Source organism: Clarias gariepinus, chromosome 13 (assembly GCF_024256425.1).
Source record: "Clarias gariepinus isolate MV-2021 ecotype Netherlands chromosome 13, CGAR_prim_01v2, whole genome shotgun sequence".
In the NCBI taxonomy this organism is placed as follows: domain Eukaryota; kingdom Metazoa; phylum Chordata; class Actinopteri; order Siluriformes; family Clariidae; genus Clarias; species Clarias gariepinus.
Window position 1 is genome coordinate 31,071,079 of NC_071112.1, and position 275,930 is coordinate 31,347,008.

At 39.0% G+C, this 275,930-nt stretch overlaps 7 protein-coding genes across 15 annotated transcripts; 4 read left to right on the top strand and 3 right to left on the bottom strand.

Annotated features, from left to right (window-relative positions):
- Positions 1 to 2,295: 2,295 nt before the first annotated feature.
- Positions 2,296 to 43,643, top strand: nid2a (nidogen 2a (osteonidogen)). 3 transcript variants are annotated; one of them, XM_053510351.1, is made up of 33 exons: positions 2,296 to 2,618; positions 4,386 to 4,688; positions 7,182 to 7,423; positions 7,518 to 7,996; positions 8,725 to 8,874; positions 10,996 to 11,241; positions 12,477 to 12,677; positions 13,659 to 13,886; positions 18,419 to 18,565; positions 21,220 to 21,348; positions 22,874 to 22,999; positions 23,132 to 23,365; positions 23,600 to 23,815; positions 24,453 to 24,686; positions 29,021 to 29,257; positions 29,361 to 29,588; positions 31,415 to 31,636; positions 31,814 to 32,041; positions 33,063 to 33,290; positions 33,544 to 33,765; positions 33,945 to 34,172; positions 35,202 to 35,429; positions 35,654 to 35,875; positions 36,139 to 36,360; positions 36,994 to 37,221; positions 37,421 to 37,651; positions 37,827 to 37,996; positions 38,151 to 38,280; positions 39,288 to 39,459; positions 40,258 to 40,415; positions 41,184 to 41,307; positions 42,632 to 42,744; positions 43,199 to 43,643. In XM_053510351.1, exons 1-32 carry the CDS (start codon positions 2,418 to 2,420, stop codon positions 42,741 to 42,743), a joined length of 6,726 nt encoding a protein of 2,241 aa, XP_053366326.1. In that variant the 5' UTR covers positions 2,296 to 2,417; the 3' UTR covers position 42,744; positions 43,199 to 43,643. The 3 variants fall into 3 exon arrangements, with proteins under 3 accessions (XP_053366326.1, XP_053366327.1, XP_053366328.1); XM_053510352.1 differs by having other exon boundaries at positions 29,030 to 29,257; XM_053510353.1 differs by lacking the exons at positions 33,945 to 34,172; positions 35,202 to 35,429; positions 35,654 to 35,875; positions 36,139 to 36,360.
- A 1,413-nt stretch (positions 43,644 to 45,056) lies between these two features.
- Positions 45,057 to 51,022, bottom strand: rtraf (RNA transcription, translation and transport factor). Its single transcript, XM_053510370.1, has 8 exons — positions 50,864 to 51,022; positions 50,237 to 50,361; positions 49,094 to 49,193; positions 48,680 to 48,763; positions 47,886 to 47,974; positions 47,711 to 47,779; positions 47,441 to 47,489; positions 45,057 to 45,592 (listed from the first exon to the last, which is right to left on the bottom strand). The coding sequence occupies exons 1-8, from the start codon at positions 50,922 to 50,924 to the stop codon at positions 45,438 to 45,440; spliced, it is 732 nt and encodes a 243-aa protein (XP_053366345.1). The 5' UTR covers positions 50,925 to 51,022; the 3' UTR covers positions 45,057 to 45,437.
- A 688-nt stretch (positions 51,023 to 51,710) lies between these two features.
- Positions 51,711 to 91,186, top strand: si:ch211-266o15.1 (zinc finger MYM-type protein 4). 4 transcript variants are annotated; one of them, XM_053510422.1, is made up of 29 exons: positions 51,711 to 52,076; positions 57,697 to 57,748; positions 58,276 to 59,547; positions 59,675 to 59,854; positions 60,599 to 60,654; positions 60,811 to 60,966; positions 63,075 to 63,147; positions 63,335 to 63,986; positions 64,149 to 64,314; positions 66,595 to 66,801; positions 67,018 to 67,165; positions 67,278 to 67,393; positions 68,108 to 68,371; positions 68,466 to 68,616; positions 69,566 to 69,738; positions 70,280 to 70,424; positions 70,747 to 70,863; positions 70,944 to 70,987; positions 71,076 to 71,220; positions 72,724 to 72,854; positions 72,948 to 73,083; positions 73,163 to 73,354; positions 73,534 to 73,601; positions 82,908 to 83,037; positions 84,599 to 84,750; positions 86,390 to 86,504; positions 86,711 to 86,962; positions 87,054 to 87,177; positions 89,117 to 91,186. In XM_053510422.1, exons 3-29 carry the CDS (start codon positions 58,503 to 58,505, stop codon positions 89,322 to 89,324), a joined length of 5,346 nt encoding a protein of 1,781 aa, XP_053366397.1. In that variant the 5' UTR covers positions 51,711 to 52,076; positions 57,697 to 57,748; positions 58,276 to 58,502; the 3' UTR covers positions 89,325 to 91,186. The 4 variants fall into 4 exon arrangements, with proteins under 4 accessions (XP_053366397.1, XP_053366394.1, XP_053366395.1 ...); XM_053510419.1 differs by lacking the exons at positions 82,908 to 83,037; positions 84,599 to 84,750; positions 86,390 to 86,504; ... (1 more) ...; positions 87,054 to 87,177; positions 89,117 to 91,186 and adding exons at positions 75,310 to 80,338; positions 80,999 to 82,606; XM_053510420.1 differs by lacking the exons at positions 58,276 to 59,547; positions 82,908 to 83,037; positions 84,599 to 84,750; ... (2 more) ...; positions 87,054 to 87,177; positions 89,117 to 91,186 and adding exons at positions 54,909 to 54,963; positions 75,310 to 80,338; positions 80,999 to 82,604.
- Positions 91,187 to 91,336: 150 nt separating this feature from the next.
- On the top strand, positions 91,337 to 95,456 carry LOC128536243 (uncharacterized). Its single transcript, XM_053510423.1, has 2 exons — positions 91,337 to 92,347; positions 92,531 to 95,456. The coding sequence occupies exons 1-2, from the start codon at positions 92,109 to 92,111 to the stop codon at positions 94,848 to 94,850; spliced, it is 2,559 nt and encodes an 852-aa protein (XP_053366398.1). The 5' UTR covers positions 91,337 to 92,108; the 3' UTR covers positions 94,851 to 95,456.
- Positions 95,457 to 97,516: 2,060 nt separating this feature from the next.
- On the bottom strand, positions 97,517 to 104,245 carry LOC128536244 (gap junction beta-4 protein-like). The gene is made up of 2 exons (XM_053510424.1): positions 104,202 to 104,245; positions 97,517 to 98,395 (listed from the first exon to the last, which is right to left on the bottom strand). Exon 2 carries the CDS (start codon positions 98,378 to 98,380, stop codon positions 97,577 to 97,579), a length of 804 nt encoding a protein of 267 aa, XP_053366399.1. The 5' UTR covers positions 98,381 to 98,395; positions 104,202 to 104,245; the 3' UTR covers positions 97,517 to 97,576.
- A 1,239-nt stretch (positions 104,246 to 105,484) lies between these two features.
- Positions 105,485 to 111,664, bottom strand: LOC128535783 (gap junction beta-3 protein-like). The gene is made up of 2 exons (XM_053509834.1): positions 111,580 to 111,664; positions 105,485 to 106,913 (listed from the first exon to the last, which is right to left on the bottom strand). The coding sequence occupies exon 2, from the start codon at positions 106,884 to 106,886 to the stop codon at positions 106,083 to 106,085; it is 804 nt and encodes a 267-aa protein (XP_053365809.1). The 5' UTR covers positions 106,887 to 106,913; positions 111,580 to 111,664; the 3' UTR covers positions 105,485 to 106,082.
- Positions 111,665 to 113,988: 2,324 nt separating this feature from the next.
- cep295 (centrosomal protein 295) lies at positions 113,989 to 130,696 on the top strand. 4 transcript variants are annotated; one of them, XM_053510500.1, is made up of 25 exons: positions 113,989 to 114,727; positions 116,432 to 116,632; positions 116,779 to 116,903; positions 117,188 to 117,281; positions 118,059 to 118,175; positions 118,406 to 118,546; positions 118,651 to 118,834; positions 119,003 to 119,203; positions 120,162 to 120,386; positions 120,484 to 120,587; positions 120,682 to 120,885; positions 121,569 to 121,651; positions 121,807 to 122,476; positions 122,569 to 122,698; positions 122,870 to 123,025; positions 123,139 to 123,351; positions 123,490 to 123,521; positions 124,762 to 124,873; positions 125,242 to 125,424; positions 126,002 to 126,160; positions 126,259 to 126,479; positions 127,132 to 127,180; positions 130,003 to 130,099; positions 130,240 to 130,339; positions 130,536 to 130,696. In XM_053510500.1, exons 1-25 carry the CDS (start codon positions 114,626 to 114,628, stop codon positions 130,569 to 130,571), a joined length of 3,939 nt encoding a protein of 1,312 aa, XP_053366475.1. In that variant the 5' UTR covers positions 113,989 to 114,625; the 3' UTR covers positions 130,572 to 130,696. The 4 variants fall into 4 exon arrangements, with proteins under 4 accessions (XP_053366475.1, XP_053366476.1, XP_053366477.1 ...); XM_053510501.1 differs by having other exon boundaries at positions 130,006 to 130,099; XM_053510502.1 differs by having other exon boundaries at positions 118,062 to 118,175.
- The last annotated feature ends 145,234 nt before the right edge of the window (positions 130,697 to 275,930 follow it).

Below are 275,930 nucleotides of genomic sequence, written 5' to 3' on the forward strand. Positions count from 1 at the left end.
TGTAACTGCTGAATTTTTGGCCATCAAACTTTTTTTTTTTTTTAATGTTCATGTGTACTTTGTGAATCTTCCAGATCTTTAAATTTGTTAGAAGAATCAGCGAAATTTCAGAACATGTAAGTATAAATAATAAAGGTTTTCAAAGAAATACTGTAAATAAAAAGCTATTTATTTCTCTTTTTTAACCCTAATGTTAATAAAATCCACATGGTGTGAGCTTTAACCCTGGGGCTTGTGGGAAGTCTGAATTTTTTCGTTCATTTTAAATGTTATATGTTTTTATATATAACGCTGCTGATCACAGCTAATTATACCAGTGTATAGAAGTACAGAACAGGAAAGTCTAGACAACAATTACACGCCCCTTGTGGGCTGGCGCTCATATCCCTGGCCACGCCCATTTTGTGAGAGAAACGTCAAAAGTTAAAGCTGACTAAAGTTGAACATCATGACGTTTTCTTAATTTTAAAAGTGATTTTCGCACTTTTATCTTTACGTCTTATTATACACCTTAATACAGTGAAAATCCATCAAAGTGGAGGATTTTGTTTTCCCGAGAGCACGAAGTTAATATGTACAGATCCCGGAAGTACTGTCCGGCAAATGACGAACAGCCAATCAGCGCGCGTGATGTTTTGGATAACTGGTCGTCAGGGTTGCCAGATTGAGTTAGACCTCCCACTGAAAAGCAGTCCTAAATCAGTAAAGTGACATTTTAAAAGATTTAGCACAGATTTAGCACAGATGCATGCAGTAATGCACTTTACACTTGATATGACATGTAGTTTCAATATTGAAGGATGCACTACAACTTGGCACGGCGTTTTACGCCGGATGCCCTTCCTGATGCAACCCTCCCATTTTATCCAAGTTTGGGACCGGCACTGCATCCAGTGGCTGGGGGTTTGGGCACTGACTGGGAATCAAACCCGGGCCTTCCGCATGGCAGACAAAACACCTACCACTGAGCCACCAGTGCCCATAAAACAATTCATATGCAATTTTGATCAATTCAATCATTTATCTTCAGTAACAGTTTTATCTTTTTGGGGGTTGCATGGATTCAACGATTTAGATAGTCCTTGCTTTAAAACCAAAACTCCAGGTTGTGAGTCTGGACCTAATGATCTAACTTCTTTGACATGCCTTACTCTTACTCCAACACTAACAAAATGAAACGTCACCTTAAATATCCATTTTCAGCCTGAAACACTGTGCATGTAAAGGACTTTTGACTTCAGCTCGCACACCTTCAGCTGGGGAGGAACAGCCTGGATTAGGTTTGACTCCATCCTGTGGACTTTTTGATTTGCAGCAAATGGGTGGGTATCATGATACTACAAGTGTGCACATGTCTTCAAAAGCTTTTTATAAGTTAATGAACACTGACAGAGCAAACAGAACACATGTGGTGTCGACTTATTTTATATGTCGATCATTCTGAGATGATAACAAAAAAAATTACATCATTATAACTTATAAATTATATAGACTTATAACACTAAATTAACACTTAAGCTGTAATATACTTTACATTTACTTTGAGTGATGGGCGTGTCAGGGTAAGAAGGGAAGCGTCCACTGTACAAGCCTCTGGAGGCAGGGTTATGAATATGAATATAAAATGAATATTTTTATCATCTGAATGTATTGCCATTTTTTTTATTTTAATAGCCAAATTCTACATTAATAAAATTTACATTTTCTAAGCGTTTGCTTTTCCTCTGTGCATTTCAAAATCTTTTACTCTTGTTAAATCTAATAGAAAATCACAAATACACTTTGTTTTTGTCTCGTTATTCCAATTTAGGTAATGAAACACTGTGATTTTTTCACGTGTGTTTTTTCCGCTTTATTTATTTGGTTTATTTTAATTTCCCCCTTTTTTCTTTACTGGTTGTTTGTTTGTTTATTGATTGGTTTATTTTGTCTAGTGTTCATACTTATTGACATACATACAGTTTGCTATTATTATTAATAATAAAGATGATATATATTATTTTTGTGTTCTATTACTGTAGAAAGTGTTGTTATAATTGCATAATTCAACTTTTACACCTGAATGTATTGAGTGTTATATTTTTTCCTAATTCTTTTTGTTATAATAATATTAAAATAATATGTAGTTGGAAGTCATAAAATAAAAGTTAAATTCAGGTTGTAATTCCTTTCAAACACACCATTTGAGTCCCAACTAATTTTCCAACCCAAAAGAGGATTTATCCTAATCTGGCAACCCCGCGGAGCTCAAATTCCTTCGGACTCTGAATAAGAGAAATAGAGCAGCATCACAGAGCGGAGTGTCCAGACCGAGAGGGAGAGAGCGGGAGAGGTAGAGGGACAGACAGAGAGAGAGAGAGAGAGAGAGAGAGTGAAGAGCTCAATGCATTGCTGAGAAAGTTGAGAAAGCTGTGACCATGTGGAAGAAAGCGGCGGCGCTTCTGCTCCAGCTGTCCTGCCTCTGTCAGCATGTGAGCGCGCTGCGGAGAGCGGATCTGTTCCCGTACGGAGCTCAGAGCGGGGATCTGACCCTGCAGGAGGGGGACGATGAGACCTCTGCAGTCATGACCCTCAGCAAACCCATGCACTTCTACGACACCTCCTTCAGCAAGCTCTACGTGAGTCTAAACACGACTTCTTATAGGCTTTAATAAGGAGAGACGCGCTGCTGCAAACAGCTGGACTGGGGTTTATTATAAGGCGGGAAATTATTAGTACTGTACATTACTAGTGCAATATTTTACCCCTAATGGCGTCAAAATATAAAATAACTATATTGCCCTGTATATGGTGTTTTTTATTACTAGTCTGTAAATGAGACACTTATACATTATAGTTTATACGAACAAACAAATGATAAAGTTATACGAATATAGTATTTAACTTTGCTTGCTGTTTGTTTATTTGTTTGTTTGTTTGTTTGTTTGTTTGTTTTTTGCATAATCGAACATCTGGTGCTAAACATCCTCCCTGAACTTCAGCTCATAGGCCTGCTCTGTTTTTATCCTAAATTTCATTCATTTATCCTGGAGATCCTCTAAATCCATGATCGAGTCAAGCTCATTAAAGTTAACCTCTATAGCTGGGCAAGATCATAATGTAAGGCATTTTCCTTATATAGGCACTGTAGGAGCTTCAGTTCAAAGTTTGTTATATATTTATTATATTTGTATTATTATGTCCAAGATTATTCAGTCTTTTCAAACATACTATAATATCTTAATTAGTAAACATTAACATTACGGAAAAGTATTTGCATGGCAAAGCAACATATTACATAAAAGAGCAGGTTTCAGAAGAAAACAAACAAAAAAGAAGAACTCGGACGTATTATCCAGCACACTCAGTAAAACCTACCAGCTGTTTTATTTTTAGTATTGTGCACAGGGCTTAGGAACATAGAAAAATGGCATAATAAAAGATGCATTTCAAAACATTCAACATACAAAGAAATGTCTATAAAGAGTACCAAGGAGTAAATAAAATACAGTCAATTCTGTTATTGTTTTATAACATCTGGGAGGTTTTACTCGGTGTGCTAGAAAATTATTCTGGTTCATCTAGTCAGAAAGTAACAAGTCTTACCAGTTATAAGTTTACTTATTAATTTTAAAGTTATGCTTTAAAATATATTTTTCTTTACATATTGATGCAGACATATATAAGGCTTGGACAGTTGTTTTTTATAACTTGTCCTTCTTCAAAATGTTCCATAGGAAACAAAGCATTCTGAATAAACCACAAAGTATTTATTTAGAAGAACATAGATGATTTATTTTAACCAAATCATGTTCTGTGTTTTATTTATGTTTTTTTGTTACGTGTACAGTAAAAAAAAAAAAAGACTTTAATGAAGCAGTTACTTATCGATGAAATGAATAAATAAATTGAACAAATGCTATTTTTTATGCTAAATTTTTTTTCTCATTATTTTTATGTTTTTAAAGGGCATTTCCCTTTATAGACGGTTTGCTCAGCGTATTTTAGTGTGTTAGTCATATATTTGGGAGGATTGCACACCAGAATGTGACTGTGACTCTGACTGTGTTCCATGCTGAGGTCAATCTTTTTCCAAAAACTTTAACACGCTTTAGTAAGACTGAGGTTTGGCACTTTTCTTTTTTTTTTTTTTCTTGCTAAATACGCTTGGAGAGTTTTTCCACAAATCATCGTATCGGGTCCAGAAAGAAAAACCAGAACATTTTGAATGAACCTCATATTTTTTCCAGTTTTTTTCCAGACTCTCCAGATGTTTCATTTACAGGTATTATTTTGCCCACCCTGACTAGGATGACCCCGACCTCCCAGAAGTAATTACATGAAAGCAAGATGAGTGTAACGAATAAATGATTTTCAACATGAAGTAATCACACCTCTCATTCCAGGTGGCCACCAATGGCATCATCTCACCTCATGACCTTCCTATGGAGAAGCAGTACGTCGATGACGGGTTCCCCACCGAATTCCCGGTCATCGCACCTTTTCTCGCGGACATCGACACTAGTAACGGAAAAGGAGCCATCTACTACCGCCAAACCGAATCCCCGAACATCCTGAATCGAATTGCTTTTGAGGTCCAGAAAGGATTCCCAGACACTCGGTTTACGCCAACTCACGCCATCATCGCCACGTGGGAGGACGTAGCTGCTTACACCGAGGTCACGCGTGCCCCTGAGACACCCAGACAGGTGAGGAAGAAGCTGTTGAAATGACTAACGATTTACTATTATTTACTAACGAATAATACAATAATTAAAGAATAACTGATCACACTGGGGTTGCCAGATTGGAACGAATGGAGTGAATTTACATTCTTTTAGATATTATCATATAAGGCAGAACTTTATTTTTTTATGATGAAATTGTGATAAACACATATGTATGTTTTAAGGCCTCACACTAAACACAAATTCAACATTTTCTATTAATGATTAAGTTAAAAAAAACTAAATAACAATAGCTGCTCAGATTACAACTCCACACCCTTTGGGAATCTATCGGGCGGGGTGACCTATGTGACCCCGAGCCTCTGTGCTTAGCTTTAACCTCTTAAAGGTGTAGATTATTATCTTTACCCGTCAGTCATCCCCACTCCCCCCCCCACCTTAATTCCTATCATCCCCGACTGTAATTGCTTGCGAACACACCGCCGCTCCGTGCTAACTACTAATCTGTCCCGAAATCCCTGCAGCCTCTAATTTCGTGCTTCGTGCGGCTCAGAAGGAAAAAGTGGTGGGAAAGAAGCGGACATGATGACTTTGTCTGTCTGTAATAGCTAGGGATTATCAGCTCTTTCTTTCTTTCTTTCCTTGCGAGAAAGCATGAAAAAGCCACATGCTGTTTATTAACGCCATTTTTTTCTGCTGTGCAAGAGAGAATGCATTTGGCAAGCGTTTCACATCCATATGCTGAGGTCTGTGGCTGTCGCCAAGAGGCCCCGTGTATGAATATAATTATCGATCTCAGCTCTGGATAGTGAGAAACCTGGACGTATAGTTTAGCCGTTTTGTTGTCCTGCTGTCTGGCGATCACCTCCAGGCCAACGGAAAGAAACAGCTTACAGTTTAAACATTTTACTTGTTCAAGATTAAAGCCTGGCGGTTCCTGTGGTACGTACGTATCCAAAGTATGACTAAGATTTTAGACCGCACGTAAACAAAGCTTGAGAGATTACTCAGGCGATCCGGAAAGCTTGTTGACTCGAGATCGTACGACAGTAAGCCGTCGCATCTTGTGCCTGTAAATAAATCCTTCCTCGTCTCTTGAAGTACGAACAGGTGAGATTGCAAGCGTTCGGGTTTGCTCTGAAGTCTCCCATCCTACTGTTTAAATCTTGCTGGGATCTGTTTACAGTCCCTGACACTGTTTGTTTGCTGCTCAACAATGTATTACAGTCTAAGCTCTTCGAGGCATGGGGGATCTAACTACAGAAAACACATCCTCCAGATAATTCACCAGGTGCTGAGAAGCTTTTCGGACTCTCTTTACGTACGCGGGGGTGGGGAATCTAGACGGTCCCAGGCGTTTTATTTTGGGACTCGGATGTCTTTGTTGTAGCTGAAGTTTTTCCGGAGCGTCCCGTCTCGCGTCTGTTGGACGAGAAGTGGGAAGCCGTATGGAGGTGTTACTCCTTGAACAAATGAGCAGAGGAAGTTCAGATCGAGTCTGGCGAGCTTTTTTCCGTCTTCCAATTACGACGCCGTGCCCCGCGGTATCATCCTGAGCGCGTCTCAGCCTTGCCACAAGTGGGTGCCTAATTATTTACAATAACATCTTTAAACAATCTTGTTTATGGGTGTGTTCCTGCAAAGCTCCGAGGCAGTGTGGTCTTGTAATTAGGGATTGCGTGGGTCTCTCTCTCTCTCTCTCTTTTTTTTGTAGAGGGATGAAGAGGTGTTTGCTATGGAATTAGGTAGCCTGAAGGGTGGGTGGGTATAGGGGGTGCCATTTGGAGCAGTTGTGGGGGGTCCTCACAGGTTTTTTGTGATGTTGACGATAATGGAGGTGAAATACCAAAGAAAGGTGTGAAGACAGATCCTTGGTGGAACAAAGGCAGGACACGACAGGGTGCGGGTCGAAGACTGAATGCTCCATTCGCATTAAGCCTTTTTCTTTGTTAAAAGGTTTACTTGAAAATTAGCATTAGAAGACTCCAAAAGTGGCAGGTGGTCATTCAAAGTTGTCTGTGCGCATGGCTCATGGATCATGAGCTTGGCTTTTAGAGACATGATGTCGAAATGGCAGACAGACAGACAGACGGATGAAGCTGGCTAGGTCGAGACAGCACTTAAAACAGAAGACTAAAGTGGTCTCTTAAGAGGGTGTGAAAAAAGCAGGAAACCAGGAAGGACCCTTTTTTTTTTTAAACCAGACTCACCAGACCAAATAAAATCAATATAAACTTGGAGAAACGACCGAATACGGGCTTAGTCGTAGCGGGAATGCTTTGAAAGTATCGTAAACAAGTAATAAAAGACACAAATGTTTACAGTCTAGATAAACTCAGCGGTCCTCACTGGAATGTGTTGTTGTATGAGCTCTTCATTAGCATTAACCCTGATAAACACAGTTTTTGTTCCTCGGGCGAACTCGGTTCACGGTTCTGATGATAAGACAAAGCACGGGCATTTACATTCGAATTACGGTCCGATGGCGATCTTTTTCTTTCTGTCGTTTCTCAGGTCAACACGTTTCAAGCGGTGGTGGCTTACGATGAGTTGGATACCTACGCTTTTTTCCTGTACCCGGAGGACGGCCTGCAGTTCTTTGGAACGCGTCCTAAGGAGATGTTCAACGTGGAGATCGAGCTGCCCGCGCGGGTCGGCTTCACCAGGGGAGAAATCCCGTATTTTATCTTATCGCGCACTGAAGGGCCTTACTTCAGCATCACCAGCAACGAGCAGTCTGTCAAGAACTTGTACCAGTAAGCAACTTAAATTCAAAAGCTTTAATGGATGTCACATTAACAAAAGAAATGACTTGTGGCACGAATGATCTGTTTGTTAATCTCTCTTCAGGACGGGGAACACCGACGTCCCGGGCGTCTGGCTCTTCCATGTAGGCAGCGCCAACACTTTTCACAACGTGGTTCCACCATCGGGGTTAAGCCATTTACCGACCGCAGCCTCTAGGAAGCAAGCGATCGCGTTCCCAACCACCCCCGAGTACGAGGATGAGCAAGAATACGACATTGATCCAGATTTCCAGAATCCAGATGTCACAGAATTCCCTCAGCCAGCCCGCGATGTCTCTATGTTAGGTGACCTGAACCAGGAAGCTGACTCGACTCTGTCCACACCGTATCCTTACCAAGTGGAGGTCACTCTGAACCCTGAATCTCAGACTGATCAGAGCACTCCTACAAATGTTCCTCCGGAGGAAATCATCGAGCCCGTGCATCCTGTCCCAGATCAAACTTTTGTGGAAGCGTATCCCATCAACCCTAACGGTCAGGTGTTTAACGTGGACGATGACGACGAGGTCTTTAGGTCTGAAGGTGAGGCTAAAAAAGCACTTCTTGCAACTTCTTTCTTTCTTTTCTTTTCTTTTCTTTTCTTTTCTGTTTCTTATTTCTGGCTCTGAATTCCAAGCATCCTGAAGAAAACAATCGAACAGCTGTTCCTCCTCCCCCTCCGTCACTCTTTTTTCTCGCCTTCATTCTTCCAAATACAGTCAGGAACAAAACGAACAACCTCATTCAAGGCCAGTGCGCAACCTGTCCGTCTCGCAGCTTTTGGACGTTCTCCTGAAGCTTCAGCACAGAAACAAATGTTGGTCCAAGCATGAGAAAAACCTGCTCTGCTTTAAAATGAGTAAATGCGACCTGTGACCCTGAACAACTGCTGCGAAACACACATCCAGATGTCCAGTATGACATGAGCCTCATATTTGGCCAGGGGCCAGGAGTTCCTCTGTAAATCACTGTTTGCGGCAGGAGCAGATGACAGGAGTGTTTCTCATCTCTCTTCTGGATGACAGATGTCTTTTCTTTAACGGCGCTCACGCTAAGAGAACATCTGTCTTCATTGGCAGGTTACAGGATGTCGGATTGGTGCTCGAGTAAATTTGTCTGCCTCAGACGTATGATTAGAGAGTTACTTAGGCTCGTGTGTAAAGGCTTACACTTTATCCCTTGTGTTTACACGTTTAAGCACGATCTTCTCTCTCTCTGACTCATTCCATTTGACACTGTTTGTCGATCTGTTTCTCCTCTATCCTCTTCAGTGATTCAATACTCCACTGAGAACAAGGAGACGTGCGACCGTTTCCAGCAAACCTGCAACCGGAACGCTTACTGCGCCGATTACCCATCAGGCTACTGCTGCCACTGCCATGCCGGTTTCTATGGAAATGGACGGCATTGCCTTCCTGATGGTGAGTTGGGAAATACTGGTGACATTTGGGTTTAAAAAAGTTGGGTTTTTGGTTTGGATTTCTGGAAATAAAACGACTTTGGTTATTTGGGTTTCGGTTAAAAAGAGCTGATTTGGTTTTGGTTTTAGGATTATGATTTGGTTAAAAATCTGTTTAAATTATTTTGGAGTAAAGATCATTACTGCTCTTGTGAGAATGAACCAAACATCGGACAATGTATTCATTTTTAATTACGAGGGACGTTGTTAGGGAGTTAAACCGGGATTTGTGATGAAATTTCTGATGACTGAAGGCGATTAACATTTATAGACGACTTCAAGCTCATGTACAATGATGAGACTCTTAGCCGCAGTAAAACATTTCAATATTATGGAAATTGTTTTAAAGAAGGTCGTACGTCAGTAAATAACGATCCCGATCGAGGTGGTTTGGAGCCCGCTGCAGTCTTTTTTGTGAACATTCAGCGATTGGAACGTCTGATCCTTGAAAATCAACGAGACACATCTGTCTGTGTGAACTGTACACACAATCATTCACCAACACCACTTGCACATTACAGGAGTTATTCGGCTGGGAGTTATTCCCACATCCCCCGTACAGTCCTGACCTTGATCCGAGCCATTTCCATAGATTTAGAAAAGCTGTTAAAGGGAGTTCCTGAGAGGCCGGCGTTTCAGACATGATGCAGGCGGTCTGATTAGAAAACTTTCTACCTTGATGGTGTCCAAGCACTTGTGAAACACTGGGATAAGAGCATTAGTGGAGCAGGGAATTATATAGAGAAATAAAGGGAGTTTTTACTCTTAGAACTGTGTTCTGTTATTCTCTAAAATCAAAAGTCCCGATTTAACTTGAACACCCTTTGAGTTTGGTCTCATCTTAAAGGGATAATTCTAAATACTTACAGAGACTTAAAGTTTTTATTATTTTTGACTAAATACAGTATATTGTGTTATATGTAAGTGTCAAGGTGTTCCTCCAGAGCCATTTTATCAAAGCAGTTCTAACGTTCAGAAACAACCAATGTCCGAAACATTGCCAAATAAACATTAAACCAAAAAATCCTACTAGGGAAAAGTCGACTTGAATTTGGCTTAAAAAAAAATACATGGTTTGCATTAAAAAGTGAAAACCTGGTTCATGATTACAGTTTGTGTTTGTTGTAGAATGAGTTTAGTTGGGTTCGAAATGAGAAGGACTTAAAGGGTTAAAACTGAGAGACTTGTGTTTGGGTAAAAAAGCTTCTTTGAGGCCCACGCTCCTCTCCTAGACTGGTCTCCTAAAGAGTCTCAGGTTCTTAAGATATTTTCTAGCTGGGTTTCTAATACGGGTATCACTAACAATATTATTCATCGTGTGAAAATGTAGGGTTCTGTATCCTTAAACATTTATTCAGTCGAATGTATTTCCTACATAAACAGACCCTTTCCAGGTCACGGCCAAACCCGGCCCCGCTACACAATGTCACCTTGTTTCCAGTTGCTACTCGGGACATTGAGACATTTTTGAATTTTTTAAAGGTTTAATGTCAAACGAATCTAACTCTAACTAAAACATTCTTGTGACTTATTTAGCAATTCCCATAATTATTTAAAAAAAGAAAATCCTTCTCGGGACACCCTGTAAGGAGTTTCTCTAGCTGTAAGGATCTTGTGGAGTAGGAACAAGTTTCAAAACCTCAGTCGAGAACTGTTGGCTGAATGTCATCTCTGCTGAGGAAAATCTCACTCGGCAGGGGGATATGTGTGTGTGTGTGTGTGTGTGTGCGTGTGTGTACAGAAGGAGCTTTGTGTGCTCTTAGAGAGTGTGTAGACTGATTGTGGAGAGAAAAAGCAGGAAACAGAACAGTTTTGTCACCAAACACAAACCTGCCACGCTTTCTGGTAGGAAACAGTTGTCCAGCAGTTTTTTTTCTGTTTTTGGAATTAACTTCTAGGAAACTGTTCTCTCAAAGGAAAAGAAAAGATTAAGAGTGAAATAATACATAGTGACAAATTCTTCAGGAAAAAATTAAATAATGAAATGCACTTCTTTTTTTTTGTTGCGTTTACATCTTCCAAAAGAAATATAAGGGTTATTTTAAATATTGAAAAACTAAATATTTTACCCTTTTTTCTACAGGCGCGCCTCAACGCGTAAACGGAAAGGTTAACGGGATGGTTTCGGTGGGTTCGACCCCGATGCGACTGGACAACATCGACCTCCACGCTTACATCGTAGTGAGTGATGGTCGTGCGTACACAGCCATCAGCGAAGTCCCAGAACCCCTGGGGTGGGCACTGATGCCCGTCACGCCCATCGGAAGCCTTTTCGGGTGGCTCTTTGCCCTCAAGCTTCCCAACAGCCATAATGGCTTCAACATCACCGGTAAGGATGCAAATACTGTACAAAAACAAAAGGAGGAAAAAGCTCTAGGGCAAAAGGTTTGTAGACACCTGAGCATCACCCTCATATGTGTGATGGAAGGAAGACCTCAAGTGTTCTTGACCTTTACTGCTCTTGGTTGCTTGAGCAAATCTTACAGCCACGCAATACAAGATGTAATAGGATTTTCAGAAATGCGCGTATGGGTTTGTTGGTCTGGCGTCTACAAAGTTTTGCCATGCCGTGTGTCGATAAGGTGTGATGTTTCATCAGAGCCTCAGATTGTTTTTCGTCAAACTGTTCCCAGTTGCAAAGATCATTTGCATCTAATGCGCCTCTACGTTACGGAACATGGCATTAGCATGAAACTAAACTACGCCCATATTAGCATCTTCTTTTCATTGGTAAGTCCTGGACAAATCAGCCACAGTAAGTTAGGAGTAAAGGCTAAGATTGTTTTTCTCTTAAAAAAAAACTAAACAAAACAGGAAACGTTTTTTTTTTTTTTTTTTGGGGGGGGGGGCGGAAATCAGATTATTCGAGTAAAATGGACGTCAGTGTTGTTTGGATAAACTACTCAACTCAATTACTATATTTGGCTACAGCAAACCCTCTTAAATCAGTCTTAATAAGCCCTATGAGTTTTCCTAAACAAATCATTAAATATATGGCACTTAAAGTTCTGAAGCGTGTAGAGTTGTGTAGAGTTGTGTAAGCCGGTACAGTGAGCCGTGCTGTGGCCTTACACACTTATCGTACTGTTCCACCCCTAAACACCAGAGAGGAAACCCCGCTGCTCGTTGCCAGTTTTATTGTGCTGTGTGTTTGTTTAACATTTGCTCTCCCGCTGGGACGCGCTTAAAGTGCCCAGCATTTTCTCTTTCGCTAATATAAACTGAGCGCCGCACAGCTGGGGTTTCTCCCGAGACCTCGGTCCGCAGGGCTGATAGTCAAGGTTTGATTAAGACACACTCTACCTCTCAGTCTAATTCAAGTCAGGTGGTTAAACTGCTGTGTTTTTACTTCGTGGGAAAAAAAGAAATGTAATAAAAAGCTGGCTCTGAAATAATACCGAGAACTGGTACAAAGGTCATGACCTTCATCTGTCAATGATTATGCAATGCAAAAAAAAAATTAAAAAAATGTTATGGTTCAGTGATGAAGATGATCGTCTAGGGAAGTCCGAAGCACAAAAACAACATCATGTTCTATTAATATAACCGTTTATCGTCCCTCAGGTGCTGAGTTTACCCGCCATGCCGATGTGACCTTTTACCCCGGGAACCAGCGACTCCTCATCGTTCAGACCGCCAGGGGATTGGACGACCAGAACTACCTGAACGTTGAAACTCGTCTCGAGGGTGGCGTACCGTTCGTGCCCCCTGGCGCCACCATTCAGATTGAACCCTTTTCAGAGACCTACCAGTATTACCCATCATGTAAGAGCAACAATGGTGGGCTGTGATACAGTTCCACTCTCAATCTTTGTCTCTTAATCCATATGAATTCAGCAACAGTTGCATTTTTATTATATTTACTTAAGAACAAAGTTAGAGCCTTTTCAGCTTATAGTTCATACATTCAATGTTAATGTGGAACATCCAAAGCAGTCGATTAAGTCACAGCAGATCTGAAAAGTCATTAACTCACTTTCACTTGAGGTTGAAAGTTGAATCGGAAAAAAAAGTAACATTGGTGAGGAACTTAAAAACTAATGCTCTGACACTGGAGACTCCTTCCAAAAGTGGTTAATAAGCCGCTTCTTACAGAAACCTTTTACAGACGTATATGTTAGTTACCAATAAACGTTTAATCTGCACTTTTTGTTTACAGAATCAGATCTGAGAATTTATCAGCGTTGTGGAATAAAATGCAAGCTGTTTTGTCATTGAATCTCGCATAAGTAAAAGCTCATTTACATCCCAGGACTTAATTGAATTAATTAAATATATCATGATGCAATAACACTTGCCTGTTAGGGGAGATTTCTTTATACAGAAGCTCTTGGGGTAATTATGTTTTAATGTCTCCTATTTTGTTTAGCTGAAAAAAATCAAACCAAAGGAAAAAAAAAAATCCAATTCTGTCAAAAATGTGTTGGATGTCTTGCTGTATTTAGTATCCTACCACCCACTCCATGGTGATTCAGGATGGAGGTCACAGAGTGGGCCATCTATAAAAAACCCATCGCCCTCCCAACTTCCTCTTAGAGGAAGCCGTGTCTGATTGTGATGAGCCCCAAAGCCAAAACTGTTTTTCATGCTCGAGGATGTCATTAAAGCTGGTCTTTTTGCATCATCCCACTTCCAAGTCAGGTCACCAGAGGTCAAGTAGAGGAAGTAATTTTTTTTTTGAGTGTTTACATTTTTTTATTGATACGTGGTGTAATCCCCAGTCTCTTGTCTGCTATCTGCCTGCAGTGATCACATCCAATTCAGTACGGGAGTTTACGATCGTGTCCGCTCAGAGCGGAGCGGAAAAATTCACCTACCAGCTGAGACAGAACATCACGTACAGGGACTGCAGGCACGCGACGTATGTCGGAGCGGAGACCCTGCAGCTGAACGTAGAGCGCATTTTCGCCATATACGTCAAAGAAGAGCGTGTTCTCAGATACGCCATCACCAACAAGATCGGCCGTGGCAGAGGTAAGCTTTGTTGAACAACAAGGTGTGACTTTTGGTTAAAATGCTTTGACACCTCAAACATCACTCACTCACTCACTCACTCACCAGGGGCCTGGAGCAGGGTACACCCTGGACATCACAGGGTACACACATACTGCGGGGAATTTGGAAATGCCAGATAGCTTAATCTGCTGCAAGGCGACAGTGCCGCCACCTCAAAAGCATGTGGAAAAGAAAACAAGTTCTTTTACCGTAAAGCTAATTAGTTTAAAACATCCTACCTTGCAAGCCTATAACACAGTTGGACCTTTAGTTTCCTACTCTACATTTATAAACCATGTCTGGGGGAGGCCCAGGGGTGGAGTACTCAGCGTTTCCTGCGACTCCTGGTTTCCTGGTTTGATTCTGATCTCGGGTTCCTGTTTGCGTAGAGCTTCTGTTTTCGTTCTACCTGTGTGTGTGTGTTTGCATAGGTTTCCTCTGGGTTGTCCACCTCCTAAAAAAAGGTAAATTACCTCCAGGTTTGAAATGGTGTGTTTATGCATTCTATACAAGGTGTATCCCGGTGTTTCCGGAGTAACACCAGCACTCTAGGTCTTTATTGCAGCTGTGGCCAAAAGTATTCAGACAAAAGTAAAATGCGATGTTTTTGAAATACCAAGATAATAAGACCTGTAAGGTCTTATTAGGTGGATTGGTTTAGGTGTACCTCGTTCAGGTGTACTCTGCCTCGTGCTCCAAGTTCTGTGGGATAGGATCCAGGCTTGTATGAGAGAAGATAATAAGAATAATTAGTTTTCTTTGCTATACAACATGTCCCTTATTCTTTAAAACCTCTTGGATCCAGTAGAGGCAAAAAGATGTCTGTGGTACTCTGATGTCACTCTCTCGATCAATCGTTGTACAGGAATACATTTTGTGCAGAGGTGGACACTCCTGCTTTAGAAGAAAAGTCCTGCCATGCATACAGTAGTGTTCAATCCATTAACTAAACCAGCTTATTCCAATGAGCACAACTCTAATGCAGTCATTGCATGCATTGTCCAAAGACTTTTAGCCGTTACTGTTTATGAATCTGTGGCTAAAACCCTTAACGTTTGAACCCTATTGGGTTATTACTTTGCTCATCGCTTTAATAAAACTCATCTAAGCCGAACTGAGTACCCCTAAGTAGTTATTGTAATATTCAAGCCTGACTCCTTTCCCCTGTCCTTTATCGCGCCCTCATATCTGAAATGGTTCCTTTATTAACTCGCTGACAGAAGCAGAAAGCAGGAATCCGCATCCCTTGCATGCATGGGGGAGCTGAAGCGAGCTTCTCTCTCACGGCGAGGGATCACTGCCACATGTACTGTATGTCACCGGGGGAGATAAGTCCTTACACCGACGCCCTGCAGCGTTGGGAATCGGGGTGCTGTAAAGCATACAGGTTGTTCCTGCGTCTTTGTGTGTGTGGCGTGAGCTTGTTCTCTCTCTTTCGCTCGTTATCTTTCTGTTAGCTCGCTCTTAAGATAAATCAACCCTAGCTTGAAATCTCATGCCCTTATAAGGCTTTAAAGTTGTTCGGTGAAATGGTCTTATTAGGACAACCCTGACTCAGGTTTGGGGAACCTAAACGAATTACAACCTTACAACGTTCGTTGTATCTCTAATTATTCTTTAACGTTCTACAATAAAAAAAACCCAATAATAATAAATCACATACAATGTCAAACCTTTTCCGTAACCATTAGTAGTATGTGCAAGACTTAAATCCAAGTGCAGACAGATTTTGCGCCTCTTGTGTAACTTCGTACATGCTCAATTAAAGGAATAGATGGATTGATTTTAGCAGATGGTGATGTTGCATTTTTTTGCCTTGAATAGACGTCCAAAAAGTTCTTCCTTCCACATTCTTTAGATAACTGTGATCAGGCCAGCACAATGTTGCAACGGGTTGCTAGCAGAAAGCGCTGTTAAGATTTTGCTAAAACAGGAAGCGCCGCTGCAGCTGCTACGAGATGCTCGCACATGATGTCCAGAGATTTCAGAATGTTGTTATTATGCTGCCATCTTAGAAACTCTATCTCTCATTGACAGATTTACAGAGGTGGAGAAATAATTGGGTAGTGATATCATGGGAACGAAGAAATACCCACGTTCAAAACCTCGCGTCCTTCATCGGCCTTGGTGTTGGTGTGAAAACGCAGCTGACTCTGTCTGTCTCAACACACACACAATAATTACGCCAACAGCATGATATTTAAGCGACGTGAGTCATACCCGAACGTGCATGAGTGGTACCCATTGAGCCAGCTTTCAGACACACATACAGTATGTGTATGCATGTCGTTAGAGTCTCGCATTGTATGATGGCTAAGATGTCCGAGAGGACAAGTGGACACTATTGTCAGAGACATGTTGCGTAAGTTCTTCCATGAAGCAAGTGCACACACTGTTTCCAACTTTTTTTTGTTGTTGAAATTAGCTAATGCGTTCCCCAGAAAAGTGTCTAGAAGTTCCCAGATGTTGTCCTAGACTAATCGGTATTGTCAGGCTGGTTTGCATATGACAGAGTGCTATGAGAAGATGAAGAATATAGCAATAGGTTAGAAAAAAATTATATACTGTATTTGTTTCTTATAGAAAGAACTATTTACTAGAGAAAGGGGTGAGTAGGGAAAATGTCATAGAACTGAAGAATGTCTTTTAATTACTTAAAAACATCACAGAGATAAAAAGCTTTAAATAAGTGAGACAAATATTGATTATCCATGTTGTAAATAATGGTAATCAGTGGGATCAATGGTGATAAGTAATTGGTTATGAAGTACAACAGTGATCAGGAATTGATTATTAAGAATCAGTAGTGATGAGCAGATGGTCATTAGGAATCAACAGTGATCAATATTTACCAACTGGGAACAAAGGTGATCAGTGGTTGGTTATTGGGAACAGTGGGAATCAGGGATTGATCATGGGACAGATAGGTGGTTTCTGATTTTTTTTATAGGGAACACTGGTGATCAGTGGATGTTAAATGGGACTCACTCAATAGTTCTGGACTGGACTTTCCTACAATTTTGTACCTGAGCCTCTAATAACGAACTGGACTCCATATTAACTTCTCCACATCTCCTGTTTTACTGAACTTCCAGCCTCCTAACACACAGTATGACTGCAGATCAATCCCTGCTATTTGGTATCACTCAGATGAGGATGAGTTCCCTGTTGAGTCTGGTTCCTCTAAAGGTTTCTTCCTAGTGCCATCTCAGGGAGTTTTTCCCTCAGTACCGTCATCCTCAGCTTGCTCATCAGGGCTTTGCAACAATGATTGTTAAAAGCACTATACAAATAAAATTTATTTGAATTGAATCGATCAATGATTGGTTATTGGGAACAAGGCTGATTAATGATTGAAAGCATTAACTGAAAAATCGACTTATTAAACGCAATCTCACACTTATATTCCGCGCACTTCACAGTAACACAATAGAATACGACAGAGGGCGATGTACCTTTTTCTAAAAATGTGCTTTTAAAGTCCCTAATAAATATGTGAAATGTATTCCTTTTATCCTTAATTCGCTACTCAGTAAAGGGTAATCAGTAATTAGTAAATTTAATCCTATTCAATCGCTCCTCATCACATATGGGAACAACCTTCTCAGAGTAAAACAGGTTTTTTTCCCACCTGGCATAATAACGTCATTTACCGACCCCCCTCACAGTCCAGAGCTCTGTCTCGTCCCTTTAATTAAGACTGAGTTAAAAAGGATACCCCTTCCTCATTAGCAAATGCTCGTCCTTTATTTATTTTTTTTCTTCCTCTCTGCTTTTCTCCGTCCCCTGTGGAGTCGCTTTGAAAAGAGACTGTCTCGGCCTCTCACTTCAAACAACGGTCTTCCTGTCTGCCTTTGATAATTGTCCAAATTGGTCCCTGGCCTGGGGTAAGGAAATCAAGCTGCTTTTAATGTCTGCCAGGATTTCGGCCCACGACGCTGCGTCATTTCAGCCTCATCAGTCGACTGCAGCGCGCGAGCGTCCTGTTGTCTTTAAGAAAAGTCCTCAGATGGAGTGCAGTCTCGCTAAGTTTTGGTCTAAGCGTCCTGCGGAGATGGTGTGTCTCTGTGTATGTGTGTTCGTGTGCGGGCTCGTTCGTGTGTTTTATACGTAGATTGTTTTAAAACGGTTCAACTACGCTGACCCTCGTGGTAGTAATTAGTGCAGGCCACCATGAGAGAGCGACAGAGAAACAGGTTCCCACCTGGCCGTAAAGTAACACCTTTACGCACCATCTCAACACTGATGCCCTGCTAATGAATCCCAGGTGTGGATTTCGTGGCGCACATGTGTGACTTCTGGGATTAGTTAAACCGGATAATCCATTGTTTCAATATCAATGATGGACCCGTGCCATTTCAAAAGGAAGATAAAAAAAACCAAACAAGACATTTCCTTTTTAAACACGATTTCCTTTATATCATTTATGTTGCAAAGCCAAACGGGGGGTTTTCCTAATGAATCCAGAATTCAAATGTTTTTTGTTTTACCTTCTCTTCCTGTTTATACAGATAACACCTCGGGCCATCTGCAGGAGAACCCGTGCTACTTAGGGACCCATGATTGTGACACCACGGCGCAGTGTGTGCCAGGAGAAGGACAGCACTTTACTTGTATGTGCGCTACCGGGTACACTGGAGACGGACGCAACTGCTATGGTAAGAGAAGAGAGAAATGCGTTATAGCGTCATTTACAGACTACATACCTGTAGTCTATCTATCTATCTATCTATCTATCTATCTATCTATCTATCTATCTATCTATCTATCTATCTATCCACAACAAGTTATCCAGCTGATACTGTATATTGGTCCATATGGTCAACATTATAGGTTTACCTACACAATATTAGACAAGTGGACAAAAATAGACCCGTTGCGGGATTGAGGATGACTTTCTGAATAGGAATCGCAATTTAAATAGGATATTCTTTTTTTCCCCCCTAGTCAGAGTTTGAGAGTTACAAGCTTCATGATACGAGCTTTCGTAATCAAGTGCAGAGTAAATCCTCTCCTGTGTTACTGAGCCAGTGTTTTGACATTCAGTTTACGCTGCAGAGTGCCTGGAACGCTTCCTCTCCTTCTCTATCTCTATCCAGCCAGGCTCATCTTAATTCCTCTCTGAAGGACCAGGACCACATATGTCTTGTGTTAACATCGCAGACCATTTAGCTGATTGTCATTACCAGTGCTGGTCTAGCAGCTCGATCTGGACAAGGAGCAGATGCAGTGTGTGTGTGTGTGTGTGTGAGTGTCGGAGTGCTCCAGTTCTGATTAAGTAATCAGAGGCTTCCCCTAGGAATGTTAACAGCTATACAGTAATCATCTGTTCTCGAATTTCTTTAGAAAGCTTACCAACCATAGTTTTTTTTTAGGTGTTTTACATTGCTTTGCTTTAGCGGACAGGGTGTATTTAAGTGATGTCTTGGTTCAACAGGACTGGCAGTAGTCATGCCAGGGTGTGGCAAGTCAAATTTAACTACCCCAAAAAAAAAAAATCACAGTTTGTTCATGATTTAGCAATGTGGGGGCAATTTCTTTTTCACATAAGGCCAGGTAGGTTTGGTTGGACAGCTTTTTATCTTTGCGTAATTAAAGAATTTGTTTGATGATTTCACGTGTGACAAATATGCAAAAAAAAGAAAAATTAATCAGGAGGGGGCAAATACTTTTTCACAGCACTGTGTATCGATAAAATAATCCACAAATAAAAGCTGGATTTGTCTAAACTGTCCATTTAGCTTCGTTTCACCCAAATGATAGCATGAATATCAGACAATGTTTGGAGAAGGTGAACGTGAAGGATAGAAATCAGCAGCATTAAACACGTCTGTCTCGAGGAGGTGGACGGTGTTATCTCCGCAGCTGTTCCCCACGGCGGGGGTCACTAGGGGGTGACTTGTGAAGCCTAATCATCCTATTTGAAGAGAAGTGAAAACCAGGGCTTCACACGTCCTCTGTGTTTCACGGTGTCCTGACACAGCTGTCTCCTTTATCTGTCTCTCACCTCATGTCATCTGCTCCCTCTTACACCGAGCATGGAGAGCTGATCTCCACCTCCTAAAGATAATCACGGGGGCTTTTTTAAGATTATTACCTGTCGCTTTGTGTCGGAGGATCCTAATAAAAGCTCGGTGTTCTTCATCTAAATAAATAGAATTAGGATTGAAGAGTGTTCAGTGCAGGAAACAGGGCCGTAAAAAAACAACAAATGTATTATGATGTTATGTCTACAGAAAACGTTCTGGAGGAAAGAGAACATGTAAAGAGACGGTCTCGGACACCCTTTAATCAATTAATGTGTGTTAGTGGGAAGGCTTCAGACATCAAACTGTGCATTTGGTATTATTATTATTATTATTATTATTATATTTTTGGTCAAAGTAAAATACGGCTAAAATCCTCTAAATGTCAATGGCTACTGTTTAATGCTAGAAATGCCGTAGAGGCAAAAAGCCTTTAGGTGAAAGCTGTAGTTACATGTAGATTTAGCATTATACAGCTACATTAATAATAATGCTAATATTTTACAATGATAGTAAAAACAGACATTTGTGTGCGAGCAAGTTGTTCACCAAAGGGTGTAAGTTCACCACCTGTTCCAACTCCGTGCCACTCCTCCGTGCCGGTTTCAGTACATATCAGGCGGTGTGTGTGTGTGTGATAGAGATAGAGAGAGAGAAGACGTAGAGCAGAAAACTCGAGTGTGAGACAAGGAGGGGGTCTTACACACAAGGTTATTAACAGTGATTAAAACCAGGCCTCCCTGCTCAGCTCCAGCTCGTTCCCACACATTCCCACAGGGATAGGTTCCTCCTCTGGCCTCCCTCACTCATCACACATGGCATAACTGCAGACCATGGTTTCTGTCCATCGGCAGATTGTAAGGACGGACCAGCATGCACACGGCAGAACAGAACGGCTCGGAGCGGACGCAGGGAGGAGTTGCACGTGTAGAAACACCTGTAAAAAAAATAAATAAAAGAGAAACGGAATGTGTAGCTTAATGGATATGCAATCTGGCAAAACGATGCAAAATACAGGGTGGTGTGTGTGTGTGTGTGTGTGTGTAGCGATAGTCTCATGTGATGTAAAAAAACGTCCCAGTGAGGCTGGAAAGCCAAATTCTGCCAGTCAAAATTAAACTGTTTGTCTTAACACAGGCTTAATTTTAATTTTATTATGCATCGCAATCTGAGTGAGCAGTCTAAAGTTAAAAATGCAAAAGAACGAGCGAATAAAAAGTGAACCCTGATGAGTTTGTTCAGTCGAGCTTGCTATGTTTTGATAAAAATCTTTCTCTCTCCGTTAGATGTGGACGAGTGTGCCGAAGGTCTGAGCTCCTGTGGAAGTCATGCCCAGTGTGTGAATTTGCCCGGAAGTCACAGCTGCCAGTGCCAGAGTGGTTTTGTGCATAGACATGACACTCGCACCTGTACAGGTAACAGCCCGGTTTCTAATACGTCACTTGAAAACAAACCGATTCAGTAGATTTCGAACACCAGGTTTAAAAGGGCGAGCGTGCTTTTCCTACTGCTTCTTTAGCTAGTACCGAATGTTCCACCTGTATGGCTTTTGCTACTGGTGGAAAAAAAGTAGCCTGTGGGAATGGAAGCTGGAAGTCAAATAAACAGCTATGTTAGCTTTGTTACAAAACATTAGAAGGAACAGAAGGTTATAAGGTCAAATCCCAAACCCGAAAGACTGCAAGATTTTCCACTGATGAAAAATCACCCAGTTATTTATTATTTTCTTTATTTTTGTTTGTGTGTGTGTGTGTGTGTACAATCCCAGTGTTTTCAACGTAACTGGAAATAATTATGACTTGTCATATGCAATCAAAACCCTATTTGCTTCCAGGCTTTCTCAAACCTTTTCAACATCATGTTTACAAAAAAACTTTTTATGTTCAGCGTACAATATGAATCTTGGCTATAAAGTAAAACCAGCTGCTTATGTTTTTTTTGTTGTTGTTTTTTTTCTCCCCTGTTTATCCATCTGGGTTTTGAATATACATGTAATCAGTGTCGAGATGTTACAGGCTAATGTGTCGGCACCGCACACATGTGAAAATCAGTGTGAGGTGTGTGTTCTTGGAAAGGGTTAGTCTGTTACAGATGTTGGGTGTTGATTCAGACGCTCGTTTTCTGGACCAAAGCCCAAAGCGGAGAATGAAGGTCTGTAGGTGAAAGGGGCTGAGGTGTAGCTTGAAGCGAGGGGAAGCTAAAAAAGAAGAAGAAGAAGCAGAAGAACAAGAAGAAGGGTGTGGAGGAGGGGTACTTCTGAAACAATGGACTAATGTGCTGTGAAGGGGAATGTGTGTAGGAGACTCCTGGCTCATGAAATTAACGGTTAACTCTTGAGTGGAAATGTTCAACAGACCGAGCAGACTGCCTGAGCGATAATTAACGCGTGATCTTCTGCGACAGCTTGAGATTTTTTCTTGTAACAAAATTCCACGTTAGTTATTATTCTTCTAGTGTAGAATGTTCTTCCATCTATCTTCCAGTTAGTCTGCTGTCACTTTGCTTAATGCGTTCCTGCCTTAGTGGTGAAATGTTTCCAGGGATTTAACCTTTATGTCATTTTTTTATTATGCAGCACTGGTTTAGTTCTGTAGTCTGTGCATCTCTCTCACTTCATCTGTAAGACTGATCAGAATTCTAAAGTTCAGCTTTAAAGCTAATACCTCCATCACCTACTGTACGCTGCACACGTCATCCCATGGATTGCCAAGTAGCTAACGTATTCCGGTTATTCTTTCAGAAAGACATTCCTTCTGTCCTCATGAAGGACTCTCACAGTTTTAATATGACTCGATTGATTTCAGGCTTCTTGGTAAATTCTCAGGAATAACACAACACATTCTAATCAAGTGCTCGGATTTATAACCACGTCCTGATTAATTAGTGCTGTACTCATTGATCAAAGTGTCTAAAATCAGATCTTTTGCTCTCCGATGGTAGACGTCGACGAGTGCCGAAACCATCCGTGCCACCATCATGCTTCCTGCACCAACACCGCGGGCTCCTTCGACTGCCGATGCCAGGCTGGATTCCACGGCGATGGCTTCCACTGCCACCGTCAGCCCGGTCAGTGTTTAAACATCTATTTCTTCTGAATACTTACATACAATAAGCCATAACAGCCATTTTGAACTTAGTGTACAACAGATATGCTGTAGATCTGTCTTAGATCCGTGTCTTTCATGTCGCTGTTCCCAGAGCGTCCCAAGACTCAGTGTGAGCATCACAGAGACAGCGTACAGAGGCAGAATCAGGTGGAAGGTTTGCCTCTGATCGGAGCGTATGTTCCTCAGTGTGACGAGGAGGGGCGCTACAGGTCTCAGCAGTGCCATGGCTCTACAGGATACTGCTGGTGTGTGGACAGTAGGGGGCAGGAGAGAGCAGGAACCCGTACCCCACCTGGGTCCCCACCTGCCAACTGTGACGCTCCAGGTAACATCATGTGGGATCAGGATAATTGTCTCAGCAATTATAATTAATAGACCGCAACTTTCCAGATGTTTCAACTTTTCTAGGTTTGTTAACAGGAAACATTGAAACCCAGTCTTAGCTCATGTAGGTTCCAGAAAGTGATGAGATCCAGCCTATCAGCTGCGAAGAGAGAAATCGAGCTCGTATCCCTGGTTGGTTTGGATGTTACTAATTTAATATATTTGACTCTTTTAGAACGTCCCAAGTCTCAGTGTGAGCAGCACAGAGACAGGGTGCAGGATGAAGCAGGGTTGGGAGCCTTCATCCCTGACTGTGATGATGAGGGTCACTACAGGTCTCTACAGTGCCACGGCTCTACAGGACACTGCTGGTGTGTGGACAGTAGGGGGCAGGAGAGAGCAGGCACCCGCACGCCACCGGGTACCTCACCTGCCAACTGTGATGCTCCAGGTACACACATTGTTTGTGTTTAAGTGAACAGATTCACACCAGCACGTCAACAATCTAAGCAATGTCGTTATGGAAAAAGACTCTCTGACTAATCAGAATCAAGCGTTCTCAAGACATAGCGTAGCCCTGAAAATTATATTCACGTTTTCCCGTTTAAACTCCTTGAAATTAAAGGGATCGTTTAGTGGCTGTAATTGAGACCGTTTCTTTCTCGAGGTCAGTCTTCTGCAACTGATTTAATGTAGCATGAAACAGATTAAAAGGATTGGACTTCATCCTCACTTTCATTAGATTCCATGTTAGCAAATGAAGCCGCTTAGTAGCGCGGTCAGGCCTGGCATGTCACTGTATACTTTTCCTCACCACAGACATAAATACCTTCTTATTTTAGCATCCCGTGTTCATGACCACGGCCAACAATTTAGCCTGGCACAAGGAACGTAGGGCACAAGGGCTCCTCCCACTCCCGATGCCAGCTGCTCTTTAAAGATTTATGATTTCTGAATACTTGCGTTAACCATTACAGCCATTTTACACCTGGTATACAACAGATAAAGTGATACAAGCTTTGATGATCGGTGTGAGTTTTAATTTTTTTTTTAATCAAGATCCATGTCTTTCATGTCGCTGTTCCCAGAGCGCCCCAAGACTCAGTGTGAGCATCACAGAGACAGTGTACAGAGGCAGAATCAGGTGGATGGTTTGCCACTGATCGGAGCGTACGTTCCTCAGTGTGACGAGGAGGGGCGCTACAGGTCTCAGCAGTGCCATGGCTCTACAGGATACTGCTGGTGTGTGGACAGTAGGGGGCAGGAGAGAGCAGGAACCCGTACCCCACCTGGGACCCCTTCCACCAACTGTGACGCTCCAGGTAAGCATGCCAGATATATGACTCCTTATTTCCTACTTAAAATTTAAGCCTTTCTAAAAGCCAGTCTTAATCTCTTGGTCGACGGTCAACAGTAATTTGTAGCGCAGTCTTGACGGCCTATCATGCTCTCGTTTCATAATTACCTACCTGAGTACCCGTAATACAGTATGGAACTGACTGTGGAGATTCTATGGTTATAAACGAAAACACTTAGTAACGCGGTCGACCTTGGCATGCCACTGTGTACTTTTCCTCGCCACAGACATAAATGCCTTCTTATTTTAGAAGAAGTTCTTGACCACAGCCAATAATTTTGCCTAACACAGGGAACGCAGGAGCCAACCCAGCGCATGGCAAGAAGCAGACACACGCTCACCCATTTTCATACTCTACAGGCAATTTGGAAAACCCAATCAGCCTACACAACGTGTCTTTGGAATGTTGTTAGGAACCCAACCAAGAACAGGGAGGATATGGGGAACACTGGACCAGAAATGGGATTTGCACGCCCAGCCCTGGAGGTACATGGCGACAGCGCTTACCACTAAGCTGCCGCCAGTGTTTTAGCTATTTTAATTGGGAAAAAAAAACTGAACACCCTTTAGTGAACATCCAGAGCCAGTGGTCCAGAACTGTTCCGAAGGAAGCTACTCTGGAAGATGCGTAAGGCAATGAGCTGGTGCCTTCCGACCATGCTGGTTGTTATTGAGTGCTACAGAAATCCCAACCAAACACTGGGGGAGTGGTGTTCTGGGAAAGTAATAAAGGACAGGTGGCCCTCATAAACCAAGTTCATCCATGATATTTTCTATTATAGAAACTATATAATGTTGCTTCCTAATAAGAGGTAAAATAATGCTGATTGTCATACTCCTAAGGAACAAGTCATTTCCCATGTTAAGTTAATCCTTTATTTGTCACATATACAGTACTGGTTAAGGGCCTTGCTCAAGGGCCCAACAGCAGCAACCTGACTGAGCTGGGGCATGAACCGCCAACCTTCTGATCTAAACTCAGAGCCTTAACACACTAAGCCAGTCTTCTTTCCCCCATAATGTTTCATTAGTAGCTGTCAAGTATTGCGAATCGTCCACCATATAACCCGTGTAATGAAAATTCAGCAGCACTGTGGTTTTAAGGTCTCTAAGACTCTTATTTAGACAAAAAAAAAGTGCTTTTAAAAATTGAATCCCATTCGAAGGCATGCAAACCTCTTAGACTCTTAAACTTTTGCAAAAATAGCAACAAAGTCAAGCAAGAACATGAGAAAACAATAGTGTAAGAAGAGCAGTGTTGTCTCCTATGTGGCAAGAAACCCTGGGGGAAGCTCAACAAACATTGCATTCCTGTGTGTTTTCAGGCCCAGTAGCACACATCGGCAAAAGACGCTACATTTAGAGGGCCATAAACTAAAAGTCAAATAAAAATACATGCTATCTAGAGTTTTCTAGCTGTATTGATTGGTCACATTAAGTGCTTCATGGGCTAAAGGAAAACATTTAATTCTTTATATTTAAGTTTCAGCAGTTCATCTTCTTTAAACACATCCACCAATCAGACACAACATTAAAACCATTAACAAAAACAAACACCTAGGTTTTAGGTTTCCCTCGTGACACCAGGGTGGCTCTGACCTCTGGGTACATTGCTCTGCAAGGCCTCTGGGGGAATGCTGTGGTGTTTGTTACCAGGACATCTTTTGGGTGCCGTGGGTTGCGGGGCGGGGCCTCCTTGGTTTGGACTTGTTTGTCTGGTACATCCCTCGGGTACTTGATTGGATTGAGATCTATGGGTTTGGAGGCCGGGTGGGCGACCTCAGGCTCTTTCCCTGCTGGTGCCTTTCTGTTATGGCCAGTGTTGACTTTTTCAGCAATTTGTGCTGCATTGGGATCAGGCCTTTGGTCCCCATGGGCATGGATGAGCCATGGATGGCAAAGATCCTGTCACCAGTTTACTGGGGTATCATTGGTAATCACTGTTGTTCAGTTCATATGTCTCTTCACTCTAGGTCTTTTTTCATGGTTTTAATGAAAAGAAAGTGGAGGGTGAAGGTGGCCAGAGGTTACAGAGGGATGAGTTACTCCATGGTGTATGTTGTTTTCTCATTACGGTCATATGGTGATGAGATCCAGTACACTCGAAGAAGCAGAGATTTTTCTCATAACCCTGGGATAATCATGGACAAGAAATAAATCAGTTTGTCCATTTTAGATACTTAGTTTTTGCTGTTTTAGTCCATTTATCAATATGATATCTTAGTTATGCGATGTTTTGCTCTGATTCTTGCATCCTGACCAGTTTTGGACTTCCCATACCAGACACATTATCTCCTAACTGAACCGAACCCGCTAGCTCTGTCTAAATACGATAATGCGGAGAAGACAAGGTTTATTGCGGATTAGCTCTCTGGACACATCTGTAAAAATAGAGCAGCTCCATATGACCTTGCTATTCTGTAATACCTCATGTTTAGTGCTCTAGATATTAGTATCTGTATTTTTCTTTGGGTTTACGCCCAGTGTGGGGGCGGAAAACAGCTGTGGTTCCTCTCACTTAAGTGTATAGTAGGTCTCGACTAGATATGTGCAGAACTGTTTTTTATTTATTTATTTTTTTTTAATCCTGATTATGTCATTATTATTTTGTTACAGTTTTTGATGGTTCTAATTCACAAAGTAGTAGTCCTGATTGGGAACATGTCAATTTCGTCACCATCGGCAACCAGCTCCGCTTCACATTTCAAACACCTGTGATGTTAATAGGCGTGTCTCAGAGGGAAAGCAAGTCACTCATTTACTATACTGTACATCACTGTGGTTAGGTGATGTACAGTATAGTAACTTCATGAAACTTCACAAGTAATGTACAGATAAGTGAAATATGTACTTAAGTAGAGAAATGAAGTATGTGGTTACATTCCTTGAAGATGATGCAGTTAAAGGCATCATGCTCATATACGTGTCAGTTGTAATGGAAATAAACCTTAAAAAGCTGATTTAGTGTAAAAATGTGAATCACAGAGGAAACCCAAATGCAAAATTAATTTCTACATATTTTATGAACTATGCAGGCAGTTTTTTTGTGGGGGGTGGGGTGTTGGCCGAAGACCACCGATTCTTTGTTCTGTTTGTTAAGGGGTTTATTAGTTAAAATGACACAACGTCAAACCTCATCTTGTAGATTTGTTTTAGGAACATGAGCCTCTGCCCGCTTAAGTAGATCAGAGCCCAGTGCTAAAAATAACAGTCCAGGAGTTTTGCCAAGAAACGACAGCATAAGCACTTTAGGTGAAATCACGAAGCCATATTTAACATTCTAAGTATATAAATCAGAATAATTCCACATGCTTGGCTGACTCAGCTACAGCTCTGATTAGATCCACCTCATACATAAACTTTAACAGCACCATGCAGGATTCTCAAGAAACGGCTTCGATATATAAGAACCATATTTATTGAGTGATGCTCGGACATGCAAAGATAATGAGAAGTCTACTGTACAGTGGAACCTCGGATTACGAGCATAATTCATTCCGGAAGCGGGCTCGTATTACAAAACACTCGTACTCGTACGTTATCCCGACAGATAAGTGTTTCCATTTGTGCACGCAGGCGCTGTGTGTGTGGGTGTGTGGGTGTGCACACGCACATTACACACACACACACACACACACACACAGCGCCAGACACACAATCTCTGCCAGAAACTTTGCTCTGTCGCGATTCTTTTCCAAGGTATTGTGCCGGTTCATTTTTTATTTATTTATTTATTTTTTTTACTCACGCGAGTGTGACTAGCGATGTTCCTTGCTAATCTTTCCGATAAAACAGTCTCTCTGTTAACACACACACACTTTAACGGAGCGCTAGTCACATTTGCGTGAGCGCATACTAACGGAATCACTGCTGTAAAGTAAAAAAACACAAAAAAAACCCGGCACATTACCTTTGAAAAGAATCGCGACAGAGCAGAGTTTCTGTGTGAGGCAGAGAGTGTGTGTCTGGCACGCGTGTACGGATGTTGATTATACCAGTAAGAGACGAGCACTAAGACCCAGCAGGGGAGACGATTACCCACAATTCCGCAGCATAAGAAAGAGAAAAAATGTTGGCTCAGTTGTGATCATGTGACGCTCGGCATCCGAACAAGAAGCGCATGCATAATACACGATACTCGGTGCTCGTAAAAATCTTTGCTCGTCTTGTGGAACACTCGTAAAACCGCATTACTCGTAATTTGAGGTTCCACTGTATATCTATTTAGAGTGAATCTACCGTAATGTTATCTAATCTTTTCTCCTCTTTTAATTTCCAATCATTGTCTCGTGCCTGTAGTTCATCCAGAGCGACCTAAGACTCAGTGTGAGCAGCACAGAGACGACGTCCAGGGCAGTCCTGGTGGTTTGCCGCTGGTGGGAGCGTTCATTCCTGATTGTGATGAACAGGGGCGCTACAGGTCTCAGCAGTGCCACGGCTCCACAGGACACTGCTGGTGTGTGGACAGTTCGGGACGGGAAAGAGCAGGCACCCGCACCCCGCCTAGTACCACACCTATCGACTGTGACGCTCCAGGTAAACAGATCAGGTCACAGAATCATAATGTAAAGTTAATACTTTACATGCTTTTGTAAGTTTTTGTAGTTTTTTTTGTAAGATTATTTTACTATTCATTCAGAGCGTCATAAGACTCAGTGTGAGCAGCACAGGCACAGCGTGCAACACGGAGCGCATGGTGTCCCCGCGCCAGGAGCCTTCATCCCTGAGTGTGATGAGGAAGGGCGCTACAGGTCTCGACAGTGCCACGGCTCTACAGGACACTGCTGGTGTGTGGACAGTACCGGACAGGAAAGAGTTGGCACCCGCACCCCAGCCGGTACCACACCTACCGACTGTGACGCTCCAGGTAAAGACTAGTAGTACTAGGTGAACTCCACCACCTGCATCGTCACTTCTCTGTCAAGGTTTTAAACAAAATTCATCTTAGTAGTGTGTCCATGCTTGTGTACCCTGAAAGACGTTCCATATCAGCAAAGGTCATGGAGGGTCGAACTGACTGTCTTTGTTAGAACCTCCAACACTTAGTTTAACTGCAAGATGTGCACTCACAGAACCTTCCTAGTCACTGTTAGGTTAAGGTTGAATACATTTAGCTTCTGGACATCATTACAGAAGCAGACTTTCTATTAAGCTCTTAGGACTTGATTATGACCTTCCTGACCTCATCTTTCAGCTGGCTTTGGTCAAGCTGCATGGGTTCAATCTTTTAAATAGACTTCCACATGATATTGCTTTACATTTTGGGTTTTCTTCTTCTAACTTCTTGGGCCACCTTCCTGGAGCTTCAAGAATTCCCATGGGTAAGACAGGGAGGAGAGAGGGTAGATACATTTTCACTTTTTTAAAGATGTCTTGCCAGTTTTGCTAGAGTTGAAGTTGTTAGTTTCTCTTCATTGGATCGGTCCTTCCTCCTTATCCTCTGCAATAAGTATTGGACTTGTCTGGGGACAAGCCTTGTAGCAATGATGGAATCTTTTTTTAAATCATGAAGTTTCTGCCTACTAGCAGAGGGGTTAAAATATTGTTAACTGAACAAGTAGGGAAATCCAATTTGTATTTCATTATTCACAATTACGCTATGTCCAGGATCAATTCCAACCCAATGCCCAAACCAATGCCCACCGGATGTGGTGCCAAGTGCCAAGGTCTCAGGCCCGGATAAAGTGGGAGGGTTGTATGAGGAAGGGCATCCGGTGTAAACCTGTGCCAAGTTGGTGTGCAGATCAGATGGTGCGCTGTGGCAACCAATCGACAGGAGTAGCCGACGACAACAATAACAATTACGCTGGTCTGTGCAGACATACTGAATAAACAAGCCACTAGGAGAGTTCTTGCTAACCCAACTGGGATAGCAAGAGAGTTTAAGACTAGCAAGTGTGGTAGGGCTTGAACTGATGTTCTTGCAAATTCTGCAATACATCCGTAATCTTGCAGTTTCATGGTCCAAAAGTAGGTTTATTTATGCAGTTCATCCTTCCTCAAGTCAAGTTTATTCTTTGCTGGCTCTTGTCCAGGACAAGGTTGGCTTCAGCTTGTTTCTAGCAGAGTTGGATGAACTTTTAGATGCTGCTCTTCTGGGTGTTGTTCCTGTACATCTGCATGGGTGTTGCTCTTGCACATCTGCTTTATTATGCACTTGTGCACAAAGTCTTCCACTTCAACAATAAGTTACTCGCATAAAACAATATGTTATTCGTATATTTTCTGTGTGTTTTATTCAGTAGAACATTGGCAGACGTGCATGCACATCTACACACACAGTTCCATATTAAAGCATAAATATTAAAAACACCTGGTGGCGCACCTGTCGATTGTGACGCTCCAGGTATACAGTATACATCAGTAGTTATTTCACTAAGGTCTAGATTCATGATCAGTATGATGTTTAAGAAGCCCAAGGTTTATATGATACCCCAGGTCACATGCTTGTAGGAAATTTTCTGCTGTTAGCACCTTGTAGGGCAGCCAGGATGTTAAAACTGGCAAAGATAGAAAGAAATAAAAACATGCCCTTCAACAGTATGCCGGTTTCCTCCAACGTGTTTAGGAAGTCATGTGATTCTAATCAACTCGCTATTTTGTTTTATATTTAACAATAGTGAGAATGTGATAAAAATAAAATCTCGTTTTTTTTTCTTTCTCTAATTCTTTTGGATGCGGTCGTTGATGCAGAACGTCCTAAGACTCCGTGTGAGCAGCACAGAGACAGCGTCCATATCAGAGGAGACGCTCCGGTGGGAGCCTTCGTCCCCGAGTGTGATGAGGAGGGGCGATACAGATCTCGACAGTGCCACGGCTCTACGGGACACTGCTGGTGTGTGGACAGTAGGGGGCAGGAAAGAGCAGGAACCCGCACAACTCCTGGTACACCCCCTACCGACTGTGACGCTCCAGGTACACACATCAGTCTCTATGTTTGCTTCGTGTGCTCTAAACTTCCCCCTGAAAATTTGCTCTAATGTTCAGTACCGACATCAAGAAAGGTTTTTGTCGTTCTTAGGCGTGCAGAACATTTAATTGTCCTAATTATGAATAAATAATAGTTTCTGTATAATTCCACGGTTAATGTAGAACGTCCCAAGACTCCGTGTGAGCATCACAGGGACCGAGCACAGGGCCGAGGAGACGCCCCACCTGTGTTGGGAGCCTTCGTTCCCCAGTGTGATGAGGAGGGGCGCTACAGGTCTCAACAGTGCCACGGCTCTACAGGACACTGCTGGTGTGTGGACAGTACTGGGCGGGAAAAAGTTGGTACCCGCACCTCGGCCGGTACCACACCTGCCGACTGTGACGCTCCAGGTAAAGACTTGTAGTACTGGGAGAACTTGGATGTGATTCTTCTTAACGATCACTTCTCTATAAGTGGATTCAAGAACTCATTTTTGAACAGAATTTTTATTCACCAGTTTATTGTAGATCTTGAAGTTTGAGAGCCAGTGGGTGAGTGGGTGGTGAAATGTGTGTAGAAATATAACATAATGACTGCAGATGTTTCAAGATAGGTGTACTGTGTTACACAGTTAAGCACGTAACATCCTACATGTCCTATGGCGTGTTAGAAAAGTGCCAAGCATGCCCGGTTGACTGTACTATCAGATCAAGATGGCAAAGATCAAAGTTACTTTTATTAGGGCCAGATGGTAAAGGAACTGGTTTTGTTTCAGTAAACACATTGGATTAAGTTATACGCAGTATGGTGGCGTAGCGGCCTGGCGCTTTCCTGGTCAAAGGTTCTAGTCGCACCTCAGGGTTGTGTGCTTGGTCTCCTCATGTTTGGGGGATTTCTTTAAGGTAACCCTGTGTTCCTCCTACAGTCCAAAGACATGTAGATTAGTCAAATTGTTGTTTCCAAATTGCCCATAGTGTGTGTGCATGCTTATGTACCCTGAGATGGACTGGCACCCCGTCTAAGATGTATTCCGCTTTGTGTAACCCAGTCAGTGCCATTCCTCACTGCAGAACAATTGGCGTTGTTCTCATCATGCGGTTTCATGGTCTGAGAAATAGGTTTATTTAGGCAGTTCGTTCTTCCTCTAATCTGGGAACTTATTCTGTTCTGGCTTCTGTCCAGATGTTGTTCCTGTACATCTGCATGGGTGCTGCCCTTTCACATCTGTTTTATTGTGCACTTCTGCACAAATTGTCATGCCTTCCTCTTCAGCAGGGCCCAACGATTATGAGTATTTTCATTGTGTTTTCTTTAGTAGAACATGTCCGCACACACACAGTTCCGTATTAAAGCACAAATTTATTAAAGACCATTTTGATAAACCTTGTCAACTAATCAAAGTGATAAACCGTCTAAACCGACTTCTTGCAGAACGTCTCAAGACTCAGTGTGAGCAGCACCGGGACAGCGTACGCACAGGAGTAAATGGTTCGCCTTTGGAAGGAGCTTTTGTCCCTCAGTGTGATGAGGAGGGGCACTACAGACCTCAACAGTGCCACGGCTCTACGGGACATTGCTGGTGTGTGGACAGTAGGGGGCAGGAGAGGGCAGGAACCCGCACACCACCCGGTGCCACACCTGTCAACTGTGATGCTCCGGGTATATATATCAGTTGTTTAAAATTTCTCCGAAGTTTATGTTTCTCTAATGTTCTGCTGTTAGAAGCTGGTAGAGCTGTAATTTTAAAACTGGCAAAGATAGAAAGATATAAAAACATGCCCTTTAACATGTTTAGGAAGTCATGTGATTCTAATCAACTCTTACAGTAATTCGCCATTCTGTTTTATGTTTATAATAATATTATGTGATGTCTTTCTTTCTCTCATTCTTTTGGATGCGGTCGTTGATGCAGAACGTCCTAAGACTCCGTGTGAGCAGCACAGAGACAGCGTCCATATCAGAGGAGACGATCCGGTGGGAGCCTTCGTCCCTGAGTGTGATGAGGAGGGGCTCTACAGGTCACGACAGTGCCACGGCTCTACAGGACACTGCTGGTGTGTGGACAGTAGGGGGCAGGAAATAGCAGGAACCCGTACAACCCCTGGTACACCCCCTACCGACTGTGACGCTCCAGGTACACACATCAGTCTTTATGTTTACTTTGTGTGCTCTAAACTTCCCCCTGAAAATTTGCTATGATGTTTAGCACCAACATCAAGGAAGATTTTTATGTCGTTCTTAGGCGTGCAGAACATTTAATTGTTCTAAATATAAATAAATAATAATTTCTGTATGATTCCACGTTTCACGTAGAACGTCCCAAAACTCCGTGTGAGCATCACAGGGACCGAGCACAGGGCCGAGGAGACGCCCCACTTGTGCTGGGAGCCTTCATCCCTGAGTGTGACGAGGAGGGACGCTACAGGTCTCGACAGTGCCACGGCTCTACAGGACACTGCTGGTGTGTGGACAGTACTGGGCGGGAAAAAGTTGGTACCCGCACCCCAGCTGGATCCACACCTACTGACTGTGACGCTCCAGGTAAGACTTGTAGTACTGGGAGAACTTGGATGTAATTCTTCTTAACGATCACTTCTCTATAAGTGATTTCAAGAACTAATTTTTAAACGGAATTTATTTCACCAGTTACTTGTAGATCTTGAAGTTTGAGAGCCAGTGGGTGGTGTGTAAACAGGGGGCGGGGAAATGTGTGTAGAAATATAACATAATGACTGCAGATGTTTCAAGATAGGTGTACTGTGTTATACAGTTAAGCACGTAACATCCTACATGTCCTATGGCGTGTTAGAAAAGTGCCAAGCATGTTTGGTTGACTGTACTATCAGATCAAGATGGCAAGATGGAAAAGATCAAAGTTACTTTTATTAGGGCCAGATGGTAAAGGAACTGGTTTTGTTTCAGTAAACACATTGGATTAAGTTGTACGCAGTATGGTGGAGTAGCGGCCTCGCGCTTTCCTGGTCAAAGGTTCTAGTCGCACCTCAGGGTTGTGTGCTTGGTCTCCTCATGTTTGGGGGATTTCTTCTGGGTAACCCCGTGTTCCTCCTACAGTCCAAAGACTTGTAGATTAGTCAAATTGTTGTTTCCAAATTGCCCATAGTATGTGTGCATACTTATGTACCCTGAGATAGACTGGCACCCCGTCCAAGGTGTATTCCGCTTTGTGTAACCCAGTCAGTGCCATTCCTCACTGCAGAACGATTGGCGTTGTTTTTATCTTGCGGTTTTATGGTCTGAGAAATGGGTTTATTTAGGCAGTTCATTCTTCCTCAATTCTGGGAATTTATTCTGTTCTGGCTTCTGTCCAGATGTTGTTCCTGTACATCTGCATGGGTGCTGCACTTGCACATCTGTGTTGTTGTGCACTTTTTGTCCCGCCTTCCTCTTCAGCAGGGCCCAACGATTATGAGTATTTTCATTGTGTTTTCTTCAGTAGAACATGTCCGCACACGCACAGTTCCGTATTAAAGCACAAATTTATTAAAGACCGTTTTGATAAATCTTGTCAACAAATCAAAGTGATAAACCGTCTAAACCGACTTCTTGCAGAACGTCTCAAGACTCAGTGTGAGCAGCACCGGGACAGCGTACGCACAGGAGTAAATAGTTCGCCTTTGGAAGGAGCTTTTGTTCCTCAGTGTGATGAGGAGGGGCACTACAGACCTCAACAGTGCCACGGCTCTACGGGACATTGCTGGTGTGTGGACAGTAGGGGGCAGGAGAGGGCAGGAACCCGAACACCACCCGGTGCCACACCTGTCAACTGTGATGCTCCGGGTATATATATGTTTCTCTAATGTTCTGCTGTTAGACGCTGGTTGAGCTGTAATTTTCAAACTGGCAAAGATAGAAAGATATAAAAACATGCCCTTCAACATGTTTAGGAAGTCATGTGATTCTAATCGACTCTTACAGTAATTCGTCATTCTGTTTTATGTTTATAATAATATTATGTGATGTCTTTCTTCCTCTCATTCTTTTGGATGCGGTCGTTGATGCAGAACGTCCTAAGACTCCGTGTGAGCAGCACAGAGACAGCGTCCATATCAGAGGAGACGCTCCGGTGGGAGCCTTCGTCCCTGAGTGTGACGAGGAGGGGCACTACAGGTCTCAACAGTGCCACGGCTCTACGGGACATTGCTGGTGTGTGGACAATAGGGGGCAGGAGAGGGCAGGAACCCGAACACCACCCGGTGCCACACCTGTCAACTGTGATGCTCCGGGTATATACATCAGTTGTTTTAAATTTCTCCGAAGTTTATGTTTCTCTAATGTTCTGCTGTTAGCCGCTGTTAGAGCCGTAATTTTAAAACTGGCAAAGATAGAAAGATATAAAAACATGCCCTTCAACATGTTTAGGAAGTCATGTGATTCTAATCAACTCACTATTTTGTTTTATATTTACAATAGTGAGAATGTGATAATGAAAATAAAATCTCTATTTTTTTTCTTTCTCTCATTCTTTTGGATGCGGTCGTTGATGCAGAACGTCCTAAGACTCCGTGTGAGCAGCACAGAGACAGCGTCCATATCAGAGGAGACGCTCCGGTGGGAGCCTTCGTCCCTGAGTGCGATGAGGAGGGGCACTACAGGTCACGACAGTGCCACGGCTCTACAGGACACTGCTGGTGTGTGGACAATAGGGGGCAGGAAAGAGCAGGAACACGTACGACCCCTGGTACACCCCCTACCGACTGTAACGCTCCAGGTACACATGCACTTCTTGCTACACGGTGGGAAGTGGGTAATTGTCTCCCCTGCTGGGTTTTAGTGCGCGTCTCTTACTGGTATAATCAACACCCGTGCACGCATTTTCTTCCTCAGCCTGTTGGTATGTGTGTGTGCGCGTAATTTGACAGTGTCACAGTGTCAAATCACGTGCGCGCACACACATAACGACAGGCCCAAACACACACACACACACACACACACACACACACTCACACAGCGCCTGTGCGGATAAACGGAAACATTTATCTGTCGGGATTTATTTTTTACTTTTTTTAAAGGTAAAGTGCAGGGTAATTTGTTTTATTTTTACTTTATATTTTGTATCAATTATTCTTATATATTTATTTTTTCGGGCTATGGAACGAATATTTGAGTTTCCATTATTTCTTATGCTCGTAATCCACTCTATTTGTTTGGAGTGCTGTAGTGTGTAAACCTCTGCTAAAATGCTTAACACCTTAACATTTGATAGATTTTTTTTTGTTCTTAGGCGTGCAAAACATTTAATCGGCTTAAATAGTAACAGATCTTGTACGCAGCATGGATGTTATATCGAGTCAGAAAAACACTGGCAAGAAATAAAATCTGTGTGATTCCATGTTTCGTGTAGAACGTCCCAAGACTCTGTGTGAGCAGCACAGAGACCGAGCACAGGGCCGAGGAGACGCCTTGCCTGTGTTGGGAGCCTTCGTTCCTCAGTGTGACGAGCAGGGACAGTACAGGTCTCAACAGTGCCACGGCTCTACAGGACACTGCTGGTGTGTGGACAGTAGAGGGCAGGAGAGAGCAGGCACCCGTACCCCACCTGGATCCCCACCTAGAAACTGTGACGCTCCAGGTAGACTCACCAATCTGATGAAATAGTTTCTTTATACTGTAGTGTTCTTATTATGTATTAATCTTAAGTTGGTAATAACAAATTGCTCCATAGTTAAGATAATATTTCTAACATGGCTTAGTTTGCCAGTAACTTTACAGTTAGATCATTTTTGTAAGTTCTCAAACGTGAGATCCGAATTTTTTTCCCCATCATGCAGTGGTGCCAGTTCCGACCCAGCGTCCGGAGACAGTGTGTGAGCGCTGGCGGGCCAGTCTTATGGAGCACTACGGAGGCCGCCCAGGTCCGGAACATTTTCTTCCCCAGTGTGACGCATCGGGCGAGTTCACACCGGTGCAGTGTTACGGCGAGTCCAGTTACTGCTGGTGTGTAGACAAAGATGGCCGAGAAGTTCCCGGGACACGCTCGAACGACCGAGTCAAACCCGCATGTAAGTGCTGCCCTGGAAAGTTTTTAAAATGCAATTTTGGGGTAGCATCCAGATGTTAAACATCTGCATTCCTTGTTGTCTTGATTTAGATTTTTATTTTTTATTTTGTCATTCATCCCATTCCTTGGTATTTTTCACATTTACTTATGACTTTTTATGTATGTGTGTCGTTTAGGTATACCAACGGTGGCCCCGCCCACTATGCGTCCATTGCCACGCCCAGATGTGACTCCTCCCCCATCAGGCACTACTTTGCTCTACGCTCAAGGCCAACAGATTGGAGCGCTTCCTCTCAACGGCACGCGTATGGACAAGGAGAGATCCTCGGTGCTTCTCGCCCTGCATGTGAGATTCTCACACTCTTTATTCATGCGTAATTAATGATCTGAAAAATGACACCACTCAATAATTCATTCATTCACTCATGGTATACTGTATCTCTTGGATTTAAGCTCCTTGCTGTAGAATCATATGCACGGAATGTGTGTGTGCTCATTAGGGCTCCATAGTGGTCGGTATTGACTACGACTGCAAAGAACGGAAGGTTTACTGGACTGATCTGGCTGGACGGACGATCAGCAGAGCCGCTCTGGAGAATGGAGCAGAGCCTGAGATTCTCATAAACACCGGTAACGCTGAGCTCGAGATCTATGTTTAAACACCGCACAGTGTTTAGCTTCGTGGAAAATGAATGAACAAATACAGTGTGTGTAGTGTGTAGTAGCTGCTTAAAACAAAAAGTGTTAATGCTCCGGCTAACGTACCCATTAGATTAGTGCAATTTATATACCTCAGACTCCCTCTGTTTCACTTCTTTTATTTAAATGAACTACAGCTGAGCCACACCCCCCAAAAGAGAACAGCAGAACTGAGCAACAAAGCAGACCAAGGGATCTTCTTATATGAGGTCACAATAGGGGGAAAATCTAGTTGGTTTCTTTAAAATGAAAAAAAAAAAAAAACAGGGATTGTTTTTTTTCTTCCAGCTAATGAACGAACAGACCAAATTGCAAAAGAGCGTTTTATTATTTTTATTTTTATTTTTTTTTGTTTACTGTACATTTTTATAAGATTTTTAACGATGTATTTTTACTTGATTTTTTTTCGGTCAAATATTTTACTTTCCTCAACACGTTAACACAGGACTTAAATCTGTGCATGTGAATAATGCTCCAGCTGAAATAACCCTCAGACTCCTTTTATGTAAATGCGCTACAGCAGAGCCACGACCCTCCAGAACAGCAAAGCTCAGAAACAAGACAGGCGAGAGCATCTTCTTGTATGAGGTCACAATAGGGGGAGAAATTTAATTGGTTTTTAAATTAATAAAATAATAATAAAAAAAAGATTAAAAAAAAATTAACAGGAAATCTTTAGATTGTCCAAACGCATTCCCTTAAAAAGAAAAAATTATGTCTAATATTGAGATATTTATGTACACATTTTAGTATTAAAAGCCTACTGTATGTCTGTTGCAGTTTTAATATATTAATGATTGAAGTAAATCTGTAATACTTTTTACACTGATTAAAAAAAAACAGCACCTTAAAATAGTTTTGTTTAGTTTTTACTAAAATATATATTTTTTTATTTAAGTAAATATGTTCATGAGAATAACGCCTAGTTTGTTTTTAAGGCCTCATGAGCCCTGAGGGTTTAGCCGTGGACGAGCAACGCAGGAAGATGTTCTGGGTGGACAGCACGCCCGATAAAATCGAGACGGCCAAACTGGACGGAAGCGACCGGCGCGTTCTGTTCAACACGGATTTGGTTAACCCCAGAGCCATCACGGTGGACTCTCTCTCAGGGTAAACGTTTTAACACTCACTTACTTCCTGCACACTTACACTTACAAAACGTCTCTCGTTTAGTCAAATATGATTCCATAGGCGCTATACAGCACGATCTGGTACTGACTCCATCCTGCTCGAGTGAAATAAAATCAAAAGCAAGAAGGAAGTGGAGAGCGAGGAAGTAGATCAAAAGCTGAGTCGCGAGTGCAGATGTGAGTGTCCTGTCTTTAGGGAGGACCAGAAAGTTACTCCCACTCACTCACTCACACACGCGCGCACACACACACACATACACACACACATTCTATCACATAGAGATCCATCAGCACATGTGTAGGAATGTAACTCGAACCTCATGTGCGTTTAGAATAGCATGTGAGCATGCATGTGTGTGTGTGTGTGTGTATAGTAGTTTACATTCATCTCCTAAGTTTATGTCTTGGAGGGCTGTATATATTTAAATTCCAGACCTTTTGAAAGCATTGCCTAGTAAAGCCTGATACTGTGAATATTTTCTTTTTTTTGCTGCTTTAATGCCGAGTCTGTTTGTATACAGTTAAGTCGTATCCGGATGTCCTCACTATTAGATCATAGTGTGGGTGGTTTTTAGGAGTTCTAGGTAAATAATTAATGATTGGAATATTTTCCTTAAATTAATTATTTATATTTCCCACTAACACTGGAGACTCCTTCGTTTTTATTCCTTTATGAATAAGTCATGTTTGCTGTTTCATATAATTCCTTGTTTAACTTTAAGTACAGAGACATTATACACAGTTTAAGCATGAAAATTTGTTTTTTGCCCTGCTACAGAACTTTGTACTGGACCGACTGGAACCGGGAAGCACCAAAAATCGAAAGCTCCACCGTGGAGGGCCAGAACAGGAGGGTGTTGGTGCAGGACGGCATTGGTCTCCCTAATGCTTTGACGATAGACCCTACAACGCGTCGTATCTGCTGGGCTGATGCAGGTACTATATAAACCGTATTTTTTATTTCACGTCTAAATGTTAGTGTCTTCTAGGAAAAAGAAGACTTTTTTTATAAGCCTTAATCTTTACAACGAAGCGTATGTGTAACTGTATGATGATGTACAGTACTGTATTTGTTTACTGTATTTTTCAGGAATAGTTCTCCAGGCTTCCTAAAGAATGGTCTTGTTTGTTAATCGTTTAAGCATTAAAAAAAAACATCTTAAACTTAGGTCCTGACCCAGTGAGAAACAGGTGGAGATGATGACAGATGATCAGGAGGTGATTAGTTACTGCTGATGCTGAAAGCTGAGTGGTTTGAACAGACGAGAGGGGAAATGAGGTCGTTGTTGTGGTTGTTACAAAAACAAGCAATTTTTTTATTGTGTCTTTAGGCACTTTACAGCCTGTCAGAGTAAAATATGGTGGCACAGTGGTAAGAGGTCCAAAGACATGCAGATTAGGCTAACTGGCATTCCCAAATGGCCCATAGTGTGTGACTGTGTGTGCATGTTAACTGGAGGTCCTACTGAGGTTGTAAAAATGGGAATAATGGGGCCTCCACAGGCCCTAGTTGGACTACAGAGGTTCCTAGATGGATAAATAGAGTAAAACATGTGTGCCCATTTCTTTAATTTAATGTACATCATTTAATTTAATTTAGTATGATGAAACGGGGGGCTCAAGACTTTTGCACAGTACTGTATTTAAGAGAGAAAAGTGCCTTACACAAGATTAAACAACCTGTCTGGTTTTGTGTTATAAAAGGAACCAAGCGTTTGGAGTGTATCGCGCCTGACGGGACGGGGCGACGCGTCATTAACAGCAACCTGAACTATCCGTTCAGCATGGTGTTTTACGCCAATCACTTCTACTACACAGACTGGAGGAGGTAATGAGCCAGCCAATCACAATCAATAATCATATGTATTAATTATATCACTAAATCTAACGACCTAAAATCATCATCAGTAACCGAAAATTGGGTAAAGGTTTAGGTTTAGGTACACACGTAGCACATCGGTGACGCTTTGAGAAAGCTGTACGAGGCACACGTAGTGTCATGAACACTATTTAAAGTTCTGAGCATATTTTAGATCATGCATTTGGCTGACATATGGCCTTCATGATTACGTGATGCTGTAATGGAACGGGGCTTCAAGAGAGCTCGGACCACTAACATGTGCTGAACAAAAGGTTTTGATGTTGCACTGAGAAGTAGCCACAAAAATATCTTACACAAGATAGAAACATTTTACAGAAGATTTCTCAATAAACAATACGAGACGTTTTGACCAAAATGAAGCCAACACAAAGCGGCAAAAAAAAACAACAACATGCAGTTCCTTAAATGTCCACTGGGGGCTGGCTCCAAAATGCACCAATCCTTATAGAGCTACGTGTTAAAACGCTTAAATTTACAACAAAAATAAAATCGTGTGTTTGATTTCCTATTCATGACGACTGTAACATGGTCAATTTTTTATGTAACACATCGGCTACAATTATATTCAGTCATAAAATTATGCATAATTAGGGGCGTGGCTGATTTGAGTGACAGCATTACTTTAGCTAACCAGCTAACTGGAATCGGTGAAGTTAAACTTACATCAAGAAATGTATAAGTTGACACAGCATGACATGTAGGGTATGGATGGCGGAGTTCAATCAAATGCGTTAGCGTAAGGTTAGCTGCCATAGCTCGCTAGTTTGTGGGTGCTAACTGAGTCGTTTGCTCTGGTCATTTGCCCATTTATGGATTAACCGGGGATTGTGGAAAAGTCGACTCCTGCCAAGATGGCAACCGATCAGAGGTCCTACAGCTGAGCTTCAAAACCAGAAAGCTTCATAAAACCTACAGGTGGCGCCACTGAGCCGTTTGTCCAGTTATTATACAATCTAAGCCTATTAATTCCAATAGTATAACTTTGCAGGGTTTATGAGAAAGTTACGAAGATCATAAGGTGCTACTCAAATTATTGATTTTAAATGTGTAAAAAATTTTAAATGAGAAAATATGACAAATAATAAATAAAAATCATGGCATTAGCGTTCAACCAAAGGTAAGTTAAACTACATTAGACCACACAAGGAATGAAAAACTTAAACTGTATGTATGAATAATAAAAACCTTAGATGTTTTATATTTTCAGAAACGTTACACATTAGTACATTTCTGGGTGTTCTTTCTCTCACACTCGTCATTACCGTTGCAGGGATGGAGTCATCGGTGTAAGTCGAGACTCGAACCAGTTTACAGACGAGTACCTGCCTGATCAGCGTTCACACCTGTACGGCATCACTGTCGCCTCGTCCAGCTGTTTATAAGGTGCGGTTTATACATTTACGTACGGAAGTTCTTCCTCTGTTTGTAGTCGAGCTCTGACTGACCGTCCCAGCCTATGTTTATGAGAGGTTTAAAATACAGAGATGTTATTGAGTTTCGGTTGTGATATGAGGACGTGTATATGTTTTTTTTTTACTTGTACAAAAGATACAAATATTTTCATGAAGTGACCTTTTGTACTGCTGTACTGCTTTTGTTGACTCCCACAAATACCTTATCGTAAGTAAAATATGGGGTTGTGTGTGTGTATGTGTGTGTGTGTGTTGACATGCTAATAAAGGTGAGTGAATGAAAAATGACAGACCCAAAAACACACACAAAGGCTTCAAAGCATTTCCCAGAACACGAGTGTGTTTTGTGGCAGAACTGAAATGAGAGAGGGTCGGCTCTGATCCTGATCCTCCGTGACCTAACCTGGCTGTTTTCTGTCTTTCAGGGAGGATGTAATAACAGAGCCACTGTTACATGGTGCTAATTTTTGGGGATTTATAAGTTTTTTTCTACATGTTGGGAAACGAACGCCTGTCTCAGCCGTCGCCAAAGCCACCTGCGTCTTTATAAACCCCGTAAGAAAAAAAAGGTGACTTTTCCCCCCTTGTTTAGTTTTGTACATTTGTTTTATACCTCATTTCTTTCTACTGTATTTTCATGTTGTTGTTTTTTTAATTAAAATAAAGCCAAAGAGGCCCAAATTAAACGTATGAATACGTTTATACATGTGCGCAGTGTCGGAGCCCTCAGTGCACTAATAACAATCTAAACGTTGAGGCTGAACATAGCCGACGTCTTGTCTTTACTACAATTCCTTTTTGTAACCGTTTTTAAAAAAATCTTTTGTAAGATGTGATATTTATAACAATAAAATGTGATCCACAGTTGGACCGATGTGTGGTTTAATGCCTAATTATGTTATAGAGTTAATTATTAAAAGATGCCATCTTTATTTTTATCCATTTATCGTTAATGTTAAGGATAATTTCTGCTGTTATGCAAATGACTGAATTGATTCAATCCATTCTGATCGGTGGTTCAGTTTTCGATTGATCCTATTTAAACTTTTAAATGTTAAATTCCCTCAAATGAATAAATTCCTATGTTCATATCTTCCATAGCTTTCTTTAGAAAATGCCAAACGTTTCAATCTTCCTTTTTAAATTTTTTGTAAGAGTATAGCTAAAAAAAAAAACAAAAAACTTTTTATTCTTTTTGATGTTATGTGCGTTTGGTGCAATATCATCACCTACTGGACTGGAACAGAAGTTCACCAGGGGAAATGGAAAAATGAAATTTAAACAAAAACAAGTTACAGAGGATTTCACTCCATATTAGATACTTTAACAGGTACTAAAGACTTTAAGCCGAAATATAACTGCTTGAGACAAATCAAGAACTGAACTGACATTACTGCCTAAAAAACATCGATTTGAACCAAATTGAGGATTCATAGCTCTAGTAGTAATGTCACTGTGACACAGAAGTTCCAAAGCTTGTATCGAGCAAAAGGGAGTGTGTCGAATTAAGTCTCGCTTTAAGGCGTGCGTCAGTTCCCTTAATCATGTGACCAACGACAAACAAAGCCTCGCGTGTATTATATAATTATTATAAATATAATCATTATATTGGTGGTTTCTGTTCTTAAATTTTTGATTCAAGACTCAAGAAAACTTTTTTTTTTTTGCATTTCACAATGAACTTTACATTTACTTCTTATATACGAAGAAGAAAAACGCACAAAACCAACAAGCTGGCAGCGAGCTTAAAAACAAAATGTCCACTAAGTACTGGTTGTAAGCACGAACCCAATCCTCTAATACATCGCCTACCTTCAACACACAACACTGTTAATTCTTTTAGGGGGTGCCATTTCCTTTGTTTGAACTCAACGGCCAGTCTATTTGTCAGGAATTATTTCTACAAACGGATGAATTCGTGTCCAGTTTAAAAAGTGTGTCCTTGAATCATTTGAGAGTCAGTGTGTGATGATTCAGACCAACAGTTTGTACTGCGCTAACCTGGTATCTGTATAAACCCCTCTCTCATCAGCTACATTAGTGTTGTTCTGACGTCCAAACATCAGACACAGAGCATGTCTTGGCCAACACACTAGTCCCGTAGTGAAGAGGAAATGGGCTACATTTTACTTTTTGGCTGAACTCCTGCTTTAATGAAATGAACTGAATTATTTGGCAGCTGGATTTGGGAGTTGAGGAACACCGAGCTCGAGTTACTGCCAAAGAAAAAGTGCACGTTCAAAACGTGGTTAAAAGAAAACACAAGCGTTTGACACAACCAACTGTTGCATTAATGTCATTTATATGTATACACACATTTGCAGTTTGTGTACATCATCTTCATTGAAAGAAAAAAGCCAGTCTCTCTCTCACACGAAAAAACAAAACAAAAAACCCTTGCTGTCCAAAAGCCCCTTATTAATTTCCAAGGGAATAGATCTGTTATACAATACTTTGAAGAAAAGAATAAACTGTTAATGACAAATGTAGTGACTGTGCAACTCAAATTTTCTCCACATGTCCGAAACATATCGGATTTTTTAAGTCTAAACGGAAATCTCGTCGGGTTTTGAATTTCATTCATCCTGCAAACCGTGGCACGCTAAAACCCAACGATCGTCCCGTTCCCATACGCTCTGTCCCTTCGGTCGCGCGTGTTGATGATCATCTGCCCACTTTGCCGAGACGGTGATCGGTCTTTGGGTCGGCGATGATGGCCTGCACGGCCACGATGGCCTCATTGATCCTCGTCTGGAGCTCGCGCAGCTCCTCGACGTGCAGGAGCCGAAGGATACGAGCCGCTTCGTTCAGAGTGGCGTCTAGGAAGGAAGAGAAAAAACATCCACATGTCAGGACCTGACGTCTCCTACGACTGGGGTGTGAAATAATTACTTTAGGTCTGCTTGATAGTTGTCGGTCTTTAAAAAAAGAAAAGAAAAAAAACCACGAGACATCCTTTGTACCTCTACCTTGTAATCGATGCGCGTTAGTGTCAACGTAACACACTGTTAAAAATGAATTACGGGACATTATTGGATCTTAAAGACTACTATTGTACCTCTAATTATCTTTTGAAGAAACTACACAGAGGAATCTGAAACACACAGCATGCTCGGTTCACTTCCTGCAGGGAGTCTAATCGTAAAAGTGCATAGAAAGAGAGGACAGAATACAGCTCCATTTATTTATTTTTTTAATACCGTGGAACCTTGGATTGCGATCATAATTTGTTCCGGAAGTGAGCTTGTATTCCAAAACACTCGTAAATCAAATTAAATTTTCCCATAAGAAATAATAAAATGGAAACTCAAATTAATCATTTCACAGCCCAAAAAAATAAGTACATAAAAAAATTTATACAAAATATAAAGTAAAAATAAAACAAATTAACCAGCACTTTACCTTAGTAAAGTAAAAAAAAATCCTGACAGTTAAGTGTTTCCGTTTATGCACGGAATGTGTGTGTATGTGTTTGGGTTTATCGTTATGTGTGCGCACATACATAACGACAGGCTGAGGGACAAAATTTATTTTTAACCTCTAATGAGACTTTCTTTTTCTTTATCGTCACGCACACACGTGTGTTATAGGAAACAGTACACGGGTGCTGTACACGTGCTTAGAAACATAATGGTTACACATGGTTTACTATAACACATGGTTACAGTGTTATAGTAAACAATACACGCATGCACAAATGTTGATTATACCAATAAAAGACGCGCACTAAGACCCAGCAGGGCAGACGATTTCACACAATTCCGCAACGCAAGAGAGAAAAAACATTGGCTCAGCTGTGATTAGGTGACGCTCGGCATCAAGTGATGTACACAAACATCAAGAAGCGTATGCGTGATACATCATACTTGGTACTCGTAAATCAAGACTTGTTCGTTTTTCAAGTCAAAATGTATTTAAAATCTTTGCTCGTCTTGCGGAACACTTGCAAACTGCGTTAGTCACAATCCGAGGTTCCACTGTAAGTGTCATAGTAACAGAGTGAGTTAGGGAGCGTCTAAGTTCTGCCGTGTTAAAATACAGTGTGGATGCGGGATTTATTCATTTTATTACAAGTCAACCGGGACTTTTGCGTGTGGGTTTTTTTTTCTTATTTTTTTCTGGTGATTGAAGGTATAAAAACGGTTGACATTTACAGAAGCACAATACAGTGATAGACTCCTAGCCACACTTGTTCCTGTGAACATTAGGCGAGTGGAACGCCTGATCTTTGAAAATCGACAGATATCTTGTCATCAACTTGCAGAAAAAAGAGACGCATCTGTCTGTGTGAACTGTACACACAGTCATCCACCAAGACCACTCGCACATTACTGGAACTCGTTACTAGCTGGGAGTTATTGCCACGTCCCCCGTACTGTCCTGACCTCGCTCCAAACCATTAAAGGAGTTCCTGTGAGGCCGGCGTATCATATTTGAAGCAGGCAATCTGTTCATGGCTTTGGTGTACCGAGAAAACATTCTACCTTGATGATGCCCAAGCGCTTGTAAAACACTGGGATAAGTGCATCAGTGTATCAGAGGATTAAATAGAGAAATAAAGGGAGTTTTTTACTCTCAGAACTGTGTTCTGATTACTTGAGGTCAAAGTTCTTTGACTTGAGTTTAGTTTTGTCCATGTGTGAACCGTGACGGTGTCCCCTACATACCTCCGGTGTCAAATCCTAGGATGTGCTTGTCCAGAGCAACCGGCAAACCCTACAGCAGCAACAAAGGCTTTAATTAGTTAAGTTCACGAACACAGTCTACATGAACACCGTGATCTCCGAGTGTTCAACACACACCCGTTAGCACACATGGAGCTGAAAACTCACATCATTTCTACACTTTATTAACCTACAAAGAGCAGACAGTCTGCCGTCTAATCCTTCTGTGCTGTGTTGTTATTATTATTATTATTATTATTGTTATTAACAGACCTCTTTCGACTTGTTGGCTTTTGCAATGGCGTCAGGAGTCAGGCGTTCTTGGACGAGGATCCTAATGGCCTGTGAGAGGAAAAAAAATTAATAAATAATAGGTTCAATGAAGTGGTTTAATTCAGAACTGGAACAGCAACTAGTTCGGGTCGGGATGTGTTTATTCGCTTTTCACCTTGAGCATGATGAGATAGTCGTCGTGTCTCTGGATCTTCAGAAGGTTCGCCAAGGCTGTGACTCCGGCCTTAAAGTCAGGATTGTTGCCTGGTAAAAACACAAACGCATGTGTGATACGAGAGCCCGTGCAAGAGCAGTACTGTAACTGATACAGTTTAATAAACCATAAAAACACTCGCAAAAATAATCTGAAATATTAAACTGACACAAACATCATTGAGAGAGAGAGAGACCTTTGATGTGCATACATTCACAAAACTTTATCTTTCTATCTGTTTATTTATGTGATTTAAAAAAACAGAGAAAGTGTCTCTCTCTCACATACAAGCACACACAAGGCACAGGAAGAAAAAGGTCAGAGAGAGATGAAGAGAAAGAAGTGACAGATGGAAGTAAAGAAAGAGTCAGAAATAGGGATAAATGAGTCATGTAGTGAGAGAGAGAAAGAATGAGTCACAGAGAAAGAGGGAGAGAAGGCGTCATGGAGAAGGAGAGCAAAAAATCAGAAGGGGATAAAGGGGAAGAAAGAGAGGGAGAGAGAAAGAAAATCATAGAGAGGGGAAGCGAGGAGCAAAAAAGAGTCAGAGAGAGAGAGAGAGAGAGAGAGAAAAAACAGACAGAAAAGAATCAGAAAGAGAGAGAGTGATAGAGAGAGTCAGGAACAGGGGAGTGCAAAAGAGGCAACAAGAGAAAAATAAAAGTAATAATAAGAAAGAGTAGCATGGACAGAAACGAATAGAGAGAGATTTAGGTCTCTTATTGTTATAAGAGGTGAGAGGAGAAAGCACTCACTGTCCAGGTTAACGAGCGGGTCGGCTGGTTTTTGGCTCGCGTTGTTCACCTCCCCTGCCGGCGCGCAGTTTCTGTATTTCTCCACTGACAAGCACACAAACCGTTTTATAATATAATCCACAAAGTCTCAAACTCTACACGAACACTGATTAATGTGTAAAGACTAAATGACTCGAACCATGTGACGAAAAACAGGGAGTGTGTTTATGGACAGAAAATCTGAGGCAACACTGCCATCTAGTGCCACCTAGTGCTCTCTACATGTACTCGTACTGCTAAACCTTCACGTTTTCACCTCACAATAAACCACTTAGGCGTCATTTCCCATACAGGAGAAGTGATGATGTAATCCTGTAGGTTATTAGTATTGTTTGGTTACATCCTTAAACAAATATTAAAAAAGAAAATAATTACCATTGTCACCATATTCAAACCGAACGGCGAGGCCCAGCAGCCAGTCGATGGACTCACACCGTTCCTGAACACTGAACGGGCAGCTCACGTCTCGGAGATACTGAAATAAGTAAGAGAGATGAGAAAAAAAAAACCTCATGTTTATAGATCGTGTGCATCATGGGTATTCAATTCAATTTCTACTTGAGTTTGGCTGTGGGAATTTTTGATTCAATAGCATGAAAGCGTGTTGTAAATGATTCTCGAGCAGCTCAAGAAGTATTTACAACTAATAAAAGCATCTAATTCGCACAAAAATGTTGTGTCATTTGTGTTATTAATTGTTTAAATGTCAAAGCGATTACAAGAAAAATCTGCACCAAATTCCGGTCCAGTAGATGGCGATGATGGACCAACCGCTAATATCTTTTAGAAATGACTATTTTAGGTCATTTAATGTTTGAAAGTGTATCTAAATAATTTATTTAAAAAATGTGAATCGAATATGAATAAAAAAAACTAAAAACAATTAAGAAATAAAAAGCATAATTGAATAAAGTGCAGTTATACAGATAAGTGATCTGAAAGAAATCACCATAAATGATTATCAATCAGAGCGAACAAATTCAAACGTTTTCTAATAGCTAATAAATAAATACGTAAATAAATAAATACATAAATAATATATTTTTTTAAATGGCTGCCCATGAGGCCGGCAGAAAATCGGTCAACAAGCAAAAAAATCTAATCGACTGAATGGTGACATCATTTAAAAATGTTATTTCCAGCATGATTACCGCTAAATGCTTATAAATAAGTCATGGTTTATGGTTGTATTTCATTCGTGAGTCATCAAACAGTGTCTGGATTATTCTGTACAGCTGAAATCTTCTCCTTGAATTCTCTTTTTTTATTCTTCTCCAGGTTAAGCTTACCCTTTATTTTAATTTTCATATTTATGTCCTATTTATATTCTTTTATTCTTACGTCACGAGCAGTTGTCTAAGCATTTCACTGCATATCGTACTGTGTAAGACTGTGTACGTGACAAATTAAATTTGAATTTGAAATTTTAATTTAAAGAACTTTTGGTTTTGGTGAACCCGTTTCCCAGCTCATCTCCGATCCCCGTCCCTGATCTGGAAGCTCTTAAAACAAAATCACCTTTTCAAAGGACTTGGGCCACTCAGAGCTGGAGATGTTCCTGAGGTTTCCGCGATCCTCTATCTTATAATGACGGATTTTCTGGTCCTCCAGCCAGACGATGAAATTTCTGAACTCTGTTTCATCTGTGTGAGACAGAAAGGGGAAAAAGTTAAACACAAAAGACCTTTAGGCCAATCTTTAACTTTCTATCTAATGATATGGGTCTGCTTTAGGTATACATGGTATCAAAAGGTTTTGAGACTAGTTTTGTAACATGCCAACAGATGGCAGCACAGAGCTGAACGCACAGTCACAGCAAGCACTGAATTCTACAGTATTAGATTTAGTTTCAACACAGTGTCTATGAGTTGTTGATTATCACCGCCCCCTTGTGGTCATCTACCGAATCGTCCCTTTCATTTTAAATCCTTTTTTCCCTCGCATGTGAGCTGTTACTATAGAAACGAAAATATATTAAAGACAACATTTAGTTATTTAATATTCTCTCTATGTCAAAGGTCTAATTAATTGAGTCTAACTTATTATTCTACGCCCGTGCCACTGATTCAAATTCGCACTTTCGAAATTTTTAGAATCCTGTGGAGCATGGACCCGCAGATCCGCTGTCACTGCCACACTGCTTACCTCTGCAGTCAAAACCCGCAGGATTGTGATAGTCTAAAGCCGTGAGCTTCCTACGGAACATTTTATATTTCCAGAAAAACAGATTAATTAAGCTATACTATACTACAGAGCTGGCTACGTAGAAACTGCTCTGCTAGCAGCAGTGTGAAGCAAGCCACACTCAAGCAACTTCCGGTGTCTAAAGTTCACTTCCGGGTTCTGTTTTCCAAAATAAAGGATTTAAAAACAGACGGTAATTTATCTGTAATAAATTAGTAATCCTTATTTCCCACAAAGCTTTACCATATTAACTATTAATAAAATATTTCTTTGGATTGTTTTTACATTTTATTTTACATCTAGGTATAAGGATTAGATTATGCAGAGACCAGGACCCTACAAGTATTATTTATTTTAGTATTAGCGCATAAATAAATCATCAATCGTACAACCATAGCTATAATTATTACTTAGCAGTTTGGCGGTAATATGATATAATTTATTTCTAGTTTAAAAGATAAATGTATGTTAGCTTTATGTTAGCTGTCGACTTGTGAAGATTTGAATATATATATATATATCCTTCTTGAATTGACATGAAATACGGTAAAATCACACTAACCGAGATTGTTGACACTCCGAATCGCTAGAGGGCGCTCGCATGACAAAAAAAACTGCAGGCGTGTGGAGTGGCAGTACGACTCAACCGCGCGTATTTTTTTCTCTCGGGAAATCCCGCCCATTTCTGTGAGATTGGCTAACACGCAATTTTACCGTCTTCTGATTGGCGAATTATTTGTTAGCCCGATCGAGTAACCAATCAGCGCCGGGGAAGGTGGGACTACGGTAGAAAAAGAAGGCACTGCGGATGAATCCTATGTGCAATCGATTGCATGCTAGCTGTATAATATATTATTGTATATTATGTAAATATTATGGTTTTAAGCAATTATTTTCAACTTACACAAAAATCATTTGCGATTAAGCTGATATAATTTTACAGGCTGTTGCAGGATAAGTTGGGTTTTGCCTCCTGACTTTGTCTGCTAGCATGTTAGCTTGTAGCCGATACTCACATACGATTAGATTATTGTCATAATTATAATAATAAGCATAATATGACATTTGCGTAAATAATCAGTTAATTGAGTGTGAATGGTGACGTCTCTTCGGATAATCCCAGTTTGAGTGAGTTTGTACTTGAAGCTTTAACATGGCGGAAAACAATGCAGAGGTAAGCAACGCGCACCATATCCCCTCCAGCGCGCGCGCGCTCGCTCTTAACTAGATATAGAATGTTTTCTCTCTTCTTTTTTAGATTATAAACTTGTGCATCATCTACAAACCCTTCTGAGTGAGATTTCAATGAAATGCATGCCTGAAAACACATCTAATTTTAAAAACATAATCCAGTTTTAAAACCTGAATGCTTCTGAAGCACGAGCTAGCTCGTAATGTTAAAGGAAAAACACATTAAACATTAGTGTGTGTGTGTGTGTGTGTGTGTGTGTTTAGTGCTTCTGGTGCTAGGCTTGTAGCTTGTCCTGCATTTTGTTATTCCTGTAAAAACTACAGCTGGGGCCAAAAGTTTTGAAAACGAAGCAAATATTAATTTTCACAAAGTTCTGCTGCTTCAGTGTTTTTAGATCTTTGTGTCAGATGTTACTGTGGTACACTAAAGTATAATTACAAAGACTTCATAAGTGACAAAGGCTTTTATTGACAATAACATTACGTTTACGCAGTGTGGTAGTGATGGTCCTGAATTAATGATTTGTTCTTTTTTGAACGAATCTTAAACGTGACTCAGAAGAACGAGTCGTCTCGGAGAGTGATTTATTGATGTTCTACTGGGCGCGCATGCGCAAATCCTCCGGAGGTCCTGAACAGGAAACAGAATCGAACTCGAGTCGTTCGTTCCTTTGTCACGTGACTCCCATAGGCGCTGTGAAGTGACTCGGACTGGAAGATATGATGTTGAGCTACTCCTCCTGTTTATTATAATATGTCTAAAGCTGCATTGTAATATCTTAATTACTGGAACTACAGCCAAAACCTGTAAGACGTATTGGGGGTCTTTTTATTGAAAGCTCAACATTTTATTTTATTTCTGATCAAAAGAACGAAATGAACTAAATGACTCAAAAAAGATTCGTTCATTTTGATAAACGAGATTCAAAGAAAAGAGTCACTAAAATGATTTAAACTTCTCATCACTAGTGTTGATCCTTCTTTATCAAGACCTCTGCAATTCAGGGCCTCCGAGTGGCGCAGTGGTAAAGTGCGCGCCCTATCATCCGGAGATCGCCGGTTCGAACCCGGAGGTCTAAAGAGAGCTGATTGGCCGAGCTCTCTTAGGGGGGAGGGATGAGAGGTACTCGCGCTCCCACATTAATCACGGCTCTACAACCAATTAGGGGCGTCTGTGAGCTCGCGCACGCGGAAGGAGCGGCTAGCGCTTTCCTCCGAGTGTGTTACTCCGCCCCTAATGGTGCCTGAGCAAGCAGTTCGAAAAGATGCGGTCGGCCGACGTCACGCGGTTCGGAGGAAACACGTGATAGTCTTCGGCCCTCCCGGTTGGGTGGTAGTAGTAGCCTTAATGTGGGAGCCCCCCTAGCGATGGGGAGGAGTTGGACACGACTAAATTAGGGGAGAAAATTGGAAAAATCCCCCCAAAAAAACATTAAAGACCTCTGCCCTGGCCCTGACCTATGGTGCAGCCCATTCTTACATAATCAATACTTTGTATAGTTTGTCAGAATTTGTGTTTTTGTTTGTCCGCCCGCCTCTTTAGGATCGACCACAAGTTCTCAATGAGATTAAGGTCTGGGGAGTTTTCTGCCCACAGACCCAAAATTTCCAGGTTTTGTTTCCAGAGCCACTTAGTTACCACTTTTTGCCTTATGGCGAGGAACTCTATCATGCTGGAAAAGGCATTGTTCATCACCAAACTGTTCTTGGGTTGTTGGCTGAAGTTGCCCTAGGAGGATGTTTTTGTACCATTCTTTATTCATGGCTGTGTTCTTGGGCAAAATTGTAAGTGAGCCTATTCCCTTGGCTAAGAAGCGACACCACACATGAATGTGTCTCAGGATGCTTTAACGTTGGTATGGCACTGGATCAACAGGAGCGCTCATCTTTTCTTCTCCAGACAAGCTTTTTTTCCGGACCCCGCCCTCCCCCACAAACAATCTGAATGGGGATTCATAAGAGAAAATAACTTTACCCCAGTCCTCAGCAGTCCATATCAATCTGTCCCTAAAGATTTTCACTGACCTACTTGAAATGTATGAAAGGGAGTAAAGAAGCCTTAGTTCTTACAAGGTAAGCACCATCAGTCTCGAAAAAAGGTCAATACTGCAAATATCGACTCTTTACATAAACTCAATGTAATTGTCAGTAAAAGCATTTGACACTTGCGCAGACTTTGTGAAAAATAATATTTGTCTCATTCTCAAGACTTTTGCCCACACCTGTAGGTGTTTATGTGACGCTCTGATGTCATGCTATGAAATTTTTTATATATATTATAGTTGCAAGGAAAAGTATGTGAACCCTTCGAAGTTTTGCATGAATTGGTCATAAAATGTGCTCTGAACTTCATCTAAGTCACAACAATAGAAAAATATAGTCTGCTTGAAATAATACATAAACATTATATCTTTTTATGTTTTTATTGAACATAACATGTAAACATTCACAGTGCAGGGTGGAAAAAGTATGTGAACCCCTAGCCTAATGACTTCTTCAAGAGCTAATTGGAGCCAGGAGTGAGCCAACCTTGAGTCCAATCAGTGTGATGATATTGGATGTGTTGCTGAAAGCTGTCCTGCCCTTTAAAAACACACACCAGTTTTGGGTTTACTGGTTTCAAGAAGCACTGCCTGATGTGAACCATGCCTGCCAGAAAATACCTCTCAGAAGATCTACGATTAAGAATTGTGGACTTGCATGAAGCTGGAAAGGGTTACAAAAGTATCTCCAAAAGCCTTGATGTTCATGTGTCTACGGTAAGACACACTGTCTACAAATGGAGAAAGTTCAGCACTGTTGCTACTCTCCCTAGGTGTGGTCGTCCTGTTAAGATGACTGCAAGAGCACAGCGCAGAATGCTTAATGAGGTAAAGAAGGATCCTAAAGTATCAGCTAAAGACTTACAGAAGTCTCTGGCACATGCTAACATTTTTTGTTGACACATCTACAATAAGGAAAACATTTTATATATATAGAGTTGCAAGAAAAAGTTTGTGAACCCTTTGGGATTACATGGAGTTTTGCATGAATTGGTCATAAAATGTGCTCTCACTTTCATCTAAGTCACAACAATAGAAAAACACAGTCTGCTTAAAATAATACTACACAAACATTATATGTTTTCATGTTTTTATTAACCATAAAATGTTACATCTACAATAAGGAGAACAATAAACAAGAGTACATCGGAGGACACCACAGAGGAAGCCATTGCTTTCCAAAAAAAATATTGCAGCACGTTTGAAGTTTGCAAAAGAGCACCTGAATGTTCCACAGCACTACTGGCAAAAGATTCTGTGGACAGATGGAACCAAAATTGAGTTGTTTGGAAAAAACACACCATACTATGTGTGAAGAAAAAAGGCACAGCACCCCAACATCAAAACCTCAACCCCACTGTAAAACATGGCGGAGGGAGCATCTTGGTTTGGGGCTGCTTTGCTGCCTCAGGGCCTGGACAAATTGTTGTCATTGATGGAAAAATGAATTCCAGAGTTTATCAAGACATTTTGATAAACATTTTGTTGTCATTGATGGAAAAATGAATTCCAGAGTTTATCAAGACATTTTGCAGGAAAACGTAAGACCATCTGTCCCCCAACTGAAGCTCAGCAGAGGATGGGTGATGCAACAGAACAATGACCCAAAGCATACAAGTAATTCAACAAAAAAATGGCTTCAACAGAACAAAATACGCCTTCCGGAGTGGCCCAGTCAGAGTCCTGACCTCAACCCGATTGAAATGCTGTGGCATGACCTTAAGAGAGCGATTCACACCAGACATCCCAAGAATATTGCTACACTGAAACAGTTTTGTGAAGAGGAATGGTCCAAAATTACTCCAAATCGTTGTGCAGGTCTGATCTGCAACTACAGGAAAAGTTTGGTTGAGGTTATTGCTGCCAAAGGTGGTTCAACCAGTTATTAAGTCCAAAGGTTCACATTCTTTTTCCACCCTGCACTGTGAATGTTTACATGTTATGTTCAATAAAAACATAAAAATGTATTTTGTGTAGTATTATTTTAAGCAGACTGTCTTTTTTTATTGTTGTAACTTATATAATAACTAGGAAAATCAACACAATCGTTCATTGTCTAAGGGAGTGGTTCTCAAACATTTTCTGTCATTCCCTACTTAAGGGGATGGGAGAATTTGCCCCACTTGTCAACAAAATGATAACGAAATCGGCAAAGCTTACTATTCATTAAAATATAAATTTCTAAACCAATATGATCAAATAAAACCAAGTTCAAAACAGATAATATACACGTGCAATTGTTATAACAGGCTTCCTTTGTCACTTATCTAGAGCTTACTTTCAAAGAACTCGAGTGGCTTATTAACGTGACTGGGGTGTGTTGTCTCTAAGTGTCTTTCTTACTTTGTTACTTGATTAGGCTGATAGTGCTGAATCGCCTGCTTTTTTTGTGGTCCATGTAACAAATGTATCCATTGACGTTATTATGCTCACTACATACAGGACGCTACTGACACGGTTTGTGTCCGCGGTAAAGTTAGTTTAATATTCGCATCTCCGGATAGCTTCAATAGCTGCGTAAATAAACCCGCAAATAAGATACCCACATTCCTTTTTACATTGTCTTTAAGCTACATCTGCCTTAAATTATACATGTTTAAAAGCATAAACACCATTATTCTCTACGGCGCAACGAATGATTTAGGGATCATTGCAAAATGCCGCACACCAACAAAAAGCGTAGAACGATATTGATCTTCCCTTCTGTTCAGCGCCTGAAGGATCAAAAAGCAACTTTGTTGCCACACTGGAAACTAGAAATGCCAGACTAGTACTGCCTGATAAAATATAAATTTTCAACAAAAATACAGAAACATCAGCATATACATTGGAATAAATGAAATTACGTATATAATACAGAATGTTTCCTTATATATTGTTCCTCTGCAATTAACATGCCGACGTTAAACCGTTATTGTTGCACTATGGTTCCACTCTTCCTCTGATGTTATTTAAATTTACTTGTATTAATGATCCATTTCTTAGCGTGTGATTGTTTAGTTTCGCGTGTCCAATCTTTATTGTCAATAAAGAAAAGCATGAATTAGAATAGGTACATCCTATTATTTTCCACTATTTCCCTCCCGTTCATTGCGCCCCACCTGTCATTATACCTGTCTGTATTCCCCACTAGTGGGGCGTGCCCCACACTTTGAGAACCACTGGTCTAAGGTGTTGCTGTAAACAGTGTAAAAACACCACCATAAGTTCGAGAGAATTATGCTTAGACCTGCGGGACAGGGTCGGGCCTCGAGGTTATTATTGTATTTAGTATTTTTAACTTCTTATAATATTTTCATTCGTTTATCGTTTGAATCTTGCCTTAAAAGATCGGAAATTTATCCAGATTAAAAATTTTTCTACATTGAAAAGTCTACAGTGATCACAGAGGCGTTTAGACTATTTGATTCCTCTATACCTTCTAATGTTAATCCTCACAATCCCTCTGCCTAATCTGCTTCTCCAACCAGAATCCAGCTTTATATTTTCAGAAATAATAGTACAGTCATGGTCATGCATATTTATTTCTTTTTTTGCCTTTATCTCTTTCCCTATCTCCAGAATGTCGCTTTTGTGGAGGAAGAAAAACAGAAGGAGACAAAGTCATCATCAGGTAAAGTTCAAGCTAGTGAGCTGGTGAACATCTGGGTTTTAGCGTTTAAAGAAGGAATAAAAAAAAAATTAAGTTCTGTCATATAAATGTTAAATTGTAGATAATTTACTAGTTTACTAGCTCGTTCACATTTGTTGCATTTTATATATATTAGGAAAGCCTTTGTATGTCAAATTTGCAATTTCCATCACGGCATCTATGCAAATGTAAATGAATAAATTCATAAATTAATTGACAACCCCCCCAACCCCAATCTTTAAAAAAAGTTTATTATTAAATAGTGCAAATTGTTTTTGGTGTTATAACAATGCAACATAATTTACATTGTAAGATAAAGTTACTGCATAGATTTACTGATGCAATTTTATGTCTTGTGGTTGTTAGTAGTAAAATGTAAGGAACTGTGATGTTTTAAGCTTAATCCCATTCGCACCATAGGATGCTTTAAGGCCATGGTAGTTCATTTAGTTCCAGCCATTCTAGATGTTTATCAGGTTTTAAAGAAAATTACATTTTCCCCTTTTCAGACTCGTACTTCTTCACTGATTAGCGAAAGCTGTCTGTGGTTCAATTCTGCGAGGTGGTATCAAAAAGTTTCGAGACTAGTTTTGTAACACGCCAACAGATGGCAGCACAAGGCTGCACGCACAGTCACAGCGAGCACCAACCTGCATAAGTCAGCGTGCCAAAAGACATTGTCCTGCGCAATTGGTGCAATCCTGACCACGTGAGTTACCACGTCTGTTATTTCATCATGGATAGCAAGTTACAACAAAGAGCAGATGTAAAATTCTACGTGAAACTGGGCAAATCTGCCACTGAGACGTTTGATATGATTCGGCAAGCTTACGGCGATGCCGCGATGAGTCGCGCAAGGTGTTTTAAGTGGCACGCTCGCTTCAAGAGCGGAAGAACATCACTGGAGGACGACGAGAGATCAGGAAGACCTTCTACGAGCACGACCCCCGAAAATGTTGAAACCATTCGGCAACTCGTGCATGATGATCGTCGGAGAACAATCCACAACATCGCTGCTGTTGTCGGTGTGTCATACGGAACGGTCCAGGCGATCCTCACGTGTGATTTAAAAATGCGCCGTGTTGCTGCCAAGTTTGTTCCCAGGCTGCTGACCCAGGAGCACAAGGAACATCGCGTCAAAATCTGCCAAGAACTCCGTCAGCGTGCCTTGGACGACCCATCCTTCATGTCGAGGATCATAACCGGTGACGAAACCTGGGTGTATGGGTACGACCCTGAGACGAAGCAACAGTCTTTACAGTCGAAGAGCCCGTCATCTCCACGACCAAAAAAGGCGAGGCAGGTCCGCAGCTCTATCGAGTGCATGCTCATCGTCTTTTTTGACATTCACGGCATTGTCCATCGAGAATTCGTCCCCAGGGGGCAGACCGTCAATAGCGAATTCTACTATCAGGTTTTAACGCGCCTGAACGAAAAGATACAGCGAAAGCGACCGGATCTGTGGCACGCAAAAAACTGTGTGCTCCACATCGACAATGAATCCTGCCAACAAGCACTTACGTGTGAGTTTCTCAAGGGAAACAGCATGATCTCACTTCCGAACCCAGACTACTCGCCAGATTTGGCTCCTGCAGACTTCGCCCTCTTCCCAAAGATGAAGGTCCTTCTCAAAGGTCGTCGTTTTGACACCATTGAGGAGCTCCAGCACGAATCACAGAGGGTGCTTGACATGCTTCGGAAAGAAGACTTCCAGGACATATTCCAGAAGTGGCAGGAACGCTGGGAGCGCTGTATTGCTGTGCAAGGGGACTATTTCGAAGGTGATAGTGTGTAAACATGGATAAATAAAGTTCTTTTTAGTAAACAGAGCTAATCTCGAAACTTTTTGATACCAAAAAGAGTCAGCGGATTCTTTTAAACAGAGCTAATCTCGAAACTTTTTGATAGGTCTCGAGATTCCGAAGTCCGATGTGTCCAAGCCAGTCACGGAGGACGATGAGCTGGACGGGCTTCCCGTTTTCGGAGCGGATGAAGACGACGGTGACCTGGAAAGCAGCTCCTCTCAGAAAGACGATCAGGATGAGAGCGGAAACAGAAGCAGTGAAGAGGCAAAAGAAATCGAAGGAGGTAAGTTGTTGCTTTAAATATGCCTGTAAGATGGTGTAGAAAACCTGATCTATGGCGCTAGAATTATCAGTTATGGTGTTTTTTCTTTAATGGATAACATGATATAGAAGTGTGGAGGGTTTTACCTTTTTGTTGCTTAACGGCGGTTGGAATCAATTATACAGGCAGTCCCCAAATTACGAACGAGTTTAGCAGGTTTGTAAGTTGGATCTGTTCTGCAGTTCGACAATGTAAGTCTCATACGCCTTTGACACAAATACCAATCCCCTAAGTCTCTGTCCCCTTTCCCCACACTGCCATCATGTAACCAAAGATTATACCCGCACCTAAGGAAATGAATTTCACACTTTAACAGTGTTGTCTCTGTGCCTTTAAATCGTTAGAGGTTACAGAAATACAGAACTGCTGGCCGTTTGTATCTGCAAAAACTCGTAACTCGAATGTTCGTAAGTCGGGGACTGCCTGTATTTCCTCCATCTGTAAGTCTCACTCTCCCTTATCTTCCCGGCCTCTTAAAGCCATTTCTTGTTCTATCCTGTCATCTTTTTGATTTCCACGAGGATCGCTTTGCAGCCTCTCTGTAAGCTTATTAAGCTGTAATTGTGGTAAATCAAAGGCACAATGCATTAATTTGGTAAAAAAAAAAAAAATTGGTTTGATTAAGAAAAAAAAAGACACAAGGCATAAAATGCCCTAATTGTTACATAATAAGTTTGTGTATTAATTTTCTCTGGTTTATCACAGGTGAGAGTGTGCATGTCCCTCAGACGGAGGACAGAACCTCACAAAATGTAGACAGCGTAAGTTACACGGTATACCTTATATTTTAGTTTTTTAAAGCTAAATCACAGCATAATCATGTTTAAATTTTAATCATCCATGTCGACATTAGGTGTTTGGGTAAATAATGCAAAGTGTTAATAATATACAGTATGTATATGTATATGTCATCACAGGTTCCAGCTAAAGAAAGAGGAGATGAAGTTATCTATTCTCCTTTAAAAAAAATAAAAGATGAGCCTATAGACGAGGACTACGATAAAGCGCTCATCAGTTCTACAGACTCAGACATCAGTCATGTTAAAGAGGAGCTTGAGAACGGAGATCATGAGGTAAGGATTATTTTAAATGTTAACTACTTTGTGTCCTTTTAATAATTTCCAAATGAAACATAAGTGTAGTAAGTCATCATGTCTTATCTGTTTTTTTTTTTTTAACAGACTCAAATTTAATTGGACAAATTGGCTTAATCAGAAATATTAGGATTATTTTTAGTGCCTGAAATCTGGAACCCATGGGCCTTCCTTGAGCTTCTTAGCCAGGGCTTTAGAACAGCTGCTTTAGTTGCTGCTTGTTTGTGAGTCTCACCGAGTAAAGAGTCTGTTTAATTAAATTGAAGTCAGGTGATTCACTCTGTTCTTTAAAACCATTCCATATCATCGCCTTGGGTCAGTCTCATGGTATACTTTAAACCATTATCCATTCGCACTATGAAGTGCTGTCCTGTCGTTTCGGCACCATTCGACACTTCCGAATTCATCCCCTTGCCTCTGTCAGCAGTCACATCATCAATTAACGGTGACCCAGTTCTACTGGCAGCCATACATTCCTATGCCATAACACTGCCTCCAGTATCACTATATTTGACAGATGATGTGATACCTTGGGGATCATAAGCCCTTCCTTTCCTTCTCCTGTTATAGATACGCATACCTCGTCCAGCGTGGTCTTGACCTGGTTGTGAAGGTTTCTCGTTACAAAGAAAATTATTCTTTGATCATGCGCTTTAGTTTGCCTGTGAACTTCTGCTTTTTAAAGAACAAACCACATGATTGATTTGGCCACTCCTAAAGTCTCTGACAGTATTTTTTGGTGTGTGAAAATGTAGGGACTGTACCAAAACATTGAATGTCTTTGCTAAATAGATAATGGCATATTTTTGTTTAATCCCTTGAATTGAAACTGAAAGTCTACATCGCAATTGCTTGATTTTAAATCCACAGTGGCAATAACATTACAAAGCACAAGCAGAAAACCATGCGACTGACCACTTTAATATTCTCACAAGAGTTTTTATGTGCAGATCACATACTTTACTGTACATTGAATACTTTGTGTCAGCAGTGTAGCTGTTAAACAACTGGAAGCATGACGTGAATGTGACGTCAAGGTGGCCGTTAAAAATAACAATAGCCGCGCACAATGGAGTTTTGCCCTGCTCAGGACAAGTCAGTTTGTGTTTTTCAAGGAGGCACATTCCCATAATCCCCTGGACCTCCTGAGGTGAATCAGTCACGGACATGGTGGGGAACAATTTTCTGATCATTTGAACAAATTTGCATGCGGTCTGGCAGTGTGTATAGGGTTGAGAGATGTGTCACTGAACGTGACTCATGTTCCAGGGGATATAAATTGGTGCACTTAAATTATGGGCATTGGAAATTGTTTAAAAACATGTTTAGTAAGATCTGGATGTGCTCTGGGAAAACAACCATGGACCTATTTTCCCCAAGATGGATTTTTCATCCTCGTAAATCAGGAGGTTGAATCCTGTAGGCAGTAATTGACCGTTATTGAATTCAAATGTACAATCTTCTGCTGTAATTTCACTAACTTTGTCTAAGGTGAAGGATGAGGATCTGTCACTCGTCCGGATTGTTTGGAAAATGATGTCTTTATGCAAATTTATTATTTTAAAAAAGAAAGGAGAAAATCCTGTATTTCACTTCAACTCCAGATGTTTCCAGTATGTATGACCAAGTGTAACCCAGTCTAATGACATACCTGTTCACTTTCCTCTAAACCACTTAAGTGTTACTTCTCAAATTTGGGCCTTCCCATACAGATTTCTGTGGTTTTATAGGATAGATGATCTTTAAGACACATCATTTTAAATGCAGATGTGGACAAAAATTAAGCACTTATTTGCTGATGTCCTGTTCAGTTTATGAGTGGCGTTCTTCGAAGTGAACTTGCCTGGTCCTCAGATACAGACAACATTCTTTGTGTAGGCATTTAGAGTAACAGGTTGGCTGTTAAATACAGGGGAGATGCATAATATTTGCCTGACAAATAATTTTAAATTTGTGACTTAAAGGTCAATTTTTACATTTTGTTTAAAGAATTTATATAGAAAAAAAATTGCAGTTTGACTGAAAGATATTGCTGAATTGTGTTGTTTATTTAAAGTTTTTGTCTTTGGGACTTGATTGTATTTCAGTCATTGGTTCCTCTGGATGAACTGAGGATCAGCTCTGTGTTTTCTGTTAGAGGAAACAGTGATGCCATTTCTGGTGAGTAAGCAGATCTGTAGATTGATGTCCACTTAGCTGAGCACTAAACACAATACGTAATATTGTTTTGCAACCACATAAAGATGCCTTTTTTAGGTAATTACCGGCAGATTGTTAGCATGCGGTGAATATTTTTAATCGTGCCAGACAGTTTACTAAATTCCTGTCTCTGCATTACCTTCCACAGCTCCTGTTGCAGCCCCGCAACCTTCCACATTCACCGCTGTGACTCAGTCAGCCTCAGCAATCAGGCCACCTCCAATAGTCCTGCAGGCTCAAATGCAGCCTCATTTTCAAGCACACCTCCAGCTTCAACCCAAGACTTTAGCCCAGCTTCAACCCCATTTGCAGACTCATCTTCAGGCCCAGCTTCAAACCCATCTCCAACCTCAACTCCAACTCCAAGCACAGCTTCAAGCGCACCTTCAAACCCAGCTCCAACCGCAGCTCCCGCATCAGCTTCAGCCGCAGCTCCAACAGCAACCGCAACTCTCACACCAACTCCAGCCGCAGCTCCCGCACCAACTCCATCCGCAGCTCCCGCATCAACTTCAGCCGCAGACCCCACCACAGCTCCAGACGCAGGCCCAACCCCATCCTCAGGCTCAGCCTGCACACCAGCTCCAGCCGCAGCCCCCTCCCCCTCCCCAGCCGCATCCCCCTCCAGCACCTGTGCGAATCTGCTGCTCGGGCTGCTCTAAGGTCCTTCAGAAAGGTCAAACCGCATTTCAAAAGAAGGGTTCTAATCAGCTGTTCTGCTCCACTGTGTGTCTAACCGGATTCACGCTGCCTCCAGCCCCCATTATCGTCCCAAAGAAAACCTGCCACCTCTGTCTCAAGTGAGTCACATAAGTGTAAGACGGGCGATTTCATTCTCAGCTTTGCCTGATTGCAAAGTCTAGCTTTTGTTTGTCCTGTTTAAGTAAAGGTAGAATTCAAAGGAGCTCTATGCAGCTATATATATGTGATTTCTTTGTTTTTGTTTATTTTTTTTCCTCAAGGGTGATTGGAAATCCTAAAGACTTGATCACAGTTCCAGTTGACTCATCAAACACTTTGAAGGAATTTTGTAGCTTGTCATGTCTGAGCATTTACAAGTCCAGGGTTGAAGGCTTAGTTGAAGAGGACCCCGTTATTAAATGCGCCGTGTGCAGAAATTCCAGTGAGGTAAGCTTCAGCGGGCAAAGTGTCAAAAACGGGTAAACGTTAGGGATGGGAACCACCAGTCATCACCTGATACGAAGATATCATGATACCCAGGTGCCGATTCGATTAGAATTGCGATACTATGTTTTTTTTAATAAATATCCTGATTCGATATTATGATTTTGCAGATTACAACTTTTGAGTATATTAAGACCTCCAAAAAAGGCCCGGATGCTTGAAAAACAAATCCTTAAAAGAACACACTGACATCATAGGGCTGCTGTCATAATTCTTGGGCCCTAATGATATATAAAGCATTAAATAAGACATGAATAAAGAAAAAAAACAAGGCATAATGAGTAGATCATAGGCATAGAATCAACAAGGTAAGTTACAAAACCTTATTACTGGACAGGAACGCACCATGAAGTGACTATGTGATCAGAAGCTAGAAAATGTCTGACCTTGATGATTCTGGTAATTGAAGCAATATTATAAACTTACAGGTACCCTATTCTTTATAAACCAAATTGGTATGTGGGACAATCTATTCTGGGTCATCAGAGCACTGGTGTTTCTGTACGTAAAGTTTTGATTTGTGGGTGAAGTATAGATTTCAGTGGTTCTAAGTATCTTTAGTAAGTGGCCCGTGACGTACATTTCCAAATGGATTTTTACAACAATAATGTTGTAAAAATCCAAATAACTTTACAGATCTTCGTTGTAAAGGGTTAAAACAATGTTTTCCATGCATGTTCAATTAACCATAATCAATTAATAAACATGCACCTGTGGAATGGTCGTTAAGATTTTAACAGCTTACAGCAAGTGGGCATTTAAGGTCACGGTTCTCAAAGCGCAGGACACTAAAGTCTACCGACTGTGAAAAAGAAAGATGCCCAGGGTCCCTGCTTATCTGCGTGAACGTGCATTAGGCATGCTGCAGGGAGGCATGAGGACTGCTGATGTGGCTAGGGCGATAAATCGCCATGTCCGCACCGTGAGACGCCTAAGACGGCGCTACAGGAAGGACGGCTGATCATTCTCGCAGTATTAGACCACGTGTAACAACACCTGCACAGGATCGGTACATCCGAATATCACACCTGCCTGACAGGTACAGGATGGCCACAACAACTGCCCGAGTCACACCAGGAACACACAATCCCTCCATCAGTGCTCAGACTGTCCGCAATAGGCAGTCCATGAGGAGGAGATGCACTGCAGTACTTCAAGCAGCTGGTGGCCACACCAGATACTGACTGGTACTTTTGATTTTGAGCCTCCCTTCATTCAGGGACACATTGGGAAACATTTTTAGTTTATGTCTTATGGTGTTGACTCTTTTAGTGTTCATACAAATATTTACACATTACGTTTACTGAAAGTAAAAACAGTTCAATTAGAAGACGTTTCTTTTTTTGCTGAGTGTGTATATATATATAACTAATACATTGGAATTGGCAGATGACTCATTTTAAGATGAAATAAGTAAGGATGAGGGTTCTTCAGTGGAAAGATACCACCTTGTATCCATTCCTTCTCCACTGTTATTCTGCTTCCTGTTATCTGGCCATTCAGTTGGTTTAGGAGAAAGACTGGTCAGGTGTTTTCTGCTGCTGATCTAATGCTGTGGAACTCAGCATTAGGACCTATTCATCGCTGCTATTCTATCAATAGGGTAAAATTTACAGCCTGTGTTCTCCAACGACATTTCATTTTACGTGTACACAAGCTATACAGAGGAACGGCAATAAAAACTCACTTTACATGAACGGATGCAGGTAGAGTTTTATACACTAGAGGTCCATGTTTTGATGTCTTGTCCCAGTTGCTTGTGAATGCTCCAGGTTAAATTAACTGCAAATTTCTCCTGGGAAATTAAACCATAAACTCATTCTTTAATGTGCTCCCAGCAAGTGTCTGTCCCCGGATATATATATAAAATTTTTAAAGAATTTATTCAAGCAGGCAGGCTTTTTTTAAATTATTATTATTATTATTATTATTATCGTGCTCATCAATACTTTCAATCTAAAATACTTGACTAAAAGATGTAGGGGAATCTATTTTTTTTCCCGCAAATTGGTATGTGGGACAATATATTCTGGGTCATCAGAGCACTGGTGTTTCTGTACGTAAAGTTTTGATTTGTGTGTGAAGTATAGACTTTAGTGGTTCTAAGTATCTTTAGTAAGTGGCCCGTGACGTACGTTTCCAATCCTATTTCAGATCCTGCAATAGTGAAGAACAGTGTGCGGCCTTTTATTCCTATTAACTAACATTCTCTTTCTTTGTCAGATTCAACACGAAGTGAATCACCAGGGCGTTCTGCACCGTCTCTGCAGTGACGAATGCTTTTCGCGTTTCCGCTCTTCTAAAAGGCTGTCCATGAGCTGCTGCGAGAGCTGCGGCAACTGCACCGTCACGGGCAACTATCACCTCGTTCAGGTCGAGGACACTATTAAGAAATTCTGCAGCCCAGCCTGCATCAGCACTTTTAAACAGGTTAGCACTGCTGATTTGCATTCTTCTCATTCTGTAGTTTAAATTAGTTTTGTACGTCTTGACTTAACATGGCAGGCAAGTTTGCAACTCGTGCACACAGTAGTTTGTGTATCGTAGCCAACCTGCCTTTGTTGAGGAACCTAATCAAATATGGGGGGGGGGGGGGGTGCGTAATGCAGCCATAAATGCCTAATTTTGAGTACATTTTGCTTGCAGAAAAGTGGTAAGAGGGTCCACTGCCCCTGTTGTCAAGATCTGAAAGCTATGGACCAAATGCTGGAAGGTACAAACGCACAGGGAGTAATAGAGTTCTTCTGCTCCGCCAGATGTGTAGCTAACAGCCAGGCGTCCTGCACTTTGTCAGGTAGGTCAGATTCTGTATTCACTTGGACCTATTTGTACTTTTGTATCATATTCGTCCCTGGTAAAAAAAAAAAAATTGCATACATGATTTCAGTACATTGTGTTTAACGCAGGTGCTTCATTCCCGTGCACGAACTGCCAGAAGTTAGCTGTGCCTCAGTATCATCTGGCTATGCCTGACGGATCCATTCGGAACTTCTGCTCATACGAATGTGTCGGCAGATTCCAGGTAATTCACATAAAGCAGAATAATTTGTTAGTATAACTTAGACTAGTTTTAAGAAGTCTTAAGTAAATGTATAATAAGCCCATATTGACGATGTCTGTTTCATATGTGATATAGATGGCATGTACAAAGGGAGTTCAATTCCAACTGGGACGTGTGGTGATAAGTCTTGTGCTGCATGTTTCGAGCAAAGTACAGTGATGAGATTCTTAGCCGCAGTAAAACATTCAAATGTTTTACAGGAGGCTAAATGTTAATAAATGACGATCCAGGCTAAGGTGGCGTAGAGCCCACTGCAGTCATTTCGTTCAGTGGAGCGTCTATTCCTTGAAAATTTACAGAAATCTTGTTGCTGACTTGCAGAAAAGATACACCTGTCTGTGGGAACTGTACACACAATCAGAACCACTTGCAAGTTACAGGAATTGGTCTGGACGTTATTGCCACATCCATTTTCAGCCATTTAGACATGTTTGGCCCATTAAAGGAGTTCCTGGGAGGCCGGCGTGTCAGACATGAATCAGGCAGGCGTGCTGAGAAAACAGTAGATGCAAATGGGTTTAGTGCAGATTCCAAATTATGTCGTTTTGCTTTATTAATCATAGCAGTAGTAAGTCCAAGTTTTTAAGCATAAAGTATGATAATATATTGTTTTGATATTAATATTCAAAACATATCTGGGTATTTTCTAAAATCTCTGTATAAATCTTCTTTTAGGAGAGGCTGCACAGGACCGTTCAGATGAACGGAGGATCCTTTCACGGTCCCAACACCGGCATCCATCCTCCCGTACCTCATCGTTCATCTGCCGAAGGATACAACCCAGCTCCTAATGCAGTGCCTGCTTCCAATCAGAACACCATCCTGCCGTACGTGCCTGCTTCTCGACAGCAGCAGCCAGAAGCTCTCGTTCCCGTCAAACTGACCTGCAAGCAGTGTCAGAAGCAGTTCGTCTGTAAACCCGAGATCCTACAGTTTAAGGTATAGATTGGGCAACAAGCGACGTGGTAGTTTTGTTATTCTTACTGAATATGTTTTGAATTAACCGACTTGGCTTCCCGGTTTTGTCTGTCAGAATCACGTGGGCTTCTTCTGCTCACGACTTTGTTGCAACACGTATAAGAGAGAAAGGGATGTCAAAGCAGTGTGCGAGTACTGCAAAGAGGAGAAGGTGGCCAAGGAGGTTGTCGTCTACGAGAAACAGCCGCGGACTTTCTGTTGTGAAGGTCAGGTCCAACTCTATCTTCCTTTACAGTCTAATCCAATGTGATTGGATTTCGGGACATCACCTTATTGAATCTACAGAATTGGTGGGGGGTTTTATTAAACCTGAAGTTAAATCAAATTAAATATATTTAGAAAAACTAATTAAATTGATAAATAATAATAAAGTCATAGCTTTTTTAAAAATAAAGAATGATGTTCAATTGAAAGCATGCATTGGAATAGATTTTAACAGGATATATTTTTGTTATTTAAATATGTATATTTAATTACACCTTTTTAATTATTTACTGTTTTATGAACATTATTTTTGTGTTGTACTGCAATAAAAAAGTAACTATATTGTTCTTCACTTTATGTTTTGATTTTTGCTATAAATTATGCCCCGGAATGTCTTCAGTTTGTATAAATAGAAAAATAAAAACAACAATAAATGTTAAATCCCGTGCACTAAATATAATGAATAAATACATGTTGGTGGTACAACATTAATGCTTTACAAATATTATTACGATTATTACAATTAATTCAGTGCAGTTTTATTTATTTATTATTATTATTATTGATAAATATTAACTAGGTATGAGTCATTAAATTAAGAGTTTGTTACATCATTTGGATACTTTTTATTTAATGATTTGGTTTTATTTGTGCATCTCATTTCGTTTATTTTTATTAATTTTGTTCACTCAGAATAAAATAAAATATCATTAAAATATTATTTTAAACTATTCGAATAGATGAAATGAGTAGATGTATTTCACATTGATGACCCCGGTTCAATTTTCTATCCTGTGGTTTAGACATCTGTAATCATAATAGTGGTTCAGAAATGTAGGGATTATTCATATACTGTGTAACTATTTTAGATTTCTTTTTTTTTTTAGATGTATTGATATTTACAGTTTACTCTTCCAAAAGATGTTGATATTTGTTGTTTCTCTCATACAGGCTGCAAACTGCTCTACAAGCACAATTATACCAAGCAGCATGGGGGTCAGTGCAGGGTTTGTGCTTACTGCTGCAATATCACCCACAAAGCCATCCAGAATCACTTCGGGGGCAAACTGGAGGAGTTCTGCTCGGAGGAGTGCATGTCTCTCCACACCGTTCTTTTCTACGAGGTCAGAGATAGAGAGAGAAATAGATAGATAGATACTTTATTGATCCAATTTCAAAATATTTGACAAAGTATTATGTCAGAAATAAAAACATGACTGAGTATACTGATATGGAAAACTAATCAGGGCGGAGCAGTGAACAGAAGTAGACTTAACTGTGTGAAAGGGTGCAGAAATGTTCTTCAGTATGAAATCCAACCCAAAAGTATGACATCACTATATGTTGAGTTGTTGTCATTTATTTTTTTTTTCTTGATGACTTAATAAGGAGGAATAATAAAAATCTTTTACTAAATATACCAAAAAATTGCATCTCATGTAATAAGGTATTGTCCCATTTTACAGTGGTAAAGATTTAGTAGAAACATTTTTAATGTTATAATTACAGATGTTTGTTAATATAATCTTTAAATTACTCAGATTTATAGTCTTTATCTTCAACACAACAAGAAAAGTTCCTTGTATAGCATGTATTTGGCAATATGAAATCTTTACGGTCGTACACGTTTTTTCATTCACACCTCCTGCTTGTTTCTGTCAATAGATGGGAAAGTGTCACGCTTGTAGGAATCAGGGACCACTTAAGGAGAGCATCAGATGGGACGAAACGGTCCGACACTTCTGCAACCTGCAGTGTTTGTTTCATTTTTGCTCCAAGAACGTCATCCCTGATCAACCAAATAGCAACGGTATGGCCCCGGGGGAAATGCTAGAAAACAATTCCTTATGCATTTCTACCCTCTTTTCATTAAAATGCCAGGATCTATGGATGTACTTAAAATACCCATGCGCTTATAAGCCGTGTGGCTTGTTATTTATGAATTAAAACAATTGGAAAAGTGATATAAACTAGGAAAACAACAGGTTGAGCAGCAGTGTTATTAAAGTTGATTATTTTTCAATAACAGCCCATCCCAACATGTTTTAGTCTTCTTCTTTACCAAAGGTTTTTTTTTACAATACTAACTTGTATTGTCACAGAAGTGATTTTATTCTCTTATCTACAACCAGGAATCAACACTGCTGCCACCACAGCTCAAGCTCCATTATCTCTCTCGAAAGACATGCCTGTAATCGGTGGTGTTGTATCATTGGCCTCTGCATTAGCTGGCAACACTGCACTCACAGGTAACGCCTGCTCCTGTTAATGCATTATATTAAATAGAACTTTTCAAGAAGATGAATAACCCTAACAATATTATTCACAGGAGCGCTGCCTACCTCAAACGCCAGCTCGAAAATCATCGGCGATGTGAGTACAATCTACAACACAGGCTTTTGGTGAGGATTGTTGTTTGTGCTCTTAGATTCTGATAACTCTTACTGTGTATGTTTCTTAGGCAAGCACCCAAACAGATGCTTCTGTCAACGGAGATCCTCAGCAGCGACGGATGTTGAAGAACAAAGCCGTCATGTGTAAACCTATCAACGATGAGCGAAGCATCCAGTGTGACCTTGAGCCTCCAAAACTACTCTCTGAAACAGGTTTGTTTCTGTTAAAGATGCATCTATCGCTACACTGAATCCAAAAATTAGGGGTGGAAATAATCATTTACCTCTTAATATGATATTATCTCAATACTTTGCTGCTTAACCGATATTACATATTTCCTAGGTTTTGTTACTATTTTAAACTTTAAGTTTAATAATTAATTAAATGTTGCCCGTTTCTTATAACTTTGGGTTACTTACTTTAAAACCAAGCTCAGCTTTTAAACAAGACAAACTTACTTCAAATACAAAAGTTTTAACATTTATCTCAAAATTTAAATGGGCATAAAAAACCCTAAATTTTTACTAAGCAACACGTATCTCTGTCATTTGCTGTAATTAATATTTCTGAACAAACCTGTTAAATAATTCACTCCGACCACACGGGGTAAAAATGTGTTAATAGTTCAGAGTGCGCCACTTGTAGAATTATAAAGAAACGGTGTAAATACACGAGTGTGTGCGGCTTCTAACGTGTGCACGTGGGGGTTTCAACACAAGCTTTTTGTCTAATTAGAGCTTGAGACTGGTGTAAGCCTGTATAATGAATAGATCTGGGACTAATTTGCACACAGAATTTGGAGAAAAATGAGGCTTTTAACACATGCGACTATAATGACATATAAATGTGTTGCCGTCACTCAGAAGCTCAGTACAGAATGATTATATCTGAGGCAGATGATTGGTTGTTCGCTAACCGGTCACGGCCAATCAAACTGAAAACCAGCCGTCCTGTGTGGTAGGAACAGATTATTTGCTATGTTTGTTTAGAATTGTAACAAAATCTAAAAAAAAGATAATTAAATTGAATTGCAATACAAATCTAATCAGTATCTTGGTATCGTGATAATATTGTAATAGTCGGTCTCTGGCGATTACCATCCCTAATTCCTGGGTTTACTTACATGTCTTTTGTCTGTGATTGTTCTCTTACTTTAAACTAATTATAGGTAAAAATAGGTCAGGTTAATTCATTACATCTTTTTGTATTTTCCCATCTGTGATACTTTTCAAGAATGTTCAATAAGAACACTTTACCATATAAACAATTCTATATGTTTTTTTTCACATTTGTATGGTTTATTTGGGTTGACCACTATAAAAGTGGCTGTAAATGAGCTGTTACTGTTTAATTGATTTGTTTATTATTTTTTATGAATCTGTAATTTCAATTATAGCCAGAGCAATATATTGAATAATAAACATCATTTAAGCATATTAAAAAATTCAATCACGGTTTAATATTTGTTTTTAATCATCATCCAACAGATGATTAGAGGAAACGTAGATAAAACCTAGAGGGAGATCAAGAATAGAAATTGGAATAGGAAGCCGAGTCCAGGTTTTAAAGCTGAGTCTTGGCAAACTTTCTCTCCTTTAAGCATACTGAGGGATTATGAGCTATTAAAAAATCAACAGACTTAATCTCACATGCACCATTGAGATTTTTGTTGTTAAAAAAAATATATATATATATATTCTTCCGTTTCTTCACAGCCATTGATGAAAATGGAGAAAAAATAAGACTGGTGCCTCTGCCAATACCTGTTCCAGTCCCCGTGTACATTCCTGTGCCCATGAATCTGTACACTCGGTACACACCATTACCACTGGGATTTCCTCTTCCTGTACGTATTAAATTCTGTTTTTTCCTGACATCTTTACCCTGTTGTATAAAGTATTGTCTGTGGTTATGGAGTGTTTGTTTTTCTTGATTTTAGATACCTGTGCCACTGTTAGTGCCAGCTTCTCAGGAATCTACACAGCCAATTTCGACTAAAGGTGGCGTCCCTACACAAAGCTCAGTGGAGGATGAAGAAGTGGAAAAGGCCAAGACCAGGCCCTTGTCTCATGGAGGTATGTAAATGATCATTAGAAGAACATTTTGTATTTGTGCAAGGATTTAATGTTAGTTTTCTGTGTGTTATTTTTTCAGACCAGGGGAGTACCTACAGCGGGGATTTGGAGTCTGAGGCTAGATCGACCCCCTTCAGTTGGGTAGACCCTGAAGATTCTTCACACAATCTTAAGCCACCAGTACCTTCAATTGAGCTGGAAGGATCTAAAGATCCTCCTGCTGTCTCCACAGCATCCGACTTGCTAGATTTGGAAAAGGATATTCCTCTTGGTTAGTAACAAATTTTACTGTTGCGAGTTGCATTAGCGTCTTAGAATATTTGTTCTGATGGAATGTTTAGAACTTGTATAACAAATTTAATGCAACAATTTAGAACAAACCATGAAAATAAAATACAATATAAACTAGAGGTCATAAACTTTTTTTTTTCTTACATTCTATTTTATTAGGACCAAATGATCAGGAAGCAACAAAGGAGCAGAAATCATCAGCAAAACGACGCAAGAGAGGAAAAAAGGTATGTTTTTACACAGAAATGGAATCTAGCGCTTACTCTGGTTTATTGCATTATATGAACTTTCCCCTTTTAAAGGGAGGTCTATTGAAACAGAACAGTCTGACTCATATACACCCCCTTCTGGCATCATTGTTTGGAAAGTCTGGCTGTGGGTGTACATCTGTATTTTTGGATGTGTTGGGGGACGGGGGTGAATATAAATATGAAAAGTTTAAATTTTAGATGTTGGGTTCAAAATAATCTTATGTTTTTTATTTAAATCTCCTTGATTTTATGATTTTAAGCATACTAAGTGTAATACACAGCACTTATCGATTATTAGAGCTGCAGATAAAAATATGGTTAGATTTTGTCATAGCTATACCCATTTGTAATCAAATCTAATCTGTGTTAAACAAAGGACAGCAACTTATCTATAGTTAATGTCAAACCTGTTAAAAAGTTATTTTTAAACAGAATTGAAAGCAGTGAAAGTTGCGAACAACGGTACAAACATGACTCAAGCTTATTTATCACTCTTTGTTTCATTATTAATGTTGAAGTCAAAATTTTGAAGCATTAGAAGGGTAAGAATCAAATTTCCAAACGCTTCTTAAAAACCGCTGACGACGTTATCCCGTGCAAGTTTTTTACCCCAAGGACTCATTGTTCAACCTAAGGTAAGATGGACTTGTTTCAAAACTTTCTATTTCTTGTCTTCATCACAGTTTTTGTTTTAATCTAGATAATTCCTTAGTGCATGTGTAAAATGTTTTGCATTTAATGAAGGAGTTTTTTGATCATAAACTTCTTTATTTATTTTAATAAATCATACCTTTTAAAATATAAAAATGGCATGGTCTGTTGTTTTTCTATATAGTAAAGATTTGGGTTTAAGATCAAAAGACGGAAGAGATTTTTGTCCACTTTCCTCAGCCTCAGAATTACTTGCTTTTGTCCCAAAGTATTTAAAGCTAATAAGTAATTAAACAAAGGCAGCAAGAAACACACCGGTCAGCTACATTTCAGTATTTTGTGATTACATAAAAAATAGATTGATTTAATCAAGTTTTTTTTAAGATTATATGTAATTAGTTGGGAATTATGTATATGTAAATATCAGGAAGTCAAAACAGAATTTTGGATCTACCTGATCTAACTTTTGATCTCAAACCTAATTAGCTTTACAAAGTAGCAAGAAGAATTAAATTCGATAATGTTTTAGGTTGCATTTAATCCTGTGTTTTTGCCATTATGCAGTCTTTTGGAAATCTTTATACCATTATTTGCTCTATAGACATTTTTGCTTTGATTGGTTCCTAAATTAACAACATTTTAAGTAGTTTATTGTTAAAGGCACTGTTGTTTTAAAGTGTTATTTTACACTTATTTTAATGCATTCAATTTACTAATTAATGTATTAAATTAGGCAAAAGGCACATTGTACCCAGGTCTATTAGATTGACATAGTAATTATTATTTTGCCCTTGTTCGCAACTGGCTTCCAAAATCTAAGCTTAAAAAAACACTTAAGTTTTATTCAGTAAAATCCACATTAATATTTAAAGAAAAATTATTGTTTGAGAAGCAAAGAGAAAATAGACTTGTGGAAGCCCATAAATATGCCAATTTTATTTTTTATTTTCTTAATTCAAATGTTATTTCAAATGTTTTTCTCATTTCTCTGTTCAAAATGGTAAATTCTTTTGTTTTTTTCCTTCTTGGTCAGGGGTGTGATGTTGAAGAAACGAAGAGTTTTAAACAAGAACTGGACGTAGCTGATTGTACACAGTCCATCTTGGACACTAACTTAGAGCAGTTCAATACGGAATCTTCCCAAGATGCAGAATCACTTTTCATTAGTTCAGAATGTGCTCCGATTGAAGATGATCTGGATGAGGAACAAAACACATTTAAATGTGGTAAAGAACTTGGCTCGTTCTCTGGGTCACCGATACCTTCAGGGCCAAGTCTAAGACCAAGGAATGAAAATGTTCGAGCTCAGACATTTTGCACTAAAAAGCAGTTCTGTGTATACTGTCAAAAATCAAATACCAAAATAGCAAGGCACTTGGAGCGATTGCATTCAAATGAAACAGATGTCGCATATGCTCTCAGCTTTCCAAAAAAATCTAAAAGAAGGCATATGCTACTGGAACAGCTTCGTAAGAAGGGCAATTATCAGCATAACATTGAAGTTATTCGAAACGGAAACGGGGATATAGTTATGCAAAAACGAACAAAAAGAAAAAGGTCGGTCATGGATTACTTGCCCTGCCAGTATTGCCTAGCTTTCTTTGTCCGGCATGGATTGGAGAAACATGAGAATGTATGCAAGAACAAAATGATTTCAGAGTCATGTTCCGAACCCTTGGAACTGCTGAACACTGAGTCCTGCTTCCATCCTGATCCAGAGTTAAATGGTGAGTCGCTTATCAAACTAAACCTGGTCCAATTACAAAGTCCAACTCTGTTTAGCTCTGAAGCCCAGTCACATCCTGATCTTGCAGCAAGTCTTGAGTCTAGTGCCAATAACTGTTCTGGACTCCTTTTACAACACAATCTTGAACCAAGCTCTTTCTCAAGTACTGAGTCAAGTCCTGGATTTTCAGACCAAACCGATCTTAAACCAGGCCTTGGATCAAGTCCTGTGTTTGGCCAGCCTTGTCCTGAACCCTTCCTTTCCACCAATTCAGATCAGATTAGGCAGTCTCCTACTGTAGATTTCTGTGATGAGCGCACTTTTCTATCTAGTCCTGATTCAAGCCCTCACGCTTTTGAATTCCACCTACAACCTAATGAGTACATAAGTCCCACAGCTATTCATCCTACTACCAAAACTTGCTACCAAAGTAGCCTCACAATCTCTGCTGAAAGCAACCCAGATGCCAATAACTTTGAGTTTTGCTTACCATCTACCCCTGAACCTGGTCCACTGCCTTACCCTGATTCAAGCCCTAGTCATCTAAGTGTTGACACATGCTTGGAAGAAGTTTTGAGGTCCAGTCCTGAAACCAGTCATCCCCGTACTCCTGAATATTGCAGTGCTGTTGAATTCAATGTAAAAACTACTTTAGAATCCTGTCTTGAATCCACTATGGTGTGCCCTGATGCATCTAGCAGTGCAAATATGAATTCTGAATTTTGCCATCAGCCTAGTGTCAGTCAAATGTCTAGCCCAGGTCCTACTCAACCGAGTTTTGAGTCTTTTTTTCTATCCGGGTGTGATGTCAGGCCACCACCGAGTCTGGAATCGTGCACTCAAACCACTTTCATATCAAATCATGAATCCATGTTTCAGTCCTTCACACAAGATGAGAAAACTAGCCCTAAAACCAGTCCTTGCTGTATTCCTGGATCTGACCACCTAACTATCGCAGATCCCAGTCAGACAAGTTTTGAAACTCTATCAGTTAGCCCTAAAACTAGCATTCTGCCTCATCCTGAATCAGACTTTGGTCCTCAAATTAGTTTCGAAAACGGCAATGAGTCTGTTCTTCAGTGCAGTTCTGGAACCAGTCTATTTCCTTCTTCTAAAACTTTGCACCCCCAAAGTGTCGAGTCCAACACAAAACCTTCTGGCAAACCCTGTTTCACATCTAGTAGAAAGTGTAGCAGTCCTCCACCCAGGAGTCCTAAGGCTAATGCAGAATCGTTACCACAGATCCCCACTGCCCACTCCCCCAGCTCAGACTCCGATGCTTCAAATGGTTTCGATAACAATTTGATTTACAGTAAGAAGTCAATCGGGTCATCAACAGAAAGCTTGACGTGCCAAAAGAAGCCTGTTGAGACTACTGACGTAGACTCCGATTTTAGCTCATCATCTTGTGTGAAAACTCGTTCTCAGCGCAAGGCTGCGTCCTCCTGTGTGCGTTCAAATGCAAGTTTAAACTGTAGCTCCTCTCCAGAACTGTCCCAACGGATAGGTTTAAATAAAACGCCAAATCGTGAGAGCTTAGGAAAGAAAAGGCAGTACTGTCTTTACTGTAAAAAATCCTGCATCAAAATGGCACGCCATTTGAGCCAAAAACATACGAAAGAAAAGGAGGTAGCACACGCCCTTAGTTTTCGAAAGGGGTCTAAAAAGCGGCTTCTAATGCTTGAACAACTTAGAAAGAAAGGGAATTATCAGCATAACATTGAAGTTCTCAAAAATGGAAATGGCGAGCTCATCATTTGTAAACGACCAACTAAAGATCATTCCATGGTCATGTACCTGCCTTGTCAGTATTGCCTGGCATTTTATATCCGCAATGATTTGTGGAGGCATGAAAGAAGTTGCAAAATGAGAACAGATGGCAGCTCAGTTAGCCTTAGAAGGACTGTGTCATCAACAATGCTTCCGTTAAAAAGCAGTACTTCTGGAGATTTGGAAGAAGCTATTGATGGTTTGATGCAAGACAGCATCTTCCATCATATAAGAGACGATGCTCTGATTTGCAAGTATGGCGCTAGGCTTTTTGTTAAACTTGGACGTGCTAAAAAGCATCAAGTATATATAGTGCAGAAAATGAGGCAATTGGCAAGATTTATGCTAGTTGTTAAAGGGTTGGATGGTTCTGTTCAGTACTTGCATCAACTGTGCACTCCATCCAGGCTTGATTTGGTCATTAAAGGTGCAGGGATAGTAAGTGGGTTCGATGAAACTTTGAGAAAATTCGAAAAACCGTCGGTGGCAATAAAAATCGGAAATACTATAAGACAAGCAGCTGAAGTAATTTGTGGTGAAAATGTTATGGAGGGTGATGCAGAAACTGTCGCTAATGTTAAAGAGTTTATTAGGCTGTTTGAGAAAAAATGGATTTTATGCGCTAAAAACGCTTCCAAAGCTGCCAAACTTGGTAGCACAAAGGCTGACGGCTGCTTAGACAAGCCTAGTGCTGCACTCTCGGCACGTCAGGGGAACTGTCCGGTGGGCAAAAAACCCAGAAAAACTCAAAAGCTTAAGTCGCATTCCTGTAGCACTAATCAAGGTGATGGTGAAAACGCAGAGAGCTCTGAATCAAATGGGTTACAGATTTTCCCCAATCGAAATTTACGCAGCAGCACTGCTGCCGTAGCGCCATCTACCGACCCTGCCACACAGTCTTCTGTGTCTCAACAGGTTAAGGTCCCGTATCCAAAGTCACAAATGCTTACTTCAAAAATAAAAATAAGAACCCCAAAGGGTGCTAAAAAACAGTTTTGTCATTATTGTAAGAAACCCTTCATCAAAATAGCAAGACATTTGTCAAAAAATCACGCGGAAGAAAAGGACGTAGCCCATGCGCTCAGCTTCCCAAAGAGATCCAAAACTCGACATAACTTACTTAAACAGCTTCGTAATAAAGGTAACTACGAGTATAACGTTAAAGTTCAGGAGACCGGAAGTGGCGAACTCATCCCACAGAGAATGGTAAAAAAGGATACTTTGTTGACCGCCTACCAAGCTTGCCCTTACTGTCTGGGTTTTTACCTCCGACGTGACTTGTGGAGACATCTGAGATCGTGCAATATGAAAAAGGAGGAGAAGACTCCCCCTGGCAAAAGAAGGCTACGGTCGACCTATTTCAAGAATATTCCAATGCATGACTGTCTTTCTGAGGGCTGCCAGAATCTTGTTCGCAATATGAGGGATGATGACATCTCGAAATGTTTAAGGAATGATGCCTTAATCTGCAAATTAGGAAATAGTCTTTATGAAAAAAACAAGCTTGAAAAGGAAGGACGCGATTACATAGCACAAAAAATGAGAACACTAGGGAGATTTATGTTGGTCGTGAGGGAGCTGGATGACAGTGTTTCGGATCTTTATCAAGTGTGCACTGAATCCAGGTTCAGTTTGGCTTTGGAAGCTGTGAAGAAGCTTGTCGATTTCAATCCGCACTCAAAGCAATTTAAAAAATCATTAGCGTTGAAAATTGCCGCTTCCTTGAAGGGGGCTGCCGAGGTTGCTTTAGAAGAGAAGGGCATGCAAGCTGAAGCTAGAAAGCAAGCCGAAGAATTCATTGAGCTGCTGGGAACAGATTTGTTATTTTGTAAATCCTCACATATTTACGCTACAAATAAGGAGACCAAACAGGATGTTCTACATCTGGTTGAAGATGTTGTTAAACTGCATAAGTTCCTCACAGAGGCACAAGACAAAGCAAAATCGGAGCTGATGGAGCATTCAAATCGTGATGTATGGAAAAGGCTGCGTGAATGCATTCTGGCTGAAATCACTCTGTTTAACCGAGGACGAAAGAGCATGGCTGAGAAAATGCTGCTCGAGGACTATATACACAGGGACAAACAGCCCATCACAGGAAAAATGTCTGAACCCTTGACAAAGCTGGAACAAGCACTTAGCGACGTGTTGATAAGAGCACGAGTCACTTGTAAAAGTGGACGCTCGGGTCCCATTTTGTTTACCCAAAGGATGGCATCGTCTCTGGACATCCTGATCAAGTACCGTAAGGATGCAGATGTCTTTGCAGACAACCCGTACATGTTTCCTCAAGTGACAAGCGACGGTCACATAAGGGCACACGACTGCATAAGAACCTTTGCCCGCAGTTGTGATGCAAGCAAACCCGAGGTGTATGCACACAAATCTGTGGCTACGGTGTTCCAAATACTGAGCCTTAATGGCAGTGAGAAGGAGCGATTAACTGTGCTCATGGACGACGGAAGCTTCGATTTCCAAACACTAAATGAAGACGTCTCACAGCTGGCAAAAATCTGCACTCTCCTGGAAAGCATGGATGAAGGAGTTGGTGAAAGCAAGGTTACAGGTATTTATTTTTTTGTACAGAGTTTACAGATGCAGACTTGCCAGACCTGTACATTTTGCATTGGAAAGCTGTCACAGTGATCGCTCAAAAAGACCCAAATTTTATAACGTGGTTCGTCCCTCCATTTACGAATGCCAGATGTGCATTGATAGTTTAAAAAACTCTCTTGCTAATCCCGCAGAAATAGACACTTCCACACGTTCTGATTAATTTGTGTTTAATGTCTTTTCCCTAAAATAGAAAAAAGGAAGTAAACTTTTCAACAGTTTTTAGTTTTTCTACAAGTGGCAGATGAAGTCATTCCTCTCGCCTGTCCTGCTCAAGTTTTATATATAATGTATTACATGTATATAAATCACGTTAGTTATTTTGACACACATTTAAACTGCAGTATTTAACTGTTAAATGTACAATTTTGTATTCAAACATTTTTCGAGGCTAACAGCAACTAATTGGATCCCTTTTTTTAGCATCTAAAAATTTATATATAATTTATATTAAATTGTAGTCAGCACAATGTATTTTTTCTTTTCAGGGTTTGGAAAAAAAAGCTAACAAAAAAAAAATGCAAATTATTTCATAACTTTAATTTTAATGCGAAGCAAATAAGTCCCCTAATTTTATTCTCTTTATTTTTCATATATGTATATAATACATTAGGTCTCAGCCGTGCCTCTGCCCGAAGACACAAATGGAAAAATGAGGAACAGGAAGCCGTGAGGCGGCAACTGGGAAATTACATCTCCATCAGCAAAGTGCCAGGCAAAATCGACTGCCTGGACTGTATCAGGGCCGAGCCACAGGCTCTCAAGTCAAGAACGTGGATGGACGTTAAATATTACGTTTATAACACAATAGTGGCAAAGAAAAGGAAAAGAAGGAGTTTGAACAGGACGGACAGTGAAAGCGAAAGTGACGAAGATGATCTCGTTGCTCCGGAGCCCGCTGCAAAAAGAACTCTCCGGGAAAGAAGGCGGTGACATCGCGTGTAAACATAATGATCATAAACACACCGCTGGGTCAACGGGCCATGTTGAATAGACTAAACTATTGTAGATGGGACACGTGATCGTGTTTAACTACATGATTGTGGGTGAACTAGAACGATAATGTTAACACTAGATGACCATTTTCCGTTTTGAATTTCTCTCCAAATAGCTCAAGATTAACACAAATCTTTAGAAGCACTTTCTTTTAAGAAGTTTTTTTCCCTCTATCTCTCTCTCTCTCGCTCTCTCTCATTTCTTTTTTTTTCATCGCCGCTGGCTGTTGCATTGTCATTATCTTTGACATTTATACATGCATTCAGCTGCCTCCTATTTTGTCGGAAATGACAAATCAGATAAGATTATTCTTAAATGCAGTATAGAATATTTATTGTGTTGAACACCTTAAATGACCAAACTGACAGTCTTTCTGGCTGCACGCATGGATGTACCGAGCCATTATCACCACAGAGTTGATTATTTTCCGATAAATGCATGTCTGAAATGTTTGTCCTCTTGTATCGTGGCACTTTTAAGATTTTCTTTATTAAAGAAAGAGACAGACTTTTTTGGCATCTGTTTATATTTAAATTCACTTGCTCTCTGTTTGAGTTAATAATTTAAAGAGTCCTGTTGTTATCAGCGTGTTTGTTGTTAAATAACCGCACCTTACAAAAGCATGTTGATTAGTGATAAAAATGATAAATTCGATATACCTTCGATTAGAATTACATGCAGCACTGCCATAAGCGTAAAAGTTAATCACATTAGATTACTGCGGCACAGCGGTGGTGTTACTCGACATAATCAAAAGAAGCTCGCTCCACATGCTTTACTGGGGTAAATCTCCACCCTTTATTCGTATTTTTGTTACTTTTGGTGTGATAAAGTTCACTTGAGGCAATTGTGCCATTAAGAACAGATTTGTGTTTTATTTTTAAAGAGTGACGCTACATATATTATATTTAGCTTGTTAGAAGAACAGAAGCTTATCTGTTCACATCATGTTGTGAATTAATGACTATGACACTATAATTTCATCGTGAACCCTTATGAACCAACGGTTTCACAATCTGTCCGGATTTTGTTTAGGAACAACTGAGGACCTTTTTTTTTTTTGATATGATGTGTATATAATTTTTTTGTTATAAGAAGTTATGTTTGTTTTTGTGGAATTTTTTTTCTTCTTTTTTTTTTTTTTTTTTTAAGTCTGACTTTAAAATTTCCTTTTGAAATGTAACATAAGGTCACATTGTAATGTTCCACTTTTATTTACTGCAGTTTGTTTAAATATGTTTAGTTTGTTTTTGCTTTTTCTTATGCACATTATATTAAACCAGAAACGCACAATTTAACCGTTTTTGACTTCCTAATTAATTTAAGCTTGCATTCTCAGCATCATCAAAAATCTCGGTGTCATCTCTAAATGCTTTGAACCCAGCTTGTACTGAACTGAGTCATGGTGTTTCTTAGAAATGAAACAGTCACGCTTTTTCTGTCTTTCTTTTGTTGTTGTTCTTATCCTCGTGTTCCTCGCAGATGGTTTGTGTAAAAACTAACAAGCGTCTGCCTTTTTCTTCCAGGGACGGAGGCGTTCAGGACCAGATGTGGCGAGCGGCGTGGTTTCTACTCCACCCAGCTCCAAACTCCAGCACATGTACGGAGTAAAAGCCTGGGCCAGTTGGGTGCAGTGCAGGACTCGACACGCCGACGGTGAGCTTCACCCACGTGCTGCGGCTTAACACTTAACATTCTTATTTTATGCTCTTGTTATGTGCAGCACCCAGTGTGCTGTCTCCAATGGCGATGTTGCTAAGCAACAGTCTTGGGACAAAGTGCTCGAGTGTGAAGAAACATGAATTTTTTTTTCCTTTTGTCTCTAAGACACCTGTTTTTTAAGAAATAATTCAGTGCTTGTTCCACAGCAGCAGGAAAAAAATATATATTAGTTGAAAAACAAGTTTCTGAAGTTTTCTGAAGGTATTTATAAAATAAAATTTATATTTAGAATCACATTCCTGAGAATGCGCTTGAAAATGCATTATTGTGTATGAAAGAAATAAAACGCATGGACTGCGCTGCTGTATGAAAATAATCAGCGTTGGTATGTTGTCATGTGACTCAATTGCAATGCCTTAAATGTCACATAGTATAAAACAGAGATTTGTACTTCTTGACAATTGCAGTTGTTAATAAGAGAAAAAAATATAAAAATGTATATTTTTTTATAAAATTTATCAAAAGAAATCTTTTGAAAACATGCACAGTGTGTCCTGAGAAACTGTATAGTTGCTGAATGTTAGTGTTTTGCACTAAAGACTCCTTTCATACAGAAACTAAACAAAACTAGCCTCATCGTATATACAATAATATTTTGTTGTTGTTTTTTTCTTTTTGAGGTTTGGATTTTTTGCCCTACAAATGCTTACGCAACTCGTTTCTGTAGAAACAATATAACACTTTCGAATTACAGTCAGAACTGTTACTGCTGCTGACCAATCAGAATGGAGAATTTGTTTCGAATTAGTTTAGTATTAAATGTTTTAAGTTCGTGCTAGTCAGGTGTTTGGAAATAGTTTTTCATTTTTGTTCTAACAGCAAAATCCTTACAAAATGGTTTTGTGAGGAAAAATTGATGGTTAATAAAATTAAAAGAGAATAAAAAAAAAAAACTGTCCGTCAAAAAACACTGTTCTTCAAAATTGAAGCCACTAAAAGTTGTAGTTGTATGATATGATAAAAATGTAAACTGCAATATTTAACTATCAAATTTACCTTTTGTGTATTTAAACTTATTAATTGAGCCTAACAGCAAATACAGGAACAAATGATCTCATTGAGAGGATGTATTTATTTATCACTTTAAAATTATATTTTAAAAATAATAATAATAATAAATAATTTTTTTGGGATAAATTCTACATAAATGCTTAAGTATGCCTGTAATAAATCTGTACTCTTGGTTAAAATAATTGATTAACGATTAGAGTAACATCCGAATATTTAAGTATAAACGTTTGTCCGTTTCAAACGTTACTAAATGTGTGTTTGATTTGTTTTGGCCTTATTCAATTTTTTGAGTCATTCACATACATTATTTCCCTTTTAAATGGATTTAATAATTAATTTTGCCCTTGATTTATAGAGGAATGCATCAATACTAAATGTCACTCTCCTAGTGACCCACTTTTAATAAGCCTTTTAATGTTACTGACATTTACTATCATCTTCATCTCTGCATTCATTTATTTATCTATTTGTTTGTTTGTTTCAGCGAGCTCTCTCACCGTGAAGGAGGACGTGTTGGATTGCAGCTCTGAGATGCTCAGCAACGGTTTGAGTCATTTCATCAGCGAAGTCCGCAGACCGAACGGTCAATCTTATGCACCCGACAGCGTCTACTATCTGTGCTTGGGCATTCAGCAGGTCTGATCTTTCAAAAGTCGTTTTTTGCTTCAGTGTGTATACGTGGATAGGTCAAATATTCTTCGCACTCTGGATGTAGAATTAGTTTTTCTTAACTTTTGGGAAAGACAAATACATGATTTTATGACATAATCACTTTGCTTTTCAATATACTTTGTCCGTCTGTCAACAAGCAAAAAAAATTTTTTTATCTAAGCTGCGAGCCACGAATGCACAAGTGTCCTTACTACTCCATCAGAAGTGAATCTTCGTCCTCGTAGGGCTGCTTTTAGGGCACCAAACAGGTGAAAGTCATATGTAGTGAGATCAGGACTACAGGGAGGACGCAGAGCGTGGGCAGAAGTGTGCAGATGTGCATCATCATGCGAGATCACGACACCCTCTGATATTAGTCCTCTGTGTTTATTCTAATGTTTAGGCTTTATTTCTTCAATAAGCGTCTCACTGTAACGAGCACTGTTGATCGCTGAACTTTTTTCCTGGCGATTTTCCAATACTTCTGGCCCTTTAGAATCCCTGTAACTGTAAGCATTGATGAATTTTACGGCTGATTTATTTATTTTTTTTTTAGTTTTTCTCGGTCGGTAATTGAAGATGTTTCTGTTCTATTCTCTGCCGTTTACTCTCAGACGCGTAGTGGTGAATCCGTGTCTCGTCACCACTAATGATTCACCTTCTGTAGAGTATCGTCCCAAATTTGTTTGCGCCCTGAGACCACAAAAAAATAAATCACTGCATTCTGCTCTTTTTCTGTACAAATCACAAGTGGGGCGTCTATTTTTGCAGTTACACATGAACTGATGTAGCACGTTCACACCTGCACAGCAGTGACCGGGGAGGTAGGAGCCTTGAACGAAAAAAGGTCTGATAAGACATTCAGTAGTTTAAAGATAACCCGAGTGCAGATATTTTTTAAATTACCCTCGTACATGTGTCTATACGTTTATAAGCTGTCAGTGTGCTTACGGTTTCGACTTTTCACTCTGGACCCAGATTCGAGTCGTTTTGTTTTGCTCTGTAAAGCCAGATCTTTGAGACTTTAGAAGTTCATTTAACAGATCGAGGCTCATCGCCCTTGTGCTACGGCTCTCCAGCTGTATAATGACACAGATGTTTTTAAACCTGGACAGTATAATTAGCATGTTTCATTGTGTTAAAAAAATAAGTATTGTATCCAAGGTGGCCCAAATTTTGGATCCATAGGAGAAATTTGAGCAAATTTCTTCATGTGTCAGAACTGATCCAACATACACAGATGATTTTATCTCATTTAGTGATGATGATCAAAGCTGATAGACTTCTGATTTCAGATGACCCCAAAGTAAAAGAGTCGAGTGGTGTCTCGTCTGGTTCTGTCTGGTTTTCTGGCGTAGTTTTGAAGTTATTTTGTCCATGAAAAATAAATGAAGTTAAAAAAAGCAAAAATGCATGAAGGATCTCTGTTTATTGATTTATGCTCATATCTTTTTCATTTTAGATATTAAATGTATTGCAATCCCTAAAAGAACTTCTGTTCATTTTTTTTTAAGGCAAAAAAGAATTAAAAAAATTATTCAATTTATTTTCCTGTCTGTTTGCTTGCTTCATGTTTATAATTATTGCTCGGTTCATCTTTAAACGCTCTTTTTCTCTTAAACAGCACCTTCTTGAAAATGGTCGTTTGCAGAATATCTTCATGGATCCTCTTTATAACCAGTTCACCGCAGACATGACCAAGCTGATAAAAGACTGGGAGTGCAGTTTAACACTAAATGGTAACTAGTCTACAACCTGTACACATATACTCTGTATAATACACACACAGGCAGTAGTGATATCAGCTTGAATAGAGTGTCTTAACAAGCGGATTGGGACACAGCCCAAACCAGTGCTCACTTTTTTCCATCATGAACACGAGTCGATTAGGATTCTGAAACTATTTTAAATGGCTTAGACATCAAGCTCTGGTGTGTGTTCGCAGGTCTCTTGCAGTCCCGCATTGAGGAGAGTTTTCTGTGGGAGTGTAAACAGCTGGGCGCTTTGTCTCCGTTGGTGCTGCTCAACACGCTGATCTTTTTCGGGGTCAAACATCTGAACCTAAAGACGGTCGAGCAGCATCAGCAGCTCTCCTTCTCCAACATCGCACGCTGCTTCCGGAGCACCAAGCACGGCAAGTCCTCCTACCTCAGGTTTCGATTTGCTGTAAAAGACGAAGGCGAAAAAGACAAGCGAGGTGAGAGAGAGGGTGCAGCGCGCCTGATGATTTAAATGCCATTCGTTAGAATTATCGAACATTTAGGTATAATGTCGTGTGTATTTTTCAGTTCTGCTGGGTAAAAGGAAGAGAGAAGATGCAGAAGAGAATGCGGAGTATGGCGAGATGCCTGAGAATACCGAGGACGCTTTACACTGTCCAGTCAGACTGTACGAGTTCTACCTCTCGAAATGGTGAGATGGAACGAACCTTAGTGGGATGTTCTTTTAGTAACAGTCACTTTTTAATATCTGCAAAGGCAACATCTCCGCTGCTTCCTGCTCATTTACCCTCACCTATTGCTTCAATCATTAGAGCAGAAGTCTTGCTCACAAAGGGCTGGCTTTCATTCCAACCAAACAGAAGTCATTCCTAATTTTACTTGTTTAATCAGTTCTTGGTCTCCAATCAGCTATTTAAAGAAAAGCACCTGCTATGCTGGAATAAAACCCTGCTGATCTTTATGGATTAAATTTAAGGATGTATTCAGAGTAGGCTTTTTTTTTTTTTTTTTTTTTTTGCACAGTACAAATTGGGTCCTGAAATCTTGCTGACGTGCAGACCTCTTCATTATTTTAGGGTCTTGATTTTGAATTTGGCAGCCAGTAGAGATCGATTCATTGATGTATTGTGGCTCTTCAATATCTACTATATCTATCTATATATATATATATATATATATATATATATATATATTCATTTTTTTATATTTAAAAAGGTCAAATCTTGTTTAATTGCAGTGTGCAGGTTCGCTCATGTCCTGTTTTTAAAAACACAAAGCATACATCCGAAAATATTGGCTCTACTCGTATAACAGGTTTTGGTGTTGAACGCTCAACAGATTGCCAGAAATATTTTAGAACATCAGCGATCAGTTTTGTAACAGAGCGTTCTGTGAAAATAAAGATGGCGAAAGGAGAAAAAAAAAGGATTGTAAGCAGTGTTCAGGAAATGAATCGTGGAGACCTGAGCCTTGAAACAAGTTATAAGCAAGCATAGTGTGTGTAGTGGTTTGTTGTTCTATAACAAGTCTAGTGTTTTATGTTGAATCGGATTCCTCATGTGTGTCAACATACTTGGCGAATAAAACCCGATTCTGATGTAAGGAGTAGATCTTTCGATACTATGTATTTGCGATATCTACTGTAGGTGTCACTTCGTTTTGCATTGCAATTCTGTAAGTATCACGATTTCACGAAAATGCTAGTTTGTTTTTTTTATTATTTTGTTGCAATTCTAAACAAGCTAGGCCAAGAATTTTCTGCGTGCCAGTGTGTAAATAGTTTAAACCTGAAGGATTATATTAAATTTAATTTAATTTAATTTTTTTTATTTTACTTTACACAATCAAAAGAAATTATGGACGTTTGTATGAAATGTAAATGTGTATGAATGATTAGATATTCCTTATAGTTATAGGAATCGCATAATTTTATCACTTTAAATATATATACAGTATAAAATACTCCCAAAAAATTTTTTAAACTGTTTAATATTTTAATATATATATATATATATATATATATATATTTTTACTGTTTTTTAACTGTTTAATTTTATATATATATATATATATATATATATATATAATTAAACAGTTAAAAAACAGTTTAATTTATATATATATATATATATATATATATATATATATATATATATATATATATATATATATTAAACAGTTAACAAAAAAAATTTGGAGTCAAAAAGAGTCTCCTGTGTAAAACTGCTCTACGCTGTTCAGTATACATTCAGGGCGTTACTATTATTTATAATATCATTGGATTACTGAAAAAGGAAAGACGTAAAACAGATAAATTTTTATTGGTCCATCCATCAACTTGTAAACAGTTTGATAAAGTCCAAGACTGCATGTATCACAATTATGGTCATGATTTGGGTTCTGTCATAGTGTGACAACGGTATTCATTATTATACAGACCCGCATTGCAAACACTCATTCAATGAAAGTTAAATCTTGAGAATATGATTAGGGTAAAGAATTGCCCGTCTGTGCCATAATGTAAGCTAGGACTGGCACTAAGTGTAGAGTAAGAGCAGTGTGACAAATACAACGCTATACCAAAGCTAAATATATATGAACATATTCCTTATATTTTCTTTAACCCGCAGTCCTGACTCCGTGAAGGAACATCCAGATGTTTTCTACCTGCAGCCTGAGACCTCCTGCCACCCTGGCAGCTCTGTTTGGTATTCTACCCAGCCTCTGGATGCCACCATTTTGGACAGCATGCTATCGCGCATCCTGGCAGTCCGGGACGTCCATCTGGAGCCTAAACCGCAGCAGCAGCCGAGCTCTTCGGATGAAGACACCTCGTAATTTCATTGTTAAAAACAAAAAATAGAGACAAAGACGTCACAGAGACGCTGGTGTTCGTAGTGCGCTGTCAGAGATTTAAGAAAACAATGATCGGGGGTGAAGTGTGACTAATCATACGCCTACGTCCTGTCGTGGGTTCTGGAGCGACAGATTTCAACATTTGTGGATCAACTCAGTCAGTTTTCTTCTTTTTCTCTTAGTAGAAGTCATGATCATGTTACAAATGCATGCTTTAGTACATATTACTAGTTTACGATCACGTATCATTTTTCAGGTTTTACATCAGACTCTACCTGGACAAAAAAAAATGTGTTGTGGAAAAGTATTATATACATATATAAAAAAAAATGACAACTTGATCAATCATGCGATTATTTTGTCATGCATTTGTGTGAGTTGTTCAAAGTGTCAGGATAATTTTATCTCGTACAAGGCCACCGATTCAATGCATGAAAAACGCATTGGAATTTAAACCGTTCATCTTTTTAACGGTAGGTGTTATTTAGTATTTCCGGGATGGGAGAGTGCAAGAAATGTATTTCCGAACTAGAAGTAATAATTCTTCTAAATAATGAAGCAGGTGTATGTGTGGTTCTTTGACCCAATTCGACATAATCATAAATACTGACAGGTTTAAAAGATCATGATATGAAGATTTCACAGCTTCATGCATCACACACAATGTTTTATGATTATTCTTCCCTCCCTCCGGCACAGACACCCGTGGTGCAGAACAGTATTTTCTGGCGATGGTTCCCCGAGTGCACTAAATGTAAATGTAAATATCGACATGTGGCACCAGCGGGCAGCTGTCGTGTACTGTACGCGAGCCAGATTACAACCATGCTCAAAAACAGCTCATCACTTGCAGCAATCTCTGAGTAAAAAAAAATGAACAAACACTTTTATTTTATTTTACATTTGCCACATACTTATGTTTTGACTTTGAATACTCCTATAAAATATTCACATATAACTCACCAGTTCCTAAGCTTGTTTCTCATTTGTAATTGCTCTTGCAATCTTAAACAATTGTTTTTCATGTTTTTTTTTTTTTCTTCTTCTCTTTTAATCATTGATTTACACACGCATAACGTTTTAGATTGCTCGACGTTCAAACGTTGAGTTTTTAAGCAGCAAGGCCCACACGGTCACCAGAGAGGCCGAATTAGTTCTGCGATGTTTATCCACAAGATTATGCAGATATTTGCACAGATACATCCAGCGCCTGCCTACGGTGTAAGGCCAATTGTCATTTGCTACCATGGTAACCGAGTGGAAGGCTTTTGCTTGAGCGCTGTGCTGGATTCTGCAGGTTTCGAGACACAAAAAGTGGTAAGGATCCAGACGTTCAGCGTCACTTATGTAGTATTAAAAGTGTGAAAACTTGCTGCGGAATTTGTATTATTTTTTTGCTTTTCATGCAGACAAGGATATCTCGGATAAGTCGTCCTTTGAGCTCCAAGACAGCTTTTTTTTGCCTCCTGTTTCTGCAAGGTTGCTCAATTATTTAGAGATGTATGTATTTCTGTATTATTGACCTGTCACGATATACAGAAACAACCATGCAATAACTCCTAACCTAATCCTGTTTGTGTTCAGGAGAAGTGTGTGTGGGTGTGCGCGCAGGGCACAAGAGTTGTCAATCGAGAGCTTTTGAGAAAAAGAGCGTGTGTGTGTGTGTGTGTATCTATGTGGGTGAGGAGTAGGGATGCGACTAACAAAAATGCTGTTTTTTTCGACAGCGTTAAGGAATCGATTTTATTGAGAACAAAAACACACTGGCTCCATTCTTAAAAGGTAACAGTTTGTTTTACACTGTCAATAAAGTAAACCTTGCGATAAATAAAGCAGTAATTTCTCCTTGTATGCTTGGAGTTTCTGGATCTTTTTACGACCAAACCTACAGTGGAGATGGAAATGATTCAAATCAGGTGAAAGAAGGGGAAAAATAAGTCTTGATAACTATAAAAGCCCTGAAGCAGCATCAAAACTTGGGGGGAGGGGAATCGGTGATTGAGAGAGAGAGAGAGAGAGAGAGAGGAGGGAGCTGGAAGGAGAGTGTGAGAGAAGAGAGCAAGAGGGAAAGAGAGCTGACGTTGGTGTTGAAACAGGAGGCTGACAGTGTTTCTCTATAAAAAACGACACTGCCCTGAAGAAGGATCGAATTCTTGTTCTTGACCGTGGACTATACACGCGTTTCCTGGACAGTTTTCACACTTGGACCAGAGAAGCATAAGATACTGGGGCAGTCCATCTGTCCTTGGCAGTGATGCTATGTTTTCTGGAAGGGGGTTCCTCATCCCCACTAATGGAAGTGTTGGAAATGATTATCACTGCAAAGAAGCAAAGTAAAAAGACTCCAAATTTGACAATTTTGGATGAGCAGTGAGTTTTTGTTTATCTTGTCCTTTTTGTCTATTTTATTACACATTTTTACATTTAAACGACTAGATGTAAAACTCTGAAAGTATGGTGTGCGAGTCACAAATAGATCTGTTTGCAGAACAGATGGTGAATAAGTACGGAATGCAGTGAAGATAAAGATAAGTCGATTTATGTTGATTTCCAAAGAAATGCACCTGCACATGAGTGGGATTCTGTCTAACTCAAGAAGTTGCACTTGTACCTTAAATTACTGCAATATCTGTAATGTAAAAAGCGTGCTGTGGATCCTTTTTTAAATAATGAAAATGACTTAACACATCTGCAATTTTTACATTTTTAAACTGTCCACAATTTTTATCTAAGGAAGCATATTTTGAAATATTTTTTTTTCCTACAATGGGCAAAACCCTGAGCCGACCGGGTTGCCTGCGCCAGAGCCCTTGTTGCTCAAAGAAAACTGACAGAGAAGCCTACAATGAAGATGGATATATTCCTCAACGCTCCATTTATGACACAATGTGCATTAACGAGCAGATCGACCACAGCTCGGCACATAGCACTCTGGGGTCGAGGAGAGGTCGTGAGACTGATTTCTCCAGTAATGGGTCCCTGGGTGGCGACATGTTTGACACCAGGTCTTCTGTGCTTCTGACTGGTGGAAGAAGACTGGACGAGAGGTTCATTTTTGACTCCCTGAAACTGGCCAACGATGAGCTGAGATCTCCTGGTGGGTTTGTTAGGTCAGCTTCGCCGAGTGTGTCATGTTCTTCAGCACCTGGGGGATCCATGAACAAGAGGCTTCACCACCAGGACAGCAGTAAAAAGGACAGCCTGTGTCGGCACTCCTGGAAGGTCCTTTCGCCCCCGAAGTTTCCTGAGCCTTTAGAGCTTTCGCCAGGAGAAAAGAATTTCTTAAATCCAGGAGTGGCATTTTTCCCAAGCAGCATGACCTCTCCGCAGATCTCCCCATTCTCTGGATCCCCCTTCTCAACTGGCACGCACACTCCGTCTGTCTTTTTCTCCCCTTCTCCGCTTCCCTACAGTCAGCAATTTCATAGGCAGTCTTTGCCTACCCAGCCGTCATCACCAAGACCTCCTCTTTCAGAACTGTCAGTGAGTGCTCTCATGTGTGGCCAAGACCTGCAGGGTGGAATAGAGAAGGAGCAGGAAATAAGAGGACATGAGATTGTCAGAAAGGAGCAGACACAATTCGAGACTTTCAAACCAAGGCCTGTTGAGCCCATAAGTGAGCAACAACCACCCACACCAGAGCCTGACCATGACACTGCACCTCTTTTGCCCCCTGTGATCCCTAAAGCTCCAACAATCTGCAAAACCTCAATCGAGTCTACCTGGCCACGGAGGCTGATTGGCAGGAGGAGAACAGTGAGACAAGGTGGGGCAGTTCACAACCTTCCCATTCTTCCTCCATTGCCCTCTCTGCTAATACGCAGTATCTCGGATAAAAAGCCAACACCTCGACTTTCCCCCTTTCCTGAGCACCAAGGAAAAGTGGAGGGGCATTTGAGTAAATCTATGCTAAAAAATGAACTTAATGATTGTTCCTTGCAGGACTGGAAGATCTTGCGGGAAATAGAAGAGCGTAAGGCTGGATCGACTAAAAATGAGCTGGAAACTGTGGAAGTCACGGAGAACCCGGGCAAAATGTCACCTCTTCAAGAGAAACCAGAGGAAAGTGTTGATGAAAACATCCCTCCTGAGTGCGACGTTGAGAACTGGGAGGCCGTGCTCGAGATGGTCAACTCGCTTTGGGATGAAACTTGGAAAGACTCAGATTCGCAGAATTTAGGCTCTTTGAGACGCTGGCCGGTCTTGCATCCTCCGACAGGTTTTGGCGGCTCACAGGCCCCTTCTGGTGCAAGTTCAGAGTTAGGACCTGAAGATCTGCTGGAGCTTGAAAGAATTTGTAGAGAAGACTCCATAGATTCTGAGCTTTTTGACTTACTCCATTCACAGTCTGACTCCCAGCTAAAAGAAAACAAATGCAGTGTCATTGTCACACAACCAACAGGACAGTATCAAGTTAGCGTTCCAGTCATACTGAATCTTGGTACTGCTCAACTGAGAATTAATGATGGGCAAACTGAATCGCCAGATTCCAATCTAACTTTGGATTCCGACTCGAGTGGGGTTTTCATGTCTAATACCAGCCAGACCAGTAAAGAGGACAATAACTCTGATGGTGACAGATCTGTGTGTGAATTAGACTTGGGAAGTGTTACTATACCTCATAAAGGCAGCAATGAATACGCTATCACCAGAGTCACTGGAACATCCAATCTGCACAGAATCGACCATAAAAGGTCAACTCTGGACAAATCGCAAACATTCGACGCCACAGATTTAAGCAAACTCACTGATTTAAGAAAAATTCAAACCAAAGGCATAAACTTGCAAAACAGTTCCAAATCCATGGACAGTGGATCTCTGGGCCAAGAGGAGATCTGTAACACTGTGAAAACATCAAAGACTGATTCGCTTTTACAACTGACTTCTTCAAAACATGACATCAGAGGAACTTTACTAGACAGCGGTGATTTGGATCCTTTTGTTGCAACTGACAGCTTTGTCTATCTTGCAGTTTCAGTTCCGCCACCTCCCAAAACCCGGAACAACCTTCAACGCCAGGAAGCCGCATCTATTTCGACACTAAACGAGCCCTTACTTCCTGCCTGCATTCCAAAACCTGGCCCTCATCCCGATGAGTGTGACTTTCTTTCCACTGACAGCTTCGTGTACCTGGCTGCCCCTGATTGTCACCTGCTGGTTGCTGAAGGCCGTTCCGTATATGATTCAAAGAACTCTGATTCTGAAGACAGTGGCTCCAGAGCTGATTTTGTTCAACCTTCTACAGTTGGAGACAGCGACTGGGACTCTGATCTCTCCGATTCGGACCACGAATGGGACCACTGGGAAGAGCTGGAACAGGAAGTCCTTCAGGGCCTTTTCTGCGAGGACCAATCAGAAACGGGTAGAGAGTGCCATGGCAAGCAAGCATGGCAGATTTCTTGCCAGTGTGCAGAGTTGGCTGCTGGTGTCGCGCAGGATAATGCTGGGGTGTCTTCACAGTACGTGCAGGGGGCAGAGCCACATGTCGAGATGGAGTCTGTATCCTAACAACTATTCTCATAGCTTTGACCTCTGGTAATCGGGCATAGAAGTTTTTACAAAATCCAGCCCTGATCAAGCACATTATAGATCCCATATTTAAGCAGTAATTATATGTTCTACACCTAAGTAATTGTGAGTGGTTTTGATTTGTTAGCTTTTGTTGCTTTTATGGATCATATTTAACTGAACAATCTGCAATTTATAGTGGTGATTCGTGATATTTGCTATAAGGGTTTTTATCGGAGGATATTAAACATGTTTAAAGCTCAAAATCTATATAGCGCAATATATAATGTCTTTGTCAGAAATTATATAAAACTATATTTGCTATACATAGGATATAGATGCAGGGCAAGTATTAATGCTTTGTTAATGCGCCGATGTCTAAATGAGTGATCCGAAGCACAATTTTTTTTTTTAACAATTTATTTTAATTACAGTTTAAATGACATTTACTTTGAAATTGAGCGCTGCTGAAAATGTTTGCCGAGTTTGGTTTTGCACAACTTGCCATCCACCTAATATTTACAGTGGTAAGTTTTACCTGTAAGCACATCAACAAGGCAATAGAAATGCATTATTGTACTCTGCTGTCAATAAAGCAAGTGTGAAAGAAAGACCAGAAATACATATTGGAGTTTTTTTTTTTCTTCCCTGTAGCTATTTTTTGCCCTCTGCTGAATCTCTGACAGGAAATCTTGAGTGTGCTATAACACCCCTCTTCCTCAGCCTCTCTCTCTCTCTCTCTCTTTCCCTCTTTCTCTCTTCTGCCTTCAGCTTCTCTCCATCTGTCTCATGGCCTAGAAATATATGATTTCTCATGTGTATTGTATGAAGGGATGATACGAGTGGGTAACGTGGGTGGCCAAATAGGCCTATTTTAGGACAAATTAATTAGTTCACGGTTAATGAGGCCAAAAATGTAATGCATTGTGCGCCAGTATAAAACACAAATGGGTCAGAACAAATGACGACATGCTCCTGTGTATGTGCTGTCGTCGTCCGTGACTCGCTGGCACCTTTTATTGCTTCTCAGCAACCCACATTGCGCTCAGTGTGGTATCTTCCATCTGTTCCACACTGCGTGCTCTATGGCAGTATAACCCTGGTTCTCAGGGTGCGTCGCTAATTTATTTTGGCTTTCGGTGCAAATCCTGCGGCTGTGTTTGGGAGGAACTTCAGATGGAGGTCAAACTTTTGACCCTCCCGCAACACCGCTCCGGTGTTCATTACTTTATAATGAGTCTTAACGCTCCCATCATCTCTTTTATGAGTGAGGAATTAATAAGGGTAAGCTCTTCTGTTCTGCTGGAGATTCAACTGTAAAGGTTTATGCAAGAACCACAAAGTGGAGGAGAAGACAAAAGAAAGTGGTTCTGAGCGAAAACGTTAGCTCTGTGATGGTGTGTGTGGGATGCTTCACAGTGTTCATGTGTGTGAGCCAAAGCTAGGGCACATGTGTAGGAGGAGCTGCGCTGAGTGGGTGACTCAGTGAGTGGGCTGTTTTTTTTTTTTTTTTTTTCTTTTTTTCTTTTGTGCTCCCTGGTCAGTGCAGTGTATTGATTTCTCAGGCTTCATATGACCCTCTGTGTGACTGTAATTCACCCATTAAAGCACTGATTAGGATATTATCGAGGATGTTAATATTAATTTTGCATGAGCATAGGGGATGGTCCAGAACTTGATCTGTTTTCTTTTTCTTTTCTTTTATTTTTTACAGTCAGTATGGTACAAGTATGCTTGCACATGCACAAAATGTGTAGGAGGGATTTAATCGTTACTGAAAGATCAAGAGGTGACATTTATGTAAGGAATGAAAGTCTATCACGCTGCGTGGTTTTATTTATATATTAAATTGGATGCCGTCGATGACTGACTTTCAGAGAGTGATAGAAAATATGTGAAGGATACAGTGACTGTGTTTATGTGCTCGATGTTTAGGTTTCAGCCTCCTGTTTATAGTAAGCATAGCCGTGTACATTCCTCGTCGAGTCCACAGGAATACAGTGCTTAGGTGAAGATTTCATTGTAGCCATAGAGGAAACTACAGTATTTTCAGACATTTCAGATTACACAGGTTATGCATGAAAGTAAAACAAGAAAGAAAAAAATGATGCTTTTGATGATGCTTTTATGCAGAACGTGTTAAATTTTTTTAATTATATATCTGAGCAGTTGAGAGTTAATGGTTTTGTTGGTGCTGGGTTTTGGTCCCATGATGTCTTTTCACAACACAACACATCTTTCAGCTCTGAACTTTCAAATACATATAAAATAAAGCTTATACAATCAGCGTTGTCCATAAATAACACCATGTAAAGGTGAAAAGGTTTAGAGTCCTTTTTAGCCAGCAATGAATCTATTAGTTGAGTGATGGCACGTTTACAAGTTACATGAGATTTCAAGCTTTATCATATACAGCCACTGAAAAAGGAAATGTCCTTGCATAAGTGCAAATGAGTCCTTGCATAAGTATTTACACCCTTGCATTTTTACTTTTTATATTTTGTGGTTTTATATATACAGATACATGTGCTTTTCTGTAGATATGCATACTTCACTTAAACCCTGTAAATAATCAGACTGGTAAATAACATTCTTCCCAAGCAAAAAATTCGGTAACAAAAAATTTAACCAGCTTGTTTGTTAGTGCGCTGTAAAAAAAAAATTACAATTAGAAAATCAATTAACAATTTGTTAGTAAAAAATTAATTAATAACGGCGCCCCCTAACTAAATGGCACTTTTTTCAGCAGGTGGTTCTGTCCGTTTAATTAAGCTGAGGTTTTCCACACTGGGGAGGGTCGGATCTCTTCTTCGTTTCTCTTTTGGATTTCCGTAATCTGGAACATCATTCCCGCCAGGCTCTCTTCCAAGAAGCTTTTGCTTAATAACTTTTTTAAATATTTTCTTCCCGATCAGATAGAATATTTCAGTCACGCACATCAGGATGCAAAATATAGCCGTTACCACCATAAAGATCGTGAAGATTTTCTTTTCCGTAGGCCGCGAGATGAAACAGTCCACCGTATTCGGACACGGTGACAGAGAACACTTGGAGAGACGTGGCATGTCAAAGCCATCGTAGATAGAATAAAGGATGTAGAGAAACATGATATCGAAACCTGCTTTAAAGAAAAGGCTGAGCATGTAGGTCCACCACAGGCCCCCTCGCCTTTTGCCCGGGCGAGCGTACATATGTTCACCCCCATGCAATTCTGCAAATTTTTTGTCTTTCTCTTCTCTTAATTTGACGTGAGCAACCACCAGGAGGGACGGGCAGGTGACGAAGATGAGCTGTAGAGCCCAGAGGCGGACATGGGAGATGGGAAAGATACTGTCGTAGCAGACGTTGGTGCAGCCAGGCTGCCTTGTGTTGCACACAAACTCTCTGGATTCATCACCCCAAACGCTCTGCGCTGTCACGACGTACACCAGCACCCTAAACACAAACACCATGGAGAGCCAAACCCGACCAAAACTGGTGGAGTACTGGTTCGCCCCGCTGAGGAGGAGCTGCAGTCCGGCCCAGTTCATCCCCGATCTGTGACTCTATAAAAACACACAAAGCAAGCATTAGTACAAATATTAATATAAAGAAGTGCACATCATTAATAACTCCCATGACGCTAATGCAAACACGCATCTAGTTTGGAAAAAAATAACGATGTACACTTAACCCTGGCTTAAAAAAAGAAAAAAGAAAGGAACATAATGGAAAAAATAACTCGCATAACAGACTTTTTTTTTTATTATTTAAATTGATTTGATATGTTTAATAAAAAAAAAAAGTAAGCTTGAAAATGTCAAGTGGTGTAGGCGTCAGTGTTTTTCTCCTTTAAATACACTATGTGATTAAGTTATATTTGGTAATAAGCATTAGTCACAACCATGTACACAAGTCTTCATGCCTCTACTTTTCTCTGAACGTATGAGTAACCCAGTAATCTGTAGCTCTTAAATGCTGGGACGATCTGGAGCTGCATGTGGATTTAGCCTCCAGGTGAAAGCAGCTTAAACATCACGTTTTATAGTTCAACACCAACCATATTTTAGGTGTTTTTTTCTATTTGTCATGTTCTCAAATTGTTCATGTACTTTGTTCTGTAAACAAACTAGTTGCATTATTAACTCCATCCCAAACCTGAGCAGGCAGTAACTAAGGGTGCTGTAATTAATCTTTTCCTTATGCTCCTTTCTTTTAAATTGTTTTATTTTTTTTTTCCTTAAAAAGGAAAGGTGTTTGTTTTTACACAATATAAATTAATATAATTATTAACAGCTACACCCCTTTGTACAAACGCATGAGTTCATCGGGGGTGTCTGCAAATCAGGCTAAAGTCCATTTTACAGATACAAGCATAAATGGAAAATAAATAAATAAATGTGTATTAAACTAATTATATATACACCAATTGCAGTTCCACAAACAGTGAGTCGTTGCTTTAAACACGTTTTACTGCACCTTACTTTTTACTTGAGTAGATTTCTGAAGAAGAAACGGCACTCTTACTCCGCTACATTCGGCGACACTCGATTTGTTACGTTTTGTACCATTAATTCTACACATGCAGCCTGTGGATCTACCGCATGACTGTTTCACCAACCAGACGCAGTAACAATAACCACATGAACACAGAAACCGGCGCCATAGCGGGAAAAAAATCTTCAGCTGTAGTAGACAGGAAATAAAAACATAAAATTAGCTGAATCTCCAATACTACAACAGAAGCGGATGAACAGCTTCATACTGCGGCGTCTTCTCCGTCAAAACAGAACGACACTTTAGCATATAAAAACTCGACTTCTAACCTGAGGAAACCTGTTGCAGTTAGTTTATCTGTTTTATTGTATGTTGCAATGTTATCATATATAATTATAATATAATATACACATTATATATATATATATATATATATATATATATATATGTATAATACTACTGTGTGTGTCTATAATCATATATAAATATTATACAGTGGAAGCGGGCTCGTGTTTCAAAACACTCATAAATCAAAGCGTATTTTCCCATAAGATATAATGAAAACTCAGATTATTCATTCCACAGCCCAAAAGAATAAATACATAAAGATAATTAATACAAAATATAAAGTAAAAAACAAACAAATTTATCTGCACTTTACTTAATTTTTTTTATAAAACTAAATTCCGACAGATGTTTCTGTTTCTGCGTGAAGGCATAGACCCCCCTTCCCTCTTCTCGTCTTACACAGTAACCACACACACACACATCAATGGAAAGACTTTTATCTGAAAAATTAACAAGTCATAATAAACAGTACACGCATGCATGGATGGTGATTATACCAGTGAGAGTCACCCACTAAGACCCAGCAGGGGAGACAAATACCCACAATTCCGCAGTGCAAGGGAAAGAAAAACCGTTGGTTCAGTTGTGATCACGTGACATCAAAACTCGGTGTCAAAACAAGTAGCACATGTGTGATACATGATACTCGGTACTCGAAAACTGAGACTTGATTGTTTTCCCAAGCAAAATTTATTAAAAATATTTGCTCATCTTGTGGAATACAACGAATTGCGACTTAATCGGACATTATGACTGAAACAGTTACCCAGTACTTGAGGACTCAGTCTTTTCACTCAAGACTTTTTTTTCTTTTATTGAGTAATATTTTGGATGACTACTTTTTACTTCTACTTGAGTTATATTTTTTTGAAGTACAGCTACTCTTGCTTGAGTACATTTTGTGTCTACTCTACCCACCTCTGCAATTCTCTCTTATTGTCTAACCAGTTGTCTTCACTGGTTGAGTTATAATCGTACATCGGGTACATCAAGACCACAAAAACACTAAAGAGTTTAAAAAGTTTAGGGGCACAAGACAAGGAGGGTGAGGATGATGACAAAGTGAAACTACATGATCTATAATGGTATGTAAGTTGCACAGAACAGGACAGTGCACATAACTTCCTACAATGACTCAGAGAAAAGATATTCATCATCCCTTTGTTCTACAAAACAAATTTGAAGTCACATGGTGGGGATTTCTTATTTTTCAATATAGGTCTTTTGCCAAACTTTTTGCACTCCATACCCAAATTATATTTTTATTACTTTTTTTTTTAATACCGTTTATCCTGTACAGGGAGACTATTCCAGGAAACTTTGGGCACGTCGTGGCTTAACAAACAAAAAACAGTGGACAAACAAAAAAACTTAGAAAAATAAGAGCCAAATAAAAAAAGCCATTCAGAAAACCTTCCTCAAGAACACATTAAAATACAAAAAGTCTCTTTGGAAGCAAAATATTGTCTGTTATAATTGATCTTGGAACATGATGTAAAGACATACTAGAGTTGCGGATGCTGTGATGTGGATTTACCATTGTACCACACAATTTCTTAAAGTAAATAAAATATATATCTGTGTGACAATTTATAGCCACAATATTATGTGGCTTTTGTAGCTTTCTTAACATTAACACAGACACAGGTTGGCTCTTTGAAACGGGCGTTTATTGCTTGAATTCCTGTTGCCTTAGTCACGCCGTGAGAACTGTATTTGTGAATGGACGGTACAAAATACATAAGCAATGTACACATTACCCTGCGTGTACATGCACTGAAAAACGAATACAAGGCATGTGCAAACATGAAACGCGAGAAGTTTTACAATAACAAAATACCTAGCTGGTCATGAAAAGAGGACCTTAAATTATTGAGTCTCTTTGTCTGCTTTGCCTTCAGACATCAATAGTTTTGATAGCAGAGCCGCGTAGGAGCTATCCACTCTCCTGCAGTGCGAAGGAGATCGTCCTGATGTTTCTTCTGCTAACTCTCAAGAACTTTCTCATGAGGCACACCTGTTCTCATCTTAACGCCTTAACAATTACAAATTAACTGCAACACATAAAATTATTGTACTGTAATGCTTCTGTTTTTCAAATGTAGGTATTTTCCATTATAATGTTGTTTAATTATCAACAAAGTAGAATTTTATGTTCTGCTGAGCAAAACATATTAGCGGTCCAGGTACAAACAATGGAGTGATCGCTCTTCTGCAGTGGCTGGTCCTAAACTCTGGAACACTATTCCACCTGAATACGTTATATGTTAACTTGAAGTATATATTTATGAATTTATGTAACCCTATACAAATCAATTATTAATTTACATCAACGGCTTAACATATAAAGTGTTCAACAGCTTTAACGTAATGGTTACTGTGTGTAGAGCATTAGCATAGTTACTGTTTTGTAATCAAAGCCAGGTCATGCATAAACGCCTGCTCAAGGTAGGAAAAAAAAACTGTAAAAGAGATTAAGCTTCCTTATGTAATTAATTGGTTGTTTAGATTGTATGCTTGTATGTACTGTATGTTGAAAGGCATGTATGCCTTTTAACTAAATGACAGAAGAAAAAAAACAGGTAAGGGAATGATGAGTAACCACAAATGCATAAAACTACATCAGTTTTTAACTGCCTTTAACTTTTAACTTTTATTAATTAATTCATTCATTCATTCATCTTCTAAATAGCTTATCCTGTTACAGGGTTGGCAAGGGCCTGGAGTCTATCCCAGGAGACTCAAGGCACGGGACGGGGTGCAGCCTGTACATGGGGCCAATCCATCATCACATACACACACACACACTACGGGCAATTTGGGAACAAAAATTAGCCTTAAAAAAATTGTCAAATTCATATGGAAGTACTTAGTTTAAAACGAAATGTACTTTGCACAATGATTAGTTCTTTATCAATACCAGTTGAATTAAACAAATTTAATTGTATGTTTAATATGATAAAAGAAAAGAAGAATGTATTACAATAGAGATTTGTCTATAAATTGACACTTTATAAATTAAGTGTATAATGTTACACCAAATAAATGACTGCAAAACCCCTGACAGCCTGACAGAGTCATGAAGGCGTCGTGAACTCAAGTCCGTCATGGTTCAAGTCCGTCTGTCTCCTGGGAATTCATGTCAGAAATGTACAATCTAAAATGAACCTACAATTTTAATAGGCATTTAAAAATGTCTCTTATGTGACAGTGATTAATCGGTCAGAAAATCAAAGTGGGCCGTATTTCCTTTCAAACGATCAGCATACAGTATAATATCGTCGTGTTTAAATGGTAAACAACATGGATAGAAATACAGCACCTATCCTTATTATCCCTTATTAAGTTATTTTACCAATATCATAGAGATACTTTATAAATGGTATTTATTTTTATAATTAATATTCAAAAGCATTTACAATTTTTTTTTTTTTTGCATTTTATAGAAACACCTTTTTATTTTGTTATTGTTAATTGTCTTAAACAAAATCAGTGTCATACGGCTTTAATATGCAAATGTGAAAGGAAAAAAAAAACACAATGCAAGGAATGAAGATCGGACGTCAAAGCTTCCAGGAAGTCAAAGCAAGACAGATGAATAGTCATAAAAGGGTCGGTTACATAAGAGGGAAAAAAAGAAACTTGCTATGATTATAGCATTTCTTTACTCTTAGGTGCAACATAATATACAGAAATATATTTTTTCAAAAATACTTTTGAGTATATTCCCTTAAACACACACACCCTTGCATCTGCTTTCCAGCTTTAAAAATGCCATCTGATAGTAAGATTTTATCCCCAACATTGAGATAAAGATAAAAACTGATGAGAGAGAGAGAGAGAGAGAGATAAATATATATAAATAGCTGTGTTTGGTACAGAGATTAAAAGGTGGTATTTATTCATGTAGGCCTTGTATTCCTGCTTTGCATCATCATCATCACCTTCACCATCACATGTAAAATCTGACTTTTATAATTTTAGCCTATATATATATATATATATATATATATATATATATATATATATATATATATATAGGCTAAAATTATAAGTTTTATTTACTTGGGCTCTATTTACCCTAAACTTATTATCATGGCATAATCTTGTCATGCAACTGATTTCTGTATAAAATTTTATTTGTTTGTTCGTTTATTTTATTGCGGTTGACTTTAATTTCTAGGATGCCAAGCGTACCCAATTATAAACACACCCATTTGATTTTGACGCTGGCATCATCATCACCATTATTTTTATTTTATTATATTCTTTACAATAATCCTGTCATATAATATGTTTCCAGTAAATAATGAATATGCACATAATGATTTGTTTAAGGTTAGAGATAATTTACCACAAATTTACAGCACTTGTAAAAGTAAAACTACTGTGTTTAGCTTTTCCAGTCTTCAACATGAAACTTAACAAAACTCTATAAAGACTAGATGATTCTGTTGAAAAATTTTCTAACATATTTGTTCAAACAGATATTATTAGCTTTAAACATTGAACATGAGTGGAGCTTACCTTCTCATAAACCAGGCTCCGGTCGCACTAAAGCTGAATATTGAGCGCAAACTGAAAGTTTGTATGAACAATAATCTGGTCGAACCTGATCCGCAAGCATAAGGCTAAATAAAAAAACATCTCCCTGTCCTTGGTTAGATCTAATCCTGGAGAAAGTCCAGGGCGGTGCTTTGTAGGAATAGGGTGTCGTTTTTACATGTGATGTTGGTGATAATGATGAAGGTGGTGATGATGAAGGGGATGATGGTGATGCAGAGCAGGAATACGAGTCCTACATGATTAAATATCACCTTTTAATCTCTGTACCAAACACAGCTGTTGCAGCTGTACACACTGCCTGGTAAATAAGCAGTCACAGGAATTTAAAGGGCCGACCAGTGGGATTTACGGCACAAAAACTAATCATTGTTTTCACATTTATTTAATTTGACTGCTTGGAACAAGACGGAGAGTCGAACTGCTTCTCAGACTTTAAATGAGCAGTTTATTATATGTACTGTAGTTCCCCTGCCATGTTGACCACAATGACTAATAACGGCCCTATAGGTCCTTTTCCAAATATGTATGGTTGTGATTTAAAAAAAAAAACTGAGCATTGGGACAGTGTTTGTGTTAGTTCTGTGTTAATTGATTGATAAAACTGAGCATTGTGTACAATAATGAAATGAATTGAACTAAAGACATGTTTGTAGCAATATTACAGTACAAAGAGTCAAGCAAGGGTGCGTTTCAATGTATAGTCCGATATCCGTGCTCATCCCAGGACGATATGTATTCTCAATCTGACTTTCAGAGACTCTGATAGAAACTGTGAAGGATACAGTGACAGTGTTTGTGAGCTCGCTGTTTTTAGAAAGCACGTCGACTCCACAGACTTTACAGAAAGACACTGCTTAAAGAAGATTTTATTGTAACATACAGTACTATAAAAGAGTATTTCAGATGTTCCTGATTGCACAGGCCACATTTGGAAGTAAAACAAGAAAGAAAAAAAAAACCTTGTCTGTTGTCGCACCTCCCACGGTCCCACGATGTCTTCTCACAACGAAACAAAACACCTATCAGCTCTGAACTTCCAAACGCATTTGAAATAAAGCAACAAAAGCTCTTTCACAAGCAGCATCATACATAAATAACATAATCCCAAAGAGGTGAAAAAGTTTACAGAGTCGGTTTTAACCTGTTAGTTGTGATAGCCTGTTTACAAGTTACCTGAGATTTTAAGCAGTGCTTGCGTATGCTTATAATACATAATACAGTATATAATACATAATATACAAACGTATGCATATCTACAGAAAAATGCATATTTCACTTGTACACTATAAATAACCAGACTAGCATTCTTCCCAAATAAGAAAGTTCTGTAACTTTGAATTTTAACATGCTTGTTAGTTGGAGAAACTTAGTGTTTCATTAGTGAAAATGCTTATTTTCAAGCTTCAATGTCACCACTACAAATCTAGTAATTTATTAATGTCAGGAGATTAATCACTCACTCATCTTCTATACCGCTTTATCCTGTATTCAGGGTTGCGGGGACCTGAACCCTATCTCAGGAGGCTTAGGGCACGAGGCAGGATACACCCTGGACAGGGTGCCAATCCATCACAGGGCACACACACACATACACACACTATGGGCTATTTGGGAACGCCAATTAGCCTAACCTACATATCTTTGGACTGTAGGAGGAAACCGGAGTACCCGGAGGAAACCCACCAAGCACAGGGAGAACATGCAAACTCCATGCACGCAGAGACGGGAATCGAGTCTGGCCGGAAATCGGACCCAGATCCTGGAGGTGCAAGGCAACAGTGCTAACCACTACACCACCGTGAGAATAAAAAATTTTTTTTTATTAATAACGGTGCCCCCTAACTAAATGGCACTTTTTTTAGCAGGTGGTTCTGTTTCTTTAAGCAAGCTAAGGTTTTCCACACTGGGGAGGGTCGGATCTATTCTTCGATTCTCTTTTGGATTTCTGTGATCTGGCACATCATTCCCGCCAGGCTCTCTTCCAAGAAGCTTTCGCTTCATTACTTTTTTAAATATTTTCTTTCCGATCAGATAGAATATTTCGCATACGCACATCAGGATGCAAAATGCAGCCGTTACCACCATAAAGATCGTGAAGATTTTCTTTTCTGTAGGCCGCGAGATAAAACAGTCCACTGTATTCGGACATGGCTCCAGAGAACACTTGGAGAGACGTGGCATGTCAAAGCCATCGTAGATAGAATAAAGGATGTAAAGAAACGTGCTATCGACTCCCGCTTTAGCGAAAAGGCTGAGCATGTAGGTCCACCACAGGCCCCCTCGCTTTTTGCCCGGGCGAGCGTACATATGTTCACCCTCGTGCAGTTTCGCATATTTTTTGTCTTTCTCTTCTCTTAATTTGACGTGAGCAACCACCAGGAGGGACGGGCAGGTGACGAAGATGAGCTGTAGAGCCCAGAGGCGGACATGGGAGATGGGAAAGATGCTGTCGTAGCAGACGTTGGTGCAGCCAGGCTGCCTTGTGTTGCACACAAAGTCTTTGGAGTCGTCACCCCAAACGCGCTGGGCGGCCACAGAGAACACCAACACCCTGAACACAAACACCATGGAGAGCCAAACACGACCAAAACCGGTGGAGTACTGGTTCGCCCCGCTGAGGAGGAGCTGCAGTCCGGCCCAGTTCATCCCCGATCTGTTGCAATTCCTTAAAACCTATAAACACAGAGACAAGCAAGCATCAGTAAAAATATTAATATAAAAACGTGCAAATTAAACTACTGTATGATAGTGCAAACACATCAAGTTTGGAGAAAAATAACGATGTACACTTAACCCTGGCTTAATGCAAATAAAGGGGGGCACAATCCAGAGTCTTTGTGTACCAGTCCGGTGTTGTTGACCTACAGGGTGCTGGTGGAAATTGGGCTACTGTTGATGTTCGTGGGCAGAGAGAGAAGAGGAAAGGCAAGAGTATAAGAGTAACAGTACGGACTTTGAATTTTGGGACTATGACAGGGAAGGCAAGAGAGTTGGTAGGATGTGAATTAGAAGAGAAGGAGAAAATTTGGAGTGAGTTAGAAGAAGTGATGCAGAGCATCCATAGAGGTGAGAGAGTGGTGATTGGTGCAGATTTTAATGGACATGTTGGGGAAGAGAACTGAAGTGATGAGAATGCGATGAGCAGGTTTGGTCTTTAGGACAGGAATGTAGAAGGACAAATGGTGGTGGCCTTTGCAAAGAGGATGGACATGGCAGTGGTAAATACTTTCAGGAACATTGGGTGACATATAAGATTGGAAGCAGAAGCAGAACTACATCTTTTGTCGACATTTTAATCTGCAAGAGATCAGTGTCTTCAAAGTATTGGTAGGGGAGAGTGTAGCCAGACAACACAGAAAAGTCTTGTGTAAAATGAGCCTGGTGGTCAGGCAGGTAAAGAGCACACAGGCAGAGTCGAAGACAAAGTGGTGAAAGTGGAAAAAGGAAGAATATTGTGTGGTTTTTTTAGAGAGGAATAGACAGGAGTTAGAGGTGGCAAACAAGCGAATAAAGCTGATGGGCCATACAATGAAGCTGTGGGATAGAGTAGTGGACGCTAGGTTAATGGCCTATTGTATTGTATGAGGTCTGGAGTGGCAGAGAAGTATGTTAGAGTGGTGCAGGACATGTATGAGAGCAGTGGTGGTAGAGGTAGGTATGCATCAAGGATCGGCTCTCAACCCCTTCTTGTTTGCTCGGGTGATAGACAGGATGACAGATGAGGTTAGACAGGACTGTGATGTTTGCAGATGACTATGTAGAAAAATATCAGTTGGAGGATGCTGAGGTTTGAACTACCAGGCGATGGGGTCTAGAGGAAGACCAAAGAGAAGATTTATGGATGTAGTGAGAGAGGACACACTAGTTGGGGTGATGACATGATAAAAAACATGGTGGAAAAAATTACTTATTTTATAACAGATTTTTTTCCAATTAATTTGATATGTTGAATAACAAAACAAACAAAAAAAAGTAAGCTGGAAAATGTCAAGTTGTGTAGGAGTTTATGTTTTTTTCCTTTGAATATACAATGTGACTGCATTATATTTGCATATTTTGATAATAAGTATTAGTCACAACCTTCATGCCTCAAGTCTTCATGCCTCTACCTTTCTCTGTATGTATGAGTAAACCGGCGCCACTCTCTCTACCTGTAACTCTTAAATGCTGGGACGATCTGGAGCTGCATGTGGATTTAGCCTCCAGGTCAAAGCAGCTTAAACATCACATTTTATGGTATATATCAACACCAACCATATTTTATGTCCATTATCTATTATAATAGATTTTGTTGTTCCTAGCAGTCAAATTCTTAAATTTGTTCTACTGTATTTACTACGGTGACCCTGAAGTGCAAAACAAATTAACAAATTCAAAACCAAATTAACAAAACTGAAAAAAAAGAAAAATAATATCTGACTGGCCGAAAAGTGCAATACAAATTAACAAAACGTTAAAAAAAAGTTATTTTGTTTTCAGATTAGTTAATTTGGTTTTGAATTTGTTAATTTGTTTTCCGTTTTGTAAATTTGTATTGCACGTCTCGGCCGATACAAACCGGAAATGCTAGGTATGGTTTGCGAATGAAATGCTTACCGCTAATTGGACGAGACATCTGTCACTTAAGATATACAGGAAGTACTGTAGTAGCGGTAGATTCGTGTGTGTATGAATGTGCAAACATTATTGTGATTTCAAATATGACGTACTTACGGTGGCCCTGAAGTCAGTTTTGTTAATTTGTTTTGCACTTCACGACCATCATAGTTTCAAGTGAAGCAGAACACACAAGAAACAGAGATAAAGAAACAAGTTCCTACGTCCTGTATATCTTGAGTGACAGATGTCTTGTTCAATTACAAAACCAAAACCAAAATAACAAAAAAAAAAATTGTTTTTTGGTTTCTGTTTTGTTAATTTGTATTGCACTTCTCGGCCAGTCAGATATTAGTTATTTTGTTTTGGGTTTTGTTAATTTGATTTTGAATTTGTTATTTTGTTTTCAGTTTTGTTCATTTGTTTTTCACTTCACAGCCATCATAATTTACAATTCAGGATCATTAACTCCATCGCAAAACCTGACCAGACAGTTACTAAGAATGCTGTAAATGCATTTATCCTTATCTTCCTTTCTTTTTCTTGTAATTTTTTTTTTTAATCTAAATAATGTTTTGCACAAATGGAAAAGAAATGAAAAACACCCACACACGATTAGTGCTTCTCTTACTCTTGTTTGTGTTTGTTTTTACACAATATGTATTGATATAATTAAATTTAGTTACACCCTTTTGTACAAACACACAGTTTGACACATCGGGATGTTTTTAAAGCAGGCTGTGAGCCCATTTTATAGATACAGGCATAAGTAAATAAATAAGTTAATAAATTAATACAATGTGTTTTACATTGGCTCAAAAACAATTAATTGCAGGATTGTATGTTTGTTTAATAAAATAAATGTGAATTAAGGTTTGTTTAAAAAAACATATTTTCAATAAAATCAATAAAATATGTATAATACGGTTTAAAAGTTTTGACCTCCTCATTTCTTCATATTTAAGTAGATAAATAAAATAGGATTTATGGAACAGTATTTTATTGCAACAGGCTGCAAAATGCCTAAAAACTAGTCGTTTCAGCAGCGACCTCATTTCCCCTCTCATCTGTCCCAATCGCTCAGCATTCAGCATCAGCAGTACTTATGACCAACCTGATCATCTGTCATCATCTACTGATGACAGATGACAAACAAAATGGAACATGGAACTGCTCTGAGACACAGTATTGTATATTTAAATTAAATCTTGAAACAGCACCTAGACATAGAGTTGTTGGTGCTGTGATGTGTGACACAAACGTCTCATCATGGTTTTAATGCTGTTATGTGGCCACATTTATATATATATATATATATATATATATATATATATATATATATAAACACTGTAGATTTTGTATACAATATTTTTCCACTGTGTGTAGAGCACCAGCATACTTACTGTTTTGTAAGCAAAGTCAAGTCATGCATAAAAGCCTGCTTGAGTTTTCAGCGTTTATTAAAAAACGATGGAACCGAGTTGGGCATCCTGAAGCATCCTTATAAAAAAATATAATTTTTTGCTCTTTAACTTTACGACAGAAAAAAAAGCATTTTAGAATGATGAGAAACTTCAAATGCATAAAACTATGTCAATAATGTTTTTAAATCGTTAGCAATTTCATTAACTAATTAATTAATCTTCTGTACTGCTTATCATGTTACAGGGTCGCGGGAGCCTGAAGCCTATCCCAGGAGACTAAGGGCGCGAGACCATCATCATCCATTTCAACATAAACACACACTACAAGAGTTTTGTGAATGCTAGTTATCCTAATCTGCATGTCTTTAGACTGTGGGAGGAAACCGGAGTACCCGGAGGAATCCCACCAAGCACGGGGAGAACAAAATGCTTAAATATGCAAATGTGTTATGGGAAAAAAAAAAACCACAATACAAGGAATAAAGATCAGTTGTGATGCTTTCAGGAAGTCAAAGCAAGACAGAATGGTCAAGAAAGACCTGGTCAGATGGAAGAAAATGTCTTTTTTTCTTATGTGCAACATAGTACACTAAAATACTGCAAAAAATGGCTTTTGAAAGAGACACACACACACACACACACTACTATCTGCCTTCAAGCTTCAAAATGCCATCTGATAGTGAGATTTTTCTTTCTTTCCCAATGTTAAGATAAAGCTCTGTACTAAGGACTTATACTAAGAACTAAAAACTAAAAACGAATCAGATGTTGATCAGGTCTCTGCAGTCGTAATTAAATGACGGTGATAATAGAGCTGACTGATCACATTACAGTAGACCTAAATCAATAAATCTACATCCTTTCATTTAATATATAAATTGTAAGTTTCATGCTTTGTTTACTGTATTCACTTTAAATACAGTAAATAAAGTTTACTTTAGGACTCTAATGTATTTTGCTGGTATTTATGCTAAAATGATAAAAGTTGTTTTTACAGTATTTAGTAACTTAATAATTTATTTAATTAAAAATAATTAGATATAAGTGATTTATTTTTGTTCATTGAGGTTGACTTTAATTTCTAGAATGCCAAACATACCTGAGTATAAACACCCTCATTTGATTCTAAAATTGGCATTATTATTATTATTATTATTATTATTATTATTATTATTATTAATAATAATAATAATAATAATAATAATAATAATAAACTAAACAAAACTCCATAAAGACTAGATGATTTTAATGACATTGTCTAATAAATTTGTTCAAACAGATATCATTAACTTTAAACATCGAACACGATTGGAGCTTACCTTCTCATAAACCAGGCTCCGGACGCACTACAGCTGAATATTGAGCGCAAACTGAAAGTTTTTATGAACAAGAATCCGGTCGAACCTGATCCGCAAGCATAAGGCTAAATAAAAAAACATCTTCCTGTCCTTGGTTAGATCTAATCCTGGAGAAAGTCCAGGGCGGTGCTTTGTATGCATAAGGTGTTGTTTTACATGTGATGATGATGAGGGTGATGATGATAATGATGAAGGTGATGATGGTAATGCGGAGCAGGAAATACGAGGCCTACAAGGTTAAATATCACCTTTTAATCTCTGTACCAAACACAGCTGCTGCAGCTGTACACACTGCAAAAAACAATGGGCCGTTTTTCACATATTAATTTATGAGATATCAAATTTTAAAGCAGTAAAAAGAAAACGGACAGTGTTAGTGCTATCGATCAATAAAACTCAGCAATGTGTAAACAGGTTCAATAATTAAGGGAATTGATCCAAAGACATATTTGTAGCAATATTAGAGTATAATTAGGATAATTATCTAATATCTGTGCTCATCCCAGGACTGTATGTATTCTCAATGTATACTGTATGTATCTGCTTATACTGAACATCCTTTTAAAACACTTTTTCACACACTTTTGGAAACACTTGTGCAGCACTGTAACCATACTAATTATAATTTCACAATCACAAAAATCTACTTTCACCCGGTGGGGGATTGGTTTTGTTCATCTTGGTCATGTTGTCTCAGGATGTTGTTCTCGTCCCGGGTTTTTCCTCCGGCTTCCTAATTAACGAACCAATTAAAAACCTACATCTGTATCTCTGTAAAGCTGCTTTGTGATAAGATCCCCAGCAATTATAAAAGCGCTGAACAAATGAAATTGGATTGAGATTGGCGAGGCATTTTAATCAAACTGTGAACTCTATTATAGAGCTACTATTTGCAAAATATATAACTCATTAATGATAATATGCAAAAATGTAGGACTGTTTTTAAAGAAACAAGGTTTAACTGAAGTAAGCTAACAATATTTAACCATTAATTAGAATTACCATGAGCATGCACCTTATTTTAAGTGAAATATGATTAAATATACTGTACAATAACACTAATGACTTATCCTGACTAGGATTGTGTCTTTCCACCTCTATTTCATTAAGAAAGCTGAACATTGACATCCCTGACTGCTCTTCATATTTGCCGCACCTATAAATGATCAAAAAATATAATGGGGACATTAAGCTCATGATACGCATTTGGTGGTTGTGTTAGTCCTTTCTAATGTTTTAGAACCTGTGTTTTGTGCTCCTTCTTCTATTAACACATACTGTAATATATACACTGTTGTATTTTACACAGGATGACAGCACAGGGGTGTAGTGGTTAGCACTGTGGCCTTGGACCTCCAGGTCCAGGTTTCATTCCCATCTCAGGTCTGTGTTCATGGAGTTTGCATCCTCTCCACGTGCTTGGCTGGTTTCCTCCGGGTACACCGGTTTTCTCCTACAGTCTAAAGACATTAATTGGCATTCCCAAATTGCATGCGGATGAATGTGTGTGTATGTTTGTGCCCTGTGATGGATTGGGACACCGTCCAGGGGTTCAGGCCCCCTGCAACCCTGTACAGAGGATAAAGCATAATAGACGATGAGTGAGTGAGAAGTACTATAGGGTACTATAAGTACGTGAACACTAATTAGATAACAGGCGTTAATATGGTAGAATACGGTGTTGTAGTAACACCAATAACCACTAGGTTGTGCTGTTAGCCACTGCAGTCATTCAGTTACAGTATTGTTAAAAGTGCAGAAAACATAAAAATGCAGAAAACATTAATTTGAAAAAATCATGACATGTATACAGTTCATTCCATAAAATTCAGTCCTTGGTATCTTTATAAATAAGAATTAAGTTTTGTCTATACATTGGTCAGAGCTTGCTATTTCAATGTTACCTTTATGTTTCATAAGTACACTGGAGGGCTTGAAACCAGTCTCAGAATTTGTTTTATGTCTGTCTGTCTGTCTGTCCAACCAGATAACGTCACTGCATAATGGACATACTGGCCACTGGCTGACAGAATTTAATGGAACTTTTGTGTAAGTGAAATAAAAAATTTAAGTAAAAGCAATGTTATTAACAGTTATGTGCTAGATTTAATAATCTACTTTAAAATAAGCTACTTGTTCAAACACCTGCACCAATAGATATTACTGTATAGACCACCAGGTGGCGGCAAGGAGGCAGCCGCCTCAAATCGAAGAAGAAGAAATGCTGCTGCTCTGGCTCTCAGGCCGCCATCTTGGAGAAAAGATTCAGCGGTTTATTCAAAACGGAGGAACTTCTTTTGTGTTTTTTTTTTTTTTTTTTTTACCATTGGGTTTGAAAGTACATTTTAAAGTAAAACTTTAAACTCTAAAATATGCGACTGATTTAATTTCTGGTTAGTCATCCAGAATTAAATTAAATATGACATGGGAAGCAACTCGCAGAAAACCGGAAATAAATAAACGATTTGTTGATCCGTTGGAAGAGGTAGTAGGGTTGCCAGATTGGACTTTGTTTTGGTGGAACGTTTGAGTTGTCGTATTTGTTCTTCTTTTTGTATAAGTGTGTCATTGCTAAATAAGAAAAGACTGCACCTTTTATAAACGTTATGTAAAATGTCCGGGAAGATATTAAAGGTTAATAAATGTTTTGAAACCCGCTTTGGTTTAAAATGGGATTTCATGCGTTTTAAACTAGTAATCTGGCAACCATGGTAGTTATTTAACTGTCAGGCCCAGTTCGGAAAGACGGCGAGATCAAAGAGTTTGCGGCGTTGCCATGGTTTTTATCAAACACTGCGTTCGGATAGATCCTGGACACCTGCACTGCTGATGTTGTTTTTATTTTATTTTTTATTTAAGAGTTGATGGACTGACACATGTTTTTGCTACACTAACAGCTCGAGATAGACCAGAGATCCAGGGCGTTAGCTACAGGTGAAGCTAAGCTAACTGAGAGAGAGAGAGAGAGATTAGTACTACAGCAGCTGATCAGGAGTAAAAGTGGAGAATGAAGGGGAAGAGCAGGAAGCTGAGTCTCCTGAGCCCCAATGAGGAGGAGCTGCTGATGAGAGAGGAGCTGCACAGGAGGAGAAAACTGAGATTACAGCAGGTCTGATCACCACACTGCACTCACATCAGGAGTCTCTCTCTCTCTCTCTCTCTGCACCTGGCTGTCTGTCTATCCAAAATACTGGTTTCCCCTCTACATGTCAGTCCATCCATCATTTCATCCCTCCATTCAGCTCTCTGCGTAAACTTGTGCAGGACTGCACAAATATCTATCTATCTATCTATCTATCTATCTATCTATCTATCTATCTAACCTGTTGATGATTGAATTCAGGTCTTTCGGTCAGGCCTATTGCCAGTGAAGGGAGATCAAATTCAAATTTTATTTGTCACATACACAGTACGCAATGTAGTGAAATGCTTATACGACCGCCAGTGACCTTAAAAGAGAATTAAAGCTTATAATAAGAAATAAATATGAATAAAAGAAACACAATAGAAAAATTAATTTGAACTAGGATAAAATAGAACCAAAAATAGAAATATACTGTACAGATAGAAATATACTGTACAAGAACATTTAAGGAAATGAGAATTTTTTTTATATTTTTGGAAGAATCTTAATGTTTCAGCATATTCAATTCAATTTTATTTATATAGAGCTTTTAACAATAGTCATTGTCTTAAAGCAGCTTTACAAAAATTAAAGGAAACTTTATAGAAGTGTGTATGTGTGAGAAAAATGTGTCTAGATAATAATGAGATTGTCTCTGATGAGCAAGCCGAGGGTGACGGCGACAGTGACAAGGAAAAACTCCGTGATATGGTAATAGGAAGAAACCTTGAGAGGAACCAGACTCAACAGGGAACCCATCCTCATCTGGGTGATAACGGATAGAAATTATATAACATCCAGTCAATATAACAGAAGTTTTTAAATTAACATGAAGTCCAGTTCAGCACAGGGACGAGTCAGTAGGTGCGGAGGGCAGATGGGGTCTGTATCACTGGGAGCACAGGAGCAGCATGTGTAGCTCCAAACCATCAACCAGCTAGCCTGGTTCATATCACGACATCTTGGACATTGCTATGATTCTATGCAACTTTATGGCCCTTTTCTACCCCAACACGACTCCGCCCCAGTGCACAAAGCATCGACTAGAAAGATATAGTTTGAGTTATATATATGGGTTTGGTGTGGAAGAAAACGACCGGCCCTAACACAGAGCCCTGACCCCAACCCTATCGAGCACCTTTGGGATGAACTGGAACGAAGATAATGGACCAGGCCTTCTCGTCCAACATTAGTGCCTGACCTCATAAACGCTCTACATAATGAATTGACACGAATTCACACAGAAACACTCCAACATCTTGTGAAAAGCCTTCCAAGCAGAGTGGAAGGTGTAAAGGGGGGCCGACTCCATACTGAAGTGTGTGTATTTGGATACAATGCCAGTGCAGGTTTGGGGAAATACTTTTGTACATATAGTCCGTCCGTCCGTCCATCCGCCCGCAAGTACAAGTTTGGTTATCTGTCTGTTTGTCCTAGCACATCCATCCTTCTACATAAAACTGTGTAATTTAATTATCCGTCTTTTATCATTTTCCTATTTGTCTATATATCTGTCTGTCTTAAAAAAGTAGTCTCCCTATCTCTTTACCCAACACTGAGGCCGCTCCTTGATTTCATAGCTTGTAATCACCACCTAAAGGAACGTTCCTGAAGATTACCCCTTTATGACACTTGACGATGTCAGAGTAATAAAGCATACTGTTGTATGTTATTATTTTGGATTTGAAGGTCCGGGAACAGGAACGCTACATCGCGCTGCAGGTGCGGCGTGAAGTGCAGGAGAGGAAGGAGAGAGAGCTGCAGAGTCTCGCCACAGCGCTCCAGGATGAATGGCAAAAGCAGAGGGGAGAGAGGATTCAAAACCTGGAGAAGCTCTATAAGGAAAGCCTCAGAGACGTGGGTCAGGGACACCGAGACGCCAAGGAAAACGTGAGTGAAAAGACAGCGTCCAGTGGTCTGAAGATCTGACAACGATCTGTTTAGTGTCAACAATCTAAGCTTGTTAAATCGTCGGCTTCTTTTATGTTACGTGACAGCTGCGTCTTAAACGTGTGTACATGTGTACGTGTTTCCAGGAGCCAAACCGGCAGGCTCTGGTTCAGAAGAAAGAACAGAATGAGGCGCGCGCAGCAGAGAGGCATCAGAAGGCTCTCCGAAACCTCGTCACCCAGAGACAGACTGAAGAGGAGCAGAGGAACCGGTACAGTCAGACTCAATGATCTTATAATCCAGCATGTCGTATGAAGCTGATTTTACACGTTCTTTTTTCATCCTCTTTGCGTCACTTTTCGCCTATTCATGTCACCAAGCTGTTTTTTTTTTTTCTCTTTCCTAAAATGACGCTGATTATAGTTGAGATCAGCAAATCTTTTTTTCCCTCCTTGCACTTGACAGCCGAGACTGGAGCACATTGTAATTTGCGTCCTGCGTGTTAAATAAAGGATTGTTAATAGCAGATGATGTTCTAACGCTGTTCTAATTCAGGCACGTCGAAGCACGGAAGAAAGCTCTGATGGTGGAAAAGGAGAGAGCTGCGAAAATTGCCAGCCTCCCTCACGCTGCGCCCGACCCCATCGAGGTACAGGACGAGTCGCTTTCTGAGCAAATATTTTATAGATTGACATCTTTTTTACAGAAAGTTCTTTACAGAACAGTTGCCTGAAGAATAGGGCTAATATAATTTTAGTCATGATGTTATTGTTATGATTATTACTGTTGTTGTAATAATTGTAATAACAACAACAATAATAATGATAATAAAATGATAATTATTTTAGCGTCATACATTTATTTAGAAAAATTGTACATTAGCAGGAACACAGCACAACAAAAGCAGTGTTATATTTATGCGACATTTCAATAAAAATATTTTTAACTTGCAATAAAAATAAATGAGTAATCGTGATTTTGCTAACGATTCAAATAATCATGATGATCGCTGGCTGTAAGCAAGCAGCGCTACTGAAGAAATGACGTTATAGAAATCTGAATCAGTTCTCCAAAAGCATTCGATTGAGGTGGACGATGTGGACAGTCGTGTAGAATCTAAATCTAGTTCTAATTTGTAATTAGTACAGCCCATCTTTAGCAAAAAAAAAAAATGCTTTCAGCATTATTAAATTCATTTCTCAAACAATCATCATCAGGAAGTGTGTGAATTAGGCGTGACGATACATCAGTAGCCCATGTTCTATGATTTTGTTGTTCGCTACATTAGCAGAAGCAACTGTTCATCTAGAAGTATGTCCTGGCTGATTATTTATTTAGAAATTTTGGATAAAAGTGTGATTAGAAAATAAAAATGTTTTAATGCTGATGCCATTTTCAGTCCATATTTTATTTTTTTGCCTTACAGAAGGTTGTGATCCAGCATCCAGTACAATCCAAGGTGTCCAACACGGAGCATTACTGCATCACACACTACCATGTCCCAGAGACCGCAGTAGTGGACAGGGAGACAGATACAGTCCAGGTACACGCACACCCTGGTGTTCCTGTAGTCATATTTTTTTTAGTCTGTTTATTTAAAAACCCAAATTTAGCAAACATAACCTGCATTGTGACTATATTGTTGGTTATAATTTCAGCAGAGGGGGAAAAAACAATGTGGCAGGTCACCTCAGGTCATGCAGCATTATGTTTTGTCTCTAATTATTTGTTGTTATTATTCTGATTATTATTTCATGGTTTGTATCCGTGCAGGTGGATGCTCAGGCAGCAGCAGCGATGGAGGCTCGGCGGTTGGAGGAGTTGGAGAAAGAGGAAGCCCGTGATAGGCAGGAACAACTTGAGAGGGCACGACTTAGAGGAAACCACGCCCTTTGTAAGGAAAAAGGCATCCAGGTGATCTACAATATGGAGTCATGCATATCAAATCTCCCTGATTCTGATCTTAAGCAAAGTTATTCTAAATAAAATGTCTGTGTGTGTGTGTGTGTGTTGGGAAGAACAATGCAAGGCTGCTGTGCGAGTTGGAGCGACTGCAGCAAGCGGAGCTGCAGCGACGCAGACACATGGTGAACAACATGCCGGCGCAAATCTTCCAGCCGCTCTGCAGACAGGACGAGCTGCGAGCCGAGCGGCAGAGAGACCTGGAAATCGCCTTTCAGGACCTGTGCACTGAAGATAAAGGTGACGTATGAGAACTAGTATGCTAATGTAAATGCGTGTTAATGGAACTTAACAGACAAGATTTAAGATTATTATAATAATTATTATAAAGTGAAGACAAAAACCAAAGAAAGCGTTTAATGTACCCTAAAAAAAAATCCGTCTAAATGGTTTTTGCTTCTTCTCCAGAGTTCAGAGACGACTTGGTGCTTGAGATGGTGTCCGAGCCTCTGCCTCATCCTCCTTTTCCATCGGCTAAAACAGACAGCAGACCTGAAAGTGACCTCGACCTGGACGTGACCCTCGAACCCAAGGAGACACCGTTTGAGGAGGAAGAGCAAGACGGATGCTCGAGGGAGGAGCCAGTTGCTTCTCAAAACCAGGCTATGAGTAAGGAATTACAATTTGTTTTGATCTATTTATTAAATAAATAAAAAAATTTAAACTGTTTAAAGGTTTTCTAACATGCAAAATTTATTTATACTTCTTTTAATGTGTGTGCGCACCAAAAGGAAAAAATGAAGAAAAAACATAATCTTTTTATCTGTAAACATGCTTGAACAAGCTGTTCAAATTTCCTGGCCTGTTATGACATCATTGTAATCGAGGAGCAAACAAAACTATAGGGGTTACACACCCCCTCCTTCAGCTGGACTCCTGGGCACCGATTCCTGTTTGCTAAATACTCATTGGCTAGAACAGTGCACTTCCACAAAGGGGTGTATGAGGGTGAGATTCAGTAGCTCATTTACATTTAAAGCTACAGACAGTGAAAGAATGAAATTGAAACTAAAGGATTTTCAGGAATCTGAGTGTTATTTCACCTGTAATATTAACGGACACATTTTTGAGGCCTCTAAGACTCAAGTTAACTTGATATAAAGGAGTATGTTATGGTACCGTTAATGTACCTCAACACGAGTTTTCACCTTAAGAACTGACATTTTACGTCAGTGGAAATCCAAGCCAAGTGAGTTTACATGTGTTTTGTGCAAGATTTAGTGAAGACATGGCACCATGGGTCCCAAGAATGTTAGCAAGGCAATAGAAAGAAGATAAGGGTTTGGTTTTTAAAGCAGCCGGTGCCAAGAGGAACCATAAATTAAGGTTAAGTGAGGTTTACTGTCTCTTTATTTCATATTCACATAATTTATATGTCTTTACTAGTGTCGGAAATTGTTGATATTGGTAATATTTTTGGGTGGCTGGAACGGATTATCTGCATTTACATTATTTCCTATGGGACAATGCGTTTCACAATACGACATTTCACCTTAAGAACTGGCCTCCGAAGTTCATATGCCAAGGTACCGCTGTAAGTCTGATTTGCACTGTTAATCTTCCTCAGGGTCCACAGTGCCTGCAGAGGGTACGGGTAGGGTGGCTCTGAGGAGGCTGCTGGATCGCATCAGGACCCAGAGGGATCAGTGGAGCAGGAGGGAGCCTGCAGAGGAGCAAGGAGCTGTCCGAGTAGAGGACACCAGCCATGACCGTGGATCACTGAGCAGTGTGGAATGGCAGCAAGCTTCTAGCCTGGAAGAAGGCACGGTTGATACATCAGTGGTAGAAAATGGTCAGTCTGCTTGTTTTATTATCTGCCTCTGTGTCTTTGGGTTGGTACTGTTAGCATTTGAATCTAGCTTGCTTTGTTTCATCCTGCTTTTTGTCAGATTCCAAGCAGAGTGAAGACTCCATCGTGGCTGGACCTGTAACGCAGGAAGACGAGCAGATCACAGAAACGGACAGGAAATTGAGAGTGAGTGGTCGAGAAAAAGTGCGTTTGAAAGAAGAATGTGGCGTTTCCTGGATAATTAAATCTGTAAGGAATAATATAAGGAATTATTTAGCGTTATTATTGTCTTGTCCAGGAGGAGGAGCTGCAGAGGCAGCAGCAGGAGCAGTTCGCCCTGCTTCAGGAGCTGGAGGAGAAACGGCGGAGTTTAGAGCTTGAGCTAGAGGAGGCACAGCGGTGTAGACAAAGACTCCAGGAGGCTTTACAAGAACCTTCTTTACAGGAAACACCTGCACCACTGCTACAGGAAACAGTTTCCGAACCCTCACCTGAAGTGCAGGTTTTCAAAATTGTATTTATTTATTTATTTATTTATTTTTTTAAGGTTTGACCAAAACTCAGTATTGGTGCTTATTTTTTTTCTTTTTCTGCTGAACATATAATACAGAATGTGTGTGTGTGTGTGTGTGTGTGTGTGCGTGTGTGTGTGTGTGTGTGCGCCGAAGAAGCTACTTCTAAAGTTTATGAAAGTGACCAGTCTTGCTTTTCTAAAAATTTCAAGTCCCTCAGCCATTTTGGAGAGATGATTTTATATGAGCCCCAAAATGGCCTTTTTTTGTGTTATATTGTCTCGCTTCAAACAATAAGCATTTAAAATGCAAATTATTCATATTTCTTTGAGTATTAATACTCAAATTGGTGTAAGCTTTTAGAAACATATGACCTTTAAATATTGTGGCTTTTGGTGAAAGTTTAAAAAATCCAAAAAAATATGTAGTGTCCGTAACCATGTCAAATTCATGTTGCAATATTTTTTGCAAATCTTTTCCAGATTTATGTCTTTTCTTCCTAAATCTAAATTGGTCAAGTTTCATCTGAATGACAATTAAGATCACTGATACAATGTTCTGGTTGAATGTTTGATACTCCTGCAAACTGTCTAGTAAAACTAGTGACACATATATAATTGGAAAATTATTGTGCTGTTTGTTGAGTGAGAAACTTTTGCTTGTTTCTGTCCAGGTGAGCGTGTCGGCCCCCCTGTCAGACCGGGCACATGTACAGAGACTCCAGCAGTATCAGCAGCGGCTTCTGATGCAAAACCGGTGTGTGTGTGTGTGTGTGTGTGTTTGATGACCTGCACAACAACTTCTTTTTCAACTTCAGCAGAAACATTACTAGATATTAGCTATTAGATATAAAATTATGTTTCTGTGTTGTAATTGTGACGTGTTAAAATGTGTGTGTTTGCGTGTTTTAGACTCCATAAGAAGACTATTGACGATGCTTGTCGGAGTCTTGAGGAATACAAGCACGCGTTAAAGATACGTTATGCCCCTGTTACCATGACAACAGAACAAACACCACCACCTTCAGTTACTGAGCAAACCGTTTGCTCCGTTCCTCCTTTGACAACCATCACACATCTTTTAAACACTGACGCCGGACCGTCCATCTCTACTCAGACACCAGGTGTGAGTGACAGGCAAAGCAAAAACGATATTGTATTTGCAGACCCGACACGTCTCGCTCAACCTCCTCTACCGGGTAACCGCCCCACCCCGTCCTTGACCGCGTATCCAGACACCCTTGTACCAGTGCAAATGCTCCCCGAGGACGGGTCTTCGCTTCCGCAACCAGCGCCCGGATCCTCATTAGACAAAAGGCTTTCAGATGGATCTCCAGAGCTCCAGGAAGTTCCTCTCATCCCCCCTGCTGTCTTTCTGGAATATCTCCGAAGCAGGCGTTCTCAGGCCACGCCCACAAACCTCGCTCCCGTCTCTCAGCAGGTCGCGAAAGATCCCGGGGTCGCGCCGGAGAACCGCGATCCGTGTTGGAACTCAGAAATGGAGAAAAATCAGCAGGTTCGAGACAGGATACGAAAACAAAAAGATGTCCTACATGAGCTACTCCGAGCACAGCAGGAGAAGGTAGCTAGGATCGTAGAAGAATAAAGATTTAATCTTAAAATATGATCTATCATGATATGTTCGCTCGAATAATATTTCTGCTTTTATGTCAGGAGCAGTCGGTCTCACTGGGGTTGCCTGACAGTGTTGTTAAGGTTTATGAGAAGAGTAATGAAATCCTCTCAGTCTCTCCAACAGCGAGTCGGAGCCGGGGTCACGCTCAACACACTCCTGTGTTCAGTGGTGAGACTCTATTATATTATTTATTTAACACCATGTTCTTCTTATAATATTTTTTATTAGTTAACTGTTTATTATGTGCAGATATAATTAAACTGTTTCTATTAATTTGGCAGTTTGTTAATGAGCAGCTCATTTTGTCTTCATCAACGTCCCTGACTTGTATCTCTGCAGAACATCCTCAGTTCGAGACACAGAGCTGCACACGAGTGAATCCGCCGGTCTCGTGTCCACCACGGACGCTCCAAATCCTCCTCCATGACTTCGAGCGGCACAAACTCAGCACCATCGAGGAAGTGGACACTCCGGTTAACGTTACCATGGATACGGGTAAACACCACCAACACATCTGCTTTCCGCTTACATCGCTTCAGTAACCTGAAAGTGTGTTGTTTCTAAAGATAATGTATTCATACTGTATGTATGTATCCGTGTTATTCCAGCTGCCGAGGTGTGTATGGAGAGCTCGTCGGCTGAGTGCTCGGATTATTCCAACTCCTGCAGTCTCTCTTTGACTCCACCCACAGTGGACTCAGGGAGAAGTCCTGGGCCGAGCTTAGGCTCAGAGGTCACAAGGTCGGACGAGAGCTCACGCAGACCGAGCAAGCTGTCATGGAGAGAGATGCTACAGCTGGAATCAGCAGCTTCACGTCCAGGTAGAGACACGGGAGGCGGAAACGCTACGCACATGCAAACAAAAACTAAATCTGTTTAATATAAAATTAGCATATAATCCCTATTAACAGTTTAACAACTAATACGTTTGCGTTGTATTCTTCAATCTGTATGCTCAGGTACAGACTCTACAGAGCGGCATGTAGAAGAGGTGAGTGTGTTGTCCAGCTACATTATACAGGACTAACTCTCACATAATAATAATAATAATAATAATAATAACTAGCATCAGTACGTGTCTTTTATGGTTAAAGAGTTTGTAGAAGTAGTTAAAAGGTTAATGCTAAAAATAATCTGCTGATCTTTAATGTAATCAGTGGTATTATTATTATTATTAGCGGATATAAATCTCAAACTAGTTGTTTTTAATTGAAGGAACATCTTTATAAAATTAAGCTGTTTCCTTTCTTGTGCTTGAAATTAAAGTGGTCGCTTAAATATGGCCAGGGGTTTGATCGTAAGAATTTGATGGCATTTCACTTTCAGCTGTGTCTGCATGACTGGAATCTGTTTTGTCCGTCTACCATCACTTGTTCTTGTGAGTTTTGTGCGTTCGTTCTCCATCAATCAATCAGTGCAGTGGTTTCCAGGGTGCAATTTATTTTTCTTCTCTGTTGTATTATATTTATTCTCTTTCATTTTCATCCATTTATTTATTTATTTTTTACTCAGTAGTGAATATGATTTAAAATATAGCGAAGTACAATACTTCAAACAAAACATACTTAAGTAAAAGTAAAATTACTTTAAAAAGAAGTAGTAGTTCACAAAAAACTGCTCAGTTACAGTAACGCGAGTGAATGTCATTTGTTACTTTCCACCTCTGGTTTACTCCAAGTTGTCCTTCTTTGGTGGTCAGACAAATACACTCCCTGTTCGGTAATCGGAGAGTGAATCACAGATGAGAAATGGAAAAAGTAGATAAAAGGATAAAGATGAAGTTTTGTCTTAAAACCACTCCAGCGTGTTAAAATTCACTTATACCACTTCAGCGCTGTTATTTCAGCCAAAGTGAAAATATGAACTAATCCCAGTCAAAATATTCACTTTATCTTTTCTAATTAATATCTATTGGTGCAGGTGTTTGTTTACATTGAGACAGTAGCGCATTAGTAGATTATTATAAAGTAGATTATTAAATCCCACACATAACTGTTTATAACATCACTTTTACTTTACATTTAGATTCACTTTTGGTCCAGGTTAAACTTCAGGCAGAGATTTTAGGACTGGAAAAGATTCAGTAAATTCTGTCCAGCCATTTCTTTTAATTTATTATTATTATTATTATTATTATTATTATTATTATTATTATTGTATTTTTAAGTTGGCTATCCATGTAGGTTGCTGTTTACTGTGTCCTAATCATGTGTATGTGTGTGTGTGTTCAGCTGGAGCTGGTCTTGCCACATGATGGAGCCACTGGTGTGCCGGATTTTCTCTCTTCCACCACCCTCTCAACGGGCAGCTACCTCTCTAGTGAACACGATCCCAACATTACAGGTATTATGTGAGTGGCCTCAGGATGCAGACCTGTGTGCAGTTCATGTGTCATGTGATCTCAGAATTAATATAATAGCATTATGTAGACCAAGGTACAATGATTTGCATTTGATTCTAAAAATATTTTGAATGCTTTGAGCATCATGTGGAGAACCATTGAATACATTATTAACAGATACTTTTGATTAGAGGAGGTCATTTCCAAAGATAAGAAACCAAAAGGATAAGAATAACGCTACCACCACCGTGCAACACCAGATATTGCCATTATAAGAAGCAAGACATTTTAATTTTAATGATATGTTTTAATCTTTGACTAGTTTTTGACTTTTTTTTCTTTCTCTCTCTCTTTTTTTTTTCTTTTTCAGATTCTTCTTTGATCAGTAACGAATTTCCTGCAAAACATGACGCCTCCCTCAGCCGCTCCAGCAGCCTGTTTGGTTTTAGCGTCCTCAAGCCAACAGACTCCTCACATCGCAGTAACAGTCTGCAGCACATCATCGATAAATACACCAAAGATCTGGACAAATCCCTCAGATCGGTTTATAAAGGTACAGGATGTGTGCGCATGGAGGTGGAGCTACACACGCAGTATTTAACACCAACATCGGGAACAGATATACACCTAATTCAGAAAAATAGGCACTGATATGAAAATCATCCCACATTATTTATCCAAACAGTAAGGTCATATCCCAATTCTCCCCCAATATCCGTCTATCCACAGCGTGACACACTTTGAGTAAAGCGATATCCGCTGTCTATCACATACAGTACATGAGCGCACAAATGATGATGATATGATTTGACTAGGGTGAAAACTTTTATTCTTGTTGTTGTTGACTTCATTTACATTATAAAGGAGTATAGTCATCATCTACTTTTTCTGATTGTTGCCAAGCAACCCTGAATAAATTCCTAAATAGCCTGGAAACACAATTTTCTTGTCGAGCGCACCAAGGCTGCTGATTTGTCCAGAATGGAGTGTGTGTTGAGTTTCCTAATTTGACCGGCCTCCGGTCACGAGTACTTTTCCGATTGTACTGGGTGTCTGTAAATATTTAGATTTTTGTGTGTGTTTATATGCTTTATGCTCCTCGGATGTGAGCCTTGCTTTATTTCCTGTAGGGGGCACTGTCTCGCCGCAGGAAAGTAAGAATCTGTGTTTAAGCTTCTGTGCCGAGCAGAACCCTGATGCTGGAACACACATCACAGCACCACTAGTACCAATGCTCCCTTTACAGTGCAACCTGGAGGATAGCAATTCCTTTAATAATACTGCGCACGGTAAGGGCTTAAGGAAAGATAACATTATGTATAATATATTTTATGCATATATTTTAAATAATATATTTATTGTTTATTTTCCCCCTGCATGGAATCAGATTCCTTTCAGCCGCTTTCCCCAGAGATCACAAACAATGACATGGCAGAAAGCTCCACGACTCTCCAACTTCCATTAAATCCCCGAGCCGAGAACTCCAGCACTCACACAGACACAACTGCTTCTGATTGGCTTGATTGTGGCCTTCCTCAACACCTCTCCAGTACAGACGAGCAGTCATCCTCTGTGTCTGCAGGCGTTCCTCAGTGGGAATGGACTCTGGTACATTCATAAAGAACTCGACCTGACAATTCCTCTGTGTGCAGTAGGAGCTTTATTCGTGCTGCTCAGGCATGGTGTTTTGTTTGATTATGAGATTTAATATATCGGTCCACTGGTTTGATGATTAGATCAAACATCAACTGTCCTTGAGAAGCCTGAGATCTTCTTGTATAATTGAAGACACAATGAAAGGGCAATTTTAATGAACTATATTATCTTATGACTTGTTTGAAATTATTACAAATTCATCATGTAAAATAAATCCTATTGTTCCTTGACAACAAATTGTACTCCGATAATAGATCAATTTTAATCATATTAAAAACAACGTTCGTTTAGTCCTCTAAAATAAGTCTTTTTTTAATTTTAATAACAGTACGTTTTCTGACACAGTAAAGATTTCAACATGGGCTGTGTTTTAATTCGTAAAAGGTCTAATACTTTATGCATCCATGTGGATTAGTTCAAGATAGGCTCTGCATTAAAGAATGCATTCTTGTATTTCTCAATTTTCCAAACATTAGTTGGATTAAAGTGCGAAAGGTTACGCTTTTTTATGCCTCATGCTTTTATTTTACCCCATACACATGGTACAGCTGATAAACCTTCGTATGCTCTATATAATCATATATTGTTTGCATTATGTTTGCAGATGAACAATAGTGATTCCAGGGATCAAGAAACATCTGTTTCACAAGGAGGTAAGATCAGGACAGCTGAAGGATTTAAAATATTTGCTTAAATCTGTACTAATGACATTACATTAATGGTATTTGGCAGACACCCTTATCTAGGGCGACGTACATTTTTAATTTATAATAAATTTGAGCAGTTAAGGGTCTTGCTCAAGAGCCCAACAAGGGAAACTTGGTGGTGATGGTGGGGTTTGAACCTGGGACCTTCTAGACCATAGTTCAAGTTCTGAATCTTGTGAGCACCTAAGACTACACCTGTTGCCCTATTCATCTGGGATGAGTATTACCTGGGGAACCTCTAGTTATTGGTAATATTTGTGGACATTGTCTTTGATCTTAACTCGTCTGTAATTAGTAAAAATAAAAAAAAGTAAAAATCAATCCACAAATCACCTGCCACATTTTGCCAAACAGAGGTCCAGTGATAATATTAGTCCCGTGAGAATCAGCATGTCTGTGATTTGGTGAGGTCGTATATAATTTCTTTCAAGGTGTTTGTTTTCTGTGCGCCTTTTTATCCATCTTCCGCGAAGAATGAAAGCTGCATTGGAGTGCTTCAAAAGCATTTTACAACAGTACGATTTGCAGAAAGAGAAAGCTGAAAACCACCATAAGAACGAAAGCGCATGTTGCGCAAAGTCTTGACATCAGACTTCACTTATCCCGTGCGACTGTGCCACACGAAATCCAGATGTGAGGGGTGGGGGAGGGGGATCACACGAGGTTGCTAAATACATGATGAGGCTGATCATAGCAAGTGTAGATGTGGTATATTCTATTCCTAGTTTTAAAAAGGAATAACATTTTGGTATTGAATAGTTTTTCCTTCCCTGTCAGACAGAGTTTACTTTGTTTAGAAAATATACTTATAATATGAAACTGTAAATATTACTGTCAGGAAATGTTTTTACTAGAATATACTGTTGTAATGTTTTTTTTTAGCTGAAGGAAAAGAAAACTGTAGAGACCTGTACTATTGCTGCCCTTATGGGATTTATGTTATTATGTACTCTGTGTGATCACTGCTGTGTAGTCCCCAAACTAGCCAATGGACTAACATAGGGACACTGTGGGACTAGTTCAGTTCTTTCCATAATACAAGTTACTGAAGTAAACGTTATCTGCACTATGAAGTTACTAAATTATACATAACATATGCACAATACTTCAGTGCTTTCCAGAGGATATGTTGTGCAGAATATATTTATTAAAGTTAACAAAATGCAAATTGGCAACATTACTAAAGCACAAACTACCCGGTACCTTAGTACAAGTTATTGTACAGTGTTTTTTCCCCAAAAAAATGTTAGAGTAGTACAAGTTATTGAAGTTACCAACGTACAAGGCAAAAGTTACTGTAGATGCCAAAGTATAAACTGCTGAAGTACCAGATACCAAAGTACAAGTTACTATAGTATGTTCCTGAAGTTACCAAGGTATAAATCACTGAAGTTATCAAAATTCTATTTACCAAAGTACAAGTGAGCACTACTGAAATACAAGCTGCTAAAATACAAATTATTAGATAACAGGTTACATAGTGTGACTTTTTAATATCCAATGTACTGAGGGGGGAAAAGTAACCATAGTTACTTTACCAAAATAGTTAAAGTTCCCAAAGTATAATTAACTGCAATACAAGTTAAAATAGTATGTTTCTGGTACCAAAGTACTTTATACTATATAAAGTACCAAAGGGAAAAAAAATGAATAAAGTACAAAAATGTTTTAATATTATTTCCTAGAGTACTACAAGTTAGAGTACAGGTGACCAATGCACAGGTTACAGAAGTTACTGGAATACATGTTACAGAGTACATGTTACTGTAGTGTGTGTGTGGGTGTGTGTGTGTGAACTATAATTTCCAAAGTATACTTGAATTATGCACTTATGTTCTTTTTTAAAATGTTACTGTAGTATAAGTTAGTGAAGTTACCAGTGTACAAGGTATAAGTAACTAAAGACACCAAAGTTGCTGTAGTATGTTACTAAAGTCCCAGTGTATAAATTACTAATGTTGCCTATTAAATTACCTTTAGTTACTCTCTAAAGTTCTACCTATCAGAGTGCAAGTTAGCAAAGTACAAGGTCCTGAAGTAGATGTTACTATAGTTTAAGTTACTGAATTTACCAAAGTTGTACCAAACTTGTTACTGAAGCCGAAGTTACTGTAGGAAGTTACTGCAGATACCAAAGTAAAAATAGGTGAAGTATTGATAAAATACAAATGACCAATGTTAAATTTAATGAAGACACAATGCTCTTAAGTAACTTAACCAAGTTTTTTAGTGTAAAGTTATTACCCAATATATGTAGTTAAGAACAATAAGAATTATACATTGCCTGGTCAAAAAGTCACTGTTTAAAATAGGATTTAAGAAAGCCCTTCGATTGGTTAATTATTGCAGGGATTAATAAGTTTCAGCTAGCAGGAGTTCTTTTAACCTTTACTGATGCAGCGAGCGAAACTGAAATTAACCAAAGTACTCAGATGTAAATTACTGGAATACAATTAATTACTTTAATATCTATGAAAGTACATCATCTTTCATATTTATTTAACTCTTTTATATTTTACATGCTAGAAAAAAAGTACTTGGCTGATGATTCCTTAAAAGTTTTTAATGTTAATAACGCTGTTAAGGGTCTATAGCAGTAATGAGCCATGTCCAGCTGTGTTGATTGATGTGGGGAAGATTAGAGATGACTTTACCAGAAACTTAATACCAATGCTATTTTTAAAAGTATAAATGTCTCCCGTTCTTTGCTGTATAGACTAAACGTGTGGAAAAAATAAAAATAACAGATTTACATTTATTTTCGTTAGTAGAAGTGTCCAGGCTGCAGAACGTTAGTGAGGTGATGGTTAGCCCTCTTCCACAAAAAAGCTTTGAGGAAACTGAGACGTCTCGATCTACTAATTGGTAAATTTCTTTAAGTCTTATTTCCTTTAAACTTTACAAATCAGAATTCAATACGATCAATTAATTTGATCATTATTATATTTAAGTAGAATTATTTCATACTAAGTAAGGTGTGTCTCCTCACTGTGTCCTTTGTGTAGGTCATACAGTCAGTCGGAGGAAGTGGAGCTCAGGAGGGAGCAGCACAGCCGCCAAGATGCTTATGCTAAGAACCAAGAAAAAGCTAAACAGTTCAGAATGGTAAGTAGTGACTGTGCTGTTTATATGAATTTTCAACGCTCACTCTATAGGAACGTACTGGACTGAATAAATAAACCTTCTGTCCTTAAGTAGGTGATTTATTTAAGATTCGACATTTAGCAGATGTAGAATATATAAAATGTAGGTGTGTTTTTCATTGTATTTCTTAATCCTTTTTTTTTTTTTTTTTAAACAGAAAACCCTGGAGAAGCTAAGGACTAAACAAAGATGAGCCTGAATCCTGTCTATTGTTTGGACGTTTTAAACATATCATTTGGTGTTCGTGGTTTCCTGACACATTTTTATTTTGTTTTGTGAACTATGTATTTAAATTTTTATATTAAAAGATTCTACTTTCCAGAATTGTGTCTAACTTGTGCATTAACACTAAACTGTCCATGGACACTCAGGATGGGATGCCAGTCTACTTCAGGGCAGCATGTACACACACACAACCATATATTCGCACCTTTGGGAAATTCTGTTACAATGAATGACCGTATTGTGGAAAAGTCTCGAGTCCCCCCATCATTACTTAATAATAAAATAAAAAATAGTTTTTCTCAAAGTGCCTAAAATACAATTTTTTAAAAAACTAGTTGTTTATGTAAGAACCTTAGCAGCACCTGTTTCTCACCGATTCATGCATTAACTTGGATGTTTTTTTTTATGCTGGAATGATTTATAGGTCACTGAGTGGCTTAACAAATAAGTAACATTTTTCAGAAGCTGCTCAGGTTTGAAAAAGTTCTTCGTAATGCCTGGAGAACTATTCATCAAGATGACATAAAAAAAAAAAATACAAGGATGTCTGGCTCTTTGGCAGCAAAACATGAAGAAATAAGGAGGGTTAATACTTTTGCACAGTTGCAAGCCTCACAAGGCTTAGAGTCCTATTTTAGGTTCTCAGACGGCTATTGCAGAATAACAAAGTAACATTTCAAGTTCATGATCTTCTCCTGACTCCAGATTGGGAAAGAGAATTAAACGAGCACTTTAAACTGTCACTAAAAAGGAACATCAGAATGATCCGAACAAAAAAAAAAAAGTTTTTTTACTAATGTTTTTAGTAGAAGAGTGGTACAATAAGCAAGACCTCCAATAACCCCCCTCCCCCCTCCACACACACACGAGCAGTCTTTATTTTTAGAGAAAGATTGTAGAATAATTAATAATTCATCTTGGCATCTTTTGCGTTCTTAATTACTTTCCAAAACCAAGTTTTTTTGTGTAAAGATATTATCCTATATTTGTAGATCGGAACAATAAGAATTATACACGGCCTGGTCAAAAAGTCACTGTTTAAAATAGGATTTAAGAAGAGTTGTTGATTTAATTAGTTAATTATTGCTGGAATTCCAGCTGGCAGGAGTTCTTTAAACCTTTACTGATGCAGCGAGCGAAACTTCTCAAACAGCCACATCAGAAGACATTCTGTGGTTGTGGGAAAGGTTTTATCGTCATCACACAAAAACCAACAAGTGAGACTGCTGAAACGAATGCATTTAGAAAGGACAGCACTGAACTTTTCAGAGGAAAAACATTGCCATAAGAAATCAGAGCACTGTTTATTAGTGATATAATAGGAAGTAAGAGCATTTACATATACAGAAATAAAGACTTCAGGTTCCTACGGAGCACAAATATGGGTCTTTGGAGCGATGGAAAAAGGTCATGTCCAGACTGACCCTATTCCAGAGTGATGGGCGTGTCAGGGTAAGAAGGGAAGGACATGAAGTGATGCTCCCATCATGCATAGTGTCCACTGTACAAGCCTCTGGAGACAGTGTTATGATCTGGGGTTGATCAGTTACTCAGGTCTAGACTCAGACTCTGACCACCTGAATGTACTGAACCACCGGGTTATCACGTCTATGGACGTTTTCTTACCTGATGGTACGGCCATATTCCAGGATTCTGAGAGCATGAGGAATCATTCTTACACATGAATTGGCCTCCAAGTTCTGCGGCATAATCAAAGCTAAAGGCATGAAGTGAAATATTACAGTGTAATTTTTTTTTCTGGACCAAGCAGTGTATTTCAGTTCAACCTGATTCAGCAGCACAGTTACAATTCCTTCCACAAAAAGGTTATGGAAGGAATTCTCCTAAAAAGGAGCCTTCAATAAAGAGGGTAGAATGAAGTTATTGATTATATCCAATATAAAGTGGAAGAGAAAGTATAAAAAATTTAATACGGAAGAATGTTGTCAAGCGTTGCGATGCTCCTCATCACGTTACCCAGAAATACTCAGCTGGGACACAAATAAGACTCAGGATGTGGGTCTTTGGGATGATTTTAAAAATGCTGCTGGAAATAAAATTTTCTATCTAAACTTTAATGACATAAAACATCTAGGTTATCAGTATCAGTATGAGTAGTCGTTATCTTTCATCTGTTAAAGTGAACCTTTTACGTTAAACACATGACCGAGCAGCACTACACTGGTACACATACAAGCGAGATGAAAACCTGCTCCAGTGCAGCCAGGATTTCAAACCGGAGGACAGAGGTTCACTCTCTAACATCTCAATGACCCAGAAAGTTAGACAACACAGGACTTGTGCTTGAGTGGCCCAGCCGGTGGACTTGAACATAATTTTATCTCAAGAGTGACCCGAAAATAGTAACAACTGTAGCACTGGTACCCAACATGTTTGCAGAATATTTTCTTTATTCAGCGTATTTAAAAAATGACTAGAGAATTTAAAGGCATGATAGCCAAGTCAGTCATCTGGTGTTTGAAAAAGAAAAGATTTCTGCATTTTTTCCCACCAAAAATCGGAACATCATGATAGCAGACTACAGTTACTACATACATACAACATAAATAAACAGAAGCGAACTAGCTAATGAGGACACTGAATTTACACCATAAATTAATGAGTATTATATAAATATACAAAACACAACACAAAGTACGCGTGCAATGTGCAAACGAGCAGCAAAACAAGAAGACGACACAATGCGATATACTGTGATATACTGTGATAGTGAATTGAGGAGGTACATGATATATAAAAAACAGTAAACATTTCTTGTAAAAGTAGCAGCAGAGACAATAAAGAGTGCAAATAGCAGTTCGTATAGCAAGATCGTGTGTATGCATGTGTTTATGGAGTAGTGATGGGACGTTTTAATCATGTTAGTGACTCGGTTCTTTGAATCTTTTTTTGAGTCATTTAGTTATTTTCGTTCTTTTGATCAGAAATAAAATAAAATGTTACATTTTCAATAAACAGACCTTCAGCACGTCTACATACGCAAATTTCGTCTATAGTTCCAGTAGTGAAAATATTACAATGCAGCAAAGGATGTATTATAATAAACAGAATGAGCAGCTCATCTCTTATATCTTCTGGTTCGAGTCGTTTGTTCTTTTGTCACGTGTCTCCTATAGATGCTATGCAGTGCATTACACAGGAAACAGAATAGAGCGCTTCTTCTTATGAGTGTTCTAGTCCAAGTCATTCGTTCTTTTGAACCTATTGCACTGCATAGAGTCTATGGGAGTCACATGACAAAAAGAACGAATGATTTGGACCAAAAGACTCGAGAGGTAACTACTTATATCTGTTTCCTGTACATAACTCACGGAGGTTTTGTGATGCTTCGCGCATGTCACATTCATGAACGACCCATCACTACTGTGTACGTGTGTGTGTGAGACAGAGAGAATACATAGTCCTATTTGATAGGAGTAAATGTTTATCTGAGTGTGTGTATGTGTGTGTGTGTGTGTGTATGTGTGTGTATGTGTGTGTCAGTCCAGTCCTTTCTTGTTCAGTAGACGGATGGCATGTGGGTAGAAGCTGTTGCACAGTCTGGACGTGAGGGCCTGAATGCTTTGGTACCTTTTTCCAGATGGCAGGAAGATGTAGAGTAGATGTTGTGATAGAGATGTGGTGTAAAAGAAATAAAACATTTCAGGATGTGCTGTTATTGAAAAAGCAACTTTAGGATGGGATCCAAGGGAACCCTTAAGGATTAGACGAAGCCAACCCTTTTCACCATCATCATCACCAACGCTACCCCTCGCCTTTACACCACTCCTGATGGTAACGGCACCTTTGCATCACATTAGCCCAAGTCCAACCACCCCATAATTAATTATTTTCCTTTGACATCATCACACACCAAGTACATAAAACGAATGCTTATTGTGCTAGACAATTCTTTATTTTAAATTTAGAACAACATAGTGCCAACATTCCGAGTTATAAAGTTGATATTCGTAACAAAACGTCTTAAAGTAATCCCTGGTCTCTGCTACAGAACTGCACAGATGCAGTGTTTACTCCATTCTGTCACTTAATACTTAAGCTCATGCATATAAACCCTGGCTGGTGATGTGCGCTCTTATACGAGCTATCACGTCAGTGTGCCAGGAGATGGCAGTAGTTCCTACTAAATAAAGCTTTTCTGCTCTGCTTCGAGCCTCAGGGCGATATTAATGACACAGTGACGTCCTGCTGCATTCTCTTTACCGCCACGTCAGGTCAGGCTGCTCTAGTGCTCGACTTCACACGTTCCCACCAAAGAGTGGGTCCAAAGTGTCCAAAAGCAGTTCCAGGGCTCACTTGTAATCCAGTCCTGTAAAAAAGGAGACACTTTTCACAACAAAAACAGATTGTAGCCCAGTGTGTGTTGTGTGTGTGTGTGTGTGTGTGTGTGTGTGTGCATGAGAATACAGTAGAGAGCATGTACATGGTGACAACCTGCCAGTGCACATTTCTCTCTATCTTCGTCATAGCTCGTAGTCTTTCACTTATTATAAAACGGGATGTCATTCATGTGCATGATGATGTTACAGGCGCAGATTTGTCCCTAAACGACAGACAGAAAAACAGGGTTTTCCAGTAAACTGGTTCCCAGCTTCGTCATCCATTTTGTGAGAAGCAGGCACACACTGGGGGGAAATTGGATGTCAACTGTGTTTGTCACATTAATGGGAAACGTGTGATTGTGACAGACAGAAACTTGCCGCGCTGTGCTTCACTGCCTCGCTCTACATGCCAGAAGGAGAGAGAGAGAGAGAGAGAGCAGGAATAAGACTAAAGGAAAAAATGGCTCTGATGAGTCTGAAAAGTGAATAACAGGGACCACACACACACACACACACACACACACACACACACACAGACATTATATCAGGCCAAAAATGCTAAAAAAAAGTTATTTAATAATATTTTTCAACCCTAAAATTCATTCACTGCTGTTTTCTGAACATACACAATAGTTGGAACATTTCACAAGTCGCAAGTTTCTGAAAATCATTCAGTAGGCAAAGGAAATGTATTTTTCTCATTCTCTCGTTTTTTTTTTTCAATAATAATTTTTTTAAATCAATTGGCAAAGTCACATTGGAAGGACAAATCTCTAAAACCCTGACAATCACCTTAAAGGATTCTTTTAAATAAATAAAAATATATATACTCTAATATATATTACATAATATATCGCCTTGCACCTCAAGGGTCTGGGTTCGATTCCACCTTGGGTCTGTGTGCATGGGCTTTGCATGTTCTCTCCGTGCTTGGTGGGTTTCCTCCAGTTTTCATGACATGCAGATCAGGACAACTGACATTCCCAGATTGTCCGTAGTGTGTGAGTGAGTGTGTATGTGTGTGTCTCCTGGGATAGGATCCAGGCCCCTGTGACCCTGTACATATACTGTACCTGTACATGGTATAGAGTAAGATATATTTTGAGTAAATTCATTAGAACACCTTTATCCCATTAGCATAGATGCTAGTTAGCTGTATATTTGTGTATCCGCTAAATCTGGGTTAAATCAAAGTTCAGCCCTGATACATTCCACCGTTTCTCTTGACTGACATGAGACAACACATTTTCTCAACAAATGCTTGATTTCCTTAATTAACTATGTATTAATACTTTTGTCCATCACTTTATATATATATAATGGTTGTCTTTCTGGACAATCAGGACTGAAAGCTGTTATTACATTGACAGCATTTGGCAGACACCTTCATCCTTACATTTTTATCTCATTACGCCATCGGAGCAGTTGAGGGTTAAGGGCCTTGCTCAAGGTAAGGCCATGTTGGTAACTTGGTGGTTGTGGGGATTGAACCTGGGACCTTCTGATCATAACCATTAGGATTCATTATGTTCTCGGCTTAGGTGTTTAATCATAGTACATTATGTCTTCAGTAAGTGCTCCGTCCTCGTCATGGTTGTGTGGATCCTGAGTTTTTCCTGGGACACTGGCCGTGAGTTGGGAGAACAGCAGAGAAGACTCTGAGAACAACTCAAATCCAGGACAGAACCAAGAACCCTGAAGCTGTAAGAACTGAAAGATCCACCGATTTTATTGAGCCATTAAGGCCACTGGTTAATAAAAATGAATAAATGATGTTTCAGCTTGTATTTTACATCTTAAAAGGAATTATGGCATATAAATATATAAATAAAGATGTGTCATAAGTGGAGTGGACGAAATGAGAGTCATATGGTTAAAGCACAAGGAAACAGATGGGACTCACTTGTGCCTACCCCACCAATGGCCTGTGTGTGTGTGTGTGTGTGCGTGCATGCTTGTGTGTGTTTGTGCGTGCGTGTTAGGTCGTAAGGGTTCCGTTTTTCCGCCTCCGCTTTGGACCAGATGGTACCATGAAGGAGGGTGGACCCCTGTGGCTGGTGACATCACCATGGAGACCGGTTTATGAGACAGAGCAACATTTATCCAACACGGCTACTTCCTCAAGAGGGCACTCTAGAGCCACACACGGTCTGTACATACTGTATGACCAGAGTCATGATAAAGGGACATTAACAGTTTAGCACTTTGTGCTCCAAATGAATTTACATTGAGAACTAAAGTACTAAAGACAAAGGATAGAGTAGACATCAGTGGTGCATAAAATATGTGGAAAGATCTTCCAAAATCCCCAAAAAGTGAAAAAGGAGGGGGGTGGAAAAAAAAGGTTTTACAGATTTGATTTTTAATTCCACTTTACATGTGTAAACTAATCTCATGCAAAATAAATAAATAAATACTTTAATTAAATCACTGAGAAGTTCTAAAGGCAAAACCTTTCAATTTGAAATGAATTCTCACTTTGCTCATAAGATATTGTTGACTATGTTAAACTATAGTATATACCATAATATTGCCCCGGGACTTTAGACATTGCCATGATAAGCATCATAGAACATTATAGCTATATGAGCATAGGTACGTGGCAAGACTATAGTACTTATCACCATACTTTGGTGAATATTATACATTTTACTTTTAAGATATTTACATTTTACATTCAAGTATGTACCATGGTTGATCCATTTACTATATTATTTTACATGTACTATATCAAAAAATAAGTACCATGGTACTGTCAAAAAGACAGGGATACCTAGAGTATCACTTTGTGGGCATCGGCGGCTTTATTGCCTGCCATGCAGAATGTCTGGGTTCAGTTCCCACCAAATGCCTAAACCCCAGCCACTGCAATGCTAGTTCCAAGCCCGGATAAAAATGGTTGTGTCAGGAAGAGGAACATGCTAGTTTTTATACTGTGTATAGCTAAATGTGTTGGCATCCTAGTATCTAGACAATTTTGTTGGACTTACAAACAAATTGGACTTACGAACGAGCTCTCGGAATGGAGCTTGAGAAGTGAAAGTTCTCAGGTACAGTTGATCAGCCTTGAGTTATCATTATCACTTAATGCTAACAAAGCACAGCTAAGGCTCTTGTACCCATTTTAAATCAGCATGGCTACAGGAAAGTTTGATTTCTAAAAGAAATTTGGATTTAGGAGCTTAAAAATGTCTGGAGCCCAGCTCATTCACTCAGTCTCTTTTGTTCTGTCGAATAAAATTTCCTCTATTTCTCCGGTTGTTTAAACCTTTTAAAACCGTGTCTGGTGTCATCCGTACAGCGTGTTATCGCTCGAGCCTGTTTTGATGATGATGTGATGGGACATTTTGACAGCCGGTGTCTGATTACAACTGGCTCATGTTCATTTTGTTATGACGCCGAGGAAAGATTAGAAAGTGTCCGAAAGAACAACATTTCCATGTGGCTTCGGTTAAACGTACAGTTTGTATGATTTCTTAAAGCGGAGGTGCTAGCAGAAAGAAAGAATTTGGTTAAAAACCCTGGCTGGTTTCCAGCATTTCTTTTTTTCTCTTCACACTCTGATGGCGCTGCACAAGAAGGAAATCTCGCTATAGACAGAAAACGAGGAATTAGCATTTTCCCTGGCAAAAAGGACTGCACTTTCACTTACATCTGCATTCAAGCACTTTCTGTTCTTCTTACATCTCTCTCTCTCTCTCTCTCTCTAAATATCCACTCCTTATTTTTTATTCCCCCTTTCTCCTCCAGTCAGAGCTTTACAGCAGCTCTTCTAAGCCCAGACTCTAAATGACTCCATTCACTGCACACGTTCATTTCCAGTCTCAGGTCTCACTGAACGATAAACGTGTGACAATCAACACATTTATCAAACCTGAGGTCCGTTTAATCATCGTTGTCACCTCTCCAGCATTTAAGACAAATTTAACACTTTTACTCATTTTAAAGACTTTTTTTTTAAAACATTGCTATCACAGATTAAAACATGAGATAACGATAATTAGAACATTTAGTGCATGCTGGCAAAAAAAAAAAAACCTCATAATTTTTAATAGCTTTGGCACTTGTGTGAAGCGCATGTTAAATCAGGACTCAGGTGTCTTGTGACTATGATGGATGTCCAGAGACATCGGATGGATCAGTTATCAAGTGTCTAGAAGATGTGTGTAAGCACAAGGACTGCGTGAGTTAAAAGTCCATGTCATCAATAATAATTATTATTATTTTTTACTTTTATTTTATTGTCTGTCTTGTACAGATGTCCATTTGTTTATTCATGCTCAGGAAAGATGAACGGAAGCCAAAGACATTTTAGTTACGTTACTGTACTTAAATGTAAATATTTTACTTATCTGTACTTTACTTAAGTAGATTTATTAGGAAGATACTTTTTACTTTTTCTCCACTTTATCCCACATCAAATATCCAAAATATCTGTACATAATACTTGCGTTACGTAAAATCTACAGACTATTATGTGTAAGTGCATGATTTGCCTTTCCTCTGTGAAATTCTTAATTGTGTAGCAGGTACCACGGTACCTCAGCATGCGAATTTAATCCGCTCTGGAGGTGAGTTCTTAAAGTGAAATTTCGTATTGTGAAACGCATTGTCCCATCAAAATAATGTCAATGCAGATAATCTGCCCCAGCCACTCAAAAATATTACCAATTTCCAAAATATAATCATATTTCTGCATATAAAAATAATTTAAAATATTTGGGAAAGACATGTAAATGTCTTATAAAATATAAAATATAAAATAAATAGACATGAAACCCTACTAAAGCTTAATGTAATTTTATGCTTTTTCTTGGCACCAGCTGCTTTAAAGAACAAACCTAGAGTGTCTTCCTTTTCTTCTTGCTACTGTCCTTGATAACATTCTTGGGCCCTATGGTGCGATATCTTTACTAAATCTCGCACAAAATGCAAAAAAAAAAAAAAAAAACCTTAAGAAAATATGTAAACTCGCTTCATTTGGCCTTACACTGACGCAAACATGTTTTGAACGGCTCCCGGACGTATGTGTGACTTAGCAGGCGTTCGGTTCAGCTTTCATTTGCTCATATGCTGAAAATGCTTGTATGCCAAGGCAAATTTCTTGCAAAATTTTAGCTCTTAAGCCAAACATTCTTAATGCGGGGCATTCATTTACTTGAATAAAATTTAAAGTGGAGAGTATGATGAAAACAGCACACTTACAGGAGAAAGAAAGAGAGACGCTTACTATGACATAAACGCTTCTGTGAGCTAAAACAAGCTCGGTACTTTTGATACTTAAGAAAATTTGACAGTACATACTTTTGTGCTTTTACCCAAGTACAAATGTAAATGGAGGACTTCTACTTTTACTTAAGTCTTAATACTGTATTTTACCTAGTGTATCTAAAGTAAAGCCTTTGCATATTCCTCTGTTATCCAGTAAACACATCTTGGTCAGGGTCATGATGCATCCTGGGAACGCTTAGAATGCACCCCATATGTAATGTAAGTCTACTGCAAAGCACAACACACATTCATTCACATCTACTGGCAATTTAGCATAATGAAAAATCTATCTCCTGGCTCAAAATCAAACCAAGACCCTGGAGGACTGAAGCTAACTGCTACTCTATCATGCCATCTTTGTAAATGTTACATTGTGAAACACACATTAACTGTACTGCATGGCTGTTTGGGTTTTATTTTCTATTTTTGTAAACCATCTGGATATAAGGGTTAGAGCTGAATGTTGTTCTTGGTTTCTTAGCTTGAGGTTTATCTATGAATTGAGACCCGTCTTGCTCTGAGTACATAAACAATCATCTCTTCATCCATAAAAGAGCAGTTTGAATTTTTTTTAAAGCCCTCTGTTGCCCGCAATTAGAATTGCAATAGCAAAGAAAACACTGGCTTATAAGTTGCCTGTTAGGAAAATAGCTTTGCTTTAGCCTGGGTAGAGATCAATTAAAGCTTAAAAGAAATTAATTAGCATGGTTAAATGCATCGCAGTTTAAATATTTTTCCCAAGGTATGGATCTTTTTTTAATGTTTGGCCATGGATATAGGTCTGGTCCAGATTCTTTGGTTTCCTCCCATCTCCTCAAAACATGTTTGTGGGTATTTGGATACACTAAATTTCCCTGAAATGTGAATATGTACAGTGGGGCAAAAAAAAAAGTATTTAGTCAGCCACCAATTGTGCAAGTTCTCCCACTTAAAAAGATGAGAGAGGCCTGTAACTTTCATCATAGGTATATCTCAACTATGAGAGACAAAATAAGAAAAATAAATCCAGAAAATCACATTGTAGGATTTTTAAATAATTTATTTGCAAATTGTGGGAAAAGTATTTGGTCAATAACAAAATTTCATCTCAATACTTTGTTATAAACCCTTTGTTGGCAATGACGGTGGTCAAACATTTTCTGTAAGTCTTCACAAGGTTTTTACACCCTGTTGATGGTATTTTGGCCCGTTGCTTTATGCAGATCTCCTCTAGAGCAGTGATGTTTTAAGGCTGTCGCTGGGCAACACGGACTCACAACTCCCTCCAAAGATTTTCTATGGGGTTGAGATCTGGAGACTGGCTAGGCCACTATAATATTATTATTATTATTATTAATAATAATAATAATAATAATAGTCATAATAATAAATATTATTATTATTATTATTATTATTAGCCCATCTCTCTGACTATTTAAAACAAAGTTGTCTCCTATTTTTGCCCATTGAAGTAGTTGGTTCAAGTAAATGTTTTTTTAAATACCCCAAACAATTCCCCAACAATTAAATCACGCAAACATGACTTATAAAAACATGACTAAATAAAATGTATTCTTCCAAAACTAGTCAAAGTTAAAACAGTATTTTGTATAAAACAAAGACGTGTTGTATTTTTGCTTAAAGGTCCATGAAATACCCGGATAACACCAGCTGCTTATCAGTCTCTATCTAGTTCTTTTATATTAAAATATCAATTTTTAAAAACTATTAAAGATGGAACAGTTTAAGTCTTTGTTTCCCCCAAAGTATCAGATGTTTTGCAATTCTGTGTTCCAAACATCATTTTAAAGCTGTTGCACTGTGACATCATTCCTACTGCAGCTCCCTCAACAGCTTGTTCAGGCTCCTCCAGTAGCTCCAACAGGCCAACCGTCACCAGTCCGACCTTAATCCTAGACAGCGGAGCTCTGCTTAAAGAGAACAGGAGAATTTAGTGAAGACAAAGATAAATAAACTTTACAGAATATCTAGTTGTGATTAAAATAAAATATATATTAATAAACATATTCACCACAGAGTGCGCAAAAATACTGTTTTGGGAATTCTGGAATGTAAATAAACAGCCAGTGCTAATGTTAACCATTGAACTTTGTTAGCGTTAGCCACGGTCTGTCTGTATTATCGTCTGCATTAAATTAACTGGGAATTTACTTAATGTGCTTTTAATGCGATATAACACTCGTATATGAGCATTAGTTCATATCTTACACCAAACTATAACTTACCGAGTACTGAAGGCCCCCCCACACACATCCCCACTCCTTAACTGGTAAACACTTCAGGGTCTTTATCCAGTGCTCGCGCTACCGCGCAAATTCACGGCCAAAGTGGGGAAAATAAAAACCCGGTTATGAGCGTTTAGCTCGCTAGCTCCTGTACATCTAGCCTCAGCTTGTGTCCCTTATGAACTGCATTACATTATATTCACAGAAATAACCTGCAGATTAACTCTTACCCAAAGAATAATAATTTCTGAATTTATCCAGACAACACTCAGATTCTAAAGGCATTTTTAGAGACCACAAACACTTTTCCTCAGGTAGTGCAGCTTTTGTAGTAGGGACGTTAATATTATTTTTCATCATCTCTGCAGTTTAATAGCGTCAGGTAGGCGGGGAGGAGGTGGGTTGTTAAAATCACGTGATTGTAACTCAGCGCAGCTAAATTGCTGGCTTGTGTTAACTTGTTTTTGAGAACACCAGGTAAATGAATAAATAGGGCTTGAATGGGCGTGTTTACTGTGAAATCTTGAAACGCCTTTCTGGCAGGAGAGGGAGGGGAGTTCACGCCATCCATAGTGCAGCCACACGCCATTAGTGATGGGAAGTTTGAATGATTTTAGTGACTTGGTTCTTTGAATCTCGTTCATCAAAATAAATGAATCTTTATTTGAGTCATTTAGTTCATTTCGTTCTTTTGATCAGAAATAAAATAAAATGTTGCATTTTCAATAAAAAGATCCCCGGACTCTAGAGGTGTAAGCTGACACTAAGCCACTGTGCTGTCACACCATATTACATTGTACAATATTATACACTCACTGGCCACTTCATCAGGTACACGTGTTCAGCCAATCACGTGACAGAAACGTCATATGTTTAGGCATGTAGACCTGGTCAAGATGATCTGCTGAAGTTCAGACCGAGCATCAGAACAGGGAAGAAAGTTAATTTAAGAGACTCTGACTGTGGTTGGTCTGAGTATTTTCCAAACTGCTGATCTACTGGTATTTATACATACATACACACACACACACACACACACACACACACACACACACACAGTCATCTTTAGGTTTACAGAGAATGGTGTGAAAAAGAGAAAATATTCAGTGAGGGCAGTTCTCTGGGTGAAAATGCCTTGTTGATACCAGAGGTCAGAGGAGAACGGACAGACTGGTTCGAGCTGATAGAAAGGCAACAGGAACTCAAATAATATCTTGTTACAAATGAGATATGCTGAAGAGCTTTTCCTAACACACACCACACAACACATCAAACCTTGAAGCTGATGTTCTACAGCAGCAGAAGACCACATCAGGTGTCGCTCCTGTCTGCTAAGAACAGGAACCTGAGGCTACAGGTCACATGGACTTACCAACATAAGGTAACAGAAGATTGGGGAAATGTCACCTGACCTGATGAGTCTGGATCTCTTCTGAGACATTCAGATGGTCAGAATTTGGTGTAAACAGCATGATAGCATGGATCCATCCTGCCATGTTTCAGCGCTTCAGGCTGGTGGTGGTGTTATGATGTGGGGGAGATTTTCTTGGCACACTTTAAGCCTCTTAGTACCAATTGAGGATTGTTTAAGTGTCACATCATAACTGAGTATTGCTGCAGATCATGTCCATCACATAATGAGGGAAGCTCACAAAGCTAAAATAATCTCACATTAGTTTTCTAAACATGAGAGCGAGGTCACTGTACTCACACGGCCTCCATAGTCACCAGATCTCAGTCGATAGAGCACTTTTGGGATGTTGTGGAATGAAAGATTCGGATCAGATGATAAATCTGCAACTGTGTGATGCTCTCATGTGAATATGGACCAAAATCTCTAAGGTATGTTTCCAGCAACGTGTTGAATCTGTGCCATAAAGAATTAAGACAGTTTGGTAAGTAAAAGCAAAAAAAGAAAACTCTTCCCAGTTGTGTTTAACTAATGGCACTTAGTTATTAACCTAGTTAACCCAGTGTAATTATGTATCCAATGATGTAAAATTTTTGTAAGTCGCTCTGGATAAGAGCATCTGCCAAATGCCTAAATGTAAATGTAAATGTCCGACTCAGGGCAAGCAGGGTGTAACCTAATGGATCGAATGGTGATTGTACAATACAGTATGGTTACGGAAGATGAGCATTATGCAATATGTACTGTGTGTGACATGCTGCACTGCCACGAACACAGATGGCAAATGTATTCAGTGTTGTCACAGGAACCTCTCATTGTAGATTGTAATTGTGATACACATCACTAACAGCCTACATGAAAAACCAGGATGAGTTTCATTATGCAATTCTTCAAAACACCAACAATGTAATCTGTGCCACCACTGAGTCATGAAACATGACCATGTTGATAAGATACACCCCTGAGGTACACCGATGAGGTATAATGAATAATGAGCAGGATAAACATATAGTACGTAATTTTAATTATTGTGTTTTGTAATAATAAGAAAAATTATTATAATAAAAATAATTATTTTGAAGCATACTTTTCACATCCATGAAAGAAGGAGACAGAGTACGGACTGATGGAAAATCGCAAATACAAAGGACCCTTGTACTAAAATACATGTTACAGGATTTATTTTCAATGTGTAATTTTATATTAATATTTAAATACACCATGCGTTCACGCACACACACGCACGCATGCACACACACACAATCTTATTCAGTTTCTTGTTTTTCTCTTTAGAATGAGAAACTGTCTCATATAAATTTCTAAATAAAGTTTCATTAATTCTGACCTATAAATAAAGTTCATACAGTATAATCTGCAGGTACAGTTCGGAAATTATGCAGTTTTTCTACGTGATTGTGCTTTTAAATTGCTTGATTAAAACTAAACACATTTCCATAACTGTCATTCTATTTGCAGCAACCTCAGACAAAATCTCATCTCAGATTTACATGAATGCATTTTTTCCCTCATCACTGATTTGAATAAACTGATTTGCCTTGTGAATGAAGGAAAGGAAGAATTTCCTCTGAACACTGCTGGAGAAAATATCCATTGTGATGACAGAAGTACTTGAACTAGACACTGCTTAGTCAGTCAAAAAGAATGGTTGGACTAAATATAAAAAGTCTGAGTATTTATAGTATTTTTATCTTATGTTGTTGTTTTTTCCTTTCAGTAGTCTGAGGAAATTTGGTGTAAGACTGTGAAATGTACAGGAACTAATTGAAAGCTATTAAGGAGAACAAAAGGACTTCATGCTTCTCCAGAATTAGAATCAGAATCAGGTTTATTGGCAGGTAGGTTTGAACATACAACAGATGAAAAAGTAAGACATACTACAAAGGAAAATGTACGGAACAGTTTGCCAGCAAAATGAGATAAATGTAATTTTGGGACTTTTACTTATTTTGGCACACAAAAAAATCATGATGTTTTTATTATTATAGGATAAAGAGCATGACGCGCAGCTGGCAGATCTTCAAGCAAAAAAATCTCCGACGCCTCACGATGAGCCAACCGCATCACTTTTTTCTGTCACATGATCATAGAAGAGATTCTGCTCCCTGTAGCTGTGAGTGGTTTGAATGTGTTCAAAGGGTTTTTGGAGAATTTTAAAGCCAAGCAAATAAAAAACATCTTACTGATGCTGCAGTCACTCCCGCTCTAATGAATTACAAGTAAATAGGACTAGCAATATTGATGGTAAAGCAGAGAATTTAAGATTGATAGGAGCATTGGTGAGAATTCCTGCAAGGTGTGCTAACAGGGCTCACGTCATTCTGGATATTCCTCATTCTCGCCATACAGTCACCGCACAATCACAGAGAATTTCTTATTCTCATCAAAGCTCATCTCAAATCCGTAGACTTTCTGATGTACCATATTTTTAAGGTCACCAAAATTGTTCCTTTTGAGATTTCCCATCCGAATCCTTTATATAAGAAAGAGATATAAGTCATCTGTAACTCTTGAGCAGCAAAGCTTCACTACGCCACGCCTCAATACAACAACAGCAAAAAGCTGGACCTAAGCTTTATCCCTTTACATTAGCTGGCAGGTTATTTCATGGACTTCATATCATAATTGTTAAATGATAAGCATTCAGTAATACCACGTGGACTCGGATAAGTGCAATCTATTTGACTAGTTTAGCATGCAGATGATGATGGTGATGCCAAAACAGATAGCAGGTGGAATGGAGTTCTACTTTAACCAACTGAGACCAACTCTCAAATTTATCTTCCACTAACTGTGATTATAACCTCTGCAAAACCGCCCAACAATCCAGTGTCTCAAGGCAGCTAATACGCACCAAACACATGAAACACTGATTTATATTCATCAGTGAGAGTAAGTCTGATATCTATATTTAGTTTAAACTGATTTTTTTTTTTCTGGAGAAAGCACAGTAGCTGAAATGTTAAGTTTAAAATAAATCTTAAAAGTGCAGTTTTGCTGTTTCTTAAATCCTGTTATTTCACAGTCAATAATAGAAATGACTCACCTGCATGTTGAGCGCTAATGGTAAGGTTTATCAGTGTCGGATTCACTTAATGCTCCTATAATAACAGATCTGTGGCCAAAGTGAAATCAGAGGCCTTTCAACTAGGAGATTAAGCAAGAATGGAATAATAATAATAATAATAATAATAACTAGTTATGCATGATTGATGTAAGAAGGAGTTTTAGAGGGTGAAGGTCAAGTCAAGATCCAAAACAAAAAGATACTGAAGCTTGTGAGAATAAATAAATAAATAAATAATTCAAGTAAAGTTTTTTTTTTTTTGATTGAAAACGTTATTATAATTTTTTCTTTACAAATCCTAGTTCAAGGCCTGTGCCATATTTAGCAAACGAGCAAAAAAAAAAAAAAAAACCTCAAGATTGAGACATTTTTGGCCTTCGGCAGAAACCAGATTTGAATCTAAGACCAGACACAAGTCCTACAGCACATGACTATACAGCTGTTATGGATGTGTATCTTCCAATCTACCACGGTTGTACAAATGGGAATAAATGCAATGGTCATTATATCCTAGATGGGTGGATGGATGGCTCTTCCAATCTGCACAGCAACTTGTAACCAGTTTAAATGTCAAATTCAAATAACACACACAATCTCATGAAAAAATAACCTATTTCATGTCACATCCACCTGAAATCTATTTTTCTGACATTTTGCTAAAAATGTTATTATAAGCTTGTGTGAATCCTTGGCAATATGAAAGATCATTTTGGTTTCGCTCATCTGTTTCAGTGGATTATCAACCAGGGTCCAATTTATTATTTGTCTACTTTATTAGCATATCCCTGCTGTGACTAGGGAGCTAAATATACTTTAAAGAATAAAAAAAGGAGAAATTTAAAGGCTTTCATACAGTATTTCAGAACTCTTCATCATCTTGTTATCACAGTATTGGGAAATATTGTCCTGTACAGATTCGTACAAGAAATATGGCACGAATTGAAAAGGTGTGCTTAAAGAAATAAAAAGACCTGGGCTTCTTGTTCCGCAGCTTTAAAGTTACAGTAGGATGTTGAATAATGTAGAGATGATAAAGTTAACGAGAAGAAGCATAGAGAGAAGTAGACATAATTTTCTCCCTCTCTCTCACTCTCACTTTCTCGCTGCCTCTCATCATGCTGATAAAGAAGAAAGCAGGAAGAAGAATTGAGGAGGAATAAAACCAGAATGCGTCTGGGAATTTATACTTCTACTAAAATTTGTCCTCTCCAAACAGTGATAAAAGTAGAATAACGTACAGAGCCGAGGACACTGTAGCTGACACAGTGTGCATCTGAGGCTTGCTCATATTCAAAAACAAACAAACAAATAGACAAACACACCAACAAACAAACAAACAGTCATGGGAAATAACAAAACATCATTATCTATTATATCAGTCTTAAGTTTAAATGTATGTTATTCCGATATTGTTTTATTTGCATGTGTTTATTTCAGGAAAAACTAAACAAATAAAATAAAACAAAACAAACAAATAAACAAAAAACAGATAAGACCAGTCGAGTAATTACAAAAAACAGTAATCAACAGTGTAAATGCAAAACATTCCAGCTGTTTTATACAAACACCTAACAGTAGCATGCCTTTAAACTCATGCAGATAAATAACTTGTGTGCACAAAAAAAAGAAAAGAAAAACACCTTTTAGGACTTTAGTCATACATTTTATAAACATTATAACAAGTATTCTTGTACTGTCTGTACAATAAATTTTAATAAAAAACTGTAATAGAACGTTCTTTATATTCAGTGACACTTACAGTAATACAAGTAAAACAATAATACAATGGAAATGTCTTTCAAGGTGAGCCACAAAAGAAATACAATTCTCTTTTAGACAGAAGGATAGTTTCTATTTCTTATCACCCAAGTGAGGATGGGTTCCCTGGTGAGTCTGGTTCCTCTCAAGGTTTCTTTCTATTGCCATCTCAGGGAGTTTTTCCTTGCCCCTGTCGCCGTCGTCCTCGGCTTGCTCATCAGGGCAAATTTTCTTTTCACATTTTCTTTTCATTTTTGTGAAGCCGCTTTGAGACAATGACTATTGTTAAAAGCGCTATATAGATAAAATTGAATTTAATTGATTTAAATAGAAGAACCACCCATGGAAAAACAATGACTAGGTGAATAGGTGGATATTTAAAGCTTATCAAATAGCTTTATAAAGAATGCCAAAAATATATATATTTCCAGAATTCAAACCACACTTTAATTTCTAGCTTTGAATATTTTCTACACTGTACCAATGGAAATAAATGAATTAGTGCAGTAAAATTATAAATATGTGTAACATAGTACACAATTTAAAGACATGCTTGTAAGACACTTGTGTAGACAATCAGGTGAAAAATGTGGATCAGGACTAGAACTGAGAGCACACACAGCATGGAAGCTCATGTCCTTCAGCAGAAACATGTTTATTGCACCATGAGTGGCTTAAATCTTTTTTTTTACCCTCTAAATAAATTAGGGGTAGAAGAATCTAAACAGTGGTAATGATTAAGAACACATAATAACAAATAATAAAAAGAAATGTTCAGGGCTGAGAGAGTAATCTTTCAAGTGTACTGTGATTACCAGGTCTGAGAAAATTCCATCTGCTGGGTGGAATAATTACGCTCGCAGATCTGGCAGTTGAGTCGTTAATGGAAGTCCTGTAGTTTTACAGCAGAAGATGATTTACCTGTTAATGTTTTGAAATATACCTAGCAAAAATGAGAGTAACGGCACTGTCCTAAAGCCAGCAAGAACACTTTAATGCAATGGTGAATAGAGTAAAGAAATAAGAACGAAACGGAGGAAGCATTCAGCACAAACGCGACCGACTGTCTGTCTAAAACGTTTCTGCTTCCGACTGAGTGTTTCAAAAATAGGCTAAGTGACAGTGCAAGAGCTTGTAATAATGATATGATATATATAAAAAAAAACAATGATTAAGACACGGCTGTTCATTAATATGAGAGGAAAAATATCACCACTAACATTTCACTCGCCCACTCTTAATTAAGAGTTTCTAGAAACCGTGCAGATACAGGTCAAGAGCTTCACATCAGACATCAGGATGGTGGTGGTGGGAGTTTTCACCAAATGGTGCAAGAAGAAACAAAAAACAGCAGCTTTGACGGCAGAAAGACTCTTACTTAATGAAGGCAGGAATACTCAGACAGTTCGAAGCTCACAGGAAGGACAGAGTAACTCTGATAATCACTCTTTACAGATGAGCTGTGGACGCTCATGCGATCTTCTTATGTAACAGATGAAATGACGTTAAAATGGCCATTTACGTCATTAGAAATTCCAAATTAAACACTATCCAGGTTATTTTAGTTTATGACTAGTGGAATTAACTAGTGTTTAACTCTTAATTAGAGACTTTCCGGTGGAGTGAATGGACATAAAGTTTTGGCCTTTGTCTTGCCTTGGTGAAAAACTTCAAGCTTGGCTGTATATATATATTTGTTGCTCAGTGCTGTAAAAGGTTTGTTTTTGACTGCGGTTGATGTGATAATGAAAGGTCTTGGTGGCTGTTCACACTAAGATTTCGGTCGAGCTGAACAATGATCACTAATAAATGCGATTTCTCTTGCTGGTCAAGCAGCTCTTCAGGAAGACTCACAGTATAAGGTTACTGAGAGCATCATTGATATAATATTCTATCCAGTATCCTATTTATTAATTTTTTTTATAGATTTAACTAACTTTCCCAAGCACGATGAAATAGCACAAATACACACAATCATAAATTTCTGTGGTTGTTTTTCGGTTGTTTTTATGACCAAAAAAAAAAAAAGTATAACCAGTAATGTATATCCTGGTAGAATAGTTGATAGTAAGAATGTCTGCTATGTTTTAACCGACATCAGCCATGGTGGTGTGGATCCTCACAGCTCCAGTATCTCTGGTTACTGTTTGGATTTTCTAGTGGCGTATCAGTCGGCAAGAAGACAAACCAATACACTTAAACATAATTTATACCAAAGAAGGAAACAACAATTCAACAAAAACCCAATACGTTTTTGTATTGTATGGTAATGGTTAAAAAATAGACAAACAACAGAAACAAAGATAAGAAATCAAAAACACAACTTAACATGTACACACCAAAACAAAAGGAGTCCAACACAAAATGCACAACTAATAGATTAAAAGGAGTTACGGAGCAAAGCGGTTAGCTCCCAAATAATAGCAGCAGTTAGCTCCCAATCGAATCAGTTCCAGACATGTGAGCTACGGACTTTCATTGGATGAATAGCCGTTTCGGCCTCTTTGTGATGCACATTGTTTCCCAAGAGCTTCCCAGACAGTATAAGAGCTCTGTTCACGCCAACCTCTGAATGTGTAGAGGGCTAACCTCGGGCCAATGCCAACAACGGGGCAACGGTAAATGTGTCGGTCTGGATAATGCAGTGATGACAAGGCAAGGGGCGGGACTTATGACACTTATGACACCTTGCCACCTTGCCACCATACTTACATTTACATTTAGTCATTTGGCAGACGCTCTTATCCAGACATGTGTATTTGTGCTATTTTTGAGCAGTTGAGGGTTAAGGGCCTTGCTCAAGGGCCCAACAGTGGCAACTTGGTGGTTGTGGGGTTTGAACCTGGGATTTTCCGAACCGTAGTCCAATGCCTTAACCACTGAGACCATACTTATATACCTTCCCACTGCCCCATCATAGGACAACCAATAAATTAAGTAACCAATTAGGTATAAGTAGGTGGAGCCTCAACCTGCCACATATTGATATGGAGAAGCTGAACGAAAAAAAGAAATGAATGTAAATGTATTACATTATTGCCATTCCGGTTACAGCTATTCTATTAGATTACATGATCTCCAGCTAGGACTGTTTATCGAACAACACATCAGTAAATTTCAGCTGACATTCAGTTGTATATATTGCATAAAGGACATATATTTACATGCATATGACATATAAATCGTCGATATTTACACCACAGTCCATGCAAATGCTTGATCAGATAGTAGATTATGATTCATTTTCTATAACAGACAGTGCTGCACGGCACTAGAACGGATCTGTGATCCTGCAGCTTGTCATTGTCATAATTAATCATCTGTACTGTATCTGGATGCCATCTTGCCAGGATGCAAACTTTGGAGCTTATGAAAAAGAAAAAACAAAACAAAACAATTAACAGCAGATACAGTATGTGCAGACCATCGACTAGGAAATCCAATCACAGGATCATCCCGATAATTGCTTGATACCATATGGTACAGCGCAGCAGATTTTAGAAACTGTAATGAGCCTAGACCAGGGATAAGGACTAAATTTAATGAACAGAGAAATGATACCAAATGCAGCAAAATATGCAAATACCAGAAGGATAAAAAACAAAACTGGCAAAAAAAGGCCTAGTAAACAAACAAAAGGTTACGCTAAGCTATGCTAATAAGAAGACCAAAGATACTGAAAGGCAAAATGAAGTAGAATGAGTCGGCTCGAAGTGAGATGAGAAACGAGCTGTACTGTAGGTGTTACTGATCAGGGTTGGTGCGGAAGTGTAATGTGTTTCTGTCTCAAGATTCTTTCTCTTTCTCAAAGTTTGGTTTAAATGCATTGCTACAGTACAAGTCACTTGTCGGTTAATCGGGTCAGGCAGGAATGAGAATGTAAATGCAGGAAGATGTGTTCTGTACTGTTGAATATATGTTTGCTTCTAAATGCTGCTGGAATTTCGAATGCACTTCAAGAAAGCCCGTTTGCAGACAAGCTGTGGCATCTACAGTCTACCTGAGAGAACAAGGGAGTGAATATTGATCAAGTAGAACTTTAAACTTGATCATCCATACAGTACTTACGTTTGGTAAAGATGTAAACAGGCAAAGTGTATCTGGGTACCTGAGCCACTCGAACAGAGAAGAAATCATATAAACCATAGTATTACCATGGTTCTTCAGACACTGCCATGGCAGGCACCATTGGACTCTATACAGCGTGGTTGAAAATAAACTTGGCACTATTTATTGGCTATAGAACTTAATAGTATCACCCTGAGACATGAAGAAAAAAGCCTCTAAATATAGCGATAGCGAATATTATTTCATATACTCAGCTGCGAGAGCTGCAATCACAGAATGTTATGAAGTGTGGAATTCCATTGTTCTTGTGCAGGAATGGTGGAGTATTGGTCCACACCGTAGTACTACCACGGTACCCTCTGAAGTGCCACAGCACCTACACTAGTACTCTATAGAGTGAGTGAAAAGTAACTAGCCATTTTTTCCCTAATAATACAAATTTGGAATGCTGAGTCAATTTCACAAACTTCCAGTCATACTGTGGAGGCTGGAAGTTCATGCTGAAAGTCTAAATATTATACTGTATATGGAGTTCAGTTTGTTAGTAGAGATAGAGAAAAGAGAAGAGACGGAGAGATAACAGTTGGGTGTGGTCACAGTCATGTAATGTACAAGGATTATCATGACCTACTGAAAGTTTGTGAAATTGACGCAGAACTGCTTGCCAAGCCATATTGAAGGTCACCATTATTGTGGCTGTGCTTGCTGCTAGCATGTTTTTTTGCTATCATGCTACCTATCGCTATCATGTTTTTTTTTGCACTCGCATAGCATTTATGTTTTATATTGCTGGGAAGTAGAGATGTACATGGACCTACACAGTGACTTAATGACGTGACTAGCCCATGTAATGACAAAACCAGTTCTTAGGAGGTTCACTATTGAACCAGCCCTAGCACAGGCATGAACTGCCACTTGGTTCACATTGGGGGTTCTTAATGTTGTTCTGGATCTATTTTGAATCTTGTTCTCACCACACAAAATCTGCTCCAGAGTTCATTGGGGAAACCAACCACACCAAGGGGGAAAAAACTAACCAGAGTTTTATTCAATGCAGGCCTGAAAACAGCCTTAAATTAAAATAATAATGGCACACTTGGCTTCGTTTGTCGTCCACAAATTACTTTAATTCCAGCTTGATGTATCTGACACTTATCTGGAGTAAGCACTTTGAGCAAGAGTACCATTTACATTATACAGTATATTCACGACAGAGCATCAACTTGCAGTTTTACTAATCGAGCCTGACGCCTGTCACAACAGAACCTCCAGAATGGAAATAAGGAGTGAGCAGCTAATGTCTCTGCTAATGTGCTGGAGATAATGCACGAGTTTAAAGCAAGAGGACTACAAAACTAGTTCATTAGAGTACAGACAAATACATAGAGCAGAGGATGAAACATAGGTTTATAGAAAATCATGTATACAGTAGCATAAATTCATATTCTCTAACATCTATGGTGCCAGCAGGGTGCTTTACATTCATCCACAATCCCCTGTGGAGGCTCCCTTAAGAGAACGCACCCTAGCTAGTGACAGTCAGAGCAGCTGATGATGGATGTATTGGCAAGTACTTTATAATTATCATAGTACTGTTTATTTCACTTATCGAAGGCAGCCACTGATGTTTTTATGTGTCATTTAATATGATAACACAAATGATGCTGTGTGTTTGCTAATTAGCCTTGTGTAACTAATTAGTGTTAAAAGCATTTCTAAATATCACAGCGGCAGAATTAAATGTACCTTGAAAAGATGGGACGTTCAAGGAAGTGTTCAAACGAGATATAACATTTTATAACAACTTTTTTATATAAATTTCTTTGCTTATTTATTTAATTATTATTATTATTATTATTATTTTTATTATTATTTTAAATTTGAAATCATGAAAACATGTAAGATGTTAAGGAGAAATCCTTTAAATCCCATCTTAGGTGATGTCATTTTACTGTATATTAAGATTTCATTAACAGACATTAACTTTTATAAACATGAATCATGATTGAATATTAGCTTTAATACACCATAAGTAACAATGGAATTTGGAGCGATGGAAAAAGGTCATGTGATCTGATGAGTCCAGATTAAGCCTATTCCAGAGCGATGGGTGTGTCAGGGTAAGAAGGGAAGCGCATGAAGCGATGCTCCCATCATGCATAGTGTCTACTGATGCAAATCCGACTAGCAGGAAAGACTCGCAAAGTAATCTAAGCCTAATCAGTTAATCATTCGTCTATCTTTAGCAATTTTTATCCTGGTGGGGGTGCACATCAGGGAGAATTCACACGAGATGGGACCCATGTCTATTGCAGGTCCATCCACACCTATAGTATAGTATACGCACAAGTGCTGGACTACAATGATGGATGTCCTGTTATAAATGGAGTTCTTCAAACAGGAGAAAAGTGACAGTCTTAAACACTAGGCAGCACACTGGAACTGCTTTTCAGCTTTGATTTCACCAGTACCTTTTTTTTCCTCTTATATCTTCACTCTCCTTTCTCACTACAATTGCTCTACCTCGTTATTCCCTTCCCATCTGCCCTGGTGGTCACACATCTAAAGGGAGCTGGCAATACCTGTTGCTGTGGTGATGGATGACTCTGTCTGAGTGTCAGAAACAAGTGAGGACAGGTACTCTCTGTGGTCTGCATTCACACATCCAAGCTTCATAATCTGACCCCATACTTGACAGTTTCCTATTACGAGAGATACTTTATTATTGTACATCCAGATTTTTTTTGCCTTCTAAAAAAATATAACATGAGTGAGTCATTCATATAATACAACAGAATTTGGTTCAAGTTCTAACTTTCTAACTAGTTTCTAACTAAAGAAATCACTAGCGGCACGGGATGCTCGAAACCCATCTCAGCGGCATTGAGGCATGAGACGGGGTACATCCTGGATGGGGTACCAGTGCATTGCAGGGCACACAAGCACACACTTACTCACACACTATGGGGAATTTGGAAATGCCTGTTAGCTTACCCTGCATGTCTTTGGACTGTTGGAGGAAACCAGAGTACCCGGAGGAAACCCACCAAGGAGGTGAAGAACATGCAAACTCTATACGCAAATGCCTACCCCTACCCCTTTACAATTTCACACAGTGGCCACGGTGCTTACAATCATGCCTTTGAAAATTACACTAATTACTACACATTAAATTATGATGACTAATATTGAGTATTAAAAATTTCGATATTCTTATATTTTTACTTTATTAACATTAACACATGCACACAGTTAAAATCTGCAAAATGTGTTTGCAGTTTAGAGATAGTTCAGAAATGTGTATAACATAGGGCTGGGATGCCCCTAACGCTGAAAATGCCCCACCCATAGTTATTCAGTATGTTCTCTGCCTACTCTTAATTGAGATATGAAAATTTGAACGTATTCCTTTTATTCACTCCCAAGTGCGACCTTTACTGGTTGGACATTTTTAATCTAGGAAAGCAATTTCTTTCTATGTGGAGAACAACACGCCAACACTTCATTTCTTTTATTTTCTTTCTAATGTGTGGATTTAGCTCTTGCTTAAGTGATTAAGTGTTTAGTGAAGAGGTGGGTCTTTAGTCATCTTTGAAAAAAAGGAAAAAAATCCGGTGAATGCGTTGTTCAGACAGCCAGGAGAAGTTTGTTCCACCACTTCAATGCCAGGAAATAATCTTATGCGTGCTTTCTTTGCGTCTCCAGGGATAGCAGGTCAATTTGAGTCACATGATACTTATTGATGTACAGTGGGCTAAAAAGTATTTACTCAGCCACCAATTGTCCAAGTTCTCCCACTTAAAAAGATGAGAGAGGCCTGTAATTTCCATCGTAGGTATACCTTAACTACGACTATAAGTCAAAATAAGAAAAAAAAAATCTGGGGATCCACGCAAGATCTCACCCCGTGGGGTCAAAAGGATCACAAAAACTGTGAGCAAAAATCCCAGAACGACACGGGGGACCTAGTGAATGACCTGCAGAGACTCAAATCCTGCAGTGCCAGACGTGTCCCCCTGCTTAAATCAGTACATGTCCAGGCCCTTCTAAAGTTTGCTAGAGAGCATTTGGATGATCCAGAAGAGGATTGGGAGAATGTCATATGGTCAGATGAAACCAAAATAGAACTTTGTGTTTGGAGGAGAAATAATGCTGAGTTGCATCCAAAGAACACCATACCTACTGTGAAACATGGGGGTGAAAACATCACGCTTTGGGGCTGTTTTTCTGCAGAGGGACCAGGATGACTGATCTGTGTAAAGGAAAGAATGAATGGGGCCATGTATTGTGAGATTTTGAGTGAAAACCTCCTTCCATCAGCAAGGGCATTAAAGATGAAACATGGCTGGATCATTTAGCATGACAATGATCCTAAACACACCGCCCAGGCAATGAAGGAGTGGCTTCGTAAGGAGCATTTTAAGGTCCTGGAGTGGCCTAGCCAGTCTGCAGATCTCAACCCCATAGAAAATCTTTGGAGGGAGTTGAGAGTCCGTGTTGCCCAGCGACAGCCCCAAAACATCACTGCTCTAGAGGAGATCTGCATGGAGGAACGGGCCAAAATACCAGCAACAACATTTTTCCAAAATGTGAATTGCATGATAAAGCATTATAGAATTTAATGAATGTACAGCATATTAAATGGATTGGCTCTAGGAGGACCTTGTGGTTGCATCGAAAATTGGCAAGCAACATCACATGCCACCTTTTAATCGGTTGATTGACCCTGCTACATCCTATGACTGAAATGTGGAAAACCTTCCTTGCTGGTACGAGTACTGATAATGACATCAGCTTACTATACTCAGACCAACTTTCATTCTTCTCCCAGGGAGGAAAGATATGAGGTTCACATTCTTAAACAGAGGTTAAAGGTTGATGATCTCATCAACAGGGCCCTTTATCGTAACTGTGTATGGTTTGCCAATGGTGATCACTGAAGCATGATAAAATTAGATAATTTACAGTTTCACGATCAGCCAGAGACTATGCCTGGAACATTGTGTTCAAGGCAGGAATACACCCTTGAATGGATGTGAGTCCACAAAATGAGAACCATGGGCTCACACCTCTGGGCAGTTTAGAATTAGTCTGTCAACATGTCAAGGGAGATTGGAGAAACTGAAGAACCAGAAGGAATTTCGTCCATGCTGTTCTGTGGGAAAACAAAACTAACCCTAATTAACTTAGATATTTAGAGGGTAGTGGTAGCTCAGAGAGAGACTGAGTTACTGATCGGAAGGTCTGCGATTTGAGCCTCAGCTCCATCAATTGCCACTGTTGGGTCTTCGAGCAAGGCCCTTAACCCTGTCTGCTCCAGGGGGGCAGTATCCTGCGCTCTGACCCCAATTACGCTGAAATATGTGAAGAAAGAATTTCACTGTGCAGTACTGTATATGTGACAAATAAAGGCTAAACTTAACTATCCACTGATCTTATCTCTAATCCTGTCCTTAATCCCTAACCCCTTATTTTTATATTTTGCTCTTTTTCTATTTTTATGACAATGAATAATCTATCTATCTATAACCTTACCCGAACCCCTAACCATAACCCCTAACCCTACCCCGAACCCCAACCCTATTACACAGACAATACCCTGAGCTCACAATCAAACTCTGGAAGGTGGCAACTCTACCCACGTGACCACCATGAGTCAAGTCCTTAAACCTGAAATATGTGTCACTGTTATAAATGAAGTATTCAATCCTCCTTTGATAAATAATGCAACACAATTTTGATCCACTATGATGAAACTCATTCTTGGTTGTGGACCCAGACTTAGACCCTGAACATTTTCTATTCCGCAGAGGCATCTGTTGCAGGAATACATTTCACACTGCCATTACGGCAGTACACACGGCCCCAGGGGAGAGGAGGAGACCAAGGGAAAGTGACAGCCTCACACATGCTGTGTGGGTGTTTGGTTGTATTTGTTTGTGAGTGTGTGTGTGTGTGTGTGTGTGTGTGTGCGAGTATTTGCGAGCACAGAGCCGCTTTGATGGATGGATAAGATTTAACAACAGTGGTTCAGATCTGTCTTTGCTCCCACACATGCATACATAAATGTGTACAAAAGCACAGCAATGAAACTGGCTCACATGCACTCACACACTTACTCACACACCGCCGTGCTCTTTTCTGCTCGTGCACAGGTGCATGCAGTGAGAGTGTATTTAGTTCAGAGATAAATGAGCGTAATCAGAGACACGTATTTATTATCAGTCACAAACATGCTGCACGTAGGTAACCATTACATGAACAAAATCCGTGTGTCTCTGGTCAGCCCAGGCTCTGGCACCAACACACAACACAGAACCGTTATTTGCAGACAAACCCGTCTGCATGAGTCAGTGCGTTACTGAACATCTCTTTCAGCTTTTTTTTTTTTTTTGCAGGACAACTCAGTAGGCTGGAATATTCGAAAACTTGCTCTAAAATGTTTCTTTTATTAAAATAGTCATGTGTGATTGATCTTCAATCGATTATCTGTCTGCCAAAGGGAGGAAGAACCAGATCTAGTCATGGTGATAACGATGACAGGCAACGATCATCAAGAGACGGACTTTCGTTAGCACGTTGCCGAGAAAACGTGACCAGACGAACTGCGTTTCATTTATCTCGATTCTAGTTTCAGCGCAATCCTACACATTTATCGCTCCACTACATGCAACAATGCTAAATTGCATTTTGATGTTTCAGTATAACGCGATTTTGCATTCCGTTCATTTGCCTGCGATACCTTGTGATTATAAATGTGTCTCTCTCTATGCTGTTTGTGATCTTACAGGAGGAATGACACTAATTAGAACGGTTTATTTGTGGCTAATTGCACGTAGGCCCTTTATCAGTGACATGGTAGGAGTGTGAACACACTCACTTAAATGATTGAATATATTTAGCTGCTACATAGAGAGAGATAGAGATTATAAATAGCTTAATTAGGGCATGCTTGTCTAAACAGTGCATCTTTCTTTTTGTTGTTCCAGACACCGTATGTAATGATTTTTTACTTTTAGTTGTAAGTAATATCGTTTCAGTGTCTCCGGTCAGAAGACGAACAAAACTTTACTAAACTCATAGGAAAAAACCCTAAAGAAGAAATTCTCCTTTGAGGGGAATTATGGAGGCTATAACACAGACCGAAATGGACCACATGGAACTCATGTTAAAAGACGTTGAATTTAAGGCTCTCCAAACACCTAACATAAAGCTAAAAGTAAACACTGCTCTTCTGTCCAATTTGGTTTCTTGTTGTTTTACTTCCTTCCATCTTTCTTGTTGACTACATACAAACAAATAGACTGTCCTGTTATCGTGTAAATCGGTAAAAGGTGAGCTATTTTGCTCCCATCAATCTAAAAAGGATTACAAGTAATAAAATCAGTATGATAAATAAATGTAAGAACTTAAATACAATAACAACTGCGTGGAAATTAGTTGCTTTCAAAGGAGACACATTTTTAACATTTGGCTGGTTTAATTATCGTTAAGGTATTTAGCCACACCTCCTCACTAAGATAAAGGTTTTTGTACTTTCCTTACTCAGAGTTGCTCTGAGAAGTTTCCTAAATCACTTTTAGTTTAGGACTCCCAGCTAGGACTTTTTCAGCTAAGACTGTCATGTGGCGCGGTATGGAGAGCTGCACCATGAGATGTTTTAATGATTATAAAAGCCCTGACGCAGGGCTTTAGAGGGGGTCAGTGAAATAGGACTTTGTAAGAGTGCTTATGATACGCATGGGAAGACCGTTTCTGTTTGGAGATGGTTTGGGATTATTAATTAGAAACTTAAGGAAACAAAAGAAAACTAATAACACAAAATAACCAGCCCTTACCGAGAAAGAATTATGTTTTGTGCTGTGCATTACTATAACCATAACTATCAGTTCAGGCTGATTGCGGCGTTGCCTGGCAACCGCGTGTATGTAAATGGCCGCGCCTTTGCCTGTTTAGAGCTCCACGTGGTAGCAGCCGCCGCGTCTGCCCATTCCGTGGCACTCCCCCTCGCGCGGCCCGCATTGTTACAAAGATAGAAGCTCGCTGAGAGATTTCTAAGAAGCTGGCCCTGCAGATTAGGCTAATTGGTGTCCTCAAGTTGCCCGAAGTGTGTGAGGCACCCCGTCCTGGGGGTTGCCCCGTCTCATGCCCTAAGTATCCAGAAATATGACCCCATACACAGGATAAGTAAAGGCTTTTCCCATTGCGGGGTCGCCACAGCGGACCATATGATCTGCACAGCAACTTGGTACAGGTTTTATGCCCTTCCTGGTGCAACCCTCCCATTTTATTGGTGCTCGGGACTGGCACTGTATCCAATTGCTGGCATTTAGGCATTGGCTGGGAATTCGAACTCAGACCTTTCACATGGCAGGCGAGAAACCTAATTCCACCAATACCCTGAACATATTGACTTAAATGATTGAATATATTTATCTGTTACATAAAGAGAGAGAGAGAGAGAGAGAGAGAGAGAGATTATGCAGTAAATAGCCTAATTAGGACATGCTGTCTAAACAGTGCCTCTTTATTTTCGTTTCTAAACACCGTATGTAATGATTTTTCTGTGGTCAGAAGACAAACAAAACTTTTTTTCGTCTTTGAAGGAAATTGCATGAGAACATGCGAACTCCACACGCACACAGACCCCAAGCTGGGAATCGAACCTGGAAGTGCTAAGCAACAGTGCAAACCACTAAGCCACCGTGCCTCCCGCAGGATGTTCATTAGATGTCAATTAGGAATTTCATGTGTTAAAGTCAAGGATAAAGCTGATTAGGGAACTTCTCAGAACATTTAAAGGGTTTCTGAGACATGTGTCACCATGGGTTTAAATAAAATAGTGTAAAAGAACTCATTAAGTGCTTTTCATGCCTCTGATTTAGTTTATAAGAACTAAAAAAATGTTTGTTTTTTTTTAAACCGTACTGCTCACACATTCAGTTTATTTTGTCATTCCCCGATAGGAAAATAATTTTCTTTTTCTTTTCTTTTAACAAATCATGCAGTGTGAACTGCAGTCTGTACTTGCCTTCGCACTGGACGACATCCAAAACACGTTTCACGACATCGTCCTGTATCTTAGACTTTGTGTTTTGATGAGAGATTTAACATGTTCACTTAACCAACTGTCAGAGGAAAGAGTTTGAGCCTGTGCACTCCATATTGATTGATTCTTGTCGTTTGGGGCTATAAAACTTTAATTATTGTTTGCAGCCATGCAATAGACATGAGAATTACCTTGTATATCAAATCAATAAAACACTAAGACTGATTTTACCTGCCTCTCTGTCACAGGTTTATGGGTATTCGGAGCCCTTTTTAGTTGAGTTTAAGACTAATTTGTGCTGATTCGCACTATCAAACTGGATATAAATGAATGTGTTTATAAAATGTTCATAACATTGAATGTAAAAGAGATAATAAGGTGAAACTTTATGTTTAAAGCTGGCCTGAAAGTGTGAACCTTCATTCAGGTGTGCAAAAGAACCGCCTTTATTACACACCTCTAATGTCTAGGTGCAACACACATACATAGGACTTCCTCAGTGAGCAAGAGAGATTAATCAAAGACTTTTTTTTTTTTCATGTTAGCAATACCACACCATCATGAACCTCTGATTACTCTACCGCATTCATTTCAAAGGCCAGACCCGGTGCAACCGTGCATCTTTACACAGTGCGGACCACAGCTCGCTCTCTAAGTTGAAAAAATTTTCAACTACTGTACATATTTTCCTAATAAAACAGAAGAAAAGCTTAATATGCAAAGAAAAAAAAAAACGACAAATGTGCATTGCTCACCAGATGTCAGTGACAGTAAAACTTACCCAAATCCTTAATTTTCTTTTAAAAGTACACACAGCGGGGAGAGGATTATGGCTGGCAGTGCTCCTGCTTTAATTGTCTAAATGTTATCTGTATATACATGTACCTGTATATGCATGCAGTATATTGCCAAAAGTATTTGCTCACCTGCCTTCACATGCATATTAACTTGAGTAAAATCCAATTCTTAATCCATAGGGTTTAATATGATGTTGGCCCTTGCAACTATAACAGCTTCAACTTTTTTGGGGAAGGCTTTCAACAAGGTGTTTATGGGAATTTTTGACGGCCTGGCACAGGGCTCAGGACAGTCTAATTCTTCCACATCCATGCCTTTATGAACCTTGCTTTGTGTACCGGTGTGCAGTCATGTGGGAACAGGTAGGGGCCATCCCCAAACTGTTCCCACAAAGAAGGGCGCATGAAATTGTCCAAAATGTCTTGGTATAAAGAAGCATTAAGGCAGTAATAAGACATTCACTGGAAATAAGGGGCCGAGTCCAACTCCTGAAAAATAACCCCACACCAGTTCCAACCAGTCCAAACCAGTCCTAATCTCAACATGGAAAGTAAAACACCTTTGGGATGAAGTAGAGCGGAGACTGCGAGCCAGACCTGCAGTGTCTGACCTCACAAACGCGCTTCTGGAAGAACGGTCAAAAGTTCTCCCATAAACACTCTCCTGAACTTTGTGAAACGCCTTCACAGAAGAAATAAAGCTGTTAAAGCTGAAAAGGGGGCGGGGCCAACATCATCATATTAAACCCTATGGATTAAAAACTGGATGTTACTCAAGTTCATATGCATGTAAAGCGAATTCTTTTGGCACTATAGTGTATGTGTAAGTTACATTATTTAATTTAAACATTTAAATTATTTTTGATTTACATATTTTTTGCAGCAATTTATGGCAAATCTTGTGCTATTATAATCCTCAGCGGGAAAAAAATCCAAACCAAAAATACATAGATTAGAACAAATGAGATTAGCCATTCAATTAGAACAAAAGGAATGAAACCTTACAAAAGCTGTGAGAGTTAGTGTGTGTCTATTGTAGCTGTTGCACTGCAGTGGCTGAGCTGCATTATTGGAGGAATTCGTGCATGCTCTGCTTAAGTGCTCTTACGTATCTTATCTACGATTTGTTGCTTTTCAGCTTTCTGTAAGCATTTCCTGTTATGTATGAGTTTTATAGGTGTTCCTTAAATGCACTTGTAAAGGTACAGTAGGTATAGTTGGCATTTATCAAAAGCAGTAGAGGAAGCCTCACTGAAACTTTAGGAAATCTGTCAAGGACTTTTTTTTTTCATTTTTAACTCAGCAACAAAATGCTAATCTTCGGTTACTATACAGTATTTACTGAAATGTTACTGAGTGTGCAGTGCTATAGGAACACTTACAGTACAAACACTCTCTCTCTTATTTATTCTTTATTGTACTTAGTATTCTGTACAGAGTCACAGGAAGCCTGTAGCCCATCCCAGGAGCCAATCCGTTGCAACACACTACAAGGAATTTGAAAATGCCAACTAGCTTTACTAAAATATTGATGGATAAAGCTTAGCAGAAAAGCAACTGATCGGCAGATTCTACGATAATTTTTTATAAACGGATGATGACGCTTTGAAATACTCAAGATATCTGATGACCTCCGGTCGAAATTCGAAGGGATCCATATCCAGAGTTACCAAGGTTAAGAAAAAGATCATGTCTAGAGTAAAAACTCTGTGTAACTCCTAATTACTTACTTAGTCAACACTGGACCAGTTGAAATACCTTCCAAACCGCATGTGTCTTCGCAGGCTCTCACGTCGCTTCTCTAATGGGAGATTTAAAGCATGCGTGGACATAAATATTCATTAATAATCTGTTCCTTCATGGCTGATTCCTGTGTTATTAGTCCAATCCGTGGAGATTCGGTTAGAGGAAGATGAGACAAAGGTCACCCCTAATCACTCACACCCGGGGAAACAGTTATCTTGTTCTGTTGACAGAGTTTGGGGCTTTATCCGTTTTCTCTCTCTCTCTCTCTCTTTTTTTTTTTTTCAAGCAAACGATTCGGACATTAAAATGTAATGTGATAGAGGACGGTTCAGTTTAGGTGATGAGACTTATGGCTTTACATTCTAATAGAAAAGGGGAACATGTACATTAGGAAACAAACTGCAGCTTATTTGCAGGACAAAAATGCCACTCTCGATATAGTCGAAACAAAACGATCTAGTGGGTAAAACTACTTTAAAGAAGATCCCAGAAGGTGTTAAGGCTCCACAGTTTTCATGGTGGTCCAAGGGCAAGGGTCAGTGTCGGGTTTTCTGCCAAATGTAGGATTTTGGGCCAAAGTGAAAATGCTCCGTTTTTAAAAAAAAAACATAGATCCCCTTTTGTTCTCTCGTGTTTGCTGAATCTCCAATGTGTCTCTGTGTGAGGAAGTCCAAATGGGATATCATCTGGCTTGCTAATCTTAAAAAAAAACAAAAAAAAAAAACATGAAGCTAAATAGACATGTTCTTGACAAGGTGAGAGATCAACAAAAAAATCTTAAAAGTGTGACAGAAATGACATAAACATACTGTACGCAGCTGTAACTTGCATGAGTCATCAGTGATCACTCATAAGGCATTCTGTTTCTGGACCACTAAAGGAGGCACCGGGTGGAAAAGATGGTCAGGTAAGGAAGTGGAACAGATGGTGTATCAGTGGCAGCACATGCAACCAGACGAATGGTGCTGGCACACTTGCACTGAATAGAGCAGACAGTATAGAGAAAATAACTGCAATTTGTGACGTGCAATTAACATAAACAACGCAAATTATCGATTTTAACTGTGTACATTACATAAGTGTCAAGGCAAGAGGCTGTACAGTATGTGTGATTAAGTGTATAAAAGTGTGTGTTTGTGTGTGTGCATGGTGCCCTGCAATGGACTGGCATCCCATACAGAGTGTATCTCAATACAGACTCCAGAGCCACCATAAACAGCAGGAATAAGCAGTTCTGCAGGAGGTATGGCTCTTTATTTATCTAAAGTTTGGTTTGAGAATAGTACACTTACAATATGTGTATGCATATCCAACACAATATCATTATTATGCACGTATAGTAAGTGTAGCAGATAAAGTACTATAGGACATATGTACAGTATACACTATAGTTTGCACTTTTGGTAGAAGCTCAACTGCATTTTCGTTTCAGTATGTGTACTATGCATTAACAATAAAGTTGTACCTACTGTACTTACAGCAGTAACTATAAAACATACCAAATAACAGTCATCAACATGAACTGCTACATCGAAACCTTACACTAAAATATTGTCCATGCAGGCGGGGTTAAGTGTCAACAATTACCTCGCTCGGGCGTGGATCTTTATGAGCTGATTAATTTAAAGGCAGGCTTACATGTGCATTTGTGTACCTGTAATTCCCTGCATCATTTAATTTGTTTATTCGGGCTCACCCAGTAAAGTACAGTACTGTGCAAATGTCTTGAGCCACCAGATTTATTATTGTTAATAAAATGATGTAGATTTAATGAAATACATGAGAACAGATGTTTTTCCACGACAGACTCCAAAGCACCTAAAGATACCATTTAAAACCTGGTTGTTTATGTAACAACTTCGGCAGCGACCTCATTTCCCCTCTCGTCTGTTCTGATTCTCGTCCATTCATTTGCATCAGCAGTATACTAATCACCGACCTGATCATCTGTCATGCAGCTGTTTCCCACTGGTTCATGCATTAATATGATGTTTTTTTGTGCCACAATGATTCTTAGGTCACTGTGTGGGTTAACAAACAAAACAAAAAAACATTTCTTTAAAAACTGCTCAGGTACAGGGACTAGACTGAAAAGGAGAGACAAAAGTGTGTCTAGAGAAATAACTATTCTGCAAGACTCAATGAAAAAAAATACAAGAAAGTCTGACTCTTTGGAAGCAAAATATGGAAAAAATGCTTTAAGGTTGTCTAGACTTTTGCACAGTCGTTTATGTGTATATGAATAATTCTTTAATTAAATCTGACCAGTTTGAAAATGAATAAAAATCATAGCTCTAAATAGAGTTCACATAACCACCTGCGGATAAGCTTGGGAATACTGCTGAATATTCGGACCCGACTGTGGCCTTAAAGCAGCGAGATCCATGACTGCGTCTCTGCAACAATGAATTTACTGTCTGTCCTGGGACTTTATCAATCATTACATCATCTATGGATTCGTATACCTGCCTCAGTCTTTCCTTTCATTCGTTCATGTTCGTCACACTTGCATAAATCGTGTTGTACTTACTGTAAATTGGATGTATGTATGGGATGTTTTATTAATATTAAATAGTATTAGCATACTGTATGTAAATAGGATTCATAGGAGGCTTGCTTTCATGCAGCTGAAGCTGATTCATCATTGCTCGATTAAAGCCATACGACAGTTTTTATGAATCGCAAACACAGATTTGTTTGCATGTCATTCCAGGCTCTTAAAACTGCAGATGAGTAACAGGAAGTGCATTTGCTCAGAACTGGGGTAATCAGTTGAAAAATAGAACTTTAACCCTATAGTCCGGTTTCTTTCAAGTTTGCTTTATAGTCTTTTTCTATATAAGAAATCTTTGTTTGCCCATCACTAATAATAATAATAATAATAATAATAATAATAATAATGATGCATTTTATTTATTTATAGGAACCTTTCTGGTCATCCAAGGTCGCCTTTCAGATCAAATAAGAATAAATTAAACAGTAAAACAAAATAACATTGAAAACAGAAAGAACAGTAAGGGAAGATCAAAAACAAAACAAAAAAAAAAAAAAAGAAAGGAGACTGTTTCATAATTTAAGACATTTAAAAACAAATGATGATTCAGAAAGAGGTTTAAATGGAGATTTAATACATTAATGATTCGAGATTTGAGTGCAGTCTTAAGTCATGTTGAATAAATGGGTCTTACGTTGAGTTTTAAATGTTTGGAGAATCTGTGTTACAGATGTTTTCGGGGAGAGAATTCCAGAGGCGAGTAAAGGCTCCAGAGCCCGTGGTGGTCGGGTACGAAGGGGGGAGGGGGGGGGGGGGGGGTATGAGTTGATGTGAAAATGTCCTGAAAGATACTTTAAAATTATACGCTATAATATTATTATCAGTCATAAGCCCCCCTCCCTAATGGTAGGTAGGTCCCTAATTCTCCCACCAATGAGAGCACTGTGTGTTCTGTCTCCTTACTATCAGAACCATCATTAACAGTCTTGGCTGTCCATGAACCTGTCACCGCTTTAAAGGTTTTCCTTCCTTGGATCACTTTTGGTACAGTATGTCCTGAAGACTGCAGACCAGGAACATCCCACAAGAGCAGCAGTGTGAGAGTTGCTCTTATCCAGACGTCTAGACATCACAATTTGGACCTTTTTACAGTCACTTAAATCCTTAAACTTCTTTAAGGGCAAAATCTTACCCTGTTGCCTAGTATACTGTATCCCACCCTTTACTGTGAGATGGGTTAGATTGTGATGGCTAGACGTCTGTATCTGAGCAACTCCGAATGATACTTGTATAATGGATTATTAATTTAAGTACAGTACGAGGACCTGCTCCAACAATGCAGTAAAAAAGTGGGGTAGGTTTGAATGTAGGGTTTAGGGGTGTTCCAGGACAGTCTGTGTGGAAGATGTTCACAGCTCTGGGGAGAACAGGACAAGAGGGTTGGGTGAGCCAGTGGAAAGATTCTCTTGTTGCATGTGGAACAGGTGGGAGGTGGTAAACTGGAATCCAGGAGAATATGGGCAGTGACTGGTCCTCAGTGCTGACCCGCCAACAGGAGGATGTCGTGGTTTAGATTCAGAGGAATGTTGGATGCCACCTGCTGAACTTTTCCCAAGAAACTTCAGTCATAAGAAGATGACTATGGCTGTATTCACAGTACAAGCCACTTTGTTCAATTAGGATTTTTTTTTTTTTTGGTTAGATCAGATTTGCTTGTCATGACGGGGAACATGTATACAGTAATTTCAAGTGACTTTTATCTGACTCTTGTATGTAAAGTCACATGACTAACTACTGTATACAGTCCCTTGCAAAAGTATTTATATTGCTTGAACCTTCTCATATTTTGTCACTTTACAACCACAAATGTAAATGTATTTCATAGACCAACACCAAGTGGCACAAAACTGTGAAGTGAAAATCATAAAAGTTTTTCAAACAATGTTTACAATAAAAATCTATTAGTAAATGTGTAACTCAGAAGCCATTAAAGGTTGGTTAGAGAACATTAGTGCAACATCATGCATAATAAAGTGCATCCGTCTGGGACCACATACTGTACAAAAGGGACCCTGAACTGAAAGGCATTAGATTTGTGCGTTCAGACAGCCCTAAAAACAGATCTGTGTAACACTGGGTAAAAAAAAAAAAAAATCTGAATTGAGTCACTTCAGGCTGGTGGTGTGAACGTCGCCTAAAGGCGTTAGCATCTAGATGTTTCTGTACAGTATGTATTGCAGTTATGTATATGTAGCATATTGCAAAATATTGTTTTAGAAAGTAACGCTCTTAAAATAGCACAAGTTTAATTCATACTGTTACTCACGCAGACATGTTTTTTTCTTTTTCCTGAAATCATACCGGGTGTGTAGTCTGTACGCTATGAACGATCATTTGCTGAAATGGCCATGTGAAGCAACGACTGTGGCAGAAATTAGAGGATAAATGACTTCTCTGGCTGCGTGTCTTTTTTATATTTAAACCACAGGGGAAATATATAATGAATATTACAGACATACGGAAACAGTTTGTCTGAGTGCCATGTTCCTTGATAGCTTGAACATAATGACACCATTACTGATAATGAAGTTGTTGGCCTCATCTGAAATGTTGTTTTACTAATAGTGATTGTGTGTGTGTGTGTGTGTGTGCATGAGGCTGGTAGCTGGCATATTGGCATGAGACGTCATGTACAGTACAGTATATGTGCTCATTTATGTACAGATTACGGCACCATGACCTTCACAGCGCATCAGTTACGCTGCTGTGTACAGGAAAAAACAGAAGGAGTGAAAAGAGGGGAATTGAAGAGGCAGTGATGATGAGAAAGAGCCTGAACAGAAGAAGCTGTTTTTTTTGCAGCTCTGTGTGTGTGTGTGCTTGTGTGTGTGTGTGTGTGTGTGTGTGTGTGTTGTAGCAGGAAATCTAGACGATGAAAGAAATGACAGAAAAACTTTATGGAAATTGAGGAATGCATGATGAGAAAGTCAGTCGTGTGTGTGTGTGTGTGTGTGTATGAGTGTGTGTGTGAGAGAGACAGAAAGTGAAAGAGAGAAAGAGGAGAGCCAGTGAAACTGAAAAGAGGTTTTATCTCTGACACTTTTAAATGAAAGAGTCCACAGACAGCTTGTTAGCTCCGTTGTCTTCAGTTTTCTTTTTCTGGAACAATTACAGAAGACAGGCGTTTTCTCCCCGAAAGGAACTTGAATCTAGCAGCGGGTCTTCCAGCAGATTTCTTCATGAAACTCCTGATAACATTCCGTATTGTGAAACGCATTGTCCCATAGGAAATAATGTAAAAGCAGATAATCCGTTCCAGCCACATGAAAATATTATCAATATTACCGATTTCTAACAATATCATCTTATTTTTTGCATATAAATCAATCAAAACATTGAGCAAAGATTTGTGGAAATGAAATAAAATAAAAAAGAAATGGACATTAAATCTCACTTACTGTAACCGTAGTTTTTTATTCCTCTTGGCTATCAAAGTTTTAAAAACTTTAATAACCTGCTTTAAAAATCAAACTGAAAGTGGCTCCCTTTTCTTCTTGCTACCGTCCTTGCTAACATTCTTGTTGTGCCATTGTGCTATGGATGTCTTTACTAAATCTTGCACAAAATGCAAAAAAACAACAACCCCACAACCTGATTCCCAAAAATGGGACACTGTACAAATTGTGAATAAAAACAGAATGCAATGGAGTGAAAGTTTCAAGTTTTAATATTTTATCCTGAATAGAATATAGATAGCATGTTGAAAGTGAGACATTTTGAAATGGCATGCCAAATATTGGCCTCATTTTGGATTTCGTGAGAGCTACACACGGCAAAAAAATTGGGACAGGTAGCAATAGGCGTTTTGCTCTGGGCCAAGGCTCATTTAAAATGGACAGTGGCAAAGTGGAAAACTGTTCTATGGTCAGACGCATCAAAATTTTAAGTTCTTTTGGGAAAACTGGGATGCCATGTCATCCGGACTAAAGAGGATAAGGACAACCCAAGTTGTTATCAGTCCTCAGTTTAGAAGCCTGCATCTCTGATGGTATGGGGTTCCATGAGTGCATGTGGCATGTGCAGCTTACACATCTGGAAAGGTACCATCAATGCTGAAAGGTACATCCAAGTTCTAGAACAACATACAGTATGCTCCCATCCAGACATCGTCTCTTTCAGGGAAGATCTTGCATTTTCCAACATGACAATGCCAGACCACATACTGCATCAATTACAACATCATAGCTGCGTAGGGTCCGGGTACTGAAATGGCCAGCCTGCAGTCCAGATCTTTCACCCAGAGAAAACATTTGGCGCATCATAAAGAGGAAGATGCGACAAATAAAACATAAGACAGTTGAACAACTAGAAGCCTGTGTTAGACAAGAATGGGACAACATTCCTATTCCTGAACTTGAGCAACTGGTCTCCTCAGTCCCCAGATGTTTGCAGACTGAGATTCCACACAGTGGTAAACATGGCCTTGTCCCAACTTTTTTGAGATGTGTTGATGCCAAAAAACATTTTCTCAGTTTAAACATTTGATATGTCATCTCTGTTGTATTCTGAATAAAATATTAAGATTTGAAACTTTCACATCATTGCATTCTGTTTTTATTCACAATTTGTACAGTGTCCCAACTTCTTCGGAATCGGGTTTGTTATTGTAAACTTGTTTCACTCGGCCTTTTGAACAGCTTGGTCGCTCATATACTGAAAATGCTCTGCATGAAAAGGAAAATTTCACTTCTTAAGGGGCAAAATTCCTTAGGCGGGGCGTTCATATACCAAAGAACCAGCGTATTGTATGTGAACGAATACACTCACGATGTTGCCGGTCGACTACACAAAACACATGGTTTACCAGCTGGTATATTTCCACCCTAACTGGCCTTGAGTTGCTCAAAGCATTTGCATTTGCGTACTCGCATTGAACCACGTTTCAGGCCTTATTTTAAATCCACTTGCCACCCATTGTATGCTTGTATAATAAATAGTATATGTCTCTCTTTCTTTTTTTTTGTTAGGGGTCACAACTAAACTGAAGTTTAGGAGAAAAGTTCTTAGGAGGAAAAAAGATGCACAAGGTAATTAAAAATTTCTTGCTAAAATCCATTATAATGAAGTGGGAAAAAATACGACACGAGTGTTTGGGCAAGGAGAAACCGCTGCTCGAGATAAATGTCAGCCAGAAGGTTATCCTAAGAGACCTTAGGACGTCTTCACATACCAGGCCTTTATGAAAAAAAGAACCCCAAACAATTGTGATCTGATGAGAATTGAACAAGTTTTTGGTTGAGCCAAGGCGAAATGTTTGGCACAAAACCAAACAACTAGGAAACATAATTTCTGTGATCGAGCGGTGTGGTAGCATCTGGTGCTGTGGGCTGTTTTTCAGTAGGTGGAATTGGAAAACTTGTTGCCATCATTGGCAAAATCTGTTTCAGTCATCTGGCATCTGTATCCATGGCAGTGATCTAAAAACTACAAAGGAACGATGCAGACTACAATCCAGTTAAACATCTGTGGAGAGACCAGTACATGGCTGTCCAGCAACATTCTCTGTTCAGGTTGGCCCTGTAGAAGATTTGCATTGTGGACTGGAAAAAAAATTGCAAAAAAAAAAAAAAAATGCACAAAGACAAGATGTTTGCCAGTGAAGGACTTTAACCACATTAGACTGTGCTGTTGTGTATGATGGGCGTTCAAGTTAAACCGGGACTTGTGATGACATTTTAGATGAGACCCTCATGACCTGTGCAAACATTTTAACCCTTAAACCCCAAGAGGTATAGATCGACGATAATATATATATATATATATTCTGTTTATACATGTTCTCATATGGAAGCCTTTGCTATGTGTGTTAATGGTGATGCTTCAGACATCAAACTATACATTTGGGTTTTGGATATGGATTTGGATATGGATTGAAAGTTATCATTACTTTTATAAAGGGGTAAATGTTACAGCTACCAGAATATGGGAATGAAGTTAGAAAAATGTTGAACTCTCATAATGGACATCTTCTTCTTCATATTATCATTATTTTTTTGGTCATGGAAACAAACAAAAACAACCCTTAAAACATGTAGCTGCCTGGCTCAAACGCCCCTCACACATTGCATTTTCTCTTCCCTGTTTCTGTTGACATTTGATAAAAGAATTATCAATTAAGGTCCTCAGTGTGTGTAGACAGTGTATAGAGAGGATATATAGACAGTGTAGTCAGGAGAAAATGTCATGTCCTAATATGAGGGCATTTGGGTCTCAAGAGGTTATAATCAAATTTACAAATTCACCAGGTCTACTTACCCTAGAAAAACTTTAACTGTAAAAAAAAATATTTTACATTTAAGCATTTGGAATTTATAAACTGATTGGCAGTACCAGTCAAAAGTTTGGAAACACATTCGAATTAAATGTTTTTTGGTTTGTGTTTCACATTGTGAAACGTATTGTCCCATAGGAAATAATGTAAATGCGGATAATCAGTTCCAGCCACCCAAAAGTATTACCAATATCATCAATTTCCAACACTAGACAAATAATTATATAAAAACAATCAAAACATTTAGTAAAATATAAAATAAATAGACATTAAACCTTACTTATCCTTAATTGTGATTCTTCTCAGCACCGGCTGCTTTAAAAACAAAACTGAAAGCGGCTCACTTTTCTTCTTGCTATCATCCTTGATAACATTCTTGGGACCCGTGGTGCTGTGTTGACTAAATCTTACACGAACTGCAGGAAATTTCACAAAAAAAATAAACTTGCGCTTGTCTGTAAACTTGCTTCTCTTGGACTTTCACTGATGCAAAGAAGTTTTGAACTTCAACTTAGCTGGCGTTCGATTCGGTTTGGTTCGTTCTCTCGTATGCCAAGGCAAATCCTTTTCTTACGGTAAAAATTTGTAATGATGTAGATGAGGTACTTGAAATAACACATATAGCATTTGGCAATTAAGCCAACTACATCAACAACAACAAACAACAATAACAACAACAACAGCAAAAAAAAGTCAGTTGTTATTTTAAGACACGAAGGTCAGCTGTTCTGGAACAGTTCTCACAAGAACAGTATTGTGTCGAGTGCGTTTGTAAAACCCATCAAGCTCCATGATGAAACCGTCTCTCAGAGGACCTTTCCAGGAAAGCAAGACCAAAACTGAGCTCTGCTGCAGAGGAGAAGTTCATTTAGAGCCACCAGCCTCAGAAATCACCAATTAACAATTAGAGCCGTTATGAAGCTTTACAGAGCAGAAGGAGCAGATAAACATCTCAATATCAACTGTTCAGAGGAGATTTTTTTATATATTGTATAAACAGTTTTGGATAAATTCAGTATTGTTTTACAGTGTAGAAAATAAAATATGAAAAGACCATGGACTTAAAGGGTGTGTCCAAACTTTTGACTGGTGTTGTATTTGATGTGCAACATGGATAAGGCTTTATTCATTTATACAGTTTTACTCATTTTAAGACCACAGACTGTTTGGTTAATATTGTAAAGCTTAAAATGAGTTTTGATTGTTTACGTGTTATCAATTTTGCCATTGTATTACATATAAACACCCACACATCTAAACCCAAGTCCACAGTAAACATGGTCCCTATCAGTTTACGTGCCAGAGGAACAGTATTCTGCGTTGGACCACGCTGTGTTTTCAGTATCTTTCTGATGTTTATCTTATAATGGTGTGTGTGTGTGTGTGTGTGTTTAAATAAACTTTTCTCCTGACTTTTCTGTCAAACAAGTTATTTATGAGAGAGAGGGAATTAAATATTCAGCCATTATTATTATTATTATTACACTGTTTATGTGGATTCTTGCTTGTTATCATTTGATAAGATTCATTAAGTGAGAAAAGCTACAATCCTCCCAAATCTCATGTTAAAATGTAATCACTTGTAACTCAGCTCTCGTGCAAAAGTTAGTTAACTAGTGCACTTTATAGTTTAAATCTTATCTTCAAGACGGTAAATCAAGAAACAGTTTTGGTCAGAAGTTTTTGGTTTCGTCATTTCCATGTGTGAGGTTTGACCAGAGCGCAATCGAGTTTTATAGGTGATGTCTATCTTGTTTTTCTCCTTTGCCTCTCCTGGCTTTGTTCTCTCCGTTTATTTCTCCACATGTTCTTCTCAGAAGGCAAGACGAAAACTCTCCCCGACGCTCACCACAAACAGATGCTGCGATGAGTCAAAGGACAGAGGAAAAGCCCGTACACAAATACTTGAAAGACAGGCAGGGGGAAGTAGAAATAGCTTTCTCATGAGTCTTCTTTCCCAGACTAAGCCATAAAAGTTTTTTCTTCTGTTTCTTCTCCTTTTTCTTCTTAATCCTTGTTTCTCCTGCACTGCGACGCACAAAAAATAAATAAATGCTGATTTAAATTATGATTTGCAAGCTTCTAAAGTAATGGTCCTATGGAAAGCTGGGCAAAAATTCTGCAACACCTTAAATCAAATCATGTTAAAAAAAAGTGTGTGTTTATCAGACGTGGTGTTCCTTATGTCCTTGTGTGCGTTCCAAAAGCTTCATCCTGAATGCAAGGACACGCTCTGGATTATTCAGCATGTTTAAAAAATTTTTTGTTTGTTTGTTTGTTTTTATGTCGCCATAAAATGCTGAGATTTGTAAACACTGGCAGTATTAATATCACCACTGATAATGGATGCCACTAAATGCTGCTTACTGAAACGCTACAGCGACTGTAAAACAAATAGGCCCAGAGGAAAATGATGTTCTACTGCAAATTTAGGTGCTGTCAGGGAGCTCCAGGGATAAATGCTGATGCAGGGAGTGGGTCTGTTCAAGACGAGAGCAGCCTCATCCTTCAGTGGCTGAGCATAAACAGAAATATGCATTGGCATGTTGGGCGTTACGCACTAAATTATTAATAATGTCGTGAATTATATCATGAATTATTAAACCCTTCAAGTGATGCTATTATTCACTTTAAACAATGCCTCTCTATAGCACAACACTATTGCACCCAAGCAATAATGTTTTGTGTGTGTGTGTACATACTGTATAAATATATAGAGCTTTGATGAGAAAATAGAATCGAGCACTAATGAGCTGTGAGGTTGAGGGAAGCCAAAAGAAATCAAACCAATCACATACTTTAGACTTAACCTTTTTTTTCTTCATAAAAAAAATTTCTAGATTTATAGACATCAGTATTCCTATGAGGACGTTATTTGCATTTTGAGTCAGCACGACCTGTTTTTTTTTTTTTTTTTTTTTGTATATTATGCGCTGACAGATAAATGACAGATTCACATTTCTAATATAATGTAGATTCTATATTAGTTTAAGCGTCTTAAACCATAAAAGAAACTCTTAGTGTTGCTAGATCAATGTATCTCTCCACGCTTATAGAAAATAACAAAAATAATACTAGATCATCAATAACATGCTGTAGAGAGGACTTCACTACCTTTTTCAACAACAAAATTGTAAACATTAGGCAAAAATATTAGGCTTTGAAACCAGACAATTTTATTGGCTTTATCATATCAGATCAAAACCTAGAATACTTAACTCCCCTTGAAGAGAATGAACTAATTCCATACATCTTTTCTGCAAAATTATTTACCTTTGTATTAGATCCTATACCGACGCATTTTCTTAAACAAATAGGACCAGCAATAATGGTACCCCTGAAAACCCCCTGAAAATAGTTAACTCTTAACTCAGCAGTGGGTATGTTCCAAAATCTTTTAAATAAAGCAGTTTTTAAACCACTTATTATCATCATAGTATTCTTCTTTACAGATTGGAAAATGTAGTAGAAATTAAGGTTACGGCCCTCTCCTGGCTTAGATCCTATTTGACCTATTTGACTATTTGACGTTATCAGTTTGTAGATTTACAGTAAATGGTGACTATTTCGTATGTTCTTAAATGGAGTTTGGTGTTCCACAGGGTTCGGTTTTAGGCCCACTGCTTTTTTCTCCATACATGCTTCCTCTGGGCAACATAATTTATAAGCATGAAATTAGTTTTCACTTTTATGCTGATGACACACAGTTATACATTTCAGCATAACCAGATGGTAAAATCCAGCTTACTAAAGTTGCACAATGTGTGATTGACATAAGAGACTGGATGTTAATTAACTTCCTCCTGCTCAAAAAAACGAAAAAAAAAAAACAGATGTTCTGGTACTAGAACCTCATGCAGCTAGATGTAAGCTTTTTGATCACACGGTAACTCTGGATGGCCTTTCTGTTCCATCAAGTAAAAGACCTCGTTGTGATTATAGATTTTAATCTTCCATTGAAGGATTTTTTATATTACAGTAGCTCATGTAGGTCATATTGCCAGGATTGCATTATTTGATCTCGGAAATATTGACAAGATAAGGAATATATTGTCACTACCTGATGCAAATAAATTAGTTTATGTTTTTATCACCTCTGGGTTAGACTATTACTGTATAATACCTTACTGTCTGGCTGTTCAACTAGGTGCATAAACAAGCTTCAATTAGTTTAGAATGCAGCAGCAAGAGTCCTCCTTAGAACCAGAAGGTATGAGCACATCACCTCTATCTTATCTTCACTTCATTGGCTCCCTGTGAAATTACGCATCAATTTTACAATACTACTATTGACGTATAAAGCATTAAATGGTCTTACGCCGCAGTATCTAAATAAACTGCTAGTGTCTTACGATCCACCACGCCTACTTCTTTCAAAGGATGTTGACTGCTTGTCAGTACCGCATATTATGAAAACTACAGCAGAGGGTGAAGTTATGGAATAACCTTCCAATTAATGGTTAGAATCAGACACAGTCTCAGTGTTTAAGTCTACGTAGACTAAAAGCCTATTTATTTAGCCAAGCATTTTTGTAAATAGATTTGCAGATCTTGGGGACTCATGGACGTAGAGTATTATGGTGAACTGGTATGTTTGGATGCTGTCTTCCTCACTCTTATTGAACACTTAGGTTTGTTGATGGTGCAGTGACTGGTTGCTTTACATCCCAGTTCCCCCTCATGTCTGTTTCCCTCTGGCTCCTCCCTTTTAGTTATGATGTCATAGTTAGTCCCTGCTTGCACTCTGCACTTTATACATTGTGTGACTGTGACCATGCCTAACTCTTATCTCTTTTTCTCTTCTCCTTTCTCTCTCTCTCTCCCTCTCTCCATCGAGCTACACATGCTGTTCCTGAGCTGCCAGTGATCCAGACCCTCCTCTGGCCTCGTTCTGGTGCCCGCTTCTGGTTGAAGATCTCATTGCATAAACTGCAGATTAATCCCTGCTATCTGTTATCACCCAGATGAGGATGGGTTCCCTGTTGACTCTGGTTTCTATCAAGGTTTCTTCCTACTGCCATCTCAGGGAGTTTTTCCTTGCCACTGTAGCCCTCGGTTTGTTCATCTGTTCATTTTGATTCATACACATTTCTATAATTATCTTTTGATTCTGTAAACCTGCTTTGTGACAATGACCATTGTTAAAAGCACTATAAAAATAAAATTGAATTGAATTGAATATATTTTGCTTTAAAATTTACATTTCTGAACATTGTATTCTTATTCTCATATTCCCCTTTTGTAAATTCTTTTATTCCATATATTCCTTTTGTTTATCGTTATTGTAAATGTAGCTTTGATGTCAATGTAATTTTCTAGTTTCATTTTCTTTTTCATGTGGGTTTATTTAATTTTATTAGTATTTAATGTTTTTATGGGGCAAAACAGTCCTAAAAAGCATTTCACTGCACATTGTATTGTGAATGCTTGTATGTGTCACACATTAATATGAACACGAAATTGAATTGTGCACCCGAGACACTAAATTGAGGTCATGAAATCGTAACGTGTGCATTGGATTTCATGACACTTTCAAGTAGCTACAGTATGTTGAGCAGCTGACTTAACAAAATAATGCCAGTCTTGATATAAAACTGCTTAATGTGCTGTAGTGGAAAGAAAATGTGGGAACTGTTTAAATGATAAATTGACAAAGCGCTCGTCTAATTTGCTTACAGCTTATGATAATTCATAACTGAACCCATAAGTTAATTGCATAATCTACAGTATATCTACTGTATGTATATATATGTGTGTGTGTGATATTTAGTGTTTGTTATTGTTACTCAAATGGCATTTATGTATTTTTTTGGAGCCCAAATTATATCATACTCTCTGATATTTTTTTCTTCAAGTGCCCTTATGTCACACACCTGGGCAATGATGTTCCTCTCAGCATCAATGATATCTCACACACTTTTTGTTATTTTAGACATTCAGATGCATTTCAACTGGGAATCGGTAAAAACAAGCCAATTCAATTTTTTCTCCTAATGTGACCTCATATATGAAGACGGTTGGCGGTTTTCCTCCGGGTTTCCTCCTACAGCCCAAAGACATGCAGATTAGGCTAACTGGCGTTTCCAAATTCCCCTAAGTGTGTGTGCTTGTGCCCTGTGATGGACTGGGACCCCACTCAGGGTTTATCCAGCCTTGTGCCCCAGGCATCACATGATGCTGAATAGGATACTTGGTATAGGGAAGGAGTGTGCATGAGTGAGTGACTGAGTAAGTAAGTGGACTTTTAAGTTCTTTTACATGATCTATTGCTGTTCTATTCTAGGTGAAACCCCTCCTTTAAGGTAGTGTGCACTATTTCGCTCTTGCTGATGACATGGCAATGGAATTCAAGTTTGATCTCCTACAATCTTCTCATTAAAGATGTTTTTAATTGAGGACATCTTTAATCTAATAGTTACTCAAGTTCTATTAGATTTTTTAAAAGAATCGACATTTCTCCGGTGTCATAGTCCATGTTTTGAAAACGTACAGTACTACTTACCAAAAATACCAGAATAAATATTTAAGGAGCCTAAGGCCTTGAAAGAAATGTATCTTGTAGAAGTTGGTTTAGGCCATGGAGATTAGTTGTTTTTTTAAATTTCCACTTTGCCTCTAGCAAAAAATCTTTTGATGGCACTATAATTAAAACTGGTTCTCCATGTACCATTAGTAATTGTGACGGTCCTGCTTTTTTGTTATGCAGTACAAGACATCTTGGATCTGGACTTAATGTTTACTGATATAGCACAAGAAAAAAAACAGGACCAGGGTTGGAATTGCTCAGGTTTCCCGTGGACGTGCCTGATTCATCCTCATACTTACGAGCTTTTGTACTCGTGACTCATGTTCCTGCTTCCGTGAACAGTTCCACTTCAATGCTCTAAAGATTTGCACTGCTAAAAAACAGTTTATACAGAAAACTATATGCTTGCGTCGGGGAATCACTTCACCTGCATCCAGTAGAATTGAATTTAAAACCCGCTGGTGTAATCATAAATACTCTTCATCCCAGGACTCTTATTGATAATGTGCTCATACTGAACTCCATCCTTTCAACCCACTATTGAGTCTGGGTCGTTTCCAGGTTGTCATCGTATGGAGTTTTCCCGTGCCACTTTCACCCTCTGGCATCACCACGGAGTTTGAGGTTGAGAATGTATCATTAAAAAAGGGGGAAAAACCCAGAAAGGGTCTAAATGCACTTTATAAAGTGACATTGAGACTGGTAGGGGACATGCAGTTTAATCGAATGAGACCGCTAACGTTTATATCTGCAGGCTGGGTATCTGCAATCCAATTTCCTAGCGTTCCCCTATTGACCGTGACTTGTTCATTTTTGAATGGGAGCACTTACTGTATTGATAAATGGCTTTCCCTGGCTCGGGTCACAATGCACCGGGGACGATAAAAAGCCACAATATCCGTTTTACTGTTCTGCGAGGACAGAATCATACAATAGCGCCGTCATTAATTTCGTCCTGTAAAGTATCCCGCTTGTGGTGTAGTGAAGTGTTTCTTTCAAACCCTGGTGTGACTTGGGGGGAAATAATTGAGTGGATGTCAAGCAAAAACTGAACCGCATCTGAACTGAACCGAGATGTGAAAGATTCCATTGTTTCCCGAGCAGTCGGTCATCTCGACAGGACATTTGTGTGTCAGAGTCTGGTGGAGTGTTGGATAATCGTCCTTTTTCCCCCTTTTTTTTGTTTTTAAACGAGGCATGTTTTTGGCCTGTACAGTGTTTTTTCGAGGAACAGCTCAATCATGCTGAACTTTGGAAAATGGAATTTACACCATAGGCTTACAAGTGCAATTTTATAATCAATGCACACTTTTATCTTGTATAGGAAAATGATCAATAGTTATGGTGTAAAGGAAGATCATAAGTGTTCTTACTGTTCTTATAATTTTATTCACATGACATCTAATCAATTCGATCTCAGTTTGAATCCATGAAGAGAGCCTTTTTAAGATTCTAAGGTCTTATTTTTTGAGTCTTTGTATTTAGTGTTAATTTATAAATTATGAGGGACGTTCAAGTCAAAGCGGGACGTTTGATTGCACAGAATAACAGAACACAGTTCTGCACACTAATGCACTTATTCCAGTGTTTCACTAGTGCTTAGATACCATCATGATACGCTGGCCTCCCAGGAACTCCTCTAATTGCTTTTACAAACATGTGGAGCTGTCTTGGACTGGGGTCAGGACTGTACAGAGGATGTGGCAGTAACTCCCAGCTGAGTTCCTGTACGGTGCAAGTGGTGTTGGTGGATGATTGTGTGTACAGTTCACACGGACAGATGTGTGTCTTCCTTCTGCAACTTGGTGACAAGTTATGCATTGTTTTTTATTTTAGGGATCGGGCGTTCCACTTTCCGAATGTTCATGGGAACGACTGTACAGGGATCTCTGTATTACCACTCCAGTGTAAATGTGATCCAGGAGATGAATTTTCCAACCATACTTGAATCTGATTGGTCGGATCAGAAATAACTCTGGTCAATTGGTTAATATTATTGCACTAATGCATTATTGTAAATAATTGCTCATACACAGGGACTTGTAGTTCATATTTTGCAAGTATAATAACAAACCGACCAAACTACCTATAATGATTAATGCGGGTTTTTATTTATTAGAAGGCATTCATTTGCGCTAGGCTAACATTTACCGTAGGTGTGCACTGACTGGTCTATCGGATATTCCGCTAGATTAAATCTAACTGGTAACCATTAAAATGCATGTCGTTTCATACTTTAATAAACCGAACAATATAAATGTTCTCCTTCGGAACACACACACCCCGCTGTACAGTTTTACAAAAATAACTCACCTCTGGAGGCTAGTGGCACCCTGCTCGCGTGTCGTGTCACATCAGACCCCCTCTGGGTTCAGTCTACAATAACGTGACGTGGCATTTCTTTAATTCCTTATGTTAATATTGTTAATCATTACTTAAAGTTATAGCTTTATAACACTTAGTTATAGCTGTTTTAGTGTTGTCGAGCTTCCACAAAAATAAATAAATAATACAGGTTTTTTTTATCACCTTTTTTTGTGGCTGTAAACATTTTTTTTTCTTCAATAAAACACACACTGTGTCAGTGTTCGGTGCTCGGACGCCCTTGGTGGTGTGATATTGTTTAAGTGTAGCATAGCATTCATTAGCGGTGTCGATGGAAGGTCTCACAAGGATAGTAGGATATAAGTGTGTGTGTGTGTGTGTGTGTGTGTGGTATACCCTTTAGCACTCATAACTCTAGGGATAGATGTTTCTCACAGCAGGAGAGACCACTTTTATTACAGCTTCTGTCAGAAAATCATTACAAACCATTTAGTGCGTTTATGTTTCTTTCCACACACACACGCACACACACACACACACACACACACACCCTCTACACTCCGCCTCTCCACTATCGCCACCTGTTTCACCCTTTCCATCTCCTCCTTACCGTCTTACTGTACCGCCATTTCACCTCGCTCTCGTCCCATCGCACTGTTTGTTCTGCGCTGCTGTTGTTTAACACCAGCTCTTTAAACCGCTGTCTGTTCATGTCAGGAACCGAAGAGCAGCCGAGACAGTCAGGATCGCCGGGAAAAGGAAGGAAGGAAGGAAGGAAAAAAAAACAGTTGAACAACTAAATTCATTACCGTTATATTAGTGAAACATTTGGGGAAAAAAATAAAAGTGTTTTAAAAAAAAAAAAGCATGTCCATAAAAAAAAAAAAAAAAAAAAAAAACCCTGAGCGTGTAAGTGAGCGAGAGCGGGAGGGGAAAAGCATCAAGATTTCAGCTGGAATGCCATTTTTCACAGAGCCTCTGGAAAGGTCAGCAGTCTGGTTGCAATATAGCGCCATCGATAATTGGTTTTCTATCAGTCATTAAAATTTACTATGCTCCAAGGCACAAGGCTATTATTAAAAAAACATTTTCCTCATCCAGCGAGTCCTTGCTGTGCTGAAGTGACCAATATTCAAGCTCCCCTTTTCACCTCTCTCACTTTCCCCCCATCTCGCTTTCATAATTTAGTTTCTAATTAAGTCACCTCGCTCCGTACCAGTTTCGCTCTCACCCTTTCCCTCCTCTGACACACTACGAGAGAAGTGTGTGTGTGTGTGTGTGCTGCTTTCTTTGCACTGACTGAAGGCAGCTTGCCCTTTTCAGTTGAGAAGTGAATGGTTTTTGTAGCCTCTAGATCTCTGACACAAACACGCTGCCAGTGTGAGGTAATAGGAGAAACACACCACCTGCCTGAACACCACCACCACCACCACCACCTCCTCCACCACCACCAACGAGACTGCCCTTTTCTCTTGCCTTTCTCTCTGTACAGTATTTTTTCACACCTCGCTACGTCCTCTCAACTTTCTCCGTTTGCTGGAAAAGAAGACCCGTCCTCTGACTGGCCAAGCGCGTTAATAAGTTTACCGCTGTAACCTTTAAATAACGCTCTGTGGATCAAGAACACGGAGAAAGTGATATTTAGCCGAGGTTATGGGAGGAACAGAAAGCTTGCGTGAAGAATGAGCTCATTGTCTTGATGACACAGGTGTAGATGTAGGGGAGAGAGAGAGACTGAGAGAGAGAGAGAGAGAGAGAGACTGAGCGAGAGAGAGACGACAGCCGTGGCATGATAATTAGCTCTGACTCAAACGGTGAATAACATTAAAAGTTTTAATATTATTACTTATGGATACTGTGAGAATAAGTGTGTGTGTGTGTGTGTGTGTGTGATGGTGCAGGGATAGTGTGATCACTGCCAATGACTGATCGAATACTGTGGTGAATCACCTCCAAAGGGGATTATGGGTAATGTTGGAACAGCTGGTCTGGTGTGCTGGACCTGCTGACTTGGCAATGATGTGTGTGTGTGTGTGTGTGTGTGTGTGTGTGTGTAACACATAGTTCATTTATTATTTCATTATCAAGATTGTTTAAATAGTTTAAAATATTGTGTTTTTGTGTCTAATGGTCACATGATGTCAGGTAATGAACTTTGCGGCAGAAATGCTCCGTCGGTTCTCTATAGTAAGATGTGAACACACACACACACACACACACACACAGTAATAACTGTCAAATCTGATTGGGCCGAATGTTATTTCTATAAAAGCTGCCATGACAGTATTTGATATTAATGCAATTCAATTCAATTCAATTTTATTTGTATAGCGCTTTTAACGATTTACATCATCACAAAGCAGCTTTACACAATCAAAAGAACTAAGTTTGTATGAAATGTAAATGTGTATGAATCAAAATGATATGATTGTCCCTGATTGTCCCTGATGAGCAAGCCTAGGACGACGGCGACAGTGGCAAGGAAAAACTCCCTGAGATGGTAATAGGAAGAAACCTTGAGAGGAACCAGACTCAACAGGGAACCCATCCTCATCTGGGTGATAACAGATAGCAGGGATTGATGTGCATAATAATATGCGAGACTGGAAGTTCAGTATAAGAGGAGATGTGTAAGATTAAAGTCCAGTTTGTTCCTGGAGGCTCAGGTAGACTGTGAAAAATTTCAGTCCTGAACTATTGAGCGACTGAAGTCACAGGTCCTCAGAGAACAGCTGTCGAGGTCAGGACCACCTTCATGAAAAAGTGGATCCAGGCCCCATTCCCAGTCACCACACGCATTCCAGGCAGACCACACGGGGCATCCATGTGATGAGATCTCCAACCAGAAGCAGGACTCCAGGATGAGTTAGAGAGGTCCAGCGGGCAGAGGAGGTCTGGATCACTGGCAGCTCAGGAGCGACATGTATAGCTCGACAGAGAGATAGGTAGAGGAAAAAGGAGAGGAGAGAGCAGAAAAGGAGAGAGCAAAGAGATGGAGAAATAACAGTTAGGTATGGTCACAGTCGAACAATGTAAAAAGTGAATGTATATTTAGTGCAGAGCGCAAGCAGAGACTCCGGCAGGACTAACTATGACAGCATAACTAAAAAGGGAGAGCCAGAAGGAAACACAAACATGAGGGCTTCCAGAAATGTAAGGCAACCAATCACCTCACCGTCAACAAACCTGAGTGATCAATGAGAATGCACTTACTGTACAACTGGACACTTTAACAGCGCACTGGCTTGGAAGGAGTCTCCAGTGTCAGTGTTCCATCCCGCAGATTCACAGTCTATCCCGTCATCACCAGGCTCTGCACAATTCCTCAAACAGATACAATTCGTCTGCAATTAGACCTTTAAAAATAATAATAAAAAATAATAAAAAACTTCTTAGTTTCCCTCTTCATTGTTTGCTGTTCACTCGTTTTTGTGTTTGCTCATTGGTGATGTAACACACCTAATGGACTGTTTATAATAAATAAGTATATCCCATAAACTATTAAAAAAAAAATTGTTAAATAAATTTCACTAGTTAAAATAGTAAATTAGTAAAAATATGTAGGAAAAAAATATAAGTGGTTTATTGCACTTTTAATCAATATTTTAATAATCTAGTTACTTTAATTTATAGATATACAGTACACTCTTATATACCCCCTTTACCATATAAACGATTGCACTGATGTATGCAAATGCTCCAAAAACTGACACTACAGCATAGTGACTATACTGAGATCCACCCTGGTGAAGCTCTTCTATGGCAGGTCTAACAGGATGACCTGCCCAACTACTGATCGTTATTAAGCCTCGTTTTTTACTTTACATCTCTTAAGATCTTAGAAAAGTTTGTACTGTAGCATATCAGTTCCGCTTATACTTTAACTTTTGAAATATTTCAGTTAGCATTTAGGCCTCATCATGGCACAGAGACAGCGCTGGTTAAAGTGGTAAATTACGCACTTATGGCCGCTGATCAGGGCTGTGTTACTAGACCTCAGTCTGTACATAATAACAATGATCTCTCCTGACTCAGGCCTTATTTTACTGATCATTATCAGTTTGTAAGTACAAATGGTGAAATAAAGTTGCAGAAGATATTACTACAGTAGGATGCACTTCTTTCATCTCAGAAATATTGCTTTGATATTGTCACAACATGAAGCAGAGAACCTACTTTTTACCTCTAGGTTGTTACTGTCTAGATGTTCCACAAACTCCAGAGTCCTTTCTATAACCAGAAGATTTGAGCACATCACCTCTATCTTACCCACACTGCATTGGCTCTTAGTGACTAGCAGTGACTGGTTTAATGCTGCAGTACCTGAGTGCATTTTTGGCCTGTTTTGATGAAAAGGTGCAGGTATTTGTTGGTACCTTGAACAGTGACGACTTCAACACAGGGCAGAGATTTCGTTTTTTTTTTTCTTTTTATCTTTTTTAATTATGTTTTTTTATGATTATTATATTTTAAAATTATTTTTACAAAGCCTACAGTACCTGTTATGGAACCTTCCAATTAGTGTTTAGCACTCAAATACAGTAAAGAGATCAAGGCTAAACACCAACTTGTTTACTCAACCATTTGGTCACTAGTGTTTGTTTTAACGGGCAGATCTGAAGGGTTTATAGAGTGTTTTGGTAAACTGGGATGTTTGGATGCTGTCATCACCCCACTCTCATGTGTTCATGCTGGCTTGTAGACTGTGGAGCGGCTGGCTGCTTTATGTCCTAAGGAGCCCTCATGTCTGCGCTGCCTTCTGGCCCTCCCTTTTAGATATGCTGTCGCAACTAGCCGTGCCAGAGTCCCTGTTTGAACTCTGTGCTATTTCTTTCCCATCCTCATTCTCTCTCTCTCTCTCTCTCTCTCTCTCTATCTGCTGAGCAGATGACAACAAGAAACTTAATACTCCAATAATGCTCATATTCAACTTCCTTTCTTCACACTTACCACTGTGTGAATTTATAGCATACACTTACAGAAGTGTAATGTGTCATAATCACACTATCCGGTGTCACCCAGACATGGCACCGTTCCTCTTAAGGTTTCTTCCATTTGTCACCTCAAGGTTTTTTTTTCTTCGCATTCATCCTCTCTGGCTTGTTCATCAGGTAATACGTGTAAAGAAAAATTTATGACAGTGTCCATCATTAAAAGCACTATGATGCCAGTGCACCGCAGGACATCACACACACTCGCGCACACACACACACACACACACACACACATGCACACGTATGTCTTAATAAATGACCCAAAGCAAGACCATAAAGTATTTAATAGAAATGCAACTCAAAGCTCATCCAGTCCTTGATGGGTTTCAAACCAGCAACCACTTGATTCAAAAATGATTTGTATTCCAATGATCTACAGTGTTTTATACAGGTTTTCATATTCTTAAACATTATCCTGAACTACAGCTAAAGCAAAACATACAGACCGGAACCAGGGATGTCAAAAGCCAAAACCTGAAACATTTACCACTACACCCCTGCAGGACAGGTCATATATACCTTGTGCTAATTGGTCATTTGTCTTAATAAACAACTGTGCAAGACAAAGTGTTTATCAGCAGAGGACCTGGACAACGTTCACTTTTCTGCAGGTCATCTAAGGAGCTCTGGGACCAGCGCTAACCAACATACTCTGATGCACACCAACACACTCTGTACCTGTGGGCTTTCTGAGATGTCTTTAAAACAGTTTCAGTGCTCAAGAAAGCTGCCGAATTAATCACATAGGGGTGCACATAGTTATAGGTGTTAGATCCAATGTTTTGTTTCATGCAGAACGCCGAGTCTGAGGGCTTGACCCAACCACATAGACCTGCAGCTCTAACCACCTCACTACTGAGGAACAGAGATGGCAAGCATATAGACTTTAGTCATGGGTTACATCATGGAACCAAGAGAAGATACTTGGAATTGTTTTTGCAGATCGGGTACACCCGTTATGGCAATCATAAACCCTACACCTAATGTCAGTGACCTCTCTCAGCAGGATAACTGTTAAAGGAGCATAACAAAGATTTCAGGATGTTAAAAAAGGTTTATTACCAAACCTTAAGTTAATCTTCACAGATTTGTAAAAATTTTCTCCTGTCAATTTCTATTCGAATTCCGTTTTTATGTTGAAATAATTTTCAGTTAAAATGTGTTTTTATCACAAATTATATCTTTAGCTTCATTTTTGCAGTGTACAATAATTTTTTTAATTTATAGTGCAATTTTTCTTTTAGGTTACAGACAGTCATGTCATACTGTTGTTTTGACAAACTAGCAAGCTAACACAATGAATGAAGGCTAACCTGGAAATTAAACGCTAATCGAAAGCTAATCTGGTGTTCAAGCTAAAGTTAACGTAAGTAGTAAACGTAGTAAAGTTAACCTACCAAGCGTGTGTGAGTGTAGCAACTGTGGCATTTTGACATTTTTATCTGTTTATAGTTACATTTGATGTTGTAAGATGTCCTGGCATTTCCTCGTGCTCGCTAAGTGATGTAGAGGGAATTTGTAATGGTTTGGAGAAGGGGGTGGTTGCTGTAAATAATGCTGGCACATTGCATTAAAGGTGGGCGATAGGCTTTTACATCTTCCCCTATTACGCAAAAAACTACGTCAAAAGTCTTTCTTCAAGCTCCACCATCCCTTTCCTGTCTGGCTCCAATCCTGGGGGGAAAAGCTGCCCAGAATCATCCAGGAACCAGGAACCTTTTGACACAGAGGCAAGTGCCCATCCAAATGAGCTGCAGGATCTCAGGTTTTCGTTTTGCTTTGTAGAGCTTTCAAGAGAGTAAGTCAAGCACAAAGACTCAAATTGGGAACGTCACGCACCGCCAACCGTAACGCTGACCACTACACTACTGCAGGATCGGAGCTGTTTGGTGTTTATTGGACTTTTGTCTTAATGAACAACTCAAAGCAAGACAATAAATCTTTCAACGTTCTCATGCTGGGGTTTGAACCAGAAACCTCTGCACACAGAGGCAGTGGGTCATTCAGAGGAGCTTCAAGACCCCATGACAGTGTTCTTTTCTCTAGAGCTTCTCAGGATGTCATGAGTGTTACACTAATCACTAGACTATCAGAGAATGAGATTGTCGTGGTGCTTATTGGCCTAATGTCTTAATAAATGACTCAGAGCAAGATAATAAACTAGTTAGTGGGAGGTTTTTTTTTTTTGCAGCCAGAAGTCCTGAGTGGACTCTCGTTTTAGCAGGGAAAACTAATCCTCCTGAGCTACAAGCTCTCACATGTGTGGAATCTTTTATAAACCATTTCACATTTATGTTGGTAACCCCAGACTACAGCTAAAGTAAAACAGGCATACATCATGCACCAGCGACGGCTACTCTAACCACAACACTACTGTATTATTTGGTGGGGCTGTCTAGTTGCTTAGCAGAGTTTTGTCTTAATATAATATAGCGTCTAATGATAAGTAAAATGACTCAAAGCAAGACTACAAAATGCTTAGTAGGAGAGGTGCTACTGAGGGGTGTTTTCCCGACCCTGGAGTCATGGCTGGTGTTTGAACAAGCAGTCTCTCCACCCAAAGACAAGAGGTCATCCACATGAGCTACAACCTCATGTTGGTGCTCTTACTGTAAATAGATTTTTTTTAAACTTCTGTAGCTGCAGTAACCCTATACTACAGCTAACATAAAATAAGTAGGAGAGAATAAGTAAGGGCCATCCTACATCAGAAACTGTTACAATGTCCACTACACTGTTGCAGGGTGGGAGGGGTGTGGTGCTTATTGTTTTAGCATCATGGAGCCCAGACTTGGGTTTAAACCAGCAAGCTCTACACCCAAAGGCAAGCGCACATCCACATGAGATATAGAAACTAGTAATAGCAAGCTTTTCTCTAAAGCTTTTTACCTACATACTGTATACAATATGTAACCCTGAACTACAGCTAAACAATAACTTAGACTGCCTTGAGCCAAGAACGTAACCCGCTAGAGACTACAGTATGACACTAATCACTACAACAGATCAGCATCCCTGCTTATTGGAATTTTATCTTAAAGTGTCCCTATTATGCCATTTTAAAGGTTGCTACTATTGCTTAATGATCCTCTTAAAACAAGGTCAAAAGTTTTCTCCAAAAATAGATTAAATTTTATCCCATTTCTAAATGATTCGTAAACGACTCGTGTGAAGCAGTTCGAAGATTCAGTCTGTCTAAGCCCCTCCTTTCCGTGAGCCCTCACTGCTGTGATTGGTCAGATGGCACGGTGATTTATGATTGATCTACCGCTACAGCGTGTGTCGGAAAATGAAATGCTCATTACCATAACTGAACGACGGCTCTGGAGACCCGTCAATACATAGAAAAGATGGCGTCGGTTTTACCGCGTAACGACCAGCTAATTTTATATTAACTGTGGCTACAAAAATCGAGAGGTCTTTTATCTTTGTGTCGTTGTTGCGTTAAAAGGCTGGTGAGCAAAAAGGACAAACACAAACAAGTAGATAAAGCAAACGTGTATTGTACAAAACTAAATAAAGTAAACGAAAAAGGTGCACAACAACCAAACAAAGATATAAACAATATTTACAAACTATATATAATAAACGGTACGTGTATGTGAACGCGAGTGAGTGGAAAATGTCCGAAGTTCGTGTTTATTGTATGTGTGTTATCCGAGTATACCGAGTATGGTTCGGTCTCACCGGCAGTGGCGGAGCCAGGAAATTTTCTGTGGGGTGGCCAGGATGATTATGTGATCATTTTGGGGGTGGCATAAATTAGAACTATATTTAGGTCACCTACTGTAAACCACACACCTCCTTAAGAAAGAACATACAGGAAACAGTTGTTTTATTATAACCATTAGTTGTTTTATTTTAGTTATAAAAAAAGTCTCCAAGTCAGGTGAGAGTCAAATCAAGTCAGTTACAATTACAAACTACTTTACAAAATGCATAAAAAACGTATTTACAATATGTAAACATATTTACATATAAAGCGTACTTACGAAAGTGAAATACTTGAGTGTAACTTTTTTATTTAAAAAAAATTAATTATGTCTGATGCCTTTCTCTTTATGTCTGCTGCTCTGACATGATACAGTGCACATCACCATCATTACAGCTAGTACTTGCAAAATTAACAAAAGCAAACAATAAAATTGACAGCCCAAGTTAACAAACTATAACATTCTTTTAACAAACTAACACATTTTGTTTGATTTAACTTATTTGCAGGAATTATATATCACCAATAGATGTGCTAGTCAATTATCATGTTACCAAAACTATCAACAAATTATTCAAAAAGTAGTCAGTCTTTAGTTGGAATGACAAATGTGACATCATTTTATTTTTTTCTCTTTTTTTGCCTCATGTAGCTTACTAAACAGTTTAATTACGAATTAACCGAGGCATAAAGAAGTTAGAAAATGCTTATACTTTTACTATCTTTTCTTTTGTATTAGATTAATAGTGTTTAAACAAGATTACCTGTAATTATTTGTTGTTCCGTCGCATTTTCAAATTCCCGCCAGTGGTACTGGACTCCTCTCCGCTCCGCTCCGCTCCACTCCACTCATAGAAATATATCCGCTCCACCGGGCTCCACTCAATGACAGTAAAAGAACTCCACTCCACTGGCGGTACCAGGATGTGCGCACACAAAAGTGTCCGGCATTGCTGTGGCAGTACAAAAAAGGTTCCGCGTCGCGCGGGTGGTTGCATGGATGGCTGTGGTCAGACCAGGGGGGGCCAATAGGGTGGCCGGGGTTCGGCGGGGGGTGGCCGTGGCCCCCCCCCCGGCCACCCTCTGCCTCCGCGCCTGCTCACCGGGGTTAATGAAGTCCGATGACGGAGGGTGAGAAGTCCAAAAATGATCCACAGCAATCTCTCCTTCTCTCGTCCAAACTAATAACGGCAGCGCTGGTCACCCATTACTACTATTTTTCCCCTCAGGGCTTGCCGTTTTTATTGTTTTTTTATATTACAAAGTGTTTAAGCGAACGCTGCATGAATGCTCGATCACGTTAACAAGAGTGTGGTAACGTTAATTGTAAGATGGCGGGCAAGTTGTTCGCGATGTAGAACGTGGGCGGACATTATGCAAACAAGTTGCAGAGTGACGTGGATCTGTAACAGAGTATAAATATATTTGCTAACGACTCTTTTAGGCGAATGTGAGCCGACTCTTTTTTTTAATAGACAAAAACTTCATTTATCATGCACTGTCAGCATCACAGATAGTGCAGATAGTTTATGTTTACATAAGCTACATGACACACTGCATGAAAGATCATATTTAAAAAAGCATAATAGGACCTCTTTAATGATTGACTTGGAGCAAAGTTTTGTATTTTAAAGTCTTGGCTTGAATTCAAACCAACAAGCTCTCGGTCTAAAAGCAATTGCTCTACTACATAAACTACACAAAATTTAGAGCATCTTCTTTTGGGTCGCACGGTGGTGTAGTGGTTAGCACTGTCCCCTTGCACCTCCTGGGTCCGGGTTCGAATCCCAGCCAGGCTCGATTCCCGTCTCTGTGTGCATGGAGTTTGCATGTTCTCCCTGTGCTTGGTGGGTTTCCTCTGGGAACTCCGGTTTCCTCCCACAGTCCGAAGATATGTAGGTTAGGCTAACTGGTGTTCCCAAAATTGATCATAGTATGTGTGCGTGCCCTGTCATGGATTGGCACCCTGTCCAGGGTGTACCCCGCCCCATGCCCTAAGCCTCCTGAGATAGGCTCTAGGTCCCCGCGATCCTGAATACAGGAGGAAGCAGTATAGAAAATGAGTAAGTGAATCGTTTGTTTTACTAAAAACCTCAAAGCAAGACAACAAAGCATTCAGTAGAAGAGGCACTCAACTCAACTCAACTCAACTCAATAGAGGGGATGTGCATGCACATGAGACACAGATTCTCACATACAGTAAGTACTTGCTTTTTTTTTTTGACTTTCATATTAATGGACAACAGCTGAAATAAAACATGCAGATTCAAAGTTAGGATGTTCACACCAGGAACTACAGCCCTAACCACTACACCACTGCAGGACAGGGCCACACTGCTGCTTAGTGGACTTTTGTCTTGACTCAATGACTCAAAGCAAGACCATAAATCATTTTGTAAAAGAAGTGCAACTCAAGGGTCATTCTATCCTGGGGCTCTGGGTGGGACTTGACTTAGAGGAACTGCTCATCGACATGAGCCACAGGATTTTGTATTAATGGGAGCTTTCACCTTCAACTACGCAACTCTAAACTTAAGCTAAAATTAAACGTCCAGACTTGAACCAGGTATGTCATTACCAACAAATAAATAAATAAACCTGCAGCACTACCCACTTTGTTCATTGTTTCTTTAAGGCACACAGGTGTTCAAAAGCCCAGGTACCAAAATTCTACAACAAAATAGTTTTGGTTACATAACTTATATAAATTTTGGATGATTTTGAACTCCACCGACCATAGTTTTGTTCTGCCTTTTTAATAACAAAGTTTGCTAAAGGGCAGCGAAGTGGTGTAGTGGTTAGCACTGTTGCCTTGCACCTCCAGGGTCTGTGTTTGATTTCCAGCCAGGTTTGATTCTCGTCTCTGCGTGCATGGAGTTTGCATGTTCTCCCCGTGTTTGGTAGGTTTCCTCCAGGTACTCAGGTTTCCTCCCACAGTCCAAAGACCTGTAAATTAGGCTAATTTGCATTCCCGAATTGCCTGTAGTGTGTGTGTGTGTGTGCCCTGCGATGGACTGGCACCATGTCAGGTGTGTACCACGCCTCGTGCCCTAAGCCTCCTGGGATAGGCTCCAAGCCCCCCATGACTCTGAATACAGGATAAAGTGGTATAGATGATGAGTGAGTGAGTGAGTGAGTTTGTTAAAGTTCACAAAAAACATGAAAACCAACAATGCAACCAACGTACAGTAACTGAATTCACATCTCCTGAGTTTTGCAAACAGTTAATGCAAGAAACGGTCTCTGCTCATTTTTCTTTCTGAAATATTACGTTCATAAATACTGAAAAAAAAAACGGAAAATGATAAACTTCTGGTTGGTCACGCTAATTGCTGTTGGTATTAAGTAACATCACATCACACTGTTTATTCTCCCAGGACAAGTGTGTTTTATTCCTAACTTTATTACAAAATCTTACTGAAACTATTCAGAGCGTGGTGGGACATCTTTTACTGAATAATGATGCTTTATCAGTCGTTTTTTTTTGCAACATTTTCTGTAGTTATATGAGTTCACCTTTTATGAGTTTAAGCGAAGGCACATCGCTCCACAGAGTTACTGTTTAAAAGCAGTGTGTGTGTGTGTGTGTGTGTGTGTGTGTTTGTGTCTCACAAGTTGGATCTCCATTAGCTCTGTGCTGAAACCTAGAATTTATAATTTATTTAGTTTTGTTTATTATGTAATTTGTTCTGTGTTTGCTTTACACTGAGTTACTGGTTTAATATGAAAAACTCTCAGTAGCAGGGTGTGTAAATCTCATGTACGGATATAGTTTGTAAAAATATAAAGTAAAATAGAATAAAGTGTGCATCTCCTCCTTCACTAAGGGATATATGTTCGACAGACACACACATGAATAAAAGTATATTTACAGTACATATATATGCAGGTTTACCGTCCTCTGGTTGCAGTAATCTACTGTAACATTGACTTCCTGATTTAGAAGAAGAAAGAAGAAGCTTATTTGTGTGCTGAACGCACATGTGAGAGCCGGAACAAAGCGAACCTGAATTTCATTTACAGAGAATTTTAAGCAGCACATTCTCATGAAGACACTCACAGAGACGCTGTTAATCACATCTGTCTGGTGGACGGATACAGATTCACAGAATATCCCTGTTAAAGAAAAAACAGCTAGATTAATATATATATATATATATATATGAAAAAGACAACTCAATATATTGATCATACACTATTAAAGTCAATGAAACAGGAGGAGCTGGGAATTTTATGGATTTCGGTTTCAGGTGATAAATTGACATACTGTCTAATGTCTGTCACTTTAATAATATAAATATAAAAAAATAAAAAACCTGAAAAAACTGCAATTTAACAGAAAACACAGTATGTACATATGGGAAGAAGTCTAATATACAAACAAAAAAATCAGCCAACATGGTGTCATTAGTTTAGAAGAAATTGCCTGAAAATGAAAAGCTGATATGAAATCCAATCCAATTTCTTTTTATAATGGCCTAAAAAAAAAAAAAACCTAAAAAGGCTTTCGGCGAGCAGACTGGACAATGCAGCTAGAATGTTGTGAAAGTGCATGTAATGTTCATCAAATCTCTAGAATGAGAAAGCGGAAAAAAAAATGACACCGAGTGATCATCTGTAAAATGTTTCAGTCTAACACAGCCATTTATGCCTTCTGTATTCCGTCCCTCATTATGGACTCATTTTCAAGCCATCATTTTTTTATAGCTGCAGAAGCTATTTGCATGTTTCCCCCGGTAGCCCAGGAATACACCAAAGTGCACCATCTACATCAAAACACTTTTTGCAATTCATATTGCAAGCACTACGGGATAATTTGGGATTCGAGTCCTCGTGGTTTTTTCGAGTCGAAACAAGTTTATTTCCACACGACGTGATCTATCGCTTGCAAATCCGCTACCGGTGCTGAACAAGAGCAGCGAAGCAGCAATTAAGTCGGCTTCGCTATTAAATAGGATTGTCATTAGAATCACTATCGACAGCGCAATTTAGGCTGAATCCTGCAAAACAGCCCTGACTCAGAAAGCAGCCCTGCCCCATCTATTTTAGGCCAAGTGATCGATGGCTACAATGGCGTGGGCTGTGACGAGTGTGTTGTGCTCTCTCCTTAGGAGGCTGCGCCGAGGGTCAGACGAATGTATGTGTGCGGAGCTTTCGTGGCGGTGTTGACAGCATTGCGCAGTGGCTAACAGGTCAGTCGATAGGGAACGCTCTAGCGGTTGATCGATACACCGATACAGATCAGGGAAACGAGGACTTGACAAGAGGGGGATGGAGACTGCTCAGACTAACTCGATGTCATGCAGAATTCACCGAAATTCCAACCACAGAGAGCGAGGCCACGGAATTTCATACAAATACATTTTGCTAAGCACTACAGCTAAGTTGTCCTTCTTTGGTGCTCAGACAAATACACTCCCTGTTCGGTAATCGGAGAGTGAATCACAGATGAGAAAAAGTAGATCAAAGGATAAAGATGAAGTTTTGTCTTAAAACCACTCCAGCGTGTTAAAATTCACTTATACCACTTCAGCGCTGTTATTTCAGCCAAAGTGAAAATATGAACTAATCCCAGTAAAAATATTCACTTTATCTTTTCTAATTAATATCTATTGGTGCAGGTGTTTGTTTACATTGAGACAGTAGCGCATTAGTAGATTATTTTACAGTAGATGATTAAATCCCACACATAACTGTTCATAACATCACTTTTACTCAACATTTAGATTCACTGATGGTGCAGATTAAACTTCAGGCAGAGATCTCAGGACTGCAAAAGTACCTTGATGGGTTTTTGCAAATGCACTTGACACAATACTGTTCATGTCTTAAAATAACAACTGGCTGTTGTTGTTAACTAATTCCCTAATGCCATATGTGTTATTTGTTGGAAAAAAGAATGTTTTAGAATGATAACAATATATATTTATAGAAATGTTATATATTGGAACTGTCAGTACATAAATGTTTTTTCTAACAAGTTAATCTTTATATGTTAATGCAAACATTAGTTTTAATCCATGTGCAGTAGTTAAAAGCAAACAAATGCAATGCACACGTCAATGTTCCTTAATAAACTGTGCTGCAGTATCCCAATCGCAGCTCTTGACGGTAGTGTGTACGGGCCACTAGTGCGTCTGTATTTTCGTACCTGCATTGACAAAATAGAGCAAAGTGCCTGGAGCGAGAAGTTACAGAGGAGGTACAATTACGTATATGCATAACACCAAACGAGCTCATGGTTAGTAAGGGAGACGACTCTGTGTGTGTGTGTGTGTGTGTGTGTGTGTGTTTGCAAACATGTCTTGTAGATTGTTTAGGAGAGTGTTTTGTACTGTAAGAGTAGTTACATTTTGCTAAGTGTTAATTAGCCTGATGTATGAAGACACATTGTATCATACAGTAATAATAACTCTCAAGGGAATGCTTCTATAGAAAAACTACCCACAATGCAATTGGAACCCCAAATTGCATTATTTATTATAATTGCATGTCCAAAGGTGCTTTATTCCTCTTAAAGCCCAACAATTTACCAATCAGACCATGCCTTTCTCTCTCTCTCTCTTGTTTGCTATCTGCAACCATCTCCAGTTCTGATTTTAAACACCTGCTACATAATTGAGCATTTTACAGAGGGAAGGCAAATCATACAATAATGTATAATAGACCAAAATATAAAATAAAAAGTATTCACTAATAAAACTACTTAAGTAAAGATATCTGAAATGTGTAATTAATTACAGTAACTAACAATTACAGTAAATTTACTTCCACCTCTAAAAGTTTTTCATGTTATTGAAAATCAGGAAATTGTCTATTAGAAATCACTGACACTGCCATAAACCTTAAATAAACATCTCCCCCCATTATGACATCAGTAATACTGTACTGTACACTAATAATACCTATTAATATCTGGATAGGTTCCTGTAAATGTGATTTTCCTATAGAAATGACACTGTAGTTATAATAAGCTCATAAATGCTCATAATTTCTATCTGTTATCACCCAGATGAGGATGGGTTCCCTGTTGAGTCTGGTTCCTCTCAAGGTTTCTTCCTACTGCCATCTCAGGGAGTTTTTCCTTGCCACTGTCGCCTTCACCCTTGGCTTGCGTCATCATTCATCATTAATTCATTTATCTCATTATTATCTAGACACACTTTTTACACATACACATGCTTTGAGACGATGACTATTGTTAAAAGTGCTATATAAATAAAATTGAATTGAATTAAATGAATGCAAACATAGCAATACATATGAATTAACAATTAACTGACCAGTTGTATAAAAAAAATTATAGTGTGTAATATTCAATTTTGTGAATTTTTTAAAAAGTGTAATTTTTGTATTTTGCATGGAATTGTGAATGCACTCCAACACCAAGACCAATTCCTTATGCACTTGGTAAATGAAACAAAAAGGAAAAAACAATACGAGAAAAGAGAACTCTGATTCTGAGTGGTTGCTTGAAGTTGTAGTCAGGAAGTCATCGAAGTCTAAAGTTGCTCAGCCAGTCCGTTCATTTGGTACGAAGCAAAGTCACCTGAAACACTGTATAATTTTTTAAAAATCAGAACAAGCTCTATCCCCTTATAGTCTTTACTGAACACTACAGACTGTACAATAATTTAAAGCCATTGTTTGTGTTATCTGCTTTTCTTGACACCGAGGGCAGAGGTTTAATTCTAGCAACAATCACTTGGGAGTCAGGGCTTAACCGCTTGAAGCTGCCAAAAATACAGGTTATTTAAAGGAGCGGTTTACCCCCACCATTTTTTCCATTTTTATCTGTTCCGTTATTTAAGACACCCCCCCCCCCCAAAACGGGTGGGTTAATGCCACACTTATGTAAAAACTCTGTGAATGAAGGCTAAAAGTCTTGCCTTCTATTACATCTTGAGGGTTTTATTTTAAATTCAGTGTAGTGGTGTCCAGAGGACAAAAAATGTCAAAAAACCTAACAGTGGTACCTCGGCATACAGTCAAGCCTTTCGGGTTTTTGCCTTAATTAACTAAAATATTGCAAAAAATTTGCCTATGCATACAGTGGTGTGAAAAACTATTTGCCCCCTTCCTGATTTCTTATTCTTTTGCATGTTTGTCACACTTAAATGTTTCTGCTCATCAAAAACCGTTAACTATTAGTCAAAGATAACATAATTGAACACAAAATGCAGTTTTTAAATGAAGATTATGTTATTAAGGGAGAAAAAAAAGTCCAAATCTACATGGCCCTGTGTGAAAAAGTAATTGCCCCCCCTTGTTAAAAAATAACTTAACTGTGGTTTATCACAGTTAAAAGTTCAATTTCTGTAGTCACCCCCAGGCCTGATTACTGCCACACCTGTTTCAATCAAAAAATCACTTAAATAGGAGCTACCTGACACAGAGAAGTAGACCAAAAGCACCTCAAAAGCTAGACATTATGCCAAGATCCAAAGAAATTCAGAAAAAAATGAGAACAAAAGTAATTGAGATCTATCAGGCTGGTAAAGGTTATAAAGCCATTTCCAAAGCCTTGGGACTCCAGCGAACCACAGTGAGAGCCATTATCCACAAATGGCAAAAACATGGAACAGTGGTGAACCTTCCCAGGAGTGGCCGGCCGACCAAAATTACCCCAAAAGCGCAAAGACAACTCATCCGAGAGGCCACAAAAGACCCCAGGACAACATCTAAAGAACTGCAGGCCTCACTTGCCTCAATTAAGGTCAGTGTTCACGACTCCACCAAAAGAAAGAGACTGGGCAAAAATGGCCTGCATGGCAGATTTCCAAGGCGCAAACCACTTAAGCAAAAAGAACATTAAGGCTCGTCTCAATTTTGCTAAAAAACATCTCAATGATTGCCAAGACTTTTGGGAAAATACCTTGTGGACCGACGAGACAAAAGTTGAACTTTTTGGAAGGTGCGTGTCCCGTTACATCTGGCGTAAAAGTAACACAGCATTTCAGAAAAAGAACATCATACCAACAGTAAAATATGGTGGTGGTAGTGTGATGGTCTGGGGTTGTTTTGCTGCTTCAGGACCTGGAAGGCTTGCTGTGATAGATGGAACCATGAATTCTACTGTCTACCAAAAAATCCTGAAGGAGAATGTCCGGCCATCTGTTCGTCAACTCAAGCTGAAGCGATCTTGGGTGCTGCAGCAGGACAATGACCCAAAACACACCAGCAAATCCACCTCTGAATGGCTGAAGAAAAACAAAATGAAGACTTTGGAGTGGCCCAGTCAAAGTCCTGACCTGAATCCTATTGAGATGTTGTGGCATGACCTTAAAAAGGCGGTTCATGCTAGAAAACCCTCAAATAAAGCTGAATTACAACAATTCTGCAAAGATGAGTGGGCCAAAATTCCTCCAGAGCTCTATAAAAGACTCATTGCAAGTTATCGCAAACGCTTGATTGCATTTATTGCTGCTAAGGGTGGCCCAACCAGTTATTAGGTTCAGGGGGCAATTACTTTTTCACACAGGGCCATGTAGGTTTGGATTTTTTTTCTCCCTAAATAATAAAAACCACCATTTAAAAACTGCATTTTTTGTTCAATTATATTATCTTTGACTAATAGTTAAATGTGTTTGATGATCAGAAACATTTTGTGTGACAAACATGCAAAAGAATAAGAAATCAGGAAGGGGGCAAATAGTTTTTCACACCACTGTATGTAACATCATACGAGCGACCGAGAGTACTTTAGTTGTGCATACGTCCGGTTGCAGGTACAGTACGTCCTGTCTATGTCTTTTTACTGTAGTGCATATTTTTCTTCAGTTACTTTCTTCAGTTTACGTCTTTTCTTCTAAGTACCTTTAATTGTTTTTATATACAAAAATATAGTTATAGTGATTGTAATGTTGGTAATATTTTTGTGCAGCTAGAACAGATTATCTGCATTTACATTATTTCCTATGGGAAAATGTGTTTCGCCATATGACATTTAGCCTAAAGAACTTGTCTTCAGAACAGATTAAATTCATATGCCACACTGTATTTTTGTTCCAAAATTTATGGACCTGATTGCAAATGTTAAACACTATTTTGTCTAAATGTTTTGGAACATCTGAGGCTATACTCTGATATATTTAAATAGGGATGCACTGCAAATTACAGTACATTTTAAATGGAAAATGTAATGTAATGTTCATATTAAATATAAATGTTAAATACAAATGTAAAATTTAAAGGTAGAATATAATTGTATCATTTATGTGCTAACTGAGCCCCGTCTCTTGACGTGTGTATCTGGTAGCTTCAACAGGTTCAAACTATAGCATGTTTTAGCATGAAAAAAGCAAACACGTGGGTGGCTTCTTTAAAAAAAAAAAAAGGAGTTAAAAAAAAACAGTCTGTGACTGCCGAGATCTTAAAGCAAATAATCAACATTTAATTAAATCTTTTTCTGCAAACATATCATCTAATCAAACAGTGATAACATTGAAATCCAGGCTGTATAAGGCCATAACGTGAGCTGGTAAATTAAGATTAGTTTGAAACATTAATCTCTACTGTGAGTAGACAGAGATACCAAAGTAAATCACTATACAGTATAAACATTATTCTAAATTCAATGAGTTGCGGCTATACTGCTACAGTAGCTGGTCTGAGAACCAGATAAGCTAGCGCTATGCATTATATAAAGACCTGCTTTTCTTCTTTTGTACATTTGTAATTGCATAGTGGAGGCTAATAATAAAAAAAAATGTAGAACATGACATTAGGATATAGATTTAACAAATACATTTTACATTTTTTTTCTATTTACTTTATTTACACTGAATTTTTATTTTTATTTTTTTACTTTTCCCCCCTATACAAAACCTCATCAAATTTTAATGTTGTAGTTGATTACCGTCTGACGGATGGCCGACATTGGCATGAGAAGCAACAGCCATGTCCAACGTGACCAGGTGATACATTTAATCCACAGCCAGAGGACACTGTGCATAGATGATCAAGAGCAGGAGAAATCTGTCAGTCAAGCTCAGGTAGCTCATGGAGCTCAGCTGGAACCGCGCCCGGAGAATAATTTGACAAACAAAAATAATAAAACAATAAAATAAAGATTAAAAACATGTCAGTCAAAGGCCACTCTCTAATTAACTTGGAGAGAGATTAGACTTTTAGATCAAGGACAGGGGCAGAGTCAGACTTGGAGTAGTTGGCGGGGGGGGGGTGTTTGGGCAAGATGACAAAATGTGTCATAACTTGTTTTTGCTTCCTAGTTATTGGTGTTCTTTTGGCTGCTCCCGTCAAGGGGTCGCCACAGCGGATCATCCAATCTGCATACAACTTGGCACAGATTTCACATTAGAGGTCCTTCCAGATTCAATCCTCTAGTGCTAGGGACCAACACTAACTAACACCCTGCATCCAATGGTTAGAAATCAAAAGCAAGACTTTTGGGGAACAAGAAGACTACCACTGAGACACCAATGTCTTGTTTTAGTTTTCTGTTAATCGAGGGAAAAGTCAAACCTGGACAGCTTTTTTCCCCTAATAAATAAAATCATCATTTTAAAAAAGGCATTTTGTATTTACTCGTCAATGAAATAAATCTTTGTGTAATATTAAAATGACTTTAATGATCTGAATCATTTAAGTGTAACAAATATGCAATAATAATAATAATAATAATGTATAACACTATATTAGGTGTAGAAGTCCTTCTGATGCATGACAATCAATAACCTTTTGTGCCTGCAGAAAACAATTTGATAAAATGAGTAAATGTCTGAAAATGTCATTTATCTCATTTTGCTGCGAAACTGTGATTTCTTCAAGTTTGAATTGAGGATAATTTAGTGTGGTATCACTGCTGTGTCTGATATACAGTTAATACTTATAGTTTGTCATCAGTAAGTGAATTCATACATTCAAGCAAAAACATTAATTTCTTTTTTGATTTTGTTTTATTTCATGAATTTCTTTTGTTCTTATTTAATTTCCCTGCTTCTTCCCTTGGAGTGAGGAGTTACTGTAAACATGAAAAATAAAAACCCCTCCAAATTTTCAGAAATGCTCAAAAAGTATGTGCTGATACCTTTTTTCTACTTCCTACTGTATGTTGTAAAAAAATAAAAAAGACACACTGAAGAAAACACACTTCAACTTTTAATCATTTCTTTCTCTTGTTTTTTTCTATATTTACTGTACTTCTCAGCCTCTCTTTATTCAGGCATACTCTCATCGCGTCATCTCATATCTCAGACCTTCTTTGCCTCGGTCTCTCTCTCTCTCTTTATTTCCACAGATGGTAAGATGTACAATGATTTATATGTTAAGTTGGCACCACCATCCATAATGGCGGGAGATTCATGGAAAAATCTTGGTGAGTGCGGCATTCCTGCTGCGCCCAGAACGACTTCCTACTGATCTCATCAAGGCTGCTACTATCGTCTCTGTGGTTCACCAATCCCAGCAATTACACACACAGCTGACTCTAACCTTTAGTTACCATATGGAACATTAACAATGTTCATCACTGGCTCGAAACGCAGTTCATCCTCCTTTTTCTTTTTACCTTTAGCCATGCGATGGATTACAACCATAGTTTGCTTTAATAAAAATTTGAAAAGATATATTTTTAAAGCCAGATTCCATTTGGGATCATGAATTTTTAATGCTGTTTTGGAGTTTTAAAGAAACCCATCTAATTGCACATAAAAACCATCGAATTTAAAAGCCAGAGAAACCTTCAACCGTAAAATAAATCATCAACACATATATATATATTTGTAATAAACATAATGCAAAACTGTTTATATTTGAGCCTAATACTTGATCAGTTTGGTAGCAAAACAAGATAAATCCCATTTATTGACGATTTCAAAACAACAGAAGCTTTTTTGTTCTCTACGCGCAGTTCTGTCCACTACATTCTGTTCTCCAGTTGGGATTTCTGAACTCTATTATAACCTCAGGTAACCATACTGTAGATTTATATAAGATTACGCAATGTCCAGCACATCCCTGTATAGCACGTCCCTGTATGATTACAAGAGCATCATCTTCAACTACCAAAGTGAAACTGAAATTGGTAGAGAAGGAAGCTGACGATGCTTTGCAAACGGAACATTTTTGTGTTGCTTTTAACAATCTTTATAACTAAAAAGGTTTTACGTGCAACAAAACATAACAGTTTTCCTTGTATTAATTTGCTTCTGTAAGTCATTAACAAAAACGAAGAAACTCAAGGCATATTAAAGCATATAGTTTACTATATTTTAAAAATCAACATTCAACTGACATATTATTATAATTTAAACTTGCGTAGTTAAATGACCACAAACTGCAGACTGATTTATCCTTTGTGGCAAAACTGTAGGAAGTGGAGTTAAAGCTTTTTGCGGAAATAATTCTACAGAATACACATGGATTGCCATACTGTATTTGCCGTAATATTTTGCCATTTGTGGTTTTTAAATAGTTTTGTGACAAAAGATGTCATGAATAAAATGTAAGTTTGGTATAGTACTTCTTTTAAAAAAATATCTGTTTTATCAAAAATGTCAAAATGGAGATATCTCGTTTTACAGTAAAACAATAATAATTAAGTTTTTTTTTATTTGATCTATAAAGTTTTGCAATTACAGAATAACTTGTGTTCATTCTCATATTAACGGGGAAAATTCCACTATAATCTTTATAAGCACCACACGTAACATGCAGTAGTGACGTTGTTAGTGATAATTATACGGGCGGCTAAAATGATACATTTAATACAATACAATAATATGTATAATCACCTGATTACAGTTTGGGAATTATTGAGATTTGGATTAAACCTTATCAAAGCGAGTGACCATCATAAACACCATGAAAACTCAATAATCAATAATCTCATAACGATGTAATTTTCATCCAAGTTCACAACCACAGACCTCCTGTGTGAGCCACGGCTAAACGTTCCTTGCACGCTAATCTAAACTCTCACTTTCTGTCAGTTTTCAAGCTTTGTATACTGCATCCTTGTTATCTGTTGTAGGATGGTACATTTTATCTGCTTACTGTTTCTAGGAAATTGTGTCAGATCACAGTGGTACGGCTTGCTCCATTTCATTTGAAGGATACATGTTAGTAGGGGCAGATGGTATAAATGAGCTGGCAGCGTTAAGCTCCTGTGTCTTACACAAAACAACAACAACAACAACAACAAAAAGAGTTTGTAGAACCAAGAACAACAGCATCGTTAATGGTACGAAGAAGCTGATGTCTTTTTAGATCTGATTTCCTACATGCCGATTAGTGACAGTAAAGTCTGGTGATTACACAGAGTGTATTAAAGATATAACAGTTTAGCCTGCCATATAATAATCACACACAACATCACTACGTGTTACAATTCCAACATCTTACATGCATCACGTGTGAAGCTTATGGGGTGCATGTAAGATGTTGGAATTGTTCCCTTAAATATGAGAATGCATGAAAAAAACACATACAGTAGATTGTGCTGTGCAGAAAACAGCATGCTCTATATGTAGAGCAGAGCATGATGGGAAAACACTACCGTGCACACTGGGTGAGCAGTGACCCATTTGTAGACTTGCATCTGTATCTCTAAAAGTTAGGAATACTTCCTACTGACGATCACATTAAATCTAATGCATTATGCATTAAAACACATTTCCATTAGAATACATTTACATACACCACAAACAGATTTTACACAATATTAACTTTATATCTTTAGGGGTTTGTGAATCCCTGCATTATTCTGAACCACTGAAGCAATCATCACGCAGTTCAATCTTTTCCCCTCGTTGCTTGTTTGAGCTCCTCATCACCTTCTCTACATTCTCTGTCGCGCTCTCGCCCTCCACCTCTCACTCCTGATGAGGAAGTGCTCCTCTACGGTACACTGGAACCGAGAAGTGAGAATCTCAGCTGGAGCTGTGGGCATTACTGACTCACTCTACAAACTCTCTCACACACAGAAAAAAACACATCAAGACACTCACTATTAATATATTTACATATACACACAGTATATACAGGACACCGATCACATAACATTAACACTATCTTGTCAATTATAAACAGGTTATAGGATCACAGGCACCCAAGGCTCATTTAGGCCTGTGGGGATCAGATGCCAACTTGTTTGGTCCGATTCTACAAAAAAAAGCCAATGCAGTACAACTCAATAAAAAATGTTACCACTAGCCATGATAGAAAGGCACCAGAACATCCAGTGCCAATGCCCAGGGAGCCCAAGGCCACCAACCTGGCCTCCAAACAGCGGTTCCCAACCTGATTAAGCTCCCGTGGGCTGTGCCAGACAAACAAGTCACCCAAAGAATCCCCTGATAATATCCTGGTACGAAACACCACAGAACCCCCCATTAATACCAGGTTCCTTAACTCAAGAGGTCCATGTGTGCTTCTAAAACAGCTCTTTAAGGGCTTCACTGGATCTCTGAAGGTATGCTGTGGTGTCTGACTACAAAACTTTACCATAATACCAGATGGGCTTGCCTTTCTTTCCCATACACATCATGGAGCCTTGGACACCTATGACCCTGGAGCTGGTTCCCCCGGTTATTCTTCCTCAAGGCAATTTTGGTTGGTAGGTGAGTGTACAGTATACTGCAGAACAGGAACCCCCCCGCCCCAAAGGCCTGACAATTTGGAAGAAGCTGTGACCCAGTCGCCTAGCGGCCAGAAGTCGTTCAAAGTAGTTCAGATCCTTGTGCTTGGAAATTTGTTCCCTGCTTTAAACAAACCACATTTGAGAAGTGATTGTTCACTCGCTGCCTGATGTGTTCCACCACTTGACAGGTGCCATGGTAACGAGATAATCAATGTTATTCACTTCACCTGTCAGTGGTTTTATTGTAATGGCTGATTGATGTGTATGGATTGGATGTATACAGTTATTCTCAGTAAATGTGAGTGTGTGTGTGTGTTTTTGTATGAATAGGCAAATCCATATTCCAGTGGTATTTTATAGCTGATGTTGCTAATGCATGCAAAAACTCATACATGCATAGACTCACATTTCATGTGCAGAATGAAAAAAAAACGAGCGAGACAGAGAGAGAGAGAGAGAGAGAGAGAGAGAATGACATAGTTGCTTTTGAAATAGACTGGAAATGACATTTTTTAAATGTCTTCTTGTACAAGAGCAATTTTCCAAATCATTTCCATCAAATGCGATTTACTCAGCCTAACAGGGTTTAAAACTCGTCTTAAGCAACAGTGTGAGGCTGGTAACAAAAGGGGGAAAAAAAGAAGAAGAAAAAGCATAAACTGAATTGGAACACATTGCATATTACATACTATCTAAAAAAAAAGATATAATAACTTTTTGTTTTGCACAATAAAGGCTACGGTTTTGAATAATACACACGTTGAATGCATTACATCTACCTACTTGTCTTTTGGGCCTCATTCAGCTGAATATGGATTTAAAAAAAAAAAAGACACACAGACCCTTTTCCTCTATTAAAGAAAAAAAATGCAGCAAATCTTTCAAACCACATGAGCAACATGAGCATGCCAGACCAAAAGGTGGTGATAATGAGTCATGAAATTGGACGGCAAATGCATGAAAAGCCTAGAGAGAATACACACACACACACAGAATACACTCTGGCAGGTTTGCTGGCCTGTTTAGCAGATCCACCTACCGTACCTAGCACTTTGTAGGTATACTTACTAATTACAGACTGCGTCTCGAGCTGGCAGTGGCACCGAGGTGTTTAAAAAGTCTCAGCAGCACTGCTGTACCCGATACACTCGTCAGTCACCACCTCAGTCAGACACCGCCACCCAGATAGGCTTAGCGGCTCAGACGTTCATTCCTCTTCCACTGATGGACAGGACAGACAGGACCCCGACCGACTGCGCACCGCAACAGATGGCCTGCTACATACGTTTATGTATATGTAAAAGATGAATACAGTGCATGCAGATTATAATGTAATGATTTGTCAAGGAATGTGTCAAAACAAAAAGGTAGTGTTTTAATTAAGCATGTGGTTTCTGTGGTAAGAAGGAGAGACAGCCAGGAAGCCACGGGAAGGAGAAGGGACGTGTCACATATGCGAGAAGTAATTTGGATGAGATTATGTGTTATGATTGAGGTCCTACAAACACTGTTGGAATAAATAATTGGAAGACGTGGGTGCGACAATGCAAAGAAAAGAATCCAAGAAATGTGTAAAGAAGTGTCAAACATCGGGTCGAGGGACACGGCAACTCTAGGGACTATAGCGGGCAGGAACAAAAGCTGGGTGTTGTTCCATTACCTCTGGTATCAACCAAATAGGTTAGAAACATATAGTAATAACCAGCCTGCGAGTGGTGCAGCGGTAAAGTGTTCAAATCCCAGGTGATGTAGGAAGGGTCCCTCGAACCGCACCCCAGCGCCAAACAAACAAAAAATATATACATGTCATTAAAATCAATAAAAAATAACCACTGTTTAAGTTTCCATCCAGTAACAGCAAGTGTCGTTAAAAAAAGATCAGTTAATTATTTAATAGCCAACTTGTGGGTTTTTATACAACCCTTAAGTTTTACTATTACAACTTACAAAACAACAACATAGCATTACGCAGTACCCATTCAATATTATTAAGTCTCTTCAGTGCAAAATGGACCTCTTTGCCTAGCTCCAAGATCCATGGATAGATATATAATTTAATTATTTAAATAAAAGACAATTAATAATAATAAAAAATAAACTCCTTCCACTTCAGTTATGCCGCTGCTTTCACACTTGATTTTATCATGATTTTTTTTCCGAGCTGGCAGCACACATTTTACATGTCAGCCTACAGGAAGCAGCCAAAATCCCAACATTGCAATCGAACTAAAAATAACAGTTTGACTATTTTTGATTTTTTTACATTCATCGACATGATGTGACGTCCCACTTTAACTCTGCTTAAAAAGCAGCTTAAACTCTTTTGATGTTCTGCCCAAAATTAAACATGAAGGAAGACCTGAAATGATCTGGATGCTTTAGATTTACAGCTTACTGTGAATCTACTTACTTTTCTTAATAATAATTGTTCTTAAGTGGCGATCCTCTGATTTGTTCATGGCCATCTGATTGGTCAGGAGGTAAAAACGTGCCCTGTGATGGATTGGCACCCTGTCCAGGGTGTACCCTGCCTCATGCCCTAAGTCTCCTGGGATAGGCTCCACACCCCCCTGTGACCCTGACTACAGGATTGAGGATGAGTGAGTGAGTGAATTAAAAGTGCTGAGAGACCCAACGCTGTCCATCGTGTTCGGTAAATCACACAGAACCCACAAAGTTAGCGATAAGCCGTCTCAGCGCATCCAAAAAACAGGTGTGCTACAGTAGGTACCCAATCAGAATGGTTATTACCGCTTATACCGTTATTTTGACCCAACAACTGGTTTATTGTTTACTCTTTCGTTTCTCCAAATGGCAGCCTGCAAAATGTTCCAAATATTACTGTTATTGTGTAATAACAAGTGGAGTTGTAGGAGTTGTATAGGTGAGAGTGTGTACAGTATACAGCTCAAAACCCCCATCGGTTATTAAAGATAGCGTCTATTTAGAACAAATGACCCAACGATCTCGGAGATTTGAGCATCAGGAAATCTTCCGGCGCTCTGCACATAACACCGGCCCAACTCATGTCGGAAAGAGTTTATAAACGTTTTCTTAACGTTGGCTATTGTTTTTTACTTATAATATTTATTAGTTTAATTTAAATGAGGTTTGGGCGCGGGATTTCGATTCAGCATCGTGATCCTCCTCTTTAATTTCCTACGTAGTCTAATCAGTTTTCCAGAGCGCACCGGCAGAAGTAGACTAATGATTATGAATGCGTCGGGAAAAACAGCAAGCAGACTGACTGACCATTTTAAAAATTCATTGATAAATTACTGATTTTACATAACATTTTTTTTCTATTAGATTATATAAAAGCAGATATTTCGCTTTCTTTAAGTATATATTTTTCACCTCTGTGAGGCGAGTATACACAGAGTTTGCTTTCATTATTTTACAAAATCATAACGTTTTTGTGTCATTGTGAGTGCGCTTAAATAAAAGTGGAGTCTTATAAAGGCTATGAAGCTTATATAGTTTTATTATATCGTTTTTAAACATTAATCTGGGAAACTGGCCAGAGTCAGTTTTCTGGCTATACGCTAGTGTTACATGATATAATCTAAAGGCTAGATATAAAGATATACATTTAATTTGCTTAAATTCGATGCAAATAAGAAATGCCTATATTTAATTTTAATTCTACATCTGTACTGTAATTTTAGCACTGTGATTGTAAATTCATTTAATGTCTTACTTGTATTTCATAAGGTTTTGCCAGCGGTGGAACAGCGCAACGGGGGTCATTATTTACTAAAAAGCCAGCAAATGCACAAACCCAAATGCTGCCGCCGAACGCCGCGATGGTAAAACCAACATTCCGATTGGGTACCTGCTGTAAGTGCTAATGTGCTATTGCTAGCGTTTACAGTACTTTGCGAAGGTGTATCACACACATCACGTGTCTCGAAATGTCAGACCTCAGTTCTGTGATGGGGGGCTCACAAACAAAGAGCTCATCTCAGCAGTCACTACGTCTCTTCCTGGATCAAAGGCCCGACAACAACAACAAGCCCCGATACCATGCCACCAGCACCTTGAACGGGCCGTGTGAAAATGAGTATTTTCCTACCTCCCTACACTCACAGGTTGTTAATGTTCTCTAGTTACCCAGGGCAATATATACTGTATATAATGCTCTCTTGATGTGTGGTGGTTTGGGTAAATGTGCTACTTAGCTGCTGAAATTCGATCTGGAAAGTGGATACGACCCCCCCCCCTCCACCCCCTCCTAGATGAGGTCCCTGATGTTTTCAGGTGAGATAAATAATAGCATCTGCTTATCATACACAGTACATTTTTTGAACCAGAGTCTAATCCTGAAAACAAAGTCAACTGCACATTCAGCTGCTTTTTTTTTTTTTTTTACCTCCTAATGGTGCATTTTTACATTTTCTTAGTGTTTGTCATTCTGTGATATTATTTTATACATGAGAAGGTTAAAACGCTCGACAAATCATGCTGTTCACAGCCTTATTTCCATAAGTAAGAAGTTGCTAGCGAACATAATTCATAGGAATAAGACTGGGAAAGTAATCACACTCGCAACGTCCCAGAGAGTGTACCTAATAATATTATATTATAGGCTGTGAGTGTGGGGTGTAATGGCTGTAAACAACTGAGGGAAAAAACACACAAATGAACTCACTAATGTCCTTAAATGATAAATAGTTTTTAAATCACTGAAAGTTGGCAATCCTGAACTCTGAGTAAAACCACAAAGGTGAGAGGTTTATGCATTTCGAACATTGCTTGCATATGACACCATAAAAAGTTGAAAGCTGTTAAAAAATAGATAAATACAAAGGCGTACATTTAAATAATGCCATTATGAGGGTTGTAAGGTAATGAGCTCCTGGAGTGGAAGAAAAAGATGAATATACTCACTGGCCACTTTATTAGGTATACCTTGCTAGGACTGGGCTGGACTCTTTTGCGTTCAGAACTGATTCAAAACAGCGCTGGAAACATCAATCTCCTTGGGGACTTTGGTCCAGATTGACATGAGAGCATCACGCAGTCGCCGCCACGTCTCAAAGGAGCTCTATCGGATTGAGATCCTGTGATTGTGGAGGACGTGTGAGTACAGAGACTCATGGCATTTGCTACAGTAGATACCCTTATTCAGAGTGTTGCTCAAAGGGTCAACCAGCAGCTTGGTGGTGGTGGGGATGGAACCTATGACCTTCCAATCAGTAGTCCAACACCTTAATCGCTAAGGGTTCCCTTCCACCATGTGACAGGTTGATGCAGATTGTAGCCCCAGTTACATGTTCTTATCTGACAGGAGCGCCATCCAGAGTGGTCTTCTGCTTCTATAGCCCACCTGCTTCAAGGTTCGACGTGTTGTTTGTTCAGAGATGCTCTTCAGCAGACCTCGGTATTTAAGTTACTCTATTGTAATTGTTATTTTAAACTCTATTTAAGTTTCTATTAGCTTGAACCTGTTCTGGCACCTCGGTGGCACATTTTCCTTTAAAATGTCTGTACAGCCGAATCACTGACAATCTGTAAGCGGGTTTTAATCCAAAGGGGGAAACCCCAAAGCACTTAAGTAAGTTGCTCAGGATAAGAGCGTCTGCCAAATGCCTAAATGTAAATGAACCAGCCTGGATGTTCTCCTCTGATCTCTGGAATCGACATGGCATAGAGAACTGCCCACGCTGGATATTTCAACCCCAGAGATTTTTGCCTATGAAAATCCCAGTAGATCAGCAGTTTCTGAAATACTAAAACCAACCCACCAGGCAACAACAACCACGCCACATTCAGACTGACTTAAATCACCTTTCTTCCCCATTCTGACGCCTGGTTTGAACTTCAGCAGATCGTCTTTACCGTGTCTACATGCCTAAATGTCTCTCTAAAGTTTCAACATGTTTTATTTAAGTGACGGTTTTAAAATCTTTAATCAATAAAGTCTTTTCCATTTATAGAACCTTTTGCATAGTGATGTTTTTTAGTTTTTCTTACCACTCTGTAACATTAAAGACAGTTGTGTGAGAGATCAGCATCTTCTGAGATACTCAAACCAGCCTGCCTCACTAACGACCGTCCCGTGGTCAAACATCACTGTTTTTGGTCTTCAAGTGGATGTTGGATTTTATTGTTAACTGAAGATCCTGACTTGACTTGACTGATGCCATAACTGGTAGAGGTGTTGCTAATAAAGTTGCCGGCACCCACACACACACACACACACACACACACACACACACACACACACACACACACGCACACACACACTTTTCACCCAATTTGGATTAATGATGATTTGTAATGTCCCTCATTAATAGCCTTGAGCAAGATTGTCTTTTGTTTGTTTTTTTTGGTTTGTTTTTTTACGATGCTACTGAACATTCTCTGTATCTAACTAACTGTTTTTCTAGATTCTGTTTTTGCTTTTAGTATTTTCAACCATTTCAACTGCAAAAACCTTTCAATTTAATGCTTGGAAATACCTAATAAAGCTGTCTGGAACTACAAAAGGAGTGAACTGAAAGCCAGATCAGTAGCACTGAGAGCGGAGAAATAAACCCTGGATCAGTTGATGGAAGGACGCGGAAAGGGGAGGGCGGAGGGGGGTTGGGTGTAGCGGGGGGGGGTCCCGGGGCTGACAAACTCATAAACGAAATAGAAAAAGCAACACTGTTCCAGATGACATTTTTATTGATTGGTAGAGAAATAGCCCTGCCGCTTGACATTGCTAATCTCTTGGGCTGTGATATCCACTGAATGCTTGAGAGTGTGTGAGTGTGTGTGTGTGTGTGTGAATGCTCAGACATGTCGAGCCAGCTTGTCGAAGCTTGTGATAAATTCATTGTTTTCACGTGAACATGAGGTACATGGAGGTTCTTGGCCTGTTTTCACTGGGAGAAAAGAGAACATGTGTACACACACACACACACACACGGACATGTATTTTATGGTCCTGTTGACAGAAAAGTCATCAGAAGGATAGTAATGTAGAGAGAGAGAGAAAGAGAGATGCATTTTAATTAATTTTAGTCCTTTGGTTGAGTTTTTACCTCGAATTCAATTATCCCCATTATGAAATTGGTTTCTGTGCTTTTAATTAAAGCTTTGGCAACAGTCTTTAACTTCAATCCTTGCCAATAAAGCTATTTAGCAGGAGAATCTGAAATACTCTAAATACTAGACAAATGGAAATGAATGCATGAAGCACGAAGAGAGGAGGAAGGAAGACACGGCGTGAGAGAGGTGAAGGACAGAAGGTGAGCAGAATGTGAGGGATTAACTCCCCGTCTGTGTGGACGGTCAGGTAGCATCTCAGGACGTCTTCCTGTTTCCTGTTTAGGGAAAAACTGACAATGAATCAGCACAGTCGGTACTGCCAAAGCACCATGTAGCCATACTGCAGCCAGTACCACACACAGGGCTACAGGATGCATGCACACACACACACACACACACACGCAGCAACATTCACAGTGTCATATATTTTCACAGTGTCTGTGAAGGAGACGGTGAGGAGAGAGAGAGAGAGAGAGAGAGAGAGAGAGAGAGAATGGATAGTAGATTACATGAAAAAGCATTCCAGCTGCGTCAGCACCACAACCTTGACCAGGGCTACTGCCGATAAATAAATGAAAAGGGCTTCTATCTGCAACACATGGCAGAGATGATGAACAGAGAGAAGAGGAGATAAGGAGAGGATGAGAGTGGGTGAGAGAGAAGACAAGAGGAGGGATGCCAAGGCCACACACAGGGAGAGCCACATGGCAAAAAAAACTTTGTGCTGTTCATTCGCTTCGCCATGCAGAGAGCTCCAACAGGGTCATCTGGATACAGGCACAGTATGGGCGCATTGCTCTTACAGAGAGAGAGAGAGAGAGAGAGAGAGAGATGGTTTTCAGGGCTACAACTTTATTATGTTTTGTATTTATCATATATTTAAATTCAAACATTCTTGGCACAATTCTACAAGGCTCTGGATTTGTACAAAAAGTTGAACACCTTTTTCAAAAGATATTTTAGTTCCTCCAGTTGGCGTTTTTGAAGATGACGAGGGTTTAGACTCCTGTTTAATACGCCTCTACAAAGTATCCCATTAAGCCCTCATGGGGTCGCCTTAGAAGAGAGAACTTCAAATGGAATAGAATCATCATCATCATCATCATCATCATATGATATAAGCAGTGTTGTAATGTAACAAAATACAAATACTTTGTTACTGTAATGAAGCTGAGTGTTCACATACTGTATGTGTATGTTACCTTGTTTTATTTATATTTTTACCATTTTTCACTTTTACTTTAATACATTTGCTAAATAAAATGTGTACTTTTACTCTGATACATTTCTTCTCTACTCGTGACAGAACTCATTCAAGTTGGTGCGTGATGCCTGTCTCATACCAACCATGTGGTGCGGTGGATTCGAAATTCTTTGAACACTATACATTTTTATTTCTTAGAAAGTTAAATTGTTATGCTCTAGGTGCTTGTGGATGGCTGTTTTCCCGCTTTTGGTGCTATTACTGCTAAGTATGTAAAAGCCGCGACTTTGAATTTTCTGTTTATTAGCTTTACCCGCTGTCTTTTTTACCGCCACCAGATTCAGTGCCTCGCATGCGTAATGAAAGTTACAGAAATATTGGCATTCCTAAACCAACCTCAAAAAAACCCATGAATAAGCATCATAAGCCCTTTCAGATATGTAACAAGCCAGCTAACATGTAACTTTAGCCAGATATCTGAAAGACTTATGAAGCTCCAACATGTGCTAGATCACGTCGCTGATTAGCCTACATGCAGATTTTTTTTTTTAACAACACCACTGATTTCTCTTACCCGGGAGCCCTGATATATTACACTTTAATATAATAAAGCCACAATAATGCTTAGAAATCACTTAAACTGTAACTGTTTACTCTTTACTTTTTATAGGACGGTAGCAAGAAGAAAAGGGAGCCGTTTTGAGTTAAATTTTTTAAATCAGCCGGAATCATTAAATTAAGGTTAAGCGAGGTTTAATGTCTAATTGTGCAGCTTTATTTACATGTCTTTTCTAAATGTTTTGATTGTTTTTATAGTCAAAATATGATTATAGTGTTGGACATTGGTAATATTTTTGAGCAGCTGGAACGGATAATCTGCATTAATATTATTTCCTATGGAAAAAGTTTCACGATATGAAATTTCGCCTTAAGAACTCGCCTCGGATTAAATTTAATTTGTATGTCCAGGTACAGCTGTATCCACTTTCAAGTACTTTATACAGGGTGGTCAGTCAGGGAAAGAGGGAATTCCACCGGATCATACCATCGGATCATACCATTGCCACCATTCATTTTTTTTTAGCAATTGTAGCTTACCTGGCAATCTACCTAAAATGCAGCACAACCCTAAAATGACTAAGTAGTTTAGATAATTGATTGGATGGATAACTGTAATTAGGCTGTTTAACCTTGTTAGCTCAAGATTAACTAAGACTTGTTGCGGTTTAGTCAGTTATATTCCAGGCAAGTTGAAACAAATAAGTCAAATTTGATGATTATATTAACCTGATACACTGAATGCTAATATTGGAATTGATGAAGCACTAAATACTATGTAGGTCTGAAAGGATGATCTAATTAGTTTGATTAGTTGATTTTTATGGGTCGAATCTGGTTAATTGACTATTGTTAAATTGAACTGGATCAGTTAAACCTTATACGTTAAGCTAAAACAATGAAAATAAAACAGTGAAACTTAATGAGTTGAACCTGATGAGTTATAGCTGATTGGGTATAAACTTGCCCCTAATTGTTACCCTAATTAGTTGGATTGGTAGGCCCCAGTCAGTGCAAATCAGTAACAGCACGTCCAGCACCACCATACTGAGCAGCGGTGTCCTCCAGGGCTGTGTGCTCAGTCCCCTGCTGTTCACACTGCTGACTCACGTCTGCTCCAATCACGTTATCAAGTTGGCTGATGACGCGACCGTGTGTGGTTTGGGAATAGTACCATCTCGGGCCGCGAGACCCTACAGCGGATAGTGAGGACAGCCAAGAAGATCATCAAGGTCTCTCTTCCCTCTATCACAGGCATCTACTGTAGACCACACGCTGCACAAGCAAAGCCACCAGCATTGTGGTTGATCAGACACACCCTTCACACATACTCTTCACCCTCCTGCCATCTGGAAAAAAGGTTACCGAAGCATCCAGACTGTGTAACAGCTTCTTTCCACAAGCCATTTGAATCCTCAATAAAATGGGACTGAACCGTTAAACACACACTCAGATAAACTCAATCACCTCTAAACAATGGAACTGGACTGACAAACACACACACGTGAACACACTGATCTACAACCATCTATCAATTCCACACACCGACCTGCAATTGCTTTTTTGCACAATATTTATTAGCTGTTATTTGCGGAAGAACTCTTATTTTTTATATCTTTGCTGCTACTTTAACAAGGGATATTTACTGTTTCTCATCTACCATCTCACTACCTCAGCTCATTATCTCATTACCTCATTACCACAGAGTATTGGCGTGTCATGTTGTCGTGTCGTCGCTCTTGTCTACAGATCTGAATGTGCACTTTATGTTGTCTTTTGTATAGTATTCAGATAGCTTTTTGTTAATTTATAGTGTTCATTTGTTTTGTCTCAGCTAATTAGGTGTCTTAGTCAGCTGGTTAGTTTTGTTAATTTATGTTGTTAATTTATGTTGAATGTATGTACAGTAGCCCTTGGTCTAGGAGGAACTGAACTATATAAGGTTGAATGACAATAAAAGACGACTTGACTTGTCTTTTATTATTTGACCCTGGATGTATTGGACCTCCCAAATCCTAAAAATCCTAAAGTTGTACCTAATTAGACAAACCAGGTAAGCTGAATTTGATTAGAAGAAACAGCAACGTTACTGTAAACTTGAGTATTAAAAGTGGATAATCTGAACCCAGTGAGTTAAATTTGATACAGCTGAAGTTGAACCTGATGAGTTCAACCTGAACATTGAACCTTAGAACGTAGCCTAAAAACCTCAACCTGGTAAGTGGTAGAGTATTCAGTTGAACCTGCTGTTCTAAAGTATGGAAAATATGACGCACTAAACTGTACAGTTCAACAACATCTGTAATTCAACATTTTAATGGAATACTTCTGACTGTCGTTTAAAAGCCACTCTAACCAGGAATTTGCATTTGGCAGTTGAACACATATTTTCATATCCTCTCATATACACATTTTCCTCTCTCTCTCTCTCTCTCTCTCTCTCTCTACTTTTATCTCTTCCATATAATGCATCATTTTTCTGACTCATGAAGGCCAGGCCAAGCATTTGCCTCTGACTGACACATATTTCAGGCAGTGTAACTGACCGTGTTCGTCAATCTTGTCCAGCTTGTCATTCTCAAACATCCGTGGTGTCATCCTTTCACTACTTCCAACTTATAGTTGTTACTTATTTTTGTATTGAGATTTTTATTCTTTAACATCTTAAACAGTTTGCCAATACTTATTTCCAAATCTGTGTGCTAGAGCGAGTAGATGCAGAGAGCGAGACTCTGTAGAGAGCCGGTTGGCCAGAAGAGATTTATATTTTATTGAACACGGGTCAGCCTGATTTAAGTGAGTGCCAACATTTTTATTGCTCTTTTTCTGTATTTGTAAAGGATAATGTCCAGGCTACGCCCTGCAAGTGATACTGGTGGTGTTTCATTTAACCTTTATTTATTTATTTATTATTATAATTATTATTATTATTTTGTTTTTATTTATCTATTTAGACCTCAAACACAAATTGTATTTTCTCATTTTTTAAAAGCTTAGAGTTATTCAGCTCCAGAACTAATTTAGTCCTCACATATACCAAAATTGGTTTTATCTAATTAAACTGTTTTATTCAAAGATTGAGTGGAAAATTAATTTAGTTGAATCTTTTCCTGATGGCCTACAGTATAAAGCCCTTATGGTTGTCAGCCAGGGCAACTTTCTATTCGGTTAATAAGAGTCCAGTACTCAAACAAAGGAAAAGATTTTTGGTTGTCAAAACATTGCGGTGATGTTAACATGTTAAAAAACTAGCAATGGCTTTGTGAAAAGGTACAGTTCCAGTTAAAAGTTTGGACACACCTTTCAATTTAATGTTTTTTTGTTTAGTGACTTATTTTCTACATTCCTTGTCAGATGCAACAAGGCCAAGAAGAACTGCAAAATCAAATACAAGAAACATGACAAGAACTTAAAACTAAAAAAACTTACTCCAGTCCTGCAGGGCCAGTGTCCAGCACAGTTTGTAATTCACCAACACTTAAACACACCCACCTCAGAACCTGGTAATAAACAGATTACTTGAATCACCTGTGTTTAAGCAGAAAAATCACCAAACTGTCTTGGACACGGGCCCTCCAGGACTGGAGATAAAAAAACTTACATGAGACCCTATTGAGACAAAGGGAAGGGCAAGACTTTGCAATTAATGTCTGTATGTGAACTGCTTAAATACTCCAAAACCAGGAAAGAGCATGAAGTGAACAGTAGGGGTTATGCTTTAATTCCTGGTGATCAGAAACCTGGCTGAAGAAGAAGAAAAATGCAAAAATGCTTTCTTGTTCGACTTCATGTGTAGCATGCTGTAAATGTAGAAATGTGTAGCATGTAAAAAAAAGTGTGCCAAGAATACAATTTATATGAAATGCAAAGTTTTGGTTAAAAGAGAGAGAGAGAGAGATACATTTGTTCAAAACATTCTGTTTGTACCCCAAAACTACTGCATATGCAATTGTCTGATTGCAGTCAAATTTGTTATAGTGCTTTGTTCAAGATATCATGAAACTGTCCTGATTGTAATATTACATTAAAAGACTGAATCAGTGCTTTTGTTATTTTGCGGTGACAGAGTTCAAGCATTTTGTTAGTTCTATTGTCTGGCTCTAATTTTGTTAAATTTTAGTATCGAGTAAATCAATGCGGTTTGGGTTCGAATTGAAGTCCGTGTGGTCTGTTTTTCCGAGAAAGATTTTCATATTGTTTCATTTTGGTTCGGCAGCTCTTCATCAAAGCGATAAAACCTTTTGTAGATCTCTCAAAACGAGTTGTGCATCTTTGATTTGGTCAAATTTTAAAAACATTGAGATTTTTTTTTTTGTTTAACTAGGACTTCTTTTGATCATAGATCTGCATCCTAATCGTTCTCCTTTTTATTTTATTAGGCCTGAATGTTTTCGATTAAGAGAGCTTCCTGTGTGATGTTTACCATTTTGATCAGTGTTTTGGTATTAATATTGTTTTTGCAGTAATTGGTAATACAATGGAACCTTGACTCAGCCATGCTCATGAGGACCAAAGACAAGCCCGTACAGTCTGATCCCATAGACAAGCCAAAGACCTTTAAAGTTTCTGCCAGCATCTTCTTAAAGAAAAAGTGAACCCGGTCATTCAGTACATTCAGTTGGTCAGCTGACTTTTTATTTAATTGGCGCATAACGTTGCTGAGTCTAGACTTGAGCAACTGAAGCAACCCCAGATCATACGTAACACTACCTCCAGAGGCTTGTACAGTGGACAGCACTCCTTCATGAGCTTCCCTTCTTACGCTGACACACCCATCGCTCTGGAATGGGCACATGTCCAGGTCTTCAAAGTCCAATCATTATGCTATTCTACGTTACTAAAAGTGGTCCAGAGAAGAACAGGGTCAATGGTAAGACCTCAATGTGGAAGCTAGCCTGTCTTGTCCAGGGAACTGACACTATATAACAAATTGCTGAAAAATAATGCTAATACTGACTATGATAGGAAGGTGTCAGAACAGACAGTGCATCACTTCCTGCTGTGTATGGGGCTGCATAGCCACAGTGTGAACGGCCAGGTGTGTGTGCATCAGCTACCTGGGAAAGAGATTGACCCAGGATGCACTATGGCAGGAAGGAGAGCAGGTGGAGAAGGTGTGAGGCTCTGGACAATGTTCTACTGGAAAGCCTTGGATTCTGCCATTAATGTGGAGACACACCACCTACCTAAAAACTGTTGGAGACCAAGTACAGCTCAGAAGGCAGTAGCTACTTTCATCAGATAATTATCCCTGCAACACTGTAAAAAAGGTTTAGAAATTGTTTAAGAAACATGACAAAGTGTTGACTTGGCCTCGTGGACATTTCGTTGTTGGCTGATTAGTATCTATAAATGTATTGTACCTACAGAAGGTAAAGTGACTTTTTGTACAACTAATAAGTTAATTTTCAGAAAAACTGTTGTCTCTCCTTTTTTAACTATTCTAATTAAATGTTTGTAGTTTCCCTTGTAGCATATGATTAGTCTACCTGAATCATTTTAGTGTGTGTGTGTGTGTGTGTGTGGTGGGTTTTTAATGAGCCAACATTAAGATTTTTATTTTCTCTGCTACATGATGCAGCTGCTTGGGGAACAACACGATGTTTCTTGATCCACAATGTTATCTGTATCTTTAATGTTCTCAACAAATTCTTGATTTGATGTTTTGTTTTAAAAATACAGAATATGTCAATTATATTCAATATAATATTAAATATTATTATATATTCTATATTTAATGACTAATTTTGTAAATTCTGCAGTTGTATTATACATATAGAGTGAGTCTTGTTGGAAATTACTGTAATGTGTCATATTATTTTAGTCAGAATACAATGATAAGCTATGGTGGTGGTTTATGTACTGTATGTTCAAAATATGATTGTTAGATCAACAAGTGTGCAATAATGATGATGATAAAAGGACAGTGAAGCCATCATTACAATTCCATATTTACCTACCTGAGACATGTTTACCTTAGTTTGTTTAATTATTTTTTTATTATTATTTTGCCACTAGCTGGGTAGAAGCATTTTATCCATTTTTGTTTGAAAAGTATGCCAGTACATATTCTACATATTGAAGTTCATATTGTTTAGATACAAATGGCCTTTCCTAAGAGCATTTTAATTTTTTATTTTTGTATTTAAACTCCAAACGCAAATACATGACGCCAACACAGCATGGGTCAATGACGATAAAAAAAATACTTTTTTGTGTTAACGAAGAGAATTGAAACTTCAAACTGTGTATTTTTTTTTTTTTGTAGAATATTTTCATCCATTTTAATTAATTTTATAATGCGTAAATTTTACCTCTACCAAAATAGAGGAATGATGTCACAAAAATTAACTCCCAAAATTACTATATTATTATTATTATTATTATTTGGTCAGAAAAACAACCGAAAACAACCAGAAAAACATGTGATCGTGTATATGTGTGATATTTCTTTTTCGTTTTTCTATTTATATTTCTTTCTTTATTTATTTTTTTGCTCAGTCATTTTTGTATAGTTGGTTTAAATAAAATAAAATTTAATTTATCATATTGCCTATTTTGTGCTGAAAAAAAGGTGTCACTCTATGCTACACAATCCTGAGCCCTATAAATGTTTATTTTAAAAAAACAGCAAAAAAAATTGTGGTTAAAATGCTCTGAGATTTAAGGGCTATACACAACTGGATTTATATTTGACATGCAGCGCTGAAATGTTGAAACGTTTCTCTTGTTAATGTTTCTGCATTTGGTTGATAAGCATCAGATTAAATTGTCGAATATAATCATGCACTGATTATAAAATACTACTATTCAGCTATAAAGCAACAGAATAGTTCAATACAGTTGTAGTCTTTTATGACTCGATTCTATGATTATTTCATCTAAAGGTGGAGGCTCTTTGTTGGTACCTCGCGTAGTAAAGGTTACAATAAGTGGAAGAACATTCGCTTAAAAGCTCCATGGTCATGGAACAGCCTTCTAATGGACTCGGACACAAACTCTGTCTACACTGTGACAGCAATTTAAAAACATGTCTATTTAAACAAGCTTTTGTTTGGTTTTATTCTTACACAAAGGAGCAGGTCTAGACGAATAATAGGCATAAAGTGTTTTGGTGCAATGTGATGTGTGAATGCTTTGGAAGACCCAAAAAGCTCTTTTTTTCTGTGATACCTCCTGGTTTTTCCTTTTAGTTATGTGTTTTTTTTTCTTGCTCGAATCCCTGCCTGCATGTGCACAAAATATATAATGAATACAATATAATATATAAGAAAAATCTCTTTTTCTCTCTCTCTCTCTCTTGTTGAGCTACACATGCTACTCCTAATACTATTGATTCCTTCTGCTCTCCAGACTTGCCTGTTCTATCCTGAGGCCCTACTTCTTCTGAAGTTATCCTCAAATGAAAACCATTTGCTGCTCCTGATGATGGACTCATGTGGCAACTTGAAGATCGTATCAGATGACTGTGGATGGTACCACTTAGAAACCATAAAGATTTTGAGCTGCTGCAAGCAGTTTTTTTTACTCAAGTCTAAATCATTAAACAGTTGATAACTGTTCAACCGTAGTGAAATACAGTATGTCTAACAAAATCGACATCCAAGTTCAACTGCCTAGAGTCAACCAAAGACTGTAGGATAGGCTCCATTTTGAGACTGGTTCTTCTTAAGGTTTCTTACTCATATTGACTCTGAGAGGTTTTTTTCCCCTTTAAGGATACATTTACAATTTATATTTGGAATTTACACATAACTGTAAATCTGTTTAGTGACAATATCCATTGATAAACATGATAAAATGGAACTGAATTCGGTGTTGTCTGTAGTTTTATTTCACTTAAGGAATGTTTGCCATGTGCTTCTTCCATGTGAGTCATTCCAACGAGTCATTTTGGGGTAGCTTGCCAACATTTTATGAGTTTATAGAGCAAGGTCTAGTCCCTGGACCATAATTGTGTCAATCTGGAAGCAGTGGCGTGGGGAAAATATTTGAGAAAGCCAACTGAGGCGACTTATGTCATAAGACATTTTTTATTTTATCACTCTGTGTGTGTTTTATACATCATACGTCACCACTTTACCAGCCAGACAAACTTTTAGAGTATGATTTTATACATAAACTTGCATGTGTGCACATGCACTCCAGCTGATGCTTACGTTTACTGACACACATATGCACACACAAACTCACACATGGTTTAAAAAAAAAACTCAAAAACTTCACCATAAGTGCATTTGCAAATGTATTGCATCTGGTTTTGCAGTATTTCAGCAGCCACACTTGATTGGTTAATCCTTTTTTTTTTTTACTAAGGAGAGCCAACTTCACTCTGGCATGGTTCCCATGGCTCATGGCACAGTATAATGTTTTACACGCTATAAAATCTTATCATCATCTAGAAACCTCTGTAGTCCAACTAGGAACCGTGGAGGCCAACGGTGACCATTGTATTCATTCCCATTTTTTACGATCATGGCAGGACCAAAACAAATAGTGTTATAACTAAAATGACATGTACAGTCTGAAAAAACTGGCTTGCATTGACATGTGGGAGTCCACGCGACTGCTGTTGAGTGTTTCAGACTATATTTAAATGGTATGTTTTGGCGGCTTTTGCAGCGCGTTCTTAGTGATGTAACTATAGTGTGAGAAGAAGGTTCAGTTCAGCCATGCATTTACTGGTTTCCGTTCGCTATTCAGTCAGCAAACATTTTTTGCTCGTTGCTTTTATTCAGGATTTGCATTAGGATGTTCTGGATTAATGTCTCTGTAAGCTTAAATCCATAGACACACATGGCAGTTGCAAACATCTAGACATTGCACACATGGCATCCATATGAAAATGCGGATGAAGTCAATAATTCATGCTAACGCTCAGAAGATGTGCTATAAACAGCGCTTGGTTGTAAAAAGCAGTCACTTTTTAAGCTTCCTACTGTGAAAGTCACACAATGAATTCACGTACTATAGTTTGTTCAGTGGAGTCGATCTGTATGTGATTAAAGTGTCATGTGAGCGCAATAGGACTACACATGTTTCAGGAATTTGCCAGAGTTTCTTAGGGAACACAAGGAAAACAAGTTCGAGTTCTGGAAAAGTATCGATCCGAGTTATACTTTTGAATATTACAAACTGTACGATTAAATAAATTATTAAAATATGAGAATAATTTGGCTGAAGAAGGCAGTCTATTAAAACTCAGGAGGATGCTAGTTAGAGAAGCTATCAAGGGCCTGGGGTAAGTCAGAAGAAGTTACTAGTACAGTAAGTCCCCTACATACGAACATTCGTGTTTTCACGTGTTTTAACAATGGTGAAAATAAAAAAAAAGTTAAAATAATTGAGAGAATGGAGCGAGCTGAATAAAAAACATTGCTCGTTCTTTTAACATGAATCGTTCAACCACAACAACAAGGACAAGATCAGAACTTTTACATTTTATACTGTGTATAGCCAATTGTGTTCGTATCACAGTATCTAGAATTGGACTTACAAACATGTTCTAAGAATGGAAGTTGTTTGTATATAGGGGACTGTAAGAATCAACAAAAAATGTCTTTCTTTTATATATAAAATATATAATGTATATATATATATATATATATAATGTAAGGAGTCTTGTTTAGCTGACTTCATACAGTAGGTTGGAGATTTAATGCTTTCCAGACGGACAAAGATGGTGAAAGTGTTAAGTGGAATGACTGTGTGCATCGCAAAACTGAAACACATGCATGCTACTGTGGAACATCTTTACATGAGTATAATCCCACCCAGCTGTAAGTATTACAGTACAGTCAGACCCATGGTTCAGACACTTTCCAACAAACCCCTTGAACACATTCTGCCTATTACAAACATTCAGACCTTACACATGTGGCACACACCAGCATGTGGAACTTCGGCGACCGCACACAAACAGACGTGCAGTATATTGTGTGTCCATGCGTGTGTGTGTGTGTGTGGAGTGAGACAGATGCAGCAAGATAGTTTTGCATTAATCATTGGGTTCCAGGATAAGATCCGCATATGTTAAAATTTCACGGTGGAACTGATTGCATTCTTTCTTTTTTTTGTTTATTTTTTTTTAGAAAGAGTTTGGTTGCAGTAATGTTGCGTTCCTCATGAAATTAACAGCTTACATACAGATTCTCATCACGTCCAACACTCGAATGTCACAGAAAAGCTGAAGGCTCTTTCGGTGTCAGGGGTTGCATGTAATACTCAGGCCACTTTCGAGGATTGCTGTCACAGCTAGTTTGGAGCCGGTTCTCAGCACATGCTAGCACGTACAGGCCGATCCAGACGCTAATGAGGCCAGATTTGGCAGTTCAACTCCCGAGTCAATATCAGCCTGACAAAAAAAAAAACAAAAAAACTTTTTCTTAGATGCTGCTATAGACATGTTATTTCCATCCAAAGGAAGGTTGGCCAATGAGCTAGGAGATGCGCTCTGATCACGGACATTGAGCATCAGTGCTGTACTGTTCCAAAATCAATTATTTCTGAGCCTCTGAGCCTCGTCTGCCAACGGGTCATCTACACGGGTCATCCACAACAGGTCATCCACACAATTACATTTTAATCATTTGTACAGTAGTACATCCTGATGTAACGCTATATGATAAATCTCAGCAGAAGTCTAACCTTGGATAAGTGTTGTCGCCTACTTATAGTTGTAATGATGTTGCATCATAATATAACATATATAATATATAATATTTATATAGAGTCCAATCACATCGATAAAGCCTTTGATTTAGAAATTCCAGGGATTGGGACAGACAGAACAACCTCCCACACACACTGCACAAGTATTCCAGTTCACCAGTTACTTGGTTGCCAGGCCTCAAATAAGCCACATTTAGTAGAAGTGGACTACAACTCCCAGCATGCACACTCCAACTCCAGATGTGACTCCAGTCACATCTGGTTGCAATCAACCTCGGGTGTAAATAGAATCTTGCACTCGAAGGTTTTCTCCAGACGTTACCGAGTATAGTGGTACTTTTAAGTGGTTTTTTAAAGGTTTCTTCACATTTCCTGCTTTTTCCCATCACGGCTATAGCCACTTAGCGGAAGGGTGAAGGCTATCGCGTGTTTCCTCCGAGACACGTGACTCCAGACAACTGCTTCTTTTCGACCTGTTTGCTCAGGCAAATTAGTGACCGCCATCACACCCTCGGAGGAATCGTTATCTGCTCATGCTGCTTGTCTGAGCTCACAGACGTCCATAATTGGCTACCATCACGTGCCACCCAGCCCTTAGAGTGCCACCCATTCCTGCCACCCCATGAGAGAGCTCGGCCAATCAGATCTTTCTCTACGTCATCATCCGGGATTAAAGGTTTATATTTTAAAAAACATACAGATCTCTGAATTTGTTAGTTTAAGTAACATTCCACACCTAATTGCCAAGTATATTCTACTGTAGTGTTCTACACAAGTGGGCAGAAGCATAAAAGCAGGAAGCTTTTCTTAAATTCAAGTACTCCTTGACGAAAGTCGTCTGATTTCCCTAATCATCAAAGTGCACTTTTGTTAACGGAGCAATTCACTTGTCATATGCTCATCTTAAATATTTATCTAGCCCTTTACATTTAGAGCGGATAGCATACAGTAAGCATAGGATTGTGCTTATAAAAGCTCCTACTCTAACCTCAGACGCTACGGTTATCTCCAGCCTGAAACGACACCGAAGTGCTAAGCGATGTGCCTGCAATTATTAATGTAGCATGAAATAATAAAAATGACTGATTAATAACATATAAAGCGCAGTCTCATTTCTCCAAAGGAGCCGAACGCCAAAGGCGCCGTGGAGAGAGAGAGAGAGAGAGAGAGAGAGAGGAGGAAGAAAAACATTTAGAGAACGAGTGTGACCAGACTCAATAATCGTTCATCACTGGAAACAATGAAAGAGCCTGTCGAGCGGCTCAAATCAAACACAGGAACACGAACCCACGTAAAGTGATAATCAATACTCAGCAATAATGCCGGCTATATATCAAGCCGGGCCCGAGAGGCGAGAAACCACACACAAATTTAAATCTTACACAAGAAGTACAAATCATAAAGCCGCCATGTATCATAGAACAATTTCTAAACCTGAGGGCTTCGGTTTTGTGTTTATTCGATTTCTGTCCTCGGTAATCAGCATAGTTCAAGCACACACACACAAACACACACCAACACACACATACACACACACACACTGCTCAAAAACATTATTATTCAGTCTATTCAAGAAAAAAAACCCTTCTCAGAGGTCAGAGGTCAAGATGGTCAACCTGTATGTCATTTCACTGATTTAACATCTAACATGATGCCATTCAGCTCACACGCAGTGAAAACAGTTCAAATGATACGTTCCTCCATTTCTTATCTGAGTCAGTATGCAGTGAGCACATGATTAAGCTGATTTTTTTCAAGCAGCTTATTCAGCTCATTAAAATTGCAATGATATATTAGAATAGAGTTCTAATAGGGGTCTAGAGTCTCGTACACGATACTGTATATGACCATCTTGCTAATATGTGCTTGGAATATGCCAGTCTGGATTTAAGTCTCTTTACACTCACTCACTCATAATAACCTCCACTCCTCTGAGAAGGACTTGCACTATTTAGTAACATATTTAACTTAATTTGTTCCCTGGACATAGTCATATGGCTAATTCCGATTAGACATACAGTACAGTATAGAATCTGAAAGATATAAACTCTATTTAGTTCAGTGGGAGTGCAGAAGCTGACCTCTGCAATGTGTATGCCTGGGTTCCTCAAAATCATGTGCAATATTAATTAACATCATGTGCAATATTAATTAGAAATATCATATGTAACATCAATTAACAACGTTGTGTTCAGTAGTATCCGTTGTTGATGTTGTTGTTGTTGTTGTTGTACTGTAACTTCTACATTAGAATCTGGTTTCTGCTACTCTGTTGCTATCGTTTGCTGCATTCTATTCTCTTGGTTGTTAAATTCTATTTTTGTCTAGTGTCTAATTTGTGGGTTTTTAGTTTTATTTCACTTTATTTATTACTTTATTTCATTGCATGTGTTTTTTTACTTTGCTCTTGGAGCAGTCTCTGCCACAAGACTTTCCTTTAGGATTAATAAAGTTTTATCCTATCTTATCTTATCTTGTCTTATCTTATAAGTTTCAGCTGAACTTTGGAATGCATTTTTGCATGGAACGAGAGTTGTGAATTTTGGCCCCAATACAATACAAACTATATACCGTACACCTATTCAGCTACGTAATAACAACCAAGACCTCTTGTAATGTATTTACTTTTATGCATATGTACTTTAATTTTAATTTAAGGCAGTATTGGTAAAAAAATTAAAATAATAATAAAAAAAAACTGAATTATGCGCCTTTAAGTCGCCTTTATAGTTACATCTGAGGTCTGAATACAGATGTGGATTATTTCGGTATTACCTCCTGATTACTTCCAACTCTAACAGAGATAAGTTCCCAGTGTTAAGCTTTTATGTTGCATTATTTTAGAAGTGTTTTAAAAATTGATGAGATGAGGAAGATTCTAAGTTCATAAGACCTATTCTTAGGGCAGGCCGTAATTCTCTGGTTAATTAAAGTTACTAAGATTAGCTGTGTGTGTGTGTGTGTGTGTGTGTGTGGATGAAGCACTCCGGCTACCTTTTCGTGTTCCCCCTTTAATTACCCTGGCATTTCCTCCGAGCCAAGGATAACCCTCTTCACTTTGCTTCCCGCGGCTCCACCGAAAGAGCTTTTTATTTATTTTTAATTTGATAAGCTGATTATTTACTTGAAGCTGAAGCTAGAAGTCCTGTAATTCATCCTGTACTGCGCAGTAGCATGACTAACGCAGTGCTGTGCGGTGAGTGTGAGCAGTAAAGCTACAGTGCGTTATTACTCGGCTGCGTGATTCACCAGCGATTCTCAAGAACTCGCTGCACAAGTTCTGCATACACTCTTTAGTCTCAGAAGTCTGGTGGAATATTAATTGGCTCCCTCAAAGCCGTGTCAAATATAACGTCTTACTTAAAACCCATCTGCAGCTACCTAGTGTGGAGCCAAAAAAAAAAAAAAAAGAAGTAGAAAAAAAAAATCCCTCATAGCTGAAACACATGTGATCATTTTAAACTCATCCTTTTAATCTCCATCTCTAATTACTCTTCTCTCTCGTTCTCGATTTCTTTCTCTCTTTTTAGCTTTTTTTTTTGGCTAAGAGCACCCCATCCCCCACCCGCCCCCACCTCTATTTTGTTGGGGGTATTAATCTCTTCTCCCTAACGCACGTCATAGCTGTAGGGGATGAATAGATCCAGCATGTCAGCCTCATGAAAGGCGAGTAGAGATTAATTGGGACCTTTCCAACAACTGTAAATCCGGGGTTAAAAATTTCATCATCCGACACTAACTTGGAAAAAAAAATCTAGATTACGATCCTGACACCCGCCTCCACCCTCCCCCTGAGAGCGCCGGTACAGTAGAAAGCTCTTACTGATACATAGCATAAAGGAAAAAAAAAGCAGAGGGAGAAGCGAAGGCGTTGTCAGAGTGCAGAGAGCAAAACGCTGGACAAAAGCTGTTCATGTATTTTTCCGAGCATGAGTTTAAGAAGCTGTGGTCTTTAGCATCCTCTATGTCCGTACCTACTGTACAGTGCGTTGTGTCCCTGAGAGCGTCAGGATTGTATGTGGTTGCTCAGAAATACCAAAAAAACAACAACAACAACAAAGAAGTGGAGTGATTATGAGTTGACACGCTCAAGATTAACATTTTCTATTTATTTTCCAAAAATTTTAAACGCGGCTGTCCATCACTCATTCCCTTATCAATTATCTCCACAAAAGCCAAACAGTTCCCTTTTTAAAAGCAACAACAGCACCATAAATTCCGCAGACCCGCATCACTCTCTATTATTAAAGTGCATTTTTTTTCCTCGCCTGTTTTAATTCAACCAGAAAGGACACGCCGCACCTCGACTGTTCGAGCGCTGCGTTATTTGAAAGCAATTTATTTTGTACAAACGTGTTTCTCATAATTCTGCAGGAATAACACACATTTGCTTTGTCTCAGCACAGCGGAATCATCAAGAGCCGCGTCTCCTCCTCCTGTACAGTATTTACATTTAGGTCATTTGGCAGACGCATTTATTCAGAGACATTTACATTTATCTTTTTTTTTTTTTAACATCTGTGCAGTTGAGGGTTAAGGGCCTAGCTTAAGGGTAGCGCAGGGGTTTGAACCCATGGCCTTCTGAGCTGCATCCTGTCTTAACCCGAGTTACCCCTGACCTCCTCTTGACTAAAATACTCTGTGATTTAAAAATGTGAAGCACCGATAACTGATATTAGCTTAATAATTATGTTAACGGTGGATTTGAACTGGCTTAACGGTGGCTTAGTGGTCACTAGGGTTCAGGTTCAATTCTCAAGCAGGTTCGATTTCCGCCTCTCTGTGCATGGAGTTTGCATGTTCTCTCCGTGCTTGGTGGGTTTCCTCCTACAGTCCAAAGACATGCAGATTAGGCTAATAGGCGTTCCCAAATATACATGTGTATATATACGAGTGTGTGAAAATAAATAATGAAGAAGGTAATAAAATTATTTATTTTCATTTATTAAATTATTATTCGTTATCATAATGTGATTCCTCCCGGAATCAGTGACATTTGCTAGCATTAGCATTAGCATTAGCGCATTCAGTGCTTTTGTTGCAAATGTGACAATGCTGTGGAATGTGCTCTGGTTTACGCTCCATGAAATGATGTGCAGGTAACGTTAACTAATACTGACATTTCAAGCTTTCTAATTAAGAGCTAACTCACTGTTCTGGAACCCTGAATCCCCAAAAGCATAAAATGGAAAGCTAGCGTGCCCTGTAGGGTGTAAACCAGAATCCCTTGTTCCACACACCAAGTAGTGAACCTTGATCAGGGGTTAGAGAGGGATTTGGGATTCAGCCTCATGGTAGAAGCTAGTTAGCGCTTGTTAGCCTGAACACAACAGGGTTATCAGACGTGTTTATTGCTGAAAGTGCTTCTGTGACTGGTTTTAATGTGGCATCCAGGAAGTAACGTTTCCTTTCGCTGTCCTGAAGTGGGCGGAACCATGACATCACCAAATCATCTTTCCATGAAGGAGAAAAGAAAGAACGAATCCTTAGTTATTAATATAGATCACATGGTTGATAGAGTTACTGTCAATTTTGTATTTTTTATTGTGACAGTTTGTTGTTCATAACGAAAATTCCTAACACTTTCAGAAAGATGAATGAGTTGTAAAGTTTGAATATTACTCTACAGGGCTTGTAAATAATGTGGGTATTGGAATGGTGCTTTATTACAGCTTTAAATACAAATTTAAAACATAAATCAGTATTTTCTCATATGAAAAAAAGATTAATTTACATTAAAGGTTCAATTTATATTTAAGAAAACTATTTAAATCTAGCAGAAATAGGAAATAGAGAAGAATAATAAAAAAAGGTTAAGACCTCAATGACAAATCTTTTTAATTCATTGTTATTAAAAATAAGAACTTAACTAAAAAAAAATTTAAAAATTTAAATGTTTAAAACAGGCAAAGTAAACGTTCAACACCTGGCAAATTTTAGTGTAGTATTAAATATTATGCATTATTTTTGGGTCCGTATTTAAATGTAAGAAAATTTTCAATACTGACCATATTAATTGTTTTGTCCACATGATCAGATCTTCTGTATTTCTTTTATTAAACGTGTTTTCAGACATCACAAACATATGTACAGGTTTTGCACAAACGTGAAAAGTGCACACTCTGTAAATATTTTACAAATTCATGATATAGGGTCAATAACCAGTAGTCTCTACTTTTCACATAGTTTTATTCGCTAATAACAATGATAATTATTTATAATCAAAATTATTGTATTAAATTAGAAAAGACTGCAAGACAGAGAAGAATAAGATAAGATAAGCCTTTATTAATCCCGAAGGAAATTGTTTCTCAAGTGTCTGCATATTTAAAAGATACAAATACAATAGAAAAAAAGAGAGAAATGAATTACAATATAAACAGATATAAATAGAATAAAATATATATAGAAAATAAAGCCTGTTTAACAGTGAACACTGTACATTTACTAACTTTATTTATTGCAACATCGATATTAAAGCTTAGATGTTTTACTTAAGTGAAAATTCTTCCATTCCTTTTATTTAAATTAATTATTAGATAACATAATTAGATTTTAGTGTAAAGGCAAAATAAGAGTTTGTCTTTTTAAATAAGGTGAGAAAAATGACAGATGCTGCAGTCTCAAACAATCAGCCGGTAGCAGTGATTACGGTTTCTTCTCACGTCTCTTTTCTTCCACGAAGGGTCGATTAGACTGTCTCTGACTTTGAAATATATGGAAAGACATCAGTATGAGGTTTATGGTGGCCCTAAAGCACTAAACACTTAAACAATTCAAAAAGGGTTGGTGCTTAAAGAACATTACATCCTTGTTTCTGATTGGACACAGTTATCGTAATGTCAGCCCTTTGACTGCAAGCTGCCTCTTTTCCAAAATTAAACTTTTGACTTAAAATTGGTAACTAAAAAAAAATAAAAGTACTTGTGCTGAGAAAGTGTTTATAGCAGCAAGGATGAGAACACACTCAAAAGCATCTCTTCATGAACCTCAAAATCCAAAAGTTTTAAGCAAAAATAAAAAGGTCTGAACTGATCAAAAAAATATTAAAAACAGTCCAAAAAAAAAGATGTGCTTTCGTGCTTTCGATTTGTTAAAGTGATTTGCACTTCAGAGGTTTGATTTGCTGATAACAATTGCCTATTGTAAATCCATTTTTAAAAAATTGGTTGTTAATTAATTAACACAAACAGACTCTACTATTGGTTGCAAGTAAAACGCAAAAAAGTAAAATGACAATGCAAGGCTTGGGTTTGTTTTGGACGTGATTACAGCGAGTAAGATGATTCCTACAGTAGGTGTGACCTCCATTCCAGTCTGCTTTCAGACCAAAACACACAAAGGGGACAATTTGTAAAAAATCAAATCAGTGTCCACCTCATGTCTCTGGACTGTAGGAAGAAACCAGAGTCCCTGGAGATAATAAACAAAGCATGGAGAGAACATGCAGCGGTACACACCTACACCCCCCCACACCACAGCAGAGATGAGACTCAAAGCCCCAGACTGGGAGCTAAAAGCCAGCGGTGCTAACCACCGAGCCAGCGTGCCACCCTGAACATGAATTATTTAACCTTTCATCTTTTTTTTTCTCCTGTAAATGGCTTTGGAGGAGAAATTGTAGTGGATAAACACACTTTCTGTCATCAAGGTATGAATTACACAAAAGACCAGATGTCAGAACCGTAAATTCAGCGTTGTTTAGTTTTAATGAAAGGGTTCGACGATTTCTGTAATCATGGCTTAAATGCAGTAGATTAGATCTTTTTATAAAATGTATTACTTTACTTTACAAAAAGTTTGATTTATCTGCTATTTAAAGACATTATATAGTAGATTTTAGCCACTCATCTATTGCTTTCATCATAAACACGCTGCTGCCGTGTCAGGTCCGTAAGTCTTGGGGTAAGTCTATGGTATTTCTGTAAAAAGTGTCATTCTAGCAAATTTGTGCGGAACATTTAAACATATCAAAGTATAAATGAACAGCTGAAGTTAAGACATTTGGACGGTACACAAAGAGTTTGCATTATTCTCCTGCTTAACCGAGCACCACCGCTGTAATATACACCGGGCCACAAGAGTGTCACGGATGACGTAGAGTTAGAACCCAGTTCATGTTAACACAGCTTCTTCACAGCCTGTGGGAGGCCATTAAAACTGAACAGAACACTGACATGTCGGTGTGTAAAACCCTGTCGACAAGTTTACCCCAAAGACTTCTTTATTGGAAAAAAGCTCTAAAGGAAAAGTTATTCCGCATGTCGAATTTAGCTTCACTCTGGAGCGACACATCGCAGTAGCGTGGTCGTTGTAGGCTAAGATTTGTTGATACGAATCAATGCAAAGCTCTTCTGATTTTTTAGAACGAAACATTTTCATATCCAGATGGGCGTGTTTTCTTCAAAGATGACTCCGCCCCCTCAACACGGATGGTAACGATGTCAGATTTTGAAGAGTTGTCTCACGCAGCAACGTCTTCACAAGACTTAATACGAATACATCTTAAAAGTAGGAGTGGGAATCTCCGGGGGTCACCCGATACGATATTATCGTGATACTCAGGTGTGATTCGATTTGTATTGTGATATTGTAACTATCACGATTATTGACACTTTTTTTTTTTTTAGATTTTGTTACAATTCTAAACAAACTTAGCAAATAATTCACTCCTACCATACAATAGTCTAGAGCATGCCACCTGCAGGATTATAGGGAAACAGCAACATTTTAACACTTTTAATGCAAACTTAAATGAATGTAAAAAATTTATTTAAAAAAAAAAACGATTTTGGAGTCAGTGCGGAACAAAAGAATCACGATATGTCACTGAATTGAAGGTGTTCATTGCTCAAGAACTCTCTATGTAACTTGTAGAATCAATATCAAACATGTGATAGTAACCTGACACTTTGATAACATGTTTGTTTTTTTTCAACATGGTTTTTTTTTCTAAAGGAAAAAAAAACTAATCCTGAGACGCGGATAACTCACAAGGTTACTGAAACTTTTCTGCCAGTGAAGGAATCTGGATCTATTGCCACTGTACACATTTACATTTAACGTATGCTAATTTGATTGTTATAACATAATTAAAAACGCATCTTTTTATGTGCCTTTAAGGAAAAAACACACAGTCATGTTTGTACAAAACAAACTAGTTCGAAGAAATGCCACAGGATGTTGTTGGACAAGTGTGATTAACGTTGCCATCTGGTTAACTCGAGACTCAGTTTCACAAGTAGAACTGCATGCATTTGAAATCTTCATAGGATACAATTCAGCTAGCAGATACAGTACATGAATACATCCAAAGTTACCGCTTTCATAAATTATTTCTACCATTTTCACAGATTTCTTTTCGTTAAGGTTCCCATGACAACAAACACATTCCACTGGTGTTTCTACCTGTTTGTTATGGTGAGATGTCTTCCTCTCCTTACTTGTCAGAGGTTTATTAATGCTAACAACATACGTATATGTATATGTACATTATATACCAACAACGATCATGGATATGATCTGTTTTTCCCCCTTTACAGTTTGTGTAATATAAAACATCCAGGAAAAAGCTTCTTTCCTCTTTTCTAAAGAGCAAGTTTTCAATAATGTCACCGCGAACATCATGAACTCATCTGTTCAAATTCTCTTTAACGCAAATATCCAATTAGCCAATCACATGGCAGCGCCTCAATGCATTTAGTCATGTAGACCTGGTCAAGACAATCTGCTGAAGTTCAGACCGAGCATCAGAATGGGGAAGAAAGGTCATTTAAATGACTCTGAACATGGCCTGGTTGTTGGTGCGAGACGGGGCGGTTTGAGTTACCCAAAACTAGAAGTCTACTGGGATTTTCACACACACAGTCATCTCTAGGTTGACGGAGAATGGTGTTAAAAAGGGAAAATACCCAGTGAGGGCAGTTCTCTGGGTGAAAATGCCTCGTTGATGCCAGAGGTCAGAGGAGAACGGACGGTGGACGTGCAGCCGACAAATCTGTAGCGACTGCGCGATGCTCTCACGTCAATATGGAGTCCAACTCAGTACTAAAGTGTAGATGTTTCATCAGAGCAGTTTTTCTAAAAATTATAATAATAAAATTAAAAAAAAGCCTTCTAGATGTGTTGAGAACATCATCAATATGGCTCCTAGAACTCGTCCTTAGATGTAGCTCAAGCAGAACTTCAAGAAACTTCTTAAATTGGGTTTTAAGAACATTTCTTAAATGAGGCATTCGGCGGAAAGTAAAAAAAAGAAGAAGAAAAAAAATCCACAATCCCACTCTAATGGCCTGCACAAGGGCTCAAAGCCTTAGAGCTTACGTGTCAGAATATACCATTTAAATGGTTTTATTTCTGTGGTTTCCTTTTTTTTTCTTCTACAAGCTAGTTATCTTAGAAACACCAATGCTAAAAAAAAAAAAAAGTTAAAAAAGTTGTAAAGTTAAAGCTGTGATTGGCCATCACCCATTTATCCAATCTGCCACAAAGAAAAATAAAAAAAAGTCCTGTCTACAATTTCTTGATGTAAAAAAAAAAAAAAAAAAAACAGATGAAAAGCAACTTGATTATAGCCCTTAAAAGGGCAATCAGAGCCCTACACCACAGTGTAGGAGAGAGAGAGTGAGAGAGAGGGAAAGAGAGAGAGAGAGAGAGAGAAGGATGTGCGGTTACTTGAAGAGTATGTTCTGCTCAGATGCATTAACATAAAGCTAAAGGGAGTGGAATTGCAGGCTGCTGCCAGGCGGTTCCTAAATTGGGGGGAAATTATTGCATTGCTTCCTGCCAGTGTCCCGGTAATTACACTGTGCCTCTTCGAGCGTGTGAGGGAGGAGGGGGAGAAAAGCAAGCCAGCTCTGATGAATAAGGCACTGATTGCTGGTATTCACGTCCCTGCTCTGATGGTTTCAGTGCATGTGACAGGTATTGCTGGCGTCCTTTCTTCTCACGCTTTCGTTCTCTGAAGAGCTTTAAAGGCTCGGAGAAAGGAGGCTTGTTGTTCTATTTAAAGAGCCACTTTCGTCAGCTGGCCAATCGAAATGGTGACAGTGCGGAAGTTTTTTTTTTTCATTGTTTTTTTTTTTTTTTAGAATCTTAATGCCACTTTTTCTTTTTCAGATGCAATTAAAGCTAAATTTCTTTAGACGTGCTCTTGCTAACTGGAGGAGAAACGAGGTGAAGAGCCAAGGAAAACAAAATTAAAATCCTGGTTTCTAATATTATATTTCTTTTCTTTTCCTTTTTTTAAAAAAAATATTCTCGTCTAGTCTTTATTGACTGTATCTTTTAAATGTCTGCAGTCTGAATTAATTTGTAGAGAGACAAATGCGAGAAAATAATCGGCTTCCAAGAGTCTTCCTGATTTATTTATTTGAAATAAAATAAAAAGTCTATAGTTATACAATTATGTAAAACAGTTGTGCAGGATGGTGGCATAGTGGTGATTAGCACTGTTTGCCATGCACCACCAGGGGGCGGGTTCGATTCCCACCTTGGCGTCTGTGTGCATGTTCTCCCCATGCTTGGTGCGTTTCCTCCAAAGGCTAACGCTAACTGGGGTTACCAAATTGCCCATACTGTGTGTCTGTCCTGCAATGGATTGGAACCCTGTCCAGGGTGTACCCTGCCTCTTGTCCTAGGTCTCCTGAGATAGGCATGACCCTGTATACAGTATAAAGAGGTATAGATGATGAGTGAAAGTGATTTGTGCTGGACTCCAACTTGCACAGGAGTCTGATGTTGTTTCTGTTATCTGATACACTTCTTAGATCAGACGTGGACAAATCTCTCTCCCAAACGCCTACCACAGGGATCTACCATCGGGATCTTCAGTCCTATACTGTAGGTCTAGTGTCCAGCCGAGTTCGTAATTCACCAACACACCAACTGGACCTCTAGGACTGAAGTTGAAGATCCCTGGTGTAGGACAAGCAGACTTTTCAAGGGTTGTACTAAAAGTAATGCAAAAGTGGGCGTAACCTTTTTACTAGCTGGCGCAAGTGGTTTGAATCAGACATGATGGCATGAGAGTAAATCTTCCTCTTATACAAAAGCACCACGTGACATAGTCTCCATCACGAGCCGTGCATTCGCACCATCGTTGAAGCCGACTCTCGAATCCTCTTCGAAAATCTGCTTTGTCTCAGTTGACAAACGGTTGACGGCACCATTGAAAAGAGCCGTGTGCACAGATGGATGAAGAGGTTTAAAAAGGCTGAAGGTTTTAAAGAAAACCAGCATGGTAGACAAACCACACGGTCTGTGCAATTTGTGCGATTTGATCCACCTATCTCAATGAATAAAAACATCACGCCTTACTTTCGGTACACTCCTCTTATATCCTGGCTATTAGTTCTTTTTTTTTATTTATTTATTTTACATCTCTTTATTTAGTTGCTGATGAACAGGGTGTAATTATCAGTCAGAGGAAAGTGCTCCTTTTATTCTATTCACCAGCCAGATAATGAAAAAGACAAACATATTGACTGATTTTTAATGCATCAGCACCACACAGGATCTGGAAATGATGTTGAGCAAAATATCAAAGAGTTTAGTGCAAAAGTAAAGGCATGGCAGGAACGTGTTATGTATTATGGATGCACACATAAATCTTCATATTCAGTTGAGTATTCATTTATTTTCATTATTGTGTTTTTTTATTTAAATGAATAGCTCATCATGCATTAAGAGTAAATCACTTTAGGTTTCCAGGCAACACAATGTGACACGTTGGAGCTTTCACTTGCCATTACATAATGAATTTATCCATCCCTGTAGAAGATAAACATAATGTTGCGTATCTATCTTTGCTTTCCAGAACAGTTTGACTTAATATCATCGTGAGGTCTTTAAACTAAACTGCGCCTGCAGGTTTTATAATTGTTAACAGCGTTGTATTCGATCTGTTTAGTTCTTGACAACATACCAGTTCAACTTCTTCAACCCAATTCTTTATGGAGAGCAGGCACCATGTCGTGCTGGAGCAGGTTTGGGCCTTTCTGTTTCAGTGAAGAGAAATGGTAATGCTACAGCATGCTAAGACATTCTATATACAGTTGTGTGCTTCCACAAGCAGGTGTGATGGTCAGGTCTCCACAAACACTATGAATCTGGATGAAGAATTATCCTGCGCAAACAATCAATCCAGTGCTTCTGAAACTTTTTTCAACATTATAAATTTTATAAACATTACAGATTATAATTCAATACTCTAAAGATGTACCTTTTAGCACAATGCTCAGTGGTAGGTTTCTTGCCTGCCATGCAGAAGGCTCAGGTTCGATTCCCACCCAATGCCCAAACCCCAGCCACTGGATTCAGTGCCGGTCCCAAGCCTGGATAAAATAGGAGGGTTGCATCAGGAACAACATCCAGCTTAAAACATGTGTGTGTGTGTGTGTGTGAATTGGATGGTCTGTTGTGGCGACCTCTCAACGGGAACACCCGGGAGACTAACAACAACAAACTTATCGCACAATGATCCCCCCCAACATATCCCTGTTGAGAAGTCAGCCAGGATATAGCGCCCCCTGGAGCAGATAGGGTTAATGGCCTTGATCGAGAGCTCACCAGATTGGCTGGGCTGGGGCATGAACCCCCGACCCCGCAATCAGTTACCCAGAGCCTTAACTATTTCTGAGAGCTAAATATGAAAAATCACTACTGCATATGCATGTGTTATTGAAAAGGTGGAGTTCACAGACGATCTAACTGTTTTCATTGTGTTGTCATTTAATGTGAAATGCATGGTGGGAAAAAACAAAAAAAACTTGTTGGTCAGTTACATTTTCAATATCTGATATACACCTTAAAATATTTAGTTTTTATTTTAGTAAAATTATTATCATAGTTAAAATGTTACATATTCAGATGGATCAATATAAAAAATAATAATAAAATAAATATATATATATTTTGTACAGTAATAGATAAATAACTTTTTAAAAAAATATAATAAAAAAAAAAGTGATGCTTATTTTACGCTAGAATGTAATCACAGGTTCTTCCAAACACTTTCATGCAGATCATGTCTTAGGGAAAAGGAATGAATCCACTTATTTATAGGAGATAATTTAACATGTCTGAATTTGTCATATCTGACAAAAATCGTACATTTTTAAATGCGATATGTGCCACTTGTTTTTTTTTCACTGATTGCACAGAGATTCACTACAGGAGCGGGGAAAGAAACAAACAAACAGGAAATGATGATACCCTAGGGCATTTGATCATTTTAATAATAATTCCTTTCAGAGAAATAACCATGCATCATGCACACTTTTATTCATATGTTGATTTTGATTGACGCTAGTGTTAATGCACCGTGATCTGAACCTGGGGAGTGTAAACTGGAAAATCACGACTATAAATATGGGATTATGATCGCCAGGCAGAGCAATGATGAGCTTACGAATGCTTCCAATACTTCCTTTTTTTAAAAAAACCTTGTTTAGAAAATCCTGAAATGTACTATGGGACACACAGTTTTATTGCATTCCTAGAGTTATGATTTAAACCGTATAATCCATCGGAGACTAATTTGTAAATCCTTGTTTTTTTTCTGGCAGATGAGAAATATCTTCAGCGTTTTCATTGTTTTTTGGGACTACACAGAAGCAGCCCTTTGTACGGTCGCTTTTATCGACTTTGTGCCAGAGGGTCCAGAGGCATTTAAGGATGATAAGTATTTCATAAACAGAACTTCCTTGTCTTGTAGCATTTCAGATGATGGCCTCACAATAGGCAGAGCCATTCTCGGGCCTTGATAAAAAGCATATGAAGAGAATGAAAGCTTTATTATGCTACACTGAATAGGTCTCTGTAAAGCCTGAGTGCCCTGCGTCCATTTTTTTTTTCCTTCCCCTTCGAGATATTCCGCCATTGGAAATCCAGGCCAGAGTGCAGCTAAGAACAGAAGACAAAAAAACTGACTGAGTGCACGGGGAATTCATGGATTAAATTTATCCACTGGTCCCTCTCATGCAGATAAGCGTTAATCTCAGGCTAAAAGGATTGTATCAGAGGAATCACTCTTAATCCTGTCGTTTTGTCACGTAGCTTGGAAACTACTGTATATTTCAAGTCGGATACACGTTTAACGAAATCTCCTACTAACTTATCTGCAGCACGTTCTCGTAAACCTGAGGTGAGATCGATATGATTAAAAGATATATTAAAGTATTAATTGACAACGTGGAGGTGTAGAGTTGGACACGGATAAGTGATGTCGGTGGCGTACAGAGCGTTTGAGTGAATTTTAATTCGTTGTATGTGACATGTGCTTGCGATACGATGTTGATTTGTAGCGATTTAGTGATGCAAAAAAGCATGTCATGTTTTAAGACCAGGTTGTATTCCATCATCCAATCATGCGTGAAGTGTCAGAATTAAGTCTGATATAAGAATTTGTCCAAACCTGTTAATGGTTGAATTCAGGTGTTTCAATCTGTCTTAATCTTCAATCAGTCTCGACCTTAATGCTTCAGTATACCAAGACATCTTGGACAATGCTACGCTTCTATGTAACTTTGTGACCCTTTTTTTTATTCCAACGTGACTCCGCCCCAATGCACAATGTGTGGACTATAAAGATATGATTTGAGAGGTTTGTTGTGGAAAAACTCGACCGGCCCGAACACAGAGCCCTGACCTCAACACCACCGAGCACCTTAGGGATGAACTGGAACTGGCCTCCTCGTCCATCATCAGTGCCTGATCTCATAAACGCTCTACAGAATAAATGGACACGAAATCACAGAGAAACACTCCAACATCTTGTGGACGGCCTTCCAAGAAAAGTGAAAGGAGTTTTAGCTGCAAAAGGAAAGGGGGGGCGACTCCATATTGAAGTGTGTGTATTTGAATTCAATGTCATTGCAGGTTTGGACGAATACTTTTGTCCATATTGTGTCCAGTATTTCTAGCATCCTGTTAACAGCATGATGATGAGTCATTTTATGAAGCCGGATTGTAAACAATAAAATATAAAAATAAAATCTTCTATAAATAATTAGACCGTAAGATGATTATGGAGGCTTGTGTTATGATGCAAAAGCTAAACATGTGGCTAAGCCACCCTAAAATCCCTAACTCAAGTTGAAGCACTCTGGAAATTCCTCTCTAGAACATCTGAAACACTTTAAACATGTTTAAGGCCAGGAATCCTCGCGCTCCCAGGACCGCTCTTTCACACTCCGAGTCCTGGAATATGTCTGTTCCATCAGGGAAGAAGAAAACTCCATAGATGTGATAACCTGATGAATCAAGTACATTCAGGTGGTCAGCTGACCTTCATTTTATTGCCCCATAACGTTACTGAGTCTAGACCTGAGTAACTGATCAACCCCAGATCATAACACTGTCTCCAGAGGCTTGTACAGTGGACACTATGCATGATGGGAGCATCGCTTCATGTCCTTCCCTCTGGATTAGGATGATGTTTCAGGACTCGCCTTAGTTGCTTATAGTTTTTGCATAGTATTTCATTTGGCACAGGGTCTACTGGTTCCACCAGCTGCTGAAATGGCAGTTGAGTGAAGAGGACAAAGACTGAAGCACTTTTTACTCAGCTCCACTGGGCTCCTCACTCTGTCAGCGCTCATAAAGCGAAGCTCCAGTGTGTCACAGCCAAGAGCGACACTCAAAGACATTCACTCACTCAATCACTCACTCACTCACACTCGCATCTGATAAAGAGAAAGTGACATAGACATAGTATTCATGCATCAGCACCTGGCGTCTTCACAGACATCAGCAGCAGCTCTCTTTGTCAAGCTCCTCTTACACACACACCTCTAACACCCAGTGTGCCACGACCAGGTTGGGATGTCTTTGGCTTTATTTATATACATGTCTTTTCCTTTCAAAGCTCTGCGCACTTCAAAAGTGAAATAAATAAATATAGAAATGAATTCAAAACAGCAGCGGCGTACCACTGATGTCGGGAAACTGTCATGTTCCATCGCCGAGCTCGGCAAACAAGCACGACCTATGAATTTATGACTCTGAAGTGGGTTTCTCGCTTGAAGCTGGAGGCAGAGAGACATTTGTGATGCGTGAAAATGATCTTGTTATTAATATGTGAAAGCTGTATGTGTAAAATGTAAAAAATTATAATAATAATAATAATGTTATGTCGTTGATTATTTTCTACTTATCTGTTTCTACTGACTAATTGGCTATATTAATTACAGAACTGATTTTTTTTTTTATTGCAGGGTTCAAATCTTAAAAAAATCAATAACAACTGCTTTTTCTGTCCACACCCTTTTAAATGTAAATCCAGATCCAGATACTGTATATGTACGGTATATCAAACCAAAATCAAATTCAAATTTTATTCGTCACATCCACAGTCATACATAGTATGATATAAATGTGAAATGCTTATACGACTGCTGATGACCTCAAGATTTCAAAAAACAAGTTTCAGTGCAAAATAAGAGAAGTAAGAGAATTTACAAACTAGAAATATAAGAGAAATATGGAAATAAACTTAGGTGTAAAGAACTTTAAAATTTACAGGACATTTAAGGGGAAAAAAATAAAATACCAATAAAGAATATAGTATGTCCCCAGCCCTAGAAAAAGAAAAAATCCCAAATGTTACATACGTTTAAACACTGTATGTTTTGATTAATGCATAATCAGTCTGCGTTATTGCTGCCCCTTAGTCACGTTCTACCTCCAGTTCAACATTTGCTTAACTAATAAGATGATTAAAAAAAAAAAAAGAATTCTCCTGGAATAAATTAATACCAGCGATGGACCGAAACCAAATTAGCGAGTGTTTATTTATAGCTATCAATATTTAATTAAGCGTATTTTAATCCCCCCCCCCCCCCCATCCACAGTTCATAACTCGTAGTGGCTGTTTAAATATTAAAACTAATTTACGCGCAGATAAAGAGGACGGGTTTAATCGTGTGGTATGGAGAACACACACCACTTGACTTTTCTCTTTTGTAAACCAAACAGATTGCCCCGTCCTGTTCCTCTGCTCAAATCCATGGTGTTTTCATTTTCCTCTCCGTATCCTCTTCTCCTCAGTGTTTAACCTGGACCAAATCATTCCTCTACTGTACTGTAGCTTTGGTTTATGACTTTCTCAGTTAATACTTTCTTTTTTCTCCTGTTACCGCCTATCTTTTTTTTTTCTTTTAATCCTTTAATCCCTCATTTTCTGAGACAGGAGTCACCAGGAGCAAATGGAGCTCTGATCAGGACTCACACCAGATCCAGACCCAGAAGGTTCTCCAGACCTGTGCTTGAAATGAGACATACTGTAAGACAGTGAGAAAGCTCTAAAATGGTGTGTGGGTACGGGATTTGTTCATGTCTGTTCTGAATGAGATCTGGAGATGGTTTCATTCATATAAAGCCAGGTTTGCGCTTGCCAGATGGATCGGTTTGCAGATTTCACAAACTGCTGATCTCCAGGGATTTTCACGCCATACAGTCTCTAGAGTTTACACAGAATGGTGCGTGTCAGTTCTGCAGGTGGAAATTCCTCATTCATAGGAGAAAGAGAGAGAGAGAGAGAGAGATCAGGTAGAAATGGCTGGTGGACAGACAAGGGTAACTCAAACAACTCTTTACAACCAAGCTAAAAAGCAATCATTTGAATGTCTGAATATGAGGCTGGTGTGGGCACAGATTTACTGAAACTTAACCTGCAGTTTAAAAAAAACAAACCAAAAACATTGCCTTTTCTCAGTGTTTGGTGAGTTTCCAACGATAGCCTTCCTGTTCTTGGCTACAGGGAACGGAATCTAAAGTGGCCTTCTGCTCTCAAAGCTCATGAAACTCAAGGTTGGACAGGTTGCACATGCATGTGAGATGCTTTTCTACTATGCTCACAGTATGTACTGTATGTCAGACATAGTACAGTATATTACCCAAGTCTTGCAATAAATTTAAAATAATGTTGAAATCCCAAACATCTGCCCAACATCTGCCCAACATCTGCAGACAAATCATCTCTGTAATATCTTTGTTTTTGTTTCTGATGCAATGACTTCTGATTAATCAAGGTATTGACTGCGTCCAATTTTACCTGGAGTATCACCCTGGCAAGCCATGCTTGGCGGCTGTGTGTGTTTTTCTTTTCTCTTGTAGACATTCTGGGAAATGTTTTCCTTCCCTGGGCAAACCTGCAGTAGAAAACCAAAACCAGCCCTAGCACATCTGAGGTAGATCTTACGTCTACAGTTCTTAATTCCCTGGCACGGGTTTCGAGTAAGCAGAAACAGAACAAAACAAAGACAGGCTGGGAACTAAAGATCTAGCAATATCCCCTGACATCGCCGGGTTATTGTTTAGACTTCTTTCAGCTGCTACTATGAACGATTCAGTAAGTAAGTCATTGAACCTATTAGTAAATGTGTTTATAGTTACAAGAGTGAGTGATGTTAACCAGAGTAATGTTACCATAGAACCTTTTATACTGTATTGTGTATTGTCAGGTCTTTAATCTGAAGGAATCTTCAAACTCAAATGGATTCCGTCACATTTGTTATAAATAAATTAATTCCTTTTCTTTCTGTTGCCTCGTGGGGATCATGGTTATGGTGGGTAATGTTAGCAGGTTAGGAAAGTTCAGCCCTGGCATCTTTTTTGCAAGATGAATGCAAGAGGAGGTCCTAAGTCTGCTGTAGGGTCTCTGTCCGTTGTAACAGGTCTAAAACTGCTCTACTAGGATCCAACCAGGGGGTAAATTTTTCCAAGACTTTAAGATAGTCCTGGATTTTCACATTCTCTGTCATACCATGGACAAGCCCAGAAAACCTATCAAGGAAATGAACTTTTATGGCCTGTACTCAGGTACTATATAACTAGTGACTTTAGATTAAAATAAAGATTAGGACTGACCCTGATCACAAATGAATAAGATCCCAAGATACTTTTAAACACCTTTATTGCAAGGTTTCTGCTTTCACCTTAAAGCAGCTTTTAACTCATATCTAGGGAAGAAACCATGGCTTTCTGATTTGGAAGTGTTATTTCCTTTGCTTTCCTGCTGAATTCTAGGCTCTGGAGTTTTCTAAACAGGATCCTTAAACAAACTTTTCCTGGAACAGTGTGATTACACCCAACCTCTGGTCCTTTTTTTAAACTACTGAACACCAACCCATCCAAAGCCACTGCCCAATACTTTCTAACAACATTGACAGGCATCTTAATCACACAACCACAACCATCTACAGTCCTATCAAAATACCTGGATGAGTCTCATCCGCCCGTGCAGTTTTGCTGCTACAAAAGATGATACATGCTACAGTAATCTTAGCCACAAAGTCTCAAAACCGCCAAAGACTTCTGGCACGGCATCATAAAGGGAGGGGATATCCACAGGGCTAAGAAGCTCCTCAAAGTGCTCCTTCTACTTTTTAGCAGTCTGTGCATCTCACATCTCATCTCATCTTTCTTTTTTGAGGTGGTAAATGGTTTGCCATAACATCTTTGAAGCTACCCTAGAGACTTTTTCTATGGTCCCTCCAAACTCTCCGATGTCTCAGCTTTCTCTTTTGAAGGTGCTTTTGCTTCAGCCCCTCTGGCTGTCTCATACCTTTTAATTAAATCAGGAAGAGCTTGCCCTGAGCATTCACCAGATGGTAATGGCTTTGCTTCATTCAGATTTATTGTCCCCAGCGTCAATCACTACTTGTTCCTTTTAGAGATGGGAGTCGTGCCCAGAAACTTTATAGAATGCCAACATTACTCATCAATTCTGGATTTCACTAAAGAACCCTTTTCATGTTCCACAACTGGATGGTTCAGTGGATTTTTACTTTACACCACTGCTCTGCACACAAAACATTTTCTTTCCGGGCACAGAATCTCCTATATAAAATAATTACAGATTTTTTCTTGCTTTACCCGGGATACAATGTCACTGAAGAATCTAATGGACCTATTGAGAAATCATAACAACTGGGGATGATCCACTTTTCCACGTAGATGGTCCTGGCCTCGGCTGATGCTGACAGATGTTCTCTGAGGACTCGCGACTGCAGTCGCTCGATAGTTCAGGACTGGAATTTTTTACAGTCTACCTGAGCCTCCAATAACGAACTGGACTCCACTGTATATTAACTTAAACACATCTCCTGTTATACTGAACTTTTAGCCTCCTAACACACAGTATGACTGCAGATCAATCCCTGCTATCCGTTATCACCCAGATGAGGATGGGTTCCCTGTTGAATCTGGTTCCTATCAAGGTTTCTTCCAACTGCCATCTCAGGGAGTTTTCCCATGCCACTGTCGCCGTCGCCCTTGGCTTTGATTCATATACATTTTATACTAACTTATTTTTTTTCTTATTTCTTTTCTTAATTCTTATTTTAAACAATTCTTTTGATTGTGTAAAGCTGCTTTGCGACAATTTTAGTTGTTAAAAGCGCTATACAAATAAAATTGAATTGAATTGAATTGAGTAACCTATCCCCACCCGAGACAGTTGGTGAAACTTGCTTGCCTTGTCTCAAAGTTATTTTTGGACTCCTAAATCCAGAAAGCACCAAAAAAACTATGCTATAAGACATGCACCATTTTTTTAAGCAACGCTCCATGTTTTTGTATCTCAGAGAACAATATGTCAGGCTAATGCTAATCATGGACATCTCATACATGGGGGACTTATTGTCTACACCGCTTTATCTTGTATATAGAGTCACAGGGGGGCTGGAGTTCGAGGTACACCAATCCATCACACACTGTAATTGGAAACACCAAAAACATTTAAATTCCACCAACAGTGCTAACCACTACGCCACCATGCGGCCCACATGAAGGACATTTATCTAAAACTTATAATAGTTAGATTGACTAATAGTTCTGATTATTACATTTATTTCTTAGCTATTAGACAAGCTGACAAAGAGTCAGGGTTGTTCTGAACTATCTGCAATGATCATCAAGAGACATGGTCCATGTTCTGAATATGCCCAGAAGTACCTCATCTCATTAATCACACAGGTCCAGTTTCTTGCAACAGCACATCCATATGTGCACCAGCTGTTGACTGGCGGTTTTAGAAAATGCGTAGGTGTTTAAAAAACTGTTGCATAACCTCGTTCCATAAACCTAAGACAAATGTCATGAATGGTTATGTTTTTCTTTATCTAATAACAGCACATTTTGACTCATTTATTATTAGCTTTAGATTATGTAAAGTGTCCCACCACCACACAAGTCCTTGTGTCTTAAAAGGAGCAACATAGATTCACCAATCAGCAGTGGTGGACAAGATACACAAATCGTGTACTTGAGTAAAAGTAGATATCCCAGAAAAAAAATATGACTCAAGTAAAAGTAGAAGTTCTCCATTTACATTTCTACTTGAAAAAAAGTAAAAAAACAAAAAAAAATGCTTACCTTAAAATTTACTTAAGTTTTAAATGTACTGATCCGATATCAGCCACCAACTCCACTCCTGATTTTAAACACCTGCTACATGATTGAGCATTTTACAGAGGGAAGGCAAATAGGTTCAGCCTTTATTTGTCACATATACATAACTGCACAGTGAAAGTATTTACTGTTTGCATATCCCAGCATTGTCAGTAGGCTGGGGTCAAAGTGCAAGGTCAGTCATAATATGGTGCCGCCTTGGACCAGACAGGGCTAGGGGCCTTGCTCATGCGTGAAACAGCAGGTCGCCTGGCGGATTTGGGGCTCGGACCGCTGACATTCTAATCAGTAACTCAGAGGTTAATACACTGCGCCACCAATGCCCCCCCCCACCCCCCCAATCCTTACCCTCCCCCGAAACATGCAGTTACATATAATAGTCAGCAGGTAATAATATTACCTATTCAGATTCTTTCTTATATCGGATATCTGCCGCCACCTTCACCTCTGATTTCAAACACATGCTACATGATTACGCATTTTACGGAGGGAAGGCAAATTAGACGGTTATGTATAATAGTCAGCAGGTTACCTCTTCAAATACAACGCACCATGTGGTTATGTAACGCAACTGCAGGCAGAAATGTAGTGAAGTATAAAGTACAGACGATTTAAGGAAGTAAAAACTGTCCACTAATACAACTACTGATGTAAAATAGAGATACATGAAAACTGACCTTAAACACAGTAAAAACATGACATCAATAACTAAATAAATAAATAGTCGGAGATGCCATGAGCTGATAGCGGTGGGAAACACATGAGGAATTGCTACATCAATAACAGGATGAAAATGTAAATCTTTTTCAAAAGGGTTTAAAGGAATTTCTTGGGTTTTGTTGATCATAATTTTGAAATACAATTTAGGACAGGATTTGACAAGTTCTGACATCATTTTAAACATTTCAGACGTTTGTGTTGTAGACACATAACCTGTTGGTCTTCGGCACAATAATTAGCCTGACAACACAAATAAAACAAACGGGTTAACACTCAGGATGCAGTCTGTCTGTTAGAGCAGGAAGGAAATTAGATACTGAGGCACATCAGCGTCACACTGTTCAGCACCGAGACATATTCCTTTTTATTATTTGGCTCAGACCGTTTAAACACACCAGGGTGAATGAATGTATGTGTGTGTGTGTGTGTGTGTGTGTGTGTGAAAACCTTCCTATGAATCAGCTCTCTGAATGAAACACCAAGAGCTAGCTTGCTTTTGGAGTCTTTTTTCTTTTTTCTTTTTATGACTAGTGTGAGATTTCAGAGGGCTCTTTATCCAAAATACTTCCGTCAGCCAGTTCCAACGATATCATTGTAATGGATCTTAATTTTTCTACTGAGAACACTGATTCTGTCTCCCATGGAGAAACATTAACAATATGGTTCGGACACAACAGGTCTGATCTGCATAATAATACAGCATTTACTCTGTTAAAGCCTGCCAAAGTCGAATATCACATTTTTAAAACTGCAGCTTCGGTGCCACTGTTGAATATTGAAGTAAATGCAACGACATGTTTTCCTTTAATTTCCGCCACACAAAGGACCAATAGGAATCTTAATGGGGTTGTAGGGCACGTGTGTGTGTTTGTGTGTGCGCACATCAGTTGTGTATAAAAAAATATATATATTAAAAAATGATATATCACACATCGTTTTTCCAGCACTGCTGAAGAATTTCATTAATCATCTTTACACCTAGGGTCTTAAGCTGAGCTCAGATTAGCATAATCCTCGTCCAAACAACTGATAATGAATCTGGCTCTGCAGTGGGAGGGAAGATGGAGAATATGCACCGCCGTGATCCGAGGGAGACGTGCGCAAATTATTGGATTTAGATTAAACAGAGCCGGTTTTAATGGGTTTGTAGCATTACCCTCTCCATTAATCAAAAATGTCCTCTAGCCTGGTACTAAAGAGAGCAATCTAGAGATTGTGCTCCATTATGTGCACGTACAAAAAGGGGATTGGGATCATGTGTGTCAGTGTGTATGAGCTACGAGCTTCAATTAATCGTTTGCGATAAATAAGCAGAGTGTAAACAGGCGACTGTTCACCTGCCTTACGATTACAGTTTATTTATAGTAATCATTATTTAAAAAAATATATATATATAAGGTTCTTTTAAGCTAATTAATGATGTACTCTATCTCTATATAAATAAAAGTAAGGTTTTGTCTGTACATTGGTCAAAACTCGCTCTTTCAATGATATCCTTACAGTCTTTCCGCCTGTACAGTACTGTATGTCTGTCAGTCTGTATTTCTGTCCAGACAAATTTCGTTACAGCATCACGCAAAACTGGCCTGACAGAATTTAATGAAACTTTGGCAGTATTAGTCTATTTGGCTAAAGGTAAACCTGCACCATAAATGAAATTCAATCAGTTGAAGCCAAAGTATATAACCACCGTTATGCTCACGCATCAAACTCTGGGCGTGTCTTAAATCGACCGCTGGACAGAATTCACTGGAACTTTTGCAGTACTTAGATCTCTGAAGTTTAACCTGCACCAATAGTGAAATCAAAATGTGAAGTAAAAGCCATGTTATGAACAGTTACGTGTTGGAGTGAATAATCTACTTTATAATAAGAACCTAATAAGGCTTCAATCTGAAATAAAAATATGACTTTTTATTACATTAAAGCTCATCAGATTATTTTTAGCTTTAACCTTTCAACTTCTTTTACAAACTCTTTAACTGTCCACATTGGGAACTCACGCTAGTGTGAAATAAAATGACCTGGAGGTGCTTTAATAAATCTGGTCACACAAAAGACATTAGTTCTCACCCAGCCTCAGGCTCAGGCACTCACATCTCTGGACACAAGGTTCAACCAGAAAATTGCAAGACTTTTCACTTGTCACATGACCTGTACTTATTACAATACTTGTCCCGATCAGTTCCCACTAATACCCACAATGCAATCCTCCACTCACTAATGAGGCTCGCAAGAAAAGAGTGCTATTGAGTTCACTCAACTGGTTTGAGCCTCACTTGCTCAGGTTCTCAGGGACTTGGCGTGATGTGCGGATACACACTAGAACACCTAGGCCATTGTGCGCGCACACACACACACACACACACACTTATTCACACCCAGGGACAATTTATCTCAGCTAATCCACCTACTGGCATGTGTCTGAGAGGCAGGTAGGAACTGGAGAGCCATACAGAAAATTAATCAACAACTACTTACACGTCAGATTGGGGAATTCAGTGGTGCTCTGGTTTGAGGCTAAATTAAGCCAGATGCGTGTAATGACAGCGAATAATGTTGATGCTGCATTTCCTTCTTGTATGCACATGTTTTAAAAAAAATACTTTCTATTATTATTTTTCCAATTTATACCAAAGTCCATACAAATATAGTACACAAGTGGAAGTACCTGTCGTTGACAGGAAAAGAGTTTATAAAAAAATAGTTGAAGCCCACGTACATGTCTGTCTGTCTTTTTGTATTGCCTTTGTGAACTTTCTGCCCAAAGTATTAACACAAAGAACACCTTCAAATTCTGTAAGGTTGAGTATCTTACGCCTTGTTTACACTAAGTTGTCCTTCACTCATCCTCAGCTAAATACACTCCCTGTTTACAGAAAAAGTAGATGGAATAAAGAATCCAGTGCGTTAAAATTCACTTATACTACTTCAGCGCTGTTATTTCAGCATTTTAGTGCATAACACCGGGCTCTCAGTTCAGGTATTTTACACTCTATAAACTCGGACTACTGCGGATATGTTTGCTCTAATGACTTATATTGGCTGGCGTTCCACATCACTGCAGCAAGGTTTCAGAACATATGTGACAAACTGGTTTAAAACTTCTTGCAGAAAGAATAAACATACAGTGAAACCTCGGATTGTGAGTAACGCGGTTTGCGAGTGTTCCACAAGACGAGCAAAGACTTTTAATAAATTTTGACTTTGACTTTGAACGAGCAAGTCTTGGTTTTACGAGTACCGAGTATCATGTATCACACATGTGCTTCTTGTTTTGACGGCAAACGTCACGTGATCACAACTGAGCCAATGTTTTTTCTCTCTCTTACGCTGCAGCATTGTGGGTAATCGTCTCTCACTGGTATAACCAACATCCGTGCACACATGTACTGTTTACGTTAACACTGTGACCACCTGTGTGTGCGTAAAACATATATTATTTTGTGTTTGTACGCGTGTGTGTGTGCAGCGTGCCTGTATTGTTTATTATAACACACGTGTGTGCGCACGTGTAAAGCAATAGAAAGTCTCATTATAGGTTAAAGACCCATTTTCATTCTCTCCCTCTGTATCAGCTTGCAATTTGTCTCGCGCGTCATTGCACATCGTGCCCCTTTACACACATCCCTCCTTTCGCCTTCACACACACACACACACACACACACATACACACACACACACACACTGCTCTACACAGAAACACTGCTCTGTCGCGATTCTTTTCACAAGTAAAGTGCAGGTTCATTTGTTTATTTGTTTTTATTTTATTTTACAGCAGTGATTCCATTAGCGTGTGCTCACGCGAGACTTATTAGCGATGTTCCTTGCAAATTTTTCTAATAAAACAGTCTTTTCTCCTCTTACTTTAGCTTCACACACACACACACACACACACATAGCGCCTGTGCGCATAAACGGAAACACTGTTGGGAAAAAACTTGTGGGATTTATTTTTACTTTTTTTAAAGGTAAAGTGCAGGTTAATTTGTTTTATTTTTACTTTATATATTGTATTAATTATTTTAAGTATTAATTTTTGGGGGGCTGTGAAATAATTAATTTGAGTTTTTTTTATTTCTTATGGGGAAAGTCACTTTGGTTTACGAGTGTTTTGAAATATGAGCACGCTTTCTGAATGAATTATGCTCGTAATCCAAAGTTCCGCTGTACAATAATCACAAAAGGCAAACTTACAGGTATCATAGGCTGGTGTTCACATACTTTTGGCCATATACTGTTGTTTGGCTCCTTACTGACTTAATAACATGACATCCCTGAGATGGCACTGACATTGCGGTGTGAAATGGGTTTCTCAGTGTTTCGTAGAGACCCTGAGACAGACGTTCCTACCAGACACTCATATAGTACCTTCTCAATTTCTTATTCTGTTTTGCTTATCTTCTACAAATCATTGAAAATAGCTACCGGTATTAACAGATATCGTATAAAACTTATTATTATATTACACCTAAATATATAAATCACACAACTATGAACAAGGGTAGCAATGAAAACAGCAGCTGAGCCGAGGAGGTAAGCTTGAAGGCATTTTTAGATCATATGTAAATCAATATTAAACAGATTCACAGTTATTTTATGGCGCAGGGGAAAAAGATTGCCGAAGATGGCATCTGACACACTTTACTATAGAGTCCAGGAATGAAAAGCATGAGTGGAAATGACTTTAAATCTGAAGTATATAATAAATATAAAATATAAAATGGTATAAAATAAATCAGAGACTATGAGGTACTGCTCCAGGATCTCAGAATAAACTCTACATTTCAGCAAACATGGTTAATTTTTATGACTAGTAAATATTACTGTAGGTGTACCTTCAAAAAAACTGGAACAGTGTGTGAAGTAAAGCAAACTTGTAAGTAGTAATGGCTTTGATTGAGGTTTAGAAATGAGAATCCGGCAGGCTGGTTCATCTACAGAGTCATGGAGAGGGTCCAAAAAAAGTTCTGCGATAAAAGAATAAAGACTGCAATATGTAATGTTATGTTTGCTGTTGGAATGTATTATTAATTATTATGGCCGCCTTATAATTGTAGCTTTTTTTAAATTTGCACAAGCACATTTGTAGACACATTTCTATTAGAAATAGCTGTACAATTACATAAACACGTCTACAGTAGGTCAGTTTAAGGCTCTGTTCTATAGTTCGACTCATCCATACATAAATCCATTATCTATATGGTGAAGGGTTACAATGGGTCTGGAACCTTTTCTGGGAAACTTAGGGCACAAGACAGGGTACATCCTGAATCGTGTGCTTACCAGTTTCAGGACACAAACACACACTTGGTTATGTACTATGGGCAATTTGGAAAACCTACATTGTATGTCTTTGGTCTGAGACTGGTGCAAACTCCATACACACACAGAACGGTGATGAGATTCGAACCCCCAACACCAGAGGTGTGAAGTGGCAGTGTTTACCACTAAGCCACTAAAAAAACAAGTCCGGGAGCTTAATGGTTAAAAAATGTCTGTCCTATAAAGCTGTCCTGATGGTAAATAATTCTAATTTCGGAAAATCCTCAAAAAAAACACAGTTCACAGTCTAATACAGGGGAAAACAGCTCTGAATCAAAATGGTGTCCGGGATTCCCCTTGTGATTTAAAGACGCAGAGACAACACTGTTACATTTAACGTGCGTGAGATTCATTTTCTTAGGCACAGTTATGGTTTTTGGCCACATGATGGGAGTGTGGGGAAAGGGGACAGAGATTTAGCCAAGTGGATTGGTATGCTTTACATTCCGTGTCAAAGGCGTAGAAGACTCACTTTGTCGAACAAATCAGACTTGCGAACGTGATCCCGGAACGAAATTCACTTAAAAGTTGTGGAGTTATGGGTCGCAGGAGACCTGGAGCCTATCCCAAGAGGCGGAGTACACCCTGGATGGGGTGGGGTGCCAATCCAATCCACACTACAGGCAAATTGGGAACACCAATTAGCCTAATCTCCATGTCTTTGGACTGTGAAAGGAAACCGAGTACCTGAAGGAAACCCACCAAGCATGGCAAGAACATGCAACCTTTATGCACACAGACCCCCAGGTGGGAATTGAAGGTGACAGTGCTAACCACTTCTCTATCGCACCACCCAGTTCAGCTCAATTAAATTCTACTATTCTTGTATTATATTGTTATATTTTAACAAAAGAAGCCAGAGGCAACAATGGCTAGACCTCTCTGAGACGACACGTGGAGGAAACCTCTGAACGAAACCAGACTCAAAATATGGTGGGCTTATAAATCACTACAGCATCCAGAAGCAGAAGAGAAATAAAACACTGCCGAGTGCTGAACAGATGTTCGTACTGTGAGAGAGACCTGGAACGAGCACAGGTCAGTCTTTTAGCTCTTAGATCTTACAAGCCTACAGCGTTGAGGCGAAATTATTCCCTGGAGCAAAGGTGAGACTTGGGAATGAACTCCTCAGATAGCAGGAGTTTGAATATCAGTTGATTGAAATCAGCAGGTTATTCCGTGCTCGGTTTCGTAGAAGCATAACACACGCACCCTTTTATTTAAATTCGGAGCAAGGTTTCTGCATGGGAAAGACTGTAATGATAAAACCTGAGGCACATAACTGCTTTTAGAGATCCATCCAACAGAGCACGGCTCTTTGTACCGCTGTGAAAAAAGAGAGAGTAAAAAACAAGAAGAGACAGAGAGAGAGAGAGAGAGAGAAACAAATACAGAAAAAGTGCTAGACTTATCACTCAGCAGTTTCATTCTCAACTAGACTAACCCTCACCTCCAGGTCAAAGAAGCGCACACGTGCACACAACACTCATGCTCCAAAATACACAATTATAACAGACACACAATACGCTCCTCTTTCCATTATTCTCTCCACGCAGCTTTGATTTATTCGAAACGGAATCCACTTTGCTCTCTGTTTTGCTCTTACGCACATTACAACGGGTCAGATGGCAGCAGTTTGTGATGCACCACTTGCTACGTGTAACGTCGAGGTTTTAGTACGGTATGCGAACAAAGAAGTGATCCCACATTTTATCACAATTTCCACTGAAAGTACCGTATTTTGGTTATTTTATCACAAATTGATATGAATAATATTGAATATGGGAGTTATTTGGAAGGGTGAGAGTACAATTGATTTGACCTTTTTTTTTAGAACAAACCAGACATTCGTGCGTTGGCGTACACTTTCAAGTGCATGCAGTTTGTATTCTCTGTAAGTGCGGTACGAGCCCAGGATGTCCAAAATCAAGAGTTAAAGGAATGGCGATGTAGCTAGTATTGCTAAGAAGCGCCAAGTAATAATGAATAATGATGGAGACAAAAGTGAAAATAATTGAGAGAATGGAGCAAGGTAAAAAGATGGCAAGAAAACAAAATCGTTCGACAATCTAAAGAACACTGTACTATAATATACTGTGTATAGCCAACTGTGTTAATATGCTAATACCTAGACAATGTTTGTAGGACTTACAAACAAATTGGACTTGTGAACAAGCCTCCAAAATGGAACTTGATCATATGTAGAGGACTTACTGTCTATTTTCTTAAATGATGCATTTATACAGGAAACGCAAAAAAAAAAAAAAAAGTTAATTTGACTTACCAATGTAAATATTAAGTATGACTGTAAAACAATCCCTGCTATCCGTTATCACCCAAATGAAGATGTGTTCCTCTCAAGGTTTCTTCCTATTTCCATCTCCAGGAGTTTTTTCTTCTCCACTTACTCATCTGAGACAATCTGATCATTTTGATTTGTACAAATTTTTACATTTCATACACACTTCCATCATTTTCATTTGATTCTGTAAAGCTGCTTTTAAAGGGTAGTCACATGGACGTCAGACCATTATTTTGGAAAAGTAAAAAAAAGCCCAAATTTTTCTAGTCTAGGCAACAGCACAATTTCTGCATACATTTCTTTGGGTTGCTGTTAATGTTTCCCTGTCCCTAATACACAGATTGTTTTTCATTTTATCCATGTTAAATCCTGTTTAGTTGGTCATAGTGTATAACTTAGTGGCCTTGTAAAAAGAATGTTGGCCCAATACTCTTTAATTTAGCTGCAACATAGGAGTGATAGCTTCCTAGCATCCTCATCCTTACTGTATCTGGCTTAATTTGGGTTTCCGCCATTGAAAAAAAACATTGTGTCTCGTGTTTAGTAGGAGCTCTGTGACGTAGACTTAGAAGTGATACTAACACGTATATTCCATCCTTCCATCCATTGTCTATAACGCTTAGCTCAATTCAGAGTTGCGGTCATGGCAGGAGAAGCAGAGACGCCCAGACATCTCTGTCTCCAACAACTTCATCCAGCTCCTCCTGGGGGACCCCTAACTGCTCCCAGGCCAGCAGAGAGATACAATCCCTCCATTGTGTCCTGGGTCAGCCCCAGGGCCTCAGCGCTTTTTTGGATCAGGGCTTGTCATGGCAAAAGGGCTTGTGTGGTCCAGTGATCCTCAGGGCTATGTCATCTTGAGCCAAATGCTCCTTGCAGGGACATTTAAGTGAACAGGTTCCAGACAAACATGATCTATAAAACCCTTGTGCAAAAGTGTGACACGATATCCTTTACTCTTCCCAGGAACAGGGAAAGTGGGAACAGCCCTGCAGCCAGGCCTTAGTGAAAAAGCAGTGTGCAGGGGTCGGTTGGAGCCCCCACCCACGAGGGACGGGGTAGGGGTTTGGTGCAATGCCCACTAGGTGGCGGGAGAGTGACAGGACACCCGGTTTTCAGCAACATGCAAACTGTGACGTAAAATAATCTATGTAGTTGTTTTGTTCATGTCAGAAATCTAATTTGCAAATATTGAGTGTTTTGCTAATCGATTGCGAGTTTACATAAACAGCAATTAGTCAAATGTTCAATAGTCATTGTTCTACAATAACAAGGTTTCTTAATTCCAGTCCTGCAGGCGTGCTGCTATGCAGATCTCCATGTATCACCCGTGTCCAAAAACACCTGATCTAACTGAGAATGGGCACTGTAGGTCAAAAGTATATGGACAACTGATTAGTCACACCCCTATGTGCGTGTTGAACTCACCATACGCTTTACTGTTATAGACTTTCCATAAGATTTTGCAGTGTGGCTGTGGGGATGTGCGAAAGCTCAAGTCAGCTCAGGCTCTCGCACTCAGGATTCCGATTCACCTGAAACGTGTTCAGTGGTTTAAAGGTCAAAGCCTTCTGCACAGGCCACTCGAGTTCTTCACTCGAGGTTTGTGCACAGAGGCACATTTATGCTTGAACAGGTTTTTAGAGTGAAGAAAAATTATAATGATGTAGAATACAAAGACATCCAATACAATTTGTCTTCTTCAGACACGTAATTGTGATCATGAATTTATTATTTCCTTCTTTAAAGGTCACATATTATACTTTTATACAAATATGCATAAGTCTTAAAAGAAATATATCTAATAATAATCCAGCTACAGTACAACTCAGATCCTGCATTCTGGCGGCTTAATTTTCTTTCTACATCACTTTTTTTTTTTCAAATGTTATATTTCAGTGCCTGTTGCTTTAAATGAATTGTGCACAATTACAAATGTCAAATGTTTGGGACCTTATCAATATTTTCCCATCCATTTTTATGGTTAAAATCTCACGCACTCACTCATTTATCTTCTATACTGCTCTATTTTGCATACAGGGTCGCAGGAGGCCTGAAGCCGATCCCAGGGGACATGGGGCAGGAGGTGGGCCTAGGTGGGGTACACTTTTTCACGCATTTTGGGCAATTTGGGAACGTCAGTTAACCTAACCTGCATGTCTTTGGACTGTGGGAGGAAACTGAAGTACACGGAAGAAACCCACCAAGCACGGGAAGAACATACAAGGGCTAAGGGCTGGAAAAGAGCAAGGTTAGCATGTAGCGGTTGGCTACCTTTAGACCTTAAAAATGATGCCCAGGGAAGATCAGGACTTGGCGAAGTTCAGACCTGAGCCAGTGGAGGGTCTCTTGGTTTATGACTTTACAATGGGAGGAAAATCTGATTTGCCTGTTTAAGCCATGAGAAAAGCAATAATGGAAAAATAGCTGGGAATGTTTTTTTTCTTGTTTTTTTGTGCATTCACAAACACTGGAGACGCGTCTGAACATCTAAAGACAAAATGACTCATAAGTAAATTTTGAAGAAAAGGTTCCCCTGTAGAAATAAGAGATGGTAAGGAATCGATTCGATGATTTTTTTTTTTTTTGTTTCCTGCTTTATGTATTACCACACTGATTTGTTTTTGTTTGTTTTTTTTGCATAAGTTTGCATTGAGGTGGTGGAATGTTGCAGTTTCTCTATAATCCTACAGGTGGTGCACACTAAACTATTCACACAACACAGCTGCCCTTGTGGAAGGATATGCTAATCTTTTTTATAATTGTAACAAAATCTAAAAATCATAATATTTAATCGGGATACTTATAAAATAATCGTACAGAATCACAATACCAATATAATTGTCACCTGAGTATTGTGATATTAAATTATCGGGTAATCCCTGGTGATTCCCATCCTTATTATAGTATATATGACATTAGATTAAAATGTGAATACTAACTCAATCTCTACAGCGCTTATCCTGTACTGGGTTGTGGAAGGCCTGGAGTCTATCCAAGGGGACTCTGGGAACAAGGCGGAGTACACCGTGGACGGGTGCCAATCCATCGCAGGGTACACAAGCATATGCTCACAGACTTTGGGGAATCTAGAAATCCCAATAAGTCTAACAAATTACACAATGATAGAGGAAATCCATCAAGCCTGGGCAGGACATGCAAACTCCACGCATGTCCCACCATGCCGCTAAGTTCCATTCAATTCAATTAAATTTTATTTGTATAGCGCTTTTAGCTATTTTCATTGCCGCAAAGCAGCTTTACACAATCAAAAGGATTATTTAAGTTTGTATGAAATGTGAATTTGTATGAATCTAAGTGAGAATACATTCAAAGTTTATTGGTGGAACAAATCATTAGTACAACATTAGACTAAACCAGATGTGCACTCTTTCATATTTTACATGGCTATAATATAATTTAGCATCTATCTTTAGTGCAGAGACAGGTGAGGGACTCTTTACAGCTGCTTTAATGTAATATAGCATAATTTCTTTATAAATGCTCCATTAAACGAATATATAAATGGACATAATGTATATCTATATGATTCATTAATAATAAAATGCAATCCATTGCTGCTCTGGAGAAATGAGCTGTCACTTTAAAAGACTCCTCCTGATCTCAGCAGGTGGCCCTTAATGCTTACAGCAGCCATGTTTGCGACACACCGACTGCCATGCAACTTCTTGGGATTCGTCCTGATTCTGCCATCACCGATGTTGACATCAACAAATCATCAAATAACAAACACGACCCAGTACGAACAAAAACTGTCATGTTTTCCGAGCAGTGAATCATCAGACATGTGCTTTAAATCCCACTAACATGGATGACAGCAACAAATGCTGCATGGTATTGAGCAAGAATCTACGTGATTGTTTCCTTGCATGGCAAATGATCTGGCTAATACAGACGGAGTGAAGGGGCAGATGTGGTGTCCCAGCTGTGGGAATAGCAACTGGCAGGAGTTCATCTGTGTATGTGTGTTTCTGGGAACAAGTTGTAAACTGGAACACAAAGCTACACTGACAGAGCTAAAAAATAGATGTGGCTGTCACACTGAGTTAGCGCTCTCATAAGCGGGATTCAGAGAGACGTCGTGAGAGACGGGACAGACAGAGAAAGATTACAAGCATGAGAAACTCTGACATGGGCGGTTAGCTGTTAGCCTCTTTAGCATAACAGATGCTTGCTTTATACGATCTTTGTATTTACTGTAGTTTAGACCGACTTATATAATACGATGTACGATGTTCTTGGTTTTTTTTTACACTTGTTATTATATACAGTACAAGAATGATATATAAACAGGTGTTACCACTGATATGTAATTAGCTAGCTTCCATTTGGTAGACTGATAACAAGCTAACATGGGCACAAAGAAGTGATTGGTAATACAGTGGAACCTTAGATTACGAGCATAATTTTAATGGAAATTAAAATTATTCATTCCACAGCCCCAAAAACAAATACATAAAAATAATTAACATAAATTATAAAGTAAAAATAAAATAAATTAACCTGCACTTTACCTTAAAAAAAAATACATCCTAAAAGAAGCCCCTCCCGTCCCAAGAGAGAGTGTGTGAACCGGCACGGTTTCAAATTACGTACGCACACACATGAGAGGCTAAAGGGAGAAAATGGATTTTTAACCTTCTAATGAGACTTTCTTTTGCTTTACACGCGCACGCACACGTGTTAAAAGAAACAGTACACACGCGCGTACACACATCATGTGACGCTCGGCGTCAAAACAAGAAGCGCAAGCGTGATCCGTGATACTTGTAAACCAAGACTTGCTCGTTTTTCAAGTCAAGATTTGCAAAAAACACTCGCAAACCGCGTTAATCGCAGTTCTATATATATATATTATCTAGGTTAAAACTACAGTGCCTTTAAATCATGAAAATCAGCACACAGGTTGGTATCTGCTGTCATTAGGACACATGAGTGGCTGCGCCCTGGGCGTGGCACATGGCTGTCACACGAGATTTCACTGCACAGCTTATACACACATCCGTGTGAAATCCGTTAGACATTTAGATCAAATTCAAATTCTATTTGTCACATACACAGTCATACACAGTACGAAATGTAGTGAAATGCTTATACGACTGCCATTGACCCTAAAAGAGAATTAAAGTTTACAAATAAGAAACAAATATGAATAAAGAAATACGATAGATCTCATTAAGTTGAACAACTTTGTCATGGGCTTAACTCAACACGAAGTCAGTTATTTTGGGTCGTTAGCAAAACGCACCCCATGGAATCCTAGGAGATTTATACGCCCATGGTGGCGATAGTATAAATCTCCTAGGACCATATAATGGGCCGATATGATCTCAAGACATTGAGGATGCAAATTTGTGAAGGGATTGTGAAGTTTCCCAAGTGACATCATATTGACTGATATCATTGAGTGACATCATAGTGTGATGCTTTTTTTCCAGCATCGGGGGGCGGGGCGTCTTGGAGGCTCTCAAAGCACTCAGGATGTGCAGTGCACCTAGACAGCAATGGCGCAGGTGCTTGGACCTGATTTTTTAAATATTATTATAGAACTTATATTAACATGCAAAATAAACAGATAACAGGTAAAAAAAAAAAAAAAACAGGTAACAGGTGCACCACCGCCTGCTTAGATCCCAATCCGATTAAGCCCCATAGTACACAGTGGACAAATCTGATTGAAGGAAGCCCCGCCCCACAGCCCACAGCACCCAAAAGATTCTCTGCAAACATCCTGGTTCCAGACATCACAGCACACCCCCAGACGTCTCATGAAGTCTATGACCCCAGGGATCAGAGCCGCCCCGGTGGCACAAGAGGAACCTACACAACACTGGGCTATAACGTTATGGCTGATCGATGTGTATGTGTAGCACTTTCACACCCATTATGAGGTCTCACCAGTACTTCTAAAATATAATCCCGGAAAACCTCTGGTTTAGAGTAAAGGTGGCTTATTTCTAATTTGAATAATCCTTGCACTGTGTTTGCCTTTCGGATCATTTAACATTGTTTCTTTTACCCTGTATAATAGATTTATTATTTATGCTTTACTTCGAACTCTTAATGCATCCTATACAATCTAATTCTGAACTTGGTTCAAAATCTTTAGTACATATTTAGCAAGATACAAGAACATCTGTCATTATATTGTAATGCTGAAGAAATAAAAATCTTTAGTGAAGAAAAACTGTAATCGAAAAATGGCATCTTTTCCTGTCCTAGGTCGTATTCTACATTTTAAAATAAGACTCTGCATAAATGATGGTACATTACTGGAATTTGGGATGACAACTGAACCCGAAGACTGATTTGTAGATCTTGTGACTGAGTCGCTAACCTCTCTCCTGTTCACTCTCTGTAATCTTTCAGAGGCAAATTTCTATAAGGGGTCGAATGGGTGGAGAGGGTGTCTGGGGAACAGCAGCCTGGCTGTCTCTGTCTGACAGGAGACATCTATCTCCGAGACACACGCTGAGTTTAACACCTCACACCCACAGAGAGCAGTTACACACACACACACACGCACACAAACACACACACACACACACACACAGTGGTATCCATAATTTCCTCTCTGCCTGACTGACGACTTTCTAAGTATGTAAGTACTTTCTCAATTGTATATGTTCAGTGCATCTAAAAAAAATGGATATTGGGGATTTTTTCTTTTATAATTAAAAAACAAAACTCTAACTTAAGCTAGATCTTACAAATAAAGTGAAATATTTCACGCCTTTTTTCAATTTAAACTACAGTGGTGTGAAAAACTATTTGCCCCTTCCTGATTTCATATTCTTTTGCATGTTTGTCACACTTAAATGTTTCTGCTCATCAAAAACCGTTAACTATTAGTCAAAGATAACATAATTGAACACAAAATGCAGTTTTTAAATGAAGGTTTATGTTATTAAGGGAGAAAAAAAATCTCCAAATCTACATGGCCCTGTGTGAAAAAGTGATTGCCCCCCTTGTTAAAAAATAACTTAACTGTGGTTTATCACACCTGAGTTCAATTTCTGTAGTCACCCCCAGGCCTGATTACTGCCACACCTGTTTCAATCAAGAAATCACTTAAATAGGAGCTACCTGACACAGAGAAGTAGACCAAAAGCACCTCAAAAGCTAGACATCATGCCAAGATCCAAAGAAATTCAGGAACAAATGAGAACAAAAGTATTTGAGATCTATTAGTCTGGTAAAGGTTATAAAGCCATTTCTAAAGCTTTGGGACTCCAGCGAACCACATTGAGAGCCATTATCCACAAATGGCAAAAACATGGAACAGTGGTGAACCTTCCCAGGAGTGGCTGGCCGACCAAAATTACCCCAAGAGCGCAGAGACAACTCATCCGAAAGGCCACAAAAGACCCCAGGACAACATTTAAAGAACTGCAGGCATTACTTGCCTCAATTAAGGTCAGTGTTCACGACTCCACCATAAGAAAGAGACTGGGCAAAAACGGCCTGCATGGCAGATTTCCAAGGCGCAAAACCACTTTTAAGCAAAAAGAACATTAAGGCTCGTCTCAATTTTGCTAAAAAACATCTCAATGATTGCCAAGACTTTTGGGAAAATACCTTGTGGACCGACGAGACAAAAGTTGAACTTTTTGGAAGGTGCTTGTCCCGTTACATCTGGCATAAAAGTATCACAGCATTTCAGAAAAAGAACATCATACCAACAGTAAAATATGGTGGTGGTAGTGTGATGGTCTGGGGTTGTTTTGCTGCTTCGGGACCTGGAAGGCTTGCTGTGATAGATGGAACCATGAATTCTACTGTCTACCAAAAAATCTTAAAGGAGAATGTCTGGCCATCTGTTCATCAACTCAAGCTGAAGCGATCTTGGGTGCTGCAGCAGGACAATGACCCAAAACATACCAGCAAATCCACCTCTGAATGGCTAAAGAAAAACAAAATGAAGACTTTGGAGTGGCCTAGTCAAAGTCCTGACCTAAATCCTATTGAGATGTTGTGGCATGACCTTAAAAAGGCGGTTCATGCTAGAAAACCCTCAAATAAAGCTGAATTACAACAATTCTGCAAAGATGAGTGGGCCAAAATTCCTCCAGAGCGCTGTAAAGACTCGTTGCAAGTTAGCGCAAACACCTGATTGCAGTTATTACTGCTAAGGGTGGCCCAACCAGTTATTAGGTTCAGGGGGCAATTACTTTTTCACACAGGGCCATGTAGGTTTGGATTTTTTTTCTCCCTAAATAATAAAAACCATCATTTAAAAACTGCATTTTGTGTTTACTTGTGTTATCTTTGACTAATAGTTAAATGTGTTTGATGATCAGAATCATTTTGTGTGACAAACATGCAAAAGAATACGAAATCAGAAAGGGGGCAAATAGTTTTTCACACCACTGTATTATGGCTTACAGATATTAAAAAAATCAAAAGGTCCAGTTCCTCAAAATATAAGACTATGACCTTAGAAGACAGAACTAACTATATGGAAATGTCCATAACCTTAATTTAAGATTCCTCTTGGCACCGGCTGCTTTAAAAACTAAAATGAAAGCTCCCTTTTCTTCTTCCTACCGTCCTTAATAACATTCTTGCTTTAAAAAATGAATAATGCCTCTTGTTTGATTTCACTTTGCTTTAAAAGTCATATAAAAACATTTTTCATGAAAACCTTTGTTCAAAATATAACGTGTTGTTTGATCAGAGCAACAATACTGTATGTGTTTATTCTATATCCTTTAAACTGGAAATGGTTCAAATAATATATCAAATACCCCATAATTGAAAAAAACTACATTATTCACTACATGCATTTAAAATACAAAGAATTCTTTAAAAGAAGTGTACCTACAATTTTAGGTTACTTAATTAAGCAAATAATGGGGGAAAAACCTCTTAAGTCAGCTAATGGACGGGAGCCAAATGCTAACCACAAAGAAAACGTCCTTAAAGCAGATTTTACACGGCACTACTTTAGCCCTGATGTGAATCAATACAAAGTACAATATTCAGCAAACAGCACACAAGCTATATATCAGTGCAGAGCAGCACTGCAGGGGGGAATAACGCTGTCAAAGTTTATTCTAAAATCTTTTTTTCCTCCACTCTCTGTGTACATGTTGTAAGGGAGAATTTTCTAATGGTCTCTCCCAGTTCTGGCTAGACATCAGTGCTGGAGAAAAACACCAGCGAGGTGACGTTAACAGAGACATTAAACTCTCATTCCTTATTAGCTCCTTTATTATTAGTTTTTTTCACTGTCAGTAAATGCACAATTAAATCAGAAAGGCGTCATCATTTTCTGCTAACAGATGAGTTAATGTACATACCAGGATTGTTAACATTTTCTTTGACAGATTCAATAAATTACGATCATTTTTAAAGGAATGTGACTATGAAACTTTCCAGGAACTGTATCTCGATTTTCTCAAAACACTAAATACAAGATGAAGAGTGAACTACTTTGTCAAAAACTACACGAAGCTCTTGCCCAATCTAACACAGCTCTCGAAACCGTCTTCTCTTTTCCCAAAACTCTCTTTCCTTTCTTCAAAACAATACACACAGCTATCATTTGCTTATGTGTTACAGAGCATTGAATAAACACTGACGTGATAAATTCGAAACACAACCATCAGACATGTTCATGTTCGCGTTCTGATCCTGGTCAGGCCAGAGGGCCTCATCCACATCGGCAGCCACATGTTCTCCCTGGCCAAGCAGCGGGGGAAAGTCCCTGGTGCATGGCGGATCCATCCCTGGCATTCATCTCTGTGGATGGCGTCACATGCATTCTCTGTTGCCTGGAGTTGCGCCACATGCTTGTGAGGTTTGCGCTCATGTGTACACTTTCTACCACCGTGCTGTTCTACCTGAGTTCCCTACTAAATAAAAAAATGAGCAATACGTTGAAAGGTGGGACGATATTTTTGATTTTGTCAAGGCAATGTTAGCAAACTGTGAGTGTTATAGGGTCCTAGCTGTGCATGGAGAACTATGACCCCAAGCTGACCAATAGCATGATGACATTTTTGCTGTGCTATTGAGGGGCATTGACATCAGCATGATTGGCAGTATGTTGCTCCTCTGTTGCTGCCTGGCCTTCTACACATTGAACCCCACCTCGTCAATGAAGATACGTTCATATGGAACAGGACTGGCATCAAGTTCTTTCTGAAAAAAAAAAAAATGGAGACCAAATTATACAAAATGCCTCTATCCAGAAACACTGCACTCCGTAGTGACATGTCTGTACAGAGCACTCAGAGAATGCTTTACTCACAAGCACATCGTTGCTCCTTCACTCGTCAGAGCTGCACTCAAATAGATCATGATGCACCTGTTTTATCCTCAGCTGGTGGTGATTCAGGAGACGACGGTTAATTGTGAACAGGCTCGCCTCGTCAATGTTTGTAAAATGGACATTCTCTTCCTGGACTCTGTCTCTGATTTCCCTCAGGGTGATGGCATTATTTTCCAAAACCATGTGGATGATGGTGGTCTCCTGCTCGCTCATCTGTGAATTTCCAGACTCTGCGACTACTTGAGGCTGTGTTTCTGTCCTGTGAAAAGTATATACACACTTTATAAGTATATATATATCCAAAGTATTGGATCACTTTCTAACTCCATGGTCGTTCCTAATTTTTATTTCTTTCTTCACTGTAAAACAACACTGAAGGCGTTTATCCAAAATACACAATAATCTCCTCTGAACAGTTGATATTGAGATGTATATCTTCTACTTCTGCTCTGTAAACCTTCATAACGGCTCTAATCTGAGCTGCTGGTCGTTAATTGGTGATTTCTGAGGCTGGTGACTCTAAATGAATTTTTTTTTGGTCTTGCTTTCCTGGGAAGGTCTTCATGAAAGACAGTTTCATCATGGAGCTCGATGGGTTTTACAAACACACATGACAATACTGTTCTTGCGAGACCTGTTCCAGAACATCTGACCTTCATGTCTTAAAAGACAACTGATTGATAATGTTGTTACATAATTACATAATTCCATAGTTTTGTAATCTCCAGTATTGTCGTAAAATCTAAAAAATGAATCACTAAAGAACATTATGGTGTAATGTGATTACTGTAGAGAGTTCTGTTACACTTCTCCAGTGGTTCCTTACCTTCTTCGCTGTTCCATCTTCTTGCCTAACATCTGTATAAGCTAATTGTGTGTCGTCAGCCGCAACCTAAATGTGACTTGTTGTAATCAGGCCAATGTGTTCCAGGTGAACACAGCGTGCTAATTAATGCACTTCATGTTCAGGGATTTGTACAACTGTGACTCGGAGTGATATTTGCCCGAGACCAGGACCCGTACTCACAAAGCTTCTTAGAATTCTCTTAGAGAGCTCCTATCTTAGCGTAAAAAGTCCTAACTAAAAGTAATTTAGGAAACTTCTCAGAGAACCTCTGATGAAAGAAAGTGCAAAAACCTTTATCTTAGTGAGGAGGCATGGTCGACCCCGTTGCTGGGGATGATGCAGCAATTCAAGGACTGTGATTGGTTGATAATAAATAATCTCTGAATAAAATCTTAAAATGGGCTCTTTGTGAAAATAGAATATATTATAATAGAATAGACAGTGAAATCATAATGTTTGTAAATAAAGAAACTCTATAATCATGTATACAGCCTACTTTTCTGTTATAGGCTAAATATCCTAATTGAAACAGGCAAATGTTGATGTCTACTTTTAAAGCAACCAATTTCCATAAAGTAGGTACTATATTTAAGTTTTTACATTTATTTATCATACTGATTTTATTAGTCGTGATCCATTTCAGACTGAATAAGCAAAATGGCGTAGCTTTTACCAGTTTAGATGATTGCAGGACAGTTTCTTTAAGTTGCACTTTTGGATGGGATGTAGCCAACAATCCAAGAGAGATGGAAGGAAGTAAAGGAACAAGATTGGACAGAAGATCAGTGTTTACTTTTAGCTTTACGTTCAGTGTTTGGAGAATATTTCTTCTTTCCGCCATTTTGTCCTCTGCTACAGAAACTCTTGAGCCTCTTAAAAGTCCTCCTCTCTACTCTCAACAATTTTTTTTACCTTAGGAGCTGTTTTTAGTGGAGATGTTTAGTGAATCATTTTTATCTTTGCTCAGATATAGTCCTAAATTGAAGGGGAAATGTCATCATTCTAAGAATTTTCTCACTAGACGTAGAATTTCGTCACTAGAAGCAACTTTTAGGCTTAAGAAGCTTTGTGAATACAGCCCCAGTAGTTTACATTCATGTTGTTGATACACTACATGAGGTGGGTGTGCATAGTTCTGCTTTAAAGTTTAGAAGATGATACTTGCAGCATGTTGAGCATCTCAAAATTACAGACTACAACATTTTTAATCCTTAGATCTTTGTCTAAATGCCTCGGAGGCCCTAAGGGTGTCGGCGATATGCGGTGTAGACCTGCATTGATCTCCTGTATACAGTATTACTGCTGAGAAAAACACCTCAGTGTTCAGAGACATGCTAGCTTGCAAGATATTCTGCTTTGTTCAGTGCTTACATACGAGTCCGCTTTGTGTTTTTTGAAAACCTTTCAATTCAGCAGAGACCAAGTGAAGTTCCAGAAGAACGTCTAGTATCTACAATATTCTATATTCCACGCATACTAAAGAACACAAAACTTGAACTGGAAATGATGCCACTGGAGTTTCATTTATTTTAATTATACGACTGAGCAGGTGAGGGTTACGGATCCCGCAGTGGTTGTTTGGGGATGCTGGGATTTAAACTCATGACCTTTTGATTATATGACACTCACAAGTCCAATATATTAATATGCTATTAAATAATTTGCATTTAACATTAACATTGATATTTGCTGCAAGAAACCCTAGACAAGATTAGAAATTAAATCATAACAATTTCACATTGTTTTAATATATAATAAATAAAACCTTTCTTTATTTATATAAATGTATTTATCTGTACATTGGGTCAGAACTCGCACTTTCAGCGACATCTCTACTGTACGTTTTGTACACTACAGGACCAGAAATCAGTCAGACAGACATGTACGTGGGCTTCAACCCCAAATAATAATATATATAATCTGATCATAGCTAATAAGGTGATCAGATTATTTTTAGCTATAAATTATATTTCTGTACAATCTTTACCCATTGATGTCAGGTACTTCAGCTAGTGTTTTATAAAGATAAGGCATTACCATGCTGTATATACTGTTAATGTTATATATCTTCTAAAGATACAGTTCTGTGCAAAACCCTTAATGCTACATCATTTCATCAATATAAATGGAATTAAATAATGTAGACTAAATGAACGGAACAGGAACAAATGTTTTACCGCGGCAGGCTGTAAGTGCCTAAAGATACAATTTAAAAAGGAGTTGTTTATGTAAGAACCTCAGCAGCGACCTCATTTCCCCTCTCGTCTGTTCCAACCCCTCAACATCAGCCTCAGCAGTTACTAATCACCTCCTGATCATCTGTTTCTCACTGGGTCATGCATTAAGTTAGATGTTTTTTTTACGCGTGAATGATTAACAGGTCACCGTGAATCCTTCAGGAAGTCTTAAGACTATTAAAAATAAGAAATACAAGAAATCCTTACAGTACAGTTGCCCCCAATTTTACATTCCTAAAGAATTGTGGAAAAAAAAAGAGAAGAAAAAAAACGCAAATTTTGGATGTGGTCAAAAAAATGCCTATTTTTAATGTTTAAACCCTAAATATGTTCCCAAAACTCTTTAATTAAATTTCAAACTCAGCTTAATACATTACCTTTAAAATAAAGAGTGTAAAAGTAAACCCGTATACTGTACAGTACTGTACACTGCTGTCTACCGCAATGTAAAATTCCGATGTTACCCCTGAATGTCGTTCGTGTGAGCGTGATTTCCTTTGTATCAGTACTGAAGTGTAAATACGGTAATAAATCACCGTCCCTAGCCGCGTTTTCATCCACGGTTGGATTGTGTTCTCTCTACAGTACAAAAAAATTATACAGTATTATATTTTATATGAAAATTTAGCAGAATTTTTGTTAATATTTATGGTACAAAATTAGTAAATTGGACCAATCAACACATTGGTCTGGCACACGGACCAATCAACAAAGAGCCAGAAGTCTGATTACATCCTGATTATAAGCGAAGACCTGAATCTCCAGAGAGCAATCAGCTCTAAACGTCACTAATTCCTCTTCCAGCATCAGTCAATCAGACGCCGAGGTTTTTTTTTTTTAAATCAATCAAATGCAGGAGAAAGTCCTATAAATAAAATCCTCATTGTGGTAATGTAGTAGTTAGCACTGTCGCCTTGCACCACCAGGATCCAGGTTCGATTCCCATCTTTGTGAGCATGGGGTTTGCAGGGTGAGTTTCCTCCATGTTCTCCAGTTTCCTCCCACAGTCCAAAGATATGCAGGTTAGGTTAATTACTAAGTATTGGCACCCCATCCAGGATGTACCTTGCCTTGTGTCCCAAACCTCCTGGGATGAGCTCCAGACCCCCGTGATCATAAATACAGGATAAAGTGGTGTAGATGATGAGTGAGTGAGTGTGTGAGTGAGTAAGCGAGCGAGTGAGTGAGCGAGTGAGTGAGTGAGTGAGCGAGAGATCAGCTGCTACAAAGATCCAGAAAATTTGATATCCCTCATTTGTGAGTTAAATAGGTTCAGAGAACTCCCATGAAAGGAGTTACTACAAACAAACCGTGCGTGTTTGTGTGTGTGTGTGTGTGTGTGTGTGTGTGTTCAGGTGCGAATGTGACACATCAGGAGATGAAATGAGTGGAAGGTTACTACAAACTAACCGGAAACAAGTTTTTCTCTCTCTCTCTCTCTCTCACACACACACACACACACACTGATGCAAACTAATCAAATACACACACAAGCACACACACTCATGCAAAGCCACAAATACACACACACACTCTAGTTTACTCTCAAAGCCGGGTGAGCTCTGACAACCCAGGTGTCTCTGCATGCACAGTTCACACTATTCATCAAACAGCACATCTCTCTCTCTCTCACACACACACACACACACAGGCTTATTCTGTACGGTCCAACACACACAGCTGTGCTCTGCTGAACAGCCCTGATTCATTCTACAGCAACTGGCTTCATTTGTCACTTTCGGCACCGCTCGTCTCTCCTCCACTTTCTCAAAGCTTCCAGCTGCCGTTTGCAACAAACGCTCCTTTCATCCTTTTCACACCAAGAGCAAGGATGGCTTCCGACACACACACACTCAAACACACACACACACCAAACCATCTATGCCACATGCCCTTACTTCCACACAGAAAGAGAGAGAGAGTTTAGAGAAGAAGAGAGTGAACCCCACTTCTGTCTACGTATTCATTTCAGTTTTAAACGCAGCAGTGCTAAAAGCAATTATGAAGAATTTCCATCAGTTTAAAGCAGCTACGCGTCATCCAGCACCGTTTCAGACAATAGAAACATAAATTAGCGAAAGTGAAAAGAAAGGTCTTGAATATGTACAAATGTACGTAATATTTCTTCTGCAGAAATCACTACTAATCAATCACAAGCCTGATTTTCTGCTTTTAACTGTTTCAAAGCTTTTAGTCTTTTTTCTTTCTTGTTCTATTGGGAGAAACTTTGCTTCTAGATATATGGAATAAAATTGGGAAAAAGCTTTCAGACAATAATAAGAACAAGATCAAGTCTCAGAGGACGAGAGTGCTGTTAATGTGTGTGAATGTTATAAAGCGCAAAAGGTTACTCCAAACACACAGGGGCGATCTAAAGTCGACATCAGTGAAACGGGGCGAGAGTCGGGCGATGTATAAATAAACATTTTTATATTACAGTGGACCTAAGCATACAAATTTAATCTGTTCTAGAGGCGAGTTCTTAAGGCGAAACCTTGTATTGTAAAACGCATTGTCCCATAGAAAACAATGTAAATGCAGATAATCCGTTCCAACCGCCCAAAAATATTACCAATATTACCAATTCCCAACACTATAATCGTATTTTCACATATTAAATCAATAAAAAAAGATTTTAAGAAACATATAAATGAAGTAAAATATGAAATAAACAGACATTAAACCTCATTTAACCTTAATTTATGATTCCTTTTGGCATCGGCTCCCCTTTCTTCTTGCTACCGTCCTTGCTTAAACACATGGTGCTACACACACAAAGAAAACATAAACTCGTACTGCCTTGGCTTTTGAACAGCTCCCGGACGTACGCACAACTTAGTCGGTGTTTGGTTCGGCTCGGTTTGTTCACTGGTATGCTGAGGAAGCTTGCAAAATTTCATTGCTTCAAAAAATTCATGAGCCGTTCGTATGTCGAGGCATCGCGCTATTTCAATTACATTCGTGACAATTTTTGTAATAAACGTTTGGAGTTTATTTAACCCTTTTGCATCAATGATGTCGTCTATGACATTCAGCACTTTTTTCTCATCTTCTTGATGTGTTTTCGTAATTAAAGTAAAAAAAATGCCATTATTTAAGTTAAGTTAACAAATGTGCACAAACCCAAGACTTTCACACACTCAGTTCTGTTTAAAACAATTTATGATGTTTTGTCTGTTTTGCGTTTTCACGTTTTTTTCCCGCACAGGTTCTAAATTGCATTTTCTTATATGTGTATTTTTGACCAAACCATACATCAACCATACAAGTGCATAAGTGCAGTTTGCGCTCTATGTAAATACATAAAAATGCATTAGCTACGACATTGGAATATTTTACATTTACACAAATATAAGATCAGTCCTGACTTACTGCGAACCCTCAGACCCCCGAGGGTTAAAAAATTAATAAATAAATCTTTCAATATTAAATTTAAGAAACCCGTTCAATACATATAGCGTTAGTCCATATCAGGTAACTTATTGTTTTTAACACAAAATCTAAAACTAATCATCCATTATGATTATGCCATGGTGAAATAAATGCCTTTATAATAATTGAAAAATGTTTAAATCTACAAAAGCGCATCCTGACTCCTCCGCACACTCTCCTCCGTACTCAACTTCTGTGGAGAAATAAACTCTACCCTGAATGAGTGAATTTACTTTTCTTCTCCGTGAGATTCCTCCCTGAGAAATTCGAATGATGCAACTTCCTGTTTAACTTGTGATATTCGGGACGCTCCAAATACTTTCATGGGTAACAGGTTTGAGTGAACAAACTAAATCTTCCATTTTTTAACATTTCATGAATGACTAATACAGAATGTTAGGTTTAATACTTTGGGTTTAAATTCACTCACTCATCATCTATATCACTTTATCCTGTGTACAGGGTCGCGGAGGGGCCTGGAGCCTATGCCAGGAGACTTGGGGCACAAGACGAAGTACACCCTGGATGGGGTGCCAATTCATTGTAGAGGTTTAAATTTATTCACATAACATATATGTATTGTGGCCAAAAGGATTATGACCTATACAAGATCCGACTGTACAAAAGTGAAAAACAATGTATTGTATTGTAATTTTCCCTGAGCACAAAAGCGGTGATGTCATTAATGTAGTGTGAGTCTATCTGGCTGAAGAGTTGTGTTAATTAGAATCAGCTGGTTTAGTTAATGACTGGAACAAACACTGCCTGAGTCAGGACTTTAACTCTCTGAAGTCGGGGTTTCCAGCTCTGCACATGAATTTTTATAGAAATTTCACTGTATAAAAATAACAAACTTATTATTTTTTTTAAAAAATGATTAAAATAATGTCATCAACACACTTGTCTCAATACTTTTGGTCACAAGTGTAGGTTGTTACTAAGGACACATTACTTGTGTTTATTTTACATATTTTAAATGATTTATAAACAATATTAATGAAACACAAACTACACTTCCGGTTTTACTCTGAAATAACTAACATTTATCTCTGTACAGTCCATCAATTCTGCATAATGTATACTCTTCTATTTTAATTCCATTTTATTTTGGTAACTTTTGTAAATATTGTTAAATTTCAGCCCAAAATTTGTTTATTTAATTTATTGCCATTTATTTAATTGTGGGGAAATCTTTCTGTTTAGGTCATGTCCAGTTGTATAAGCTTTTTTTTGTTTTGTTTTTTACAGCATATCGTACTCTTTAAGGTTGTGTACGTGACAAATAAAATTGGTATTTGATAAAACAATAATAATTATAAATTATTACGAAATGCAGATAAGTTCCTGTATCATTTCTATGTGAAACATGAAGAAAGCAACAAAAATTAATAGTTTAAAAAATATTAGAAATGAAGAGAAGTGTAAAAAAGTTAACCAGTTCAGAAACGATTAAACGTAACTTTATAGTGGCAGGTTTAGTGTTTCTAGTTTGAGCAGTAAGGTAACTTAAGTGACCCAAAGTGCAAAATACTTTAACAAAACAAAAACACAAAAGCAAATTCTAAAAAAAAAAAAAAAAAGCAAAACTAAAAAAGGCAAATTTAAAAACCATAGCGCCTACTAGAGACGTAACCTGATACACCTGATGTTCTAAACAAATAGAAATATGAATAATTAATGGCCTGCTATTTTTTTATTCAGGCAGAACCAGGTATCTGGTTAAGACTAAAGGTGTTGATGTAATGTTTTAAACTAGATTCAGGAATCAAACTGTGATTGTCATGTACACAACCATATACAGTAATGATATGCAGGGAAATGCTTATACAACTGTTTGTAACGTAAAAAAGAAAGATAAAATAGAATAAAAACACAAAAGGCAAATTGCACAAAAAAAATGGTAGAAAATGAAAAATATAAAAACTTTAAATATAAAGTTACAATACAATGAAACTACAATAGAAATATATAAAATGTTTAAATGATGTGGAACGTGCTGAATATTTCCACCTACTATATGAAATCATATCCGAATAATGTCCTTACCTTCCAGATTTATGAAAAAGCTCTTCCCAAACTGCAGTCTGAGAACTCCAAAATACAGCAACCACAGAATCCAGTTGTAAATACTTTATTGCACACATCACAGTATTCTTTTTTTTTTAATCCACCAGCATGAGCAACATATCACGTTGTACATTTCTTCCCTAAACCTCATTTATTTTCTATTTATAAAACAAGGCAGCAACATAGATTAAAAAATAACTTTACATACTGTCTTAGAACACAAAGAAAAGAAAGAAAAAGAAAAAAAAATCAGCGATTTAGTGCACCTTTATCGCTTTCCACTTTTGGACTTCAAACATCATACAAAGGATGAGAAAACAAAAAATGCATTCATTATAAAAAATTGTAAAAAATTTAAAACAAAAACCAAAGTAAAAGCTCCAGTAGATTATTATGCCCATATTTTTTTTTCTTTTTAAAAATACGCTTTTTTAATTTTTTTTTTTTTTAAGATTTGGTAGAAGTAGTAGTAGTTTGTCT

Excerpts from the sequence above, each read along its gene's own strand:
- nid2a (XM_053510351.1), top strand. The coding sequence starts at position 2,418 with ATGTGGAAGAAAGCGGCGGCGCTTCTGCTCCAGCTGTCCTGCCTCTGT. Across the intron at positions 12,678-13,658 it reads CTACCAGTATTACCCATCAT|TGATCACATCCAATTCAGTA; the intron begins GTAAGAGCAACA and ends ATCTGCCTGCAG. Across the intron at positions 35,876-36,138 it reads TGTCAACTGTGATGCTCCGG|AACGTCCTAAGACTCCGTGT; the intron begins GTATATACATCA and ends TCGTTGATGCAG.
- rtraf (XM_053510370.1), bottom strand. The coding sequence starts at position 50,924 with ATGTTCCGTAGGAAGCTCACGGCTTTAGACTATCACAATCCTGCGGGT. Across the intron at positions 48,764-49,093 it reads GTTTGAATATGGTGACAATG|TGGAGAAATACAGAAACTGC; the intron begins GTAATTATTTTC and ends TGTGCTTGTCAG. Across the intron at positions 47,490-47,710 it reads AAGCCAACAAGTCGAAAGAG|GGTTTGCCGGTTGCTCTGGA; the intron begins GTCTGTTAATAA and ends TTGCTGCTGTAG.
- si:ch211-266o15.1 (XM_053510419.1), top strand. The coding sequence starts at position 58,503 with ATGGATAGCAAGTTACAACAAAGAGCAGATGTAAAATTCTACGTGAAA. Across the intron at positions 64,315-66,594 it reads TGTGCAGAAATTCCAGTGAG|ATTCAACACGAAGTGAATCA; the intron begins GTAAGCTTCAGC and ends TTTCTTTGTCAG. Across the intron at positions 68,372-68,465 it reads CCGAGATCCTACAGTTTAAG|AATCACGTGGGCTTCTTCTG; the intron begins GTATAGATTGGG and ends TTTGTCTGTCAG.
- LOC128536243 (XM_053510423.1), top strand. The coding sequence starts at position 92,109 with ATGGGCAAAACCCTGAGCCGACCGGGTTGCCTGCGCCAGAGCCCTTGT. Across the intron at positions 92,348-92,530 it reads GGCGACATGTTTGACACCAG|TAAAAAGGACAGCCTGTGTC; the intron begins GTCTTCTGTGCT and ends CCAGGACAGCAG.
- LOC128536244 (XM_053510424.1), bottom strand. The coding sequence starts at position 98,380 with ATGAACTGGGCCGGACTGCAGCTCCTCCTCAGCGGGGCGAACCAGTAC.
- LOC128535783 (XM_053509834.1), bottom strand. The coding sequence starts at position 106,886 with ATGAACTGGGCCGGACTGCAGCTCCTCCTCAGCGGGGCGAACCAGTAC.
- cep295 (XM_053510500.1), top strand. The coding sequence starts at position 114,626 with ATGAAGGGGAAGAGCAGGAAGCTGAGTCTCCTGAGCCCCAATGAGGAG. Across the intron at positions 114,728-116,431 it reads GAAAACTGAGATTACAGCAG|GTCCGGGAACAGGAACGCTA; the intron begins GTCTGATCACCA and ends TTGGATTTGAAG. Across the intron at positions 121,652-121,806 it reads CGGCTTCTGATGCAAAACCG|ACTCCATAAGAAGACTATTG; the intron begins GTGTGTGTGTGT and ends TGCGTGTTTTAG.